Source organism: Bubalus bubalis, chromosome 4, assembly GCF_019923935.1.
Source record: "Bubalus bubalis isolate 160015118507 breed Murrah chromosome 4, NDDB_SH_1, whole genome shotgun sequence".
NCBI classification, from domain to species: Eukaryota; Metazoa; Chordata; class Mammalia; order Artiodactyla; family Bovidae; genus Bubalus; species Bubalus bubalis.
Window position 1 is genome coordinate 14,254,361 of NC_059160.1, and position 243,379 is coordinate 14,497,739.

Sequence of the window (243,379 nt, forward strand, 5' to 3'; positions counted from 1 at the left end):
GAAAGGCAAATTAAACCAACAATAAGATACCACTACACACCTGTACACTACACACTTATTAGATTGGTATTCAGAATTGACAATGCCAAATACTGCCGAGAACATGGAGCAATAGGAATTCTCACTCACTGCTGGTGGGAATGCAAAATGGTGCTGCCCCTTTGGAAAACAGCTTGGCAGTTTCTTGCAAGATTAAACATACTCTTACCCCGTGTGTGTGTGTGCCAGTCACTTCAGTCATGTCTGACTCTGTGCGACCCCATGGACTGCAGCCTGCCAGGCTCCTCTGACCATGGGGATTCTCCAAGCAAGAATACTGGAGTGGGTTGCCCTACCCTCCTCCAAGGGATCTTCCAGTGCTAAAAATAAATATGCTATTAAGCCATGAAAAGACACGGAGGAACCTTCATTGTCTAGTATTAAGTGAAAGAAGCCAATCTGAAAAAGGCCACATACTGTGTGATTCCAGCTATGTGACTTTTTGGAAAAAGCAATGCTATGGAGACAGTGAAAGATCAGTTATTTCTAGGGTTTTGGGTGGGAGGGATGAATAGGCAGAGCAGAGAGGATGTATCCCTGGGTTCAAATTGCATATTTCTTGGGGTTCCTAGGTAGCTCAGATGGTAAAGAATCTGCCTGCCAATGCAGGAGACTTGGGTTCGATTCCTGGGTCAGGAATATCCTCTAGAGGAGGAAATGGCAACCCACTCCAATATTCTTGCCTGGAAAATCCCATGGATAGAGGAGCTTGGCAGGCTACACAGTCTATGGGGTTGCAAAGAGTTGGATATGACTGAGCACACAGGCAAGGCTGTAAAAATACTCTAATGATGAGTATATGTCACTTGATACCTGTGTCCAAATCCATAGAATCTGTAACAACATCAGAAGTGAACTCTGGTGGAAACTATGGACTTTGGATGATCATGTGTCAATATGGGTTCATCAATTGTAACAAATGTATCACTCTGGTGTGGGATATTGATCAAAGAAAAGGCTATGCATGTTGGGCCACTCCAGTGTTCTTCTTGCCTGGAGAATCCCAGGGACCGGGAAGCCTGGTGGGCTGCCGTCTATGGGGTTGCACAGAGTCGGACACGACTGAAGTGACTTAGCAGGAGCAGTAGCATGCATGTTGGGGGCAGGGAGGATGGGAAATCTCTGCTTCTTCATCTCAATTTTGCTGTGAACCCAAAACTGGCATCAAAAAATAAACTCTTAAAAGATTTCCTTCTTCAAACGTCCATGTACCTTATAGCCTGATAAGTTTGGCAAAACCAGAGGATTCGATTTAGAAAATAAAAAGCAATTGCCATGTGCAGTAGTAATATTTGCTGTTTGATACACAGCTTCAGCACATACACTTTTAAAATACATTTTTATTGAGGAGTGTTGCTATTTGATACTTTAGCAGTAAAAAGTGATAGACATGACCTCTGCTCTCAAAGTGGTGACTGTTTAGCAGGGAAGAAAGACAATTTCAGAAGTCACATTCAGTTCAGTTCAGTTCAGTCGCTCAGTCATGTTCAACTCTTTGCGACCCCATGAATCGCATTAAGAGTTGGTAAATATTGCAATAGGGAGAAAGTGTGCCAGTGGGTCACATCCCGCACATCCCGGCAAACAGGACAGCGAATAACCGGGAGGACATGATGAGGGCTAAACCGAGATCTGAAAGGTGAGTAACTTTGTAAACTATAGAAAAGTAGACAGGCAAGAAAATACCCATACTCTGTCTGAGCGATAAAAATTATTTGATCATAACTCAGTGTATTTTCTTTAGACCTTCCTTTATTGAACACCTTTTTTTGTTTTGTGAGAATTTGTTACTCATAAATAACTTAAGAAAATAGAGTGAAAAAAGAACAAAGAATAAAGTAGAAAGAACAAAGCTTAAAAAAAACAACCTGCTATCTATCAATATCCACTCTTGATTATTGTATATATCTCCATATATATAGGCTTCCCTGGTGGCTCAGTGGTAAAGAATCCGCCTGCAGTGCAGGAGACCAGGGTTCGAGCCGAGGCTCGGGAAGATCCCCTGGAGAAGGAAATGGCAACCCGATCCAGGATTCTTGCCTGGGAAATCCCCATGGACAGAGGAGCATGGTGGACCACAGTCCATGGGGTCACAAAACAGTCAGATATGACTGAGCAGCACCACCACCATTTCATGTGTATCTTTATGGATAGAAGAATAGGCAGAAACATTAACAGAAGTGTTTTTACAAAAATGGAATCATACTGCCTATTCATGTTTTTACACAAAAATGTTTTAATTCGATATTACTTGGATTTAATGGAAGGAAACAACGGAAGTTAAAGTGGCAAAGTAATTGGTGAACTTCAGTTAAATGAGTCATTTGCACAAGAGATATGTTTCGATAAAATCCTCCCACATTTAAGAAAATAGATTATGAAAATATTATAAAAGCATTGAGAGGTTAGAATCATTGCCTATCTATCAATATTTTTTTGGTGACTGATTTAAATTTGGCGGTTTCAAATTGGGTAAATGCTATGAAAAATAAGGTAATTAGCATCTTTCACATGTCTGTGTTCTCACAACTCCCTAATTTTGCTAATTATATTCTTAATTTTACATCATCAAAGCTGTTCTATGATTGTTTAGTCGTCAGTCAGTATCTAATTGTTTTAGTGTTTACCACCTGTACTTTTTCAGCTGTTTCTCATTTCCTGAATTTTTGTTTGGATTCTTATTTTAATATATAAAGTTGTATTAAATAGCTTTTCCTCCTCATCCCAAGTAGAGTTTCTGGGTGCTGTCTTCCTAAGTTCTTTCAGGTTTGATAAATTTTGTTTTTTGACTTTAGCTAAATGACTTCTTGGTGGTTATAATTTGGGGTGCCACTTTCTTTTCCTCAAAACTTTGTAAATATTGCCCCATTATTTATCAGTTAAACAATGCTCCTGGAAGTCTGAGGTCAGCCTGACTTTACTTCCTTGCAGGTGTATTGTTTCCTATACCTTGATTTTATACTTGGAAGGACGAGTGTCTTCTCTCTTGAAAGCCAGCAGTGTTCTAAGGAGCCTGAATGCCACCAGACTGCCCTACTGTAAGGAAATCTAAGTCAGCCACCGGGCAAGAGAGAGAGAAGCCAGGCATGTGAGTGAAACCTTCTTGGACCCTCTGGTTCAGCACAGCCAACGCTAAATGCAGCCAAGTCTTGACGCCATCTACTGACGTGGAGCAGAAGAAGCCCCCAGCTAATCCCTACTCGCATTCTTCATTTATAGAACTGTAAGCCATAGCCACTGATTGTTGTTTAACAGTGATATGTTATGTAGAAATAGATAACTAAAACAACTCTATAAACAGTTTTGTGTCTTTTTTTTTTAATCCACTTAATGATGGATCCCGACCACTTCTTCCACACTGAGCTTCCCAGGTGGCTCAGTGGTAAAGAATCTGCCTGCCAAGCAGGTGACGTGGGTCGGATCCCTGGGTTGGGAAGATCTCCTGGAGAAGGAAATGGCAACCCAAGTCAGTATTCTTGCCTGGGGAATCCCATGGACAGAGCAGCCTGAAGGGTTGCAATAGAGTCAGACACAACTTAGAGACTAAACTTAAATAACTTCTTCTACATTAGTATTTATTTTTTGTCTTTTTCTTTCCTTTTCTTTCAACTTCTGTAGTATGAATGCATAATTTCCACACCACTTCTTTTTATTTTTTACTCTGTCTGAGCAACTCTGCTTGTTCTGGGTTCAAGGATGAGGTTAAGAATAGCTCTGAAAAAAATCTATGCAAATCTGTTAGACTAATTCTCATGAAATGAATATTTGCCACTGAAAGTGAATATTTACCACTATAATTGACAGAGAACCCAACTGCCAACAGTTCAAACACAGAGAGGGCTTTTTCCTCAGGTAATAAGAAAATAATAGTAGGTGTTTGCTGGCAATGGTTCAGTGGCTTATCATCAGGGCTATATCATTTTGATTCTTCAGCCTTGACCCTGGAGTTGAAAGATGGCCACTCCAACTCCAGACATCACGTACATTTTCCTGGCAGCGATAAAGGGGAAACACAAGGAAATGCTTCCCAAGCCCTGGGTAGGATTCGTCTCGTGTCTCGTTGGCCACCTCTTATATTTGTATAATGACCTTCCTTTTCCCATGACTACAAGTGGAAAAGATGCTCATTCTAAAGCCTTGGAAAATTTAATAGAGAGCAACAGTTATGTGGCGGCCTGGATAGGAGAGGAGTTTGAGGGAGAATGGATACTGGGTCCCTTCACCCTTCACCCAAAACTATCACGGCATTATTAGTCGGCTATACCCCAGTACAAAATGCCTTTGCTGTTAAAAAGTTAAAAAAAAAAAAAAGAAAGCAAAATCATCAATAATCTCATACCCCAGAGATGGTGTCAAATGTTAACATTTAGGAACATTTCCTTCTGGAAATCCACCCCTGACATATGTAAATGATATTATATTATATATTTGGTATGGCACCAGGCTTATTTAAAAAAAAACAACAACTCAGTATTGTGTTTTCCCACACCATCAGTTTTTCAAGGTCATAATTATTTTTTATTATTTGCCTTTCTTTTTCTGGATCACCAAACTTACACATCCCTGTAAAATATTCACGTTTACGAACATTCCTGATATTCTCACCTCAAGAGAAAACCACTTGAAGCAGCCAGCAGCTTTATCAGAATTTCTAACTATTCTGTGTTGTTGGACATCCAGGTTTTCTTGTCACCACAGATAACACTTTGATGAATATCCTCACACACAGATTCTGTTCACATTCTTAATGACTTCCTTTGTGTGAATTCCTAGAAGTGGACTTACTGGGTGAAAGGGTAAAAACACTTTCAGCACTGCCCCTCATGCTGCCAAATTGCTCTCCGGAAGGGTTGTACCACTTATACTCCGACCAGCATTTTATGAGCACAGCCCATCACTGCAACCTTGCCAGGACTTCTGAACCTCTTTCAGACCTTTTGCAAAAAAGCAGTGGGGCTTAGAAAGCCTAACAGTCAGACTTCTAACTGATTCTAACCAGCAATCAGAAGTCCTGCTTTTAAGTTCTGACTCCAGCAGAGCTTTTGTGTGACCTTGAGCAAGTCAGTGAGTGCACGTCGATAAGTTTGGTTTAAAAATTCTGTGTTCTGTCGTGAACACTGTTGTCTGCCTGCTCAATAATTATTTGCCCTTTACTCCTTTCCAACAGATCCTGATTGGCTCAGACACGCACCCCTCCTCTATGAAAAGCTTTGGGGAGCTGACCACGGGCCGCCCCAGCCTCAATAGGTGGAAGCTGATTAATTTAAGCAGTGGTTCTCAAACTTTTCAGTTTCAGACAGCTTTACCCTCTTTTTTCTTTTTTAAATAAAGTTTTATTGGAGGATAGTTGCTTTACAATGTTGTGTTCGTTTCTGCAGTACAGCAAAGTGAATCAGCCATACCTATGCATATATCCCCTCTTTTTTTGGATTTCTTTCCCATTTAGGTCACCACAGAGCCCTGAGTAGAGTTCCCTGTGCTACACAGTAGGTTCTCATTAGTTAGCTATGGTATACACAGTCGTGTATATGCGTCAGTCCCAATCTGTCAGTTCATCCCACTCCCTTCCCACTCCCCTTGGTATCCATACATCTGTGTCAGACACCGTCAGACTTGTGAAACTTTTTGAAGAACTCAAAGAGCCTTCATTTCTAGGGGCTATATCTGTCAATATTCACTGTATTTGCTACTAGAAGTAGGGAATTTAAGAATTCTTTTGAATTAATTTACAGATAGCAACAAGAAGCCAGTTAGATGGTAACCTGATTAGCATATTTTAAAGAAAACATCTTTTATTTTCCAAAACCAAAAACACTCAGTAAGAAGAGCAGCATTGTTTAACGTGTCTGCAAAACTCCTTTCAGCACCTGGCTTCGTAGCAGCACAGCTGGATGCCCACATTCGCTCCTGTGTTCCATCTGCTGTGTTATCACCCAGCACGCAGTTGCTGTAAAAGTCCATCGTGAGAGACTGAGAGAGAAAGGCAATACTGTTATGAAAATAGTTTTCCCTTCATGAACCTCCTGAAAGGACCTCAGTGCCCCCAGGGGCCTCTAAACACATGTTGAAAGCTGTCATGGTGACCGCACCCGAGGCTGGCCTGGGAGTGTGCACACAGCCCAGTGTGATGGGTGAGGCGTAAAGGAGAGGTTGTTGGTGGGCTTCAGGAAAATTCTTGCTCCCGCAGAAAAGCGTATGAAAGGGGTGATGGTATCTGCGTGTGATAGTTGTGTCTACAGTTATTTTTCTGCCACTGTGGGAGTGAAAGGTGTGCATGCAGAGGGGCACAGCCAAGGGGTGACAGGTGTGAGGAAGAGAGTGGCCCTCAAATGAGGGATGAGCGAGGGGAGGAGGTGGGGAAGCAGGAGCCAGCATCAAGATTCCCGCAGGTCCAGGCTGGACAGCTGGACACTGCTATGAGGCTGTGAGTTACCAGATGCAACTATTTTCAATAGAACTGTGGGATGATAAGTGAGTGCCCATTGAGGGTGTGGTATTAGGGGAAATGATGGGAAATTCAGCATATTGGAGCACTGACTGCTTTTGGTGGCCTTTAGTAAATCTTATAAGAAACAGACAAGATTATGCCAATCGAAAAGCAGAGAAGGAGGTGGGAATCTTGTCTCCAGGAGATACTTAAGCCCATAAAAACCGTACTGGCAAGGACCCTCCCAAACACCTTCCTTTGAGTTTCTTCACCAGACCCTCTGGACAGGGTGTCAGCAAGATCAGCTTGATGGTGGGGGCTCCCTGCCCAGGAATGTTATTTAAAGTGCCTCTGGGCAGAGGTCTTTACACTGGGCCCAGGAGCTCACTTATCAGGGGACTCAGAGACCACATTCAGATAAAGTCTTTAGTTGAGGATTAATAAATCATAGAACTGACTAGAAGCAAATTGATGGAAGCTACATGTGATGATGGAAAAGACTCTTGAGAATCCCTTGGACAGCAAGGAGCTCAGACCAGTCAAACCTAAAGGAAATCAACCCTGAATATTCACTGGAAGGACTGATGCTGACATTGAAGCTCCAGTACTTCGGCCACTTGATTCGCATTGGAAAAGACCCTGATGCTGGGAAAGATTGAAGGCAGGAGGAGAAGCGGATGACAGAGGACTAGATGGTTGGATGGCATCACCGACTCAATAGACATGAGTTTGAGCAAATTCAGGGAGATAGTGAAGGACAGAGAAGTCTGGCGTGCTGCATTCCATGGGGCCACAAACAGTCAGACATGACTTAGTGATTGAACAACAAAAATATTAAGGAACTGTGTTTCCAGAGAAATCCTAACCTTGGCCAAGAAAAGGATCATTTTTTAAATCCCTAAGTAATGCCCATACCTCTGAGCCTGTGGTCACTGAAACTCTGTACCTCTTCCAACAGCTGTCTCATTATGGCTGTGAAAAATTCATTCCTTCATATTCAGGATCTGTCTCCAGTAGGCTTCTATGAAAATGTGAATACTTTCCAACATACAGCAATATATTGAATACCACCCAACAAAAAACATACTAATTGCTTTCTACCCACCAGATATTTTACAGACATTATCACATTTGACCCTCACAATAACTCTACAAAAATGAATTCTGATTCCTGCTTGGCAGATGAGGAAACTAAAGCTTAGTTTGTTTCAAAAACTTCCTGATTTCTTAAATTTTCTGATGATTTCCACCTTTAGAACCTGGTTCTCAAGCTGCTAACTGCTGGCACCTTTGTCTGTATTTGCTCATTCAAGTTGCAAAGGTACAGATGGCCAACCTAGCACTCTTGGGGCAATAAAGTTCTCTGACCCCCACAGAATCTAGAAATGAGCTCTCCCACCAAGAGGTAAATGAAATTCAAAGCATAGTGACATGAAACACTGATTTGGTTTTTCTTAATCAAAAATAGAAATTATAATCTGTCAGGAAGTCCACGGGTATGGCCGTTTTCATGCATGTTGGCGGGAGGGGTGTTTTTGACTGAGGAAGGGAGTCAAGAGGAATTTCTGACCCACCTTGAACCACATCATGTAAGTGGCTGACCTGCAGCTAGTCCTGGGATCTGCTGATACTCAGTGGCTTCAGTCAGTATCCTTAGTGACTGCCGGGCACACAGTTCTGTTCCCTATTCCCATTGCCCGGATCACCCTCCAAAATCCAGGAAAGATTCATCCCTGGACTCCTCTGACTGCTCCCAGACTGCATAGCTTCTCCACGCTTACCTCTGTTGTTGGTCGCTAAGTCGTGTCCGACTTTTTGCAACCCCATGTACTGCAGCACACCAGGCTTCCCTGTCCTTCACCAATCTCCAGAATTTGCTCAGATTCATGTGCATTGAGTTGGTGATGCTATCCAACCATCTCATCCTCTGTCGTCCTGCCTTCAATCTTTCCCAGCATCAGGGTCTTTTCCAATGTGCAGGCTCTGCTTATATGCATACAAGTCATTGTGAACAAGCATACAGAATCTCACAAATAACAAGTGAATTAGTTACAAAAGAAGCCACCGTAGGTTTCTTTTCAGAATTGCAGTTGCATCCCACAAGGGCACGTAGCCCTCTATCCTGTTTTCTCCAGCTGTTCCAAAAGACGGTTTCTCAGAACGGTGGAGAAGGGAGGGACTTGGCAATCATGCAGTCCAGCCCCCTTATTTTCCAGGTGAGACCCAGAGAGGGGAAGTGCCTTGTGAGTTTTCACAGCTGGCTTAGTGTTGCAGCACTTAGTAGAACCTGGGCCAGAATACATTATGTCGGGAACATGTCCCCAAACATGCCCATGATGATAACTCATCTGCTGACTTATATAATTTCTGTCCCAAGCCCAGCTGTATTTTCCATCTAGATTAACTCTTGGAAGTGGTGAGTTCTAGAGCCTTACCACCTGCACAGAAATTGATAGCACTTAGATATTTTAAATTTTTCCAAAACTTTAAGAACTTTTGACAAGGGAGCTGACATTTTCATGTTTTGAGATTTGCTATATAAAGTACACATTTACCTTAATGACACTAGTATTTACCAGACTTTGATCATACTACATCTTTGCCTTTTTTTAGGATTCATTTTTTAAAAGTCTTTTAACACTTAGGGCAAGATCTGGCTTGATCTCAGAGAATCGTGGAATTTGAAAGCAAGGAAGGGACTTTAGGACTTTATACAACTTTTCTCTAGTTAAGTGTCCTTCCTCATAAACTTGACTAGAGAAACTTTAATTAGGGTACTTAGAATACAATTTCTGGGAAAAGAATTGTTTGGGCTGCAGTTTTCATGAAGATAAAAACTATGATAAAGACTATGTAAAAGTGAATTGATCTGAGCGCTGCCTTCAGGAAACGGTCCTCTGCTTCTCCTAGTTTATGTAGTCTTTCTGGGAAGAGGGCATATTTCTAGTAATTCTAATTCTCTAGTAACTGTGTCCACATCCATAGAGCCAACATGGTCTGAGCTCACAAAGGGTGCTTGATGCTTGTTTACTGAATGCATGGACTAAATGAACGGACACAGTCCCACACGTGAGGCTTGTGTTTCTTTATAGTAAGGAGGGTGTGTAACAGGCAGAGATGACATGCTAATTCCAGAAAGAACAACAGGGATAACATTCCAGTAAAGAGAAGAGACTTGTTTCCGGCTAGCATCTGCCAAAGTTGGTCCAGGAAGAGGGGCAGCAGTGATGATCATTTCTCAGAAAACGCTTGTGTCCAGGCACGGATGCTCTTGCCCTGGGAAACGAAACCTTGCGAAGGTACAGAGGCCAAGCATTCCGCTGACCCCCGCCCCCTTCCCTACCCCCAGTGCTCCCTGCTGACCACAGTTGCTCGTCAGCAGTGTACCCGGAGTGTGGTTCAGATTCCAAGAATCTTTGGAACTTGGAAAGGGCCTGAATCATTAGGACAGAAGGAAAGAGAAACACTCTCTAGAGGCCTTGAATGATGTGCTCTGGATGGGGCTTTGTTGTTGCTATTGTTCAGTCACTAAGTCATGTCTGACTCTTTTCGACCCCATGGACTGCAGCACGCCAGGCTCCTCTGTCCTCCACTATCTCCCAGAGTTTGCTCAAACTCATGTCCATTGAGTCAGTGATACCGTCCAACCATCTCATCCTCTGTCCCCCTCTTCTCCTCCTGCCCTCAATCTTTCCCAGCATCAGGGTCTTTTCCAATGAGTTAGTTGGCTCTTCACATCAGGTGGCCAAAGTACTGGAGCTTCAGCTTTGGCATCAGTCCTTCCAATGAATATTCAGGGTTGATTTCCTTTAGGATGGACTGGTTTGATCTCCTTGCAGCTCAAAGTACTCTCAAGAGTCTTCTCCAGCACCACAATTTGAAAGCATCACTGATAGAGTTTGGCTAGTTATACATTCTCCACTCCTTTGTTAATGTCAAGAGGCAGATGTGAGCCATATGGAAAAGTCGGAACTTCAGAAACCATGGGAACAAAACCTCCAGATACTCTGGAGCACACGTCTGCTGTTGTGAAGAAGTTCTCAATAGAAATAAATACAATGGAACCTGCAGCCATCAAAGACAATTAGCTTATTCACTTTAGGAAGATGTGAGTAAGCAAGAGGGTCATTTGTTATGTTTGATTAGCAGGGGCTGGTAGATTTAGTTATGATTGTTCTATAAATTTTCTTCTGTGCATAAGTCATAAATTTGACCATTTTTTTCCTGAGAGATTTGGTCATGCTGATTCTCTTAAGAGGAGTGCATGCATACGTTCCTGCTCAGATGCTCAGTCGTGTCTGACTCTTTGCGACCCCATGGACTGTAGCCCACCAGGCACGTCTGTCCATGGAATTTTCCAGACAAGAATACTGGAGTGGTTGCCATTTCTTTCTCTAGGAGATCTTGGAGACCCAGGGATTGAACCCAGGTCTCCTACACTGGCGAGTCAAGCATAAAAGACATCAAACCATCTGCACTGACTCTTGAGGACATCTCAAAAGCTGAACTAACTTAGTGGAGACCATGCTTGGCCACAAACCTTGGTGCTTGGGATGGAGTCTGTTGGATCAAGCAAGCTGGGAAGTGTTGATCTCTTGCAGTTCACTTGTATTTATGAAATTACTAAGAGTGCTCATTCTTTCCTCCCCTCCACTTGCAGAGGGCATGAGGAAATTAGGGCTAACATTTACCTTGAGGCCATGGAGGGGAAGACTAAAAGGGAAGAAGAGGGCCAGCACTCCTTTGGGTTCAGAGAGGAAGTCTGAGCTCATGACGATATAATTATAGGGAATACAGGGGTGTGGGCAGGCAGCACCAACTTGGCCTCAGAGGCTCACACATGGGGACCCGAGGCAGTTCTTCCGAGGTCTGAGAAGCAGTTCTGTCCCCACTTAGTGAATTAGGTGTGACTTCTCTTGTCTCCTCGGCCCTGGATCCCAGGGAGCCCCTCCTTCCATGTTCCTATCTCACCAAGGAAAAGACAAGAAGGCAGATGCTCCCAGTGGGATTTCTTCATCTTTTTGACCCTGGTTGTGTGTGCTAATGATGTAGGGAACGGACATCCTGTGGGGAAGTTAGAAGACCAAGGTTATCTTCCCAACTTTCACTGTTATTGAGATGCATGGTGTGGGTAAGATTACTTAAATTTCATTTTTCTTCTCTGCATGATGATGGCTTGCTATTATATTGATTTTGAGGTTACTCTCAGCACCATGCATGTAATTCCAGCAGCAACGAATTGTCTTCATTACCTCTCATTCTTTCATCAAATGAGATAAGTATAAAAGCATGCTATAAGGTCTACCTTATGTATATATGAGAAGACATCACTAAGCTGCTCATGTGAGTCCTCATTTGCCTGTGTGTGTCTGAGCCCCGAGAGTGTTAGCTGACATGTGCTGACTCTTCTTCGTGTGCCAGGTGTGCTGAGCTCTTCAGGTGTATTTACTAGTTTAATTCAGGTGTCCCTTGGGGCTCAGTGGTAAAGAACCTACCTGCCAATGAAAGAGACCCGGGTTCCATCCCTGCGTCAGGAAGACCCCCTGGAGAAGGAGATGGCAACCCACTCCAGTATTCTTGCTGGAATCCCATGGACAGAGGAGCCTGGTGGGCTACAATCCATGGGGTTGCAAAAGAGACACACGCTAAGTTGGACACTTAGCGACTAAATAGCAACAACAGCTAGTTTAATTCATAGACCAGCCCTCTGAGGAGGGGCTGGTGTGAGGCCAAGGATCATGTTCGTTTTACAGGTAGGAAGACTGAGTCTGAGGGCAGTTATATGAGACCAGGGAGGTGGGACATGGTGTAGCCAGAGTTTGGTCCTGGCTGGTCTGTCCCCGGAGGCTCTGCCCTTGGCCCCAGCACCTCCTGCCCCTCCTTGGGTTGGGATGGGCATTATGTTCTTAGCATCCTCCCTTGACGCCAGAGCTGATCAGAAGAGCAGAGTCAGACAACGACTGAATGGAAGGGATGCCAGTTGTGGGTAAACTCCCTTGCTTGAGAAGATTCCAGAACAGGCATCCCAGGCAGCTGCAGCTCACATCCTGCCGACAGCTCAGAACTGAGCCAGAGCTTTGGGCACGCTCAGTCAAGGGGAGACGGAGGCTTGCTGGCCCCATCAAGTCTCCCAGCCCAAGGATTCTCTGTTCCTCTGATTCCTAGAACTGTTGGCCGAAAGAGAAAAGCTTACGATAAACCACAGCGTGGGATGCAAGGTGACAGGAACCATGCGTTTGGCCTGATGTTTATCTTGTGGGCCAGCCAGTGCCTGGCAGCCAATCAGCAGGCTCTCAGCCGCGGAGCAGGGCTTTCCCCGTCAGCTTCCTTCCCAGTTACTCACTACCAGTGAGCGGGGAGAGAAGGAAATGAGGGCACAGGGAAAGGAGTGTCTCCCTGGCAAGAGGCCAGGGGGGTTCTAGAGCCGCTGACCTGCTTGCCTGCTTGCTGGACAGGGAGCCCAGCAGCCCATTTAGCCGTGGTCCAGGGTTCGGAGCTTGCGTAGCGTCCCATGCTTCACTCACTCCACTCCTTGACTCTTTCATTCTCTCAGCAAAGAACACAGGGCTCACTGGATGTCCTCACCCACAGCACTCGTTCCTGACTTTTTCTCCAGCCCGTCCACACGCTCCGAGGATAGTCATCGATCCCTTTATTCTTCCAGAACAAACAGTGCAGCGAACACCTATCCTGTGCCAGCAGGTGGGTTTGGGATGCCAAGGGCCTCCATCTCTGCCCTCAGGGAGCAACCAGCAAGTGGCATGCTGGTAGGGACATGGGAACGATACTAGAGTGTGAGACGTGTGTGCATAGGATGGCAGGAACCCAGCTCAGGAAAAGGAGGCTTTCACGCAGACGGCATTAGTGAAGGTGGACATGGACAGGAGATGGTTCTCCAAAATGGTGATCTCCTGTGTTTTAAGATCACCCCCAGCTACAAAAGCGGGAATGGTTGTATGAGGAGAAACGGGGCACAGAAATGAGCTCAGAGGCTCAGAGTCACAGGGACCCAGACAGAATAGAACATAATGCCACTTCCTGCCTACGATCCTCTCACTCCATCCAGGACAGCAGGACATGTGCCAGGATAATTCATTGAGATGATCAGTTATGTCTTCTTCCCTCTGTATCTCCCTCCCTCTCTCTCTCTCATTCCTGAATGACACGGAGATTGTGTTCCCTCGTCCTTCCGAAACAGACCTGGATTCCAGGCTGAGAGTCAACAGGAGGTTCACTTACATGGCATTTGAAAGCTGGATGATCCTCTCTGGCTGCAGGAAGGGAAAAGGAAGGATCAGAGGAGTCAACTGCAAGGAGACTGGGGGCAAAGGCCTCAGAGCTTCTGCAAGAGCCCAGGAATAGCCAGAAAAGAAGAGCGAGCATACTGTTCTCACTGCTCCCGGAATCCTCATTTCCCAGCCCTGCACGTCATCACTTTGTGGGTTTTTAAATTTTTTTATATTGAAGAACAGTTGATTTACAATGTGGTGTTAGTTTCAGACGTACAGCAAAGTGATTCAGTTGTACATGCGTCCCTGAGGGCTCAGTCGCTTCAGTTGTGTCCAACTCTTTGCAACTCTGTGGACTGTAGCCCACTCGGCTCCTCTGTCCATGACATTCTCCAGGTGAAAATGCTGGAGTGGGTTGCCATGCCCTCCTCCGGGGATCTTCCTGACCCAGCGATCGAACCTATGCCTCTTACATCTCCAGCGCTGGCAGGTTCTCCACCACTAGGGCCACCTGGGAAGCCCTCAGTTATACATACGTATTATGTATGTTCTTTTTCATATTCTTTTCCATGATGGTTTATTACAGGATAATGAGTATGGTTTCCTGGGCTATACAGTAGGTCCTTATCATTTATGTCATTTTTGAAAAATACCAGGTTATTTCCACCAAATTAAAAAAGTTGAAGAAATAGCCAGTGAAGTTTGGGGAGGATTTTTCCTTAGAACACAACAATGGTACCTTTTAATATAACGAAAACATGAGATGCTTCACATGTCTCCACTATCTATTTTCTACATGGTAGTTTGTATCTGTTAATCCCAAGCTCCTAACAGATCACATCTTTTGCATCTGGACACCGATTCTGGCCCGTAGGCACAGGAGCTGAAGTGACCCATTTCCCCGGTATTCTCCATTCTGGCTCCACGGGTGTGCCCTGCCACCCTCCCCTTGTCGTGTGATAAGGGTATATTGTCTGGGGACCTCGTGGCCGTCCAGTCTCCACCAGGACAAAGGCTTCCAGCGGCAGGAGCCTGCTCTTGCTTCCAGTTCACTGAGCTTCACCAGCACGAGTGGGGTATTTGTTTACTTGGCTGCACCGGGTCTTAGTTTCAGCATGGAAAGACTTGGTTGCTGCATGTGGGATCTAATTCCCTGACCAGGGATCGAACTCCAGCCTCCTGCAATGGGAGTGCCCAGCCTTGGCCAATGGACCACCGGGGAAGTCCCCAAAGCTGGCGGGTTGTACACATTTGGCTGATACGTGAACGAGTAGCTTCCTTGTCGTTTGTTGTTGGTTGCTCAGTCGCGACCAATTCTTTGCGACCCCATGGACTGCAGCCCGCCAGGCTCCTCTGTCCATGGGACTTCCCAGGCAAGAATACTGGAGTGGGTTGCCGTTTCCTCCTCTCACGGAACTTCCCGATCCAGAGATGGAATCTGTATCTCCTGCACTGGCAGGCAGATTGTTTACCTCTGAGCCACCTGGGAAGCTCTGAGGGGGCTTCCTTTGCTTTTTTATTCTCATCACAGATTTCTCTTAAGATTTCATCAGAATGCTTCCCTTGCCAGCCCTACAGTGGGGCCCCTTTGTCTATGGATAATTTGGGAGTCCTGAGCTTGGTGTTCAAGATGTGGCTCCAGTTTACACTAGCCTCCACACCCATCCATGCCACCCACTGCTCCAGGACACCCTGAACTGCTTGCTTTGGCTGCTGTCATTGTACTTTCTCTGAGTCCTGTGCACAGTATTTTGTATCTATTATTCCATTCATCCTTTGCAAGGGCTCTGTGGATAGGCACTAGCTTTATCCCCATGATTCCTGCTTTTATGGAAGAAGAAACCGAGGCTTAAATAATCCACCTAAGATGGAGCAGCAAAAGGAGAAGGGGGCGGCAAAGGATGAGATGGCTGGATGGCATCACTGACTAAATGGACATGCGTTTTGAGCAAACTCTGGGAGATGGTGAAGGACAGGGAAGCCTGGTGTGCTGCAGTCCCTGGGGTTGCAGAGAGTCAGACACAACTGAGCAACTGGACAACAAAAACGTGATGGAGCAGCTCCCGAATGCCACATCCAAGCCCTGACTACCCCCCCGCCCCGCACCTGTCTGCCACCCGAGTCTTCGTTTCTAACCCCCACTAAGCAGAACCTACCCTGTGTTTTTACATCCTGAGCTTGGCCTGTGATCAGGCTCGTCTCTGAGCCTAGAAGAGTCCTTCCTCCTCTCCACGTGTCTTTCACTCTTGGAGTCTCAGCCCCACCCACTCTGTGCTTAGTCGCTCAGTCGTGTCCGACTCTTTGCAACCCCATGGACTGTAGCCTGCCAGTCTATAATCCTTGGTCCATAGGGATTCTCCAGGCAAGAATATTGGCATAGGCTCCTACTCCAGCCTCCACGAGGCTTTCCACCCCTCTGCTGAGTCACCTTTTCCTGGGCACCCTCGGACGCATTCTGATTGAAGCAGCATCAGTTGGGCAGGTGGCTCCTCCACTCAGGGCCGTGAGCTCTTTCTAGGCAAGGACTGCAGTCTATTCATAAAAGTCGCCACTCCTATCGACATCCAGTGGATCTCAACCACCGTGATGAAGGAAGTGGCCACAAGGGGGCAGTACCAAAGGGTCTGACGATGGATCGCCCTGACTTCATCCCGGAGACCCTGCAGGGCCCAGAGGAACAAACGTATAAAGGAAATGAAAAGTGCTCACAGTACTGTACTGTATATTTGAAACTTGTCTGAGCAAGTATATTTTTTTAAAGTCTTCACCACATAATTGTACCTATGTGAGGTTATTGCTGTATTATCTGACCTTATTTTGGTAATAAGTTTGCATATATATACATATATGTATATATGTAGCTTCCTTGGTAGCTCAGCTGGTAAAGAATTTGCCTGCAATGCAGGAGACCCTGGTTCGATTCCTGGGTCGGGAAGATCCCCTGGAGGAGGGCATGGCCTACTGGAGTAGGAGCCTATGCCAGTATTCTTGCCTGGAGAATCCCCATGGACCGAGGAGCCTGGCGGGCTATAGTCCATGGAGTTGTAAAGAGTCGGACACGACTGAGTGACGAAGCACAGTATATATAAAATCATTATATCATACACCTTGAACTTACATAATGTTATATGTCAATTATATCACAATAAAGCTTGAAAAAGAAAAAGTACTGAGCCAAAAAGGTAAATAACAATGTGAAGTATAGGAGGAAATTTGGATGAAAGTTATCAAACATGTTTTGGGAAGTTTCTGAAAATTTTCAAAGTTTTTCAAAAATTTGGAAAACACAGGGAAATAGCTTTTTTCCCCTGCTAAGTGTTCTTTGCTCTTCTTGATAAGATATTTACACCTTTGGTTTCCCAAGCACAATTTTATTTGCCAATCAAGAAGCACATAACACATTCCATAAGGAAGAAGTCCATCTATGTGTAAAAATAAGGTTAAAAGTATAACTCATGCTATTTCCTATTATTTTCCAAATTTTGTTACTTTTCTCCCTCCACCCTCCTAATTGCTGTGTATGAATTTAAAATGTTTTAAATCAAGAATTACATATTATCTAATTTTTGTTGCTTTGTTATTGTTATTTAGCTGGGTTTTTCCAATTAAAAATGACTGCTGCTGCTGCTAAGTCGCTTCAGTCGTGTCCGACTCTGTGCGACCCCACAGATGGCAGCCCACCAGGCTCCTCCGTCCATGGGAGTTTCCAGGCAAGAGTACTGGAGTGGGGTGCCATTGCCTTCTCCAAAAATGACTAGAAGACCATAAAAATGTCAAGACGTGTTACCTTCCTGGCATTCCTGGAGATCAGAGGGCCCCACAGTAACCCTGGGGAAGGAGTGGGGAGGGTCAGGTCAGATGGAGAAGAACAGAGGTGGCCAGTGAGTGCTGGCGGCCACAGCTCACTAATTCGTGGCATGCGTCAGGATGGATGTGAGGGCGGACCATAAAGAAGCCTGAGCGCCAAAGAACAGATGCCTTCAAAATGTGGTGCTGGAGAAGACTCTTGAGAATCCCTTGGACAGCAAGGCGATCCAACCAGTCCATCCTAAAGGAAATCAACCTTGAATACTCATTGTAAGGACTGATGCTAAAGCCGAAGCTCCAATACTTTGGCCACCTGATGGGAAGAGCCAACTCATTGGAAAAGACCCTGATGCTGAGAAAGAGTGAGTGCAGGAGAGAAGGGGACAGCAGAGGATGAGATGGTTAAACATCACTGACTCAGTGAGTTTGAGCAAACTCCAGGAGATAGTAAAGGACAGGGAAGCCTGGCATGCTGCAGTCCATGGGGTCACAGAGTCGGACACAACTTAGCAACTGAACAGCAAGGAACAATTTAGGGATAAGATTTTGAACAAGAGTCCTACTGGCTGGGATGGGATGGATGGGGGCAGGAGCGGGGCGGGGGTTGGGAAGGGTTCTGACCCAGGTTTGAGAAGGTGACAGAGGTGGTGGTGACAGAGAAGAGGAAGGCCCTGTGGGGTCTTCACTTCATTTCCCTTGGGTCCTACTCACCTGCCCCTCACGTTCCTCCTTCCATCCAGGAACACGCACCTGGCTCCCAGGTGTGAACCCCTCATCTGCCCAGCCTCCTCTCTGGACAATCCTCCATCACCTACTGCCTTATCCCATCTGCACAAGACTTCCTGGGGATGCAGAGGAGGAGCAAGGGGTGCTTCTCTCAGAGCCTTCCTGCCTCACCTGGGTCTCCAGGGAGAGTCAGTGATGAATTTCAGGCTGAGCAAGGGACTTCCCTGATGGTCCAGTGGTGAGGACTCTGCACTTCCACTGCTGAGGGTGTGGGTTCAATCCCTGGTCAGGGAACTAAGATTCCATAAGTGGCATGATGCAACAACAAAAAAAAAAAGAAAGAAATTTTAGGCCAAGTGAGAGGGGCGCCCGTACCTGTCTGCAGGTTCTCTGTGGTCGGGGCTGTGCTGGGTAGTATAGCAGCCCTGGTCTCTATCCACAAGATACAATAAAAGCCCGAACTCCTACTTGTGAAGGTCAAAAATGTCTTCAGAAATCGCCTAAGGTCCTAGTCATCCTCAACGGAGATTATTGCCTATGTTGTGAGCATGCTCAGTCACCCAGTCGTGTCTGACTCTTCCCTCAGCCCCACCTGCCCCTTCAAACACCTGCAACAGCCTCCCTCCCCCAGAGCATCCATCCTCCCCTGACCCCACCCACCCACTCACTCACCTGAATTCTGACTGACGCCCCTCACAGCTCAGCTCTCGCTGGAATGAGTCCCCTTATCCACCCTGGACCCTGATCTGTGCCCCCATGGGACCCCTGGACTTTCTCATTCATGCCTCTTAATCACAAATTGCTGAATTATTCCTTTAATAGCTGTCTTCCTTGCTAGTATATGAGCCCACAGATAACTGATCACAGCAATATTGTTGGGGCCAGTGTGGTATCTGGGCACACAGCAGGAGCTCAGAGATGTTAACTGCATGGATAAACACAAGGGTGAGATAAAGAGGGCACGGGACCAGGTGGCTCTTCCAGCAGAAAGTGAAAGTGAAAGTGTCCTTCGCTCAGTCGTGTCCGACTCTTTTGCAACACATGGATGGTAGCCTGCCAGGCTCCTCTGTCCATGGGATTCTCCAGGCAAGAATACTGCAGTGAGTTGCCATGCCCTTCTCCAGGGGATCTTCCACACCCAGGGATCGAATCCAGGTCTCCTGCACTGCAGGTGGATTCTTTACCATCTGAGCCACCAGGGAAGCCCTCTTCTAAGAGTGTAGGTTTATTCAGAACCCATCATTGTTCAGCTGAAGACACACTGCCATCCATCCCCCCCAGGACCTGTGGAGGAGGCAGAAGAGGGTGGGGTGTGGGTGCAGGGGTGAGGGGTGGGGGGGTAGGTGCAGGGGTGAGGGGTGGGGTGTGGGTGCAGGGGTGAGGGGTGGGGTGTGGGTGCAGGGGTGAGGGGTGGGGTGTGGGTGCAGGGGTGAGGGGTGGGGTGGAGGGGCTGATGATGGCGGGGGCCAGTGCACAGAAAGGAGAGAAGGGGTCTCTCTCTCACCAGGCTGGGTGATCTTGGGTAAGAAACTTACACTTCCTAGCCTTTTTCTTCTTTTAACCCATGAAAAGGTTTTTAAAAATGATTTATAAAGTCTCTCTTGGCCCAAATGTTCTGCAAGTTCAGTCATCCTTCTAGACCAGGGCTCTGCAATGTCGGGGTTGCCTGGGTAGATTCCTGGGCCCACCCAGGCCTAGATGCTGGGAGTGTGGCTCGGAATCTACACTTTAATACATTTACGGGTGATTTTTATATTTTTAATGCAAGTCCGTGAGAGGCTAGGGAACTGTTTCTGCCTTGTTCACTCACATGCCTGCCCCCAAATCTAGCACAGGGCAGCCCAGAGACAGGTGCCCCCAAACTATTAATAATCCTGGATGGGCGAATATGTGGATGAGTAACGAAAGTGATTGATGGCCCCAGAAGTGTGCATAACCAGGCTCCTGGTACACTATGTGTGTGCACATGCTCAGCTGTGTCCAAGTCTTTGTGACCCCAGGACTGTAGCCCGCCAGGCTCCTCTGTCCATGGGATTTCCCAGGCAAGAATACTGGAGTGGGTTGCCATTTCCCCCTCCAGGGGATCTTCCCAGTCCAGGGATCGAACCCAGGTCTCCTGCATTGCAGGTGGATTCTTTATCAGCTGAGCCACCAGGGAAGCCTCTGGTCCACCAGGGCTTCCCTGGTCTACCATGGCCAACGGTATTGTCCTTCTCCCTCCTTGGCTGTATTTCCCATTCTGTAAAATACAGAATGGATGAAGCGACCCATGTGACTACTTCCAGCCTTAAAAAATCCACAACAACATGCACTCCTGCTTTCTCTCTCCAATTTGCCTTCCTCCTCGAGAGGAGAAAAAGAATCCACAGCCCAAAGCTTTGTTGTCGGGTTTAATAGGAGGGGTGGAGTCAAACAGTTTAGAGGAACGTATAAAAAGACCTTTTCCTTTTGGCTGGAACATGATATGGTTTGTGCATAGCACATACATATTAAAAAAAAATAGAAGCATCACATTTTACAAGCACATGACTGAACAAATTCTGCGTTTTCCTACCCGCTAAACCCAGGCTCTGCCCTGGGATGCAGCCTGAGGTACTGATTGATTTATATGAATAGGAAGGAGAACCCACGTGAGGACCCAGCGGTGTGGGTGCTGGACTCTGCCGTTCAGTGGGGCATCCCCACACGGTCCGTGTGAGCTGTCTGCAGGGTGGACCAGATTCGGGAGGCTGTGGGCACAGTCACTCCTGCCTCCTGTCCAGGGAAGAGGACGCACCAGTTCTGGGGCAAGCACAGATGTCAGTGTTTCCATCTACTCTTCTGGTCCTGACCCTAACTTTCCTACTGTTGGCGTTTTCCTGGGAGGTAGCACAATGAATGGTTGGGTTCTTGCTGAAAGGAGAGTGTAGAAATACTTCGCAGGTGCGGGAGGGGTGGGGGGCAGAGAACACCTCCTTGGTGGTGACGGACCCAGAGCCCTTGGGGGAAAGCACTGGGATAGAAAGAGGTAGGGGCGATCTAGCTTGTGTCCACATGAAAAGGGGCAAAAAGGAAAGGGAGGGCAGAGAGCTCATCCCAGAGGCCAGTGACCGCGTTTGGTTTGGACTAGCAGCTGTGGCCCAGAGTGGGCAAAGGCGATGGAAGTCCAACTCTGGGGGGAAGGAGACTGACAGCTTACGACCTTGTGCATTTCCTTCCTCCCCTAGGACTCTCTCAGGATGAGGAAGGGTCCGAGATTCAGGACGAGAGAGGGGCGGAGCCAGCCTGGGCTGGAGAGTCCCACCTGCTTCTGGATAGGATGGGAACTAGGAGAGAATTCCGGGCCTGGGGAGAAAGCGATGTGTCTGAAGGAGAGAAGTTTGTCGCCTGGAGCAGAGGACAGGAGAACCTCTCCTCTTTCTTAAGCCCCAGAACAGCTCTGACCAGGGGCCTGGGGTGTGTGTTGGAGGTGTGGTGGGATGTGGGGGCGGAGGGGAAGCTATGAATGAGAAGAATGATGGAGTGTCCATCACAAAGTTGTACGCTGCTTTTCCACTGGGAAGTGGGGAGGGAGAGGTCAGGAGGCAGTGAGTGACCTATAGGAACAAACAGGGCGTTTTCTGGTTTCCTCTGCGGTCCACCCATGGCTGCCCGAGGAGGGGGTAGATTCTTCAGGGGCCTGGCCCCCCTTCTTTGTCCTGAGCTAAGTCGTCCAGCTGAGAAGGCACCTTCAGGGGGTGCACCTTGTTGCTCTCTTCTGCATCATTTGTTCTTGAAGGGGTAACAAGGCAGTCTCTGGGCTCCTGGAGCCCCGCCTTTGCCTGGAGCTCCTGGAGGTGGTTTGGGATGGAACAGAGGCCATTTAGCTATAAAAACTGCATGAACCAGGGTCATAGCTTAGGATCTGGTGGAGGGAGGACCCAAGACATTCTTGGTCCATGCTTGGCGGGAAGGTGGGGTCCACCTCTGTTCCCCTGCTTCTGCCACCTCCCTGCAGACATTTGGATCCAATGGGGCTGACAGCTGAGCATGGGCCTCAGTTGGGGATGAGCAAGGAGAGAACTCTGCACACCGGTGCAGACCTCCCTCTGTTTCTGCCCCGATCCCATGTCTATGGATGGGGGTTGATTTTCCCCTAAGGTCAGTTGCTCACAGGTCAGAGGGAAAGCTCTGGGAGAATTCCTCTGGATGGGAAGGATGTTAAAGAGTCAGTGATTCAGCCGTACATCAGAGGTGATCTTTGAAGTACTGAAACTCTAGTACACCATGGGCCTGGGTACCAGTGAGAACAGACACCCAGCTGCCCACAGGGACGTCAGACAATGCATTATACTGGAGTGATGGGCATTAAGCCTACCCGGTCCCGGGCATTTGAGAGCTTCTCATCCTCCCTTCCAGCATCAGAGATGGGAGTGGACATTTGGGGAAACTCCTGGTCAAGATTTGGGCACTTTTATAAGCCTCTAGGGTGCTGTAGGAAAGATCTAACCATCTGAGGCCTCATGACTCTCCTTAGAAGAGCCTTCTCCTGTCAAGAGAGTGCAGCACCTGGGGGAGAAGGGAACCAATATTTTGGGACCTGTGACTTCCTTCTCCTCTTCAGATTGTGGTCCATCCGTCCCCACCCAGACCCCCTACATGCCACTGCATCCTATTGGGAGCTGACCCACCACTCAGGTTGTGAGTGCATCGGTTTCCAACGTACCCTGTTAAACAGACCAGTTACTCAGGACAAGACCTCCTGAAGAACAATCCATTTTGTCCCCTGCCTCCAAGCAGACCTACACTTGAAATATTCCAAACAGTCAAGATGGACCGATGGTTTCCCCTTCTGCTTGACCAAGACCCCAGCTCCATCCAGTTTCTATTCAAGACTTGGCTGTGTTCTCTCTCATCCTGAGCTCTCATTGTCTGTTGCATCTTTGCTCACTTTGGTGCAGCCTCTTGTCCCTCCCCCAGCACATGTCTGCCCTGATATGTGCCGGGCAGAGGAGGTGACCAGCAGGGTGTCTCTCCCTTGGATCGTCAGCCCCTGCCTTCAGCTCATCCCGGATCTATCTATAGCTGGACACATCTGCAAATAGAGAGGTGTGTCAAAGGTGAGGATATTTGCAGCAGAGGAAGGGCTGGTCTTGCTGGCCGGGGCCTCTGAGAGTCACAGAGGGTGTCAGCTCATTTTGTAACCCGCCCGTCCACGTCCGCCGAAAATATGTGTGCTCCGACACGGGTCTCTCTGGTTTCAGATTTAGGAACGTCCCAATGGCTCAGGCATCCAAAGGCTCCAGGCGGATAACATTTATAGTCACTTGGGGCACCTCTGCTTTAAATACTCTCAAAGGCCAGGAGGCAAGAAGGCATTGTGGCAGCAAGGAGCCGCTTCAGCTGGGCTGCTCCATTTCACCGGATTATCACTCTTCTCCTACTGGAGGGGGTTAGGGGGGCAAACTCCGGACATCACGATGCCCAATTCCGCTGCATCCAGGCACCGGTGCGTGTGTGGGGGAGGTCGGCTGAGAAGGAAGTGAGAGTATCAGATGAGAACTTGGGTGAGTTTCCTGGACGTTACTGGAGAGGAATTAGCATCTGAAGTCTGAAACCTCTCTACTTCCTTCATGACCTATTTTGTGCCCCTCGATGCTCGCCAAAGAGGTTGCCATTATTAGGATCCTTGTCATCTGAGGTTAAAATAAGACCCAGTTCAATGTGAGGAAAAGTTACGGGCAGGCAGCCTGGCCCCAGCTTGTTCTTGGAGCCGTGCGCAGCTCTTGAGTCCTCCGGGCAGAAAGGTTCTCTCTAGGACGCCCCGTCCACTCTGCTGCTTCTAGCCAGTTTTCTACCAGTTGCCTCACACACTGCTCCTACCTTCTCCTCCAAAAAAAAAGGGGACATCGTCTCCCCCAGCTTCCCCAACAATGTGTCCCAGGGCCCCAGAGCCCTCACACCCAGGATGCCTCGAGTGCCCGCTCAGTCTTTCTGGTCTGCAGCTAAATCTTATGCTCTGTCACCCTGCCCTCTCTGCACTTTAGAGGACAGCTGCTTCCTGCCCCTGTCTCCGAGGCAACCCACGCGGTCAGCAGCCTCTGCGAGGGAAGGTGATTGGAAAGAGGCAGAATGGGAGCATGCATCGATCCTGCTGGGCTGACAGGTGACATTCTTGCAGGCAGATTCCGGTGATGCCTGGAGGAAGAAACCTGTTCGGAGATGCCCAGATGCCTCGGCTCTGATGATATAGACTGAGATGTCTGTACGTATAGACTGAGATGTATGGATATACATCAGCACACACACTTCGTCCCCTCCTTTTCCAGCGCCCAGGGTCCTCTTCCACGAGTTTCTCTGGACTTTCTCCCCTCAGTCGAGGTCAGAGCGTGGGATCAATCCATTGCCATTCTAGGAGCCCGTCTGCAACCCCTCCCTTGGGTGGGTCACATGCCATGGGGTCCGGTGGCTCTGGGTACCGGCTCAGGTCTCCCCCCTCCCAAGCAGAGAAGGAGCTCGACTCAGGAGGCATAGGGGGAAGGGGAACTGTCCACTTGTGCAAAATTCCAACAGAAGATGTTGCTTTCCACCTGTGAGCCTTCCTCCGGGGTCCTCATATCCTAGGGAGGAAGTGTGTGACAGTCATGGTGGGGGACACCTTGCTGCCCCGCTTCACCCTTCCGTATTTGCTCAGCGCGATATAGGCACCTCGGTACAGGTCTGACTCGTAGGCATTGTAGTTGTTGGGCAGGAGGGTCTCTCTGAACTTGCACTCTTCTTGGAAGCTGGGCTGTGGAGGAAACGAACAAACGGCAGAGCATCAGTGATGAACGAAGCCCAGCAGGCCTCGGGCCCCTCGCCTCCCCGAATCGGATGACCGCTGGAAGCTCTGAGCTACCCTGGGTAAGCAGAAGCCTGGAAGCTGAAAACAGGGGGGCCTTCGGAGCTCTCGTGGGCCCTCCTCACCTTCCCCCTCTTCATTATGAGAAAACCCAGGCCCAGGGATGTGGGTGGACGGCCTGTGTCACATGGAGAACGGGGGTGCTCTGGGCTGCCAGTCGCGGGCACTCAGTCTCCTAAACACCTGGATGATAATTTATTACGTTCAGAGACAGCACCAGGAAGGGACAGAAGAAGCTGTCTTCTCGAGTCTGCTGGGAGAGGATCTAGTGGAGCAGGACTGAGGACTGGGGTTTGATCAGTGGCTCCACTTGTGTGGCCTTGGGGCAGCCGTCTCCCCTCCAGACCTGTTTCCCTTGTCTGCATTCTGCATGCTGGGGGACCATCAAGAGGGGCAGGTGAGTGGAGGTTGAGACGGACAACTCTCTAAGGCCTTCCCAGCACTCCTGCGTCTGGTTATTATGGTAATTCTCTCTGCAGTTGCATCCCTCCTCCCATCTTTCCCAGGTTAAGGCCCAAGTGTGCTGCCCCTTAAAAGGCCCATCTTTGGCTTTGATTTTGAGCCCAGAGGTGCCTGGAGTCACTTGTGTGTGTGTGCTCAGTCATGTCCGACTCTTGGTGAATCCATGGACTGTAGCCCACCAGGCTCCTCTGTCCATGGGGTTCTCCAGGCAAGAATACTGGAGTGGGTTGCCATGCCCTCCTCCAGGGGATCTTCCTGACCCAGGGATCGAACCCATGTCTCATTATGTCTCCTGCATTGGCAGGTGGGTTCTTTACCACTGAGCCACCTGGGAAGCCCTGGTGCCCTCTAGGAATCCACCGTTCTCCAGAGAAAGGCAGGAATGAGATGGTGATGGGCAGAGACTTTATGGGGAACAGAGCCTGGTTCCCTCTGTGACCCATGGTGCCATGGAGTCTGGGGCTGGTGATGAAGGGTCCCTGCTGGAGCGAGTTGTGTGAGGACCAACTTGTTCAGAAACTGAGGGCCAGGCTTCCTGCCACACATCGACAAGTTCAGCCCCAATAAATCACCCAAGTCCTCCTTTATTCCTAGAAGAGGGGGCCCTCCATTCAAACCCACCCAGGTCACTGCCCCCGGCTGGGGGGATTTCTGGGCTTCAGGTGGAGGTCGCTCCCTTGGGGGGCCAGAAAGCCTGGGATCTGGTCTTTAGAGAAATGCAGAATGAAACAGAGACAGAGCTGAGCATAATACCTGACTCCTTCCTGCCGGCTGAGGCCATCGGCTATAAAAAACCCACTCAATGGCTGAGCGGCTGTGCCAGGGGTGTCGTCTGACCTTCTCAAGAGGAATCGTACTACGAGCGCCTGGCCTTACCCTGCCGGTGTGGGGTGGACGAGAGCCTCTTTCTCTGATGAACAAGGGTGATGAGCTGGCTCCTCAGGGCTCCGAGTGGACCAGTCTGACAGCACTGAAAACAATGCACCATCCCAGGGGACTCCTAAACACAGTTCCCTGAGACAAGGACTGCGTCCTTTTGAGCAGGTGACACTGGATGAATGATGCTGTAATAGGGGCTCATGGACGCCCACAAAGGGATAGCTCTTGGATGCAGCGAGAGCCAGTGAGGGGCAATGGGCATGGTCTAGGTAATACGTTGGGTACCACTCACCCATCCCTCTGCCACCCCTCGATGAATGAAGGTCTCCTCTCTTTCCCTCACACACCCCCGGGTTACTGTTGACAAGGCACCTCCCTGTGATGTTCATTTCCTTGAGATGACCCTGCAAGTCTGCACCAGCCATGTCAACTGGCTTCTGAATATTGCACCAGGGAGTTATGTTTTTCACAAGTTTTTATCTTTCTTGCCATGGGTGCTCAAAAATATTTGCAGAATGAAGAAAGGAATGTCCCAAAGCAGGAAAAAGAAACTAATCAAAGTAGGCGAAGCATATGTGACGACTCACCTCTTATTTAGCTATGTGAACTTGACAAGTGATTTCACCTCCTAAACCTCAGCTTCCTCATCCGTAAAATGGGAGCAGTGAGGACAATTCTGTCACAGAACTGGAGGGAGCATTCACTGAAATAATGCATGGTATAAAGTGAAAAATAATTGCTATTGCCATAATGATTCTCCTCCAACTGATTCATAGATTAGTTGAAAGTAAAAGTTCTGAAGGCTTTGTCTTACCTGGGATCATCATTCCTGTAAAACTTGCTGTGGGGGCTTACCTGGTGGTCTAGTGGTTAAGAATCTATGCTAATGCAGGGGACACAGGTTTTCCAGACATCCCTGGTCTGGAAAGATTCCATGCACCTTGGAGCAACTGAGCCCGTGAGCCACAACTATTTAGCCTGTGTTCTAGAGTCTGGGAATGGCAACAGCTGAAGCCTGCACACCCTAGAGCCCGTGCTCCGAAACAAGAGAAGTCACCACAGTGAGAAGCCCGAGAACCACAACGGAGAGCAGACCCCGCTCTCCACATCTAGAGAAATGTCCCCACAGCAACCAAGACCCAGAGCGGCCAAAAATAAACAAAGTTTAAAAAAAGCTGCAGTGGGTTGTAGGACAAGTTAGCTTCTAAGCCCTGCATTTATTGCCTGAGTGGTGGTAGGGGGTGAGCCTGGGGGAGGGGGGCACAGAGCTGACCGGGCTCTGGCCCCACACTCCTGGGGCCTCTCGGGACACAGGGGGTCGGGATAACCACAGGACCTAAGGCTGTCCATGGGTAAAGCTCCAGGGAAAAGTGAATTCAGGATCAATGCTCAAAGTTGAGCAGAAATAATGCTGCATAAATTAACAGTCTGGTGCAGCTCAACAAACAGAATACGATCCAGAAGTAAATCCAAACATGAACATAAAATGAATATAAAATAAAAGTGGCAATTCCAATCACTGGAGAAAACATGGTATTGGAAGAACTGGATACTACCTTATATAATAATAATAATGGAATAATAATAAAATTTGATGTATGATTTTATTCCTAACTCTAAAATAAATTCCAAAGGAACAAATACTTAAATGCTAAAAAGAGAAACTTAAGGAGAGTTCCCTGGTCGCCTAGTGGCGCTTTCACTGCCAAGGCCCAGGTTCAATCCCCAGTCTGGAAACTGAGATACCACAAGCCATGCAGGTGGGACCAAAGACAAGAAAAAAAGAGAGAAGAGAATCTTAAAAAAAAAGTCAGAAAGCTCTTTCTAAGCTGGACACAAAAAACTAGAGGCAATTATTGAAACCCAAGAGGAATAAATTAGACTTCTGCCTGGAAAAAAAAAATCAACTTAAAGAAAATAAGAATGTAAATAGCAAACTGAATAAAAAAACATTTACAATGCATTATACTTTATAATATAGTTTGCAATAGATTAAATTTTGCTATTATACTCAGAACCATGAACTGACTGAAAAATGGATGTTTTTAGACAGTTCACAGAAAAGGAAATACAAGTAGCATTTAAACATAAGAAAATATGCCTCAGTCGTGTCTGACTCTTTGTGACCCCGTGGACTGTAGCCCGCCAGACTCCTCTGTCCATGGAAATCTCCAGGCCAGAATACTGGAGTGGGTAGCCATTCCCTTCTCCAGGGGATCTTCCCAGCCTGGGAACCTGGGTCTCCTGCATTGCAGGCGGATTCTTTACCATCTGAGCCACCAGGGAAGCCCTAAAGGAAAGATAAACCACAACTGTGTGATCACATTTTTAATTGCCGGGTTGCAAAGAGAACTGTGTTGGATAAGAGGCATTCGTTGGTGAGGGCATGGGGACTAGGAGTTCTCGTTGGATGTGTTGGTGTGTGTATTGTGATAACTTCTGTCAAGAGAAAATTTACAATATGTATTAGAATAAAATAATAACTACAGTTTTGGTTAGTGCTTCCACTTCTAGGAATTTATCTTACAGGCTCGCTCCCACTCGTGTATAAAAGTCACGCGCTGCAGCAGCATCTATAACAGTGAGAGACGGGAAACAGCCTCAGGGTCTATCAGGCGGGCGGCGCTCCGCTCAGTGATGGGACAGCCACACCCAGAATGCTCTCAGTCATAAAAAACCAGAACCCCTCTGTGCACTGTTTGGAGATGGCCCCTAAGGCATACGGTTCAGTGGGGAAGCAAGATTCAAACACTGAGTAGTTTGCTCCTGTTTGTGTGATTTTAAAATATGATGCCAACGTAAGCACACACATAGGGATGCTGGTTCTTCCTAGGATGGTTGGCACACGAGGGCTAGTGACAGTGCTGCCCTGGGGAGAGTCTGGGTCTTTGAGACAACACTGAAAGGGAGGAACTTCCCTGGTGGTCCAGTGGTTAGGACTCTTGAGCTCCCAATGCAGCAGGCATGGGTTCGAGCCCTGGTCAGGGAACTAAGATCCCATATACTGCATGGCATGGCCAACGTCCCCCGCCACCCCTCCCCCCAAAAAACCCACAAAAAACAGTGAGAGTGAGACTTCATCTCCATGGTGTATTCTTCTGCACCTCCCCACCCCTTAAACCATGTTCATGTATTGATATTACCTTGTCATGTTAGTGGATTAGTGAAAATGGGGAGGGAATTGAGGATGGAAGATGGCCCAGAAAATGGACTGAGAGAAGCTTTGTATCAGAGACTGGTCTGTGCTCTCCCTCTAGTCCTGTCCAGTCCCCTGTCCAACCACCCTGGAGAGCACCCCGCCCGCCAGTTTCCAGAAGAATTCATTTCTGATCTAAATGGTGGTCAAGGGAGAGGTTTCATGTGAGGTTTGCAAACTCTGATTCCCTCGTGGCTCAGATGGTAAAGCCTTTACCTGCAATGAGGGAGACCCGGGTTTGATCCCTGTGTCAGGAAGATCCCCTGGAGAAGGAAATGGCAACCTGCTCCAGTACCCTTGCCTAGAAAATTCGATGGATGGAGGAGCCTGGTGGGCTACAGTCCATGGGGTTGCAAAGAGATGGACATGACTGAGCGACTTCACTTTCTTTGCAAACTCTAGAGAGGAAATCAGATCTTGGGCAGAGGTCTCCGGGGACAGGACAGGAAGAGAGAGGAATTGAGTCAGATTGGAGCCAGAAATTCAGAGCATTTAACCTGATCCAATAGAAGAATCTAGCTTTTGCTAAGGTCTAGATCTTCTAAAACGTATTTGCTTAAATGTGCACCATGGTGGTGGTGTTATACATGGTGCTTTGGTCTCTGCTCATCAGATTTTGATATTCAGCTTCCACCCCCAGCTTTTCAGGAAGTTCCCGACCTCTGTTTCTTCCTCCAGCCCACGTTATGTCCCTAGCCTTCCCCACGCTGTGTTAGTTGCTCAGTTGTGTCATAGTCTTTCCAATCCCACGGACTGTAGCCCTCCAGGCTCCTCTGTCCATGGGATTCTCCAAGCAAGAATACTGGAGTGGGTTGCCATTCCCTTCTCCAGGGGCGCTTCCTGACCCAGGGATCGAATCCGGGTGACCCACATTGCAGGCAGATTCTATACTGTCTGAAGCCTTCCCCAGAATTCTGTGCGAATCCAAAGTGAGAAGAGACATGGATGAAGTTGCTTTGAAAGCCTCTCTGCCTCTCCCTGGCCCCTTCCTCTCTGAGCCCCTCTGCTCCATCCCTGGTGTTCAGGTGGCCACGCAGCTGGGGGCAGGAGGCCAAGACCGTGGCCCTGAACTCTTCCCTCCAGCTGATGCTCCACGGCCCCACAGATGCTCAGGCTGGCATCGGGACCAGCCCCTCGCTTCATCTCACCATTCGTGTCCCTGAGCCGAGTCTCATGGCTCAGGAATGTTGGCTCCTCAGCTCTGGTGAGAAAAGCCAAGCAAAGAAAAGCAGCTACCGTATATTACTACTTGAACAAATGAAAATAATTCCCCCAGATCACATTGCTGGGGCCTGCCAGGCCCCAAGCTCCAGCGTGACAATGTCTTAAATTCCACGTAGGTCTAATCGGACTTCTGAGGACCCGAGCTCTAAAGCGTTTAGCTCTGGCAGTGGAGAGGGGGCATTTTGCATGGGTGGGTGGGACATAAAGGGGTCTTGGCACGAGTTACTGCTGGTGGAAATGCCCCTCAGAGTCTGAGGTGGACCAGATAGCCATCTCAGACTCTGGTCTTTGTTCACTAGGTCACCGGACTGATGGAAGTGTCTCCTTATTTGTAAAGTTCTTTCTTCTAGGGCTGCCTAGGCCATTTGCCCCCTTTACTCTTGGTTGTCTATGGGCATGGGAGTTGGGGAGGGGGTTGCATGGATAAGGAGTGGGGAGGTAAGAAAAAACCCAGAGAACTCTTTGTCCCAAGACCCTCTCCTCCTGGAGCCCAACTGCTGCTTTCTCAGTCCCTAGCTGAAATGGAGAAACAGCACCTCCTGGCTCTGAAGACGCCTGCCCTTTCTAATCCCCGTTCCTAACACACAATTGCAACTTAGAAGTGTTTGAAGATGCCTCCACCGGGCCTGTCGTGCTTCTCACTCCTCGTTCCTGCATCGCCCTGGGTAGCAGGCAGGCTGCAGACAAAGCCATTTGGGAGACCGTCTGCAGGGCTCCCCAGTCCCCTGGCTGCAGTACAAGCCGCCCCCAGCTCTGGGGTCCCATCTCTGACCCTTCCACATATTGTTAGCACCAGTGACCCTTTGCACCATCCGCTCAGACTCCATCTCCCGCTAGGGAAGAGAAGCAGCTAAGAGCAAGAGAAAGACCTGATCCTCCCCTCCCTGCAGGTTAACGCCCCAGGTAATAACCGAAGGCCTCTGTGGATGAAATAAATAAATGCTGTGTTTCGCCTGTTGTCATGATGCCATTGATGAAAAGGATGGAGACACAGTTATTCTGAGTAAAACCAAAATCACTGAGAAGCATAACTGAATCCCTAGTAGATTTTCATCACTATGTACTTTTCTCAGCTAAAGGATTATAACAGTACCACTGTTAGGTGGAGATATTTGATTTTTTTCTTTTTTTAATTTTAAAAAGATCAAGGAGATTGGAACTCACTGATTCCTGCCTCCGTCCCCATCAGAAGGAGCAGAGGTCTGGGCTCAGAGATGGTTAGAGACTTTGCCGGAAGTAAGATAGTGGCTGGAGGCTAGAAGCTGAAACCTGGGTGTCAGTCTGCACAGCTGGTGCGTTTCTGCTGCAGGCCTAGGGCATCACCCGTGGAGGCAGGTCTGCACACAAACCTGATCCACCTGAGACCTCAGAGACCCAGGGTCCCATCTTCAAAACGGAGATGACAATCAGACACACCTCCCAGCTGTGCTGGGGGGTACTGTCCAGAGAGCATCCCCAGGGCACCTGGCAAATAGTAGGTGCTCAATACCGGTGAGCTGTTTATATTGTCTAAACACTGCCACAGGCTCTGCACCCTTCCTTCCAAGGGATGAGACCTGTGGGAGCCCACTCTCTAGGTGGGTTTTCTTGACACTTATTTTCCTACCTTGGATTTCCCTGTAAAGAATCTGCCTGCAATGCAGGAGATGTGGGTTCAGTCCCCGGGTTGGGAAGATCCCCTGGAGAAGGGAATGGCAACCCATCCCAGTATTCTTGCCTGGAGAATCCCATGGACAGAGGAGCCTGGTGGGTTACAGTCCATGGGGTTGTAAAAGACTCTGAGACAACCTAGCGACTAACACTGTTACTCATTTTCCTACCTTGCCCCCTGCCCTTCCGTCTCTCCCCCCAGCAGGGGTTCCCCCCCCCCCCCAGAAGAAACCCCACTCAGGGACCACAGTAGCAGCTGAGCGTGCAGGGAAGGGAGACAGTTCCAGGGGCTTAAAGGGAAATGGTGTGAATGAAATCACCATCCATCAGGAGTCTTCCTGGCTCCGGGATCAGCTGGCAATTGTTCTTTCAGACTGTGATAAAGGCCCCTGGGGGGCACTGCAGGGTGGAGGGAGGGGTTCAGGAGCATCTGGTGGGTCTGGGACTCCAGGGAGGACATCTCCCCTCCAAGAAGGTGCCCTTGGGCAGACGCCCCTGGGAGGTATATGAGGGGAGGAGGTGGAGGTGTACATGGTGGGCAGGGCTCCTCCCAGGGAAGCCCCCCTTTTTCCTGGACTTTATCTCTTCAGTGAGTCCTGTGGGCCCCCTTTGAAGTCATCTGCCTGGAGTGAGGGGTCAGCCTATGCTTCAGAGTCTCCCCCTCCTCGTGGTCCCGGAATGCTCTGTCCACTCCCAGTGCTCCTGCTGGTCCCAGCCTCCCTGGCTTCTCCTACGGGACCCCGGGTTTCAAGTGGGAAGTGGTCACACTGACTCTCTGTTTGTGCCCTTCCCCCACCTCACAGTTAAATTTCTTTCAGGATAAGGAGAAAGAAATGCTAAATAGCTTGTTAATGATGGTGGCAGAGATAAGGGTTGATGTAATCTGTGCTTCCTTCCAAAAGATTCACTTTGCGGAGAAGCTCAGAGCCAGCTGACCCCATTCCTGGCTCTGCAACCAGTGGGATCCAGGCAACACTCACGTGGCTGGGAAGGGGCTGTTGGGGACCATCCACTGTACCAGGCGGGGCACTGGCTCCATCAAAGCCCTGCTGGCCCCAGGGACCTCCCACCCTCTCCATCACACATGCAGAGAGCGGTGAAAAGGACATTTGAGGATCCCCGTTGCAGACCAGTTTCATCTCCCTGCAGCCTTCAGCACTGGTGTGACCCTCGGCCAGTGAGAATTCCCTGCCCTGCAAAGCCCATGTAGCCTGGTGGCCCCTAAGCCTGCTTGCACCTCAGAAATACCAGGGAAACTTGAAGAATAAAAACAAACATATGCAGCCCGATCCAGCCGTAATGACTGAGCATCTCTGAGGAGGGACCCAAGAAATCTGGCCTGTGACAAGTTCCCAAGGTGGCATGGATGCAGAGATTCCTCCCAGGAGACTCATCTCTAGAAGGAGAGAGGTGGAGCCTGTGGCAGTGTTGAGACACCATAAATGATTCCCCTGTACTGAGCACCTACTGTTAGTCAGGAGCCCTGGGGATGCTCTCTAGGCACTATTCCCCAGCAGCCCCGAGAGGTGCATCTGATCTTCATCCTCACTTTGCAGGTGGGACCCTGGGTCTGTGTGCAGACCTGCCTCTGTGCGCTGCAGGTGATGGCCGTAGGCCCTCAGCAGAAGCACCTCCTCTCAAGGTACAGACTAGGATGCGGCTCCAACTCCAGCCTACCTGCCTCCAGCCACTTGTCCTCAGAGGCTCACTGATTCTGACGCACGCCTGGTCTCCACACAAACCAACACAGATAGAGAGGTGTTAGCGCTGCAGATCACAGGCCGAGACCACCTGGGCTCCCACTTCGGGCATTTCACAGCCCTGGTCTGTTGGGACAGCCTCCCTGGATGCCAGCCCCGGGTCCCAGAGCCTCCGCATTCACTTCCTGCTCCCGTCTGTCCCCACGCAGGGGTAGAACGGCCCTCCACGCCCTCCCCAGAAATAGTCACTCTGCTATTCCTCGACCATGGCTCACAGGTCTTCCTTTTTAGCCTTCTTATTTCGGTCGCAAGAACTCCCAGTGTCTCTGCCTTCACAGGAATGCTTTCCCCATCCACATTTTGGAATATGGCAAAATTATGGGCTGGGAGATCCAGGAAGGAAGGGGTCAGAGAGAGCAGAGAAGTGGGGAAACGTGGAAGTTGGGGAGGTTAACCCAAGTGCTAGCATTGCCCCCACCAGCGGTGACGGGTGATGGGAGAAGGCAGAGGTGGGGGCTGGTGCCAGCCAAGGGGGTACAGCGCGGGGCATGGTTCTCTGGTGGCTGGGATCAGAGGTCAGAGGGCTTAAAACCTTAAAGTGAGATGTCCACGCACTGATAAAGGTGAGAAAAAGAGCTTTATCTCTTCTCCCCGAGCTGTGCTCGTGGCTGGAGGGTGGCTCATGGGAGCAGCGTATCTAGGCTGACACACAGGCCTGCTTCTCTGGGCCTCTTCAGCTCACGGCCTGACCGTAAGCTTGGACAACAGCTTTATGCAGAACTCCGGCTTCCCTTGGACCCTATGGCCCTCTGAGCTACGGTTCCTTTCTTGCTACAAGGCTCCGACGGGTGGGATCAAGAAAAACATGATCCAGCACAGAGCTGCAAGCACCTCACTCGCACTGGCTCCTCCCACAGCCCCCCTCCTCATTCTAGATAAATATGCACATCTCTGCTCAAGAGTTTGCATTACTTTCTTCAATTGCACACTCTTTAGGCCACATGCACGGGCTTCCCGGGTGGCTCAGTGGTAAAGAGTCCACCTGCCAATGCAGGAGGTATGGGTTCGATCCCCGAGTAGGGAAGATTCCCTGGAGGAGGAAATGGCAACCCACTTCAGCCTGGAGGATCCCATGGACAGAGGAGCCTGGCAGGAGACTGAGCTACTGAGCACGCAGGCAGGCCTCGTGTGCGGCCTGAAAGCTTCCCTTGGCCTGATGGACTCACCGTGGCGTATAATTTTCCTTTACTGTTCATGGCGACGAAGAGGGCGCTCTTCACCCCAAAGAGGCTCACCACGCCTCGCTCCACCGTGGAAATCTCCAGCAGGCCTGCCAAAGAGACGGGGGCTGTGTTACCCCAGGATTGTGCAAAGCAGTGTGGGATGTCAACCTAAAGGTGACCTCCCCCCCCTCCCCCCACCACTGCCAAGTGCATCTAGGCCCACCCTCCTGCTTCTAGAAAGTCAGGCCTTCTGTCGCCTCCACCCTGATCTCACTTTAGGAGCTGAGTTGCCAGTCTGGTCCATTCTACTGAACTGTTAACAATCGAGTTTTGCAAGGGGGAAGTTCTGACATCGGAGTTAGAGATCCCAGTGGCCACCTGGGCATCAACCTAAGGGTAGCTTCGAATCTGGGCCTAATCACATGAGGTCCTTGACATGGATAAAAAAAATGAATTCTGATTAGCTTTGTTTAAAATGTCTCCTCGCATTTCAACACATCTCAGCCCATCTAATCTTGCAAACACTGCAGCCGCACAGACCCTGACGGCTGCCCTGGGTCCTCCAGCCCCATCCCTTCCTGGGGAGAGCCCATCTAGACAGCAACCCACCAACTTGTAGGGCGGGCGTGGGGGTGGGGGCAAGCTGAACTAGAAAGAAGGATAAGCTGCAGCTGGAAATTCTGCAAACGACTTGCCTTTCCTCTCAAAGAGGGAAGTAAAATAAAAAGCAGCTCATATCTAATCTGGTCTAAGCATCTTTGCCAGTTCTCTCCACCCTCATTTTGTGGCTCCCCCTGGCTGGGGGTTCCCGGTGGTCCTATGAGGCCACAGTGGTGCCTGAAATACTGAAGGAATTAATGCCACAGGGGCTCCATGGGCTGATGGCAGAGGATGCTCAGACCTCGGCCTATGCATCCTGCAGGAGCAAAGCGAGTTGGGGGAGGTGGCTAAGCTAGTGGGCACTCAAGTGTAGAATTCCCCCCACTTTATCACAGGACCCCAGGCACCAGAGACCTGCTGGAGTCCCAGCCCCCCGCTTCCCCAACTGGCTGTGGCTGGCACTCACTGTAGGGGTTCTCCTCGTGGGTCCCGCTGATCCGGCCGTCGGGGGGCACCTGAAGGTGGAAGCCGATGCCCACGTTGCAGTACAGCCTCCGCTGCCGCTTGATCCCCACCAAGTAGCCACTCTCCCAGTTCACGCCGGCGATCTCTCCGGCCAGCCCGGCTCGAGACCTGGAGAGCAGGGTGCCCCAGCCCCTTGAGGCCAGCAGTGTGCCGTTGGCTCGGGTGCCCGCAGGAGAGGGCACCACCATGCCCACTAGGACGCCGAGGAAGACGAGAGCCCGCAGCGTGCCCTGCGGACGTCCTGCTCCCCGGGACATAGTGATGAGCAGCGTCTGTCCCCGGGCCATCCACCTTGCCTCTCAGGCACGTGGTCAGAATTAATGGCCCTAAAAATACCGCCCTTCTTGTTTTTCTCCCCTCGGCATGGCGGCAGGGGCTTATTTTTGGAAGGCAGTTGAAGGCTGCTGACATGAAACCAAAGCCGGCTTTGGGCACTTGGGTCTGGAGCGGAGGGACCCAGCCTGAGCCGCGGCCGGTAGGGACCATGGCTTGGGGACGCTGCCTGGCTGGCCCGCTCGCTCCGACCCGAGTTGATTATATCGGATTGGACCTGTCTTTATAGTTCAGCCGCCCAGCCCTCCCTGCCACCCATCATCACCCTGATGTCAAGTGGGCCACCTCACTTATCCAGGGCTGTAACATTAACCTGCCCCAGGTTCTGGCTGCCTCCCCAGACCCCCGCCACCCCCCCACCCAACACACCCCACAGGTTCTGGCAGCCGCTGTCATTGCAACTATGAGGCAGGAATGAAGCGAGCAGAGTGCATCTCTGAGGGAGGGGGAGTTGGCTGGGGGCCCAGGGGAAGAGGGAGGCGAGAGGCCACCCAGGACCCAAATTGGGCAGAAGTCCTGGGCCTGGCGGCGCTGGCTTCCTTATTTAGAGGGCAAAGGGTAAAGCCAGGGATGGGGGAGGCGTGGTGGCAGGTGATGACCGGGGCCTTTGAGTCACCCTGTTCATGGAAAGAGCTCACTGTTAAGGGCCACTGAGGCTGGGAGGATGCTGGAAGGCTGTACCCCTTCAGCAAGAGAGGACAGGGATTGGACGGGGGGGTCTCCAAGGGTCTTGAGGATTGTGGAGGGAGGTGGGGCTAGGGTTGGGCTTCTGTTCTCCACACAGGTCCTGGCGTGCAACCAGCCAGAGGGTAGGAGCTATGTCCAGCCCTGGACAGGGTCACCAGCCCTTTTCCTACTGGGGTTCACCCTTGGCACCTGACTGCTGTCATTCCCATTTCACAGATGAGGAAGGTGAGGCAGGGGCAAGCTTAAGTGACTTGCCCAAATGATGACAGCTAGTAAGCTGCAAAGCCAGAACATACAAAGTCGGCCGAAGTCCAAAGCCAGTGCTTGCAACCTCTGCATGACGCCTGTTGTAGAAGTGAAATTTCCATGAATCGTGTGAGCTTGCTCTAGGCCAAGGGTACCTCATAGAATCATTTCAATAGCACTCACTCACAGTGGAGGCTGTGAGTGGGGAAGGTTTCTAGGATGAGGCCTGCTGCCCAGGGCCTTCGCTGAGACCCCACGCCTTCCCCTCCAACTGTAAGCTCCAGCCTTGGCCTGGGTCCCCACCTGCAGTCCGTGGTGTCCACCTGCCTTCTGCCCTACTGCTCAGTTCACCTGGATGACGCTTTGGTTGGGATTTTCGCCAAGCCTTGCATGTCCGCTTTGTCCTCTCAGAATCCTTGAAGCCCAGCGGTCTTCTGTGATTACTTTCATCTGGTAAAATGCGGGAAACAGGGGAGGGAATACGTGAACTTCCACTCTGCCATCGGCCTCACCCTTGGGCCCACAGCCTCCTGGGCCCCCACCCGTCACCTGCACCACCGTCTCATCCACAAGGAAAGATTGGAACCCAGTGGGTACAGAGCGGGTCGACTATGTAAGCCTTGTTAGAAAATTAGTTTAAATATATACATGCTGCTGCTGCTGCTAAGTCGCTTCAGTTGTGTCCGACTCTGTGTGACCCCATAGACGGCAGCCCACCAGGCTCCCCCGTCCCTGGGATTCTCCAGGCAAGAACACTGGAGTGGGTTGCCATTTCCTTATATAATTTTTAAAAAGTATCTCTCTGCAAAATAGGAAGGTCTTGAATAATCAAAAACAGAACTGTCAAGGAATGGACTTTCACGTTGGACTTCCAGGTAGATTGCACACATTAACCCTTTCAACATCCAGGAGCGGTGGAGGCATCCTCTCACCCATGGCCACTTTGGAATCTTGTGTTCATGCTGCTGCTGCTTGGACTTCAGGAAGAGGCAGCCCATCAGATGGTGAGAACCTAGTTTGAGATGAACGAACGCTTGCCGCGGTTGATTGGAGAGGCGCACATGAGCAGGGGGCCAGAATCTCTGTGGATTTCTTCCTGGAACCCATCCGCTTTGGGACCCCTTTGGAGGAGAGATTCAACCATCACAAGGTGTTTGCCAGGTATCAACAAAAGTAGTGAATCTCTTTAGGTTCGCCTCATTTCAGATTCTTTGTGCAGAGATGGTGGTTGCCGTCTTACAAAGCAAAGGGGTTTGGAATGCGGGATGCCTGGATTTACATCCTGACGCCACCACTTGTTAGCTGTGTGACCTTGGAAAATTTCTGAACATCTCTGAGCCTCGTCTGCAAAATGAGACCATTACCACGCAGGGTTATTATATATTAGTGACGATATATGCAAAGGGCTGGGTGCAGAACACAATACAGTCTTTTCTCAGAAACACGTTGAAAATTGCTCAACCAATTCAAGGAGGACAGACCCAAAGTGAGAAGGACCATCTCTCAGCTCAAGGATGGGAGAGACACGTGGACTTCTACTTCCTAACTGCCGGCCACCCGAGTATATATTGTGATGGCTGCTAACATATGCAGAAGCAGGCAGCTCGGATTCCTAAAATATTCTGAAAACCAGTAATAGCTTTGGTATCGTCCCCTGTTAAATATAAAACTTAAGTAATTCATTCTATTAAAAAGCCTGGGTCTTATTTTTATCGCGTGATGTGATGAGGCCCTGTTCTAAATGCGCCTCCTGGGCCTGTCTCCATAGCAACCCTGCTGTGCTCATATAGCCATAGATTTTTCCTGAAGGCTAATTAAGTTGACAACTGCTAGGGCTTCTTGGTTTACCAGATTTGCACCTGACCCTTCTCCTGGGGCTTAGGGACCCCTATGGATGTGAAGTGATAGAGAAAAAGAGTAACAGGTGGAGGAGGCCTCTCCGTGGACCCCTCTTTCAAATAGTTGCCCAGCAGCCTCTGGGGCTGTCAATCACTCTCTCTGGATGAGCCAAGAGTTGGTAGAGGTGAGCAGAGGAAAAAATGCTAATGTCCATCTCCTTCCATGACAGTCCTTGTCCCTGGGTGGGGTTGGGGGGCAGGTACCACGCAGTAGACATTGATCAAGTTTGACCTGCCTGGTGGAACCCCTTCTATCACAACCAGGTGGGTTGCCTTCTGTGTGCTGTGTGCTGTGTTCTCAGTCGCTCAGTCGTGTCCAGCTCTTTGCAACCCCATGGACTGTAGCCCTCCAGGCTCCTCTGTGCATGGGATTTCCCAGGCAAGAATACTGGAGTGGGTTGCCATTTCCTTCTCCAGGTGGTCCTCCCAACCCAGGGATCGAGCTAGTGTCTCCAGTGTCTCCTTCATTGCAGGCAGATTTTTTTATCTGCTGAGCCATCAGGGAAGCCCTGTTGCCTTCTATGCCTCCTAGTTATCACGTCATGAATTTCAAACACCCTAGGAGTGACCATAAGGGAAAGCCCAGAAAGCTCACCTAGACTGTCAGAAGTGCTGTTTACCTGAACTTTTGACATTTGATTTTGAAAAAAGTTAACACTTGCCTTTTTTTTATAATTTGGAAAATGGAGCAAGTTATCAGGTAGAAAATGACACAGCTATGTTGAGCATTTTTGGTGGTCTTTCTGAGTTACCTGGGCCGTGGGACTGCCGCCTGCTTTGCCTTCTCCCTCCCTCTTGCTCAGACACCTGTGCGCCCATACCTGCTCTGCAGAGGGAGTGTTAGCTCAGGGGGCTTGGCGGGTCAGAGGTGGGCTCGGGCTGAGGGGAGGGACTAGCAGGAACCCTGCCCAAAGCCAACATTTAGGGCCTGTGACACTTGCTACGAATAGGAAGATTCAAGAGAGAGAAAACATTTCCAGGGACATCCCTGATGGTTCAGTGGTTAAGACTTTGCCTTCCAATGCAGAGGGTGCGAGTTTGATCCCTGGTCGGGGAGCTAAGATTCCACATGCAGAAAGCTCAAGTGGAGCTTCAGCACACTGTAAGTGGCCCCTAGTTATTTCTGGAAGGCCAGAGTGTGCCTTATACGTGTGGGTGAGCACGTGGCTGCTCCTGCCTGGGACCACTGCAGGGCACCTGTCGGGAGTCCCATCCATCAGCCTTCCACCTCCTGCTTACAGCCAGTGGGTATTTCTTTTTCCTCCAACGCTGAAGACCCAAAGCCCTCAAGGAGCCAATGTTCTGTTTCAACACCAAGACGAGTATCTGGGTCCCCTCCTATAGTGATGCTTGTTAGAGAAGTGCCCGACTAGAACTATTGATCCCTGCACCCTGGGGATTCCTCTTTGGGGTTTTATTTCCAGACTCTTCATTTGATATGGGTCAAGCCCAGAGACTGAGTTCTCTTCACCTCCAGGATGGATTCTTTCTCAGGAGGCCCCTCAATGCTCAGGCAGGTGGACTTCTGCTGGGCCAGCCCATCAGTAATCTCCAGGCAGGCGTTCAGACTGGAAACCCTGTTCTTCTCCCTGCCATCCCTCACTGGGGACATCCCACCCTGCTCAGCTTTGTGTCCTGGTGGCCGAAGGATTTGCAGAGTCCTCTGGATGGGGGCATGTCCTCCTCTCCACCCCAGAAATCACCACCTTGGGTCACGGGGCTTCCTGGTCTGTGCCTTCAGCCCGAGCCTCATCCCGCTGCATCTCCCAGCCTACCCCCGCTTCCTTCTCTCCTTTTCACTCCCCTCTCCTCCTGACTATTATTCTCCAGCCACACACACAAGCCTAGAGGGTTCACCAGCTGCCAAGGAGGCGACACCTCAGGGCTGGCTGACCACTGTGGCCGCACATCTCAGCTGAATTTGCAAAGGGGCAAAGGAGTCAGATAACTTTCTGGAGCCTTAGAACGTAAGGGGTTTGGCTCTGCTCAGAGTTTTGAGGTTCTCAGGTTTGCCTTTCATGATCATCGTCTAATAATACCTATTGCGTGCTGAGGCGGGCATGCATCCTGCCAGCCACCGTGCAGTTATGTAAAACACTCGGCCCACGGTGGCAGGCTCCCCAGTGTGGCAGGACAGGCCCTCCGCGTCCTGACCTCTGCTGGCCTCTGCGGCTCCATCCCCTGCTTCTCCTTTGGGAATTTTAACTGAAATGGCCCACGTCTCTCGAGGCCCACTTTGTGCTCCTTCTGCCTGCGTGCTTTCGCTCAAACTGTCCTCTCTTTGCCTGGCGGATGGCTTCCCATCTTTAAAGACTCCGCTGAAATGTCACCACCGGAAGCTATGGTTGACAGCCTTCCACCTGTCCCCAAGCTGGACTTGGTGCCCCTGCCTCGCCTCCTCCTACCCTCTCTTCAATAATGTTGTGTATGTTTCTCTATCGCTGCCTTTACCAGCTTGTAGCATCATAATCTGATTCGGTACTCATTCTGATAGGGAAGTCCTGATGGTAGCAATGGAGCCGTACTCATCTCTCTGTGTTCAGAACCTAGCCCAATGCCAGTGGCATAATAAAGGCCATGAAATGTCTGAATCAATGGTGTTCAATTAAAGGCTTGGAATCTGTGGATTTCACTAGATGAGTGATTCTCAAACACATTCCAAGCCCTCTGTGTGTGTGAGGGGGTTGTGATCAGTTTTGATGGGGCATTTTAATTTGTAAAACCACTTTAAAAGTATTTTTATTTATCTATTTGGCTGTGCAAGTACAGTGAGAGATGATTATCTTCAAACCAAATGCTGCTCAATACCTAACAAATATTAAAAAAAAAAAAAGGATTCATGTGTTTCCAAGTATAAAATTCTCTCCAGGAAAAAAGCTCAAGAGTACCCATAAAAATACAAGACCATTCAAACCCCAACAGGGCAATTTTCAAATGTCTGGCATACAATAAAAACATACCGATGGCTTCCCTGGTGGCTCAGTGGGTGAAGAATCTACCTGCCAATGCAAGAGACACGGGTTCAATCCCTGATCTGGGAAGATCCCACACGCCATGTGTGGAGCACTAAGCCCCGCGTACCACAACTATTGGGCCTGTGCTCTAGAGCCTGGGAAGCGCAACTACTGAGCCCACGTGCCCACAACTACTGAAGCCCGAATACCTAGAGCCTGTGCGCCCAACCAGAGAAGCCACCACAGGGAGAAGCCCGTGCGCTGGAACTAGCGAGCAGCCCCACTCACCACAACTAGAGCAAAGCCCACGCAGCGACAAAGGCTCAGCACTGCCAAAAATGAATAAGTAAAAATAATTTTAAAAAAATGGCTATATTAAAAAAATAAATTACCAGTGATACAAGGAAGCAGGACAGTGTGAGGCATAAGAAGAAAAAAAAATTTTTAAGTAGAAACTAACCCCAAACGGACACACGTGTTAGTATTATCAGGCGACCACATTCAAATAGTTATAATTCTATTTTATATGTTCAAAATGCTAGAGGAAAAAATAAAAAATGTTACATAGAGACATAGATGATATAAGAAAGACCCAAAATGAGCTTACAGAGAGGAAAACACAATGCTTAAGATGAAAAATGCACTGCATGGGATCAATGACAGATGAGACAATGCAGAAGAAAAGATCAGTAAAATCAAAGCAATAGAGACTATTCAAAATAACCACAGAGAGAAAAGACAGCTTTTAAAATGTACAGAACATCATTAAAGCAACTTGATACATGTAGAATTTGAGTCTCGATATATGTAGAATTTGATGAAGGGGAAGGGACAAAAAGTATTTGCTAAAATAATGTTTAAATTTTTCCAAATTCAAAGGAAACTCTAAAGTCATAGATCCAAGAAGCTCAATAAACCCCAAGCATAAGAAATATAAAAGAAAACTATAATGCTATCACAGAGAAGGCATTGGCACCCCACTCCAGTACTCTTGCCTGGAAAATCCCACGGATGGAGGAGCCTGGTAGGTTGCAGTCCATGGGGTCGCTAAGAGTCGGACATGACTGAGCGACTTCACTTTGACTTTTCACTTTCATGCATTGGAGGAGGAAATGGCAACCCACTCCAGTGTTCTTGCCTGGAGAATCCCAGGGATGGCAGGGCCTGGTGGGCTGCCGTCTATGGGGTCGCACAGAGTCGGACACGACTGAAGCGACTTAGCAGCAGCAGCAGCATAATGCTATCATGGAGAAGGAAATGGAAACCTACTCCAGTGTTCTTGCCTGGGAAGTCCCATGGACAGAGGAACCTAGGGCTACATACAGCCCATGGGGTCGCAAAAAATCGGACACACCTTAGCAACTGAAGAGGAAATAATGCCACCATAATCAGATTACTGGGTGGCTCAGACAGTAAAGAATCCATGGGCTATATAGTCCATGGGGTCCCAAAGAGTCAGACTCGACTGAGCGACTAACTTATTTATGGTCATATAGGATAAAAAAATCATGACAATGGATGCTGCCTGGGAAAAACCCACTGTAAACATAATATTAAAATACATCAAAAATAAATCTAAAACTGGAATGTCTATATTAATGTCAGTCATAGTAGATTCCATTTTAAAAATAGCATAAAAATAAAGATGGTTGTTTCAAAATGGAAAAAAGATGTTAATCAACAGGATATAAAAACCATAAATCATTATGCACTTGACATTAGAATTTCAGGAATATGAAGTAAAAGCTGATACAACTACAGAGAGAAATAGGCAAGTCCACAATTACAGCCAAAGATTATAATCTTTGCAATCGTTCATGGAACAAGGAGATAGAAAAGTAAGTAAGGATGGAGAAGACCTGCACAGCCATATCAACCAACGTGACCTAGCGGACATTTGTAAAGCTCTCCATCCCACAATAGCTGAATACTGTTATTGTCAGGTACATCTTCCTAATACACAAAAAGATTATATTATGGGCCAGAAAACAAGTATTGGTAGGATCTGAGTCATATAAAGTATGTTCTCTGACAACAGTAAAATTAGAAATCAATAACAAAAAAATCTGGAAGAACCTCAGATGTTCGAAAACTAAATAACACAGTTCTAAGCAATCCATGGGTAAAAGGATAAATCTGAAGGGAAATTTAAAAGTGTTTTGAATTGAATGAAAAGGATAATATGACTTGCCAAAAGTGTGCAGAATTCTATTAAAATAGTGTTAGAGGAAAATGCATAGCGCTGAACACCTATATTTGAAAAGAAGAAAGATTTCAAATCAATGATTTCAGCTTTGTTTTCCAAAAACTAGAAAAAAGAAGAGTAAATTAAACCCAAACTAAGAAAAAGAAAGGAAATAATAAAGATTAGAGAGATCAGTAACATAGAAAACAGGGGGGAAAAGAGAAAATCAATGAAATTAAAAGTTGATTTTTTAGAAGATAAATAAAATTAATAACCTTGAGTAAAGTCATGAGGAAAATAAGAGACAAAATGCAAATTAACAGTGTCATGAATAAAAGAGGTAACATCCCTAGAGATTTTGCAGATATTAAAAGGAAAATAAGGACTATTATGAACAACTTCATAACAATAAATTTGGCAATTTCATTGAAATGGACATATTCTTTGAAAGACTCAGACTACCAAAGCGCACTCAAGTAGAAATAGATAACCTGAATAGCCCTATATCTAGTAAAAATTTTATAACTGAAAACTTTCCCAATAAGAAGACTTTGGATTCAGAGGGCTTCACTAGCAAATTCTACTAAATATTTAAGGAAGATATAATGTCAAACTCTTGCAGAAAATCGATAGAGAGAAAAACTTAACAACTTATTCTATGTCACCAGCATTACCACTTACAAAACTTGATAAAGACATTACAATGGGAAAAAAATGCTGTAGACCAATATCGCTCATGAATGGATGCAAAAGTCCTTAAGGAAGTTTTAGCAAGTCAATTACAATAATATATAGAAACAATAACCATCATGATGAGTGTGGCATTTACCTCAATAATGCAATCTTGGTTTAACATTCAAAAATCAATCATTATAATTCATTGAACAAGGCAATTCATTTAACAGACTGAAACATTATGGTTATCTCAATAAAAGCAGAAAAAAATGTGTCAAAATCAACAACTATTTCTGATTAAATCTCTTGAACAAGTAAGGATAAACTGGAACTTCCTCAGCTTGATAAACGGCATCTATGAAAAAGCTGTGCTCACCTTATACTTAATGGTGAAAACTGAATGTTTTTACCCTAATATCAGGAGCAAGGCAAACATGCTTTCTCTTCACTTCCACCGAGTGAGAGGTTCTAACCAGTGCAGCTAGGCAAGAAAAAGTAAAAGGTAACCATTGTAAGCGAAGCGAAAGTCACTCAGTGGTCTCTGACTCTTTGTGACCCCATGGACTGTATAGTCCAGAATTCTCTAGGCCAGAATACTGGAGTGGGTAGCCTTTCCCTTTGCCAGGGGACCTTCCCAGCCCAGGGATTGAACCCAGGTCTCCCACATTGGGTGCAGATTCTCTACCAGCTGAGCCACCAGGGAAGCCCTTGAAATCACTGAAAAGGAGTTAGCAAAACTGTTTTTATTTGCAGATGACATTATACTGTAGGTAAAAAAATCTCAAGAAGTAAAACACACACACACACACACATACACACAAACTATTAAAACTAATAAGCAAGTTCCAAAAGGCTATAGGATACAATATCTACTTACTAAAATCGATTGTATTTCTATGTACTAACAATGAATAGCCTGCAAATAAAACTAAGAAAACAATTCCATTCACAATAGCACCAAAAAGAATACAGTACTTAGGAATAAATTTAACTAATGACATTCAAGACTTGTACACTGAGAAAACAAAACACTGCTGAAAGACATTAAAGATGTAAATAAATGGATAGACATTCCATAACTACGGATCCCTAAGAAAATAACAGGAATCACAGACCTGGAAAAGTATTTGCAAATCATCTATCTGATAAAGAACTGATACCCATCTGATAAGGGAGTATATAAAGACCTCTTACTACTCAATGATAAGAGGGCAAATAGCACAATTAAAAACAGGCAAGAGATTTTAGTGAATGAGTTACCACTAAAATGTATGAAGAGCCAAAAAGCAAATGAAAGGATGCTTAAGACGCTCAAGTCATTCAAGAAACACAAATTCAAATTACAAGATAAGTCTTCACACCCACAAGAATGATTCTAAAATTAAAAAAAAAAAAGACAATAACAAGAGTCTGGGGAAAAAAAATGGAACCCTTAACATTGCTGGTGGGAACGTAAAATGACGCAATCTTGAAAACTAGATGACAGATCCCCCAAAAGTTAAATATAAAGAGAAGTTAAAATATATGTCCATAGAAAGATTTGTGTGTGAATACTCACAGCAGTATCATTCACAGTTGTCCCAAAGTGGAAACCATCCAACGTCCATCAACTGGTGAGTGGGTAAACAACATGTGCTCTGTTCTTACAATGGAATACTATTTGGCAATGAACTGTTACAAAGCACTGATACATGCTACAAAATAGAAGAGCCTTGAAAACCGTATGTTAAATGAAAGAAGACAAATAAAAAGTATCACTTGCTATGTGACTCTGTTTACCTGAGATGTCCCTAAAAGGCAAATTTACAGAGACAGAGCAGATTACTGATTGCCTGGGGATGCGGGTTGGAAAGGGGAATTACAGCAAATGTACATGAGGAATCCTTTAGGGATGATGGTAATGTTCTAAAATTGAATTGTGATGATGGCTGTATAAATTACTAAAGTTCTTTGGATTTTACCCTTACAATGCATAAATTCTATGGTATGGAAATTATACCTTGGTAAACCTGTTTTCTCCTTAAAAAGAGGGCTTCTTGTTGAAGGTGATGATTTGCTTCTAAAATTTATAGGAAATGTAGAGGACATCACTGGTGGTCCAGTGGCTAAGACTCTGCACTTCAGTGCAGGGGGCCTGGGTTCAATCCCCAGACAGGGGCCCCAGATTTGTTCCCTGATTAGGGAACTAGATTCCGCATGCCACAGCTAAGAGCCTGTATGCCGCAACTGAAGACCCCACGTGCTGCAACTAAGACTCAGTGCAGCCGAATAAATAAAAAAATTAGGAACTATATGTCTAAAATTCATAGGACATGTAAAGGTTCTTATAATAGCCAAAAAAATTTTTTTTGAAAGAACAAAATTGGAAAACTTAACACCAGCTGATTTCAATACTTTAAAATTACAGAAGTCAAGAGGGGGTGGTATTGGCTTGAGACAGATACACAGAATGGTGGAACTGAATATGGTCCAGAAATAGATTCACACAAGTAAAAACAGTTGATTCCCTCAGAGATACTAAGCTAATTCCAATTTATTGGGGGTTTTACTGTTACTGTCATTTAGGGGGATATGCCTCACCTGAAACGAACTTTCAGGGCAGGAGAGACATCAAGCTCCATGGTGGTCAGGATGCCGTCCCTAAGAAAAGACTCCACTCATGTTTACAGGACTTCTGCCACCAGCAAGTCCTCAGGGATCGTCCCTCAACTACCTCAGCCTCAACTCTATCTTTCTAGCTATTCTGCCCTTTGACCTAGAGGCTCTGTTATATAATTACAGTGCCCAAGCTAATTTACAGAGAAGGCAGTGGCATCCCACTCCAGTACTCTTGCCTGGAAAATCCCATGGATGGAGGAGCCTGGTAGGCTGCAGTCCATGAGGTTGCTAAGAGTCGGACACGACTGAGCGACTTCACTTTAACTCTTCCTTTTCATGCACTGGAGAAGGAAATGGCAACCCACTCCAGTGTTCTTGCCTGGAGAATCCCAGGGACGGGGGAGCCTGGTGGGCTGCCGTCTATGGGGTCACACAGAGTTGGACATGACTGAAGTGACTTAGCAGCAGCAGCAAGCTAATTTAGTAATGGGAGAGGCAACTGTGGTATACAGCAAGGTCCCCTGGATTCAATAGAAGGGATGCAAACATCAGATGGAAACTGGACTTGGTGACTCTGAGATCCTGTGGTTCTAGAAAGTTACAAGTGCACTGTTCATATTAGTCAATTCAGTGTGTCACATGTGGCCATATACCTATCAGTCTACTGTGACAAGCAATGTAACCAGCTACCCAACAGACTTCCTTTCTTTCTGCTTTCACATGCAGGGGTGTATGCATGTAGTGTGAGCAGTGGCAACCCTTTTGTGACCATGAAGCTTCCATGAAGCCAAGAAGACTGCAGGAGGCTGAACAAGAGCCTGCTACTGTTGAGCTGCTGAATTAAGTGGCCCTGAAATCTCCTGCATCTGGACAGTGAAATAAATCTCATTGTTGAAGCAACTTTAAGTTGGGTGGTATATTTTGCTCTCTTTCCCTCGATGTAGGCAAACACACATTTGTAGATCCTCCTAATGTGCAGATCCCAGACTGAGACCAGAGACACATCTTTTAGCTGTCCTTGTATTTAGGTGGTAGGTAGCCAGCCTCTAAGATGGGTGCCTTGGCTGGCCTTTTCCCACATTGAATCAAGACAGGTCCCTGTGACCAGTGGAGTATGGCAGATGTGAAGGTGTATGAGGTCTGATGCCGGGTCATGAAAAGACGGTGGCTCCCATTTGGGTCTCTTGGTTTGCTCTGTCCCAGCCATGCTGTGAGGACACTCAAGCAGCACTGTGGAGAGGCCACGTGGAAAAGAGCTGAGGCCTCCAGCCAACAGCCGCGCCAGCTGGTCAGGCACTTGGGTGCAATAGCTCCTCCAGTTTCGGTCAAGCCTTGGATGATAGTGGCTCTGGCTGACCTCTGGCTCCACCGTGTAAGAAAACATGAGCCAGAGCACTTGGCCAGGCCACACTTGACTTTCCTGACCCCCCAGAAACATGGAAGATGATCCATATTTATTTATTTATTAAGGGTTGATTAATTATTTATTTCACGGTGGCAAAATATACATAAAATGAAATTTACCGTTTTAACTATTCTAAAGTGCACAGTTCAGTGGCATTGAGTACATTTACCTTGTTATGCAACCTCTGCCACCATCCATCTCCACCGAGTTTTTCATCTTCCCGAACTGAAACTCTGTACTCATTAAACAATAACTTCCCACTCCCTCCCAGGTCTTGGCAACCAACCACCACGTCTACCCTCTCTATGAATCTGGGTACTCTGGATATCTTGTAGCAGTAGAATCACACAGTATTTGGATCAACATTTAAGTCACTAAATTTGGAGCGAATTTGTAGGAATGAATACAGGGAGAAAGACTTGTTAGGACAGGATTCTACTCCTCATCACGTGGTCACAAATGCTTTCCTTGCAACTACTCAAAGCTCCACTTGATTTCCTAAATTTCACCCAGAAACAATTCAAACAGAAATTTTTCTTCCTTCTGCACCCAGCCCATCAGTCCAGATGCTCCTCCTGGCCCGTTCTAAAAACAACTATTGCCCACTCTCCAGCTCTTCCTGGTCTTCCTTTCCTTCTCCTGCCTTTCTTTTAGTCTTGACTCTAAAAGTATCAAGATTTTTCAAAACCGGGTCCTCATAGAATTAAATCGCTCTGGGCAGGAGTCAGGGCAAACTCTGTCCTAAGGACCGAACCACAGCATTTGCCTGTTTTCGTGTTGACGTTTGTTTGGATCACAGGCATTTGTCTACCTGCTGTCTGTGTCTCCTTTTGCACTACAGAGCTGATTAGTTGTGACAGAGATCGGGTGGCTCACAAAGCCTAAAATACATGCTACTTGACCTTCAATAGAAACAGCTTGCAACCCCAGACTTAGGGTTTCTAATATTTTATATGTGTAGCAAAACTCCAGCGGAGAACGAATCATGACTGCTTTTGTGTGGCAGCATTCACCTGCCAATCCAGGGAGTCTGTTCCTCTCTGGTCCTCGCCTCCCATTCTACAGATATCAGCTCATCCCAGCCCCCCAACTAATTCAGCTTTTCTGTTCTACTGATACTGGAGTTATCAATCCGCATGCAGGGTTGCAAGGTGGGGGCATGGCTGTTTCTATTTTCTCCCCCCACATCCCATACTCCTTCTTCCCTCCCCTTTCGGCCCCTCCTCTCCCCCTCCCAATTCCTTCCTTCTCACCTCCTTCCCTCCTCTCCTGCCCCTTCTCTCCCCCTTCCTGACTTCCCTCTCCTCTCCTTCCCTCTCTCCATCCTCTCTCTCTCTCCCTCCCCTCTCTGCCCCCTTTATCTCCCTTCCTTCCCTTCTTTCTTTCCTTCCACTAAAGATGGGGGAAGAGGCAACAATATTTTAATTCATTCCTTATGAATTGAGAAACCATGCAAGGAGGTGGGAAATTTTTATTCCAGAAGTGCACACACATGCACACCCACACAAGCATGTGCACACACACACACATACATGCACACACACGTGCGTACACACACACCCTCACACAGCAAACCAGTCCAAGCCTGTCTGGTGTGGAGATGCCATACCCTGAGCCATAATCACAGGGCACTTCTCAGCTCTGGCCCTTCGAGAGGAAGAGGAACAAGGGTAATTCCAGCTATTACAGGCTCCTGGGCACCAAATGACATGCTCTGCTGTAAATTGTATATAATCAGGGAGGAAGACTTTTATTTGTCCGTGGTTATGAATGGAACTTTTCCTTCCTCTCGTCTAGGAGGAAAGGAACGGGTTTAGATCAGTCCGGGGGAGTTTCCTTGAGCTGAGGTGACCAGAACTCTCTCTCTGGGTACGAACGGGGCCCCTGTCCTATATTCAGGATGTGTGCAAACAGAGAATCTCATGTCTCTTTTCTTAACCAAGATTTCCCTTCTCCTCACTACACAATTTCTGTCCTTAGGACAAAGCATGCTTACTGCAAGGTAGTGGAGGTTTTTAGATGCTTAAAAGCGATGGAGACAGAATATAAGCGCCTGTTCATCCTATAACATTTTTGCAACTTTACCTACATAGTCTCTGCCCTGTGGGAGCTCACAGTTTTGAAGGGGATACCAATTATTTATAGGAAAACGCTGAATTACAGAGGGAAGATCCCCTGGAGAAGGGAACAGCTACCCACTCCAGGGTTCTTGCCTAGAGAATCCCATGAACAGAGGAGCCTGGTGGGCTGTAGTCCATGGGATCACAAAGAGTTGGACATGACTGAGTGACTCACACACACACAGACCCTTGAGAAGCACAAGCTGGGGGAGGGGGTGCCATCACATACCGCACACACGTTTTCTGTGCCAGGGCAGGCTGAACAATCTCCCCTAGACCAAGCTTTTAGAGATGATCTTTCCAGAGGTGACTGGTGATGTCTGGCAGGGAGGAGTCAGTGGCAGTTGGAGGTGGGGTTGTCCCCAGGATTCTCACTTCCATTCCAGAACTTTTCCTTTAACAGATTCTCTCCCAACCCCATATGGGGCAGCATACCAAAAAAGTGGAGTGAAGGGTGGACCTATGCTCATTAGGGAAATAGTCTTCTGGAGCAAAGACAGGAATTGCATCCACAAAGCAATTGGAAAACCAGACTGAAGAGCATCCATTTCTGAACTGCACAGTATACAGAATGGGGAGTTCCCAAGTGGAGGAGCATGGTGTAGAATCCAGAGAAGACTGGGCTGAGCTCCAAGGAGTGGAGTGGGTGGAGAGGAGGGGGCAGGGCGAGGCAGGGGGCCTGGGCCCCTCCACCTGCAGACTGAAGCCACCAGTTACCTGCTCCTCACCAACACCCTTCCTTTGGTTTTCCCTGTGTGCTTTTTTCCTTTTAGCATCTGAGGCTATTTTCTTGTTTCATTCTGAGTTTATCACTTGTATTAGTTGATCTCGGTCACATATCATTGTATCAGTTACTTTTTGCCACTACTTTTCTACTTCTATAACATTTTCATTATGTGATCTATTTATTTCTCAGTCCCATTTTATGTCCTTTCTATTTATCGTCTATCTATCTACTATCAGCCATCTATCATCTATCTATCATCTACTTTTCTATCATCTACTAAACCATCTATTTCTCCCTCCTAATTCATCTTCATTCTGTTTTTATTATCTTGTCCTTTCTCCTTCACATCTAAACAGTTATCTATCTCTTAATTCAGTCTTTCATCCTTATTATTCCCCCTATTTCTCCTCTTTATCCCCTCCACTCTTTTCCCCACCCTTATTTCCACACAATCACACATCAGTTATCTTCTGTCAATGTCTACATTCTTCCCTCCCTCCAACTATTTGTTTTCATCTCATTAGTTAGTGATAACAAGCAAGAACCCTGGAGTGAGTTGCTATTCCCTTCTCCAGGGGAATCGTCCTGACCCCAGAATCAAACCCAGGTCTCCTGCATTGCAGGCAGATTCTTAACAGACTGAGGCACCAGGGAAACCTATAACAAGCAAACTTTTGCATAGCCTTTATTATATGCCAGGCAAGGTAGTAACTGTTTTACTTACATTCATTCACTTCACCCCCAGGACAACACTGTGAGGCAGCTGACTCTCATTATCCCCATTTGGAGGAGACCCAGGTCCAGAGAGGTTTTATAAGATGCTAAGCTCTCCAGCTAACAAATAGCAGAGCCAAGGCTCAGTCCTCCAGCTCTGCTGTAACCACTACGCTTGCCAGCTCTCGAGAAGGTTCACAGTCCCTCAGCTTGTCGGAGCCCCATCCTGCCCACTGGGTTGATGCAAACTCCATCATCACGGGGGCTCCTCACTCTGCAGGACAGGACAGAATCCTGGGAGTTTTGTGCATAACAGAATGCTTAGGAGAGAGGCCCTTCTGGCCTTTGGTCCACTTGGCTGAGCTGATATGTTCACTTGCAAACAGGAGTCATTTTGGAGGTTCGGAGCCCTGGAGCTCTAGCGCCTGGGGTCATGCTTCCAGGAGGCAGCACCATCACCCTTTCTGAGCTCTCTACTAGTCTCAGAACCAGAGATCACTGATTCTTCAAAGTCTGGGCGAATCTCCTGCCCTGCTCTGTTCTCTCTGATCGCTCAGTTTTAGCTCCCACCATCCCCAGAGGGTCTCCCCTTCCCAACAGAATCCCAACCTTGAGTTCAGAATTTCTAGACGGAAGTCAGGAAGGAGTGTTGTCTACAGGTAACTTGCTTTGGGCCTCACTCCTCATGCTGCATCGATGTGGGGACACAATGTCTGCACCATCTAGGAATGCAAGAGGGCGATACAGAGGGAAGAAGACATAGTTGATCATCTCAATAAATTACCCTGGCGCCTGTCCTGCTGTCCTGGATAGAGCAAGATGATCGTAGGCAGGAGGTGGCAGCAGGTCCTATTCCGTCCAGGCCTCCACGCCTCGGGCCTCTTAGCTTGTTTCCGTGTCCTATTTCTCCTCACGTTATCCCTGCTTTTGTAGCTGGGGTGATCTTCTTGAAACACAGTTTCACCTCATGCACTTTCTCTTTAGAAATGCACAAAAGGATACTCTCTGTTCTGGAATTAGATCATGGTGATGGTTGCGTACTTTTGTGAAGATGGTAAAAAACTTACACTTTAAAAAGGTGAGTTTTATGGCACGTAAAATACAGCTCAATTTTTAAAAAGAAGGCTTTTATCATTGTTGGCCTTGGAGTTAAATGCACAGTCTTCAAGGTCTCCCCTGATCTCTCCTTTCTTTTCACCACTCTCAGCTCTCCCTACCTCTGGTCCTGTCACTTCCTTGACCTAAAATCCTCTCCCCCTTCAGTTCATAAATCTCTATCTCGTAGTTTCTTCAAGACTAGTTCAAGTTCAGCCTCCTTGATGGAACTTTGATGTCAGTCTTTACTGACATCTTCTACTCTAAGCTCCCTTACACGATCAATCTGTTCCTACTTTGGCACAAACTTTAGAAGATGGACCATTCCTTGAGTGAAGGGCTTCTTTTTTATCTTTGTGACTCTGCACCCCACAGTACCTGTCATAGAGACCACCCTAAAAAGTGATAATAAATGCATTCTTCTAATCTCTAATTTATTCACATGTGCCTTTTTTTGTTGTTGTTTTGTTTTGTTTTCAACTAGATTGTAAGATCCTACAGGAAGGGTCCAGGTCTTCACCTGAGATTTAGCACTGGATAAGAAGAGGATACCTGGTTGACCATTCAGCTCCTTACTTACCTGATGGATCAGCCGAGAAAGTCACCCATTCCCATTTCACTGGTGATGGGCGGGAAAGGGAGGACGCTGAACAGGCAGGGAGAGTCCCCAGGATGCTGGTTGAATGGTGGCTGCTCCACCCTTAACCACAAATGGTTCATTGACCACCGCTTTGGCATCTACAAGGGCCTTTGGAAAGAGATGTAGCAATTTCCCCCCTCGCGGCTTATTTTTAAAATCAGTGGCTGAGAATGCCTTCCAGAAGTGGGGTCAGACAGCCCTGAGCTGCCAGGTGGACGGAATGGGTGCTGTCTGAGAGGAGATGCAGTGGTTGGTCCTTAATTTCGGACCTCTACTTCCCTGGAAGAGGAAGCTGGGCCAAAGGGAAGGAGTGGCTTACCCCAAACAGATCACAGCTTCCATGGTGATACAACCATCTAGCCAGGCAGTTTTCCCAGTCCTAAAGTTCGAAGGCTGGGGCTGGACCAGCCAGAGAGCTACTGGCCTTCCATTCACTTGATGGAAAAAAAAAAAAATTAAAGTTTTATTGAGTTCTTACATGTGCCAAGCACTCTTCCAGGCACTAGGGATTGAAGTGTGGACTTGATATAGTTTCTGCCCTCCAGAGGCTCATAAATTAGCAGGAGAAGACAGAGAAGTACACATGTAAATACATTAGTAGGTAAACACATCAGCACAGTAAGTGCAACCATGGAGGTAGAGGAGAAAGAGAGTCCCTGGAGTTTTGAAGAAGTGGCATCCAGGTTGAGACCTGGTCAAAATGAATAAAGGTCAAAGGACAAAGGAAAGAGGCATTCCAGACAGCAGACTGTGAAGTGCTTGTGAGATGAAAAAAAAGCCTTGTCCACAGGTAGTCCAATTGTTTAAAGCAGGGGTCACCGCATAGTGGCTCAAGAGACAAATTCAGCCAGCTGCTGGTTTTTGTAATTAAAGTTTCATTTTCACATAGTTCCACCCATGTATCTACATATTGCCCATGGCTCATTTGTGTTACAACTGGAGTCGAGTCCTTGTGACAGAGAACATGTGACCCTGAAAGTCTAAAATACTATACTGGTCAAAAGAAAGTGGTCTGGGGAGAAGCTGGAGAGTGGCAACAAGGCTGGGAAAGTGATGGGGAAGCAGACTATGAAAGGCCTTGTAACCAAGCTAAAGGGTTCACTCTTTAAGTGCTAGGGGGGAGCAAAAGGAAAATGGGCAACCACCTGTACTCAACGTTTACCATTTCACTTTCTCTTCCTCCATCCTGATCTCCTAAGTTTCTTCCTGAATCTCTAATGTCTGAAGAACTTCTTTTAGTGATATATTTAAAGCAGGTCTTCTGACAACAAATTTTCTTAGTCTTTCTTCATCAGAGAAGGCCTTTATTTCACTTAATTCCTGAAGATATTTTCACTAGGTACAGAATTCTGGACAGTCTTTTTCCATTTCCTTCTGCTTCCATGGTTTCTAATGAGACACCTGCTGCCACTTATGTTGGGGTTGCCCTGTGGGTAATGCATTCTTTTTTCCTGGCTGCTTTCAAGAATTTTGTTTGTTTGGTTTTAGCTTTCAGCAGTTTGATGTGTCTGGATGTAGATTTCATTGAATTTATCTTGTTTGGGATTTACTGAAATTCTTGAATCTTTAAATTTATATTATTCACTAAATCAAGAAGTTTTCAGCCAATATTTCTTCACATATTGTTTCAGCACCACAGTCTTTTTCCTCCGGGGACTCTTAACAACATGAATGTCAGACATTTTACTATTTACCCACCGTCCCCTGAGGTTTAGCTTATTTTCCCAATTTTTTTTTTCTGTTGTTTAGCATGAAGAATTTCTTCTGATCTGTCTTCAAGCTCACAGACTCCTCTCTTCATATCTCCATTCTGCTTCTGACCCTATCCAATGATTTCTTCCTTTATTTTGGAGATTGAAATTTTCAGTTCTAAAGTTTCCCTGTGGTTCTTCTTTATATCTATTTCTCGGCTAAGAATTTTTAAATTCATCTTAGGACAGTTTGTATTTATTTCATAAAGCATTTTTTTCCTAATAGCTTGGTGGTGTAATCCTAACATCTGAGTGATTTTAGGTTGTCTTTGGGAGTTGAGATTTTTCTTGTTCTTTGTATGGCAAGTGTTTTTAGATTGTGTTCAGGACATTTACAATATTATATTATCAGATTCTAGGTTTTATTTAAATCCTATGGAGAATGTTGATATTTTTCTCCTAGCAGACAACCAACCCATTTTATAATTTCAGGCCACAAGTTCAGACAAACCTTTTCGTGGGTTATGGCTTGAATGTTAGTTCTATTTTCAAAGCCTTTGAGGTGCTATTTGAAATTTTCTTGCATTGGTGCTGCTCAGCAGACAGCCTGGAATCTGGGTGGTGATCTATCTCATCATTCAGTTCTCAAAGTTTTTAGTAAGATGTTTAAGATCAAATCCATGCTGACACATTTCTGGAGTAAGTCCAGGAACTCACAAACTATTTCGTGGTGCAGGTTCCAGCTTTTCCCTCTCTATGATTTCCCTAGTTCTTTCCATGTCTCCCATTTTTGGTCCTTTAACCAGAAATCTGGGAATTTATTTTCCCTACTCAGTGTACTTACCTCAACTACTCTTTTTAAAAATTTTGCTTGTTTCATTTTATTTCCTCAGCCTGGGAAAGCATCTTCCTGTCTGGCTAACTAATATTAATTTTTCAGGTTGTAGCTTATACATCATCTTATCCTAAAAGCCTTCCCTTATTGTCATATCAATTATGTTTACCCCTTTTCCATAAGACCCAGCACAGTTTATAGTTACATATGTATTTGTTTATTGATCTAATATATCTCTCCTACTAGCCAGGGGATGAGATCATGTGTCTTGTTCATCTTTATGCAATATTTCTATATTTTAAACAGTGTATGACACAAAAGACACACTCAATACATATTTATTTATTTAATTTCCTTCCATCTACCCACCACCCATCCATGTCCTGCCTCACCTCCCAAAAGATATTAAGATCCTCGTATTCAAATATGGCCTTGGCTTTTAACAATAAAATTAAATCTTATCTTTTTATAACTTTATAATTTATAAAGCATTCTCGCATTTTCTTTTTTTCTTGCCTGATTTTATGAATTTGAGAGGGAGAAAGCTAAATAAACAACTGAACCGTAAATCTCAAGGAACTAGAAAAAGAAGAGCAATGTAAGCCCAAAGTTAGTAGAAGTAACAAAATAACAAAGATCAGAGTAGAAATAATGAAATAGACACCAAAAAGACAATGAAAAAAGTTAATAAAGCTAAGAGATGTTTTTTTAAAAAGATAAGCAAAATAGATAAACCTTCAGTCAAACTTACCAAGAATAAAAGAGAGAAGACTCAGATAAAATTAGAAATGAAAGAGGAGACATTGTAACTAATGCCATACATATACAAAGAATCATAAATGACTACTACAAACAACTATATGGAGAAAAAAAAACCAGACAACTTATAAGAAATGGTAAAATCCTGGAAACATTAGTCTACCAAGACTAAATCATAAAGAAATAGAAAACCTGAACAGATCAATTACTAGTAAGGAGACTGAAGCCATAATCAAAAATCGCCCAACAGGGAGTTTGGGGTGGACATGTGCACGCTGCTATACTTAAAATGGATAATCAACAAGGACTTGCTACACAGTTTTTTAAATTTCAAACTATATTACAACACAGGCAATGGCAACCCACTCCAGTACTCTTGCCTGGAAAATCCCATGGATGGAGCGGCCTGGTAGGCTGCAGTCCATGGGGTCGCTAGGAGTCGGATACGACTGAGCGACTTCACTTTGACTTTTCACTTTCATGCACTGGAGAAGGAAATGGCAACCCACTCCAGTGTTCTTGCCTGGAGAATCCCAGGGATGGGAGCCTGGTGGACTGCCATCTATGGGATCGCACAGAGTTGGATACGACTGAAGTGACTTAGCAGCAGCAGCAGCATAGTACTCAGAAGAGTATAGTACTGGTATAAAAAAATGATCTAGAATAGAGAGCCCAGAAATAGATAGACCACACATCTATGGTCAATTAATTTATGACAAAGGAACCAAGAATATACAATGGGGGAAAGGACAGGGTCTTCAGTAAATGGTGTTGGGGAAACTGCACAGTTGCAAGCAAAAGAATAAAACTGCACCCTCATCTTAAACCACTCACAAAATTCAACTTGAAATGGATTAAAAACTCGAATGTTAAGATCTGAAACTGTAAAACTCCTAGAAGAAAACAGGGCATAAGCTCCATGACATTGATCCTGGCAATGATATTTTTGGATTTGACACCAAAAGAAAGGCAATGAAAGCAGAGATAAACAAGCGGGACTACTCCAAAGCAAAAAGCTGCTCAGAAAAGGAAACCATCAACCTTGGGCTTCCCTGGTGGCTCAGACAGTAAAGAATCCGCCTGCAGTGTTGGAGACCTGGGTTTGATCCCTGGGTTTGGAAGATCCCCTGGAGGAGGGGATGGCAACCCACTCCAGTATTCTTGCCTGGAGAATCCCATGGACAGAGGAGACTGGCAGGCTATAGTCAATGGGGTTGCAAAGAGTCAGACAGGACTTAGCGACTAAGCCCACAGCACAATTAAAAGGCAACTTATGGAATAGGAGAAAATATTTGCAAATCAGTTCAGTTCAGTTCAGTCGCTCAGTCATGTTCGACTCTTTGCGACCCCACGAATCATAGCACGCCAGGCCTCCCTGTCCATCACCAACTCCCTGACTTCACTCAAACTCATGTCCATCGAATCAGTGATGCCATCCAGCCATCTCATCCTCTCTCGTCTGCTTCTTCTCCTGCCTCCAATCCCTCCCAGCATCAGAGTCTTTTCCAATGAGTCAACTCTTCGCATGAGGGGGCCAAAGTACTGGAGTTTCAGCTTTAGCATCATTCCTTCCAAAGAAATTCCAGGGCTGATCTCCTTCAGAATGGACTGGTTGGATCTCCTTGCAGTCCAAGGGACTCTCAAGAGTCTTCTCCAACCCACAGTTCAAAAGCATCAATTCTTCGGTGCTCAGCTTTCCTCACAGTCCAACTCTCACATCCATACATGACCACTGGAAAAACCATAGCCTTGACTAGATGGACCTTTGTTGGCAAAGTAACGTCTCTGCTTTTTAATATGCTGTCTAGGTTGGTCATAACTTTCCTTCCAAGGAGTAAGCGTCTTTTAATTTCATGGCTGCAGTCACCTGCAGTGATTTTGGAGCCCCCAAAAATAAAGTCTGCCACTGTTTCCACTGTCTCCCCATCTATTTCCCATGAAGTGATGGGACCAGATGTCATGATCTTTGTTTTCTGAATGTTGAGCTTTAAGCCAACGTTTTCACTCTCTTCTTTCACTTTCATCAAGAGGCTTTTTAGTTCTTCTTCACTTTCTGCCATAAGGGTGGTGTCATCTGTATATCAGAGGTTATTGATATTTCTCCCGGCAATCTTGATTCCAGCTTGTGCTTCATCCAGCCCAGCTGTTTCTCATGATGTACTCTGCATATAAGTTAAATAAGCAGGGTGACAACATACAGCCTTGACATCCTCCTTTTCCTATTTGGAACTAGTCTGTTGTTCCATGTCCAGTTCTAACTGTTGCTTCCTGACCTGCATATAGGGTTTCTCAAGAGGCAGGTCAGGTGGTTTGGTATTCCCATCTCTTTCAGGATTTTCCACAATTTATTGTGATCCACATAGTCAAAGGCTTTGGCATAGTCAATACTGGACTATAAGCCTATATAATTCAGAGTATTCAAAAATAATATACAGCAGCTGAAATGAAGGAAGTAGCTCTATTTGTATCAATAGGGCTGAATCTCAAAAGCATCGTACTGAGTTTTAAAAAAGTGAGTTGTTAGGATTTCTCTGGTGGTCCAGTGGTTAAAGACTCCACACTCCCAATGCAGGGGATTCCCTGGTGGCTCAGAGGGTAGAGTCTGCCTGCAATGCAGGAGACCTGAGTTCAATCCCTGGGTCAGGAAGATCCCCTGGAGGAGGAACCTGGAGGGCTACAGTCCATGGGGTCGCAAAGAGTTGGGTATGACTGAGTGACTTCACTTTCACTTTCTCAATGCAGGGAGCCTAGGTTCCATCTCTCCTATGGAAACCAGATCCCACATGCCACAGCTAAGAGTTCACATGCCATAACTAAAGATCTCGCATGTTGCAACTAAGACCCAGAACAGCCAAATAAAAAATAATTTTGTAAAAGCAAGCTGTTGAATGATACTCAGAAGATAATGTTTTCCTTATGAAAGCTTTTGCACATCTTGATATGACACATTTTATGGATACACTATATAGAGATGGATATACACTCTACAGACATGCCTTAAAACTATAAATAAGCCCATGAGAAGGAAGAACATCGAAATCAAGACGGCAATCACTACTTGGGAGAGACGGATATACTGGCAGCACAAATAGACTCCGTGTTTCTTCCCATCCTGCATCCGTGCTTTTTGCTATGTAACTTTAGGAACACTTCTCATCAAGAAGTGAACCTATTCCCTCACTCCCAGAAGATACAATGGGTTTGCAAATTGCTTTAACCCACAGCATGTAGTACAAGTGACACGTGTCATTTCTGAATCGAGGCCTCAGAAGCATTGCACGATTCCACTGTCTATTCTAACCAACCTGCTTCCGCAGGTAAGCAAGTCTGGGCCAGCCTCCTGTAGGAGGAGACCCAGTGAAGAACCATCCAGGTGTCCCAGCTGAGGTCAGTTTATTCCAGCATGCAGCCAGCCGACCTCCAAACACCCGAGAGAGATGATGATCTTCAGAGCTGCCCACCTGACCTCTGAGGCCTGTCTGAAAACTCATGAAAGAGCCCAGATAAGACCAGAGCAACTGAGGTGACCAAGGAGCTATAAGGAGTCAGAAGGCTTATTGTCTCAGCCACTAAGTGTCCGGATGGTTTGTTACTGAGAAGTAGCCGATATAAAGGGAGAGTATGGAATGGGGGAGGAGCAGAAGGGACAAGCGTTCAATTGTATTGCTCATGTTTCATGTCTTAAAAAAAGAGACCTGGGACTTCCCTGATGGTCCAGTGGTGAAGAATCCACCTTGCAATGCAGAGGATGCTGGTTCCATCCCTGATCAAGGAACTAAGATCCCACGTGCCGCAGGACAGCTAAGCCCACACACCATAATGAGAGAGTCTGTGCGCCCCCAGCGAGGAGCCCAGTCCTGCAACTAGGACCTGATGCAGCCAAATGAATTTTTTAAAAAAACACAGAGACCTGAAGCAAACATAGCAAAATGTTACGATTTCCCATACACAGGGAGTAGAAAAATGAGGACTGGCTATCTAATTCTCCTAACGCTCCTAACTGTATGCTTCAAGTATTTCACATTAAAAGAAAACTTACACAGAAGAGTAAATATCCAGTGTGCTACGCCAGACAAGATGGCCAAGATGATTTTTTAGAAAGCATTTTTTTATTATTTTGACTGCACCACCCAGCACGTGGGATCCTAGTTTCCTGATCAGGGATCAAACCTGTGACCCCTGCATTGGAAGCCTGGAGTCTTAACCACTGGACCACCAGGGAGGCCCTGGCCAAGATGATTTAAAAGAGAGGAACAAAAAGAAGCAGCTTCCCTCTCGCCTCCTCCCTACTTCACTGGCACCACACACACAGAGCAGAGCAAGTGGGCCAGGGATGGTAGAGTTCCTATCCTCTTCTCTCATCCCCGGGACGTCTTCCCTAACCTCCTGGCACTGGATCCCTTGCCAGCTTTTAATCCTCCAGCCTTAGTGAGTCATCCGTGAGACAGCACACATCTGATCAACTCTCAGACAGGAGATCCTCAGAGATGAGCCAGGGAGCATCACAGGGGTGAATTCTATACGGCTGCTTTGGGGGCAGCGGACCTCAAACCTCATAACTACTTCATACTATTGTTATGTTCAAAATCCAGGTTCACCCGATAAAAATGTGAGTCCTTCCTGCCGCACTCAAATACGGGGTTAGTCACCTCCCCTGTGACTTCCTCCTGACACTCTAACCTGCCCCGTCCTTTGTGTCTGAAGTTGCTGCCACTCCTGGCAAAGGTGGCAGGGTGTGTCTGCCAGGAGACTCGCGCTGGCCCATCGAGAGAGACGAGGGCTCCCAGGGGATATGCACTTCATGCCAGAGAGAGCCAGGGCCAAGCTGGCTGCTCTCGAGGGGCTCAGCATCCCTCTCGGCCCGATGCATTGCTCTTGTGTCTCTTCTGATGTCCAAGCCCACTGGGGGCACCGTGTCCACAGGCCACTGTGTGCACAGCATTCTGTGCTGACTGTGTAAACACCTTCCTGCATGCATGCTGGTCCTGCAAGTTACTCTGAATGCTTGTCCCGACTCCACTGGACTGCACGCTGCCCGGGGACACAGTGTGCTTACCATCCAGTGAAAGGAAAGAAGGAAAAGAGGAGAAAGGTCAGACAGGAAGGAAGAAAGGGAGAAAGGCGAGGCAGCAGGAAGGAAGGATAATAGCAGCGTGTATTTATAGAATGACGATACACCAGGTCGTGTGCACTTTCTTATTTAGTCCTCCAACTACTCGGTGAGGTAGACACTATTATTAATTTTTCCTAGCTTACAGATGAGGAAACATCCTTCCGAGGGTTGGGTAACACACCCGGTGGAACAAGCCACGGAGACTGAATCGTGGAGGCAGTCTGTGAACAAGATTTGTTTAACTGTGTTCCCATCTCTGACGCCAGACTGTCCAGCTGTGTTCCCATCTCTGCTGCTAGACTGTCGTGTTGGGTAGTTTTGAGCACAGAGGAGCAGATAACGGGGAACCAGGACGTGACTCTAAAGAAAGAAAAAGGGAGAGGAGAGAAGGTAGAAGAGAACATAGATGAAAGGGGAGATCTATACACACAGCTCTCACACTGGACCTGCGACAGCGTGGTTTCTGCTTCATTCCTCGACATCTCCAGAAAGGAAGCATGTGCTTCCCGGTGATGTGTTCCAGGTTTCATTCTCCACGTGCCAAAGGCATCCACAGAGAGCCCATTCTGCCCGCCTGCCTGTGAGAGAAGACGGGTAGACAGCTGACTCTGGGGCTGTACCCCAAGTCAGCAAGTTCTGGACCACTGCTCGGGGCGGGGAGTTGGGGGAATACAAGGCTCTCACGACATTCTCATCAGCCAATCAATACATAACCTTTCTTATGTTCGTTTCTGTTTAAAGACACCTGATTTTAATAAATTGTTGACTCATTATGTACCGTGAACTCAGGACCAGCAGCACCATAACTGATGCCTGGGCGGAGCTTGTGCACAGACCTGTATTTCCCCATAAGGCACATCACAGCCTTCTAGCAGTGAGGAATCTTAGAAGATCCTTGCCTGTAAAACCATCAACAAGACGGTCAAAAACGTGGCAGGAAATAGACTGTGTAAAGGACACTTTGTTATGTTGGTGGAGCTGAAATCAGAAGGCAGAGGGTCACCCTGCTCTTCTCGGCTGGGAGTGTACTTGTCTGCTGACTCAGTTTTCCACCGTTCTGCATGTGTGTGTGCACATACGATGCCCAAAGTGGTTGCAAAGGCCTCCCATTTCATCCTGAGGGTCAGTTACAACATCCAAGCAACTTGGAATTGATGAGACTATTGCTTTTGCTCAGTGGCTAAGTTGTGTCTGACTCTTTGCAACGTCACAAACTGCAGCATGCCAGGCTTCCCTGTCCTTCACTATCTCTTGGAGTTTGCTCAAACTCACGTCCATTGAGTTGGTGATGCCATCCAACCATCTCATCCTCTGTCAGCCCCTTCTTCTCTGGCCCTCAATATTTCCCAGCATCAGGGTCTTTTCCAGGGAGTCGTTTCATGAATCACATGGCCAAAGTATTGGAGTTTCAGCTTCAGCATCAGTCTTTCCAATGAATACTCAGGGTTGATTCCCTTTAGGGTTGACTAGTTTGATTTCCTTGCTGTTCAAGAGACTCTCAAGGGTCTTTCCAGTACCACAATTTGAAAGCGTCAATTCTACGGTGCTCAGCCTTCTTCATGATGGATGCCTGATTACTTCTGGGGTTACAAATAAATGCTAGCAAGCAAGAGAATCTGCAAATATAGAGGCCACGATGAATGAAGATTCACTGCAGGTAGTATTAAGATCGACCAGTTCTCAGACTTGGACATTCCAGGAACTTGGCCCTCCTCTGGGAAAACAGGAAAGGAACAGAGACCTGGGGGGCATGGCAGTAACTGCAGGTATATGTGTAAGAGGGCATCACATACTTGTCCGGCAGGGACCCTCAGAGGCCTGCCATCCATGCTGGGATTTAGCCAGGATTCTGTTCTGGTCATTAGAGGTGGTCAGCAGCGCAGATCCTAGAACAGCCTACCAAGTCTTCTCACTTGAATCAAATAGCTCCTTGAATCCATTGTCTTTGTATAGCCTTCTGGAGGCTGGATCTTGCTCAGCCCTGTGCCTGTGTGGAAGAAACTCTGTGCAAACACAGGCTGTGAATTGAATGAGGCTAGGCCGGATCTGACCCCACACTGTCTTATCCCTCCCCTTCCTTTGTAATGTACCCTCGAGGAAATATTTCTAAGTTTGAGGTTCCTCGAATTGGTAGTCCTTAAAGGTTTCTTAATGATGTCACTGAGCTACTGAAAAAAATCTTCCCCAAGATACATTTCACCGGGACAAGACTTCACAGTGAACAGAAAATGGCAAGGATGTTTCTGATTTTGTGAACTTGCCAGGAATGACAGTGAGCATATGCCATGATGCTGCGTACCGCTTGCTGATACCCATTCAATTTCACCTAAATGGGAAAACTCAATCCTGAAGGAAATCAACCCTGAATATTCATTGGAAGGACTGAAGCTGAAGCTGAAGCTCCAATACTTTGGCCACCTGAGGCGAAGAGCTGACTCACAGGAAAAGACTCTGAAGCTGGGAAAGACTGAGAGTGGGAGAGGGGGACGACAGAGGATGAGATGGTTGGATGGCATCATTGACTCAATGCCTGTGAGTTTGAACAAACCCTGGGAGATAATGAAGGACAGAGAAGCCTGGCTGAGTCCGTGGGGTCGCAAAGAGTTGGACATGACTGAGCAAATGAAGAACAGCAGCAACAGGAGATATTCTTTACCTAAAAACAACAGGCCCGAGGAGCCACCCTCTCCGCTCTGCTCGTTCTTTCAGCACAGCTCAGCTGATTCTTCTGAGGGCCTCTGAAACAGGCCTCTTTCCATGAATTCATCTTTCCTTTGTGGAACGTTTTTTTCCTCCTCGTGAGACTCAGCCAGGATCCAACTGCAGTGGCACAGACGGCATGTGCTTTGCCAGATCAGCTCAGCCAGCGCCCAGGCAACCTAAGCTGCGTTTCCCTTCAAATTCCTCTTCATGCCTTTCCCCCACTCCAGCCACACTGCCATGCTGCTGAACAGCTGGGGCCACCCTTCCCCATTGCAGCGAGCTTACAGCCTTGCTGGGTTTTGAGTACATAAGTGGGGGCAGGGGAGGAGAGGGCAGTAGGGACCAGAGACCTCAGGCTCAGCACCTGCCTCATCTCCAGGGCGTGCTTTTAAAGCCTTGAGGACCTCCTCATCTGTCCTCGGGATCCTTAACTGTACACATTGAGAACCTGAAGCTCACTGAGATGGTCTTCGCCACTGCCCTGCGGTCTGCGCCGAGGCCCGGGGTCTGCACAGCACCCCTGAAGGCCCTTGCAGGCAGTTTGCTTCTCCCAGCTTCCTGGTGGTGCTGCTCCACCTCCCTTCACTCCACCCCTGCTCCCGGTGGGCCTCATACGGTGGGCGCTCTTCCTCTCCTCAGCCTGCCAAGCTGCTGCCTCCTCATCATTCATGGAGTGTCTGAAACCACTTCCATCCGAGAAGCTTCCAAGAACACGCCGGGTACAGTCTTAATCTTATCCGTCTCAGTCCAAACACAACCCCACAGACTCCCTCATCTACTACGCTGCACTAAAATCCCTACCATTTGGTACTTTTAACTACACACGTGTGACCAGCTTAGTGTTTGGTGTGTCTTTGTAAGAATGGAACTCTGCTCAATGTTATGTGGCAGGCTGGATGGGAGGGGAGTTTGGGGGAGAACGGATACATGTGTATGTATGGCTGAGTCACTCTGCGATCCACCTGAAACTACCACAACATTGCTAATCCGCTACACCCCAATACAAACTATAAAGTTAAAAAAATGGTAGGTAGCATCATTGCTCGATCTTTCCAATTTCGGTTGCTGTCTAGTGGCTAAGTCCTGTCTGACTCTTTGCGACCTTGTGGACTGTATGGACTGCAGCCTATCATAGAAGCTTGCATCTGCTAATCCCAGACAATTTATTGAATAGGCATAAATTTTAACTTTTTTTTTTGAGGCAGACCATTTTTACAGTCTTTATTGAATCTGCTAATATTGCTTCTGTTTTATGTTTTGGTTTTTTTGACCACGAGGCACGGGGGATCTTTGCGTCTGACCAGGGAGCGAACCCATACACCTTAGACTGGAAGGCGAAATCTTAACCACTGGACCCCCGAGAAGTCCTGGCATGAATGCTGACGCCTTTTACTGATCACACTACACCCACCTCCAACGCGACCTGCCACAGTACGAACCCCAGCAGTCCCTGACCCCGTACCAGCACACCCCATTTTCTACCTACCTTGCTGTGTTAGAATCAGTCGCAATGGTAGCATTCGTGCTTGGAAGACAATCTCTTGCTCCAAGGGCAGAACACCTACCTTCTTCTTGGGGGGACTGTCAGGCTCTTTGGAAAAGGGTTTGTAAAGTGTTAGTGAGTCATGGACCCAGCCTGGAGTGGTGTTCTCTTCGGGGCTGTTGTTGGACAGTTGCTGCCTTGAGTAGAAGATCAAGACACATTCTGTGTTAAGAGAAAGCACTGTCTCTGCCAAATGCGTTTCTTTAAGTGATTATGTGTAGGCGTACCAATAAGAGTGCTTTTTGTTTCTTGCGGCTTCCCAGATGGCCCCGGTGGTAAAGAACCTGCCTGTCAATGCAGGAGACGTAAGAGACGCACGTTCAGTCCCTGGGTGGGGAAGATTCCCTGGAGGAGGGCATGGTAACCAACTCCAGTATTCTTGCCTGGAGCTTTCTAGCCCATCAGGCTCTGCTGTCCATGGGATCACATGGAGTAAGACACTCATTGACTCAGCCTTATACCTGGATATGATTCAAACTTTTGGAAAGTCAAGTATTTCCATGAAATTGTAGTGAATAATCTCCTACATCAAATGCCCATGTGTGAAACAGACAAAGTTTTAACTCACTAATATTCACAGATAGGACAGTAGGGAAACAGTAGGGAAAAAAAAAAAAAAACAAGACTCTTTTTTTTCCCCCATAAACAGAGCTTAAGAATGAATGTATAAGTAAGGGGCTGATCACCAGTCTGTACAACATACGGGTTTTTGGAATGTTTAGCAGGCGTTTATCATGGTTGGATTTGTGCCTTGGGTGGCAAGTTCTCTTTCTGGGCATCTTTTCTTGACAGGATCCCAGCATCTTCTTCAGTGTGTCGGTGTGTGGGGGCTCAGTGCTTGGAGGTCAAGGTCAATGTCGATGACACCCGGAAGATCTGGGGAAGCATGTTACTAAGTTGGTAAAACATCTCTTCAGAAATGCTCTGTAAGAGGTAACAAAAAAAAAAAAAGAGAAGAGTTTGCATTTGTTAAACTATCAGTGATTTTTAAAAAATGTTTTAAGTGTTTTAAAATATGGAAGTAATGCAAGTAGTTCTGGACATGAGGTGGAACGTGAGAACCTCATCTTTGGGAAATGATTCCACGCGTGGCTCTGGGCAGGGGCGTGTCTCTGAGAACCCACGTGTCTGTCAAGCAGTAAGCCTGATTACCAGAAAAAGCCCTCGATAACACTAGTGTAATCAGAGATAAAGTACCACTCGTTGTGCTGAATTCTACACAGAAGACAGAATCGTTTCCTGCTCACGTCCTCCTTTATGAACTCTTTAGACTCTATATAACATAAATGTGGGGGAAAAACGGAAAGAGGAGTCAAGTTCGGCTTTGGGTTAAATCAAAGAACCCTCGAGTGGTAGATGCTAACATCTTCAACAGTAAACGGAGTGCCCTGACGGCTCCAAACACTTCTCCCCCTAAAACACAGAAAGCTGTGAGCATTTTGTCACGTAGCGATGAGCTGAGGGCGGGGCTTCCCTCCCCACTGTTTCCCTACTGTCCTCTCGGTGAATATTAGTGAGTTAGTACTTTCTCAGTGGGTAGCCACTCCAATATTCTTGCCTGGAGACTCCCAGGGACAGAGGATCCTGGCGGGCTGCAGTTCATGGGGTCGTGAATAGTTGAACACGACTGAGAGACTAAACGACAACGAAGATACTGCAGGCAGGGCAGAGTGCCTGGCCCCGTCTGTAAGGAATACTATAGCAGAGCTGGACTGGGTGAGATCTACTCAGGTCACACACCTGTGGCACCAGAAACTGCACTGTCCTAGAAATCCCTCCGTCCCACGAGGCCATTTCCATCATGAAACCTGGAACAGAGCAACAGATGTGGCTGAATGATGAGCTCTGGTTCAAGCCCACCTGTCCTTTACTGAAAGTAAACTGGACGTTTACAGTCAGGCTACCCGTCTCCACGTTTTAGGTGCCTGCTTCCCTGTGGGAGAGGCAAGCCTGAGGGCCAGACACACTTCTGTAATCCTTAATTCTCCACACCAGCACGGTTTCCCACAGTGCTGTCAAAACACCTGGAATGATCGTTTCTCGAGTTCTATTTTGTCTCCACACAACGAAGCCAAAACAAGTCATTAAAGATTCCTTAAATATGTGGTTCTATTTTCTCTTCGGGAAAATGAAAGGTAGCTGAGAGTAAGTTCTATCAATGTTCAAATATTGTTGCATTTCAAGAGGGCTGGAGACGCCCCTGGTGGCCTAATGGTTAGGACTGGGTGCTTTTCACTGATGCGGCCCAGGTTCAAGCCTTGGTCGGGGAACTGATCTTACAAACTGCATAGCATGACCCGAAACAAACAGAAAAGAGGGCTGGAGATTTTGTTTTGTGATTGGAAAAGGTTAAAAAATCCATTATGAAGGATTTGCTCATTAAATCATATAACTGGGGCACCAGGCGACCACAGGAACATCCACGTTCTTTCACCTGGTTTGCTCAACTGTCAAGATTTTCGAGGAAGAAAACAGGTCCTTGTTGTTAAACATAAGGTTGTATCTTACCTTTGACACACTTAAACACAAGTTCTGCTCTCCTTAAGCACCATGGTATAGTCATTTCCTAAAAACAGAAACAAAATAAATCATGTTTTTGATAGGATTTTGCAGGAAAAAGACACCTAACTAACCTGTGCTTTTCAAAGTGAAAACGGCGGCTACCCTTGTGGAGGGAACAGTGGAGAGGATGCGGGTTAAGCGGCTGGACGAGGCTCCTGGGGTGCTGGCTGGTGATCTTCTGCTTCATCACCTGGGCGCTGCTGACGTCGGTGGTCAGTCGGGGAACGTGCGAGCCGTGTTTCTGTGTGCTTTTCCCGAGGTGTATTATACGCTGCTGCTGCTGCTGCTGCTAAGTCGCTTCAGTCGTGTCCGACTCTTTGCGACCCCATAGACGGCAGCCCACCAGGCCGCCCCGTCCCTGGGATTCTCCAGGCAAGAACACTGGAGTGGGTTGCCATTTCCCTCTCCAATACATGAAAGTGAAAAGTGAGAGTGAAGTCGCTCAGTCGTGTCCGACTTTAAGCGACCCCATGGACTGCAGCCTACCAGGCTCCTCCGTCCATGGGATTTTCCAGGCAAGAGTACTGGAGTGGGGTGCCATTGCCTTCTCTGGTATTATACGCTAAGAAAGATTAAAAGGGCTTCCCGGATGGCTCAGTGGTGAAGAATCCGCCTGCCAATGCAGGAGACGTGGGTTTTCGATCCCTGGGTTAGGAAGATCCCCTGGAGAAAGAAATGGCAACCCATTCCAGTATTCTTGCCTGGAAAACCCCACGGACAGAGGAGCCTGGTGGGCTACAGTATAGGGGGTCGCAAAAGAGTCGGACATGGCTGACTGACTAAACAACAACGGAAAGTTAAAAACAAAGAACAACATCTGCGTCTACCACAACCACGACAACTAAAACCTGGTGAGTCCCAAACGAGTCAACAAGTTCACAGCACGGACAAGAGGAAAAGCCAGGAACTCAGGGTTCGTGGCCTGCAGGTTCACTCCCCGTATGGCAGGTTAGACTGATTCCAGGATGACACTGTCTTCAGGTCGCAAAGGTCTACAGGGATAGAACTGCTAAGAGTAGGATGTCTTCCTTCCGGCTGACGGATTATTTTTTCCTTTTTTTTTTTTAAATTGCAATTCATTTTATCAACCCCAGGCCGGGACCATTTCCGACAGCGGTGGCACCTCACGCGCTGCAGCGTGGGCCTGAGTGTGGCAAGTCTGTCTGTCACAGGAAGAAAACAAGAGACAAAATGCTGTGGGACCCTTTGGTGAAAGCTAAGACAAACACCACCTCTATATCCTGGGCAGTGTTGTCTGAGTTTGCAGGATAGACTCTGTGACCTGAATGGATGTTTAAATACAACCGATGGGAGGAGTGTGGCTTGATATACTCCTGTGAATTAAAACGGGACTCTGGATGCAGGCTTAATGTTCTGCAGCTGGCCGTCCCGATTTAAAACATGAAACTTTTGTGACATTGTGGGAGAGGGCACACTGCTAGTGTCAGATGTCTGGGAGTGAGGCCGAACCTGGTGACTTTTGGAAATGCTGCCTTTGAGGTCATTTCCCACCTACATAGAACCATTTTTATAAACTGGTTAACCAGGAGTCCAGCTGCAGGCATGTCTGGATACTTTCATGGGGCCGGACCTCGTCACAAACTTTCTTTGTTTCTCCCCAAAGACTCTGCTATAGATGGGCTGGTCTGTGATGAGAAGGATGGCTACAAGTTCCTGGTGGGACTGAGACTTTATAAAGCGACAGTGGAAGGAAAGGAAACAACAAAACACGTTGGTCAGTCACTCCTGCTGCCGAATTGGGTATGACTGAGGCTGAGAACACTGACGCACCGCTCATTAAATGAGTCAGAGCTCTCTTAATCAAAACGGTGTGTGTCTGGTGAAAACACACATGGATGGTCAGTGGGAAATCATCTAAACCACCCTGTCTTACATGGACTCGAGCTGTGTGTGTGTTTATACAGAGAACTGTGTTTAAAGTGAGGCCTCCTGAATACGATGAGTCTAAGCGGGGACTCGGTCACTCTGAAAAGTACAACATAAAATCTTCTGCACCACTTCTTTACGGTAAGAGGGTTTACACACATCTGCTACTCCGGTAAATAACTTTTAATAATCAAGGAGTGAACGCCCTTCCTTTCACAATCTGTCCTTGCCGGCTAGCCATTTTGCTTTTTAAAGAATGCCACTCAAAACCAGCAGCACCGTGCTGCTGATACAGGTCCTTCACCCCGTTGGCCACGGGCTCTCCCAGAAGGACCAGCCGGCACCTGTCTGCTTGGAGGCTGTTTCACTCCTCCAGACTCTCTAACTAAAGTTGGATCTAACCTCTGTATAACTAAAGTTGGATCTAACCTCTGTATTATGTCCACAACTTAGCCCCTCTAACTAGCTTTCATGGAGGGGAGGGAAGAAAGCATGAGAGAAAGCAGTTATGGGAAGAGAGTTTTTTTTTTAATTTAAAAGCGTAAAATACAGTCCATAGCAAAAGGAGCGAACGATTGTGCCACCTTTTAGTTGTAGAAGCCGCCAGTATGTGCTTTATAGCAACAGTGTCCTTGAGAACCTGGTGAAAGGAGGCTGGCTTCTTCCTGCCAACAAGCAAGCTTCTCTTTCTATTGCCTGTCAGTGCCTACTCAGAGTGCTAAGTAATTTTAACGGTAGTCTGCTGCTGCTGCTGCTGCTAAGTCGCTTCAGTTGTGTCTGACTTTGCGATCCCATGGACTGCTGCCTACCAGGCTCCCCCGTCCCTGGGATTCTCCAGGCAAGAACACTGGAGCGGGTTGCCATTTCCTTCTCCAATGCATGAAAGTGAAAAGCGAAAGGGAAGTCGCTCAGTCGTGTCCGACTCTTAGCGACCCCGTGGACTGCTGCCTACCAGGTCCATGGGATTTTCCAGGCAGGAGTACTGGAGTGGGGTGCCACTGCCTTCTCCAATGCATGAAAGTGAAAAGTGAAAGGGAAGTCGCTCAGTCGTGTCTGACTCTTAGCGACCGCATGGACCACAGCCCACCTGGCTCCTCCATCCACGGGATTTTCCAGGCAGGAGTCCTGGAGCGGGGTGCCATTGCCTTCTCCACAAATGTAAAGCGGATGATGCTTATTCTACAGTGTTGCCACATTCTCAGAAAACGCCGGCACTTTTCCCACCTGCTTACCTCTGACATATCGTGCACCAGCAGGAGGGGAATGCTGACGGTCGTGATGTCGTGGGTACAGCAAACCTTGAGAATGTTTCGGAGCCCCATAATGGCAGGGTCCCGAGCAGTGATGTTTCCCGATTTCACGTTGTCATCCACACAAAGGTGGAAAGCGACGTGTATTTCTGAGAGGTTAGAGTGCCGCGTGATGTAAAATTCTCCTGTGAACAGCAGATAACAATCGTGACTTTCAGAAACACAAAGCGTGTTCACTAGTGGGCTTCAGAGACAACTGTGACAGGCAGCCAACGTGCTGAACCAGCAGAGGAGTTTATCAGGGGCCTGTGTGGAACTCGGGAAGCAAACAGGATTAGCGCTACTTAACTCTTGGAAAGAAGGTGATGGAAAAGAGAGGTGACGGCCGAATTCATCTTCGGTTCATAAATTGGTATGAAGAGACCACCAAGCAGTACATAAATCAAATGAGTGCCCATCATCGCAGTTTTGATGTAAATGCTCAAAGCGCCCTAATTCACTCAAAATTAACATGTCAAGACAGGCTACTTGCAGATCTGTCTTCCCCACACCCTGCACCTGCTCTTCTCCATCTCAATTTAGGGGCCAAATTTCCTTCCGTTAGCTGCAAAGACAGAAACACACGAGTTGGCCTTCATTACTCTCTTTTTCTCATGACATCCTCCCCAATCCAATTCACCACCAACTATTTTCAGTGTTGTTGTTCAGTCGCTAAGTTGTATCCAACTCTTTGAGACCCCATGGACTGTAGCACAACAGGCTTCCCTGCCTTCCACTATCCCCTGGAATTTGCTCAAACTCACATCCATTGAGTCCGTGATGCTATCTCATCCTCTGCCACCCCCTTATCCTTTTGCCTTCAATCTTTCCCAGCATCAGGGGCTTTTTCCAGTGAGTTGGCTCTTCACATCAGGTGTCCAAAGTACTGGAGCTTCAGCATCAGTCCTTCCAATGAAAATTCAGGGTTCATTTCCATTAAGATTGACTGGTTTGATCTCCTTGCTTTCTAAGGGACTCTCAAGAGTCCAGCACCACAATTTGAAAGCATCAATTCTTTGGTGCTCAGCCTTCTTCATGGTCCAACTCTCACATCTGTACATGACTACTGGAAAAATCATAGCTTTATCTATATGGGCCTTTGTCAGCAGGGTGATGTCTCTGCTTTTTAATTCGCTGTCTAGGTTTGTCATAGCTTTCCTTCCAAGGAGTAAGTGTCTTATTTCATGGCTGTAGTCACTGCCCATAGTGATTGGGAGGCCAAGAAAATAAAATCTGTCACTGCTTCCATTTTTTCTCCTTCTATTTGCCATGAAGTGATCTATAACAAACATCTCAACTATCTCAAGTCTGAGCACTCCATTTTTATTGCTATCACCCTAGTTCACAGTACCATCTTATCACCTAGGTTTCAGCAACAGCCTCTGAATTAACCTCTTTGTTCCCATTCTTGCCAACAGATCATATCCACATGTACAGATAGAATGATTTTAAGTATAGACCAGATTATATCACTCTCCCACTTAACATGGTCCAAAAGGCTCACATGACACTCAGGAAAAAAACCCAAACTCCATCCTCTTGTCTTACCCTTTCTCACCCCAGCCACATGGCCTTCCTTAAGGTCTTCACACACACAGGGCTTGTTCCTGATCCAGGGCTGCTTCCTGAGGGCCCTTCCCCCACGGCTGCTGTCCAGATGACTGCTTTTCACCAATCATGTCTCAGAGCGAAAGTCACCTCCTCCCAGAAGTCTTCCTTGATTGACCCATCTGATTGATGTAGGACTCCCTCACCCCTCACTTATTCTCTTTCACATTGTTCTATTTTCTCCTCAGCACTGAAATTCTTTTGTTATCTGTTTATGAGGTTATTTTAAAGAGAGTACCACTGTTTACATGCTGTGACTGTAAGGACTTTTGCCTCTCTCGTTTACCATGCTGTCTGTAGCTCATGAAACTACAGGACCTGGTACACAGAAGGTACTTGGTAAACTTTGGTTTGCTGAATGGTAATCAAATGTTTTCAACCAAAAGCTTATTTTATCCAGGCTTTCTACAATCACTCCATTTCCTAGGTAGCCATGCCAGCCATTGGCTTTTATATTCTGCAGTTTCTGTCAATGTAAATAAACAGAAAATATATAAAAATATGTTTTTATAAACACACCTGCCTCACTGGAAATTCTGAGATGTTCTTCGAGGAAAATCCTGCTGTTGTAAAACCTAGTCTTCCATCACTAACCCACATCCCCACAAAGTCCGCTCATCCTGGCCTCAAGGTCCTTATCTTAGGATTTTACTTTATATTTACTTATAAACACAGAGTATGTTTAAAGTACTTAACACACGTTGGCACAGTGTTTAACAATTTCCAGTTACAAGTATACATAAGCTGTGTCACTGATAGGCCCTAGTCAAAAGTCTGTTTTTTCTCTGACTTACGATATAAGAACTAGATAAGCAGTAAAAGAAATTAAAGAAAGGCCAGTGACAGGCCAAACTAGACAAAAGAAACGTTAAAAAAAAACTTGTTTGGCAAGAAGTGGTACGGCTGCCATTTCCCTGGCAGGCAACACGAGATGCAGACTGCTTATCAGAATCCAGGCAGGTCCCAGGAGGCCCCACCTTTCGAACTCTGGCTGATGGCTTAGGCGATGGGAGTCACCATGTTGAACCTGGGCCACGGCCAGCACAGGGGCTGCTGACTTACTTACTGCACAAGTCAGGTGTTCCTAATCCCCAAGCTGGCACTGCTTCATCTGACCTCAGACGACTTGTCCTGGGCCTTGTTTTACCCGTGAGGAATGTGGGGGTCTCGGCGCTGGCAGCGGTGATTGAAATAACAGAAGACGGTAGGAAAAGGGACCAGACTGGGTGTTAAGAAGATCTGGCATCTAGCACTGACTGGTTGAGTGATCTTGGGCAAATCAATTCAATTTACAGATCCTCTGTACTTCATGAATTAGATGGGAAAAATAACTCCTGACTGCTTTCCTTACAAAGCTGTTTTAAGAATTAAAGAAGCTGATGTTTAATTCTTAAGATGATACAAGCTACAAGTAATTAGATAATGATGAAGCAAACTCACTGGTTAAAAGAGACATAAATCAAACTCTTTCTCTGTAACTTGAAGTCTAGAAGCATTTTGTGATCTGGACCCTTCTAATCTCCTGTCTCCTTCCTGGGTAGGCTGGCAAGCTTTTTCCAAATGGAAACTCAGAAGCTACCAGCATAGCTCACTGAACCCTTACTCCGCCTTCTCTGATGCTGACTTATAGCACAGTCTCTTGATTTACTACTAATAGCCAGATACTCACCTACAGGCTTTTCCCAAGAAGGACCAAGAGGGAAAATGCACACAGCAGTAAAGAGTTAAGTTTAAAAAAATCAGACATCGGTACCTCCAGAACAGATAAGGGTGACACATTTTAAGAAAGCCACAAAATATAGATGATTTAAATTATGTACCTACGAAGAGAGATAAGATAAATCCTGTCTCAATGAAGGTATTTTTAGATGGAGAGGAGGACAGTTTCCTGCTCCACAAAGTGGAGAACCACCTCGTGGTGACATAATCCCCGCCACTTAGCATTATCCACCGGGGTGGGCTATCTGAGGTGGGCGTGCACTCGGAAGCCGACGACCACAAGCTAGCTGGCTGGGAGAGGAGTGAGCACCAGGATTACGTGGAATGTGGCCTTGGCGTCGAAAATCTGGGGAAGGAAATGGAGCCAGACAACCTTGGCTGTTTCAGCACCTGCGACGTGGTTGAAGAGACTTGACACAGTGTCTCCACACGGGCCTTCCTGTTGTGCCCTGTCACACAGACACTGCTGCAGGCCATCAGAGGGCATGGAACCTGGAAGAACATCAGGGGCCCGAACTTCCAGATGATAAGCAATATTCCCAAGAGTCATACAGGAGATTTAAAGAAAGGGAAGACAGGAACATTTACGGGGAGATGGCAATAAAAAAGATTCTAAATCAGATGACCTGTGTTCTTTCCACGTGTTCAATTATCTACATCTCTATCTACTGTTGTTTGTATGTCAGAAGAAAAATGATTTATTGGCTCATTTAAGAAACTAAGAAACAATGTGTGACGTAGCAAATAATAATAAAAACTTACGCAACGGCTTGAGGAATTTTTCTTGTACGCATCTGGGAAAACTCAGGGCTGGTATAAGAATAAGGATTTAGCTGCTGGACACTATGACAGTGTATCTACAGAGATACAAAGTTCTAAGGTGATACACTTGACAAACTGTATAATGTACACCAAAAGAACTTGTATTGAAATCTGTGATTTCAATGCATGTGATTATAAGAAAACTGCAAGTGAAATAATACTCACCAGGTAAAATATTTAAATAGTTTCTATCTGCAGTTTTAGTCTTATCATCACTTCCTCCATTTCGGCTTCCAGAATCTATTCATAAGATAATGCAACATGAGAGAATATAGTTAACGTATGAGAACACACTTCTGATGTCCCCCAAACAACCACAACCACAGCAAAAATTTACTAAGGATCTCTAGGTATCAGGTGGTCTGTGACATGCTTTATACGGATGGTCTATTAATTCTTACAAAACTCCTCTAACCAGAACACTCTACCCTTTTCATCTTATATGTGAGAACAGAGGCTTAGATGGGTTAACTCACTTAAGGAAGGAGGCACAGGTTAAGTGGCAGAACCAGGTCTGGAACCCACACACTCAGGTTCCAAATTCTGTGATCTTGACCACAAGAGACTTGCCAAGGCTCTGTTTTTCATTTGGGCAGTTCAGGGCACTAAGTTAACTACACATAAAATAACTTCATTAGGCAGTTGTGGGGTGGCCATCTTTATTTTTAGAATCTGAGTCACTGTTGAGGATATAACTTGTTCAGGATGACAGGCTAATGGTTAGTAGCACTGGGAATCATTTGATATTCAGCCCATCCTTGAAATCTGTCACTTCTTATCTGACACTATATACAATTTCTTCCAAATAGATACTTGAGATTCCATTTCAAATGGAGTCTTCTTCCCCCCCACCCCAGATATTCAATAGTTTTTCTTTCCTTTTAGAAGGCATGATATTACTTTGAAGGATACATGTTGGTAAAATAAAATATAGCACATTTGATTATTCATTATTATGGCTGAACACATTATTTTACATGTATACATATATTTTTAATAGAAGACACATCTGAATTTTATAAGAATCCTAAGAGAACTGAAAAATGCAGCATGAATATTATTAGATACCTATCTTTAAGAAACTATGTATCTATACAAATTAAATCTAAGACTATATTGCAATGGCTTTCAATATCAGAAAATCACTTGAAAACAGTCAGAACTTCAAATGAGTAAACTGAAACTACTAAGGGAGTATTATCGTTTTTAAAAAGTTCTGAATAAAAGTAACCTAGTGTTTTACCCACTGACTACTTTGAGTCATTGATTATAACACTGTACCTTGTAAACGCATATATTTTATAAACAGACTGAGGGAGGGAGAGACATAGAAGGCTCTGTGTTGCCAGAATCCACATTGAATGCAATAATGTGATTCTCATACAAACCCCTGAAATTGATAGGCACTGAATAAATGGCTGCTCACAGCACAGAAAACAAAAACACAGTAAATGAGGAGCCTCTAATTTTGTTCACGTGCAATCTGAAACTGACAAAATCCTTCCTAAGAAACAAAAAAAGAACAGTCTATAGCCCGCCCGCTTTCCGTGTTTTAAAGGTAATACCCTGTAACACTAAGAAGATGGCTATTTTTAAAAATGGGTATAAAATATGTACAAAAACGAAACTGCTTTTGGCTTATCATGAACCACAGAAACATAAAGATGCTGATATAAAAAACACAGTGAGAAGAATAACAGAGTATCTGAGAATAGACAGACTTGCGAATCAGGATGTAAATGTGCGTAACAAACGTGGGCACGCCTCAGAAAAGGAAGAGACGCAGAAAGCATTTTGGCAAAACTCTTCTATAACAACATGCGGGCTTCTCTAAGAAAGGAGTCTTTTATAAACCTACTTGTTTCACTGACTCACTTAAACCACAAAATAGCTGCCCGAACAAGAACAAAGTACTACCATGATGTACACACGGTGCCCTAACCGTATGTGGTTTAAAACTTTCCGTCCCCACACACTTTCTAACCTCACATAAATACACTCAGCACCCTCCGCCTTCTCCTAACCGTCGTGATCTCCGTCTTCATGCTTTTAGTCACTACTGAGAACAATAGCTGGATGTCTCCGATCACAACCGTGCCACTTTGAATGAGATGGGGGCAGGGGTTGGCAGAAGAATAAGAGGATGGACTGGAATTTGCCCGAAGGTCCTTGTTGGGGTGCGCTTCCAGGCTGATTTCCTAGACTCAGCCGGGGTCTGTTGTGAGTGACACGCATTGCCAGAGCAAAGCCACAGTTACCTATAGTGGAAATACAAACTGGTGGGGTCGCGGCGCAGAGTAACTGCTAACACTATCAGAAGTACAACTGCCTGTGCCCTTTAGCTCAGGAATGTCTTTTTAGGACTCTATTTCAGAGATACGCTCACTCATGCAAGATGATGTATGTGTAAGGTTATTCACACATTAAAATACTTAGAAGAAAAAACTCTGGAACAGATGAAATGCCCATTAACAGGGACGTGATCATTAAGGGGATATCCTGCAGTGGACCCTATCCAGCAGTAACAGGCTCTAAGGATGCTCTGTCTGTACAGATGTGGAAGGACGCCCAAGATAAACTATTTAGTGGAAAAAAAGCAGAGGACAAAAGAGTGTGCAGAGAAAGCTGCCATTTGCATGAAGCAGGAAAATCTGTAAATACACACAGACATGTGCTCACACACACATTCATAAACGCACGTCTGGAAGGTACACGAGACATGGCACTGGCTGCCCCAGGAGCAGGAAACTGGATGGCTGGTGGACAGAGTCACAGAGTCTCTCCCTGTACGCTCTTTTGCACAGTGTGAATTATGAATCTTGAGGTGATACTAGCGGTAAAGAACCCCTCCCAATGCAGGAGACATAGAAGACACGGTTTCCATCTCTGGATTGGGAAGATCCCCTGAAAGACGGCATGGCAACCCACTCTAGTATGCCTGCCTGGAGAACCCCACAGAGGAGCCTGACAGGCTATAGTCCATGGGGTCACAAAGAGTCAGACACGACTGAAGCGACTTAGCACGTACAAGGCTATCTTTACCTATTTCAGCAATGATTACAATTAAAAAAAATGTTTTTTTATATCTACTGAATAAACATGGACACTATTATGAATGCTAATCAAGTCGATTCTAGAGAACTGCCTTCTATCATCAGGAGAACATGAGGAATTCTTCAACATAGATAGGAGAGAGAATAAAGTCACCAAGCAAAGGTATAGCAGTGTCTCTGTTTACTATAAAAAACAAAACCTGTGAACCCAAAGCACCAGAAAACTCTAAGGGTTTCTCTGAAACACTGCAGCTGCAAAACAAACAAACAAGGCAGACAACCAAAGCACCAGAAGCAGATTTAAAGGTTTGACCAACTATTAAAAACGTGCCATATTTTATTTCTTGGGCAAGACATCAAGTTTCTATAAGAAATAATAAAACACTGGGTATGTACTCGAGTCGTATAAGAGCATGTATTGTAATTTTAAGCTTGTGATATACTATGAAATATCAGAAAAATAAGAAAAACAGACCTCATGTATATTCTTGAATGAATATTACCCTTATATATTTAGCTCCTAACTAAACAAACTTATGGCACCAATTTACTTTTTGGAGAGATTCCTTTCTAAACTTTCATTTTTCAATTACAGATAGCAGAATTACTCTGTAACTTGAGCTAGAGTATCTTCTTTTATGTCTCCCCTGTCTTCCCAAAGGTCTTCTTACACATAATTAAAAATAACTGAAGAAAGACACCATGAACTTTTCCCATAGCTTTTAAACCATCTTCCAGTAAATTTCCTATAAGGATGTTTAGATTGTGGATAAATATAGAAAAAGCAGGATATAGTTCTAAACATAGTAATTTTTAAAAAGAACAACCAAAACCAGTTCTTGTAACTGACTTCATGCTACCTAAGTGGATCAAAGATGGAACATATAAGAAGTGTATATTTTGGGCTGTTTACCCTATGATTTCAATGTTCTTTACAGTTCTAATTATATCCATTGTAGAGATACTTGAAGCAAAGGATCCCAACTTTCCACTGAGTGCCTACTTCAAGTCCAACTATAGAATCAAAATTTTAAAACAGTCTTTCTAAGGATCTTGAACAAAATCAGGAAGAAAAGAAAATTAAGAACAGAATTCAAGCTTCTAAAGACTCTGAAATTTGTTCTTAATTTCTTCCTTCCTACAACTTTCTCTATTTCAGGTGGCCAGGATGCTAAGAGAGTGCTTAGAGACAGAATATCCTCAAAGTGAAATTTTTTAAAATCTGAGTTTCACTGACCATGAGATTCTTTCAACTTGCTCCTGCGCTGGGTTCTCGCATAAAGTACGACCTGCTGGACAACCTCCAGCTGCTCTTCAATCCGGGGGAAATGAAAGTCAGTGCATTCTTGGCAAACCGTGGCGAAATCTAAGGGACCCAACATAGTTAACGAACTTGCAAAGGTGAAGTATCAGATCTTTAGTGTTTACTTACAGAGAGGTCCATCAGGAATGGAACACAGTATTCCCAAGGACGGCAGCTCTTACTTGTCCTCTCTATGATTATGTCTTAGTAAGTTAAGGGACAACAATTTGGTTCTGATCAGAAACTCACTCTCTCGGTGGCTCAAAAGAATACATAATTAATAGCCAAGGAAATTTTAATAAAAGTCCAAACCTTCTTTAAATAGTAGATACTTTGATCATAATCTAGTTCCCAAAAGTGCTAAAAAAAATCAGGTTCTTACACTTATGATAGAAAATAAAATATTCAAGCGTCTTAAAAGTAGTTGTACATTTCAATGTACTTTCTATGTCAAACTCTTAAAAAATCATCATTTAAAATATCATTTAAAAATCATTTAAAAATATAAAGAAAAAACATGACAAATGGATGAACTAAAATTCAGTCAGGATCTGCTTCTAAACTGAAAAATGTATTTATGTCTTGATTATTCTTTTTGTGATACCATGAAAAAGGATCCTTTAAAGTATTATCTATGATAGGATTTTAAGAAAAATGAAATATCCTAAAGCACCCCATGGGTGCTAAAGTATGAAACAAATCCTACACGACTATGTCTGGGTCCGTGTGCTGTTTGGACTACCTGAATACCAGGGTGGCTCAAGCTTTTTTCAGTTCTTTTCCTCTAACTGCTTTCTCTTTCAAATGGCATTAAATGGAGAACTTTGAGGGCGTAACTACGCACAATGTTAACTTACCTCTTTTAATGCCACTGTAGGAATTGATTCGATTATCGACCAGCAACACCAGGCCACAAAGGGATGTGGAGTAAAGCGACAACGCCGTCTGCAGTCGGTGGAGCTTCACGCCGCTTCGGTGGTTCCTCTTGTGCTTGCAGAAGTCCAGCATGTCTGCTCTCAGCAACCTCAGGTTATGCATGGTCTTCAGCTGGGCCCCTGGGGGAAGGCAGCAGGCCCAGAAAGATACTTAGACAGCTGCAGAAAGCCAGCAGAGCAGGAGGCAAATCTCTGTGGCAGGAATCCTAGTAAATCTGTGCTACGAATACTTTAAGATGGGCTTTTCAATTTTCTATTTTGCTGCTGTTCACTCGCTAAGTCGTGCCCAATGCTTTGCAACCCTATGGACTGTAGCCCACCAGGCTCCTCTGCATCCATGGTGATTCTCCAGGCAATAATACTGGAGGGGGTTGCCATTTCCTCCTCCAAGGGATCTTCCTGACCTAAGGATTGAACTTGTATCTCCTGCATTGGCAGGTGGGTCCTTTACCACTGAGCCACCGAGGAAGCCTGTGTTCTATTTTAATAACTATTAATATTTCACCTTTGCATTTGAAAAAAATAATAGATGAGCTAAAATAGAAAACTTATAGCCAATAAACATAGGCCTTCTTGGAGCAGAACCTAATTTTTCATTTTAAATGTGAAGTGGAAGTCACTCAGTTGTGTCTTGACTCTTTTCGACCCCATGGACTATAGCCTACCAGGCTTCTCTGTCCATGGGATTTCCCAGGCAAGAACACTGGAATGGGTTGCCATTTCCTTCTCCAGGGGATCCTCCCAACCCAGAGATCAAACCCAGATCTTCTGCATTGAAAGTGGATTCTTTACTGTCTGAGCCATCAAGGAAGACTTTCATTTTAAAAAGAACTGGGATATATTCTACTTATATGCTAAGGATTTTTCTCTTAAAAACATTAAAAAAGTTTCACCAGTTACAAAGTGGTGACTGTAAAAAATTAACACACTTACCTAAGTGGATGGTAAAACTTTCTTCTAACTTTCTCTGTTCCTCATAAACCCTTCCATTTGCTTCAGCAGATTCTCTGAACTGATTGGGCTGAACTTTAATTTCTTCGCTGCAATTGAGAAAATTATTGATATGCTTTTTTTTGGTATGCTTGTCAAGAAATTTTCCTATAGGAAAGAAAGCTTTATAGTGAAATGAAAGTGAAAGTCACTCAGTCCTGCCTGACTTTTTGCGACCCCATGGACTGTAGCCCATGAGGCTCCTCTGTTCATGGGATTCTCCAGGCAAGAATACTAAAGTGGGTTGTCATTTCCTACTCCAGGAGATCTTCCCAACCCAGGGATCAAACCCGGGTGCTCGCATTGCAGGCGGTGTCTTTACCATCTGAGCCACCAGGTAATGAAACTAATTGCTGAAAGTAGCACTTAATTTATTCCTAAATTTATCCTTTATCCATGGGGCAAGGAACACAAGCACTGACAACTTATACAATTCCCACTTATTCTTCCATTTCTTTGGTTATTTCTTTCAGTCAGTGAGGCATATTTTTTTAGTCATTACAACATCAACTCCTATGCCACTATGTAATATTTCTTAGTAGCCTAGGGCATGATTAAATAGTGACTAACATTACCTTAAAATGTTTAAAATGACATTAAAAAACATTAATATATCCTTATATCAGGTGGCATCAGTGAAACTAGAGAAAAAGTGAAGTGAGAGAAATGAAAATTGAAAACAAAAAAGTCAAATAAAAGAAAGAATTAAAAAAGAAGAAAGTTCATTTTGACATATTCATATCCTTTTTTTTAAAACCATTTCCTATTTTTTCACTGCCAAGAGTCTCACATTAAAAGACTTCTCTTAGCTCTAGCCCTTGCACTTCCTGAAAATGTTTCCGTGGAGGCATCAGAACTGTACAACTGCTCAATTCACTTATTACGGTGAGCTGAAGATGATTCAAATCTGTAATAGTCATCTATTCCCCTGACTAGATTTTTTTCGATAAATCCAAACAGTCTTATTTGTGTCACTGATGGACTTCATTAGTAAATATAGCCAATTTCAACCCCTAAACAAATTCATACAGATTTACACAAATTAAATATCATTTTAGGATTCAGGAAGCCACGAAAGAAAGTTGTTCCTGTTCTAATAACAAGAAAAGCCGGGGTAATCTATACGGCCATAACTGTTCTGAAGCTCATCAGAGATCTGAGGTGACAAGGTGACCAAGAAATTAAATTCTGAAGTGTGACATGCCTGTCCCAGGGGAGACAGGACACGCGGTTTTCGGTTTTGGCAGAGCATCGTAGAAATGAAATGCTGTAATGTATATAAGAAGGTAAGAAGAAATCAGCTAAAATGCTAACACGTTCTTCAAGGTCAAGTATGGGGTGGCATGTGCATTTAGGACAGCAATGGATGTTACATGCTCTTGCAAACTCTTTCCCACTGGCCTCCACCAAGTGCTTCCAGGAAAGGCCTGGAGGTGGGGCAGGAGGAGAGACAGGCCACCGGGTGGCACAGGTAGATGTGCTAAGGCTGCCCCGTGCCCTCGGCCCAGATCTGCAGGGCGTGCCCAAGACCACGGGACCACGGAACCTGCCTCCCACCCTCAATGAGGAGCCTGACACTGAACAACAAACAAGGCCAGTGTATTGCTGGGGGCAGAGCAGCAGCGCACAGGGACCTCCTGCTGAGGAGCAGGCCCTCGAAGGCTACTGACAGCTCGGGGTGGGGCAGGGTGGCAGAGGGCCGGCTAGAGACCAACGCCCCACTCTCAACACCGAGTGGCAGCAGCGTACCGCTGGAGACAGTGGAGCCTGTGGTGGACTGGACTGGAGAACAGAAACCAAACAGCCCGACCACCAGCTGGCTTTCCATGGCCTTCACCTTAACAGCCTGCTCATTTCTGGGCATAGGCACTATTTATGCAGGCGGCGCTTAGTGGTAGAGAATCTACCTACTAATCCAGGAGATGAGAGACCCGGGTTCAATCCTTAGGTCAGGAAGATCCCCTGGAGGAGGAAATGGCAACCCACTTCAGTGTTCTTGCCTGGAGAACTGGACGCATCTGAGCCACACACTACTTCTTTTCTAATACACACAACAGTCTGCATTTTATAGTGGATACGTGTTAGTGTTAGTCACTCAGTCGTGTCCGACTCTTTGCGCCCCTACAGACTGTAGCCCGCCAGGCTTCTCTATCCATGCAATTCTCCAGGCAAGAATACTGGAGTGGATTGCCATTCCCTTCTCCAGAGGAACTTCCCAACCCAGGGATTGAACCCTGGTCTCCTGCCTCACAGGCAGATTCTTTACCATTTGAGCTACAGGAAAGTCTTATACATAATGGATATATTTACTTACATTCTAATATATAGTGGATATATTTACTTATATTCATTATAATATATATGAAGTACTAGATCCTGAGTTATATGTGTAAGTTTGAACTATAAAATTTCTAGAAGAAAATATAGCAGAAAATCTTTGTGATCTTGAATTTTTAGATAAGACACAGATCTTTTAAAAACTGATAAACTGTACTTAATTAAAATAAAAAGTTGCTCTTTCAAAGAAACTGATAAGAAAATGAAAAGACAAGCCACAAGGTGCTAGAACATATTTGTAAAACATATATCTGATTATACATTTGTACCAGAATACATAGAGAACTTTCACAACTCAATAATAAGAAAAAAAAAATAAAGGAGAGCTATGGCTAGAAGATCAGCCATAGCTGATCTGAAAACTGAAAAAATGTTCAGTGTTAGTAGCCACCAGGGGAATGCAAAGACACACAAAATGAGACACCACGACAAAACCTACCAGAATGGCTAAATATCATCACCAAGTGCTGACAAGGGTGTGGAGCATCTGGAACCCTCATACGTGGGTGGTGGGGATGCAAAAATGTCACAACCACTTTGGAGAACAGTTGGGCAGTTTCTTATAAGATTAAACATACCATGGATTTTATTTACTGTGTTACCCAGCAATCCCACTCCTAGGTATTTACATAAGAAATTTTAAACATATGTCTACACATATTATATTATAAACATACGTCCATCCATATGTTCCAGCTTCTCTGTTGGCTCAGATGGTAAAGACTCTGCCTGCAATGTGGGATACCTGGGTTCAATCCCCAGATCGGGAAGATCCCCTGGAGGAGGGCAACCCACTCCATTATTCGTTCTTGCCTGGAGAATCCCATGGACAGAGGAGCCTGGTGGACTACAGTCCATGGGCTTGCAAAGGGCTGGACACAGCTTAGTGACTGACTTTCATTTTCACTTTCATGACTATACAAAGACCTGTATGTAAATGCTTACAGTCACTTCATTTATAATTGCCCAAATATGGAAATACTTCAAATGTCCACCATTGGATAAACAATAAAATAACAGAGCAACAAAAAGGGAAGAACCACTTATAATGGCAACAACATGAATGAGTCTCAAAAGGGTTATGTTAAGTGAAGAAAGTAAGACATAAACTGCTGCATACAGTTTGATTTCATTTATATGAGAAAATAAAAATTACAGGGACAGAAATCAGATCAGGTTACCACGAACTCAGCAAGCAGAAGGGGGGCTAATATAAATGGATAAAGAGGAAATGCTATGTCTTGACTGCAGTGATGACTTAATGACTAAGTCTGTCAAAACTCATCAAAATGCAAACCTAAAACAAGTGACTTTTATGCAATTTATCCTTCAATAGAACTGATTTTAAACAAAAAGGCAAAAATACATGAATTTTAAAAACTGGTCAATTTCATACAATTCCATATGTAGTTATGCTGAAAACAGGTTTCTGCTCCCCTAGGAAACCTACCAAAAAGGAAAGCAAGCTAACAAAGTCACAGTAAAAATACTCTTTCCTAGGAATACTTGATTTTTTAAAGCAGCAGCAGCGAGAGGTCAATATTTATACCATGGAACTGATCACACAGAATGAATTTCTGAAACTACAGTAGCAAGTGAAAGTGAAAGTCGTTCAGTCGTGTTCAACTCTTTGCGACCCCATGGACTATATATAGTCCATGGAATTCTCCAGGCCAGAATACTGAAGTGGGTACCCTTTCCCTTCTCCAAGGGATCTTCCCAACCCAGGGATTGAACCCAGGTCTCCCACACTGCAGGTGGATTCTTTACCAGCGGAGCCACAAGGGAAGCCCAAGAATACTGGAGTGGGCAGCCTATCCCGTTTCCAGCAAACCAGGGTCTCCTGCATCAAGAGATATTTTTTGTAGCAAGGGGTTTTCTGAGCTTCCATTAGGTCAGTGATTTTCTGCCTTTTTGACCACAGTATAGAGTACATACTTAATATTTTACATTTTGTTCAATACACACATGTGTAATGCACTGATGTCTTTTCCCCTAGTCTACTCTACTCAGATCTGTTCCATTCCATTCCATTCTATTATTACTTTTATCTTTTTTTTTTTTCCAGCAAGTAACATGCTTTTATTTTACCATCATGCGTATAAAGAAAGACAAATATATCAATGGTACACTTTCAATTCGACAGAGCAGCTTCACAAGTATTTATGCTATTTAGAAAAAGACACATGAATTACTAAGCTGTTAACCAGGCAAATTATCAAGACAGACAATTAAGCCACATATTTTTAGTAGGCTACTTTTTCATGAAGACAACAATTTCCAAATTAAGAATATGACAAGAACAAGTTACACAGATTATATTTCTAAGCATACAGTTTAATTATTAACAGAAACAAGCTGAAATTCACTACGATATTCATTTAGGTGTTTATATCATACAGAGATACAGCACATTTTTCCAAATGTTCTCAACTGAAAGCAAAATAAAGCCTATATAGCTCAATTTTCCCAGTAACCAGAAACAAGGGAAATAACATGATTTTACTAAATACTAGTGAAATAAAGCACGCAGTACTAACCCTCCTTATAAATTAAGTCAAATGAAAACAAGTGAAAGCACTCAGTTGCCTTTTTTACAAAACTCTTTTCTAGGTAATGTATTTAACATTCTAACCCCCTTCAATTCTCACGTGTTAATCCTGGGAAAAGAACCTCTTCTCCCATCACCACTGACAGACAAAGAACCTCCTTGAAGACTCTCCATCTTAATTTAAGGCCCAATTTTAACCTGGCTCATTTTTGCCTATCTGTGGTCTGTTCAGTTTCTCCTGTTTTGGGCACCCATCACAATATCTTCTTCCATCAATTATGGCCTAGATAGCACTTTTCATTTCATCTAAATCTGTCTCCCTTTAAATCCTCTAGATGTTGCTAAAGTGGGTGGAGGATGCAGAAGAGAGCAGAAGAATATAAGAGCTCTGGCAATCTATTAGACAAGACAGCCTGTTCCTTGAAATAATGGAGAGCCAAATTAAAAGACCTGATTTGCACACGCCTATGAGCTAACATTTAAGACAGGAGAGAGACAACAGAGAAGGTATACTGCCACTCTGGCGCTTAATTATGCTCAGGATGAAAAAAGGAGGCACAAAGAGGTACCCAGCTTTTGGGTGATTCACTAGAGACTGAAAAAGCCTGGTACTTTGAATGGACACCATCTTTAGGCCAACCTGCCATGAGAAGTCTAACTTGTCACCTCAACCACTTGCCTGACAGTTATTAGGGTTCTGGATGATGGGAGCGGAGGAAAGGGAGGTGGGGGCGGGGGATGAGGAATAGAGGATAAGTCTTTTGGGAAAAATGGAAGGGTCTTTTGAGTGCTGGCAGAAAACCTGGAGATTGTTTACCAGAAACCAGAGTGGGGCTGACAAAGTTCTAGAAGATGTCCATCCAGTAGGTAGCAGTCAAGGGAACAGCCGGTAGCAGGCAGCGGTAGCAGGCAGCGATAGTAGGTGACCAGAGGCGCAAGAAGAGCAATGGAGTCACATAAATCATACAGGCCCAGTGGCCCACTGCAGTTCTCCCCTGATATCATTAATGCCCAGTTATCTACAGGGTATATGCCTGTGCTGTGGAGTAGGATGGGTAGAATGGCCTCCTAGACAAATACCTCCAGGTGTAAGAGTCAAACCGGAGGCTCTGGGAACAAACAGGGTCCAAGTAATGCAGATAAAGACTATGCAGTTTACAACATCACAAGCTTACTTAGGAGTGGTATGAATCATGGGCCATGCAGCATGTGATACTAACGCAGAAAAGCACGAAGGCCATGTGGAAGTGAAGGAGCATGGCCATGACTGTCTCAATCTTGAGGCTGAGAGAACTCAATGTCCAGAGGAAAAAGGCTCCAGAAATGTCAGAGAAAAAAGTGGGGGCGGGGGGCGGGGGGCGGGAAGGGGTGGTTAGAAGACATATCCGTATCTGTTGCCCAAACGCAGGTCCATTAAGAGGCGAAAAGGGACCTTGTGCAGAAACCTTCCCAATGGCAAAGTTTAACCAGACTGGAACCCAAAGGGCCTGGGGATTTCCACGGGCTCCCTGATTGGGCGACGTCTGGCCCTACCGACTCCTTCACGCAGCAGGTAGTATTGCAGTGGATTTGGCCACAGGTCCTCTTTGATAATTTCAGCAATCCTGTCAGACTCTGGAAGGCTGTGGTCTGAAAACCAGGTGAAGAAATTGCACACGACCTCTTGGTTCCTGCGAATGAAGGACTGGGGTTCATGGCCCCGGCGCCATATGATTGGAGTGGAAAGAGACACTACTCGGCCAGAGGCTCTGACCTCATATTCTTTGACAATCAGCTTGTTTCGAAAATACGGGTTTCTCCGAAAGAAGAACTTGAACTTGCAGCCTGTTCGCGGGTGTCTGAGCTCCTTCACCTCCAAATTAGTTATGTATCTTAACATCTCTGCATCTTGGCCTCTAATCATGGGAGACAACTGGGGGTGGTTCCGAAAGGCAGTGACCCAGAAGCCCGGGATATTCTGAATGATGTAGTTCCTCCGCTCCAGGTAGTGTCGATGCATCCACCCGAATTTATGCTCTAGTTGTTGAAAGGCCCGGTCAGCCTGAGTGTTCACAGTGTCCAGTTCCAGCTGGATTGCCTCCAGCGGGTTCATGCGGAGATCCATACGCAGGGGCTGGTGCCCCGCCTCCTCCACCACTCTCTTCTCCACAATTTCTATTTCTTCACCGACTGGCCTCTCCTCCACCTCCATTCCCTGCTCCATTGCCTCCTCCTCCTTCGCTCCTTCCTTCCCCACCACCTCCTCATCCACTGCGACCGAGAAGACGGGGCCCTCTTCAGTCTTTTCTTCCTCAGCTTTCGCCTCCGCCATCAAGTCAGACCCCAGTTCTCTGCGCCACAAGTTTCTAGCGGCTTCTCCCGACTAAGCCTTGCGGCTCTCCGGGCTGACGGCCATTTCCCAGGCTGTCGTCCGTTGCCAGGGACCCAGACGCCATTTCCAGGCCCTCCGTAGGAGGCGGAGCCGGCTCTAGCCTCGCTTCGGGCGCTACGTAACCGCCATCCCCACCGGCTCGGATCTGGAACGTACCGGCACAGCCTGGATCTGGGGGAGCAGCTGGGGGTGCGCCTTCCTCCTCCGGAAGCTAGGGTGGTGGGAGCGCGACGGCCTCGAAATACCCCTCACCCGTCTCCGCCATCACCTGTGACGCCTCTGTTTTCAGCACCGGGAAGGGTCCGGAGCTCCGGCGGCGCAGTCGGATGTGGTGAGGCTCTGGGTTTCAAGGAGAGAGGTCCTCTCGCCCCCGTCTGGGCCGCTCATGTCAGCAGCACCCAGATATACCCGAAGGCCAACGTCTGTTTTTCTCTCAGAAGCCGCACTCGACGAAAACTAGTCACTCGTGCCACTCACTCTCTAATCTCTCTATTATTTCTCTATTATTATTTTTAAAGTTCAGTTGGAAAGCAAAGGATCTACCTTGGTTCGTGGCAGACTACAAGTAGCAGTCTGAGAAACACCACTGGACCTTATGGCATATGGATGTTCCCAGCCTGTCCCTGATATCTCTTTTTGTACTGAGTTTAGCACTTTTTTCATTTGAAATGAAGAGTATATACATGTTAGTGTCCAGGGGGTTATCCCATTTCTAATGATAAAAAATTGTTTAAATGTTTCTAAGGTATTGTGTTGGGGAAAACAACAACACAAATGAAAGATGATAATAGGAGGTGATAATAGATAGCATCAGGTAAACAGTTTAATGATAAGACTCGTAAGCCTGTCTATACACCCATCCCATAAGTATTTCTTTACGTGCCTGTATCAACAGGGACTATGCCAAAGCCTTTGACTGTGTGGATCACAATAAACTGTGGAAAATTCTGAAAGAGATGGGAATACCAGACCACCTGATCTGCCTCTTGAGAAATCTGTGTGCAGGTCAGGAAGCAACAGTTAGAACTGGACATGGAACAACAGATGGGTTCCAAATAGGAAAAGGAGGACGTCAAGGCTGTATATTGTCCCCCTGTTGATTTAACTTATATGCAGAGTACATCATGAGACACGCTGGATTGGAAGAAACACAAGCTGGAATCAAGATTGCCGGGAGAAATATCAATAACCTCAGATATGCAGATGACACCACACTTATGGCAGAAAGTGAAGAGGAACTCAAAAGCCTCTTGATGAAAGTGGAGAGTGAAAAAGTTGGCTTAAAGCTCAACATTCAGAAAACGAAGATCATGGCATCGGGTCCCATCACTTCATGGGAAATAGGTGGGGAAACAGTGGAAACAGTGTCAGACTTTATTTTTCTGGGCTCCAAAATCACTGCAGGTGACTGCAGCCATGAAATTAAAAGACGCTTACTCCTTGGAAGGAAAGTTATGACCAACCTAGATAGCATATTCAAAAGCAGAGACATTACTTCGCTAACAAAGGTTCATCTAGTCAAGGCTATGGTTTTTCCTGTGGTCATGTATGGATGTGAGAGCTGGACTGTGAAGGAGGCTGAGCACCGAAGAATTGATGCTTTTGAACTGTGGTGTTGGAGAAGACTCTTGAGAGTCCCTTGGACTGCAAGGAGATCCAACCAGTCCATTCTGAAGGAGATCAGCCCTGGGATTTCTTTGGAAGGAATGATGCTAAAGCTGAAACTCCAGTACTTTGGCCACCTCATGCGAACAGCTGACTCATTGGAAAAGACTCTGATGCTGGGAGGGATTGGGGGCAGGAGGAGAAGGGGACGAGAGAGGATGAGATGGCTGGATGGCATCACTGACTCGATGGACTGAGTCTCAGTGAACTCCGGGAGTTGGTGATGGACAGGGAGACCTGGCGTGCTGTGATTCATGGGGTTGCAAAGAGTCGGACATGACTGAGTGACTGATCTGATCTGATCAACAGGGAGCAAGACCATCCCCAAGAAAAAGAAATACAAGAAGGCAAAATGGCTGTCTGAGGAGGCCTTACAAATAGCTGTGAAAAAGAAGAGAAGCGAAAAGCAAAGGAGAAAAGGAAAGATATACCCATTTGAATGCAGAGTTCCAAAGAATAGCAAGGAGAGATAAAGCCTTCCTCAGTGATCAGTGCAAAGAAACAGAGGAAAATAATAGAATGGGAAAGACTAGAGATCTCTTCAAGAAAAACCAAGGGAACATTTCATGCAAAGATGGGCTCAATAAAGGACAGAAATGGTATGGAACAGAAGCAGAAGATATTAAGAAGACATGTCAAGAATACACAGAAGAACTGTGCAAAAAAGATCTTCACCACCCAGATAATCACGATGGTGTGATCACTCACCTAGAGCCAGTCATCCTGGAATGTGAAGTCAAGTGAGCCTTAGGAAGCATCACTACAAACAAAGCTAGTAGAGGTGATGGAATTCCAGTTGAGCTATTTCAAATCCTTTAAGATGGTGTTGTGAAAGTGCTGCACTCAATATGCCAACAAATTTGGAAAACTCAACTGTGGCCAAGGGACTGGAAAAGGTCAGTTTTCATTCCAATCCCAAAGAAAGGCAATGCCAAAGAATGCTCAAACTACCGCACAATTGTACTCCTCTCACACACTAGTAAAGTAATGCTCAAAATTCTCCAAGCCAGGCTTCAGCAATACGTGAACGGTGAACTTCCAGATGTTCAAGCTGGTTTTATAAAAGGCAGAGGAACCAGAGACCAAATTGCCAACATCCGCTGGGTCACTGAAAAAGCAAGAGAGTTCCAGAAAAACATCTGCTTTATTGACTATGCCAAAGCCTTTGACTGTGTGGATCACAATAAACTGGAAAATTCTTAAAGAGATGGGAATACCAGACCACCTGACCTGCCTATTGAGAAACCTGTATGCAGGTTAGGAAGCAACAGTTGGAACTGGACATGGAACAACAGACTGGTTCCAAATAGGAAAAGGAGTATGTACGTCAAGGCTGTATGTTGTCACCCTGCTTATTTAATTTATATGCAGGGCACATCATGAGAAACGCTGGGCTGGATGAAGCACAAGCTGGAATCAAGATTGTCAGGAGAAATATCAATAACCTCAGATATGCAGATGACACCACCCTTATGGCAGAAAGTGAAGAGGAACTCAAAAGCCTCTTGATGAAAGTGGAGAGTGAAAAAGTTGGCTTAAAGCTCAACATTCAGAAAACGAAGATCATGGCATCCGGTCCCATCACTTCATGGCAAATAGATGGGGAAATAGTGTAAAGAGTGAGAGACTTTATTTTTTGGGGCTCCAAAATCACTGCAGATGGTGATTGCAGCCATGAAATTAAAAGACGCTTTCTCCTTGGAAGGAAAGTTATGACCAACCTAGACAGCATATTAAAAAGCAGAGATACTACTTTGCCAACAAAGGTCTGTCTAGTCAAGGCTATGGTTTTTCCAGTAGTCATGTATGGATGTGAGAGTTGGACTGTAAAGAAAGCTGAGTGCCAAGAATTGACGCTTTTGAACTGTAATGTTGGAGAAGACTCCTGAGAGTCCCTTGGACAGTAAGTAGATCAAATCAGTCCATCCTAAGGAGATCATTCCTGGGTGTTCATTGGAAGGACTGCTGTTGAAGCTGAAATTCCAATACTTTGGCCACCTGATGCGAACTGCTGACTCATCTGAAAAGACCCTGATGCTGGGAAAGATTAAGGGGCTGGGGGAGAAGGGGACGACAGAGGATGAGATGGTTGGATGGCATCACTGACTCAATGGACATAAGTTTGGGTAAACTCTGGGAGTTGGTGATGGACAGGGAGGCCTGGCATGCTGCAGTCCATGGGGGTGCAAAGAGTCGGACATGACTGAGCAACTGAACGGAACTGAACGGAACTGCTCAAGAGCTAGACACTTCACAGAGATCTGGGGATTACAAGAGCAGAAAAAATAGACATGGTTTTTTACCTTCAAGGCAAGATAAGTAAGGGAGAAGGACATTATATAAATAAAAGGCTATATCTAAATGTTTACAGCACACACTAGAAAACCCTGAAAACAGGATTATTATACTGTACTAAGTATATCTCCAATAGAATATACTTTTAAGCTTTGAAAAAAGAAAGAAATTTTCAAAGGTGAGTACACAGCCAGGAAATAACAGGCAATATAAGAAACACAGTGCATTTAGCCCATAAGGGACCACACAAATTATGAATTATAGAAAGTCGTCTTCTTCATTTTGTACCCTGTACATGCTTCTATTACTGCACATATCATTCTGTACAGTACTATTTACAGGTCAGTCTCCATAGAATATAAGCTCCCCACAGGCAGTTATTGTTTTTCTGCTTAAAGAGTGCTTGGCATTTAAGATGCATTCAACCACTGTGTACTGCATTGAAAGGAAACCAATTTAAAAAAACACAGGAGACAGTAGTCAAGGTATTTAGGTATACATACCCGTAAGATTTATAAAGCTAAGTTCTAGGTGGGGAATCACCTTTGTAAAACATCCTGCCCCACATAATCCACATAAAGTCTACAAAAGGAAAGGTGTTAAAAAAAGCATATAGTTATCTTGAATTTTCATTGGTGACTTAAAAATATCTACAACTAAAAAGGTCCAATTTCACAATAAATACAAACTGTTACTGATAACAACTTTTTATCTCATAAAAACGATACCTGATTAATACCTGAGGGAGCTGTTGTTGGGATTTTTTAGGTCTTGATGAAGTTTAATTACCCATTCCTGATACTCTTGTTTTTGAATGGCAGTCGATTGTTTTAATTCATTGGACCACTTATTTTCTAAGTCCTAAAAAGAGACAGTATACCAACTAGTTAATTTTTTTTTTCCTTCACAAAAATAAACAAAAAAATGCACTCTGAAAGTCATTATATATACCTCACTTACCTGCTGGGATTCGAAATGCTGAGCAGCTAGGGTGTTCACATCTTGGTCTGTCAGTGACTTTCCCAACTCCTGCATCACTTTTTCCATTTCAATACCTTGCCTGAAACATAAATAAGTAGATCGAATACAGTCATCACATTTTAAGGTGCAGAACCACTTCAGATTCATGGAATAACTGCTACGAAGTGAAAAGAACATTTTCTTCTTATAGGAGGGTGCCCAGGAATTGCAACAGTACTGTCTGGAAAGCAGTCTGAAGCCTTGGCAACGGACAGGTGGAAACAATGATGCTAACATCGTATAGTATACATAACATCGTGGGTGTAGTTAAATGGGAATCTAAATTTAGTACATAAAGGAGAACATTCAGAATCCAGGAGATAGTTCAATTTCCGTAACTAATATTGAAAAGTCCAGAGCCTTTTTCACTTGCAGATTTTCACAAAGAAGATACTCCGCAATTCAGCTCAAAGTACATTTTTTATTCCTCTGAATGTGAGTTAAAGTGACTTCAACCTTCGAATCACAGGTTATATTATAATCAGAAGCTGCCAGTTAGGTTCTAAGAATCAAACTGGTATTAAGTCACAGCGTTCCCTTTCTAGAGGAATGTGAAATACATTCTGAAGATACATTTTAGTCTTAATTTATCCAAATAAACAATGTGCAGAAATTAAAAATGGTATTTCCCCATGAGAAAAACTAACGGTGCTACAAGTTCAGACAGTGGTTATTTACGGAGGAAACAGGTGGGAACTGCTGGATGGGTGGGAAGGAGCCTTCTGCAGGCTGGAGATCACCTCCTTCTTCATCTGGGAGAGGAGCACACTGGTGTGCTTACTTTGTGGAAGCTTACCAAACTGTATACCTACAGTTTATTGCCTTTTTATATGTAGGTTATATTTTAATAAATAAGTTGATTAAAACATCTCTAATAAAAATGGATTAATCAAGTTTGTTCTAAAACACATTTCAAACAAACTTGGAAGCAGTGAAACAGACATGAACTAAAGGACTTCACTATCATTTTAGTCAGTTTACGTAGATTGCTCTTAAAAGAGAAACTGTACTTATTTCTAAGAACTGATGAACATACTTAAATGTATATCATAAATGAAACTCATTCGTATGTTATATTTTTATACATCTCAATGTATACCTTCTGGTATCAAATATTCAGTACTACTTAATTCCCACTTAATGATAATGCAGGTGACCCCACTAATTTTTTAATAATTACTAGAGGTCAGGTGAAGATAATGCTTGCAAGTAAGATTTTTATTTAAAACAGAAATAACTGCTAAGCATTTATAATTACAAACTTTGATACAATATATTAATATTTTACATTACACATGTTCCCTCTAGTGGATAAAAAGTATCACTGCCACTTTAAAGTTTCAAAGAACTATCTTGAATCTGGTTTGCTAAAAAGAAGGAAATTTTCAATCAGGAAAAAGAAAATTAATAAATAACAATTCAACAAATAAAACTTCAGGAACATTTATTTCACCCTAAATGTGTTAGAAGTGCAAGTACAGTTAATGATACAACATTTATTTCTACGGTTAAGATGAAAGAAAAATTTATTATATGAAATACTATGTAGTGGCTCAGGATGTCTGTCATGATGATTCTGACAACCTGTACGTTATCTTGAAGACATTTATGAAAAAAGATCATTATAACTGTGTTGATGTTGTATTGAGACAAATTCTTTTAAAGATGTAAAATAGGATTAAAATGAAAGGAGAGATGAGATAATGCGTCACTTCTACTCACAATTAGATAAATGAATTAAACACCAAAATTTTGGGTGAACTTCCACTAATGAATTCCAACTTACTATTAGTTATACGATTCAACTTTGCAAAAATATTACCTGCCTTGAAGAGAACATGGTTTATTTTTATTTATTAAGCTGACAGTTTGGACACGTGAAAAACTATGAAACTGTTCTTAAAATAAATGTTTGCAAACATTTTTAAAGTCTTTATTGAACTTGTTACAATAGTTATGTGTTTTATGTTTTGGTTTTTTGGCCATGAGGCATGTGAGATCTTAGTTCCCCAACCACGGATCCACCTGCACCCCCTGCATTTAAAGGTGACGTTTCAACCACTGGATGTCCAGGGAAGCCCCAAATGCATTCCATTATTATCTGTATGTTTGGGGGTGGGCAAACAAAGCCCCGTCAAGAAGTCTGGCCAAAGGACATTTCAAAAAATAACATAAGCCAAAACAAATCCCTATTGAAAAACTATCCTGTAACAGAAAAATATATATATAAAGTACCAGTAAATGCAGATAATTAGTAACTTAATGCAGTTTCCAAAAAAACTGAAGGGTTAAGTGGACTAAGAACCTTCTTCCAACTCAGAAAAAAGAACAATTATAGAACAGTGATGGCCAGAGATGAAATTTTCTGGGAGGTGGAGTGAGCAGGCAGCAAAGAGGACCACAGCTCAGAGCAACTCAGCTGCTGACTGAAGGCAGGAGTGAGTGACAGCCACTGACGTGAACCGCAGATGCCGAGCTGTGCATTTTTTAATATCCCTAAACAGGTTGGAGAAGACTCCTGAGAGTCCCTTGGACTGCATGGAGATCCAACCAGTCCATTCTAAAGGAGATCAGTCCTGGGTGTTCACTGGAAGGACTGATGCTAAAGCTGAAACGCCAATACTTTGGCCACCTCATGCGAAGAGTTGACTCATTGGAAAAGAGTCTGATGCTGGAAGGGATTGGGGGCAGGAGGAGAAGGGGACGACAGAGGATTAGATGGCTGGATGGCATCACCAACTTGATGGACATGAGTTTGAGTAAACTCTGGGAGTTGGTGATGGACAGGGAGGCCTGGCGTGCTGCGATTCATGGGGTCGCAAAGAGTCGGACACGACTGAGCAACTGAACTGAACTGAACTGAAACAGGTAGAACGAGTGTAGGCCCAGAAAACCTGAGACCTGAGAACAGATTCAGAATGAGAGGAAGATTGTATTATCTGAAGCCCCAGTGGGAAAAAAAAAATCAAACAAATGAAGTTCAACAGAAGGTAATTAGTGTTGAATAACTAGCATCATATTTTGAAAAATCTAATCTGTATTTCATGCTTATTTTAAAGTATGTTCACAGTATTCCATGCGTGCATGCTTAGTTGCTTCAGTTGTGTCTGACTCTTTGCGACCCAATGGACTGTAGGCCACCAGGGTCCTCTGTCCATGGGGTTCTCCAGGTAAAAATGAATACTGGAATGGGTTGCCATGTCCTCCACTAGGGGATCTTCCTGACCCAGGGATCAATCCGACATCTCCTGAGTCTCCTGCATTGCAGGCAGATTCTTTATTCACAGAGCCACCTGGGAAGTCTGTGGACAATATTATTGGATATGAAATAAAGAACTAGAGGAAATCCATCCAAACTAGGGCAGTAACAGTAGGGTTGTGGATCAAATGAGACAGGGCATCTGTTAAGGACTGCATGTTCGTGGCCCCCCAGAATACAAATGTTGAAACCCTAACCTTCACTGTGATGTTATGTGGAGGTGGGGCCTTTGGGAGGCAATTAGGGTGAGGTAAGCTCCAGAGGTTGGCATCCTCATGATGCAATTAGTCTGGAAGAAGGGGTGCTACTGTTCTTTGTCTACAAGCAACATACCAGAAGCATGCATGGAGGAAAGGCTAAGGAAGCAACGTCAGGAAGGCACTGGCTACAAGCCAGGCGGTGGGTCATCACCAGACACTGAGTCTGCTGGCACCTTGACCTTGGACAACCCAGCCTCCAGACTGTAGGAGATCAATTTCTGCTGTTTAAGCCATCCAGTCTGTGTGTGTTTTTTTCTTAATGGCCTGAATGAAGACAGCATCCAAAGCACTTTGCACAGGGCCTGGAACAGAGCTGACCTTCAGAAGAGATAAATTCTTCCTCCATCAGAACTAAGAGTAGATAGAGCCATCAGAATTCGTTTAGGTAAATCCCTTGAGGAGTTCTATAAACTAGGAGACCCTTACCTGCCCAGGTGAAATGAGAGATCGAAGCACACAAGAAAATTACTTTCTAATGTTGAAGATGATTTTCTATTCTATTTTTCAGTTTTATTAAAAAAAAAAGAGAGAGAGAGAACACGCTGTTCTGTAGCCCATCATTATTTGACGATGTAACATTTAATTATGGTAATGCAAGAACTAGGAAGTACCTCTCCCGTAACTTTTTCAGCTCCACGTCTCTTTCGCCAATGAGTTCAGAGATACTGACGAAGTAGTTGTGTTCCAAGTTTAGGAGAGTTTCAGAGGCTGGAGAATGGATGAGGTCATGGTACACATCTGCGAAGTCTTCATCCCAGCTGGGCTCCTCAGGCCTCGCGTGCTCTAGCGTGGTCTGCAAGATGGGACCAGACATTCTTAAATCCTGATGCAGTGCTCTTAGTTAACACACTACTAGAGAAGTGAGTATACTATGATTCCATTTCGGTACATCAAAGGACAGAAAGGACCTCTATTTATGTGTTTATAGGTTACATAGGATTATCTGAGCATACACAAAAAATACGGAAAGAAGTGAACTCAGTTGTCAATGTGGGTTACCAAAAAGCAGGGATAAGGGGAAGGTGTTAATGTGGAGTAAGGGATAGGAAGTGTCCATTAATTTCAAAATAAAAAAAAGAAAGGGTAATAAGTAAGCTCTCATTTCCATAAAACACACACACACACACACACACACACACACACATTTGAAGGGGCTGTTTGTAGCAGAGCAGGATTTTTAAGTACCTTCCTTTGTAGTCTAATGTGCTGTGTAAAAGAATAACTTGCGTATAGTAATTATATCATCAGAAAAAAAGCTTTTCATTATTAAAAATATATTGCTAAAAAAGGTTTTGTAGGCTATATATTTAGAGAATGAGCTTACCTATGTAATAACATTGCCCTTGATAACCCAATTCATTCATAGGATTTTACATCAAGATATACAGGCAAAACTTTCTTACTTTGAACTCAGGTATTGTTTTCTTCATAAAATGTAAGTCCCCTCAATTAAATGTATGAAAACAATAGTTATCAAAATGATAAAGGGACTGCATGAACACTGAGAAGCAAACAAACAAAACACCCAGAAACACGCAGAAGCAGAAAAGAGACACCCTGAGTGCGCGCACACAAGCACATCTGGGGAGACAGATGCCTGGCCCCAGACGCGTGCCATGACAACACATCAGACACACAGCGCCTGACAGCGGCGGAAAACTGATACGCTCCGAAGTCCCCCGCCAAAGATACAACACAATGGCAAAGAGGAAATTACACAAAGATTTCAACATTTTTTCTATTTTTGATCTTTGCAACTAGACACCTGTAAAAGAGAACAATCTAAATTCTTCCCTTTTCTTACCAACGAAAATACCCCGAACGGGAATCTATGATAGGACTCAAAATAATAATTCCCCTTACATACAACAAACGGATAAATCATGGAAACAGGTATTCTGAACCGGGACAATCAGGTAAACTCTTCCCCTTGTTCCCTTTCACTTACACTTGGATCCACTCCAGGTCAGGAGGGGAGACTTATTAAGAGAATCAGCCGAATGTAGACGGTGGATTTCATCTGCCCCGCAACTCTGCAAACCCGGACCACGCTCTGATAACTTCAATGTATCCCTAGACCCAGCATCCCTCTAGGAATTATAACCAGTCTATGTGACTTAGGCTCTGTTCCAAATTCACTCCAGGCTTGGGCTGAAGTTGTGTAAGAAGGAGCCAAGGTCAAATCCGAGGGACCTGCTTGGCCATACTTAACACCAGACATTCAGTAACCCCACAAGGTCAGATCAGCTCATTATGTAACTGGCAAGCCTCAGTTTACAACTCAGGCTGGAGTGAGACTTGTGAATAGGGAGAAGCGTCTTACTACACGAGATGCACCCAACAGAATTCTTACTCACCCTCAGTCAACTAGAACTCTGGCAGAGAGTTTACACACTTCCTCCCTGTCCCACATCCTGAGACCAGCCTGGGCCACTTGGATGTCCTGGTGGATGATTCACTAAGGCCCTGCCTTCCAGTGTCCCTCAACGCTGTATTTTTAATAAGTTCTCCCCTTTGCCTGACACTCATTCCATATCCTCCCTGGGAACAGCTCAGCCACTAAAATTCAAACACTCAGTCACTGATTACAAACTCCAACCGAAACTTCTCGTTCAGCAGCTCCCAGGCAACTGGTTCTGCAGCCTCACCAGGACCTCCGCTTCACAATCTCCACTATCTGAGCTGTTGGCTCCCTCTCACTGCCCTTTTCTTCCTGATAAAGCTTACAGTCAATCACTGTCTTGCCCACATCCTCCTTGCCCACCTAACAAAACTACATTGTATTCCTCTAGCTCCACCTGCAGTCAGGCTCTGGGGAGCCGCAGCAGAAAAATCACAGAAGTCCAGACCAAACCCTGTTATTTGCAAGCTTGTTGCTGGATGTATTGTTGTTTACTTGCTAAGTTGTGGCCAACTCTTTTGCGACCCCATGGACTGTGGCCTGCCAGTCTCCTCTGTCCATGGGATTCTCCAGGCAAGAATACTGGAGTGGATTGCCATTTCCTTCTCCAGGGGATCTTCCTGGCCCAGGGATTGAACCCATGTCCCCTGCATTGGCAGGTGGATGCTTTACCACTGAGCCACTGAGGAAGCTCCCTGTGCTGGTTACTAGTTAATAAAAGAGAAGAAGGCAAACGTTTCCAGGTGAATATTCAGATAAGCCAGAGATACAGGTAGGTCAACAGACAATTACAATAAAGGATCTAGTCAAGATTCTGTCCAGGTGTCTTCTCAGTCTACCCTGGGCTACTCCATTGAGCAATGAATAATTTTTTAACATAAGCATGCTCCATGTATATGTGGGATATACTCATATGAAAAAATTCATTGTTTATCTGAAATTCTAGTTTGTTTATTTATTTAGGGCCACACCACATAGCATGTGGGATCTCAGTTCCCTAACCAGGGATCAAACCCACAAGCCCCTGCATTGGAAGCACAGAGTCTTAACCACTGGACCACAAGGGAAGTCCCTGAAATTCTAAGTTAAATGGGTGGCCTGTATTTTTAATGACTAAATCTGGCCACCCTATGCTGGGTAGAAATACAAAAGCAGCGTGTCATTTTACAAGAACATTACAGGAAGCACTGCGTCCTGTGTGCTCACCTTAGTACCCAGAAGGAAGCACACAAGTGCCAACAAAGGGTGCATATTACGGAGTAACTCTCTGTACACAGAGAACAGGAGATTCTACAGACGCTTCAGTGCTACCCTGGCCATTTAAACACCCTCGTCATTCTGCTTCAGGAACAAACACACACACAGAAAAAGCGATCAGATTTGTGTTACTTCAGGCTGGGCGTGGAGGAAGCAGAAATGGGATGAAGGCAGTCAAAAGACACAAGCTTCCAGTTATAATAAGTACTAGGCATGTTGTGTGCGATGTGATAAACATAATGAACACTGCTGTACGGTCCACATGAAAGGTAAGAGAACAAATCCTCAGCACAAGAGAAAACATTTTACTTTCTATTTCTTTAACTCAGTGTCTGTATGAGATGACAGATGTTTAGTAAATTTGTTGTGATAACCATTCCCTGATGTATGTATGTCAAATCATCATGCTGTACACCTTAAACTCATGCAGTGTCATATGCCAACTACATTCCCAACATCTCAATAAAACTGTAAGAAAAAAACCCAAACAAACACATCAGAGTCCAGAACACCCCTGAAATTTAGGGTCTTATCTATTTTCATACCTCTGCATAGGCTTTGGCCCATGTGCTTGCCAGCTGATGGAGGTCAACTTCACCTGACTTCACAGCTTCCAGGGCGGCTTCGGCCTCTCTGTCATAATCTCTGAGAGATTCTTCTTCGATAAACTGGCTCAGAGCTTCTTTTAAGTCTGTAATATCGATAACAAATACCACCATTGGTAGACATAAATTGGGAACATTTTACCTGGCTAAGCATTCCAGTGTGACACTCCTGTCAAGCTTATACCCTTAAGAGCATGTCTAACTAAGATAAATTCAGCTTAGAGGATCATTCTACTAATCTCACACTTATTTTTCTTTACAACCAGAGATTACTGAATGGTCAAAATTCTTAACTCTTATGTAATATAACCCTGATACTAATTAAAAACATTAATTTCTGAAGTCCTCATCTGAAACCGAGTAGAGAAAAGCACATAAAGACCTTCTACAGAGAGAGGGTATGAAGCTTTCTGTATTTAAATGAGTTTCCTATATAACTTTCAAGGATATTATTGTTGTGTGTGTGTGCATTCAGTTGCTTCAGTTGTGTTGAACTCTTTGTGACCCCACTCCATGGACTGTAGCCCGCCAGGCTCCTCTGTCCATGGGATTCTCCAGGCAAGAATGCTGGGGTGGGTTGCCATGCCCTTCTCCAGGGAATCTTCCTGACCTGGGGATTGAACCTGCATCTCTTGTGTTTCCTGCCTTGCAGGCAGATTCTTTACCCACTAAGCTATGTGGGAAGGCCATATATTGTTACATTCTTCGAACCTGAAATAGAACTTGAGTGATCAGCATATTAAAACTGATTTATTTCAGATGATCTACAATTCCAACTTCAGACACACTAAAGACTGCTTTGAGGATGAGAAGACCATGGCTTTCATCTTGGGCACTTCCTTGCTCCCTCCCTCTTTCAGGTTGCTGGCCCTGGGGGAGACCAGCTGCAGGTGCGGAGGTGACCCTATGAAGAGGCCCCATAAGGCCTGAGAACAGCCTCACAAGTGACCTTGGAGATGATCTTGTGCTAGTAGAGCCTTCAGATGAGACTCTGGAGTCCTGACTGACAGTTTGGCTGGAGTCCCATGAGAAAGCCTGAGCCAGAGGCACCCATCTAAGTTGCACTTGGATCCCTGAACCACAGTAATGGTAGCAAGATAGTACATACTTGCTGCTTAAAAAAAAAAAAAGAAAAAGACAGAATAAAGAGCAGTGAGACAGAAACCAGGATACCTGCGGTCTGGTCTTGGTTCTGACACGTCTGTAACTCCAGACCAGAGAGTCTCAGTTGTTAGGACGCATCAGAGCTGCCTGGGGGGCTCACTGGAATAGACGCTGCATCCCAGTCCTAGAGTTTCTGATTCAAAGTGAATGCAGTGGAGCCCAAGAATACACACTTCAAACAGGTTCCCAAGTGATGCTGCTTGCGGAACAATTTTTGAGAACTACTGCCTTGGGCAAATTATTTAACCTTTCTAGGCACCAGTTTCCTTATTTGTATGATGAGATTATGCTAGAAAGTTGCCATGTTCCCTTGTATCTCTGATCTTCTATGATCCAACATATTCTTAAGTAAAACATTTTCCCTTCTCTGTAGACAGAATGTAGACCTTTTAAAATGGCATAATACAGATGACTCTATGGAACTAATTTAGGTGAGCAAAGATTATTGAAAGATAGGTACCCCTTTCTCTTCCATGACATCTCAGAAACTGAGGACCAGATTGTTAAAAGAGCAAAACATTGAGCACATAACCAATGACAGCCAACATGCCTTATGAATCCATCTAGCTACATGAAGAGGTTAGAAAATTCAATAGGAGAAAGATCTGGGGAACCTTTTTATTCTTGAAAGCTTCACATTTTGTGGTTGTTTCCAGTGCTTCTCAGGTTTATGCTAACACGAAACTTCTAATGACGGAGACCAAAAGAAAATAACAAAGTGATATTTTCAAAAAATCAGTCCTCACCTTTTTCTATAAAGCATGGTAAGTTGTGCAGCAGCATTAGACGTCCATGTAAATGACTGGCATTCTCTTGAACAGGAAATTTGAGGGGTACCCTCAGTTCAAAGCACTGACTTCCAACTTTGAATTTATACACAAATTCCCTCTCTTGGTTGCAGAATCTTTCTCTGTTTTTTTTCATCTTTAGCAGGATTCTAGAAAACTAACAACAAAAAATTCAGCCGGTTATAAGTCCAAAAAAACTTACAATGTTTCCTTATTGCTAAGCCACTTCTGGACTTCCCTATAGCTCAGATGGTAGAGAATCTACCTGCAATGCAGGAGACCCAGGTTCAATCCTGGGTCAGGAAGATCCCCTGGAGAAAGAAATGGCAACCCACTCCAATATTCTTGCCTGGAGAATCCCACTGACAGAGAAGCCTGGTGAGCTACAGTCCAAGGACTCACAAAAAGCCACTTTTAAGATGGCTCCCCACTCAGAGATTTTATTTGTGTGACACTCAGCTGATCATTCTTTTTTCCTACTTTTATCCCTTCATAAAAGTAGGGATGTTTTCATGATGAAAACAAAGTGCTTCTTTTTAAATGAAAAGTCTCTCTTCAACTTCATACATGAAAAAAACTGCCCATTTAGCATTCCTAGGCAGGGTGCTCAGTCTCTTAGTCATGTCTGATTCTTTGCAACCCCATGGACTATAGTCCACCACGCTCCTCTCTCTGTCCATGGGGTTTTCCCGGCGAGAATATTGGAGTGGGTTGCCAATCCCTCCTGCAAGGGATCTTCCTGACCCAGGGATCGAACTCCCATCTCCTGCACTGCAGGTGGGTTCTTTACCACTGAACCACCTGGGAAGCCAAGATTCCTAGGCGGAGTTCTCACGAATCGGTAAGGATCATGTAGAGAAGAACAGACAGGATTCTTTGGAAGAGATGCATGGTAGCCAGATATAGTGCATGAAATAGTTGGTGAATATAAAGTCAAAGAAACAGATCAGGGATGGAGGCATCTTGAAGACCTTAGAGACTGTGGGCGTAAGATCTGATTGAGGGGTGGAGGGAAGGGAGATGGTGCTGGAAAGATTTCTATATGGGGAGAAAACATACAGAAAATGTACAGGATAGACCACAAAGCAAAGTAGACAACTACTGGGAAAGAAAAAATCTAGTCAGAAAGAACACATCAATTGAAGATTTCCTTATTAGCCCCCAAACAGGAGTCCTGTTCCTAGGCATTCCCCCATCAAATCAGCTTTCACACTATTCTCTACACTGAAGTCAGAGTAATCTTTTTCAAGTACATATCTGGTCATGCTGATTATCTGCTTCTACGATATTCCATTGCTTTTGGGATACAATACAAATTCCTTAACAGTTTCTCGTCCCTGCTTATACCTCCAGACTCTTCTTTGGGGAGCTGAACCCCCTCCTCTCCAACACACAAACTGACAAACTTTATTTTCAGTCATACTGAACCTCTTTCAATACCAAACCTCTCTTTCCACTTCCAATCTTTCCGAATGTTTTTCCTTTGCCTAGAGCACGCTTACTGCTCTTCTTTCCTTGGCCTTGTCTCAGATTAGATATGCCCCAGGAAGCCTTTTAACTTGTGGACTGTCTTCATGCTTCATCAAATAATAAATACGAAGCATCTGGTAAACATAACATGACCAGTAAATGGAAGCTGGTAAAACTAATAAAGAAAGAAGCTTTTATATAAGAACATATCAGTTTTTTTAAAAAACCAAAGGCTGCTAAGTACACATGAGGCAGACAGAGGCAGTAAAGGAATATTTTTCAGGGAACTGAAAATTAATTAAATGTGGGCGCATGGTCTCCTTTTGTTTAGATTCAATATTCTAGGCAAACAAAAAGCACTACCTCTGGTTTCAGTTGCTTCATTCTTTAGAATTGTGTCTCAAAAAATTGATACTTTGGTTATCTCGCTCCGGTTTGTTATTACTGCCTGCGTGCATGGGTGTGCTCAGTCGTGCTCCACTCTTTGCAACCCCAGGGACGGTAACCGGCCGGCTCCTCTGTCCATTGGATTCTCCAGGCAAGAATACTGGAGTGGGTTGCCGTTTCCTCCTCCAGGGGATCTCCCCCAACAGGGATCAATCCGGGGTCTCCTGCGTTGGCAGGCGGATTCTTTTACCACTGAGGCACCTGGACCCTCCCCAGTGCTGAAATCAAGGAAGATTTCCATACAACAATGGGATTGGAAGAGGAGAGCTGGACCGAACTCATTCAGCCAACAGAATGGAGGTTCGGAGGCTTGAGTGAGTCAGGGAAGGGAGGGCAGACTGTCGGGCCGAGAAGTCTCAGCCGAGTGAGGGAACAGCCCCCCGACTCGAGGGTTCCAGCCCGAGGAAGCTTCCTCGCTCCGGTCGCGAGCTCACCTCCTCTTGTTCCGAGTTCCCAGCTGTCCACAGTACGGGTCCTGACCATCGGCCTTGGCACTGGGCCCATCAGCTGACTGCTGCCTTGTTTTTACAGCTGGAAGATCCGCTACGGCTGATTCTTCCAATTATTTGCCTCTTTCCTGGCACCTCGTGGAAAATTCCTCCGTCGAAATGTTCCCTTGTTCCATCCTACCTATTTTTAATCATTTAAAAAGTGTCGGAAGATGTATTTATACTATTATTGTGCATTTTGGAGACGGCGCAGAGTAAACTCTCGTGACGAAAGTGAAGCGGCGAAACACAATCTCAGTTCGGGCGGACCGGATGCGGAAGGGCGGTGCTTGGGGGAAGGCGTGAACTACCTGCTCATCTCAGAACGCATGCGCGGCAGTTGGACTGGCCGGCCAGGATTGGCGAGCCGCGGGATAGGCGGAACGCTCTGGATTTGGTTTTGGGCGGGAATTGAAATTGCTGCGGCGGCTGCCTGCTAGAGCCTGAGAGCTGCAGGTTTCCAGCCTCGGAGGGGACCATGGTGCGGCCTGCGAGGTGAGTAGCTCATGGCATCCCGCGAGGGAAGGGAGGAAGGTCAGGAAGACGCTGTAGGCTGCGTTACCTGCACGGGATGGAAAGAAGGGCCCGAGGATCAGGTGGCGATAGTGGGACGGACAGGGAAACACTCCAGCCTCCAGCGAGAGCTCCCGCTCCTCGAAAGGGTCCTGTCAACCTAGCCGTTTCCTTCTCTTGGCGTCCTTGACATTTCCTGGCGTTTCTTTTACCCACCCCGTTCAACTAAGACCCGATTATCCTTTGCATTGCTATGGTTTTTCCAGTAGTCATGTATGGATGTGAGAGTTGGGCTGTGAAGAAAGCTGAGCGCCGAAGAATTGATGCTTTTGAACTGTAGTGTTGGAGAAGACTCTTGAGAGTCCCTTGGACTGCAAGGAGATCCAACCAGTCCATTCTGAAGGAGATCAGCCCTGGGATTTCTTTGGAAGGAATGATGCTAAAGCTGAAACTCCAGTACTTTGGCCACCTCATGCGAAGAGTTGACTCATTGGAAAAGACCCTGATGCTGGGAGGGATTGGGGGCAGGAGGAGAAGGGGACGACAGAGGATGAGATGGCTGGATGGCATCACCGACTCGATGGACACGAGTTTGGGTAAACTCCGGGAGTTTGTGATGGACAGGGAGGCCTGGCGTGCTGCGATTCATGGGGTCGCAAAGAGTTGGACATGACTGAGCGACCGAACTGAACTGAACTGAACTGCTACTTAGGTGTTAATTCACTTGTTCGTCACTATATTTGAGATAGAAAGTTTAGGTCTCTTCATTTTATCAGTTTAAACCTCTGGGCCTGAAAGTCAGTTTGCCTGAGTCATATGGCTAGTAAGTTACTAGGTAACAAGCAAATCTAAGCCAGCTGGCGCCATATTCTCTGTGTTTTCCACCAAGTGCTGTTGGAAATTCTTCCTCTACTTTACCTCAGTCAAGCACCATGGAGACCTGGGGCCAGCCATTCATTTAATAGAGTTTCGAATATACTTACTTCTGTGCTGGAAGTATGTATTTACTAGGTATATATACATATATTTAGATGCTGGAGGTTGCATTCTAAGGGAAAATAAACATGGGAGTGTGAGAGAGTGAGAGGAAGGAAAGCCTTACTTTAATTTTAATTAAAAACTTTTTATTGAAGTGTAGTTCTTTATAATCTTGTGTCTCTGGTGTACAGCAAAGTGATTCAGTTTTATATGTATATATATACACATACACGTGTATTCTTTTCCATTATGGTTTATTACAAGATATTGAATATAGTTCCCTGTGTTATATAAACTTTTTGTTTATCTATTTTGTATATAATAGTTTGTATGTGCTAATCCCAAACTCCCCTAATTTATCCCTCCTACCCCTTTTCCCTTTTGGTAACCCTAAGTTTGTTTTCCATGTCTCTGAGGCTGTTTCTCAGACTCACCATGTTTTAAATGCCTATTGCATAGTGAGCCATGGAGAAGGAAATGGCAACCCACTCCAGCATTCTTGCCTGGAGAATCCCAGGGACAGAGGAGCCTGGTGGGCTGCCGTCTATGGGGTCGTCCAGAATTGGACACGACTGAAGTGCCTTAGCAGCAGCAGCACAGTGAGCATGAATTAATATTGGAAGAGATAAAAGAAAATGGCTTTCAGTATCAAGAAGTTTATAATTTAATACATCAGAATTCGCATATAAAACAAATACATACAATAGGAAATTCTAAATGCCTAATGGTAATTAAACAGTGTATAAACTTTGTGTTAATTATATTGATTATTCCTACTTTGTTCTCTGAATTAACTTTTTTCCTTATCAAGTATAACAGTCTTCTATCTTTGCTGTAAAATGCAAATCATGTTTTTAATTTACATGTGCTTAAGGGAATCCAAACATTTTTATTTACTCAAGAGTATTAATGGCCTTAGAGAATAGAGGTGAGAAGTTGACATTTCTATAAATAAAATTTCTGTCTTGGTCACAGGCATAAGAAGCCAGTCAATTACTCCCAGTTTGAGGACTCTGATAGTGATGGTAAGTAGAGCATCTTATTTCTTCATTAAAGGTTTGGTAATTTATATCCTTAGTTTATAGGATATATTATGTATGGGGGCGTGTGTGTGTGTGTGTGTATGGCTAAAATATGGTTGTACCAATTGCATATGAGGAAGGTCTGGAGAAATAATTTTTTTAGCATTTAGGATAATTATGCTGATCACTACACTGACAAGAATTAATATTGGCATAAATCATAAACCACACAGGGCCAGGAGAAATGATTTTTCAGGTCTAAACTACTCTAGATCCAGGTTCCCCCTGTCTTTCAGAGATGCAGATGTGTTACAGAATATATTGTAAAATCCCCATTAATGATAGAGTAAAGCAAGCCCCTGAAGGAATCTCAGGCTTAAGCTTTATCCTACTGTGTTACATATGTACTTGTCTTTGTTATTAAGAGAACTTTGGTCAAAAACTTTGAGAAACATGGTGTTAGGTTACATTGTACTTCAAAGTAAGTTTTTTGTTTCTTTCTTAGACCTCTGGAGTTTTCTGGGAGTCAAATGTTTAGTAATCCCTTGGTTTGAAGAAATCTGTTTTTGCTTGGAGCCCAGTCTTAATGTGCCTCTAAGACTTGGGACAGAAGAGTATAGAACATGACTTTGTAGCTTTTTACTCTTGTCATCAGTCTGTCGCAAAATAGGTATAAACTGCTGGCTGTGTTCTGGAAACTGTGGTGTGGAGGTGGGGGACAAGTCACAGATTATTGTATTTCTATGTGGAGAAGCATAAAACACTTGTTAATAATGGGAAAGTTCATGATTCAGACTGTGCGTACCTCGAAGGTATGCATATGTGTCATGTATGCGTTTGAAAGTTAGAGCAGCAGTTTTATGTTGAGTGTCAACAGAAGAATCACCTCAGTTCTGAGGATGGTAAGACAGAAAAACCCATGAAAACAGAATGGCCTGGAAAACAGCATCCCTTTGCCAAAAATCAAGTTACAGTGGTGGGATCGTAGGAGGGCTCTTAAGGTGATGATACCACTGTAAAGACTGCTACTATAAAGTCCTAAGTAGGAGCTACTTTCTCTTCCTTCAGGTTCCGATGCTTCTTACTTTTCTTAGCTTGGTTGTTGTTTTAGGAAAGGTAATGAGGATGGGATGGTTGGATGGCATGGCCAACTCGATGGACATGAGTTTGAGCAGGCTCCAGAAGTTGGTGATGCACAGGGAAGCCTGGTGTGCTGCAGTCCATGGGGTTGCAGAGTCAGACACGACTGAGTGACTGAACTGTACTGAATGGGCCTTTGAAAGAAAGTATTTGGCTGTGTTATGAAATTTCCATAAAAATAATTTTCTTCCACTTGTCAATATGATAAAATTATACAGGGAATTTTATTGATTTTTCTAATGGTTTTAGAGGTTTTAAATTAATCGTTTTTTTCTTTGCCACTTATATATGCTAGCTTAGTGGCCCTTATAGTTTTTCAGGGAGTTAGTTTTTGACAGATGGATGGTTTTTTTTTTAAGTCACTAAAACAAAGTTGAAAAGCTCGAGTGAGAATAAAGACAGTATACCAACTGTCTTTTTTAGATTATGGAAAGCAAACAGTTTGCTTATCTTTAAAACTTGAACACACATAGTAATGACTCTCAACTACCAAGAAAGTAAGTTTACCTTATTTCTTCCTTGCTGCTGCTGCTGCTAAGTTGCTTCAGTCGTGTCCGACTCTGTACGACCCCATGGACTGCAGCCTACCAGGCTCCTCCGTGCAATTTTATATATTCTTTTATTTTTAATTCACGCATAAATAGATGATTTTGTTCCTGCAACCGCACCGTTAAATAAGAAATCCAGAACAACACAAAAGGAGTTGAAACTAGAAAAACCAGAACCTAAGCTGAAGAATCTCCAGGAAAAAGACATCCCACTACAAGAGAAAACCCCTAAAAAAAGGTGAGAGGTAAGACATGCAGTGAATATATGACGTTAGATGTGTTAATCTAAAAGAGATAAATTCAAACTCTTGGTCTAAATTAGAACTTGAGCAGAATCATAGGTCTTATTTAATTCATGTAGGAGGACAGGAATGTACCACTAATCCCCTCTGGCTTTCTGAACTGCTTTAAGTTCATGAATGCATAAGGAAATAACCATTTAAGTCATAATCTCCAAACTTACAAGGTTTAACTTGCCCTTACAAGGAGACCTAGCACCTGGCTCTGAAGTCCTCAGGTCTTACAAGACTACCTTGTTTAGAGTTACGTCTTGTAAGGATTATAAAATTTAAAGGCAGATTTCTCAATGAGATGATGGATGTTCCCTAAACTTGTCATCATTTCATGATGTATATGAGCCACATCATTGTGTCACACACCTGAAACTTACACAGTGCTGGATGTCCATTGTAGATAGCTCAGGAAAACCAGAAGGAAAAAAAAAGTGAAACCATGTATTTCTCTACAGATAAAAAATATTTTCACTTTATCTTACTGAGTTTTGTCCAGCAGTGAGAAGGACCTGTAGTTTCAAACTAACCCTGGAGTTCCATTAGTTAGTACTTGGAGGCAGTGGGGGAGATGGAGGGGAGGAGTCTGAGAGGCCCCAGACTTGCAGTGTGGGGAGGAGGTGGCCGAGGAGGGATTCTGACAAGTGGAACATGGCATGTGTGACGCTTCAGTGCTCCAGTAGTGTGAGGAAACTTCCTTAACATAGAGAAACTTACCCCCACGTCATTCTCTTCACTTTTGACTCTTTGTTTTTGAGCTTCTTGTACTATCTTTAAAATATAGTTTAAAAAACAACCAATGGATGGGAAAAAAGATTTGCAAATCATGTGATCCATTAGGGACTTGCATCTAGAGTATTTAGAGAACTCTTACAACCCAACACTAAAAAGGATCATGACCCAATTTAGAAATGGGCCAAGGACTTGAATAGATATTTCTTTAAGGAATATATACAAATGGCCAATAAACACATGAAAAGATGCTCACCATCCATAGCCATCAGGGAAATACAAATCAAAACCCCAGTGAGATTATATGCACGCCCACAGGAATGGCTGGAAGCAGAAAGACAGATAGTAGCAGGTGTTGAGGAAGATGTAGAGAAATGGAAACCCTCATGCATTGCTGCGGGGAATATAAAATGGTGCACCCTCATTGGAAGACAGAGTAGCAGTGCCCCAAAATGTAGGGTTTATTTTATGACCCAACTAGGTATATGCCCGAGAGAAATAAAACTCTGCCCACACAAAAACCTGTACACGGGTATTCATAGGAGCATTAATCATAATAGCCAGAAATAAAATGTAAGTAATCCAAATGCCTGTCGATTAGTGACTGGATAAATAAAATGCAGTATACCCACACAGTGGAACCTTATTCAGCAATGAAAATAAATGGAGTCCTGATACATGCCACAGCATGGATGAACCTTGAGGACATCATGGTGAGCCAAAGAAGCCAAGCACAAAAGGCCACATCTTACATGATTCCATTAATATTAACATGGAAGGCCCAAAACAGACAAGTCCATGGAAACAGCACGTAGATTAGTGCTTGCCAGATGTTGGGGAGGGAGAATGGGGGCTGACTGCTAGTGGGTAAGGAGTTTCTTTCTGGGATGATGAAAATGATCTGAAATTAATAGTGGTGGTAGCTTTACCACTCTCTGAATATACTAAAAACTGCTGAATTGTAGGCTTCAAAGGCTGCATTTGACACTGCGTGACTTATATCTCAATAAAACTTGTTATTTTAAAAAGTACTAAATCCTTCAAGGTACATCTCAACATGTCCTTTACATAAACTTTTCTGTCTTTTTGCATTCCCTTCTTAAACACTGGAGCACTCTTGACCACCTTGAACAGGAGCCATGATAATCTGTTTACATGGGATAATTATTCCAGAACTTTCTTTCCTACCTCCTCATTAACCACAGACTCTGAGGGCACGTCTAGTATCCTGTCTAGTGCAGTGCCTCACGCAGAGTAAGTACTTACTGAAATACTTGTCAGAATCCAGATTACATGGCGGAGCAGATGTAAAAAAAAAATATATATATATATATATATATAGAGAGAGAGAGAGAGAGAGTAATTTCAATTTAACGTAGGAGCTGTAATAGCTCCCTAAGGAGGTGTGGGTGAGGTCACAGAAGTGATGTTTGAGCCACGTCTGCTCTCACTTGGGCGGGTGCTTCCCACCTGGACAGAGCTGGTGGTGAGGAAGAGATGTCACAGTGACGTGGACACCCTCACCCACTGCCCGTGTCTGTTCTGTTCTGCTGGGTCCAACATGACACTTACATGTCAGGAGGTGGAACTAAAGTCCATTATGATAATGACCATTGTTTAAGAACATGTTCCTGAGGTTGGAAACTCTCAGCTAACCTCTCTCAAGGTTTGCTATTTGGTTGAGACTGATAGTTTAAAAGCTCATTATTATTTGTGTGTGTTAGGATGGCTTTGGACGATAAACTCTACAAGAGAGACCTGGAGGTCGCACTGGCTTTGTCAGTGAAGGAGGTTCCAGCTGTCACCATTGATGTGGAGCAGTCTCAAGGCAAGCCTAACTTTATCTTCTGTAATTATCTTTGAAACCTTGAAAGTGAAAGTGAAGTCGCTCAGTAGTGTCCGACCAGGCTCCTCCGTCCATGGGATTCTCCAGGCAAGAGTACTGGAGTGGGTTGCCATTTCCTTCTCCAGGGGATCTTCCCAACCCAGGGATCAAACCCGGGTCTCCCACATTGGAGGCAGACGCTTTAACCTCTGAGCCACCAGGGAAGCCCCGAAACCTTCTTACCCCTTTTGTAATCATTTCTTTGGATGAGCTTGTACAGGGGGAAGGCTGTACTTTTAATACTTTGGACTGTAAAAGGAGCAGTCTGCAGAGGGTACTGTTGGATTAGTTGTTTATTCCATTATAAAACTCTCGTCCACACACAAATATCTCTGCCTAACACTCAGGATACACTTGAGGACATGGACCCTGATCCATGTGACCCTGGATCCAAAGTTTGTCTTCGTACACAGTGAAAATGTAATTTCTTGGTCAAATAAATTGACCTTTACATCCTAATGGCCCACTTCCTTTCCTCCAAATTGCAATTAGTTAAGCATCATCTAATGGTGGTAATCTTTATTATTCAGAAAGGTAAAGGTACTAATTTAGTGAGCAAACTCAGTAGACTTGATAGGTTTATGACTGCTGACTTTTTCTGTGGATTTTTCTTTGATTTTTCTGGCAACTAGGAAGCAGATGGCAATACTGATACCCTGGAGAGGCAGAAATCATTATTCTTGGAAAAGACATTCATATTGCTAAAATGCTTTCTGGATTAAACTACTTTGGCCTAACTTCTTTTTTGTTGGAGGTTATTTTAAGCACATTCCCTTAATTAAAGGGTAAAGATGTTTAAGTCAGAAGCACCTGCTGTTTGACAATCAGTGAGAGAGTGTTGATTAGCGGGGCCTTTATCAAAGAAACTTAAGAGAATTGTCTTACACCTAAAATTGGGAAAATGAAAATCTCTTTCCTATAAAAGATTGTGACGTGTGTAACAGGATTTCCTTCTCCGAGAGTCATGTATTCCATAGCATTGGGAGCAATACTCTAGATCATTTTAAAGTTATAATAATGATTGAAGAGTTTTTACGTTAGTAAAAGCACAGCTCTGCCTACACAGGGATGATAGTTAACATTTATGAACTGTTTCCTACATGCTGGGCACCACAATAAGCTGTTTCCACATTCAGCCAACATCTCATTCCCCACAGGAGCCTCGTTTAATCCCCACCCTCTTTCTGTGTCCACATTATGGATGAGGAAATTAAATCTTGTAAAGGATAAGCAGCCTCCCCTTGGTATGTAGCTGATTTAAGAGCCTGAATTTGAACTTAGGTCCTGTTAAAGTTTGTGTGATTTCCGAGCCCAAAGTCCTAATCTTAGGCTAGCTTCGCCAAGTCAAATCAGTGTGCTACTTTGAGTTTGGTTCATGTGTCCGTATCTAAATGCTATCAGATTTTAGCACTTCTCTTGTTTCTAGTCATTGGTTGATTAGGGTGCATCTGCATGTTCCTTCTTCCTGATATCCAGGCTTTGACAAACATGGCAAGAAGGAAACAGGAGCAACGAGTAAGTCTCCTCATGTCTCCAACTGCAGTGTAGCTGGTGATTATTTAGGTAAGTTTTTTATACTGATATTTACTTTTCCATCATCATTTTTCTAACTCTTACTTAAATTCTTGAACTAAAACTAGAACCAAGGTCTTCACATTTGTGAAGGTTCTCTTCACCTCTTCTCCTTCGTCTCTTTCTGTGTTCAGTCTTTCACTGCAGACCTGGTTCCTTCCCTGGGTAGGGTCACGACTTCCCTTGACTTCTAGTTGACAGGAGTTGAACCCTGAAGACAGGGGCTGCATCTTCCCAGCTCAGCTTGAACACCCTTGGGGAAAGACTGTCAATTTGGGTCTTAGGCTTATGCTTAACCCAGACTGCTGCAAGGAGACTGATGTATTGTATTGACCAGACTGGGCTCTGTGGCCTGTTACTAGAAGCACAGGAAAGATGAAGCTGGGCAGATTTTTTTAATAAAAGCAGGTGTAATGGAAGTCTACTTTGCAGTTCGTCAGATGTTTAGTCACTCAGATGTGTCTGACTGTTTGCAACCCCGTGGACTGCAGCCCAGCAGACTCCTCTGTTCCTTGGATTCTCCAGGCTAGAATACCAGAGTGGATAGCCATTCCCTTCTCCAGGGGATCTTCCTGATCCAGGGATAAAACCCAGGTTTCCTGCATTGGCACATGGGTTCTTTACCACTGAGCCACTGGAAAGCCCCTCTTTAGATGTTACTGGGCACAAAAACTGTCTTTTCTTTTTTTTTTTTAATGTCCTGAAGATCTGGATAAGATCACTGAGGAGGATGATTCTCAGGACACTCCACGGAGAAGGAAGGCTGCGTCCCAAGCCGTGGTCCAGCAGAGGAAGATTCTCTTGGAAAACAGTGATGGCGAGGAAGCCAACGACTCTGAGCCAGACTTTGCAACTGGTAGGTTATGTCCTCACTCAAGCTCCACCCTATGGAGAGTCAGTCAGAAGTTTCCGGAGACTCCTGCTATACGCAGAACACTGCTGAGCGTTGGCTGTGCAAATTTGAGGAACACGGGACAGTTAAATTCAGCTGTGCCTTTGGTGGAAAAGCTTTATCTGGAGGTGAACTTTAAGCTGTGCCTTGAAAAATGAGTAGCATTTAAGGGTGAAATAGCACTTCTGACTGATGGAAAGGCATAGATCACAGAACAGGGAAGTACATACACAAGAGCTCAGTGACACTAGAGATTTCTCAAAGAAGTAAAAATGGAACTGCCTTATGATCCAGCAGTTCCATTCCTAGGGATTTATCTGAAGAAAATGGGAAGTGACGAGAAAAGATACATGCCCGCTGTGTTCACTGCAGCATTGTTTACAATAGCCGTGACACGGAAGCAACCTAAGGGCCTGTCTAACCCTGTAGATGAAGGGATAAGATGTGGTGCATATATATGTTTGATGGATATATATTGGGGTTGTTCACCCACATTTATCCAGCAGATATTTGGGTTTCTATTTTGGGTGCTGTATTCTTGACACGAGAGCTTACCTTTTAGGGCGGGGACATGGACAGAAAACCAAGATCTGAGGTGTCAAGTGTTGATGGTTTATGTACTTAAGAATTCATAGATTCCGAGAAGCATCTCTTGTCTTCTTGCTTCACTTGCAGTCCAAAAAGACTGTCTCTTTTCCAGTTCTCTGAGAGCTGGTTTGGTTTTTCTCTGCTGCATTGTTACAATTCCCCCAAACTCCCTGGGTGGCTGTGCTTCCCATCAAACGCTGTGTGGTCCAGCCCCAAGAACTCCCAGCCTCTCGGGGCGGCTCGTTGCGGGGAGGTGGTTACCACCGTCCAGCCTGTGCTGTAGCTGCACAGCCTGAGCTTCAGGCACAGTCTGCCTCCTCCCAGCCTTCTGACTCCTCCTGAGTCCCCCACCCCAATAGCGCGCAAGTCCATGCTGTCCTGTGGGTCTGGAACCCCCTTCGGATCCCCATCCAAGCCTGCTTTACCTACCATGGAGGGACACCCGTGTTCCCTGTCTCGCTTGGTGTACTTCAAGGAGTGGTATAGCCAGTTTATTTTCTTCTGCCCTAAGCTGAGAATGGCTCCGTCTCCTATCCCCTCAGAGCTGATGGTTTATTATACTTGAATGTGCTGCTCGAATCATCTCAGACAGCCTGCATTATCTGGAGCAGGGTCCCTTTGTTAAGTGACATTTCAGAATTTCCCACTGCCTCGGCTCACCCTAGATGAGAGAAAGGGCCTTTTATGACCTTTAGTAGGGAAAGAAAAGTGAAAAGGAGAGAATCAAGGCTTCTCCTAAGGACATATAAAGCTCTCCGAAATCCATAACCCGGTGTCTGGGTTTTCAGATTCCCCAGGAGGAGATGCTAATGCTTGGGATTCCGGGTGTTCCGTCTCTGCCCCTCCAGTTTATGTACATAGAGTCCTAGCCTGTCCTACAGTCTGTCCCCTCAAGCCAAAAGAGAATACGTGAAATACCACAGCTGTTGAGTTTACAGGAAGCTGTGCCTCCTGGACTCTGTGTTCTGAAATTCTAGAGAGGCTTCTCCACCACCTGCCGTTCCCAAATCCAGATCCTCTTGGGACTCCAGAAATAATTACTTGATTTTGCCAGGTGCTATTTATATTAATAGCAGCCTTCATGCAATCTGCTGGCCTTATATAGTAAATTCTGTATAACCCGGTAACTGTTATGTGAATACGTGGGTTGATCATCTGTTTTTAAAATTGTGTTAGTGTGGGAAGAATGACAGATAAGGACATCACAGTTTGAGATCATAATGACATAGTTGATTTAGGCAATGGCCATCAGCGAGAGGCTGATGAGCATCTTTACGACAGGGATTCAAGCCAGACATCCGCTGACCCCACCGGGAGCCGGGCGGCCACATGTTCTGTGCTCTCAGACTCAAGTGACACCATAGGCAGAGCAGAGCATCACCTAGGAAGCGTGTTCATTACCTGCATTAACTCAGTCTGCACAAGAGCCCCGTGGTGGAGGCAGTAGGGTCCTCCCCATCTTATACATGGGAAACTGAGGCACAGTGACGTCAGGGGCCTGTCTGAGGTCAAGGACACGTAAGTGAGGGGCCTGGATGCACACCCAGGCACTGTGCCTTGTTTGGCCCCTGGAGACGGCACGACACAGCAGGGACAGGGATGTGTGTGCGGAAGGTGACGCTGGAGCTCCGGAAGCCCTGCGTCTTCCAGCAGAGGTGAGCAGAGGTGTGATCTGTTTCAGGTGAAGACTCTGAGGATGACTCTGATTTTAGTGGGAGTGAAGACGATGAAAGCTTCACTGTGAGAAAAAGTAAAGTTAAAGAAACCAAACGGAAAGAAGTGAAGGCGAAACCTCCAGCTGAAAAGAAAGAGAAGCCTAAACCCAAGCCTGGTGCTGGGGGTAAGCCAGTCCCTCACACGGCACTTCATGCAGGAGACGGGCCTGCTTTCCTTAAAGCGCTTCCCCACCTCTGCCCTTAGTCCCCCTAACCTGTGGGGTGTTCCTTTCTTGTCACAGCCCAGGGAGGAAGGCAGGCCGGGCTGGGGTAACAGAAGGCCGAGGGGGCCCTGAGCAGCTCCTGTCCCCTGCATTTCATAGCCACAAAACTGAGGCTCTCAGAGGTCAAACCACATGTTGGATTCTCACAGCTAAGCTATGGCTGGAGCTAGCCCCCAGCTTTGTCCACGCAGAGCCTGGATCTGTCCATTAGACACATTTTCTCCAAGCAATTGAACGGGGAGGTGGCGTATCTCATTTGCTGCTGTCGCACATGACCAGTCTTGGAGGAGAGAACCCTTCTGTCTGTGTTTAGGGCCCTTTGGTTTCTTCAGAACAGATTCAGTTAGAAGAAACCAGTTTTACAAGACAACTTCTGAAACTAGTGACGACCTGAATGTGGAATAGTTTCTTGTGTGCAAGAAGTTGGGATGTTTGTGAGTTCATAATACATTAATAGATTATTGTAAAATATAACTTCCTTAAACCTGATTTGTTTTTCTTACTGATAGAGTTTTTATATCTTAGTTGTTTAATATATGTATAGTATTTGAAACTATTATTCAGACCCCACTGCTAAGGATGGCCTTAGTCTCACCTCCCCTTGAACAGATCACTGCTGAGTACTGGAGCCGAGTACTACTGAGAAATGAGAACTAAGTACTGATAGAGTCCCGTAATTTTTCCCTTGGTAGAGAAAATTTTAAGAGCTGTGGTATCCAATACAGTAGCCACTAGCCAAAGTAGTTCCGTCACATTTAAGACCATTGAAATTAGGTACAGTTTGAAAGTCAGTGTCTTGGCTTTGCTGCCACATTTCAAGCGCCCGCCTGACTGTGGCTTGTGGCTCCTGATGTGTTGGACAGCACGAAATACAGGACAATCCCCGTCACAGCAGAGAAGCCTGAGGGGCAGTGCTGACCTCGGGAGCGTGGACGGTACCGGGAAGAGGAGTGCGTGGTGAAGGTGTTCACATCAGGCACTCATGCTGCTGAAGCGTCTTGAAGCAAGCGTTATCTGAAAAAGACTTTGCCTCCTACTTCTCCCTCCATTTCTCCCTCCATCAAAAACAAACCCAAACCCACTCCCATTCTGTGTTCCTTCTCAGACAGTGTGTCCATGACAGGAGTTTGCGAGCCCTGATTATTCCCGTGTCTCCAGCACCCTCCTTTCTAATCACTGAAAGCCCTCCACACTGCTGTTTTCCTCACTTTGTCCCGCTTCGTTCATTCCCAATTCGTTCCCGATCCCCTCTCACCCGGGCCACCACGGAGCTGCCTAGGTTCTCTGCTTTTACACCGCCCTCGGTGAGATGCTTCTAAACGTGCAGATCCACGCGGCTTGTAGGTTCCCCCAGGCCCACCTCTAGGTTCTGTCATCTCTCTTACCACACTGCAGTGTACATATCTCTTTACTTTTCTGCCGTTTCTGCTAGAGTCTAGTGAGGGGACCATAAATTCCCTGGGAATAGGATACTTTGAGACCCTGGAGCCTGATACATTCAATATCTCATAACACACGGTGACGGGACACTGTTGTGTGAGTTACAAATGTGGACTCTGGACTCAGACGTGGTTTCCACTTCTGGCTCAGACACTTACTAGCTCTCAGACTACAGGCCGACTGTCTAATCTGTTTCCTTAACTGACAGTGGGGAGAGTCATTTCTGTATCGGAGGTGCCCTCAGGGTTAAAGGTAGTGTTAAAGGATATACTTACCATACTTCCTAGCATAGATGTGCTCAGAAAGAATGACTGTTCCTAGGCCCTCTATAAATGTTGATTAATGAAAGTTTTCTGGATTTATGATTCTGCTTTAATTTTTATAAGCTGATGGAATTCTATAATTTTCACACATGCATGCTAGACTTCAGTCTTGCTCTGTGACCCCTGTTTTATGTATATTTTCAAACAAGTGACTTCAGTAGACTGCACTCCAGCTGCCGTCAAGTCACAATCTCGGTCCTCACCAAGAAAGGAGGCCAGTAGGACGCCTTCACGGATACGCAGTCCTGCAGCAGAAAGCAAGAGACCTAAGTGGGTCCCACCAGGTATGTATAGGGTGTTTATTTACTGCTCAAGGGCAGGGACTTGGAAAATTGCCACAGGTAGGTATTTTTTTCTTGTAAATGTTACGAATGAGCACTTCCTCATATTATTACAGTCTTCAAAACTAAAGGTTTTTAATTGCTGCATTTATTCATCACTTGTTATTCCCTTATATATGAGCATCCAAGTTGTTTATTATTTCTTCATGGTGATAAATAAGGTTGCAATTAGCACAGACACCCTTACTTTAGAAATCTGGGCACATCCCTGGCTATTTCCTAGGATAAATTCCTAGTGGTAGAATTACAGTGAAAGAGTACCAGCATTTAAGATTCCTGATACATATAAATGAATGTTTGTCAACAGATCTCTTTGCTCAAGACCTGCTGACCCCTGCAGTGGGACAGAAACCTTGGGAATTCCAGCATTTAGCAAACTCGACCTTCAGTGATTTTGCTCCACAGCCCAGTCTCGTGATCCTTCATGCTTCTTGACATTCCTAAAATCCTAGTCCGGGTTCTGCTCATGTCACACCCAGACCGGTGGTGACTTCCTGCCAGCCCTTCTCCACTTCCCCTCGTCCCGCCCAGGAGCCCTCTGCAGTGGAACAGATGCATTCTTTGTTCCATCAGCACCCTGGGTGTGCACTTCTGTCCAGCCTCATTCCCCTGGGATGGCTTTCTTCACGTGTCTGCTCTCCTTTGCCGAGTCATTACAAGTCTCCTGGGGTGTCCTATCCTCCTTCTCCATGATGTCCTTTGGCTGGTCCACAGTGGTCACTCCCCTAAGGATGACTGACTATTCACGGATGCAGGCCTGAGACTCCTGTGGTTGCTTCATTTCTCTGTGGCCTCATTTCATCATCTGAAATGGCAGGCACTGTCTAATCTTTAAAGTCTTCTGATTTCAAAATTATAAGATTTTAGGGAGGACTTAAAAAGTTTTTGGAGAAGGAAAGGAGAAAGGTTATTTACTGAAATAAAGATGCTATTTCAGTTCAAGGGTACCTCTTAGTTTATTTCCTCTGAGAATAATTAGTGATTCCTCAACAAAAGAAATTTTAAAGAATTGATATAGTGAGTTATAGAAGTTTGAAGGCAGCATAAGCCAAAAGATAAGAAATAACGGAGTGATGGCTAAAGAGTCATTGTCTTTTACACAGAGTGCTTGCAGGCTTATTGTGTGGGAGGCGGGGCAGGTCAGGTGCTGGCGGCAAGGGACGGGGGCGGGGGAGCGGGCTTGAGTGAGTGGGCGTCGTGCCCTCTGTAAGGAGGCCACGCTGCTCTGCTCCCCTTGCCGTTCACACCCAGGGCAATGGGCCATGTATTTCTATGTCTTGAGCTTTTCAAGAGAAGCCAGAAATCCACATTTTAGTGGGAAATCTCCTAGTTCATAAAAGTGAACTTAAAAGTCGACCAATCAATATATCTGAGAGCAGGATTTGACTCTCAGGTGGCCAGCTGGTCTCCTGTCTTACACAAACTTGAGAAGACCAGCGAGGCTTCAGTGGGAAAATGAGCCAAGGACATAAATGTACCACTGCCCCCAAGAAGTACCACCAGAAACAAATATGAAAAGAGTGGCAGTCTCAGTGGCAATTAAGGAAGCCTAAAACAATAAAATACAATTTTATACCTCTCAAGCTAGAAAATAATAAAACTCAACCAGTGCATCTGGGTTGTGGGGTAGCAGGTGTAATTATAAATTTGTAATCGTTTTATAGGACAGCTTGACAGGAACCATAAAAATAAACCTGTCTTTTCTTTTCAGACCTACTTTTGGGAATTTTCTCTTACAAAGAATTCAAAAGAAGAAAAAGTAATAAGTGGTCAATTTTTTTTATAACCATTTATAGAAAAGTGGTGAAAAACTAGAAACAACCCAAAAATTTGTTGTAGGAATTTTGTCAATATATGACGCATACATGTAATTAAGAACGATACATCAGATAGCTAGAATCATGGAAATGTTTATAAAATCTTTGTATGAAAAAATTATACACAGTTGTACTTGTTATGGTTATACTCCGTATCAACTACAAACGTATATGTGGATAAATTCTGAAATTTAGTACTCGATGGAAATAATTGCTCCATTAGTGTGGTAGCCTAAATGAAATGTGTAAATAAAGAAAAATGGTGCTTGTCAAAGTTATTTACTGTTTGAAAAATAGACTCTTTAAGGAGTATTTGTAAAAGTTACAGAATTTTAAAAATGTGTTAGACTTGCTACTACTTTAGAAACTGTAATTACATTTTTTAATGCCTTCACAGTCAGTGTTGTTTGCTCCTAACTGGCCTATTTAGCTTTCACGTTTAAAGCTGCAGTGTCATCGCACTGGCCTCTGGGGATGTTTGCTATCCGACATGCTTTCTGCTCGGTAGTACTTCCCACTCTTTTGCTCTAACTTGGTAGAATCTACACAGCAGGAGAGGGAAATGGCGACCCGCTCCAGTACTCTCGCCTGGAAAATCCCGTGGGAGGAGCCTGGTAGGCTACAGTCCATGGGGTCCTAAAGAGTCGAACACGGCTGAGCGACTTTGCTTGCTTACTTCTGCTGGCCTCTCCTGTTTCATAGACTGATCTTTGTGAAGAGATGTCTGACATGCTCAGCATCAGGTGATGTGCTTTCTTGCAGCCATGTCCGGAAGCAGCAGCCGCAGCCCCCTGGCAGGAGTGGCCATGAAGTCTCCAAGTCAGAGCCTCCGCCTCGGCCTGTCCCGCTTAGCACGGGTTAAACCTCTGCATCCAAACGCCACCAGTAGCTGCGTGTAGCCACAGGAAGATGTTTGATTAAGAAGCTCTCACTCGTATAAGTGGGTTTATATTTGAGGAGGGAATTGTAATATAAAGGAATCTTTTAACGTCATATAAATTACCTCTATCTGTTTGGTGACTGTTCTCTGCAAAGCTGCCTGAGACTTGAGCAAGAGTTTTATGTGAATTCTCTTGGAAGGTCCTTTCCTTCTGAAGAGCATATTCTCCTCCCTCAGTGTGTAAGCACTCACTGTCATCACCTTGCTGTCAGCATGACACGGAAGAGGTCCACGTTACACGCTGCTCGTTGCCAGTGGCAGGATGCTGCTTCCTGCCTTTGTCAAGTTGATGGCCCCTGAACTTCGTGTGCAGAGTTTATCTCGCAAGAGGAAGATTCCCACTTCTCCTGGGACGTGTCTGCACTGACAACCACACTGTCAGTTTTATTGCCATGATGTTTCATATTTTAGCCAAATGTTTTTATAATGAGAATTCAGAATTATTTTCCACATTGAAACAGTTGATGTACTATAGTGTATGTCTCCTACCTAGAAGTATTAATAGATGGTTATAGCAAATAAAATTTCATGACATTTCATGAAGCCTTCATTGTCAAAACCTTTGATATGCACTTTCCCTTGATACCATTGCATCCATCTGTCTCTGTCTACATTTCATGATAAAATAAGTGCTCTGCAGAAAAAAAAAAGTTATCCTTTTTGTTGTAAATAGAAAGAGGAAGAGCTGTTTCTTAAAGTCATCACTGTACATGAAGCCCATGTTTAACAGGCGGCTGTCAAGGTTGTCATCCCTGTTGTATTAGCATAGCTCTTCAGGAAGCTTAGATACGAGTTCGCTGTGAATAAAACTAGTAATAGATGTTTTCTATTTACAGTGAAAATTTCAACCAGCTCCTGATCACTTTTTAATAAAAATTCTCTGAATTTTAACCATTAAAAATGTATATAATACTTAATTCTTGGTTTATGAAATATGTTAATGTGAAAATAAGTAATTCAGACTTATGATTAAAGTGAGCATTTGCCTACTGCTGCTTTGTATGTTTTTTCTTGTCTGGTATATAGTTTATACTGTGGTGCATCCGCAACCCACTCCCCCCTCCCTGGCCAGAAGCATGCTTCCAGGAACACGGGGTGGAGGGACTCTGCAGTTTAACAATGAACACTAAGAGCTATACTGTGCTAGTACTGATGTCATTGATTAATCACCTGGGCCAGCGTGATGAACCTGTTATCTCTGTGGTATTAGCCCACCTATTGAAAATTACCTTAAAGTGTGCCCAAACTGGCTTTGCAGGAAACACTCATGGCCGTTCCGGTGTCAAACCCAGGGTATATTTTCTCACTGTCTCACAGCCCCTGCTCATCGGACCCTGTTTGACACGCTTTATTTCCTGGGCCATAGGACACCACTCTGGTACTTTTCTCCCCGCCTACTCCTCACTGCTTTGCAGCTTGCTAACGTTTGGTGTTGGAGAAGGCGATGGCACCCCACTCCAGTACTCTTGCCTGGAAAATCCCATGGACGGAGGAGCCTGGTAGGCTGCAGTCCATGAGGTCGCTAGGAGTCGGACACGACTGAGCGATTTCACTTTGACTTTTCACTTTCATGCATTGGAGGAGGAACTGGCAACCCACTCCAGTGTTCTTGCCTGGAGAATCCCAGGGACGGGGGAGCCTGGTGGGCTGCCGTCTATGGGGTCGCACAGAGTCGGACACGACTGAAGACTTAGCAGCAGCAGCGGCAGCAGCATTCGGTGTCACCCACACCCACTGCTCTCACCACCCTATCATACCCCATGTGAGTCCATCCGTTCTCCCTGCTCCTGTTTTCTTTCAAAACATGAGTCAACTTCAAGTTCCCGTGGTCACCTAGGTGACTGCTGCCTGCCAGTCAGGCTCTTCAGCCCAGAACTTGCTCTTGACGCAGCTATGTTGCCTGACCCCTTGATCATACGTCATCACTAAATCGGTGACATCCCCCCAACCCAGGCGTCTTCCCTCTGTAGTTCCTATTAGGGAACAGCATCATCATCAGTCAGCTGAGGGACCTGGGGCACTTGTGCCCTGCACATCCCATACAGTCAGCAAGCTCTAGTCCATTTCCTGCTCTCTGTCCAGGTGCCGCCCTTCCTCTGACACTCCCATCACTTATTACTTCTAAGGGGCATCCCTGCCTTGATGAGCAAGCTACTCTGTCCTCCCTTCAACCCATTAGAGCCAGAGGGGGTTTCCTAAAACAAAGTCTGAGCAGAACACCCCTCTGCTTAAAATCCGCACACTCCTCAGCCTGTTTAGTTCACAAGCTACTTAGAGTCAGGCTGGCCCCTTGTCCCCTCCTTCAGCCTTGTCCCCTGCCATGTGCACCTTTGACCCTTGCCACACCACACTGGGTGCTGGCACCTGTGGCTGTGGGTTTTCAGATTATTCTGTTTGCCTTTTTTCCGTTGCTAATGCCTTCTTGTGCTAGAAGACCCACACCCAACTCAGCTGTTTCAAGAAGCTTTATTTGAATGTCCATTTCCTCCACGGACCACCTTGTATTTCTCCAGGTAACTGCCGTCATTCAACTATTTAGTTTTCCTGCTTTTAAAAGCTGGTGCAGAGTAAGCTCACAGAACAATGTTCCTCTGATGAATAAATCCTATCTGGAACCTTTACTATGTGCTTCTGATAACCCCAGGGCTTCCCTGGTGGCTCAGAGGTAAAGCCTCTGCCTGCAATGCGGGAGACCCAGGTTTGATCGCTGGGTCAGGAAGATACCCTGGAGAAGGAAACGGCAACCCACTCCAGTACTCTAGCCTGGAAAATTCTGTGGGCTACACAATCCATGGGTCGCAAAGAGCTGGACACGACTGAGCGACTTCACTTTCACTTTCTGATAACCCCACACTTTTGTGAAGGGGGAGACAGTGAGGGGTCGCTTCATGAGCCTGTTGCATCAACTCGAATCTCTCTAACCTCAGAATGTCCTTCAATTCTTGTCCCAAAGTTTAAAGAACGGAGGCAAGAGAACAGGAGCAGGAGGAAAAGAGCTGTCTCTCCCGGCTGAGGTGAAAGGTGGTTTGGGACCGGCCCAGAGCCCCAGCCTTGCAGCTCAGGAGTCACAAAAAGGGCGGAAACAGTTTCTATAGCGACGGGAGCAGGGTGTGGCCCTCCACCAGCGCCCGCGGTTACGGGTCCCAGGCGGCAGCGCCTGCAGTCTGCGCAGGCCCGATGCAGCTCCTCCCGCCTCCCACCCACACCGGCGCCAAGTAAGGGGCGGGGGTACACGTCGGGGCCATGGGGGTGGAAGCTGGGGCGCGCGAGAGTGACAGGATGCGGGAAAAGAGAAGGGCTGCGGGTCGGAGGAGAAAAAGGCAGATGTGAATGCGGGGAGAAGGCAAGTACTATTTCAGATTTCGCTCCGAGCCCAGCTGCATCCTCAGAACCCAACATCAGTGTATTTAGGACTCGTTTTATTTTCAGATCATAATATCAAAGTATGGCCCCATTATCACCTTGATGACAAAGTACTCAAATGATAGGCATGTCTCTAAGAAGCATGGATTATCATTGCTGAATACAGTACCTATACATAACCCTTCTCTGACATGTATTTCCCCCCCCTTTTTTTCTTACTTTTTGTTTTATATTGGGGGCTTCCCTGGTAGTTCAGCTGGTAAAGAATCCGCCTGCAATGCAAGAGACCCCAGTTCGATTCCTGGGGTTGGGAAGATCCCCTGGAGAAGGGGTAGTCTACCCACTCCAGTATTCCTGGGCTTCCCTGGTGGCTCAGTTGGTGAAGAATCCATCTGCAGTGTGGGAGACCTGGGTATGGCCAGTTAACAAACAATGCTATGGTAGTTCCAGGTGAACAGGGAAGGGACCCAGCCATACATACACATGTACCCATTCTCCCCCAACTCCCCTCCCATCCAGGCTGCCACATAACATTGAGCAGAGTTCCATGTGCTATACAGTAGTAGATCCTTGTTGGTTATCCATTTTAAATTTAGCCATGTGTACCTCTGACATGTATTTCTTAAGCTAAAAACCTTAAATATGCACTATTTTAATTGCTTCCTTATAGAGTTACTAACTTTTGTATAATGCTCTTTGAAAGTCTCTCTTACTGCTCTTAAAAGTTTTGGGTGTGAGGAGAGTAGAATTTTTATTCCCATTTTCTTATTGAGAAAAGCTAAGTGACTTGCCCAAGGCCTCCTGATTATCCACTGCTTTCTTCTGACTGGAGCTTCTCCCCTTGGCCAGGTGTGTAGATTTATCAATCTGTACCCCCACAGCCTTAAGCAATATGTTATACTTTTCCATTAAGGTAATGTTGCATCACTGGCTTGGACTGAGTGCAGGATGGGGAGAGGTGGGTTTTAGAGAACTCATAAGACCTACTGGACATGCTTCCAGCCCTGACCCCAACACCTTGGGGCCCAGAGCGTTCTTCTCCCTTTCTTTTCTTTTTTTAAAAAAATTTCATTGACGTATAGTTGCTTTACAATGTTGTATTACTTTCTGCTGTGCAGCAAAGTGAGTCAGCCACATGTATACATATGTTCCCTCTTCCTTGGATTTCCTTCCAATTTAGGTCACTACAGAGCACTGAGTAGAGTTCCCTGTGCTATACAGTAGGTTCTCATTAGTTATCTATTAGTATCAATAGTGTATACGTGTCAATCCCAACCTTCCAATTCATCCCGCCCTTCTATTCTCCCTTGGTATCCATATGTTTGTTCTCTACATCTGTATCTCTATTTCTGCTTTGCAGTTAGGTTCATCTGTACCATTTTTCTCAATTCCACATATATGTTAATATACAATACTTGTTTTTCTCTTTCTGACTTACTTCACTGTGTGACAGTCTCTAGGTCCACTTATGTTTCTGCAGATGGCACAGTTCCATTCCTTTTCATGGCTGAGTAATATTCCACTCTCTATATGTGCCACATCTTTATCTGTTCATCTGTTGGTGGACATTTAGGTTGGTTCTATGTCTTGGCTATTGTTAATAGCACTGCAGTGAACGAACACTGGGGCATCTATCTTGGAATTATGGTTTTCAATAGGCAAATGCCCAGGAGTGGGATTGCTGGATCATATGGTAGTTCTGTTCTTAGTTTTTTAAGGAACCTCCACACTATTCTCCATAGTGGCTACATCAACGTACATTCCCCCCAAGAGTGTAGGAGGGTTCCCTTTTCTTCACACCCTTTCCAGCCTTTATTGTTTGTAGATTTTTGATGATGGCCATTCTGACCAGGGTGAGGTGATATCTCATTTTAGTTTTGATTTGCATTTCTCTAATAATTAGCAGCGTTGAGCATTTTTTCATGTGTCTCTTGGCCGTCTATGTGTCTTATTTTGGAAAAAATGTCTATTTAGGTCTTCCACTCATTTTTGATTGGGTGCTTTGTTTATTTGATATTGAGCTGTGTGAGCTGCTCCCTTTCTTGTCTTCACCGCACTTTTCATCTGACTTGGTCATAAAAAGTGGGTCCACGACCCCACGGCTCATGTCCAGGGATCTCTGGCTGATACCCACTTCTTCTGAGCAGCCCATGTGCCTGCCGTCCATTCCAAGCCACACTGTCCTTTTAGGGGACACCTGCCACTCGGGGGTGATTCCCAGGCTTAGCAAAGTTTTTTCTTAGAAGGAGATGAACAGTGCAAAATTTGGGATTTTTTTTTTAAGTCTGTAGTTAACTTGTGATATTGGAAATGTTCCATCAGCCAACTCAGGGCTTAAATAACCTGCGGCCCCTCTGACCTGTTTTAGATGACTGATGATCAACCATGTTATTAACTCAGGTTTCACTGTTCAGGCTTAAATGGAGACTTGGCAAAAGTGTGAGGCTGTTCAAACAGGAAGTTCAGACTACAAAAGAACAGTGGAAGTGTCCTCAGTCACTGGTCTTGCTTGAGGGATTTAATTGTCTACAAGTAGGTACATAAAATCTAGGCGTTCTAAGGAATTCTCCAAACATGGACTCTGCCAAGTTGGTTCTGAGACTTAAGTCTGTTAGTTGCCTTCTCTGTTTGGACGTTATCAAAGAGAATGATGATAAACGTGAAGGGCTTCTGGCACGCCAGCCACTTTCCAGGCGCTATTGTCAGCGCCTGGACTGTAATGCGCACTTCTCAGCGTGTGGAGAACCAGTGCTGACCACAGACCCAACATGAATGTGTTGTAACAGCTGGAAAAAACCAGTACTGGTTTTGTCTGCTTTAATTGAAGATCAGTGACCATGTTGATACATGGCAGAAACCAGCACAATATTGTAAAATGATTAATTATCCCCCAATTAAAAAGAAAAATGAAAAAATCAGTGACCAGGTGAGGGATGAAAAATTCTGGCTGCCTAACAGAGTGTTGATTAGAAGAGAATATTAATTCCAGCAAACTGTAGGCTTTTTAAGGGAGGTCATTTTTCGTCCAGGCTTTCTCCATCCTGCCTGGATACTCTATCAAATGAGGAGGGATTTGATATAAAAGCACAGAGGCCTGAAGATGAGCAGGTGCTGGGGAAGCAAAAAGCCACTGTTTTGAATATTTAAGAGCTCTTGAGTAGAAGAGGGGGTGAATGTGCTCTTTGTAGCTCTGCAGAGGAGAACAGATGTCAGCAGAGAAGAATAGGTGTCAGCAGAGGAGAACAGGTGTCAGCAGAGAACAGGTGTCAGTGTAGGAGAACAGGTGTCAGTGTAGGAGAACAGGTGTTGGCAGAGGAAAACAGGTGTCAGCAGGGAACAGGTGTCAGCGGAGGAGAACAGGTGTCAGCAGAGAACAGGTGTCGGTGGAAGAGAACAGATATCAGCGGAGGAGAACAGGTATCAGCAGAGAAGAACAGATGTCAGTGGAGGAGAACAGGCATCAGCAGAGAACAGGTGTCAACAGAGGAGAACAGGTGTCAGTGGAAGAGAACAGGTGTCAGCAGAGGAGAACAGATATCAGTGGAGGAGAACAGGTGTCAGCAGAGAACAGGTGTCAGTGGAAGAGAACAAGTGTCAGCAGAGAACAGGTGTCAGCGGAGGAGAACAGGTGTCGGCAGAGGAAAATAGGTGTCAGCAGGGAACAGGTGTCAGCGGAGGAGAACAGGTGTCAATGTAGGAGAACAGGTGTCAGCAGAGAACAGGCTGTTGTCAGCAGAGGAGAACAGGTGTCAGTGGAGGAGAACAGGGTCAGCAGAGAACAGGTGTCAGTGGAGAAGAACAGATATCAGTGGAGGAGAACAGGTTTCAGCAGAGAAGAAGAGATGTCAGCAGGGGAGAACAGGTGTCAACAGAAGAGAACAGGTATCAGCAGAGAACAGGTATCAGAGGAGGAGAACAGGTATCAGCAGAGGAGAACAGGTATCAGCAGAAACAGATGTCAGCAGGGGAGAACAGGTGTCAGTGGAGAACAGGTATCAACAGAGAACAGGTGTCAGCAGAGAACAGGTGCTAGTGGAGAACAGGTATCAGTGGAGGAGAACAGGTGTCAGCAGAGAACAGGTGTCAGTGGAGGAGAACAGGTGTCAGTGGAGGAGAACAGGTGTCATCCAGAGAACAGGTGTCAGAGAAGAACAGGTATCAGCGGAGGGGAACAGGTGTCAGCAGAGGGAAACAGGTGTCAGCAGAGGGGAACAGGTGTCAGTGGAGGATGCTGTTCAAGATCATTTTCTCCAATCGACACTGATGGAGGTCCAACCATGTGAAGGTTAACAGCTGGATGTGAAATGGATTGCCTGAGAAAACAGTGAGTTCTGTTCCAGAAATATTGAAGCAGAGATGAGTGGTTACTTGGAATCCTCTTGAGAAGGTTATTCACATCCAAGGTGGGATGAGGAGGGGAGATAGCTTCTAAAAATTCTTCCAGCTCTTACTCATCTGTGAATCTGTGGACCATGGAAAGTGTCAGGGAGAATTGCATAGAAGCTAAGGAGTTCTCTTTGGCAGAAGTGTGTTAAATACATCATCTCCTGTTCATAGAACTGTAAAGGGAGTCCCTGCAAGTTGTATCTTGCCACAACCTCTGCCCTGAATGTGGTCCCTGGGCATAAAGATCTACTGCAGTAGAAATCCTGAAGTTACAACAGATGAATCTCAAAAGATGTATTTCCCTTCTGGGCTTTGAAGTTTGGTCTAGATAGATAATGGCTTCCCTGGTGGCTCAGTAGTAAACCCCCTGCCTGCTAATGCAGGAGACATGGGTTTGATCCCTGGGTAAGGAAGATCCCCTGGAGAAGGGAATGGCAACCCACTCTAATATTCTTGCCTGGGAAATTCCATGGACAGAGTAGCCTGGTGGGGTCGGAAAGAGATGGACAGGACTGAGTGACTAACACTTCCTCTTTAATACATAGAGGAAGCATTATGTATAAGATTGTTATGCTTGCAATAATGTGGTGCCACTGTTTACAGTCTGTCTTGCCCACCAGATTTTGAACTCTTAAAAGCAAGGGTTCTGGTTTATTATATGTGATTCTTTTATGCTCAGCACAGTATCTGGCACACGGCGATCTGAACATTTCAGATAAATTAACCTAAGCTGTTTTAGATGTCTTTCCTTTCAGCAAATTTGTACCAAGAGATTTCAAATGCAAGCTGCTGTCCTTGTCCCCATGATAAATCTAAAACATAAAATAAAATACCAGTTTATCATTCCTGTCCCCAGGAGATTGACAAGATACAAACAGACACAGATAAATGGCAACCCACTCCAGTGTTCTTGCCTGGAAAATCCAATGGACAGAGGAGCCTGGCGGGCTATGGTTCATAAGAACGGAAAGTCAGACACAACTGAATCGACTTAGCACTAGCACTAACACATAATTAACACTAACGCTGTTGACCAAGTGACAAAATGATCTCTATAGACAAAAGTGTTGAAATCCAGAGAAAGGAGATAGTAATGGGCTGTAGAAGCAGGAAAACTCTGACCCATGAAAAATAATAGGAAGTTAAAATCTCAGTTCTCAAAGCAGCATTCCTCTGAGTAACTTCACAATCGTGACGCTGTCACCACTTATGAGCGTGTCCCCAACAGCTTATTCCCTGGTGGCTCAGATGGTCAAGAAACTGCCTGCAACGTGGGAGACCCAGGTTCAATCTCTGGGTTGAGAAGATCCCCTGGACAAGGAAATGGCAACCCACTCCTGGATTCTTGCCTGGAGAACTCCATGGGTAGGGGAGCCGGGTGGGCTGCAGTCCATGGGGTTGCAAAAAGTTGGACATGACTGAGTGACTAACACTTCACTTCAAGAACTTATGGCTGGGGTGACTTGCAGAAGCTGTGATAACATTTGCTTTGGTGCCTGATCTGCTCCTATTTTGTGGATTCTTAACTCCCTTGGCTCTTGCTAGAGTGAGGGGCTGAAAAGGGGGCTTCCAAGAGATGGAGTGGAGTCTCAGTGGAGGTCTGCTGACATGACAGGAGATTGATGGTGGCATGAGAACCCTCTAAGACTCCATCATCCTTTTCCTCAAGTCACCACTTTAGCTAGAGTCCATAAACTTAAGGGAGTTAGTTTTTCATCTTGCCGTGAGTTAATTATTCAGGGAATTGTGCTCGGAAGGAAGAAGGTGCAAATGTGACCCAGTGAAATGCAGAAGAAGCGTGGATCACTTAAGCTACTAAGTGACCATGAATAGGTCCATATTTTAGGGGGGCAAGATGCTGGCGGCAGGAGAATGGTTTACTCTGCAGTCAGCAGACAGAGGTGGGGCTTTTTGCTTGGTGTCCTGAGCTGCTAACCTCCTTCCTAGCTCCTCGTCCTGCCTTGGCTCTGGTCTTCTTCTGCCATGAGCACGTAAAGACCGATACCCACTGTCCACGTAGGCCACCAGAAGGGAGACAAGAGGAACAGTGGTGCCTCAGCCATAACTAGACCTGCCACCTTCTCTTCTCCTAGGCTGCCCGGCATTCTTCCCATCCTGGGGGTGGGGACCATTACTTATACAGCCAGTCCCCTACATACAAACGAGTTGCCTTCCGAGAGCGCGTTTGCTAAGTCCAACCTATTTGTAAGTCCAGCAAAGTGAGCCTAGGCACCAACTAACACAATCGACTATATAGTGCTACACTGCAATAGCTTTATGATATTTTCATACAGATAACACATAAAAGACAAAAAATAAACGAAACATTTCTAAGCTTATAGTACAGTGCCTTGAAACGTACAATAGGACAGCTGGCACACAGGGGAACAGCTGGCACACGGGCTGGCATCGAGTGACCAGGCGAGAAGAGTTACTGACTGGAGGAAGGAGAGGAGAGGGGAGGTGGTGGAGCTGAAGGATGGTCAACAACAGGAGATGGAGGGCAAGCTGCCGGTTCACTCACGCCTGATGTTGACAGTATGGCTTCTGGTTCCTTGCCGGATTCAATTCTATCGCCCCTCTTGGAAAAACGATCCAGTGACATCTGGGAAGTAGTTCTTTTTTTCTCATCATAGATGATACGGTAGCACTGGACTTTGTTCTGAATGGCTGCTGCAGCTTTTCTGCACTGTTTGACATTCAGGTCCTAAGCCCCCCAAAACTAACAGTGCCTCCCGAAATAAAGAAATTCCCCTTGTCATCTTCTGCGTCGTGTATTTCTTCTGTTCTTCAGTTTGTTCATCTTCCTCTTGTCTACATTTGTCCTTTCTCTGGGCCTCCAATTCCATCAGGTCTTCATTAGTAAGGCTCTCATGTTGTACAGCAATAGTCTGGTAAGGTAAAGTACACAAAAGCACACCCAACTCTAGAGGACGCATGCACGTGACGATGGACACCAGACACGTGAACTCACTTCCGTGATTGGACATGTGAACACACGCTTGCATCTTTGGAAATTCGCAACTTGAAGGTTCCTGTGTAGGGGACTTGCTGTGTTTTACTTCTAATACCAGTTTACCTTTTTGTCTCCTTCTGCAGGACTGAAATGGATGCTAAAAAGCCAAGGAAAGGCAGTTTGACATCCTTCCCAATGTTGAAAGCAACAAAGAAACAAAATCTCACCTCTGTGAAGGTAAGGACCCTTGCATTTCATTTGGGAGAAGAAAGGTTTTGTTGTGAAGTTTTGGGGACTCAGGACCCAGTGGGACTGTTGTGCCCTTAGCATATCTGGTGACAGGGGGAGGGGAAGGGGCAGAGCCAGGTCTGGGCGGGCCAGAGGGAAAGCAAGCTGGATGGCCAGGGTATGGTTTCTTGAACTTGAGGACTTCAAGATAATAATCTAACAGGTGACCTGCATGCGAGGAATCCTGGGTTAGTGTCGCCTCCGCAGCACCTTTTATTCTGCTCTGAATGTTGTTGTTGTTTTGTCACTAATTCGTGTCCAATTCTTTGCAACCCCATGGACTGCAGCCCTGCCCTGTTTATCTGGAAGTGATAAATACTAGAAGTGTCCTGGTTTTGATCAAATAGCCAAGAACATTTTCAGAAAAGGTCTGTTTCTGTTTTTCCTAGCATGGTCATGCTGTTTTTTTGTTTTACTTTGCCTTGAAAACTAGCAAAATGCCATGGCACCAGTACTGTGATGCAGTGACACTGTGACTGCCCTCTGTAAGGTCAGCTTCTAAATCAGGTGTAGTTTCTAATCTAATGCCTTTAGTATGGATCTTATCCCTTACTCACAAGGTCATATTGTCTGGGATCTTTGTTCTGAAAAATTTGCCGCAGACTTTATCCCAGAGCATTCTGGTTTGACTTCCTGAACCCTGCCTGCATCACTGAGTGGGAGGAGTGAGTCCAGCAGCTACCCAAGGCCTAGTGAAAATTCTCCTCTATAGGCCATCACTACCTCCTTCTTACTTTTAGGCCACCTCCTCCAAGCAGTTTTCCAGATTTAACCCTGGCCTTCCCACCTTGGGATTATACTTCATAAAATTATGCCCTAATGGAAAATCCATTGTTCCCCATCCCTACCCCTGCTATTATCATGTACAACAAAAAACATCTTTCAGTGTATACATTTGCAAAAGATTTATGAATACTGAAAACATCTCCTTTGATCAAACAAAAATTAATATATAACATATTTGAAATAGTAAATCTACAGCAAATATGACAATATAAGAAAGGTAACATTCTGTTCACGTTTTAAAATATGCAAACAGAATGACCTTGGTTGTGATTTTACTTTGGCAAAATCGTCGTGAGTTTTGCAGTTTACATTTTGTGTTTTAGCTGCTTGAGTACTTAGCTTGTTGAGTGTTTAGGTAGCTCCCACAGAAATCTTAGTGGCCAGTACCGTCATTGTCTCCATTTACAGATGGGGAAACTAAGATTCAGGTGAAGTTAACTGGTTCACGGCCATAAACAAGTGAGTGGAGGAAAAAATTCAAACCCATATTCTTAACAAGTCTATCCCATGCCTCTTTGATGAGCAATGGCAACTCTGTTATATGTTTCTTCACATATTTATTGAAATTAATTTTAAGGAAAGAAAATTCTGCTGCAGTTACAGTCAAAAAATAAAATAAAAAATCACATTCAAGATAAATTCACGTATGTTGTCATTTGTTAACTCACAAATTGACAGCATCATTTAAAAATACTATTTAAATTTATAACTTATAAGGGTAGCCTAACAACTGATGCAAGCAAGTCTTGAAAAGATTTACATATTTAAATAAACTAATAATAATTTATATTTATTTCATGCTATTTAATATTATGTTCTAAAGGTAGCATTATAATAATTTAATATGTAAGTATTTTTAAATGTGGGTCTTGATAATATTTCAGTCAAGAAAGTTTTTTAAAATGTGGCTTTTAAAATTGATTTCAGACAATGTGGAGGGGGGAGGGATAAATCAGGAGCTTGGGATTACTTACAGACACTACTGTATATAAGATAGATAACCAAAAAGGACCTACTGTATAGCACAGGGAACTCTACTCAATATTCTGTGATAGCCTATATGAGAAAAAAATGTATGTAAAAAGAAACTGAAAAAGAATGAATATATGTATATGTATAAATATAAGTTTACATATAATATGTAATATATGTATAACTGAATCACTTTGCTGTATACCTGAAACTAACACACTGTAAATCAACTATAATCCAATAATTTTTTTTAGAAAATTGATTTTGGCTGTCCTTGAGAAATGGGTGATGTTCTAGATAATAATGTTCAGTTCAGTTGCTCAGTTGTGTCTGACTCTTTGCGACCCCATGGACTGCAGCACACCAGGCCTCCCTGTCCATTACCAACTCTTGGAGTTTACTTAAACTCATGTCCATTCCTTTCAAATAAACAAGCTCACAGTCACTGCTGGGACCGGAGCAGGTTCGGAACTCTGGGCTCTCAGGTGGGGCCATCCCAGGGGACTTACCTGGGCGAGGCATGGGCAAGGGAGCTCTGCTAACTTCAATTTCCCAGACAATTGATTGGGTGCCACAGAGTATCTCAGCGCACGTGCTGAGGCTTGGAGAGTAGGCACCCGTTCTGCTACTTCTCTTCTGCCCTTGGGCTGCCCCTGTGGCTCAGGGGTAGAGTATCCACCTGCAATGCAGGGGCCGCAGGAGACGCGAGTTCCATCTCTGGGTCAGGAAGATCCCCTGGAGGAGGGCATGGCATCCCACTCCAGTATTCTTGCCTAGAAAACCCCATGGACATAGGACCCTGATGGGCTACAGCCCATGGGGTCACAGAGTCAGACATGACTAAGTGACTAAGACTTTCACTTTCACCATTATTTCTGGAGTGAACTGATTTTTTTATGGGGTGAACTTTGAATATAACCATAAGGAGCCAATCTAGAATTGATGGTTCCGTGAAATATCAGCACATCACACAATAAAGTATCTGTGTTTGGGTGGACTTGGGGTTCTGAAGTACAGTGCTTACTTGCTGTTTCCCATTTTCTCCTAGAACCCTACTCTTGCTCCTGAGATCTACTTAGTAAGTACCAGTTGTTTTGTTCCGCATTCCCAGGGTGCTCTCAATTTGGGGAGAGAGGAGAACAAAGATTGGTGTTTACTTTCCACTGCTGTGATAAGGACATGGGGCAAGCAGGCATGGGGGCATGTCTCTGATTACCAGAATTAATCAGAGCAAGTAGATAACTCCTGTTGAATACTTCTTCAGGCCATGAAAATTAGCGTTCATCTGCTTGACATTGGAGGTGGGATGAGTTGATATTAGAAATACAGCCCCAACCCCATATGTGTTTCTATATTTGCTCTTCTCAACAACGAGTGAGTCAGCACCCCCATTTTACAGAGGAGGAAACTGAAAACTAAACAGATTAAACAAGTTACCTAATAAAGTAATTCTGCTAATAAAGGCTGAATCAGAATTCAGATTTTATTCTGTAATTCATTCACGCTTTTCAAAAAATGGTTTTTTATTACTAAATGTTGAGTATATATAAAAGAATATTTAGGGGTTTCCCTGGTGGTCCAGTGGTTGAAACTTCACCTTCCAATACAGGGAGTGCACATATGATCCCTTGTCAGAGCCAAGATCCTACCATGCCTTGTGGCTCAAAAAACAAAACAAAACAAAACATAAAACAGATACAACACGGTAACAGATTCAATAAAGACCTTAAAAATGGCCCACATCAAAAAATCTTTAAAAATAAAAAAAAAAAAAGAATTTCTAAGTATATGTGTCAGGTCTAAAGGATAGTATACAGTAGGCACTCTTGCATGTTTCCAACACACAGTTTAAGAAAGATGGCCCCTGCATGTCCCTCCCCATCTTATTTCACCCTGTCCATTGACCCCCCTGAGATAACCACTCTTTCGACTTTTACATTTATCATTCCATTGCTTTTCTAAAAGTCTGAAACATGTATTGTTTAATTTTGCATACTTTTATATGTCTTGAATCATACTGCTCAGTTTTCTCTTAAAGCACACTTTGTAGCTCCATACTAACAAACACTGGACAGCATTTGACTCGTTTCACTTGGATTGATCAGGTCTTCACACTGATCGGTCAGTGCCTGTGCCTGCCCTTTAGATATGTGAATATTGTTCTGGGGAACCTGTTTGTGAATCAGTTTCACTGCCATATTCAGTGGTATGGGTGTACTGCACTTCCTATCAGTTTTGATGGGTGAGTGTTTTTTCCCTTATGTTTTTGCCATTAAAAACACTGCATGTATCCTGGTGCATACGTGCAGGGGTTTCTAGAGCGTGAATTTAGGAGGGGTTTGCTGGGTACCAGGGTATGTGAATGCCTCACGTTACCAGATGACACCAGTGTTTTCTAAAGCATCAGCATGAATGTCCCTGGCCTCTTGTAGGATGTACACGTTTCTGCTGGTGCACACCCTTTTTATTCCTTGATACAGTGTGGCTTCTTAGTTTGCCAGTTTAGAAGAAATGACAATATTTTCTTCTATTTTAATTTGCATTTTGATGATTGTCATGAGATTGAACCTCTCTCTCTTCATGTGTTTATTGGCCATTGGCGTTTCTTCTTCTGTGGAGTGCCTGGCTGTGCCTGATTTTGCTTAAATTTTTCTTTTGTGTTGTCTTTTTCTTACTGATTTGTAGAATATTTATATATAATACATAAAACATGTGAATAAAATAGAAATAAAATATACATATATTTACTTAATACATAAAAACTATTTAAAGTATTTACTACTCCTTTGCCAGTTATCATCAGTTCAGTTGCTCAGTCATTTCCAACTCTGCAGCCCCATGGGCTGTAGCACGCCAGGCTTCCCTGTCCGTCACCAACTCCTGGAGCTTGCTCACATTCATGTCCATTGAGTCGGTGATGCCATTCAACCATCTCATCCTCTGCCGTCCCCTTCTCCTCCTGCCCCCAATCCCTCCCAGCATCAGGGTCTTTTCCAATGAGTCAGTTCTTCCATCAGGTGGCCAAAGTATTGGAGTTTCAGCTTCAGCATCAGTCCTTCCAATGAATATTTGGGACTGATCTCCTTTAGGATGGACTCGTTTGATCTCCTTGAAGTCCAAGGGACTCTCAAGAGTCTTCTCCAATACCACAGTTCAAAAGCATCCGTTTTTCAGCACTCAGATTTCTTTATAGTCCAACCCTTACATCCATACATGACTACTGGAAAAACCATAGCTTTGACTAGATAGACCTTTGTTGGCAAAGTAGTATCTCTGCTTTTTAATATGCTATCTAGGTTGGACATAACTTTCCTTCCAAGGAGTAAGCATCTCTTAATTTCATGGCTGCAGTCACCATCTGCAGTGATTTTGGAGCCCCCCAAAATAAAGTCTGACACTGTTTCCACTGTTTCCCCATCTATTTCCCATGAAGTGATGGGACCAGATGCCATGATCTTCGTTTTCTGAATGTTGAGCTTTAAGCCAACTTTTTCACTCTCCTCTTTCACTTTCATCAAGAAGCTCTCAGTTCTTCTTCACTTTCTGCCATAAGGGTTGTGTCATCTGCCTATCTGAGGTTATTGATATTTCTCCCGGCAATCTTGATTCCAGCTTGTGCTTCTTCCAGCCTGGCATTTCACATGATGTACTCTGCATATAGGTTAAATAAGCAGGGTGACAATATACAGTCTTGACATACTCCTTTTCCTATTTGGAACCAGTCTGTTGTTCCATGTCCAGTTCTAACTGTTGCTTCCTGACCTGCATACAGATTTCTCAAGAGGCAGGTCAGGTGGTCTGGTATTCCCATCTCTTTCAGAATTTTCCACAGTTTATTGTGATCCACACAGTCAAAGGCTTTGGCATAGTCAATAAATCAGAAGTAGATGTTTTTCTGGAACTCTCTTGCTTTTTCGATGATCCAACAGATGTTGGCAATTTGATCTCTGGTACCTCTGCCTCTTCTAAATCCAGCTTGAACGTATGGAAGTTCATGGTTCATGCACTGTTGAAGTCTGGCTTGGAGAATTTTGAGCATTACTTTTCTAGCGTGTGAGATGAGTACAATTGTGCAGTAGTTTGAACAGTTATATGTGCAGCCGATACCTGAAATAGGAAATGGCAACCGACTCCAGTATTCTTTCCTGGAAAGCTCCATGGCCAGAGGAGCCTGGTGGGCTTCAGTCCCTGGGGTTGTAAGGAGTCAGACAGGACTGAACGATTCAGCACAGCACATGGGTACTCAGAAAACACTGTTTGCCTTCACCTAGCATAACGACCTCCAAATCCATTCATGTTGCTGCAAGTGGCAAAATTTTATTCTTTTTAAGTGGCTGGGTAGTATTCCATGCATATATTTGCCACTTCTTAATCCATTTATCTCTTGATAGGCACTTTGGTTGTTTCCATGTCTTGGCTATTGTGAGTAATGTTGCTATGAATACTGGGGTGCATGTATCTTTTTGAATTAGTGTGTTTGTTTTTTGGGATATATACCCAGGAGTGGAATTGCTGGGTCATATGTTAACTCTGTTTTTAGCTTTTTGAGAAGCCTCCCAACTGTTTTCCACATTGGCTGCACCGTTTTACCAATAGTGTATTTTTAAATTATAAAATTAGCCTGTGTTCATATAAACACACTCCTTTATTTTATTTGGAAAATAAAGGAGTCTCAAAGTTGAGTTTTGGCTGTTGAGTAGGTCTCCTAGAGCTTTGATGAAAGAAAAGGAGGTGCTGAAAACTGCCTGATGGCATTCTCCAAGGCCCCATCTTTTTATCTTCCACCCCCTATCCCTCCAGAGGCTTTCTCCAGCCACCTTCCAGGGCCCAGGTCTCAAACAACACAGGAATCCTCTCCAATGCCATGTACCCTTTGAATAAAATCTGTTTTACACTGCGGATTCCTAATCTGGACTCAGAGCTCAGGACTGCTAAAGACACTCCTGTTATATTGGCTCAGAGATCAGTGAGGGGCCACAGAATAATGCATTAAGCTCATAGTCTTAAAGGAAAGTTTCTATTTGCCCTGGTGGATGCAGGCGATCACACGCTCTTCTTCCTACCTCCTGGGGATGCTGCGGTACAATGAGGGTTGTCATGGGCGACGGGTGCCTCTTGAGAAAACTGCCAGAGACAAACAAGCAGGAAGTTCATATACTTGTGCAACCTGCCAGTCCTGTGAGTGGGAGCAGCTGTATAGAGATGCCAGCAGTCCTCAGGGTGGTCTGGCCTAGAGCAGCTGGAACCCGGAGTGGGTGGCATCTGTGACCTGCCCCGTCTCTTTACCTGGCTTGTCTTGCAAATATAATTTTTTATGTGTGGTGTACTGTGACAAAGATTGAGAAACCCTGTTCTGAGCAGAGGTTCTGAGTCTTGGTTCCACAAAAAGATGAAGGTTTGCTTTAAGACACACTCCCAGCGGTCACTTGAATGAATCTTATAGACAGATTGGAACTTTGGAGGTTACACCTACCCACTCACCCCCAAGTCTGTGCAAATTTCTCACAAATGCTCACCAGGTGGACTCTGTCCTTCCAGTGATGGGGTGCTCACTAGCTCATGAGCTCTAGACTTTAGAAAATCCTTCCTTTTATTATCCCAGAAACTACTTCCCTCTATATTCCACACATTGACCTGACTCTGTCCTGTGGATCACATGTAATAAGCTTTTATTGTGTCCTAAGTAACAGTCTCAGGGAAAAAGCTAGACAGTTCCAGAAAAACATCTATTTCTGCTTTATTGACTATGCCAAAGCCTTTGACTGTGTGGATCACAATAAACTGTGGAAAATTCTGAAAGAGATGGGAATACCAGACCACCTGACCTGCCTCTTGAGAAATCTGTATGCAGGTCAGGAAGCAACAGTTAGAACTGGACATGGAACAACAGACTGGTTCCAAATAGGAAAAGGAGTAGGTCAAGGCTGTATATTATCGCCCTGCTTATTTAACTTATATGCAGAGTACATTATGAGAAACGCTGGACTGGAAGAAGCACAAGCTGGAATCAAGATTGCCGGGAGAAATATCAATAACCTCAGATACGCAGATGACACCACCCTTATGGCAGAAAGTGAAGAGGAACTCAAAAGCCTCTTGATGAAAGTGAAAGAGGGGAGTGAAAAAGTTGGCTTAAAGCTCAACATTCAGAAAACGAAGATCATGGCATCTGGTCCCATCACTTCATGGGAAATAGATGGGGAAACAGTGGAAACAGTGTCAGACTTTATTTTGGGGGGGCTCCAAAATCACTGCAGATGGTGACTGCAGCCATGAAATTAAGAGACGCTTACTCCTTGGAAGGAAAGTTATGTCCAACCTAGATAGCATATTAAAAAGCAGAGATACTACTTTGCCAACAAAGGTCCGTCTAGTTAAGGCTATGGTTTTTCCTGTGGTCATGTATGGATGTGAGAGTTGGACTGTGAAGAAGGCTGAGCGCCGAAGAATTGATGCTTTTAAACTGTGGTGTTGGAGAAGACTCTTGAGAGTCCCTTGGACTGCAAGGAGATCCAACCAGTCCATTCTGAAGGAGATCAGCCCTGGGATTTCTTTGGAGGGAATGATGCTGAAGCTGAAACTCCAGTACTTTGGCCATCTCATGCGAAGAGTTGACTCATTGGAAAAGACTCTGATGCTTGGAGGGATTGGGGGCAGGAGGAGAAGGGGATGACAGAGGATGAGATGGCTGGATGGCATCACTGACTCAATAGACGTGAGTCTGAGTGAACTCCGGGAGTTTGTGATGGACAGGAGGCCTGGCGTGCTGCAACTCATGGGGTCTCGAAGAGTCAGACACGACTGAGCGACTGAACTGAACTGAACTGAACTGAAGTAACAGTCTTTCTGATATTGTCGCTCCCCTCAGACATTTTGGGTGTTTTATTTGTCTTTTAATCTGACTTTTTAAAGAGCAGTTTTACATTTTCTGAAAAATTAAGTGGACAGTACAGAGTTCCCCTATGCCACTCCATACCCCATGTCTGTTTCCCCTATTATTACCTTATATTCTTATAGTACGTAGTCACAACAGGGAGCCAATACTGATACATTATTAACAAAACTCCATCCACACTTGGGGCAGATTTCCTTGTTTTTTTACCTAACATCCTTGGTCCGTTGCAGGATCCCACCCAGGATATCACATTACATTTAGTTCTGTCTCCTTAAGATAATGATCAAGTGTCTTAACTTGGCTTTTCAGTGCCTTCCACAGGGCACCCTCTGCTCCAGCTTAACCAGCGTGAGCCGTGAAGACCTTCAGAGCATGCCCAGATACTGTTTTTTTTCACCCAATGAGCATGTTCCACACCCTCCCTTTCAATAAAGCCTCAAGTCAAGCCACACCCCTTCCAAGGGCCACCCCCTAGAGGACATCTTCCTGGATGGACTGCATTCACGGTGGTCACTTTCTGCTTTGTTGTCACTCACTGCCCATGCTTTTTGTTTGGTATTTAGTTTTGGTTGTGTTTTGTAATGTACTTTAAAAAATAATTTCATTTATTTGTTTTTGTCTGCACTGGGTCTTCACTGCTGCACAGGCTTTTCTCTAGTTTCGGTGGGTTGGCTTCTCCTCGAAGTGGCTTCTCTTGTCACAGAGCATGGGCTCTAGGGCACTCAGGCTTCAGTAGCTGCAGTTCCCAGGCTCTAGAGGATCAATAGTTGTGGTGCTTGGGCTTAGTTGCTCCGAGGCATGTGGGATCTTCTTGGATCAGGGATCGAACTGTGTCTCCTGGGATGGCAAGCAGATTCTTTACCACTGAGCCACCAGGAAAGCCCTTGTAATGTTCTTTTAATTTGTCCAGTCTTCTCCCCAGCTAATCCTCAAAGCCAACTTGTCACCATTGTTGATGGCTAATCCCCACGAAATTATTTGTTGACAAGTTGGGACTCAGATTTGCAACTGCAGTTTTTGCTCAGATGGCATCATCGTCCATCCAGTTGGCAACCAAATCCTGCATCTGGTACACGTTAGCCCATTAAATTAGCTTTGTCTGAGGCCATGGTCCATGCTTTATGTAGCCCCCTCTTCTTTAGACCACGTCCCTTTTCTAGGAAATCAAGATGAACTGTTCTAAATAGTCCCATCAGGGACTTCCCTGGTGGTCCAACGGTTGAACTCCGAACTCCCAAAGCAGGATGCATTGGGTTCCATCCTTGGTCAGGGAACCAAGATCCTGAATGCTGCACAGTGTGGCAAAAAGATAATAATAATAATAAATTGGGGACTTCTCTGGTGGTCCAGTGGTTAAGACTCTGCACTTCCAATGCAGCAGGCAGAGGTTCAGTCTCCAGATGAGGAACTAAGATCCCACATGTCATGCCAAATTTTATTTTTTTAAAGTAGTCCCCATCACGACAAGTCTGTGGAGGGCTTAGCTGTGCTGGGTTATATTAAGTTGAAGTGTCATACCCAGTTTCTATTTCACTGTGGCCCAGATACCAAGTTTTATGGATGTGGGTCTGGCACAGGCTGTGTCTCAGTTTTTGGACATCATGAGAAACGTTGGGCTGAAAGAAGCACAAGCTGGAATCAAGATTGCCGGGAGAAATATCAATAACCTCAGATATGCAGGTGACACCACCCTTATGGCAGAAAGTGAAGAGGAACTCAAAAGCCTCTTGATGAAAGTGAAAGAGGGGAGTGAAAAAGTTGGCTTAAAGCTCAACATTCAGAAAACGAAGATCATGGCATCTGGTCCCATCACTTCATGGGAAATAGATGGGGAAACAGTGGAAACAGTGTCAGACTTTATTTTGGGGGGGCTCCAAAATCACTGCAGATGGTGATTGCAGCCATGAAATTAAAAGACGCTTACTCCTTGGAAGGAAAGTTATGACCAACCTAGATAGCATATTCAAAAGCAGAGACATCACTTTGCCAACAAAGGTCCATCTAGTCAAGGCTATGGTTTTTCCAGTGGTCATGTATGGATGTGAGAATTGGACCGTGAAGAAACCTGAGTGATGAAGAATTGATGCTTTTGAACTGTGGTGTTGGAGAAGACTCTTGAGAGTCCCTTGGACTGCAAGGAGATCCAACCAGTCCATTCTGAAGGAGATCAGCCCTGGGATTTCTTTGGAAGGAATGATGCTGAAGCTGAAACTCCAGTACTTTGGCCACCTCATGCGAAGAGTTGACTCATTGGAAAAGACCCTGATGCTGGGAGGGATTAGGGGCAGGAGGGGAAGGGGACAGCAGAGGATGAGATGGCTGGATGGCATCACCAAGTCGATGGACATGAGTTTGGGTGAACTCTGGGAGTTGGTGATGGACAGGGAAGCCTGGCATGCTGCGATTCATGGGGTTGCAGAGTTGGACATGATTGAGCAACTGAACTGAACTGAACTGAAGAAAGAACTGGAAACAGAACCCGTGGGCTCAAAGAGCAGAACCTAGATTCAAGCTATAATGTATCTTTGCTAAACTTGAGTCATTTTGGTGCCACCCGCATGCTTTTTGCCATATCTACATAGTCCTCACACTCTCTTTTTCACTTAAATTTTAGTTCCATCCTATATAATAACAACCACCAAATTACAGGTTTTATGTGCTAGTTACAGTTTTTTAAATGAATATTAAAGTAAATGCATAACCTTTAGGTAACTGTGACCTGTTATGTTGGCCTTCCCTGGTGGCTCAGTGGTAAAAGAATCTGCTTGCCAATGAAGAAGACATGGGTTGAATCCCTGAGTCAGGAAGATCCCCTGGAGAAGGAAATGGCAATCCACTCCAGTATTCTTGCCTGGGAAATCCCATAGACAGTGGAGCCTTGTGGGCTACAGTTCATGGGGTCACAGGGTCAGACATGACTTAGTAACTAAAAAACCAAAAATTTGTTGTGTCACACACCTGCACTGTGAGCTTACTGCCCTTTAGTGGGTCACGGCTCTGCTATTTGGTCTTTCCCACCCCACATCTTTCTAGAGGTGAGGTACACTCTGATCAGGTCATTGGTGTCCAGACTGGGCTCCTATATTCTGGTAGGTTCTGCTCAGGTACCTTCAGAGCCACTCTGAGGGGAAAAGAGGTTCTGGGCAAGATTATAGACATTTTCTTCTCTTTAGAAAGAGCAGCTCTGCTTTTATGTCCTCCCATGTCCAAGGCACCTGGGTAAGATTTTATTTGAAGGAAGGATTCTGTGAAATTTTTTTAAGCGTAAAAACTCTTGGGCAAGCCAATTCAGGATAAGCACTGGTAGAAAGATCATTTGTTTGGGTATTTGTTCATTCATTCATTCATTCTGGTCTTTGAGCCTCTCTCAGCTCTTCCTAGCTTAGGGGTCAGGAGAGCTCGCTTTGTGTGTATCCCATTTATTGTAATGAAGCAAAATAAGCACTGGGCACTGACGATGACACCGAGTCGCATGTTATTCCAATTCTCTCTCACTGGGTCCAGGTTGAGAGTAAGCCTTTGCTTCAAATCCAGAAACCACCTTCCAAGGTCACGAACTTCAGGATGACCCAATTCTTGAATAAGGTAGGAAGTGATGCTTCAGGTCTTTTCTCTAGCAGAGGATGAGGGGAGGTGGGTGGCGGGGGATGGCCTTTAACAGGCATTTTTGGATCAACTCAGCGTAGCTTGATGAACATGCTCTACCCGCATCACCACACCCCATCTCTGCCCAATTTTAAATGTTGCTTCACTGATAGACTGTGTGTGTGCATGCTCAGTCACCTCAGTTGTATCCGACTCTTTGCACCCTCATGGACTGTAGCCCACCAGGTCTTCTGTCCATGGGATTCTCCAGGCAGGAAGACTGGAGTGGGTTACCATGGCCTCCTCCAGGGGATCCTCCCAATCTAGGGATTGAACCTGCGTCTCTTATGTCTCCTCCGTTGGCAGGCAGTTTCTTTACCACTAGCGCCACCTGGGAAGCTCCAACATCAGACTACTTCTCTCCTAATCAACCAGTCAATGCAGGGGAGAGCAGGGGTCTAGGTGGAGAGGTCAAGTCAGTAGTGTAGAGGAGCTAGAGGACTTCCTTGGTGGTCCAGTGGCTAAGACTCTGAGCTTTCAATACAGGAGACCCAGGTTTGATCCCTGGTCAGGGAACTAAGATCCCACATGCTGCCTGGCATGGCCATAAGAAGTATATATATTTGTTAGAGGAGTTGGGCACCTGTACTGCCCCGAGGAAGGTTTGCATTGTACAGCAGGAAGAACTTCCCCTGGTCAGGGTGGTGAGATATTGACATGATAATAATAATGGCTAACGTGTCTGGAATATTCTACATAGATTATTTGGTTTATCTCACAGAAGCCTTGTGAGCTAAATCCCAGTTTTATCCCAATGGCAGTGCTGAGACAGTTGAAGCTTACAGAAGGAGTCAGTGTGACTGTCCAGGGTCTGCAGCTAGAAGGTGTAGGAGCAGGGATTTGAACCCAGAGCCCATCTGCAGGACCACTCCACTTTTTTCTCCAAGAAGTTCAAAGGCAGATTTTGCCTTAGATTTGGCTCATCCTTGCTCTGGGGAGGGTGCTTGGAACACTGGGTCCCCCAAGGTTTCTGTAACTTACCAGCTTCTCCTGTAGAACACTAACACCACCTTCACATTGCTGCCTTTCGTGGACACCAAGGGGAAGAAGACCATGGTGAACTTCCCATACATCAGCAGTAAACTCCCATTAAAGCAGCCCTTGCTGTATCAGGTGAGTTGGGAGCAGTGGGTGTGGCCTGGGGTAGGCAGGTGAAAAGACCTTTCTGCTTTCAGTTCAAGTTCAGAGAGGTCTAGGATGGAGGGAAAAGACCATCTTGAGCTGAAGAGTCAGGTTCCGGTCCTGTTCACCTTCTTTACAATGAATGTGCTCAGTCGTGTCCGACCCTTTGTGACCCCATGGACTGTACTCCGCCAGGTTCCTCTGTTCATGGGATTCTTCAGGCAGGAATACTTGAGTGGGTTGCCACGCCCTCCTCTAGGGGATGTTCCTGACCCTGGGATCTAACCCCCATCTCCTGAGTCTCCTGCATTGCAGTCAGATTCTTTACCACTGTGCCACCTGGGAAACTACACTTGATCTTAGCCAAAAGGCTGAGAAGTGATGAATGTAATGTTTATAATGAATGTAAACTTGAACAGTAAGTCGTTGACTTTCTGTATTAAACAGACTCATGATAGGACTGTCATGGGGATTCACTGAAAAGTGAAATGTACAGTGTATTTATGGTAGAAACATGTATAAACAGTACAAAACATTGCTTTTCCTTCCGTGTCCCCTAATTGTTTTGTGTAAGGACCAAATGAGATCTTGTGAGAAAGTGCCGAGTTAAAGAGCTGTTATATGCACCGATTTCAAGTGTTTGTGCCCTTGGGCAGGTCACTGTATCTAGTCAGGAACTGGCCTTCTCCAGGTCAGTAGGAAAGAACCATTCCCATCCTTCCTGCGGAAGATGTCCTGGGGTTGTCCACTGCAAACTGTAATGTACAGGAGCTTCACGGAGAATATGGAGAGTCAGATGGGTCCTTCCTTTGAGATAAAGATTGTGAAAACCTACTGTCACTTCTTCATTAATTTATTTTTTAGTTGTACTGGGTTTTTGATGCTGTGCAAGGGTTTTTTTCAGCTGTGCAAGCAGGGGCTACTCTTCCTTGCAGTGCTCTGTCTTCTCGTTGTGGTGGCTTCTTCTGTTGAGAGGCACAGGCTCTGAGTGCGCTGGCTTCAGTAGTCGTGGCTCCAGGGGTATAGAGCACAGGCTCTGCAGCATATGGGATCTTCCCAGACTAGGGATCGAACCCTCATCCCCTGCGTTGGCAGGCAGATTCTTAACCACTGGACCACCAGGCAAGTCCCCCTACTGTCTTGCAATCACCGTTTTTCTCCCTGGAGAGAAAAAGCAGAGTCTGGCTGGCTAGGGCTATTCTTGGTCAGACCCGTGGTTTAGGACACCCAGAAGTGGCCCAGAGTCCTTGATCGCGAGTGTCTTTCCCTGAACAGGAGAGTCCAGCTCACCGTCAGAAGTCTTCTGAGCTCAAGCCTTCTGAGACGGTCTTCCCTTTGAACGTGAAAACCCAAGACGCCAAAGCAGAGGAGAAGCCACCGAAGAAGCACAAACACAAGGTCCCTCTGACAGCTGCAGGTGTGGGCTTTGGGGCAGCGGCGGGCTGGGGCGGGGTGGTCGTGACGTCATCCGGGCCGCGTCACTTACTGGGCTGGTCCTGGGTTGGCCGGAGAGTTTGGTCGGGTTTTCCTCTAGAGGTTATGGAAAAACACCAACTCTTTTGCCAACTGAATACGCCAGGGCAGTCCGAGCGAGGGTTGGAAAAGAATTTCCAGACACAGAGCATTTCGGAAGGGGGTGAGTTTATTAAGAACAAAGAGCAGAGGTAATGTGGGCGCTTCACACGTAGGCCCGGTCTCCCATACATCTGCGTTTCCTCGTGAAGTTCCTTCTCCGACTCTTGAGCAGTTTGTCAAAGAATGTGATGTCCCCCTACCTCATCCCTCATCCTGGTTCACCTGCTCTTAACACTGTTTCTCTCTCTCTCTCTCTTTTAATATGACACAATTTAATGCCACCAAATTGCTTTGTTTTAATATGAAATATTCATATATTTTTTTCTTCCAAACATTCTGTAATTACACATTTGATTTCGCGTTGATCCAAGATTTAGGGGAGAGAGTTTGTTTCCAAGTGGCTGTATTTTTGTATTGCTTTGCATCATTGTAGTTGATGCTTTGGCTGTTGTTGGTTTTACCTAATATCTGCTTTGGGATCAGTTGGCATATGGAATCTGAATTCTGTGACCAGGGATTGAACCCCATCCCCCCTGCAGGGAAGCATGCCAGGGAAGCCCCTCACCATCTCTCTTAAAGCTTGAATCCCACCCTGCCTGCCCCAGACCAGACACTGGCCCCCGATGCAGTGTGGCCAGTATAGCAGATAAGATACAACACACATCCCTTCCCAGACTGAGACCTCTTGGCTTTCTGCAGATTTGAGCGGGAAGACCTCCTGGACTTGAAAGTCGAATTTATGCCACCTGCCTGCTCCCTAGAGGGCATTGTAGTTTGCGAACTCTCTCAGGATAGACCTGGTGTAGCCAATGCCAGATGAACTTGGGTGATTTCTGCCTTAACTATACACTTCTGTTGACAGTGCTGACTCCTGGAATCTTCTACCCAAGCTGCTGCACCCATAGCTCTTTGGGGACTAAATCTACCCTTGGCTTCCTTATTTGTTTAAGTCTTTATTGAATATGTTACAATATTGCTTCTGCTTTATGTTCTGGGGTTTTTTGGCTGTGAGGCATGTGGGATCTTAGCTGCCCGACCAGGGATAGAACCTGCACCCCAGCACTGGAAGGTGAGGTCTTAACTGCAGGACCACCAGGGAAATCCCCCTCCCTACCCTTCTGGTGTGTTTTCCTCCTGGTTGGTTGAAATCAGTACCACACTTTGACACATCCATCCTTGTTGCACTTGGATCCTGTGAGATCCAGGATGTACGGTCCTTAGTGAGGCTCTTAGCCACCTTGTTGAGGAAAGAGCCACCTGGCTCATGAACAGGAAAGGATGCTCTGGTCTATACCTGGGCACATCCTCACATCACTGCATCTTAACTAACATCTGCAATATTTTTCACACAGAGGCCCTAAAGTTTTTTAAGAAGCAGCTGTCTTCTTACGAGCAAAGCGAGATCCTGGGCTACACAGAGCTGTGGTTCCTGGGTCTGGAAGCCGAGAAGCTCCACATGGCTCCGGAAAAATTCAGCAAGACAAGTTTCGATGATGAACACGGCTCCTACATGAAGGTGATGGGGCAGGGGGTTGTGGAAACTGGCTTTGGGGGTTGGGGCTTAGGGACAAGAGATAGTTTGGAAAGGAAGAGCGTGGGGTATATTATAGCATTTGATGCCGATGTATCTGGAGCTCTGAGTGTCCTGAAGGATTCTATTTGGTGCTAAATCACAGAAATACCAGGTATAAAAACGGGAAAAACATGCTATTAGTACACAAAGCACTCTGTTCACAGAATATTGATTTTCAAGAGTATTAGAGGTGACAGGCTTGCATCCTGGATGAATCTTCCCTCTCCCAGGTTCCTCTCCAGTGCCACCTGGACCTACTGGGAAGGCCAGACTATGGACTAAAATGCAGTCTTTCTAAGATTCCCTTTTTTTGTTTGTTTCCTCCATACAAGTCCATGCAGCACCTTTTTCTATTTTATAATAGAGCTCATTTCCTGCAAACAGACAAAAACGTCTTCCCACTGTCCCCTCGTGCACAGTGCTCTCTTCAGTTTCCTAAAGGTGAGTCCCAGAGATTCCTCCCTGTCTTCTGTGTCCAGGGTTGCTGCCTCTTCCCCCATCTGCAGGGGGCGTCTGGAGGCTACGAGGTGTTCCTCTCTACCTTGAGGATGTCCAGATGGGTAATGCTTAGTCCGCTAGCCCTGCAGGCTGCTGGGAAATTCCTCCTCCAGACATTTCCTCTTAGATTAGGAGACACAATTGATCGCTGATGACTTTATAAAAGAAGTGGATTCTCTTAATCGAATTCAGGGCTGTGTTTCCCAAGCTTTCTGGTGTGCACAGATCACCTGGGAGTCTCATTACCAATGAAAATTCCTAGCCAGCAGGTCTGGGGTGGGGCCTGAGGCGTTACATTTCTAAAAACCTTCCAGGGGATGCCCACGTGGCTGGTCCTTGGACCAGACCTTGAGAAGCAAGGATTTAGAGTTTCTGGCACACATCTTCTGTCTAGAACAGGGGTCCCCAACCTCCAGGATCTAATTAATGCCTGATGATCTGAGGTGGAGCTGATGTAATAATAATAGAAGTAAAGCGCACAATAAATGTAACGCATTTGAATCATCCCCAAACCATCTCCCCCCTACCCCGCCTTGGTCTGTGGAAAACTGTCTTCCATGAAACCGATCCCTGGTGCCAGAAAGGTTGGGGACTACTGGTCTAGAGCCCTGGCTCTCAACATTTTTAGGTCAAGGATCCCTTTGGAAATCTGATAAAAGTTATAAAATCATTATCCCAGAAGACACCGCACATATACAAAATTTCAAGGGTGGGGGATCATTCATGGGCCATTGGTTAAGAACCTCTGCTCTAAACCTTACCTCCAGTTCAGCCAGAAGCTGTCAACTTCTCCTTCCTCTCATCTCCCTCCCATTAGGGTCCAGAGTCTCTGAGAAGTTCCCCAGGGATGTTAATTCACTGCAACCTAGTTCCTCCATCTCAACTCTTAGAGCACCATGGGGCAGAGGAAGGATGTTTGCTTTCTGTATGCTCAGAATCTCCATCCTCTGTGTTTCAGCAAATGCACAGTATGCAGGGCACATAGCTACATCCCAACACAGCTGTACTTCCACATTTATTTTGTCAGCAAGTTTCATGGAACACCTATTTACTGAGAGCCACACCACACAGCAGGTGTGGGCACCTGCTGGACTCCTGAAATACAGAAGGAGCTATCAGAAATGAATAGGACCTGGCCCTTGGCCTCCAGTCAACACAATCAATGTGAATGATGACGTGCAAGTGAATAGTTATGACACCGCCACTCTGATGATATGTACAAAAAATGCACAAACGCCAAGTGACCTGGAAACCATGGTTTCCTCCTTCACCTCTACTTGATTTTTGCAGGTCCTGCACGACCACATCGCCTACCGCTATGAGGTTCTGGAGATAATTGGGAAAGGGTCCTTTGGACAGGTGGCCAAGTGCTTGGATCATAAAAACAATGAATTGGTGGCCTTGAAAATCATCAGAAACAAAAAGAGGTGTGGCTTGGTGGAAGGCATCAGCTGTGGAGGAAGGGCTACATGACTTTGGCCCCTTCTTTTTTTAAAATTTACTTTAAATTAATTGTTGTGTAGGTTTCTGCGATACAGCAACGTGAATCAGCCATAAGTATACATATGTCCCCTCCCTCTTGAACCTCCCTCACACTCCCCAACCCATCCCACCCCTCTAGGTTGTCACAGAGCGCCAAGTTGAGCTCCTTCTGTAATACAGCAACTTCCCACTAGATATCTGTTTTACATATGGTAATGTATGTTTCAATGCTACTGTCTCAATTCGCCCCACCGTCTCCTTCCCCCGCTGTATCCACAAGTCTGTACTCTACGTCTGTGTCTCTATCGCTGTCCTGCAAATAGGTTCATCAGTATAATTTTTCTAGGTTGCATATATATGTGTTAATATATGATACTTGTTTTTCTCTTTCTGGCTTACTTCACTCTGTGTGACATCAGCCGCTCCTTGGTGCCAACCCTTCCTGTCTCTGCTTCTTTCTCTGCTTTTCCTTTTCTTTCCCTCTTTCCCTCTCTACCTGTTGGATTCCATGATGGTGTAGAGAGGAGGCAAGAGTCCAGAGTGTTTAGCACCTCCCGGCCTGTGGGCGTGATGGGGAGGACTGAGAAGGGGGCCACCTGCTGTAGCTGATACGACACCATGTCTCCTCTCCCCACCCCTACCCTCCCCACTGCCCCCCAACCTCTCCAGGTTTCACCACCAGGCCCTGGTGGAGCTGAAGATCCTGGAAGCTCTCAGACGGAAGGACAAAGACAATACCTACAATGTGGTGCACATGAAGGATTTTTTCTATTTCCGGAATCACCTCTGCATCACCTTTGAACTCCTGGGGTCAGCTGCTTCCTCTCTTTAGTTCACTTTGTGTTGATAAGTTGCGTAAGTGACGAAAGGGAGCCTTGGAGGTCAGAGCACTAGATTTGCCTGTATGTGACTATTTAATGGGGGGGCTTCCCTGGTGGCTTAGGGGTAAAGAATCATTCTGCAGTGCAGAAGACGCAGGAGATGCAAGTTTGATCCCTGGGTGGGGAAAATCTCCTGCAGAAGGGCATGGCAGCCCACTCCAGTATTCTTGCCTGGAGAATCCCATGGACAGAGGAGCCTGGCGGGCTACTTACAGTCCATGGGGTTGCAAAGAGTCAAACATGACTTAGCGACTAAGCACCCATGAACTGGCAACCCACACATAAGCTTTTCTGGTTAAAATGCTTTATATTAGCTTTCAATATTTATAAGTCAGTGTATTTCACTTAATATAGCAGGATTCTATAGGATTCAATATATATTCTATATATATATATAGGATTCAATATATATTCTATATATATATATATAGGATTCAATATATATTCTATATATATAGGATTCTATATATATTCTATATATAGAGAGAGAGTTATAAGATTCCCATATGTATATGTATACATACACACACTCAGGATTACTTATATATATAAGGATTCTATATTTATTTTATCTGGCAAGAGGCAGCCCTCAGTCCTTTTTGAAAGGCGAGAGGTGGGACCAGGCGGGCAGGCTCACTTAGATGGGGTAGGGCTCCTCCCTCAGGCCCTGTCTGCCCACTCCCTTGTCCCCTCATCTATCAGGAAGCTGCGTCTTTAGATAGATTTATTCTGTGTGAGCAGGGTTGGTCACTTGGTTGAGTAACTGGAGGGCTCCCTGGATCCCTCTCAAGGGGCTGAAGAACCATAAATATATCAGAAGTTTGATATACTAACCTCTTAACACAAACACATGTGCAGCAAGGTGATTAAAGGGTCCTGCATGTAAGAAACAAACATCCGAGAGGCCAGCACATTTGAATGTCGCCCTGAATCAACCGCTAGTCAATGGAAAAGTCAAGTTTATAGGACACGGCCTATAAGTCTGAGTCTTGCCACTGCCAGAGGGCAGCCAGGTGATAAGGGATTGATGTTGCAGGGTCAGACTCACCATCATGTACCTTCTACGCTGCTTCACGTCGCTTTCTCTCTCTCTGTCCCAGCATCAACTTGTACGAGTTGATGAAGAACAACAGTTTCCAAGGCTTCAGTCTCTCCATCGTTCGGCGCTTCACCCTCTCTGTCCTGAAGTGTCTGCAGATGCTCTACATGGAGAAGATCATTCACTGTGACCTCAAGCCCGTGAGTACAGCCTCTGTCCTGTCGGGGAGCTGGTTTCCACCCTCAGAAAGGGTTTGCCCGGTACCCATCCCCAGTGGTAACTGGGCAGGGCTCCAGGGTGGAGGCCAAGTGTTTGCAGGTTGTGGAAACCACGTGAGATGTAGCAAGGACAAGACAGGTGTACTGGGACATAGAAAAGAGATGTGGTGTAATCAAGGCAGATGGGACCTGGACAACTGAGCCCAGGCGGTACTCGGAGACGTGTGTCAAGCAGGGAGGTGGATGTCCTAAACCTACCCTGTCCTCTGAGTTGGTCCTGTGTGCACTCAGTCAGGCCCAACTCTTTGTGATCCCATGGACTGTAGCCTGCAAGGCTCATCATGGGATTCTCCAGGCAAAAATACTAGAGTGAGTTGCCATTTCCTTCTCCAGGGGATCTTCCTGACCCAGGGATTGAACCCGAGTCTCTGGCTTGGCAGGCAGATTCTTTATCACTGAGCCAGATCTGGGATACTTCTATTAATTAAAGATTGTCAAGATAGAGATGTTCTCTTGGGGCTGACGTGGAGCCCCGACAAGGACAGTGGTACACTGATTTATTCTCCACATCCAAGTTCCTAATCCTCCGCTTTGCACCTCCAAAGGGACCACGGTCTTTGGGCTTAGGGGACTGACTCTCAGCAAGGAACCCACAAGACAGGTGGGTAGCTGAAATATGAGCAAATAGACTTGCTTGAGAAGTAGATCAAGTGGACAGGAGTATACATGCTCAATAGAAAAGTAGACATACAAGCAGGAGAGTTTGGTGAGTGTGGATTCAAGAATCAGGCAGTTATTCCTGTGGACTTAGTGGCTAGTATCAGTGAGCTGTGACGGCCTCATGCATCCTATGGCTCGATTCATCTGACATTGAGATCCCTGGAAATACGATTAGGACTCTAACCTTCCAGCCCCAGGTGGGCCACGCTCATGCTCTGAGAGGAGAGCCCAGTGCTCTGCTTTCTCATCCAAGATTCTGCTGGAACACCTGGCTTCACAGTTTCTGCAAAGTCAGCACAACGGTCCCAACTCCGATCAAATCGCTGTGGGGGATTTTTTGTTTCTGTTTCAGTCCCCGATTGTCATACCAGTATGTTGCTGGGGCACTTAATGGAAGCATCTGATTCAGGCAATGATATTTCTTTTTCTTTCTTTTTTAAAGAATTTATTATTTTTGGCTGCACTGGGTCTTCATTGCAGCACAGGCTTTCTCTAGTTGTGGTGAGCGCGGGCTTCTCATTGCAGTGACCGCTCTTGTTGTGAAGCATGGAGCGCGGGCTTGGTAGTTGTGGCGCATGGGTTTAGTTGCCCTGCGGCATGTAGAATCTTCCTGTACCAGGGATCGAACCTGTGTCCCTTGCACTGGCAGGCGGATTCTTAACCACTGGACCACCAGGGAAGTCCCGGTCAGTGATATTTCTAAGGCCTTATGCAAGCAAGGCATAGAACAAGGTACCAAGGAGATAAAAAGAAACTCACCATCTTCAGGAGTCACACCATTTATATCAGTAAAGAGTCAGCACTGATGCAAAAGAAATACTGCAGAGCAGCAAATACTGGGGCCAGACAAGAGATGCAACCCTGGAAGCAGAAGTCAGAGGAGGGAGACCGGGTTGGGGTTGGAGATGGGGGAGGAGCCCACTTGAAGAAGGTTCCAGAAGATTGGTGGACAGTTAGGTAAATGGCATGCCTCGGCTAACATTGTTAAAACTTGGCCTGTGTCTGTCTTCCCTCTAGGAGAATATAGTGTTGTACCAGAAAGGCCAAGTCTCTGTTAAAGTCATTGATTTTGGATCAAGCTGTTATGAACACCAGAAAGGTAAGGCCGTGCCAATCCCTTTGTCCGAATTTCTCCACTGCGATTCTTTCCTTTCCTCAAACAAACAGTTCCCACACGAGGTCTCCTGGGTTCTCCTCTGGGCTCAGCCATCACAGCTACTGGTTTGATTTTGAACCAAGCTGGTTTCCTAAGTTTCCTCATCTGTAAAATGCAAAGGTTGGTTCAAATACGGTAAGGCTGCTTTGCTGCTTTTATACTCTGTGACTCTGGACTTATCCAAAGATATTTATCCAAATTATCTTTGGGGTCTGGAGAGCGCTGGGCCTCTGCAAAATGACAGCTTCTGAAGGCTGACCCCAGCTGTCCCAAATCGAAATTTCTGGGACAGTACCTGGGAGGCTGTACTTTAGAAAACACAGCCATTCTAAAGTTTGGGGTTCATGGCCCTAGATTCTCCAGGTTATCTATATATCTATATATATATAATATTTATATGTTATATATATTATATATATGTGTATAGTCACAAAAACAAATATATATACATATATATATGTATATATATATTTCAAGCTAGAATCCAGAAAGCTGCGCTAGAATATTGAATTGGCCAAAAAGTTCTTTCTTGTTTTTCCATAACATCTTACTGAGAAACCTGAACGAACTTTTTGGCCAGTTCATTTCTACAGCTGTCACGGAACTTGACTCCAGTCTTCTGTCTTGGCTTTTGTCAGGCTTGTTGATGTCAAGAACATGCACACTCCACAGACGTCTGCTGAGTGTCTGTTGTGTGTCCGTCGCTGTCTAAGGCGTGTGCTATGTGCTACGTCTCCTCAGTCGTGTCCAACTTTGTGACCCATGGACTGTAGCCCGCCAGGCTTCTCTGTCCACAGGGATTTCTCATCTAAGAATACTGGAGCGGGTTGCCATGCCCTCCTCCTGTATAGGGCATCAGGAACCAAAAATGAGCATTTCCTGTCCTCTGCAGGATTACTGCCCAATGGAGGAGACAGGAAGATGTGTATAAGATTGTGTACAAGGATGAGAAGTCTATATATGGACTGAGCTAAGGCATATGAAAGGGGCTTTGGAACGAGCCTTCACGGGGGCAGGGCGAGTCAGAGGAAGTCCCCTGAAGCTGAAGGAAAGACTATTAAATGGATGTTTCTGAATATTCTCCAAAACCATTTTTGGAGACGCAAGCCCTTTATTGTTTACGTATGGAAGCCATAATAAATTCCAGCTAGAAAACATTATTCCTCCCAGAAAGAAAGAGTATGCTCACCCTCCTTGGAGATGAACTCTCTGTAACCCATTACTTAAGATTTATCTTGGAAAAAAAAAAAAAAGATTTATCTTGGCTGCCAAGATGCTCAGAACTGAACTTGTAATGATCTTATCCTTGGTTTCCAGGTGTTTTTCCCCACTTTTTATGTTTTCTGACTTTCCTTGATCTTTATTTTAACCACAAAACAGTAGAGAGAATGGATGCTCAATCAGAACTGTTTGAGTTCAAATCCCAGCTCTGCCACCTGCAGTTGAGTGACCTTGGGAGTTTATTGAATCTCTGTATGCCTCAGTTTCCTCATTTTAAAATGGGTATGATAATAATACCTGCTTCAACCTAATAGTCCATCTACAGAGGAATGGATAAGGAAGATGTGGTACCTGTATACAATGGAATATTACTCAGCCATATAAAGGGAACAAAATTGAGTCATTTGTAGTGATGTGGATGGGCCCAGAGCCTGTCATACAGAGTGAAGTAAGTCAGAAAGAGAAAAACAAATATCATGTAATAACCCATAAACATGGAATCTAGAAAAACGGTACTGATGAACCTGTTTGCAGGGCAGGAGTATAGATGTAGACGCAGAGAACAAACTTGTGGACACAGCGGGGGAAGGAGAGGGTGGGACGCATTGGGAGAGTAGCACTGACATACATACCCTCTTATGTGTAAAACGGAGAGCCAGTGGGAAGCTGCGGCACAGGGAGCCCAGCCTGGTGCTCTGTGATGACCTAGAGGGTGCGGTGGGGCAGGTGAGTGAGAGAGAGGTTCAAGCGGGAGAGGGTATATGCATACATGTGCTGATTCACATTGTACAGCAGAAACTAGCACAGTTGTAAAAGAATTATGCTCCAATTGAAAACAACTAAAATAAAATGATCACTGTTGTAGGGTAGTTGTAAGGATTCAAAGAGTTAATCCATAAAAATCACTTGGAACAGTGCCTGACACATGTAAGCATCATGTGAGTATCCATTAGATTTACTTTTAATTTTTTTCTCTTATTGACTTATTTTTCATTGAGATATTGACCTCAGTATAAGTTAGATTCAGTGTACAACATACTGATTTGACTTTTGCCTATGTATATGAAATGATCACCATGACAAGTCTAGTAACCATCTGTCCCCATAAAAATTATTGCAATATTATTGATTGTGTTCCATATGCTGTATATTATATTCTGTGGCTTATTTATTTTAGAACTTTTCAGACTTAAGTTTGTACTTCTTGATCCCCTTCGGCTAGTTCGTTCCTCCCCACTCTCACCCTTTCCCTCTAGTTTCCCGTCTATTTGTACTTCGATTACAAAGTGCCTCGAGTCCATTTTGGAAGCAGACAGACTATAAAAGTCATTTTTGTTAGATCTTCACTTTGTTTTAAATTACAAAAAATTATTACATCCTTACTGTAACCAATTCAAACAATAGAGAAGTGACTGGACTTCCTCCGTGGTCCAGAGGTTAAGAACCTGCCTGTCGGGGGCTGGGTTTGTTCCCTGGTCATGGAACTAAGATCCCACATGCCAGAACACACACACACACACACACACACACACACACAGAGTGAAGTGACTACAAAAGCCCTGCCCTTCCCCCATCTAGGTAGCCAATTAACAGCATTTGCAAAAAACTGTAATGTCCCAGTCCTTCATCTCAGTCTTCTCAACTATAAAATCTAGGCTGCCCACAGTACTACCTTGCATACATCCTCCTCTGCTGAGATTTTAAGCTTTTCTTTCTGTACTTTACATTATACAACACAGTGCACATAATATATTGAATATGCATGTTAAAATTATGCATTTTGCATGCTACTTTTTCGGTTCTTATACACCTCTTCCCTTGCCAAATTGCAGTATTTTCAGAGCATGTCTACCCCAGATTAATCAAACAGTGTGAAAATTTAGCTTTACATTTGCCTTACGTTTTCTTTTTTAAAAGCTCGTCTTGGTATCCATATGTTTGTCCTCTACATCTGTGTCTCTGTTTCTACTTTGCAAATAAGGTCACCCATCCCATTTTTCTAGACTCCACATATACACGTTAATACATGATACTTCTTTGTCTCTTTCTGAGTTACTTCACTCTGTGAGGGGTAAGGCGATGGGATGAATAGGGAGTTTGGGACTGACACGTATAAACTGTTGATACTGGGTGTAAAAGAGATAACTGATGAGAACCTACTGTATGGCACAAGGAACTCTTCTCGGCGCTCTGTGGTGACCTACGTGGGAAGGAAATCCAAACAAGAGGGGATATATGTATATGTATAGCTGATTCATACGGACATAAACTTGGGCAAGCTTCAGGAGATGGTGAGGGACAGAGAGGCCTGGCATGCTGCAGTCCATGGGGTCTCAAAGAATCGGACATGACTGGGCGACTGAACAACAACAACATCGTAGCTGCTCAATTTTGCTGTGCACAGGAACTATCACACATTGTAAAGCAACTATGCTCCAATAAGAGATCGTTTAAAAAGCTTGCCTGACAAATTTACTTGCTTAGAACAATGCCTTCCTTAGAGCTCTTTATCAACAACTTGAGGATAACGACCCCTCATGATAATCAGGCTGCTGTGATGATGTGATGAGACAGATGTGGGGTAGACTCGTAAGTCATGCTTTCACGCTGTGATGGTAGAGAAGACTGTTGAGAGTCCCTTGGATCACAACGAGATCAAACCAGTCAATCCTAAAGTAAATCAACCCTGAATATTCATTGGAAAGACTGATGCTGAAGCTCCAATACTTTGACCACCTGATTCAAAGAGCCGACTCACTGAAAAAGACTCTGATGCTGGGAAAGGTTGAAGGCACAAGGAGAAGGGGATGACAGAGGGTGAGATGGTTGGATGGCATCACGGACTCAATGGCCATGAGTTTGGGCAAACTCCAGGAGATGGTGAAGGACAGGGAGCCTGGTGTGCTGCAGTCCATGAGGCTGCAGAGAGTCAGACAGGACTGAGTGACTGAACAACAATAGGTGAGTCATAAGTGCTGCAGATATGTGCTCTGGGAGGTTTCCATGTGAGGTTTCTCTTCTCTCCCCCGCAGTCTACACCTACATCCAGAGCCGGTTCTACCGATCCCCAGAGGTGATCCTGGGCCATCCATACAACATGGCCATTGACATGTGGAGCCTGGGTTGCATCATGGCTGAGCTGTACACGGGCTACCCGCTGTTCCCCGGGGAGAATGAGGTGGAGCAGCTGGCCTGCATCATGGAGGTGAGGGGGCCGGGCTGCCTTCCAGCCGACACCCTTGGGGCCCATAACTTCTGTTCTCAGACGCCAGGTGGTGTCTGGCTCGCTGTAGAGCGGTGGCCGGCACCTGTTAACAGGGGAGGGTTGGATGTTTTGAAATTATGTACATGTTTGAGTTGACATCTAACATTTTTATCAGAAATTTAACTAGTTGCAAAGGATGTAATTTCCAGCATATAATGACTCATGATGTTTAAAATAAGACTGTTATACCAGTCTTTCCAGGCCTTCCAGGTGGCTCAGTAGTAAAAAAAAAAAGTTCCTCCTGCCAATGCAGGAGACATGGCAAATGCGAGTCTGATCCTTGGATCAGGAATATCCCCTGGAGGAAGAAATAGCAACCCACTCCAGTATTATTGCCTGGAGCATCCCATAGACAGAGGAGCTTGGTGGACTACAGTCCATGGGGTCGCAAAAGAGTTGGACACAACTTAGCAACTAAACAACTTTCCTATATATGTTCAAAAGAATCTAAAAACCAGACTGACACAACACCCAACAAAATCTATATACCGTTCAGTCATTAGTTATCATCTTAACTTTCTGGGAAGAATATCTCCCAGTGAAAAGGTTTTACCAAGACTCTCATATAATCACATATTATGCCTGCTATTCTCTTACTTAAAGGCATCTTGTTAGGAAGTCAAATTAGACGACAGAGGAAGCTGCTGGGCTACAGCCTATGGGGTTGCAAAGATTCAGACACAACTGAGCGACTAACACTTTTTCTTTTCACTATGAAGACAAGTTAGACAGCACAGGAAAAAGTAATCCCCAAAAGTGGAAATTTCACATTTTAGGATTTTCCCAGTGATATTTTGACTGTGAACAAAGGTATAACTAATTTCTCACTGTCTACCAGTTTATCTTGGAGAAGGCAATGGCACCCCACTCCAGTACTTTTGCCTAGAAAACCCCATGGACGAAGGAGCCTGGTAGGCTGCATTCCATGGGGTCGCTAGAATCGGACACGACTGAGCGACTTCACTTTCACTTTTCACTTTTATGCATTGGAGAAGGAAATGGCAATCCACTCCAGAATTCTTGCCTGGGGAATCCCAGGGATGGGAGAGCCTGGTGGGCTGCTGTCTATGGGGTCACACAGAGTCGGACATGACTGAAGTGACTTAGCAGCAGCAACCAGTTTATCTATCCATCCATCCCAAATTTGTATTTTCTAGATTTTCTTAAAGATGGTTGGAGAGACACATATAGCCTTGAGAATTAGTATAGAGATTCATCTCATGGTTGAAACTAATAATAGAGTATTTAACTGCTTTAGATATTAGTGCTATGATGATAGCCACGGTGGGATGAACACTACCCTGGAAATTAGTAAACCTGGAAGCTACTCCTCTTTCTTTTTGACAATTCACTTCCATGCTCTGGGTCTCTGTAAAGTGAGGGGACCAGAGTCCATGGCTTCTGAGGCTGATGGGATGATGATGGATGATTTAATGAAACATCCCTGAGCCAATCATCTTCCAAATTTCCAGGAGAACTAGGGATGGGGCAACAGATCCAAGTGGAGGTTCCCACTGCCCCAGAACTGATTCAGCTTCCTCTTGATCTCAAGCTGAGGAGCACGAGGGGAAGGGACATGGCTGGGAACCAGGCTGCAAAACCAGGAACCCAGGGCTGATGGGGACACCCTTTGTTTCTCTCTGTGCAGCCCTGTGGGTTGCTGTGCAGATAAGGTGACCAGGCAGGCACTGCTCTTTTCTTTTCAGAAGGTCATCCTGTGGTCTGATGTCCATCTGGTGGTTTCCATCTGCTTTTCCTCCCCTTCCCTTTGATGCTTTGAGCTGGGAGGTGTCACTCCTTCATTCACAGGTGGTGCACAGCTGCACTGGTTTGCTCACTCTGGCAGTGAGAGCTGGCAGCCACATTGAGCGCCCACCTGGCTGGTGCTGATGCCCGTTTAGGGTAACGTGGGCAATGCCGATAGATTCTCAGGATACTGGAACGGCCCTGGAGTAGGAGTCGAGCCTCAGGCTGCGGTCCTGCTCCACCACTGGCTTGAGGTTATCCCTTCGTGCTGCTGTTTGTTGTTTACTCACTCGGTCCTGTCCGACCCTTTGCGTCCCCATGAACTCTAGCCCACCAGGCTTCTCTGTCCATGGGATTTCCCAGGCAAACATATTGGAGTGGGTTGTCATTTCCTCCTCCAGGAAATCTACCTGACCCAGAGATCGAACCTGCGTCTCTTGCATTGGCAGGCCGATTCTTTACTGCTGAGCCACCAGGGAAGCCTTATTAACTTCATATCTCGGGTCCTTGTCTGGAGAAGCCAGTTTGGCCAAAGTCCCACCTGCTTCCAACAGTCTTGGCAAGTGTGACCCCAGGAGGGTGAGTCCACCACTTTGCCCTTGTTGCAGGTGCTGGGCCTGCCACCATCCCGCTTCATCCAGACGGCCTCCAGGAGACAGATGTTCTTTGGTGAGTCCCGGGTCTGACTCTCTTTTTACCACAGTGGCTGATAAGATTCCCTAGCCCTTGAAGACACCTTCCATGCCCTACACCTTATGTGATGCTCTTCCTCTGGCCCCTCCCCAAAGGGCAGGCTGTGCTTAGAGGTTTCGTTCAGAAAAGTGAAAAGATGCTGAGAATGGTACCAGGTGCGTGATGGAGGTGGGTGGGGAAGTCATATCAGGAATGAGGTCTTGGCAGGTGCCTGAGAGTGACCAGGTTCGTGCTTAGAAGACCCATCAGTGGGTCTCAAACCCTCAAAGATTAGAACTCTACCCTCTTTTATAAACTCTCCCCACCTCCCCTAGCAGCTTGCCTGCCTGCTCACATGATGCACTATGAAGGGAAATCAAAGAGCAGAAGAGTCCTCGCAAGAACAGCGGAAAATTCCATCATTCCATTTCATCATTAATGGAGCCCTATTCTTTCCTGCTGAAATTTTCTTAATTGCCCAGCTGCTTACTGTTCCAGGTTCACTGCGACTGCGCTATAAAACAAATAAGCAAGGGCTGTCAGAACAGTTTTGCTGTGGATATGCAATGGCTTGTCAGTTATGTACAGGACATCTGCCTAATTGCTGGAATTCAGCCTCATCCACGGTCCCTAGGCTGCCCACCCCACCCCGCCATCACAGTTCCCAGGCTCTGGATTTTAGGCTTCTCTGCCCTTCCAGCCAAGTTGTGCTGTGCAGGACAGACAGATGAATGAACAAGGTGCAACTGAAGCAGGGCTTCTGGGCCACTCTGAACCAGAAGGTGAAGCCAGTCCCAGGTCTGCAGTCCTTTTCCTAAGGGAGTCGCATGGAGCAAAAGCCACAGTGGCCCTAGTGACAGCCAAGAGGAGCAAAGCCAGGTGTGAGGGAAGGGAGCTCCTTTAAGGGACTCCCCGCCATCCGAATGACACGTCTTGTTCCATCAATAGCACAGTCAAAAAACCATTGCCCTGGGGGAATCCTCCTGGACAAAAAGATTGCAGTCATGTCAATGATCAGTCCATGTATATTGGTTCAGCCACGTGGGGGTTAAAATGTAGTCTATTTCCATATCATTTGGTGAAAAAGCCATGGCCCCGAGCCCCTGCCACAGCCACAGGTTCTCTGGCATCTCTGCCAGCACTCCTTGGAGCCCATGAGCCAGAAACTAAAAGTTTAAGGTCTGGCAAGAAAGAGTGCTGCAGGATCCCCCTCCAATGCCAAAGCTGTCATCCACTCTGATTGGTTGGTCCTGCGCCATCCCAATGGTTACATCTTGTAAACGTCAGCATGTCGTCATGGCCAGAGGCGTAAAGACGGCCTCTCTGAGTAGGGTCAGTGTTGGTGTCCCGGCTGCCTTAGGGAAGTGCCCACAGGCTAGATCATCTTTGAAAGTAGTCTGATGAAAGCAGACCTTCTTTGAAAGACTCACTGGTGTAACTTTTGCACAGGGTGACAGAACTGGTTGTTTGACGGCAAATATACTTTTCCCTTTCACCACTTTTAACTCAGCCTTTTGGATGTCAAAGGATTTTAGGGAAAGATGAGTAGGCACGTGCTGTTCCCTCCTGCTTGACAAAGACATTGTGGGGAGACTCACCTCTCAAGCCTATAACCCTGAACTCAGGAGATTGTATTTGGGGGAATCAAAAGGAAGGGAATAGAGGGCATTTTGGTAAGAGGATAGCAAAGACTCACACATGTCCGTTTCATTGAGAACCTGACTTTTACAATCAGCACCAGGCTTCAGAATGAGTGATGTGGTTTTGGTAGCAGGATCATGCATCTTCCCTTCCCACACAAGAAAGGACTATATTGGGAGCCACGTCTTCTTCTGTGCTTCCCAAACTTTATCTGATTATGAGAATCATCTGGATTCTTGGAAATAGTGCTAATTCCCATTATCCTCCTATGATATGGTAGCTTTGAGATAGGAGTCAGGAGTCTGTATGTTTTTACAGCAGCTTAGGATGAGGCGAATTTGGGAAACACCATGCCGACTTCAGTTCTTGCCTCTCGGGCTGTCAACAGGTCCTCAACCACCCCAGCCACTCCAAGTTAATATCTCTAATTAGCAGCAAAGTGATGTTGCTTCAAGGATAGCAGGAGATGTAGGTGGTCCAGGCAGCAAGGAGGAGGTGGGGAGGAAAATGAGGTAATGGAGAAGAGAGAGGTGGGAAAAACTTGTACAAGAAAAGCAGTTACATAAGGATGACTATAGGGTTTGTGTTGTTGTAAGCCCATGAGTCTGATTCTTCTTTGTCATCTGTGAAAAGACAGCATAGGATAAGGTGGGAACCTGGTACCACAATCAAAAGGAAAGTGGGGATTTGATGGCATCACCAACTCAATGGATGTGAGTTTGAGCAAACTCCAAAAGATGAGAAGGGCAGGGAAGCCTGGTATGCTGCAGTCCGTAGGGTCACAAAGTCAGACACCACTGAGCAACTGAACAACAAAAACAGGACCCCTGCCCTACGCAGTACCCCCAGCCCATTTGTATCTGTATAAGCACACAGAGATGCCCACGTGTGTATACACACACACACACATTTGTGGGCTCTTCCAGGAATTCAGTAAAAAGAGCAGGTGTTCTGTTGGACACACTGCAGATTGCATGGAGTGCATAACTGGAAGCACTTCATTGTGTGCCTTTCATTGTATGAGCCCCACTGAGTTTTTGTGAGAATTCCATGGAGTGTGTCAAGTGTGTGTGTGTGTGTGTGTGTATTTATATATCCACCCTTTTACATGCATGTTTGTAGGGTGTGAGCATACACAGTCATCTTTCTGAATGCGCTCACTGGTGGGTGTCCAAACGAGCGGTCTCACCTGCAAAGCACAGTACTAGGTGTTCTCCGGCCACCTTTGGAGCTGTGTCCAGGGCTGCTTTTCAGCAGTGACAGATCATACATTTGGTGAGGGCTTTAAAAATGGTGGAAATAGCTGAAGAAAGGCATTCTAAGCTGTGTCTTAAGTCACCAGCCAAGTTTGATCACTGCAATTATGGACAAAATGTTCACATGACTGTAAAAAAAAAAAAAGAAATTAATTTGCTTGTGTGGTTTGCACATGAGTTCTAAGAGCAAATTCCTTCTCCTAAAATGACTTTCTTGTTATTCTCCATGGATGTCCCAAATTCGCACATTTTGGGGTAAGTGAAGGAAGGAACAGGGGCAGAGATAAGCCAAGAATGGACAGTATCCTTTTTGTTCAGAGCTGAATGTTTCTGTCATTTCATATTTACTTTTAAATGTTTTATTATTTTATTATTATCATCATCATCATTATCATCATAATCATTATTTTACGTTGGTTGAGGTTAAATCATTGAAATCATTTAATTGATGCTGGGAGGAGGTGGTGGGAAGGAGGCTCAGAACATATGGAGTAGTAGGAAACGTTGTTTGTAAATTGTGTTCACTGGATTGGTTTACACGTGGTTATGTCACACCGGCTGGGGCTTTGGGATGTGTTTGTGTGGGGGTTGGTGCGGGAGGGGGCAGTGTGGGACCGAGCAGGGGAAGGCTGCAGAGACCTCGCCAAGAAGCAGCCCGGTTGAGCGAACAGCTGTCATGTGATCAGTGCGTATTTACACCTGGAACTAAACACAGAATGTTATATCTCTAAAGATTCCAAAGGTTTTCCTAAAAATATAACCAACAACAGGGGGAAAAAGAGATACCCGGATTCCAAGGATCTCACCGTGTTACTGAAAACCTGCGACACCAGCTTCCTGGACTTCCTCAGGCGGTGCTTGGTGTGAGTTTGTCAGGGTGTCTTTGATTCTGGGGTTTCCTCTTCAGCTCTGTCCTTTCCCACACGTTTGCGGGTGAAAGTCTGGGAGGCAGTGATGACAGCACAATGAACACAGACCATAGAGCTTCAGGGTCTACAAAGTGCTTCCCCATCCACTGCCTCATCAGGCTGCATCCACCCACCCATCGTCCTGTGTGATCAGTGGGGCAGATGACTTGTTCTGTTTTGAGACGCACAGGCTGACGCTCAGAGAGGTTAAGTGACTGCCGTGGAGTACACAGAGTGTGGGTTGAGCTTTCTTGCTTCCTTGGCCTGACTGTCTGGCAGCGAGGTTGTAGGCACGTCCTCAGTGTCTCCTACTTCACGAACTGAAGCCAAGGTCTTCACGGAGCCTGTTGTAACTGTTTGAATCCACACCCAATATAAGCTGGTTTTAGTGCCCTCCCTGGAGAAGGCGATGGCACCCCACTCCAGTACTCTTGCCTGGAAAATCCCATGGATGGAGGGGCCTGGTGGGCTGCAGAGTCGGACATGACTGAGTGACTTCACTTTAAGTTTTCACTTTCATGCACTGGAGAAGGAAATGGCAACCCACTCCAGTGTTCTTGCCTGGAGAATCCCAGGGACGAGGGAGCCTGGTGGGCTGCTGTCTATGGGGTCGCACAGAGTTGGACACGACTGAAGTAACTTAGCAGCAGCAGCGCCCTACCCACCCATTCCCCTAGGATTTAGCATCTAAATCCTCTCATATGAGGGAATTAGGGAAAGGGTGATCTAGAAAACATTTAATATGTACAGTTTTTTAGTATCTGTAGGCCTATTTTGAACCTTAGAAAGTAGGTACTTCTGTACTTCAGTCAAGTCATAGGAAAAAAAAAAAACAGCACACAAATCATTTTAGAATAGGACCTAGTTTAGAAGGTATTTAGAAAGTACTAGCTATTGTCACTATTTTAAAAAGTCTTTTTTACTTGGCTGTTCTGGGTCTTAGCTGTGGCACGTGGGATCTTTGATCTTCATAGACCATGCAGGATCTTTCAGCTGTGGCATGTGGGCTCTAGGGATGGACCAGGGATGGAACCCAGGACCCTGCATTGGGAGTGTGGAACCCTAATTACAGGACCCCCAGGAAAGATCCCTTTGGTCACTATTTTTACAGAGGTTGAGACTTCCCTGGCGGTCCAGTGGTCAGGACGCTTTGCTTCCCATGCATAGCATGCAGGTTCAATCCCTGTTTAGGGAACTAAGATCTCACAGGCTGTGTGGTGCGGCCAAAAAATCAAAATTAAAAAAGAACTTTAAAGAATATAAGAAAAGGTTCCTGAGAAGTGAATCTCGGCTCAGTCAAAATGAAGAACTTTTAAAGAACTGGAGTATTTAAAAGTTAGAATAGCTAGTTCTGTTAGTGCCTGCTCACTAAAATTACTCGAGAAAGGCAAGATGACTCCGTGGTGGGTGTTCTGTCAAATATATTTTGTTACTACATTAGAAGTTTGGATTATCACCAAGTCCCCCTTACAATCTTAATATTCTAGCATTCTTTAATTTTCTTTGTGATGTATTTGGAGGTCCAAATTCCATAGTTTGGGAATAGCAATTAAGTATCTTTTCATTTTGGTGTTCTTAGTCTATTAGAGGGAGAAGGCAATGGCACCCCACTCCAGTACTGTTGCCCGGAAAATCCCATGGATGGAGGAGCCTGGTAGGCTGCGGTCCATGGGGTCGCTAAGAGTCAGACACGACTGAGTGACTTCACTTTCACTTTACACTTTCATGCATTGGAGAAGGAAATGGCAACCCACTCCAGTGTTCTTGCCTGGAGAATCCCAGGGACAGCGGAGCCTGGTGGGCTGCCATCTATGGGGTCACACAGAGTCGGACATGACTGAAGCGACTTGGCAGCAGGCAGCAGTCTATTAGATCCTAAGGTCCATTGGTTTAGATGTTCTATACTATTTCTTGGAATTACTCTGAACTCTGGAAGCCTTGGGCTCTGAGATTTTCCTTGGCTTGTCATACACATTTTCTAAAAATATCACTTCTACTTGTTGCTTCAAGGTACTTCAAAATGAGGGCTTCCCTGGTGGCTCAGCAGTAAAGAATCCGCCTGCAATGCAGGAGACCTGGGTTCAGTCCTTGGGTCAGGACCATCCCTTGGAGGAGGGCATGGCAACCCACTCCAGTATTCTTGCCTGGAGGACTCCATGGACAGAGGAGCCTGGTGGGCTATAGTCCACGGGGTCACAAAGAGTCAGACACACACACACACACACACACACACTTTAACATTGTATGTCATAATCTCTGTTCTGTGATATCTCTGAGTTACAACATAGCTTAAATGGGTTCTGTAAAAATGAACCATCTTTATATTTTATTTAGGTTCTTTTTGGGGTCTTTGAGAGTATTTCATTATTAAAAACGGAAATAGAACCCTAACCGGTCCTGGGCTTTGTTGGTGTGTAGCTGGGAGCCCTCTCTTCGCATGACCCCTGACCAGGCGCTCAAGCATGCTTGGATTCATGAGCCTCGGAACCTCAAAGCTCAGCCCAGACTTCAGACCTTGAGGAAAACAAGTCTCTGTTTCCCCTCTGAATCCAGGAAGGATAAGGTTCAAGCACAGCATCACTCTGGCAAAAAAGGTACAGCCCCTTGAATAGCCCATGCTGTCTTCATAATCCCAGGGAGTCAGGTGGCTCTGGAGGACCATGTGTCAATTTCTCTGAGCTCAGCCTTGGTTAATTACTCTGGTTTCATCACGACCAGCCAGCCATTTCTTTCTTTTTTTAAAAGATTTTTGATGTGGACCATTTAATGTCATTATTGAATTTGTTACAACATTCCTTGCTTCTGCTTTTCTTTTTTTTTTTATGTTTTGAATTTTGGCTGCGTGGCATGGGGGATCCTAGCTCCCCAACCAGGAATCTACCCCACAGCCCCTACACTGGAAGGCAAAGTCCTAACCACGGGACCTCCAGTGGCAGTCCTGGCCTCTTTCAGGAAACTTGGTTGTGGCTAGGTTCTCCTTTTTATCCCTTCTCATCATTAGGAATTTCCATTTTTCTCCTATCTTCATTCTCTTTCCTGTCCTTTTCTTTCAATCTGTCCTCCTGTGCATACCCTATAATTACCTTTTGAATTTTTACCAGACAGATTACAAAACTATGCAAATATCTTTTATCTGCAATATAATCTCGGGGTTATGTACTTGATCACTGGAGTCAGAATATCTGGGATAAATTCTGGCCCCACCACTCGCCAGGAGTGAGCCCTTGGGCAATTTACTTAACCTTTCTGTTCTTTGGTTTCTCCATTTATGAGAATGAGAGTACGGCTGATCCTGTCTAGCTGTAGGAAAGAGTGAAGGAATCAGTAACTGTCAAGAGCTTAGAATGATGGGTTTCCCCTGTGGCTCAGTGGTAAAGAATCCACCTGCAGGAGATGCAGGAGACCCGGGTTTGATCCCTGGGTCGGGAAGATCCCCTGGAGAAGGGCATGGCATCCTGCTCCAGTATTCTTACCTGAAGAATACCATGGACAGAGGAGCCTGGTGGGCTATAGTCCATGAGGTTGCAAGAGTCAGACAGGACTCAGTGACAGAGCACGCATGCTTAGAAGGATGTCTGGCACGTAGAATGTGCTTTACCAATGAACCGCTTTTATATCGTTACCACCAGGGTTTCCCAGAAGTGATTTAGAACCTGCTGGACAGTTAGAACATAACTCAAGTTTGAACACTTACTTGTTCCTGCTGTCTTCTCCTTGGCAGATGTGGTCCTCCAAGTACAGGCCAAAGACAAAATCAAAGATGGCGCCACCAAACAGGATGAGAATCGAGGCAATCAGCGAGGCTCTGGCCAGCACATGGCCAAGGTGATCCAGCTGCCTCATCTGGCAGAAGCTTCCGGAAAGCCAGAGGTGGCTGTTGGGCCAGCGGAGTCCAAGACCTCCGCAGGACAACAGAACAAAAAGTCCTCCCCCAAGAACACAAATGCTTTACCGCCTATTGTGTGACCCGAGCGGAGGGTGTGTCTGCTCTTTCCCCGCCGTGATTTGTATTAGAGACAGTGCTTATATTGTACAATACTTAAGATGGTTGTTTTTTTTTTTTTTTTAAACCCATAAAGGTTTGTTTAAAAAAAAAAAAAAAAAAGGACCTCTATTCACCTGACCGATTGGCATGATTTCTGTGATGAGGGATTGGAAAGAATGTCCTTGCACCCAGGCTTCTTCCTTATGCCCTTAACCAAATAAACAATGGGTGCATGGGGTAGGGTGGGGATTGGGGGGTGGTGGGGATGTTACTGACCAGAGTTCTTGGCCCTCCCCAATAACTAGAAATTGACTGGAGGCCAGAGAGGAAATTCAGGCAAAGTTTTATTGGGGTCCCTGATGCTGGAGTGGGGGGTGAGCACAAACAGCAGATTCCCTTTCTCACTCCCTGGGTGAAGGGAGCTGGGTCCTTAAGTGTGGGGTAAGGGTACAGGGTATGGGTGTGTCCAGGGTTTGGGCACATCTCTTAGGTGGTGGTGTGGGCAGGGGATATGCTCAGTACCCTGCTTTTGCTCCTGACCCCCTGTTTTGGCTCCAGGCTCTTCAAAAGTGACAGTGGGTTTTTTGGTCTCTTTGTATCTTTTGGGTCCAGAATTTGCCCCCAACTGTGCATACACATGGTTATTTTTAGTCCCATCCAGTTTCTTTGTATTTTGTTGTTGGAGGAGAGGTGTGTCCAGGTGCAAGCACTGCAGCTAAGAGTCCCAGGTCCCGGTCTGTCTCAGGAAGACAGCTAAGTACTCAATGTTACAGCATCACTAGTAAAAGTGAAAGGGTTATTTGCTCAGTCATGTCTGACTCTCTGTGACCCCATGGACGATAGCCCACCAGGCTCCTCTGTCCATGGGATTCTTTAGGCTCCTCAGTCCAATACTGGAGTGAGTTGCCATTTTCTTCTCCAGGGGATCTTCCCGACCCAGGGATTGAACCTGGGTCTCCTGCATTGCGGGGAGATTCTTTACCATCTGAGTCACCAGGGGAGCATCACTAAGAGTACTAAAAGAACAGCATCACTAAGAGAACTCTAAATAATAATCAACTTTTCCCCTCTTGCCCGAGTTAACCTATGCCAGTTAGAATTCTGGTCTGGGAATGACCAGAAGCCAAGTTCCAACTCATTTAAACAACAAGGCAGTTATTGGTTTTCATGACTGTGGGGAATCAGGATGTGTAAACGGAGACACAGCAGGATCTAGGAATTCAGACAAGATCATGGAGCTCAGATGCTCTCGCCCCCCCCCCCCCCACCCTTAGTCTTGCTTCATTTATGGTTGACTTCATTCTGAAGAGAAGCTCTGCCCAGGAGTTAAGATGACCACTATCTTCCCATCAAAAGTAGCAGTCTTCCTGCTAGGAGGAAAGTCTCAGAAGTAATTGGATTTGAACCCATCACTGTGTCTGAGATATTGGGGTCCTCCAGTTGGCCAGCCGGGATTACAAGCCCACGGTGTGGTGGTGGCAATGCCATGACTGATGCTCCTGTAAGACCACGTGGAGCCGGGGATGGCAGGTTTCCCGAAGCTCGGAAGATGAGCAAGCTACTGGACGTGTCCACTCATCCACCACCTGCCCTTCTAGTCTGCCTACGTGAACTCACAGTCTGTATATGGTTGTAATTACAGTACAGATAAATGTGTGCAAAAGAAGATCATAACATCAGAAACAACCTGGGATATATACCTGGCTTCATAGTTTTCTCACTGTGTAATAGTCCATGAAGGGAGGCATTGGGTGATTGAAGCCATTGGGTTTGGGTGAGATCATCTGGGGAAAATGACTGAGAACAGTGGAGGGTCAAGAGGGTCAAATCCTGGGAGAGAGAAACATGTAAGGGGTTGAGTAGAGCCCCAGAGAGATGCAGAAAAATAGGAAACCTAGAAACCAGAGGAGGAGGAAGTTTCTAGAAGGAAGGATGGAGAATGTAAAATTGCTGGAGAACATATAATTCAGAAAGTGCTTCTAAAGCGGGGTGATATGGATATTAAGTCAGAGCAGTGTCCTAACAGGTGACTTGTCCCACGTCTTCTATCTGGAGAGGTACAGGACTGGCCACTGAACTCAGGTCCTCTGGACCATTTTGGACCCCGAGAGTCTGCAACCAAGGATAAAGGTGAGATGGACAGTTCTGGGGAGAATAGGACAAGGAGCCAGGTCCTGGTAGCCTAATTTAAAGGATTCAGATTGGATATTGAAAAGTACGTACATGGTTATAAAGGGCTGAAATAACTCTTGACAAACAGTGGCTTATTAAGGGACCCCTTTAAAGCAGGCAAGTCACAAGTCACTGATGGGTCGATGGGAAGTGAGTGTGTATGCATAGACAACAGGCCCACCAGCATTTGGCTGGGCTCTCAGGCAGGCAGTACTTTTACTCTGCTAACCATTGGACTCTTTCATTCCTGAGACTGCTTCTCCTTGTTGTCCCATTGGGGCTTCCCAGGTCTAGAACCGACTAATTGGAAAAGACCCTGATGCTGGGAAAGATTGAAGGCGGGAGGAGAAGGGGACAAACAGAGGATGCGATGATTGGATGGCATCACTGACTCAACGGACATGAGTTTAGGTAAACTCCGGGAGTTGGTGATGGACTGGGAAGCTTGATGTGCTACAGTCCATGGGGTTGCAAAGAGTCAGACATGACTGAGCAGCTGAACTGACTAGGTCTCGCTAGGAGTAAAGAACTGGCCTGCAAACACAGGCGACATGACGAGACATGGGTTTGATCTCTGGGTCGGGAAGGTCCCCTGGAATAGGAAATAGCAACCCACTCCGGGATTCTTGCCTGGGAAATCCCATGGACAGAGAAGCCTGGTGGGCTATATGTGCTTGCAAGAGTCAGACATGACTGTAGTGACTTGGCATGCATGCAAGAGGTTAAATAATAAAAGACATTCTCCTTGAAGAGACTTAATTGACCATATCTGTGGCTCAGACGGTAAAGCATCTGCCTGCAATGCGGGAGATCCAGGTTTGATCCCTGGGTCAGGAAGATCCCCTGCAGAAGGAAATGGCAACCCACTCCAGTACTCTTGCCTGGAGAATTCCATGGACTGAGGAGCCTGGTGGGCTACAGTCCATGGAGTCACAAAGAGTTGGACACGACTGAGCGATTTAGCGTGCAGGCGTTGGTCCCATTGGATCCCAAGAAAACCAAATACTCGGGGCCATTTATTTGTAATTTTTATTTTACGTCCTTGCTCGCATGGACAAGAATATCTGCAAAATCCAGGGACTAGCGCACGATGACGTGTCTTAGATGTGAGTGGTATGAAGATAATGTTGGGGCTCTGTGAGGAGGCGGGAGAGGGGGGCCGCGGCAGTGAGGACGAAGGGAGGGGCGAGGGCGGGGCCCACCGCGGGAAAGAGGGGCGGCGGCGGGCCCCCATCACAGGTTCACCATCAGCCAGTCCAGCAGCTGCAGCCGTGTGACGTTGCCCACCGCTTCGTCCAGCTGTCGCTCCTTCTCGTACCGCAGCACCGACTGTAGAACCTCACCTACGCTGCGCCCCTTTTCCACGGCGGCTGCCGAGAGCTGCAGTAGCTGAGGGAGGGAAAGAAGGCGGAAGTCGAGGAGGCAGAGCATCCCACCGAGGGTCCGGCGGGGCTTTCAAGGCCAGAGAGCAGGGGGCGGTACCTGGCCGCGGGAGAGCCTCCAGGGTGATGCTGAGACTACTTCCAAAACCTAGACACTCGTTGGCTTGTCTGACGAAAGAAAGTGGGCTCCATCGCCCTTCATTTAAACGGCAACCCCCTGTCCGTGATATGGAAGATGTCCCACAAAGACTAAAACGTCCTGCTTCCAGTGGCTGTTTGGTCAATGGTGTTCATGCCTTCTAAGAATTCTGAAGTTCTTAAGCTCACTGTAACATCATAAAATGGGCTTCCATCACCGCCCAGAGACCAACACAGACAGGAGAGAAAGAGCCATAGGACAATGTAGATGCTGCTTTCTCAGCCCTGTAGGCCAGAGAGCCCTGGGATGATAGAGCAGGAAGGTGACTCAAAGATGCATTCAACCCCCATGAAAATGTTGCCCGGAGAGGTGACGGTTGTCAGTAATACAGTGCCAGAAATCAGCGGAGGCACTGCTCATACCCAAGTCTCTGAACCCTATGTTTACTTCTCTTCCCAGGCATAAAATGAGAAAAGCCCAAGCAAGTATTCTCATATGAGCCCAGTATACTGCCATTCATCTGGAATCCGTGTGGCAACAAATGAACCAGCTTTCCATTTTGTGTGTTCTGCAACTGACTCTATGAGAAGTTCAAAGGGCAGATTAACAGGCCAAATATCAGGTGCTTTTTCAGGGGAAATTCCAGGCAGACACTGAAGTGCATAAGGATACTCTTGAAACAGATGGAAAGACAAGTCTCTGCAAAGAGGAGATAGAACGAAGACTCATTGTACAGCTGGTCACCGTACAGTTAAACATGGTCATTGTACAGCTAAACAATAATACCAAATCCAAAATGAAGACTAAATAGATGGAGATGAGTAAGGAAACACAGGAAAACCAAAGACAGAGCAATAAAAATTAACCGTATTGAACAGTATAAGAGATAGAATAAGCCTCCTTCAAACAGATTGACAAAATATGCAGAGTTCAGGGGCCTGTGCGACAGTTCCAGAGGGTTTTACATTTATGTCCTTAGAGAAGAAAAAGGGTAGTGCAGAAATATATTTAAAGAAATAATGCATGAAAGCGTCCCCAATTTTCTAACAGACATACAGACAAATTCAAGAAGCATAGTGAACTTGAAATATGATGAACCCCCGTAATTCACAAGACCTATCACCATCAAATTGCTGAAAACTAACACTTTGGCCGCCTGCTGCGAAGAGCTGACTCATTTGAAAAGACCCTGATGCTGGCAAAGATTGAGGGCAGGAGGAGAAGGGGACAACAGAGGATGAGATGGTTGGATGGCATCACCAACTCAATGGACATGGGTTTGGGTAAACTCCAGGAGTTGGTGATGGACAGGGAGGCCTGGTGTGCTGTGGTCCATGGAGTCGGACACGACTGAGCGACTGAACTGAACCGAAAGAAAAAGAGGAAAAGATCTAAAGGCAGCCAGTGACAAATGGCACATTATACATGAGGAAACAACAGTGCCAATGACAGCGAATTTCTCATCAAAAACCACAGGGGACAGAGGAGTGAAACAGCACTTTTTAAGCACTAAAAGAAAAGAACTGTCAAACCAGAATTCTATGTCCAGCAAACATATGCCTCAGGAATGAAGGTCAAATAAAACTTCAGATTAAATTAAGATAATTCATCGCCAGAAAAATGCGTTCTGTTTCCTTGCACAGAAGGAAAATGGTATCAGAAGGAAACTGGGAACATGAGGAGCAAACCAACAACAGAAGAAATGGTAAAAATCTCAGGATAAATGATGAACGACTTGCCTCCATTCTTTAAAATATGTTTTATGGTTGAAAGCAAAAATAATATTGCCTAAGGATTTTAGGCAATAAAATTAAATAGATTTTAGGCAGCTAATTTTAAATTAGGTTATGGTTTTTCCTGTGGTCATGTATGGATGTGAGAGTTGGACTGTGAAGAAGGCTGAGTGCCAAAGGATTGATGCTTTTGAACTGTGGTGTCGGGGAAGACTCTTGAGAGTCCCTTGGACTGCAAGGAGATCTAACCAGTCCATTCTGAAGGAGATCAGCCCTGGGATTTCTTTGGAAGGAATGATGCTGAAGCTGAAACTCCAGTACTTTGGCCACCTCATGCGAAGAGTTGACTCATTGGAAAAGACTCTGATGCTGGAGGGATTGGGGGCAGGAGAAGGGGATGACAGAGGATGAGATGGCTGGGTGGCATCACTGACTCGATGGACGTAAGTCTGAGTGAACTCTGGGAGTTGGTGATGAACAGGGAGGCCTGGTATGCTGCAATTCATGGGGTCACAAAGAGTTGGACACGACTGAGCGACTGAACTGAACTGAACTGAGGCAGCTAATTACATAAAATAACGGCAGTCTCAGGCAGAAGGATGAAGGGCCCCATAGGGCAGGAAGATTTCTACATTCTAGCCTAAGTGGTCACTGTTGACTCTAAGTAGACTCTGACAAGTTAAGTATGTGAATTGTGGTACCCAGAGAAACCACTAAAAAACTACACAAAGAGATACAGCAAAACACAACAGATGGATTAAAATGGAAGACTGAAAAATGTTTAAAAATAATTCAAAAGAAGACAATAAAAGGAAAAACAAAAAGGAAAAGCAGACTAAACATAACTAACTGTTCAATCCCTGGGTTGGGAAGATCCCCTGGAGAAGGAAATGGCAACCCACTCCAGTATTCTTGCCTATGGGTTCGAAAACAGCTGGACAAGGACTGAGTGACTAACACTTTCACTTTCACTTGGCCTCTCCCTGCTAAACTCCCCTCCCTTCCCAGTTGTGACAACAGAATTGGCAATCCAGGCATTGCCAAATGTCCCTTAGGGGCAAAACTGCCTTCAGTAGAGGACAGTGGAGTTAGGCAGAGATTTATTTGATATGACATCTCAAGTACAAGCAATGAAGGTAAAAACTAAACTAGATGTCATTGTTAAGAACTTCTGCTCTTTGAAACACTCCATTAAGTTAAAAAAAATAAGCTCCAGACTGACAGAAAGTATTTGCAAAATATATATATCCGGTGAAGGACTTGTATCCAGAATACATCAAGAATTCTTGTAACTTTCTAACAACCCAGTCAAAGTATGGGCAAAAGATTTACAATTTACATAGACAACTCACCAAAGATTATATATGAATGGCTAATCAGCATATAAAAAGATGCTCAACATCTTTAGTCATTTTAATGTATGTATGTCAAGTTAAATCCACAAAAACCACTATAACAGTTATAATTAAAAACAGAACAGAATAATGTTGATGAGGATATGGAGAAATTGAAATCAATGAAATTGCTGGTAGGAAAATAAAATGGTACAGCTTCTTTGGAAAACAGTTGAACAGTTTCTTAAGAAATTGTACTTACCATAAAATGCAGCAGTTACACTCCTTGTCAACCAAGAGAAGTGAAAATATATATCCATACAAAGACTTGTATGTGACTGTTCATAGAGGCATTAATCATAATAGCAAAATAATGGAAATAACCCCAATGTCTATTAATTGGTGAATCGATAGAGAAAACATATACAATGAAATTCTATTCAGCAATAAAAGGAATGAACTGCTGATACATACTGCAACATGGATAAACCTCAAAAACCTTATGCTAATAGTCGGGAGCCAGATGTAAAAGGCTACATACTTTACGACTCCATTATTTTCTAAAATGAAAGGCAAATCTGTTAATGATAGAAAGCAGGTTGATGATTACCAGTGGCTGGGGGTGAAACTGAGAAACATAGCCTAGAAAATTCTGAGACAGAGAAAAAGGAGTCTCTAGTCCTATCAATATTAAGACATATGACAGAATTACAATAATTAAAGCAATATGCTATTAAAATAGTATTAAACTAGTAAGAACAGATGAATGACTCAATGGAATAGAACAGAAAGCGTAGGGAAAAAACAAAGACATATAGGTATCTGGAAAAAATAAGACTGAATTCCTATGTCACACCTTGTATAAAAATGAATGTGAAGTGGATCAAAGCCTAAAACACTTTTAAAAAAATCATAATTGTGCTAGGAGAAAGAACACATGGGGAAGTTTTGCTACTATCTTGTAGTGGAGAATGTTTTCCAAAATATGACACAGAATCTAGGAAAAATAAAAGATGAACTATCATATTTGACCGCATAAACATTTAATAATTCTTCATGGCAAAAGCAACAAAACGAAACATCAATCAAAAGTCAAATGATTAAAAAAATCATATGTAATATCACAAAGGCTATTTTCCTTGTATTATAGAAAACTCTCACTGATCCATAAGAAAAAGACCAACAACCTAGCAGAAAAAAATGGGCAGAGTTTACAAACAAATGATTCATCCATGAAAAAGGAAATTCAAAAACGGCTCTTAGGAACTTCCCTGGTGGCCCAGTGGCTAAGACACTGAGCTCCCTAGGCAGCGAACCTGGGTTCAATTCCTTGTCTGGGAACTAGATTCCAGATGCCACAACTAAAAGTTCACAAAAAGGGCTCAGTGCAGCCAAACACATATTTTTAAAAAACAAAAATGGCTCTTAAACACATGAAAAGATATTCACCCTCATTCCTAAAAAGATAAGTGCAAAGTAAGGCAACACTTGGCAAAGACCAAAAGTTTGGCATGGACTGTAGGTTAGTTGCTATGTGGGAAACAGGTGCTCTCATTTTCTTTTAATAGGTGTGCGAATTGGTGCACCCTGGAGAGAGAAATGGCAACCCGTTCCAGTATTCCTGCCTGGGAAATCACAGGGACAGAGGAGCCTGGTGGGCTACAGTCCATGGGGTCGCAAAGATTCAGACACGACTTAGCAACTGAACAACAAATATGTATTAACTTGTATGCTGCATAAGCATTTTTGGAAAGATAAGCAAGAAATCGATCAGAATGGTTTTCTCCAGGGAGGGCAATGGAATGGGGAGATAAAAAGGAGAAAAAGTCCTTAATTTTAATTGTGCATCTTTTTTTGTGTGTGCCTTTGGATTTTGAAGTATGCACACATTACCTATTCAAAAACGGATACAGGGACTTCCATGGAGGTCCAATGGTTAAGACTCCTCACTGTCAGTACAGGGGGCCTGGGTTCCAGCCCTGGCCAGGGAACCATGATCCTACATGCTGCAGAGGGTCACCAACAGTTTTTTTTAAATGGATACAAATTTGTTTAAAGGAATTGGGCTCATGGATATGCTGGTATTGCCAGATTTAATCACCAGCATTAGCATGAAAATAGTTGCCTATATTAAGTCTCTTTCCAAAAAAAAATTTGCAACTCATATTTATATAGTTTCTTTGATGTATACGCCATCCAACTTTTCTTAAAAATATGCTGCTGCTCAGGACAAATCTACTCACTAGGTGACATTTGCATGTGCTGTTGCTCATGTTTCCCACTCTTTTCCTTTAAGAAAATGTGTGTGTGTGTGCGTGTAGAAGGAAGCCTGCAAGTCTATTGTCTCATTCTAGAGAATTGTATCATAGACATTCTAATTCAGAATAATCTAGAATGTATTATGATTGTTACATAGGATGAGGTAGACTTAAAAGACGGTGTCAGAACAAAGCCTGTTTCACACACTGTACATGTGAAAGCTATGCTTCTTTTTAGATTTTTTCATTAGTCTAAAGCTTTCCTCAATATTGGCTCCTCTGCTAATTGCAACTTATGAAAATAATTTGGTGGCTCAGAGAGTAAAGAATCTGCCTGCCATGCAGGAGACCTGGGTTGGAGCCCAGGTTTAGGGAGATCCCCTGGAGAAGGGAATGGCAACTCACTCCAATATTCTTGCCTGGAGAATCCCATGGATAGAGGAGCCTGGCAGGCTAGAGTCCATGGGGTCACAAAGAGTCAGAAACGACTGAGTGACTAAGCACACATACACAAAATAATTTGTTTTACAGACTGGAAAAACTGAACAGACAGAACTTGCCAAGCAAGTACTCTTCGGGATAAATCTAAGATTGGATCTCCATGTTCTGTCCTCTGGCCCAACGTGGAACAGGCACACAGATCAACTGAGGGTTTTGCTAAAGGTTCTGATTCAGTAGGTCAGGAGTGGAGCCTGAGCTTCTGCACTGGCCAATGCTGTCAGTGCACAGACACGCAAGGAACAAGCCTGCAGAGTACTGTTGCTGCAAAAGGAGCAAGTCGACAGGAGAGACAGTTTCTCGTTTAGGCTGAGTGTAGCCTATTCTGTGTGCAGTACAGTCCTGTGTCTTCCTGGTCATCACATACACCAAGTAACCCAGTTATAAGCGCTACTAACCCCATGCATCAAACAGAGAAAGCCTCTTCCTCCATATCCTCTGGTTTCTAAGACGACGGATGCTTTTTATAATAACCCCAGCCTCTGGTGCCACCTCCTATTACTTAATTAGTAAATGCCATTGTTCCACTCTTAATTGAGAGGAAGTAATGTTGAAAAAAAAAAAAAAAAAAACCACCCTGAGAGAGAGAAAGAGAGAGAGACTGTGTATATTGTGGGGGTGGTCTCTTAATTCCCCTTCATTAGCATGGAGCACCAACTACGTAAACAAAAGCTTCCCAGACTCAAAATTTCCCTTCCATGAGCAGTTTTGAGGTCTAAATTGGGAGAAGAAAGGAGGTAGAAAGCACACTTACCTTTATCAGTAAGAACAATAATAAGCTGATTTTCTGTCTGCCTTATTCTTTAGTCTTACTTATCAATTGATTCAGAACTTAGGGTGAGGGGAAGAGGGATGCTATTTATTGAATCCCTTCAAATCCCTAATGGCTCCTAGATCACCAGCAAAGAGAGGTATGATAGGCTTGAAAACACTATGAATCTAAACCCTTTGCCCCCAGCCAACACATCCCCAGGACGCTTCCCAGCGTCTCCTCATTCTTTGGGCAAAGCTGTCCTACCCAGAGTTCAGTCTGAGCCCAGGCCTTACTCTGATCCTTTCACCAACTCACTTGGAGGCTCCTTATTTGTGCATTCCCATCTAGATACACAGAAAGAAAGAGAAAAAAAAAGTGTATATCTTCTTTTCCCTTTGATACACCTCTTATTGGGAAAAATCTAGTTTTAATTTACCCATTGGCTAGGCTATGAGTTTTGAGCTTCGAATGTTTACTGTTCCCATCCTACCCTTCTTAGAGCTATCTTCCCATTTAGAAAGAAAAAGCACTTAAAACCCTCATTAACCCTAATCAATCTTCCTCAAAGCCCTGGCTCTACTGCCTTACCTTCTCCTGGATTCCTTCGTCGTCACCGGCAAAGTACAGAATGGGGACGTTGAGCTCAGAGGCGGCCACCCACTGAAGAACGGCTTGGAGCTGCTTGTTCTGCACGGTGTCAGTCAGGTTGTGGTTGCTGACGATCACTTTGGGTGCTGCACACCCTTCGGGGGGCTGTGCTGATAGACTCCTCAGTTCGTTGTGGATAGCCTGATAGGCATTCTGTAGGAGCGTCTCTGCAGTCCCTGTGCCCTTGGTGGACAAACACTCATATAAACTCTCTGGGAAGGCTGATGTTGGCCTGCTGGCATCCCCGGACTTGTCGTCTCCCAGTTCTGCCAACGGAGAGTCGCAGGACTTGGCAATGATGAGACACAACTTCATCACTGAGTCCATCAGATGGTCTACCATCTGCCCGTTCATGTGGCCGTCAAGTTTGTTAGCCACCATCTTGGTGAGGCCCGCAAAAGCACCCCCAGTCTCATCACATTCATTTAATTTGGCGGGAGAGGGGGTGACGGGTCTTTCACACTGGGGGCTGTTGTCTTCCTTGGTTGCCTTGGGATCACAGCTATGGTCGCTCTTGAAAATGGTCTCACTGAGCAAGTTCCGGATAAAGTTGAAGAAAACGCTCATTAGGTCCTTCTTCTCCACTTCTTCTGGGTCAGCTTCCACTTGGGGAGACCGGAGGCTGGACTCATGGGAAACGGCTGGAGACTTAGTGGGATACAGGTTGGAGGTGCCAGCAGCTTTGAGAAAGCTCTGTGCATCCATGTTTCCTCCCTGGGCCAGGTGGTACTGGATCAGAAGTAAGGCAGAAACAAGCAGGTCCTTGGCCCAGGAGTCTGAGTCGCACATAAAATTCTCAGGTTTTTCTGGGCACTGCATAGGGAGGCTGAAGTTGCAGGGGTCAAAAGGGAACCCCAGGGGAAAGTCCGGCACAGGTTTATACTGTCTCTTGGGAGTTACGAAGGGTGAGCCCTGGAGGCATGCAGATATGCCTTCCTTCTGCTGGCTGTTGTGCCACAGGGTCAGCCCCTCTTTGATAATGTGTTCCCCCAGAGTTTCCACACAGGACTTCTCGGGTTTGGGCGTGGGGGTGCATACTCTCTCCCTCACTTTACCTTCTGATTTCATGGAGGCGAAGTTGACGTTTCGGTGTTTAGGGTCACCCATCCCTTTCATAGAGATGAGGGAGTAACTTTCAGACTTATCCTTGGTTTTCCTGACTGTCTCAGGGGGTTTCTTGGCAAATATCACTGAATAGAGTTTCCCCAGCATGGCATCCATGATGTCCGTGGCCTTCTGGCTTCCATGAGAGAAGAAGCTTCTTTTCACGGCCGAGACAAAGTCCGTGTCCGTCATGAGGGTCCCCGTGACATTGTGGAGGTTCTTCATGAAGGAGTCGATGAGGTCGGAGACTACATCTTTGGCGTGCTTGATCAGGACCTTCTTCAGCACGATGGTGGCAATGGTTGTGTCCTTCACCTGGATCTTCAGGGTCTTCATGATGGAGACCATCATGTCGGACACCACACTGTTGGCATAGGTCATGATCCCTTGACTGATGGAAGCTGTGAAGTCATCGGGCCTTTCATACCCTCTGAACATCTTTCTCTCCGCCGGTAAGGTCCTTCCTCCCTCTTTGGCATCACCCGCGTTACGAGATTCGAATACTTCCTTGTAGAAGAAAGACTTCTTAGAGCTAGGCCTGTCGTCTGGACCCCTGCCTCCCTTGTTGCTCTCCTTGATCTTCAAAGTGCTTTTGTATTTTAAATTTGGGGGGCTCTGTAATGTCCCCGAGGCTCTGTCACCAGAGCCCGGAGCCTTATCTGATGGGGTGTTTTTGGAGCAGGCAGTGACGGTCTCATTCACCAGCTCCGACGCCACCTTGCTCAGGCTCTTGTTGGGTGGAGGCTCATCCCCCATGTATACTGATTGGTGGACACACCTGTTTTCAGAGCCGTCAATCTTCTCGTTGATCTCCTTGCGGGCCATGGCGATGACAAGATTTGTGAGGCGGTTGGCGTAGAAGGAGACTTCATCTACGGAGCTCCCATTGCAGGTGTGCGTGCTGGGGCCCTGGTGCGGATTCTCTCTGTGACTCATCTCAAAATGCAGCCTCCCTGGACTACCCCTGGAGGTGGTGTTGTAATAGTCCACGCAGAAACCTTTGCGTGGGTCTCCTGAGCTGACCATTTCCCTGCCGAGCGATGATTCTCCGGGCTTGAACCTAATGTCTTGGAATCCTGCTGTGCTTTTTTCCAGGTCTTTGCGGAGCCAGCTTAGCACTCTGATGGGATCGTGTGAAGCTTCCTTAAAAATAGACAAGGATTCATCCGACTATAATAAAGTAAAGACACAGGATATTCAGGACAACCTCAAAGAGCAGTCACAAAAATGGTCGGCCCTCTCATGTCTCAACTCCTCCATCAACCCAACAGATGGAAGCAACATTTACTGAGTGCTTACTATATATCAGCCTTCCCTAGTGGCTATCAGTAAACAATCCGCCTGCAATGCAGGAGACCAGAGTTCAACCCCTGGGTTGGGAAGATCCCCTAGAGAAGAAAATAGCAACCCATTTCAGTAATCTTGCCTGGGAAATCCAGTGGACAGAGGAGCCTAGAGGGCTACAGTCTATGAGGTTGCAAGAGTTGGACACGACTGACTGACTAAACCACCACCACCACCTACTATATATCAGGCATTGTTCTGAGTACTTTAAAACTAGGACTTCATTTAATATTATTCTATGTGTGCACATGTGTGCTCAGTTCATGTCTGACTCTACAAGCCCATGGACAGTAGCTCACCAGGCTCCTCTGCCTGGATTTCCCAGGCAAGATTATTAGAGTGTGTTGCCATTTCTTCCTCCACCGGATCTTCCTAACCCAGGGATTGAACTCGCATCTCCTGCATCTCCTGCATTGGCAGGCGGACTACCATGGAGCCACCTAGAAAGCCACTATTATTCTGGCAATAAACTTAAATGCTGCTGCTGCTGCTAAGTCGCTTCAGTCGTGTCCAACTCTGTGCGACCCCATAGATGGCAGCCCAACAGGCTCCCCCGTCCCTGGGATTCTCCAGGCAAGAATACCGGAGTGGGTTGCCATTTCCTTCTCCAGTGCATGAAAGTGAAAAGTGAAAGTGAAGTCGCTCAGTCGTGTCCAACTCTAGCGACCCCATGGACTGCAGCCTACCAGGCTCCTCCATCCATGGGATTTTCCAGGCAAGAGTACTGGAGTGGGGCTAGCTTTCTTATTATCCACATTTTAACAGAAGAGGAAATTGAAGAACTGAGGGATTAAGTTAGTTCAGAGGTTACACAGCTAATCACTGATGGAGGAGGAGTTCCAATCGGACCAGTGACTCCTGGGCCCTTGCTCTCAACCACTGTACTGTGTCACCTCTAACAACATAGATCCTTAAGATCTGACCCTCATCAGCTACAGAGTTCCAATTTGCACTAAATCAGATTTTTCATATATTGCTATTCATTACTATTTTTATGGTTGATCTGTTTTATTTAGGTCTCTTATGACAAGTATAGGGCTTCCCTGGTGGCTTAGACAGTAAAGAATTTGCCTGCAATGATGGAGACCTGGGTTCGATTGCTGAGTCAGGGAGATTCCTCTGGAGAATGGAATGGCAACCCACTCCAGTATTCTTGCTTGGAGAATCTCATGGACAGAAGAGCCTGGCAGGGTACAGTCCATGGGGTTACAAAGAGTTGGACACGACTGAGTGACTAACACTTTCACTTTCATTACAAGTATAGTTTTCAAAACATCAGAAAATTCAAGGACAGTGGTGCATAATTAATCACTTTGCCGGGCTACACAAAGCACAATCTTGATATGCTCAGTGGCTTCCAGTGGACTACTGGGGATGCTTTAGGTTAAGAATCTGATTTGTAAATGAGGAATTAATATCTGTGGGACAATTGATTAGTTTTGAGTGAATGCAGAGTCTTTGGTGGATGCTAGCTGTGCTAAGCATATGCATATGTTTATATGTTGACCTAATTCATAATCTTCACTTGAACATAGGCTAAAATAAGAATGTATGTGAAAGTGTCCTGCTGCTGCTGCTGCTGCTGCTAAGTCGCTTCAGTCGTGTCCAACTCTGTGCGACCCCATAGACGGCAGCCCACCAGGCTCCCCAATCCCTGGGATTCTCCAGGCAAGAACACTGGAGTGGGTTGCCATTTCCTCCTCCAATGCATGAAAGTGAAAAGTGAAAGTGAAGTCACTCAGTCGTGTCCGAACCCATGGACTGCAGCCTACCAGGCTCCTCCGCCCATGGGATTTTCCAGGCAAGAGTACTGGAGTGGGGTGCCATTGCCTTCTCCGGTGAAAGTGTCCTATTTACCATCAAATGTAAGGGATCACTGTAACTACTGGAGTTACATCTCTCTGAGGATAACCACAAGTACTGCTCATCTTTAAAGAATAATTTGGTATTTTAAAAGGGGAAAAAGGGAGGTGGTGGGGATTGGGAGATTGAGATTGACGCATATCACTACTGATAGTATGCGTAAAACAGACAACTGATGGGCACATACTATACAGCACAGGGAACTCTACTTAATGCTCTGTGGTGACCTGAATGGGAAGAAAATCCAAAAGGGAGAGGATGTGTGTGTGTGTGTGTGTGTGTGTCTGTGTGTATATATATGCACTAAGTGCTAAGTCACTTCAGTCTTGTCCGACTCTTTGCAACCCTAAGGACTGTAGCCCTCTAGGCTCCTCTGTCCATGCGAGTCTCGAGGCAAGAATACTGGAGTGGGTGGCCATTTCCTCCTCCAGGGGGATCTTCCCCACCCAGGGATTGAACTCACGTCTCTTGTGTCTCCTGCACTGAGAGGCAGGTTCTTTACCACTAGCGCCACCTGGGAAGCCCTGTATACATACACACACACACACACACACACACATATATATATATATATATACACACACACATATATGCAGCATCTCACAGCTAGCGCATGGTGGGGGCCAGGATTCAAATCCAGTTCAGACCCTGAAATTGGTTCTCTCTGCCCCTACAGTCAGCAGTCTACTGTAATGTCTGGATGACTTGGGAAGAAGACAAAAGCAGCTGGACCTCTACAGCCTGGTTTAAGCTGCTTGTAGGCCACAGAACTTGGTTCAAAGTCCTCTAAATTATTCTCCTAATTTGAATAATAGCTACTATAGGGAAATTTGTAGAAAACTCTGCACAATCTATAGCATACTCCTCCACGTTTTCTGATTCTGATTCTCTTGGAAATACCTGATAATTCTGAAAACTATAGATAACTGTTAGCAATGCAGTATAATTTTTGTCTACACACATGTTAATTCTGACCAGGAAAGAATTACTGACTTTCTCTCTCACTTTGGAAGATGTCAGTTTGGCTTCCATTTGCACAGTTCATTCCAATACTCCTGATCTATATACAGGTCTTTTTTTTTTTTGGACTTTCCTTAGAACTGCACCATTAATTAATTAAATAAAATCTCATTAATGAGTTCAATAAAATCTTTCACATGAGTCTATTTTATTTTCATAGGAGAGTCATTATTTCACCTTTCTCTGAAAATAATCTTTTAACAGTTTTGCAAATCTTTGTCAAGATGTCCAACAGATTTTGCTTAACAGAGGTGAAGGTCAATATGGGAGTGCTGTACCCAGTGTGTTCTTTCTTGGCCCCCCTGAGATGGTGTTTTAGGCACCATTTAAATTTTCCTCTCTACTAATTTAGTTTTTGGTTTTCATTTTAGTCCTTCCACAGCCACCAATCATTGGTGTTAGCAATGCTTGAGAATTTTGGTTTTACTATCTCACCACTTGGTGATTTCTTTAATGGATTAGTGGTTTATAGAGATCTATTCTCTGTTGGTGAGAGACAACAGAAAACCTACTTGGCTAGTATTTTTTGCTTATCTTAAGGCTCAAATCAGTGTGGAACTTTGTGGCCAATTGGAAGGAGAAGGGTTCTTTAATCTCTGGACAGGTGAGTTTAGTTTTGTATCTCTGACCCTAAGACTCAGCACAGTGTCTGTGCCATTCATTCATTACTGTCTCTCAAGTCCAAGTCTACCCTTTTTGGTTTTGCTTTGTGAGTCTGGAGCTGGACCCTTTAAACATTTCTCCTTGGGTGGCTGGCTTTGTTGGCAGAGGGCACTGGAGGGGCGCTATCTGGTCATCACAGGAGGGAAGGGCTTCCCTTCTGGTTCCCTGTGCCCTCTGGCAAGTGTCTTGAGCACCACTGGGATGCAGGCTGCTGTCCTGCTGCAGGACACGCTCTCCAAGGAGATCTGAAGCAGCCTTTCTTGAGGGCAAGGGGACTTCATGAGCCTTAACTTTCTTCCTCATTCAGTCTTTCAGCCTAGGGGTAGTAGCTGCTTTCTGCATTTGCTGCTTCTGGATTTATTAGAGTCCTCTTTCACAGCTTTTAGTAGTGAACTTAGTTAAATACCTCTTACTGAGTAGTTTTTTAGTATTTAATTACTGACGTGGTTTCTCTTTTCTGACGGGACTCTGACTTAACAGTGCCTGATACTAAGTAAGTGTGGAATAAATGTTTGTTGAAGGATGAGGGCAGAACAATATCACTTAGATGAGAGTTTATAATTCTGAGAATTTTGAGGCATCCTACACATCTATAAACTTTGAGAACATTTCTGTTTGAGTCTCTTTCTGTTAGAAGACTAAAGTTTTACAACTGTTATACATTTTTTTTATCATTAACTGTGGCATATTTCTCGTACTAAGTATCATAGGATTTTTTACCCCACAAAATTATACATGGAATTTTTTTGTTCTAAAGGAGTTCATTTTCCCCCCAAGAATTTCATCTTCAAAAATAAGAGGTGGTGCGACTTCCCTGGGGGTCTGGTGGTTAAGATGCTGCATTTCCACTGCAGGGGGCATGGGTTTGATACCTAGTCAGGAAACTAATTTTTTGGTAATTACCCATAATGTTTCACATAACAAAAATAATAAACCTGCTTGTTGTTGTTGCTTAGTCGCTCAGTCATGCCCAACTTTTTGCTACCCCATGCTGCAGGCAGCGTGGCCAAAAATATGAAGGAAAAAAAAGAGGTGGCAGTGGAGAGAATAAGGCTACTCTTAATGGCATGCCACATATTCCTAACTCTGTATTTATAAGGAGGCTGACCCTTACCATTTTCCAGTCTTGGGGTTGGCTGTCTCCGGGGGAATAGACATCAACTTTGCATACTCCATTTTGGCTTTGTAACCAGTCAACCCTATCCGACATCTGGAAGTAGAAAAAAGGAGAAGGATCATCAAAAGGGCTAGTTTCATGGAAGTGAGGAGTAATAAGACAAATGACTGATATGAGGAAAACAGGAGTGATGCTCTCCACAGACATCTGTCCTGAGAGTTACTTCAGACCCACTTAACTCTGGACCTTGGCATTCTCAGCTCCAAACCACAGAAAGATTTCCTTAGAACATGTGTCTCTAGTGCAAGACCAGAGGCTGGTGTCTTCTCAGTTCAGTTCAGTTCAGTTCAGTCGCTCAGTCGTGTCTGACTCTTTGCGACCCCATGAATCGCAGCATGCCAGGCCTCCCTGTCCATTACCAACTCCCAGAGTTCACTCAGACTCACGCCCATCGAGTCAGTGATGCCATCCAGCCATCTCATCCTCTGTCATTCCCTTCTCCTCCTGCCCTCAATCCCTCCAAGCATCAGAGTCTTTTCCAATGAGTCAACTTTTCGCATGAGGTGGCCAAAGTACTGGAGTTTCAGCTTTAGCATCATTCCTTCCAAAGAAATCCCAGGGCTGATCTCTTTCAAAATGGACTGGTTGGATCTCCTTGCAGTCCAAGGGACTCTCAAGAGTCTTCTCCAACACCACAGTTCAAAAGCATCAATTCTTCGGTGCTCAGCTTTCTTCACAGTCCAACTCTCACATCCATACATGACCACAGGAAAAACCATAGCCTTGACTAGACGGACCTTTGTTGGCAAAGTAATGTCTCTGCTTTTGAATATGCTATCTAGGTTGGTCATAACTTTTCTTACAAGGAGTAAGCATCTTTTAATTTCATGGCTGCAGTCACCATCTGCAGTGATTTTGGAGCCCCCCAAAAATAAAGTCTGACACTGTTTCCCCTGTTTCCCCATCTATTTCCCATGAAGCAATGTTTTCTATAGGTGCTTAGTACAGATTTGCTCATGAACGAACCTGAGCATGTTCTGTGTCCTAGCCTGACCGCCCTTTAACATCTTCGATTTTCAGTATATGCTCAAAGCTCAACTTGATCAAAATAGAATTAACTGACTTTTCCCTCTCTGTTCTTGCCCCACCAACTTTTCTAAGTAATGTAGGCTTGGTTGTAATTGATTTCTAGAGGACTAACTTACTTATATTAGCAGTAAGTCTAGGATGGCTTCCTTAAGAATAATCCCTCTTCCAGTTAATCAAAAGTCCTGGGGGAATTCTCAGCCTCCATGGTTCCGCCAAACTTCTGAATGGCAAGAGAAGGGAGATGTCTTATGCACCATCCAAAGGGCCTTGGAGGTAGTGATGTCCTGGCTGATGTTGGTTTTTTCATAACCCTCCCAACTCTTTGCTCTATTTCCTAATTTCTGTCATGGCACCACCATCTACCTGGTCTTCCAGAAAGCTGATCTTTATTTTACATGTATTCTTCCATCCCAAGCCTTCCTCTAGCTACTGTTTCTCTTTTTTCTTATTTGTAGTCATTTTTCTTGAAATAATTGCTTATGCTTACTGCTTTTACTACTTCATCTCACCAGTGAGCACCAACTCCTAATCCATGGGGAGTTAGACTGTGGGCTTAGTCTCATTGACTTTCTGCAACACTGCATCTCATCTGATAGTTCTTAGAAATGTGACTAATTATCACACTTGCCCACCAATAACCTACGAGTATGAGAAGCTTCTCTTTGCCCTCTTTTGTCAAGTCAGAATTCCATCATCAGGCTTCCTCATCGAAGTTTCCTTTCTCTTGTTGTAAGTGTTGCTTAGGCCTATATTTCTCAATAAACAAGGTGGAATGAGATGGCCAATTTTTTTTCCTCAGTGCCCCCAAAACATCTTTGTGAATAGACACACATATTTATATCTTGTTTTTAACAAATACACTGGCTTAAAATTCTGTCAAAATAAAGTACAAATGCTTATCCTAAACTTTTTAGACAGTGAAATTATGTCATATAAATAATTGCTTGAAATAAATGGAACATTATTCATGATTGAATGTCTGGTTAATTGGAAATATTTTCTTTAAAGGACTTCAGGTTTTATTTGTGGAGGGTAGACATCTCCCCCACAAACAAAACCAACACAATGCAAACACAGATTATACACAATTTAAATTTATTTATATGTGGGTTTCCAGGTGGCTCAGTGGTAAAAAAAAAAAAAAAAAAAATCCGGTTTAATTCCTGGATTGGGAAGATCCTCTGGGGAAGGAAATGGCAACCCACTCTGGTATTTTTGCCCGAGAAATCCCATGGATGGAGGAGCCTGGTGGGCTACTGTCCATGGGGTGGCAAAGAGTTGCACACGACTGAGTGACTGAACAACGACAATAAGTGGGTTTATTATTTTTGTTGCACAAAACATTACGGGTAATTATTAAAAAGAAAATATAAGATCTTTCCAGAGAAGGCAATGGCACCCCACTCCAGTACTCTTGCCTGGAAAATCCCATGGGCGGAGGAGCCTGGTAGGCTGCAGTCCATGGGGTCGCTAGGACTGGACACGACTGAGCAACTTCACTTTCACTTTTCACTTTCATGCATTGGAGAAGGAAATGGCAACCCACTCCAGTGTTCTTGCCTGGAGAATCCCAGGGACAGGGGAGCCTGGTGAGCTGCCGTCTATGGAGTCGCACAGAGTAGGACACGACTGAAGCGACTTAGCAGCAGCAGCATAAGATCTTTCAAGAGCTACCTATTCATGCTCCCAAAAGGATGTGGAGTTGTTTTTATACCCCAATCACTAACTTAGGTCACTGATCTGGGGAAAGAGCTTTCACTCTTCCTAATACTGTGATACAATAGATTCCTTGAACAAGCCATGGGTTTTACATTGTGATTAGACCTTAGAAGGATCTTGCTTAAAAACCCTGAATCAACTATTTTAAAATACCGAATCTGAGAGACTAATCCTCAGAGACCTTATTTCACTGGTTTTACGGTTTGGAAACAAGTGGATAAAACTTTCTTTTTTCTCTTTAATATTTATTTGACTGCACCAGGTCTTGGGCTTCCCAGGTAACTCTGTGGTAAAGAATCTCCTTGCCAATGCAGGAGCAAAAGGAGATGTGGGTTTGATTCCTGGGTTTGGAAGATCTCCTGGAGGAGAGAATGGCAACCCACTACAGTATTCTTGCCTGGAGAATCCCATGGACAGAGGATCCTGGAGGGATGCAGTCCATGGGGTCGCAGAGTCGGACACGACTGAGGCCACTGAGTATGCACACGCACACCAGGTCTTAGCTGCAGCATGGGATCTAGTTCCCTGGCCAGGGATCAAACCCAGGCCCCCTGCATTGGGAGCCCAGAATCTTGCCACTGAACCACCAGGAAGTCACAGCATTGAATTTCTTAAAAGCTCCTTGGGTGATTCTAACGGACACCTAGAATTGAAAATCCCTGGGCTTATATATGAGAGATCCTCTCTGCAACAGATTTGCCAGCTCCAGAAAGACAATCGTTTATTCTTTGAAACATTTTTTTCTGAGATTTTGTAAGCTTCTTGGTACCTTATTTTAATGTTTTTTTAAACCCCTAACAATGATGTTTTTACTGTCTATGAAGTTGAACCTTGTTTTGTCTCTCAGCAGCTCATTGTTTTATGTAAATATTCATATGCTTGAATCATCACCATGAATAAAAAAATGGAAGGCACTGTTCCTTGGCCAAAAAAAAAAAAAAAAAAGACTTAGAAACAGGTTGCCTAGACTGTTGACAGTGCAAGTCTCTTAATCTCTGATTTACATTTCATCTTAATGCATGACTTCTAATGGAACATGACGATGTCAATAGGATCTACTGATTTATTTAGGCTACATGCTCAGTTGCTCAGTCGTGTCTGACTCTTTGCAACCCCATGGACTTCAGCCCACCAGGCTTCTCTGTCCACGGGATTTCCCAGGCAAGAACATTGGAGTGGATTGCCATGCCCTCCTCCAGGGGATCTTCCTGACCCAAGGATCGAACCTGCATCTCTTGTGTCTCCTGCATTGGCAGGTGGATTCTTTACCACTAGTGCCACCTGGAAAGCCCTATTTAGGCTATACTGGAGAAGGCAATGGCACCCCACTCCAGTACTCCTGCCTGGAAAATCCATGGACAGAGGAGCCTGGTAGGCTGCAGTCCATGGGGTTGCTAAGAGTCAGACACGACTGAACGACTTCACTTTCACTTTTCACTTTCATGCATTGGAGAAGGAAATGGCAACCCACTCCAGTGTTCTTGCCTGGAGAATCCCAGGGACAGGGGAGCCTGGTGGGCTGCCGTCTATGGGGTCGCACAGAGTGGGACACAACTGAAGCGACTTAGCAGCAGCAGCAGCAGCACAATTAAAAAGCAGGGATGAAAACGAAGAACAGAAAGTAGGGAAGTTGTGTGCTCACTCACTCTTACTGAGAACAGGTTCTGAGATACGAGGAAAGCTCTGGATTAATTTCTTGTTGTCTTCACTATTCCTAAGTTTACCCACTCTGTCCATGAAATATAAGGAATCTGCAAAGGAAAGACACAAATAAACATGACTACTATCACCTCTGAACTTTATTGCTCTCATTACCAAATGATTTTGACCTATTATTTTTCACATATGATACACAAATGATGAGCACAAAATGATATTCACATTCAAAGTGCAGATATCATTTTTGCTGTCTCGTGGTTCCTACATGACAATGAGAGTCATTTCCTAGGCAGGTTGATAAGAAGTCCAGGGGTCCCCAAGGAGAGAGAGGTCTGGAATTCTCAATGAGGAAGAAAGGACAAACTTTCCCCCCCCCCCTACATGCCTTAGGATTATATAACGATAATGTATCCTGCTTGAGGACAGTCTCTGGGAAAAACCTTCTGGCTAATCCTGTTATCTTAAAATGTAAATTATGGGAGTATGTCTAGTGAGGTCTTTACAACCTCCAGACATTCTTTTGACTCACTATAATAACTAATTGGAGAGTATATAACTCCATTGCTAACACTAACAAGGAGGTACTCTTTCTGCCTCTTCTGATGTCTATGTCAGAAGCTCTCTCTATCCCTTTTATACTTTAATAAAACTCTATTGGACAAAAGCTCTGAGTGATCAAGCCTCGTCTCTGGCCCTGGATTGAATTCTTCTCCTCTGGAGGCCAAGAATCCAGGTGTCTTTTCATGGTTCAGCAATAACCTTTCAACAACAAGGGTTTTATCATCTGACCAATTGTTTCTGAAATGACTATCATTATTCTCCACTTTCCAATCATTGGCAGACAGACTTATTTAACAACAAGGACACTGAAAGCTTTTAGCCTAATCTCAAACTTGGCTTGAACAGGAAGTCAGAAGTTCAGTAGCTAGAATGGAGAGTAAGTGCCCTGAGTTTGTGGATCTCAAAACACTTCGTAAGTTCTCCTCTGAGGATTCAGGAGAAATGAGTCCTTTTGTGACAAAGCTAATTCACAATTAATGTCAAAACCAGCTTCCAGATCAATTATCTTCCTTACAATTGTCTGCTGAATGAATATATATGAATACCGCCTATTGCTAATTCTGGATAGCTCAATTTTTCTTTTTTTTTTAAACTTGAGAATCTGAGAAAAAAGAAATGACTTGCTCAAGTTTGATAGGGTGGTAAGGCTTTCACAAAGCTTGACTCCTTTTGAGAATATGCTCACCCCAGAGACTTGCCAAAGGTATAAATATTTATCCAATAATTTATTAGAGGATCTCCTATCCGCTAGATCATGGAAAAAGCAAGAGAGTTCCAGAAAAACATCTATTTCTGCTTTATTGACTATGCCAAAGCCTTTGACTGTGTGGATCACAATCAACTGTGGAAAATTCTGAAAGAGATGGGAATACCAGACCTGATTTGCCTCTTGAGAAATTTGTATGCAGGTCAGGAAGCAACAGTTAGAACTGGACATGGAACAACAGACTGGTTCCAAATAGGAAAAGGAGTACGTCAAGGCTGTATATTGTCACCCTGCTTATTTAACTTATATGCAGAGTACATCATGGGAAATGCTGGGCTGGAAGAAACTCAAGTTGGAATCAAGATTGCCGGGAGAAATATCAATAACCTCAGATATGCAGATGACACCACCCTTAGGGCAGAAAGTGAAGAGGAACTCAAAAGCCTCTTGGTGAAAGTGAAAGTGGAGAGTAAAAAAGTTGGCTTAAAGCTCAACATTCAGAAAACGAAGATCATGGCATCCGGTCCCACCACTTCATGGGAAATAGATGGGGAAACAGTGGAAACAGTGTCAGACTTTATTTTGGGGGGCTCCAAAATCACTGCAGATGGTGACTGCAGCCATGAAATTAAAAGACACTTACTCCTTGGAAGGAAAGTTATGACCAACCTAGATAGCATATTCAAAAGCAGAGACATTACTTTGCCAACAAAGGTCCGTCTAGTCAAGGCTATGGTTTTTCCAGTGGTCGTGTATGGATGTGAGAGTTGGACTGTGAAGAAGGCTGAGTGCCAAAGAATTGATGCTTTTGAACTGTGGTGTTGGAGAAGACTCTTGAGAGTCCCTTGGACTGCAAGGAGATCCAACCAGTCCATTCTGAAGGAGATCAGCCTTGGGATTTCTTTGGAAGGAATGATGCTAAAGCTGAAACTCCAGTACTTTGGCCACCTCATGCGAAGAGTTGACTCATTGGAAAAGACTCTGATGGTGGGAGAGATTGGGGGCAGGAGGAGAAGGGGATGACAGAAGATGAGATGGCTGGATGGCATCACTGAGTCGATGGGCGTGAGTCTGGGTGAACTCCGGGAGTTGGTGATGGACAGGGAGGCCTGGCGTGCTGGGATTCATGGGGTTGCAAAGAGTCGGACACGACTGAGTGACTGATCTGATCTGATCTATCCCAATAATAAAAATGAATCAATTATCTCAAAAGTGCTTTTATACTTATTTCACACTTACTCGTTACATAGATTCAGCAAACACTTCCACCTACATATGTCCAGAGGTTTTTATTTTATTTTCTATATTCTCTGCATGTTTGTTTGTGTCCATGAAGTTGTTTCAGACTTTAAATTCCCTAAATTTTCCTGGATAATAGTGTATATACCAAGGTACTTAAATGCCTTTTGATGGTAGTGCTGTTCAGACTTCTAAATTTGTATACATGTCGCATAATGAAATGGAAAAGAGAGAAGGAAAATCTAGAGATTTGAGTTAATGAACGATTCATCCATTTCCTAACTTCAAAGTGGGTGAGTAATATCCTGGAATTAAATGGAAAATAAATGAGACAAACGACGCTGTTATCTATTAAGTTTGATGAGGAAAGAAGGCTAACTATACACAATGTGAAGATAAATGGACCTTGAGAATCATTTATTGTAACATTCTCATTTTAAAGATAAGGAAACTGACACCCATAAAGGGACTATTAAAACCAATCGATAGATTCATTGAGATATTTACAGCTCTGCAGGTTAACCTTCTGGAAGCTAAGAATTTTTCCTATGGCCGATAGGGGGACCCAATGGAACAATAGAAGGACTGACCTAAAATGTTCCTTTAAAATGTCAATATGATTATCACCTCAGTGATAGGTGAGGAGTGCAAACCATGAACGCCAGCCAGGGAGGCATAAATAATAGAGGGGCTTGTTTATGGAGCTGTATCCCATACCCCAGTTCCATCTCAGGACATGTTTCCTGTGTTCATCATAAGCAAGAGCTCCTGTTTACTTAAGGTTCCTAAGCTCGCAGAAATACTCAAATTACAGGCAGCATATGTGAAGCTTTTGCAGAGTTGATATGTATCTGATCAAGTTTTGAAGTTTACTAGGCCACTTTTTATTACTAATTTTAAAAAGGAAGAATATATTCTAATATGTTTTATTTTTCTCTCTCATTCCCTTTCTCTAAATGCAAAGCATACAGTAGACACTCCGTAAATGTGGCCGTTGATGAAATCAGTCTCATGCGATTGTTTAAGGATTAGAAGACTGTGAGTCTCTGTGTGTGTGTGTATCTTTTTCTCAGTGGTACCATTCAGTGTAAAGCTTTCCTGTGGATTTCCTATATTTTCACTTCCCTTTGTTAATAACTTCTCTCTCCATTGCCCTGTTAGTACAGATGTTGTCTCCACATAGCTATATATGTTCTGCTTCGCCCCAGTTCTCTGGCGTCTAGCCAAGGAGTCAGAAATAAGAGAGGATGAAAGTGAATGAAAATTGGGACTCAGAGCAATACTAATCTGATTTTGCTATTAGAGCGCTGGAAAAAAATCAAACAAAAAAACAGACAAAAAAAATCTACCCCACCCCCAACTTTTGGAATAGCCCACATGAATAGGAAGTCAGCAGGTAGTCAAGCTTCCAGTCACATCATGAAATTGAAAAGCAGACGCCCTCATGTCTGCAAAAGTATGGCCAAGGAGATCTAGTCCATCTGAAACAAAATTAAAACTTTAACAGCAAAGATGGTAGGTAGCTACCATCTACTATCATTGTGCTGAAGGAGAGGCTCATTTATTTCCAGAAGATTCTGACTTGACATTAACTGGGACAAGAGGGAGGTGAGGTTGAATGTGGAGTTACCCATTCCTTGTCACTGAATTCTCCCTTTTAACCACAGAATATCAGAAAATGGGCTGTCTCGTCAGTCCAGTGGGATCTCCTACCTCTGCAGCACTGGAAGAGTGAACCACAGAAGGCTCTAGAAGATACTTTTAAAGTCAACGAAGATGCTGGGATGTTCGTGCTCAGCTCAAGATCTTGTTTCCTCCCCCAGCCTTCCATGTACCTCCCCCTAGCTGGGACTGGAGAGTGACATCAGAATCACAGCTGGTGATATCACTGCTTCTATAGCAACAGTGGTCACATTACCAGAAACTGAGTGATCATCAGACAAGGGGAGGGGTGAAGACACACTGCAAGGCCCTGATGCTTAGTTTGGAAGAACTGAGCTTGCTTTCTCCAGATTGATTTTCTTGTTTAACTGTCTAATTTTTGGTAGGGAATACGGGAGGGGGAAGGGGCTTCCCAGGTTGGCTCAGTGGTAAAGAATCCACCTGGCGATGCAGAAGACCCAGGCTCCATCCCTGTGTCGGGAAGATACCCTGGAGAAGAGAATGGCAACCCACTCCAGTATTCTTGCCTGGGAAGGAGTCTGGCGGGTTACAATCCATGGAGTCACAAAGAGTTGGACGTGACTGAGCACACACGCATAGGAGAGGGGTGTGCATAGTTTTGGAGAAGGCAATGGCACCCCACTCCGGTACTGGAAGGCTGCAGTCCATGGGGTCCCAAAGAGTCGGACACGACCGAGCGACTGGCCTTCCCCTTTTCCCTTTCACGCCTCGGAGAAGGAAATGGGAACCCACCGCAGTGTTCCTGCCTGGAGAACCCCAGGGACGGGGGTGCCCGGCGGGCTACCGTCTACGGGGTCGCACAGATTCGGACATGACTGAAGTGACTTAGCAGCAGCATGCATAGTTTATGCCAAGGGATAGGCCTAGTTATGCCAAGGGATTCCACTAAAAAGAACAAAAAGTATTAGGTATTATAACATCCAGATGGGTGCAGAGAAAAAAGAATTGAAGGTCTACTAAAATTTTTATGCAAAGCCCATGGAATCACTTCATTCTGTGGGATCCAGCTTGGACTCTTAATTATGAGCCTCTTTCATTAAAAAAACATTCTGAGATAGTTTGCCTAAACTGACCGTCTCTGGGTTATAATAAATCTGAGGTCAGAGATATAGTAGCACTACAACTCTCGACTTGATAAACAGTACTGAGATTAATTGGTCCAAGGGCATTTAGTTGGCAAATTTCTAGGCTTGATGAGACTTTGTTAGTTGTATATTCTCTATGGAATGTTATAATACCTTAAGTACGCTTAATGACTCTCTGAGCAAGGCGATAGGATACAGATTAAAATTGTTAATGAATTTAAAAATGACTTACTGGTTTATTACAAGCTTCCTTCAACAATGTTATGTATCAATGACCTTTTATATTATGGTTCAGTTTCTTTACCTTTAAAAGAAATTGGGTTTGTTGGTCTCTTAAGAACCCTTCCAGCTCTGACATTCTGTGATCCCGTGTGTTCGTTCAGACACTCAGTCATGTCCAACTCTTTGGGACCCCTTGGACTGTGGCCCCCCAGGCTCCTCTGTCCATGGGATTTTCCAGGCAAGGATACTGGAGTGGGTTGCCCTTTTCTCTAGGGGATCTTCCCAACCCAGGGATCAAACCTGAGTCTCTTGTATCTCCAGCACTGGCAGGTAGATTCTTTACCACGGCACTAAGATCCCTTCCAGCTCTGACAGTCTATGATCCTGACACTTGAGTGGTATGTAAATGGAAAGCATGCACACAGGCATGACACTTTGTAGCTGACAAGGCACCTTCACATCCATGTCATCTGATCCTCAGAGTAACGTTTTGAAGAAACAGGACAGGTGTTCTTTTGCCTGTTTGCCAGGTGTAGAATCTTTTTTTAATTTTTATTTTCTTAACACCAAGAACATTTTGTATTGGGGTACAGCCGATTAACAACTGTGATAGTTCAGGTGAACAGTGAAGGGACTCAGCCATACATATACATGGGTCCATTTTGCCCCAAACACTCCTCCCGTCCAGGGAGGCAAGTGTAGAACCTCACCCAGTCACCACACATACCTGGTAGGCTAGAACTGGGCTCTAATATTCTGATTTTTAAGTTGATGATCTTTCAACAGTATCATGCCACCTTGAAACTAGTATTGAGCATACATGGCACTGTTTGACTTGGAGATGAAACATAGTTGACACTACTACACAGGTGTTAGGATTGTGACTGATGACAGTGGGATCTGTCAATTTACCAGAGCCAGGAAACTGTTTCTATTCATATGGACTCCAAAATCAAATATTAGCAAAATGTAAGTGCTGAGTGAACACAGGATGAGGCCATGAAATATAAGCGTGCAGCATTAGGAAACATCTTGGAGATAATCAAGTTGCTTTCCTCTTCCAATTCACTTGGCAGATGACAGGTCAGTAAGTGGTGGGGGTGAGGCAGAGTGGGGCCAACCAACCTTGCAAACCTAGGAACAAGCCACTTTCACTCACTACACATCTTTTGTTCATCCTAGCAAGGCACCCTCCTTTCTTCCTGAAAACACAAAGCACTGAAGAAATGACCAAGTCTGGAAAGATTCCCCCAAACCCAAAGGAGCTTGTTTTCTGATATGCTTTAGGTAGATGTCTCAGGACATGTTGCTGATGGCTGTTCTTATTCCGGGATCTTGAGAGGCTGCCAAAGAAAGGATTTAAAAACTGAAGTCTTCATCTTCTCTTTCTGGAATTTCGGCAAGCTCTAGATACTTTCTGGAACAATGCAAACTGCCAAGGATCCACAATTAAAATATTACACACCCGTTGCTCTAGAGAGAGCCATCTTGAGTTTCTTCCTAGAAAAATGTGCAGATGGCATGTTCGAACCATCTGTCATGTCCGACTTTGCGACCCCATTGACTGTAGCCCCACAGGATACTGTATCCATGGGGATTCTCCAGACAAGAATACTGGAATGGGTTGCCATTTCCTCCTCAAGGGGAGCTTCTCAAACCGAGGGATCAAACCTGTGTCTCCTACAGGTCTCTTGCATTGCAGGCGGATTCTCTACCGCTGAGCCACCGGGGAAGCCCTACTAACTTTTACAGGACATTTCGGGAGGTTCACAGATTTCCGGAAGCTCGCTCCTGTACCAGAGTCCAAGTTAAGAATCCCTGGATTCATGTTGGGTGGTGAGATAAGGGCTTTGGTAAATCATAGTACTTAAAACACAGGTGGAATGATACAAAACGTCAGAGAAGTCGTCTTCGAGGTCATCCACGAGCAGAGACTTGAGCTCGTGACACGCTGCAGGAAAAGGGAACAGCAAGCGCCAAGGCCCCAGGGGACGTAACCTGCTCTTCGGACTCCACGAACGCATCCTTCCTCACGTGTATTTCTCTCCCTCACGTTTTCTCTCCGCGTCCCCGCCCCCTCCAGTCCCCGGGGCCCCGGCCCTCTCCTGGAAAAGCTTCCAGGGCTCAAGGACCGCCCCAGCGGACACTTTCAGGGAGCGATGAACTAAGAGTTGGGGAAGCTGAGCTGCTGCCCTGGATTCGGTCTGTGGTTTACCCCGAACTTCAGGTTCCTCGATACTCCGACGTCATCTTTACGGTCAGCTCCTAACATGGAACTCCGATCTCAAGACTCCTCTCTTTTTCCCCCTTTCCTCACGGCCTCCCTCACATCCCTCAACCCCTTCCCACGGTTTCTTACGCGCTCTTCTGAGCCACCGTCCACCCCACCCTCCGACTCGCCCCTTTCATTCCAGGTTGGCGCCTGCGCAGATGGCCTGGAGGATGCCTTTTGACCCAGCCTGGTAGCCGTAGTCGGCTGGAGCGCCGGCCGCGGGGGATTTTGGGAGAAGATGGCGGCCGCCGCTCACCCCCAAGTTGTCCGGGTCCTGCCAATGTCACGTAAGTGTCACCGGGAACGGCGGCCCCGGATGGGGAATCCGAGATGCAGATCTAAAGTTTGGGGAGTGGCGCCGTGCTGCAGCGGTGCCCTGAGTCCCTGGGCCCCCTGGTTTTTCTAAGTCCGCAACTGCCTCTGTCCGGTTTCTCCTTTCTCTCTCCTTCTCCAGCTCATATATTAAGTTGTGCCCTTGGGAAAGGGCCTTCGCGGAGAGAAGGTGAGCAACGCGAAGGGAAGAGGAGAAAAGAGTAGAAAGTGGGGAGGGGGGCATGTAAAGGACCCAGAGACTCAGAGTACTGATACGGCTGTAAGGTTGCTGTTTAAGTTGCTTAGTCGTCTCCGACTCTTTTGAGACTCCAAGAACTGTAGTCCACCAGGCTTCTCTGTCCATGGGATTCTCCAGGTAAGAATACTGGAGTGGATCGCCATTCCCCTCTCCAGCTGATCTTTCCGACCCAGGGATCGAACTCGCGTTTCCGGTGTCTCCTGCATTGGCAGGTGGATTCGTTACCACTGAGCCACCGGGGAAGCCTTGACTTTGGTGTTATAAGAAATATTGGGCAGAGAAAGAGACATGCCCTATGATATAGTTTATATGTAGAATCTAAAAAATAATAATGTAAGTGATGAACTTATTTACGAAACAGAAACAGACTCACAGACATAGACAAGGAACTTATGGTTACCAGGGTAAAGGATGGGTGCGGGGGATAGTTAGCGAGTTTGGGACTGACACGTACACACTGCTTGCTATGTTTAACACAGATTGGCTCAGATGACACAGAATCTGCCTGCGATGTGGGAGACCTGGGTTCGATCCTGGGTTGGGAAGATCCCCTGGAGAAGGGCATGGCAACCCACTCCAGTATTCTTGCCTGGAGAATCCCCATGGACAGAGGAGCATGGCGGACTACAGTCCATGGGGTCGCAAAGAGTCTGACAGAACTGAGCGACTAAGCACAGCACAACCAACAAGGACTATTGTGCAGTGCAGAGAACTCTGCTCCACATTATGTAACAGCCTAAATAGGAAAAGAGTGTGAAAAGAATAGATGTAAGTATATGTATAACTGAATCACTTTGCTCTACACCTGAAACTAACAGCGTTGTTAGTCAACTATACTCCAATATACAGTAAATTTTTTTTTAAAGAAATATTGAGGGGCAGGATAGGAATCTAAAATGGATGGGAAAAAAGGGATAGTGGAGGAAAGATTGACTTTATGACTTTGTGAAAACTCTGAATCAGTCTTAACTTCAGATTCTGTGTATGACAGTGGAAATGATCATACCACAACATCAGGGAGTTTCTAAGAAGATTCAATAGATTCAAGTAGTATTTATAGTAGTACTTTTCCAAATCAAAATAAAGGAAGAAGAATAAAGGAATACCTTAAGATTTGTCTAAGTAGACATATTTATTGTCCCTTCTGTTCTGATTGGATCTTCTGTGGTCCTCAAGTTGAAAGCACACATTTGCTCTTCCACTCACTAAGAGAGACTAGAAAAGCAAGGAAATTGGGAGTACAGCTTCATCATTACTTCACTCTCCTATCCTCCACAAACATGCCCTGTGTCAGTCTCCAAAAATTGCATTTTCCCATTGTGTATTTCAGTTGTTACAGAATATCATTTGCTCTCAAAATTAGGTGCATGTCAGAATCATTCTTAGAGCTTTATAATATTAAACAGAAATAGGGACTCACTGAAGAGCTACTCAGAATTTTTGAGACTGGCTGCTTCCACCTTACATTTTAAAAAGCTCCACAGGTAGTTCTAATGCTCAGCTGAGTTGAGAGCAGCAGTATTTGGGGGATTCCTTTTTATTTTCCATCTTGGGTAGAACAACTCCACACCACTGGGCAGGTGCTTGGTGCACACCATTTACAATGGATGGTTTTTTAGCCTGACTTCTTTGCAGAGACATTTGCTGGCTCTTGTTAAACTATTATATTGGTGTCACGTAATGTAGGTTGTGAATCAAATAACTGCAATTTATTGAGTACCTGCTATCGGGTAACCACAGTCATAGACATTCACATACATTTCTTTTCCCCTTTAACTAAATTTTTTTTTCCTAACTGATGCCATATCTTATGCTCTTTACCACTCTGCTTTGTTGTCTCTGGTAAAGTAAGTTTTTGAGTAAACTCTGGAGAGTTCAGTCTAGTGTGTAATGTAATCAAAACACTACAGAATTGTGTAAAACACAGTAAAATGCAGAGAGACTATTAAGTACCAGAGGAAGTCAGAAAAGGGAAAGATTAAATGGCAACCCACTCCAGTATTCTGGCCTGGAGAATCTCATGGACAAGGAGCCTCGTGGGCTATACAGTTCATGGGGTCGCAAAGAGTCGGACATGACTGAGCGACTTGGCTTTCACTTAGATCATTTGAAATTGGGAGGGAAAATTGGAAGGCTTGTGGAGAATTTCAATACTTCCACTGATTTTTGTTTGTTTAGAGCTATTATGATCTGGAGAGTCAAAGGGGTTGGGCTTTTTCCTGGCACTGGCAAGGACAAGGGGGTGAGAAGGGAAGCAGGAAGTAGAATTCTTTGGAGGCAGTGAAATGACTTCCTAAAGATCTGAAACAGTAGGAAAGGAGGTTGAATACCTCCTTGGCATGTACGCCAAGTCACCTCTGTTGTGTCTGACTCTTTGTGACCCCGTGGACTGTAGCCCGCCAGGCTCCTCTGTCCATGGGATTTCCCAGGCAAGATTCGGGAGTGGGTTGCCATGCCCTCCTCCAGGGGAACTTCCCAACCCAGGGATCGAATCCTTGTCTCTTACGTCTCCTGTATTGGTAAGCAGGTTCTTTACCACTAGTGCTACCTGGGAATCCCTATTAGATGGAATCAAATAATGGAGACCTTTGAAAGCCAAGCAGAACGTAGACCAGTGGTCATCCGAATGGGTTTTGTAAGAGGAACCAATGATATATAAAAATACAGTATTAGGACTTAAAAAAAATGTTTTCTGTAATAGTAATACCTAACACATAGTTCAAACTATATACCAGACACTTTTCTAAGTGCTTTCATATATATTGCATAACGTGTGTAACATATTGGAACTACATAGAAGGTGCATGTAATTTACAAATGATACTTAAAAAAAAAACAAACCACTAATGCAGTGTGCCAGCAAATGTGTTTGGAGACTATTGGTTTAGATATTAAGTAGGAAGCCAAAGTAGGTTTAATGAATAAAGAATATTATTTCCCTGATGGTGTTCCCAGTAAATGGAAGAAGATGGAGAGCCTGGAGTCAGGGGGTAATAACTTGTATTTGTGGAGGACCCCAGGTGGCGCTAGTGGTAAAGAACCTGCCTGCCAATGCAGGAGACAGAGGAGACCCCGATTCGATCCCTGAGTCAGGAAGATTCCCTGGAGGAGAAAATGGCAATCCACTCCAGTATTCTTGCCTGGAGAATCCCATGGATAGAGGACCCTGGCGGGCTATAGTGGGAAGAGTCAGGGGTCGTGAAAAGTCAGGCAGACCGAGCTACTGAGCACCCACGAGCGTGCATACAGTGTGCAGGGTACATACATGTGCGAGGTACTCAGCCATTTATTATTAATGTTCATATCAGCCTCTAAAATGTAAGCTCCATGCAGCCAGGACTTTGTCTTTTTTACTGTGCTACTCACAGTTTCTTGAATAGTGCTTAGTCTGTAATTGTTGAAAAAAACAAACTGTGTGAGATGAGTGTAACATTACCTCCTGGGGATTTTCACAGTATCAATAAATGAAAGTAACTGTTCCTCACGGAATGCTTCATGAATCTTCTAGGACCCTTGGAGATGTTCATACCTTGACTCTGTTAATTCTCCTGATTTTGTTTGCTCTGGTCTTATCCTGTGCCCTAACTTCGTTACTCATTATTCTGATCATTCCCTTTCATATATTCTCAACTCCCCAGTCTGTATCCCTTTGTCATAAAAGGAAAAAAAAAAAAAAAAAAAAAAAAAAATCAACGCTGATTAAATCAAGGTTTCTACTATTTCCTGCCTGACCCCGAGCAGTGGAGAGCTGAGGTAAGGAACACTCCACATGAGTTGACTGTTTTTCCTTTAAATTCATGAATAAAAATCTCAAGTTAATTTTGAGCATATTTTTCTAGGAAATTTGCTTTCCCTTTCTCCATATGACTAGTTGATGTTGCCAGTCTCCTAAGACTTCTAGCACGTGCTCCTGTCCTATTCTCAGCTTTACAGAGAATGCAAAGGAATCAGATGGGAACCATCCTTTCCCCACTAAAAATCTAAGGGCTGAGTTGGGGTGATTCTCTGCTCTCCCTCCCCTTACAGTGGATGAGCTTCGCCTGGTCTGATGGAAGGCCAGTCAGTTCCCTCCCTTGGCCTTTGGTCTCTTCCTCCCTTACCTCTTCTTCCCTCTCCTGGGTTGTTGACATTTTCCCTCTGCTGGGGGTTTTCCGTTAGCATATAAATATGCTATAATAGCCCATGTTAAACAAACCCTTCCTTGTCTTCTTGTTCCTCTAGTCTTGTTTTTCTTAGTCCCATTACACCGCATCCCCCAAGAAAAATTTTCAATACTCCTCTTAGGACCTCCCCACTGTACTCCTACTCCAGAAAAATTGTTCTTGTTCAGGCCACTTACAGCCAACATCTTCTAGATCCTGGCTATCTGCCCTCTGCTTATTTCCCTTTTCAGCAGCATTTGATAGAGTTAACTATTCTCTCCATCCATTACTTTCTTCATTTGACTTCTGGATTACCATTTTCTTTTGTTTTCTCTCTTTTTCAATCTCCTTTGCTGGCTCTTTGGTTTAGGCACAGAACCTCTCTGAGCTATGGTTTTCTGGTCTACAAAGTGGCAGTAAAGATAATGTGAAATAAAATAATACCTAAGAGTGATGCCGGATGCCTCTGTAAGTTTAGGTGTTACTTAGATGTTGTTATTTTGTTACTATTATGTGTCTGATCTGCAGTGTTTGTTTTTAATGTCTGTGGTTTCAGTAACTGTTTGGTAAGCTAGGCTCTTTCTCTAATTCCACACTCTTGGATAGGGAAAAACAGTGGTTTCTGGGCAGTCATCTCTAGTAAGGAGACACAGACTTACTTTCTTAGTAGCTTACTCATCAACTTTGGATGATTTTCAGTAGTGTTGTACTAAAGAGTACAGTCTGAATTGCACTCTTAAAAAAATCATCTTTTATCTCTGCGTCCAGCCCATATCATCACCTCTACTTTCATTCATCATCAGTTTCACAGTCTGTTCCAGGCACGTCTTTTGCCGTTCCCTGCAGTACTCTTGCCTGGAAAATCCCATGGACGGAGGACCCTGGTGGGCTGCCGTCCACGGGGTCGCTAGAGTTGGACACGACTGAGCAACTTCACTTTCACTTTTCAGTTTCATGCATTGGAGAAGGAAATGGCAACCCACTCCAGTGTTCTTGCCTGGAGAATCCCAGGGACAGCGGAGCCTGGTGGGCTGCCGTCTATGGGGTCGCACAGAGTCAGACATGGCTGAAGTGACTTAGCAGCAGCAGCATGTCTTTTGTTGTTCCCTGCACCGGGCTTATTCATTTCTACTCCTGCCTCGTTAGATGTGTTAGGTGTTTCATGTGGAAATCTATCTTTTCTGTCATTACTCCCTCAAACCTTTCTCAGAATGCTTTATTCAGGAATCCTTCCTCAAGGTTATGTAACTTATGGTGCCTTTAGTTTGCATTCTTTCTACTCCTTTCATGGGGAAGTTTATACCCTCTTAATTTGTAATTGCTGATTATTTTTCATAAGGTGATTTGTCTTTCTAGGTAAATTATAGCCTATAGGACAGGGAGTTTGTTCTAATCTTTATACAGTTTCCTTATGTCCTGTGGCTTCTTTGTTGTAGTCATTTGTATTTATTGTTGCGGTTGGCACTTCAGTTATAACTTGTAATTCAAAAGTTAACTTTGCACTGTTACCTAAGTAAGTGAAAATACTGAGAGCAAAATAATGTTGCATTTCCAGGAAGAGAAGCTCTCTGTATTCATGGTCACTTTTGTGTGTGTTCTGGGTTTTCTTCAAGGTTCTTCTGTTCCTGCCCTAGCCGCCTCTGTGTTTCATAGCCCACCCCAGCGCCAGCTTCATCATGCAGTCATACCACATGGGAAAGGTGGGCGTTCCTCCGTCAGTGGGATTGTGGCCACAGTGTTTGGAGCAACGGGATTCCTGGGCCGCTATGTCGTCAACCACCTTGGTAAGTCAAGTTCCTCAAGTTCAACAGACTCCAAAGCTCTTTATTATGTTTACCTACTGAGAAGCTGTGAGCTCTGTTTCTTTTCATTGTCACAGTGTTTTGAATTCCTCCTATCTTGGATTTATGTAGTTTTGGACTCCTGTACATTCAAAGCAGGCGCAGACTTCTTGTACAGGACGTTAATGCAGAAATAGGGAACCCTGAAAAGTTACAATATCTCTGTTGCTGTTATGTGCTCTGTTGTGTCTGACCCTTTGCAATCCCATGGATTGTAGCCCTCAGGCCCCTCTGTCCATGAGATTTCCAAGGCATGAATACTGGAGTGGGTTGCCATGTCCTTCTCCAGGGGATCTTCCCCATCCAGGGATCAAACCCTTGTCTCTTGTGTCTCCTGCTTTGTCAGGTGGGTTCTTTACTGCTACGCCACTTGGGAAGCCCTATGACATCTCGAGCATAATGGCAAAATATATTTTTTAAATTAAGCATAGAAGTGATTCACGTATCATACTAGAATATTCATTGGAAGGACGGATGATGAAGCTGAAGTTCCAGTACTTCGGCCGACTGATGCAAAGAGCTGACTCATTAGAAAAGACCCTGATGCTGGGAAAGGTTGAAGGCAGGAGAAGGGGATGACAGGACGAGATGGTGGATGCCATCACTGACTCAAAGGGCATGAGTTTGAGCAAGCTCCAGGAGATGGTGAAAGACAGGGAAGCCTGGCGTGCTGCAGTCCATGGGGTGGCAAAGAGTAGGACACAGCTGAGCAACTGAAGAACAAAAACAGTCATACTAGAACTGAAATGTTTACAAAATCACTGCTGTATAATGTAATTGTATTATGTTAATGTTGACCCTTGCTTCAACCCGTTCTTTTCTAGGTCGCATGGGGTCACAGGTGATTGTCCCCTACCGGTGCGAGCCATATGACACCATGCACCTTCGTCCCATGGGTGACCTGGGCCAGATCATCTTTATGGTGAGAGCCCGGCTTACTGATCGTTGGAGCCAACTAATGTAAACTGCTAAGGTCATTTCTGGGAGAGAGAGGCAGTATAACCAAGCAGCAGTTTCCTGCCAAAGTGGACCAAGGGCGATCTCCATTCACAGGCCATTCTTGTAAACCCTAGTCCAGCGCTTAGCAGACTTTTTTTCCTAACGAACCAGACAGGAAATATTTTAAGCTTGGCAGGTCATGATTACCCAGCTCTGCCCTTGTAGTTTGAAAGCAGCCATATGCGTGCTTAGTTGCTCAGTTCTGTTTTACCCTTTGTAACACCATGGACTGTGTCCTGCCAGGCTCCTCTGTCCGTGGAATTGCCCAGGCAAGAATACTGGAGTGCATTGTCATTTCCTTCTCCAGGGGGAGTCTTCCCGACCCAGGGATTGACGTGCATCTCCTGCATTGGCAGGAGGGTTCTTTACCACTGAGCCACCTAGGAAGCCCCCAAAACAGCCATAGACAGTATGTGAACAAAAGAGAGTGGCAGTGTTCTGATAAAACTTTATTTACAAAGTTAGGTTGCAGGCTGGATTTGCCTGGGGTCATAGTTTGCCAGCCCCTGCTCTTAACCCATGCCAGACAGTAACCTTTGGCCACATTGGCTCTTGAGCCCTTGAAATGTCACTTGGTCTGGATTGAGGTATGCCATAAATGAAAGACTTGGTTCAAAGGCAATACTATTCAATATATCGTTAGTAATTTTTCACATTTACCACATATTGAAATAGTATTTTGAGTATGTTGGGTTCAATAAGGTAAATTATTAAAATGAATTTCACCTGTTTCTTTTCATTCTTTTAAATGAGGCTAATAGAAAAATCAGAATTACATGTGTTCCTCATGTTATATTTCTCCTGGACAGTGTTTCTCTAGACAGAGAAGATTACGAACAGGGTGATTAATAACCTGGCTAGCTTTGCGTAGACTTCACTTGAAACACTTCTTCCTGAGCGTTCAGTGCTGTTACTCTTCAACCTTCAGCTTCTTCCTTTAGGCCAATAGTTGCCAGTAGGGCAGGGCAGTGGGATGGGGTGGGGAGAGCCTTCAAGGGAGTGGTGAAAAATGTGTGGCTCTTTTTGGTTGTCATGTGACTGGAGTCCATATGGTTTATTAGGTGGGGACCAGGGATGCTGAGCATCCTCAAGTGCACAGGATGGTCCTTTCCACGAAGAACTATGCTGTCCCAGTGCCCCCAGTTTCTGTGGAGAAACACTCGGGGCCTGGGTGCCTGGCTCAGCTGTTCACATAGCTGACTTCTCTTTCATCATCCTCTTTGGGCCTGCACTCTTCCACTGACACACTTTGCTCTTTTAAAAAATGTTTGTGTTACAGGACTGGAACGGGAGAGACAAGGACTCAATCCGAAGAGCCGTGGAGCACAGCAGCGTGGTCATCAACCTGGTCGGGCGAGAGTGGGAGACCCAGTGAGTCTCGGCCTCCTGCTGCTTCTTTGCAGGCGGGCTGAAGGCGCAGTGGGCGTTTCTTGGGCTCGTAACGTGCCAGGGATTGTAGCTGTGACGTTTTTAGTTAGTTCATCGGTGTTGACTGAACACCCTTTTCACACCCAGGGGCCGCCCTCCCCACTCGACCCCTCCCTTCTTCCCAAATACCCTGACCCCCCAGCTGGGGATTTAGTTGGTGGTAAGTCCAGTGTGCAGACATTGTGACATGCTGCTCGTGAAAAACCAGTATAAGTCACACGAGCGCAGCGGGTGTCATCCCCTTGCCGGCATCGCCCCTGTGGATCCTGTGTTTGGATCTTTCCATCCGGGATGGGCTAGGAAGGAGGGTTCTCCTGTTCCCCAGACTGAGAAGCTGCACACTGGTTTTTCTCGTGTGAGCAGTGTTCTCAGTCTGTTCTTCTTGTTGTTAATCAAGGATAGCATGAGTGCCTGTTTGAAAGTGATTTTTAGCCCCTGTGTGTGTTGTTTATCAACAGGTGAGGTTGTGGGTTTTTTAACTTTTCATTTTGTATTGAGGTGTAGCCGATTAACAGTGTTGTGACGGTTTCAAGCGCACAGCTAAAGGGGTTTGAATCCTGTGGTCGCGCAGCTCTTGGTTTATGCCCCTTTCTCCGCACTTGAGAGAGTTTACCTTAGATGTGTTTAAGGTGTGTCTGCCTTGTCACGTGTTGTTAAGTTCTCTGATGACTTGCGGGTCCTGTTCAGCCTTACTAGCCCTGAGATGACTATCGCAGCCCTTTGTACAGAGCAGGCGCTTAGTTTATGTTATTGCATCAAATTGGTGAGTGGTGTGGATTTTTTTTTAGTTTCCTTTTTTTCCTCTGAGGGAAACAAAGGCCCAGGAATAAGAAATGATCTCCCCTCCAGCACCCAGCGCTTCCCCACTCCCCACCCAAACAGTGCAGCCAGACGTTGTTAAAGGGCCTCAGCCTTGGGGAGCCTTGAGGGCAGAGGACAATACCTATGCTGTTTGATCACTTATAGTCAGCCTGACATTATGTCTGGTAATGACAGTGAGCAGGCCTGTAAAATTAAAAAAAAAAAACCCATTACCTTTGACTTTGGGTTAAATCGTTGCTATTTAAAAACTTAACTGTTATGAATCCCAGCAATCATATGGAAACCAGCTTATCATAGAAAGCTTTGCAATCCCAAGTCAAGTGTCCTTAACCACCCGCTGTTTTTTCCTTCCAGAAACTTTGACTTTGAGGATGTTTTTGTCAAGATTCCCCAAGCCATCGCTCAAGTGTCCAAAGAAGCTGGAGTTGAAAAATTTATTCACATTTCACATCTGAATGCTGATATTAAGAGCTCTTCTAAGTATCTAAGAAGCAAGGTAAAGAACAAGTCAGTTTGGAAAGTGGTTCACAGAGCTTGGGTTTCTTGGCCCCTTAGGGGCGTGAGTTAAGTGAGAAAGGTTTCTCACCGACATGTCCAGAGTTAGGGGATTCCTAGTTCTCATGGTGTGATTGTCGTGTGGGTGAGGTGTGGTTGAGTGTCTTCTGTTTGCAGGGAACTGTGCTAAACGGCTGCAGAGATGGGTGGCTTATCCTGTTACCTGCCCTCAGGAGTGTAAAGTTTCTTAGCATGTAACAGAATTACAGGCTAAACACAAAAGGCAGAGTCTGATTCCTGTACCAGAGTCATACCCGTGTCACCCAGAAAAGCTCAAGGCCCGTCTTTCTTTCCCTGACCCCTGCATAGTCGTGCCTTATGCCTTTGGAGGAGTGATGTGAAGGCTGGGGTGACAGGATAGATATTTGTGAGGGGAGATGGCTCTTCACGTTGTAGTTAGCCTTCCTGGACTCCGAGAAGCCCCACTGTGGTCCCAGTTGTGCCTGGAGATGGACCAGCCTGGTTTGGAGTAGGCCTGTAACCAGAGACGTTTTACCATCAGGGACACAGGAGGGGCTGTGGTGCCTGGAGCTGCCTTCGGCATTTGGTTCCTGCCATGAGGAGTCTGCTTGGAGTCAGGCTGATAAGGACCTCAGAGTTCCTTGACACTGGCTCCAGCTGTTGGATCCACTGTAATCTTTAACTGAACAAATCATTTATTAGGCACCTTCCATGTGCTCCATGGTATAGTGGGTGCTGGGGAGACATGGTCTTAGCTCACATCTAGTTTCTAATCCATTGACGAAAATAATTCCACATGCACCAGGTGTTGCTGAGTAGCTTGGGGAATCTTATAAAAACTTCCTCAATATCAACATTCCTGGAAAGAAAAAATAGGAACTGGTTAAGAATACCTGACTCAGGATTTCAAAGCTATCTGTGAGAAGCTGGTTTTCATACTGTTGCTTGAATTCATAATGTAATAATTAAACTTTTAAATAGCAATAGGTAAGGTAAGGTAAGTCACTTCAGTCGTGTCCGACTCTGTGTGACCCCATAGATGGCAGCCCACCAGGCTCCCCCGTCCCTGGGATTCTCCAGGCAAGAACACTGGAGTGGGTTGCCATTTCCTTCTCCAATGCATGAAAGTGAAAAGTGAAAGTGAAGTCGCTCGGTCGTGTCCGACTCTTAGCGACCCCATGGACTGCAGCCCACCAGGCTCCTCCGTCCATGGGATTTTCCAGGCAAGAGTACTGGAGTGGGGTGCCATTGCCTTCTCCTTAAATAGCAATGGTTTATCCCAAAGTCAGGAGAGTGAAGGCAGAGGTGGCCATGGACTCTAGTCTGGAGCAGATGTCAGCGAGGGTTGGTATGGAGGAAGGCAGAAACAGTGGACAGGGGTCCTGGGCAGGTGAAGGGTTGCATCTCAGGAGCAGAAGAGCAGGGAACAGGCAGGCTGGCAGCCCAGGAGCTTGTGAGCAGAGAGTAGCTCAGAGGAGGGGTGCTTGGGGATGCTCTGATCTGCAGCATCCAAGTTGAGAGTGGGGGGAGTGGGGTGGAGACGAAGTTTTTGGAGTTGAGAAGCTCAGGAAACTGAGGTCCGAGTCCCCGGGGCTCTGATGCCACCCCTGGCGGGCACAGGTGGGAGGGAGGGCCAAGCCAGGTGCTGACAGCTACACCGACCCAGGGGCCTTGTCTCAGAGGGACAGAGACCCTGAGAGGTGGCGTCGCAGCAGAGGAAGGGGGCCCCGTGCCCACGCCTCTGGGCCGGCGTGCCCTGCTGCCACTTCCGTTGCTGCGGCCTCCTGCACTCCACCCTCCTTTCTCTGGCAGGTTGCTCATAATTGACACAAAGCAGAGAATCTGTGATTGGAAGGAAAAATGGAGGCCAGAAAAAAATCTGTTCTGATTTTTCTCCTTCGTTCTTCTGCATAAGTTTCCCTGGAATCAATATGGAAAGAAGCCCAGCAAGAGCTAAACGCTGCAGGGCTCTTTTGTGTGTCATTTTCTTTTTAAATTCTGTGTACATGAATCCCCCCACTTACTGCTGGGATTACATTCCCAGACCCCCAGTGGATGCCTGACACCGGGGATGGTACAGAGCTCTCTAGTATACGCTTTGCTTATCCTGTACATACATGCCCGTGATCAAGTTTCATGTATAAATCAGGCACAGAAAGAGACTGACAACAGTAACTACTAATAAAAAAGCAGTTATAATCAGCTCAGTCGCTCAGTCGTATCCGACTCTTTGCGACCCCATGAATTGCAGCCTGCCAGGCCTCCCTGTCCATCACCAACTCCCGGAGTTCACTCAAACCCATGTCCATTGAGTTGGTGATGCCATCCAGCCATCTCATCTTCTGTCGTCCCCTTCTCCTCCTGCCCCCAATCCCTCCCAGCATCAGAGTCTTTTCCAATGAGTCAACTCTTCCCATGAGGTGGCCAAAGGATTGGAGTTTCAGCGTTAGCATCAGTCCTTCCAATGAATACCCAGGACTGATCTCCTTTAGGATGGACTGGTTGGACCTCCTTGCAGTCCAAGGGACTCTTAAGAGTCTTCTTCAACACCACAGTTCAAAAGCATGAATTCCTCAGCGCTCAGCTTTCTTTATAGTCCAACTCTCACATCTATACATGACCACTGGAGAAACCATAGCCTTGACTAGACGGACCTTTGTTGGCAAAGTATTGTCTCTGCTTTTGAACATGCTGTCTGGGTTGGTCATAGCTTTCCATATAATAGGTTGTAATAAAAGTGGTGTGAATGCAGCACCCCCACCCTATCTGTCGCTCCGTCTACTAACTGTGCTCACCCTTCTTCTCATGATAATGTGAGATTCATGTGCCAGGAGGCCCGAGGAGGAGGACCTGAGATTTCCCCACACCACTCAGAGCAGCGTGCACTTTAAAAACTTAGCAAGTATTTCTGGAATTTTCCATTTAATATTTTTAGGCTACAGTTGACTGTGGGTAACTGAAAGTGGGAAGCAAAACTGCACATGAGGTGGGGCTGGGGGTGGCTGGTGGTGCCTGTAACTGAGTGTTATCATAGGATGCCCTTAGCCTGGAGGCACACATGACCTGGAAGGACCCGTGGTGTTCTGATAGCGGAAGGACGTTCTGATAGTGGAAAGATGGAAGTTTTGCTCACTTACTGCAGAGCTCTTTTGTGTTTGGCTGTCTAGGCTGTTGGAGAGAAGGAAGTGAGAGAGACATTTCCAGAAGCCACCATCATAAAGCCGGCTGACATCTTTGGCAGAGAAGACAGATTCCTCAATTATTTCGCAAGTAGGTTTTCTTCCTTCAAATAGGAGAATGACCGTCTTGGCGTCATCTATTAAATACTTCCATTTTCTGCATATCTGTGGTGCTACATTGATCACACACTACACGTCTGTTTCCACCTGTCTTTTTCTGGGCTTCTTGTGTTGCCAGCCTATTGATTGGAGTGGGGTCAGGTAGAGCTGCGCCTCGGGAGTGGCCGTGCGCCCAGCAGTGCAGAGCAGAAGACCAGTGGCCAAGTGTGGTCCTCTGTCCTTGTTCCTCCTGTCCCTAAGTATTTGACCACCCTTTCACTTCCTATGTTTGTCGTGTGAAGAACAAATAAAGGTGGCTGCCTCTTAATAAGATTGTTCACTCCCCCAGAGTCAGCTACATTTATTTATTTTTACTACACAAAATAGTTATACCAGCTCGGGACACCCAGAGACAGGAGGGTCTTCAGGCAGGTGAGGCCTTCTAAGATGTTGCCTTTCTTCTGCCAGATATCCGCTGGTTTGGTGGCGTCCCTCTTATTTCCCTGGGCAAGAAGACTGTGAAACAACCAGTATATGTAAGTACCCTGGATAAAGGAGCTTTTGCCGAATTCAAGATTGAAGTGATCAGTTTTCAGGTTTTCTCCTAATTCTGTAAGTTCTGACATTTTGTCTCTGTCAGATTGCTTTGACTGACTGACTGTTTCTCAGTGTACTGGAGAGGTACAGGTATCCTGTGCGTTTTCACTTGTTCATTCACTCAAGAAGTGTCTTGAGGGATATCACTGGGATATTCACAGTGTCACTGGGCATATCTGTGAGGACACAGATGCGTGCTGCCTCACGCTGGCCCCAGTCAGGGGCAGGTCAGCATGGCCGTCGTCGGGCAGTGTGACAGGTGCTGACGGGGAGGGGGTTTCACGTAGGTATGGCAGAGGACAAATGTGGAGGTCAGGGAAGGCCTCCAAGGAAGTGACATCTTAGGGGAGACCCTGAAGATGACTCGCAACTGGTCAAAGGCAGTGGGTGGGGTGGAGTGGCCCAGGCAGAGGGGACCAGATGTCAGGGAGCAGAGGTGAGAACCGTGTGGATTCCGTGTGGTGATGAACCAGGGTTTCTCAGCTGGAACACTGCACTTTCTGGGTGGGATTACGCTTTGTTGTGGGGCTGCTGTGGGACGGCCTCCAGCCACCAGATGGCAGTAGCTCCCCTGCAAACTGTGCAGTTTAAAACTCTGTAGGCATTTGCCCGAGACTCCTGGGGGCCAGAATCACCCCCAGTGAAAACCATGGGGTCTGCTATCATATGGATTATTATTATGTTAAATGTATATTATATGTTATTATATATCATAAGATTATTCTGAAAGTCAAAATGGTAGAATATTGGGTGTTCCATGTGGTTCAGCCTCATGGTTTGTGACAGCGTGGTGACAGACGAGGAAGAGGAGAAGGATGATGATGACGGGGTGAGATTGGAGCTGGTGGGACAGGCCTGGGCACGGCCTGGAGATAAACATGCTCCCACTGGAGAAAGTATTGATTTCGGTGACCTTCCACATGGAGCTCATTTGAGTCCTTGAGAAGTGGCTTTTAGAAGTTTTCTGAAAGCAGACAGTGATGTCATTTTAATTGCATTATTTTGTGGTGATCGATGTGGCTTGCTCTCCTCCTCCCTCCCTTTTTAAAATTCTCTCCCACATCTCTTGCTCTCTCTTTGAGCAATTACTGAAACGTGTTATAATTTCTCGTAGATTGTGGATGTCACCAAAGGAATTATGAATGCAATTAAAGACCCAGATGCCAGAGGGAAAACTTTTGCCTTTGTTGGGTGAGTGACTGGAGTTTGACTTTAAAATCGTACAGCCTATTAAAATAAAAGGATTGTGACTTACAACAACAGTAATTTCTAGACATGTTATTCACAGGCTTATTGTTGCCTTTTTCAGAAATGAACAACTTGAAAATACATAAAATAAGTTTATTTACAATGCCATCAAAAAGAATAAAATACCTATGTATAAATTCAACAAAAGAAACACAAGACTTGTATACTGAAAATTACATAGCATCGAGGAGGAAAATGAAGGAAAACCAAAATAAATGGCAAGACATTGTGTATTCTTGGGTTGGAAGAGTCGATATTGTTAAAGTGGCAATTTTCCCCAAATTGATCTGTCTAGTCAACTTGATGTTACCAAATTTCAAGCAGGTTCTTTTTCTTTTTTTGCAGATATTGACAAATTTACTCTAAATATATACGGAAATACAAAAGACCCACCATAGCAAAAACCATTTTGACCAAGAAAAATAAACTTGGAGCACTTAAGCTTTCCAATTTCAAAACTTACTCGAACGTTCTAATTATCAAAACAGCGTGACACTGGCATAGAGTAGACGTGTAGGCCAGTTAAGCAGAACTGATGGTCTAGAAACCAGACTTCATGTTTATGGACAATGGATTTTTGAAGAGGCGCCATGACACCGCAACGGGAAAGCCATCATCTTTTCAGCAGATGGCGCTGTCCACATGCAGAGAGAGGCCACAGAGTCCGATTCCACACCATGTGTGAAAAGTTAACTCAGAATAGGCCAGAGACCTAACTGTAAGGGTTAAGCTAGAAAACTTTTGGAAGGAACATCTGGACCTGGGGTTAGGCAGAGATGTTGTAGATGTGACATCAGAAGCATACTCCACCAAAGAAACAAGTGGATAAATTAGACTTCATTGAAATTAAAAGCGTTTGTGCTTCATAAGGTATCAAGTAAAGGATGAAATAACAAGATCATCAGCTAAAAGGCAGAATGGGGTGGCGGAGAGAGGTATATGGAAAATTTGAGGATGCAGAGGAAGATAGGAGGCACCCCCTGAGAAAAGAGGGAAAGAGCACCCCCCCCTCCCCCAGGAGCACCCAGTAGGACCGAAGAGCAGAGCTGAGCTTCTCCTTGAAGCTCATGATCAGAAATGTAAGGGGAGGCCCAGGAGTATGTTCTTTGCAACTCTGTCTTGCTGGGGGCTCAGGTGCAGATACTTGGATTAAACCAGAGAAGGGTTTTGCTCTGCAAGGATGGGAGAGGAGCCAGGGGGATGAGGTTTTGTCAGGACGTGTACAGAGGAGTTACTACGGTGCTGAGCCATGTGATCTAAGCTGGGAAGGACACAGCCTTCAGTGTGCCTTTCTCTGTGAGCAGAGACACTTAGACCATTCTGAGTCACAGTTAACGGAACTCAGAATGATGGGCGTTTGATGTTGAATGAAAAAGACATTACGGAATAGGATGATCTGTGTAATCTTATATTTATAAAAGCAAAAAATGAATAAGGGAATAAGAAGGATATATTAAGTTTATTAGCGTCATCTTTGGCGGAAGGTTTTTCCTTGTGCTAATCTGTATTTCCTATAGGACATACATGTTTTCCATTTTCACAAGAATGATGTTATCTTGTTAAACTAAAACCAGAAGTGTGTGAGGAGCAGGTAATCTGGAGAACTGTGAACCTTCTGCTCGTAGGCCCAGTCGGTACCTGCTCTTCGATCTCGTGCAGTACGTCTTTGCTGTGGCTCACAGGCCCTTCCTGCCGTACCCTTTGCCACACTTTGCCTATCGGTAAGTAAAGCGCTGCTTTTTGTGCTTCTGCGGATACTTCCCTTTGTGATGCTCCCCCCAGGGGTTACAGGGAGTGTGTCCCTTGCGGTGAAATCTCAGAATCTCTAACCAGAAGGGGCTCCTGACGCCTTCTTGATGTCCATCTGGGAAAGAACCAGAGGAGCTTAAGAAAGGGAGTGTGGCTTCATGGGTGAATAAACACCGTGATGGAAGATGGATCTGTAGGTCTTCACATTCTCCCACTAGAAGTCCTGGGTGTAATTGGCAGTGTCTTGCTTGGCAGATTGTATAAAGGAGCAGTTAGGCTTCCCTGTTTTATCCACTTGCCCAGGAGTGAGAGCGGACCCTCCATCAAGGCAGTCTGATCACATGGCTGGGGAAAGGAACTTGGCTGATGTAGCCGCTTCCTGCAGTTGCCTTGTCTGTTTTTCCTGCTTCTTGCCTCACTCTTTCCCGTGTAGGTGTGTTGTTGTCGTTTAGTCGTTAAGTCCTGTATGACTCTGTGACCTCATGCACTGTGGCCCACCAGGCTCCTCTGTCCATGGGATTTCCCAGGCAGGAATACAGGAGTGGGTAGCCATTCCCTTCTCCAGGGCATCTTCCTGACCCAGGGATCAAACCCACATCTCCTGCATTGGCAGGCGGGTCCTTTACCCCTGAGCTGTCAGGGAAGCGCTGTAGGTTTCGCACCTTGGAATGATCACGTCACACACTAAGGTCATGGTTAGGGACACTTTCACGTCCAGTTTGCCAGAGATTGATGAACCAGCATGGCAGCTGAATTCTTCATTTGCTTGATCACTCAGTCACTCTAGAAACATTTCTTGAATGCCAACTGTGTCTTAGGCAATGTTCTAGGCGCTCAGGATGTTACAGGAAATCCTCAAAAAGCCTGTACACTAATAGGTGTCAGAAAAGTAGAAAATTAGAAGGCAGTGTGGTGGGAAGATTCACTGATGTGTTAGCATAGAACCAGGGCACAGAGCTGGAGGATTGTAAGTGGTATTTTTTGCTTGTTTTTTTTTGTTTTAAGCCAAAACTGTCCTTTTTGCCAGTGAAGCAGGTTGGACAGAATCTGAGGCTTGCTGAGTTCTTAGAGAACTTTTCATCTGTCTTCAGCTTCCTTTTCATTTTTTTCTTACCTCCCATTAGAATGATGTTTTTCAGGCTTTTAAAAAGCAGCAGAAGCCTGGGTTCAATGACTTTTTGCATAAAGGCCCCTTAGGACAAGCAGATTGGAGTAGAGCTGGCCCCATGGTTGCCCCTGGGGCACATGCTCCTTCCTCCGCCTCCAGTCCTCTGTAGGATGTGGGGGCCCCCAGGAATTCCTCACGTGCCTTCTGTCCCAAGGACACAGGAGATAGGAGCTCAGGTGACAGATGAGGAATCCCCCAGGTTTCAGTAGGATGAAGAGATGGCACCCAGGAGGCAGGTGGCCCTCTCGTCTGGGTTTTCTCTTGGCTTCCTGATTCAAACCCTGGATCTTAGGCATCTCCTCACTTTTGGATCTCCTGGATCCTCAGGGCCCCTGCCTTAAGGCTCACGCTTTCTATCTTGCACAACGCCTGCCTCGCCCCTTAATGGAAGCATATCTGAATATCTGGGGCTTAACTCTAATTGAGTTTGACAGGCATCACTCAACTGGATCTGTTTTATTTGTCTTGTGGGCGGGGCGGCTGCACTCTCTCTCGGTTTTCCTGATTCACTGTCCCGTTGGTGGGGCCAAGGAGAGCCGGCCTCGGGGCAGGCAGGCGGGCAGGCAGCTTGAAAGGAGAGGTGACCTCCCAGGCTGGGAGCCAGGAAGTTCGGGTGCTAGTTAGTTTCTTTAAACACACTCAGTGATTTCCCGGCTCCTTGGCAGCATGCCGTGCCTGGCGTGAACAGGGAGCAGAGATGCTTATCACGTGTGCCCTGTTTGTTCCTCTTCCAGATGGATCAGTCGGCTCTTTGAAATTAGTCCATTTGAACCCTGGACCACGAGGGATAAAGTGGAGCGGGTGAGTATGAGGGTGACCAGCCCTTGCTGGGTGGGTGATGGATGAGCGAATGTTGAGTTCGCTCCGGGGACCTCCTGGGTCAACTCCACGGGCTTGTCTGCAGTCCCTGTGTATCAGGTCAGCCCCACCCATGTACATGAACCTCACCTATGCCCAGCCTCTCCGGGCCCTGTCTTGGAGGTTTTCAGTTTTTCTTTCTCCCCTGGATCATCTCCACCCGCATACAGACATGCCTTCCTAGCTCTGTGTGTTAAAGTCCAGAGTCCCGCCCTCGGCCCATCCCATCTGCTGCTGCCCTGATCTGCTGTGTCCTTGTACGTCAGACTTCCTGGAAGAGCGGGCTGTACCTGGGGCTGCCAGCTTCTCACCTCCTCCCTGCTTTAATCCATTCCTTTCAGCTTTTATCTCCACTGTCCCCCTAAATGCTGCTCGTCCCAGGTCACCTGCGGTCTCTGCTGCCAGGCCCGGCGGTCAGCGCCCTGACCTCCTCTCACCCACTGGGAGCTGCGCTGATCAGAGGCGGCCCTCCTTCCTCTTGAAGCCCTGACTCCCCTCTGTTCTCCCCGGTTCTCTTGCTTCTCCTGCCCCTCGATCTCCCTGGCTCAGCCTCTGTCCTTGGTCTCTGGTGTTGGGGACCAAGGGCTCTGTCTTCCGCCCTTGTCTGTCCTGGCTCTTTCTCTGGAAGCCTCTCACCTCGTTCCGTCTGTGCACTCATGGTGGCAGATCCAGTTCCCCACCTGGACTGCCCCCGCCCACCCAGTGGCAAGCCTCCCATCTGTTTAGCCGTGTAGTCATCATCTGAAACCTGGCTCGTCCAAAAGGAGGGCCGCAAACCTGCTTTTCTCCCAGGCCCTCGCAGCTCAGTTGATGGTATCACTGTTCTCTGATACTCAAACCCAAAATCGAGCCTTCCCCCTTGATTCCTTCCTTTCCTAACCCCTCTCCATGTAAACAGGACTGCCCCGTCCTTCCTGCTGGGCTGGGAGTGTTCTGTCCTCGAGTGTGCTTGAAAAGCAGCCCCCACAACAGTGACTGCAGAGCACTTGAGACATGGCTTGTGTGACGGCAGAAATAAGATTTGAATTTTATAAAATTTTAATTAAATTAAAGTCACTGCTTTGGCTGGCGGCTGTTGTTCTGGACAGCACAGACCGGCCTGTCGGTACTGCTGGGCGACACTCAAGTGTGCCAGCTAGCACCTCCCTCTTCCTACCCTTTTGTTCAACGTTTTATTATGGAACTGTTTATCACAGCATTGATAATTTTCCACTTCTAGAAAAGTGGAGGATTGTCTCCCCTCTACCCACTCCAGTTCAGGTGGTAGATCATTCCATCCTCTGGCCCGACTCCAGGTGCCTCTCGTCCCCTGCGGTGCGCTGGTCGCTCCCTGTCTCACTGTCTCCATGCTGGTCTCCCTCACTGGTCATTTGCCCACTGTGCATAGAAGTGTTTCTAGAGAGGAAACAAAATAGATACACTCTGCTGCCTCTACCTTTGAAAACCTGTTCCCTCTTACTGACAAGCAGCAGCCATATTGTCCTCTGAGTGTTGTTTAGTCGCTCAGTTGTGTCTGACTTTGCGACCCCAAGGACTGCAGCCCGCCAGGCTCCTCCGTCCATGGGATTCTCCAGGCAAGAATACTGGAGTGGGTTGCCACGCCCTCCTCCGGGGGATCTTCCCGACCCAGGGATTGAACCCTCTTCTTCTGTATCTCCTGCACTGGCAGGTGGATTCTTTATCACTGAACCACCTGGGAAGCTCCCTCTGAATGTTACCTAAAAGAGAAGATGAAACAGTCCTTGGAGAACGATGTGAATAGGCAGCCGTTGTCCCTGCTCTGACGTGCTGGGTCTAGAATCCAAGACCAGTTTCCAGGTGTCCTTTCTGTGTTCAAGAAGGATCGGGCGGGAGACCTGGTGGGCAGGACGCTCCAGCATGTCTGACGGCTGCTCCTCGTACATTTGTCACTGAGGAGTGTTGGGGCAGCAGGCCGGTGGGTTTTGGATTTGGTCTGGGGGTAACTGGGCAGCTCTTGGGGAAGGATGGTGGACGTGTCCGGGCTGGAGAGGTTGATGCTGCTGCGGGTATACACCCAGCCTCCTCGTTTGCTCACAGATGAGCTGGAGTTTTTGGAATCTCCAGGCTTAACCTCTTTCCCTCCAAACAGTGTGGGTTTAGGTTTTGAGATCCATAGTCAGCATTAGTCAGCCAGGTTAAGAAGAGCTGGAGCATCAAGGTTCACGGATTATTGCTGAGTGATCTTGATTCAGCAAAACCAAGGCAGAAAGCCATGCCTAGAGAACCAGCCAGTCCCATTTCTCTGCTGAGCTTATGGATCTGGCAGTCCCTCTGCTCCATCCCAGACTGACTGCTTCTTACCCCTCACCTGAGCCCTGCTCTGTGCTTGGGGATAGACCTGGAGTTGACCCGTGGGGCCTTGCCTTTCCCTCCGCATGCAGGCCCTTCTCTGTGCTCTGCTTCTGGTGGTCTCTGCCCCCATCCACTGAAGCCAGTGAAGTCTCAGCAGCGGGACTCAGGCCGGCTCGTGGGTTGGAGCGTCTGCGAGGCCGGCCCTCAGTGCTCTCTGTACCTCTCGTCTATCCGCAGATTCACACCACAGACAAAACCCTGCCTCACCTGCCAGGCTTGGAAGACCTGGGCGTTCAGGCCACGCCCCTGGAGCTCAAGGCCATTGAGGTGCTGCGGCGTCACCGTACCTACCGCTGGCTGTCTTCCGAGATGGAGGACGTGCAGCCGGCCAAGACGGTTCCCGCTAGTGGCCCCTGAGCCACCCACGGCTTTTGGTGTCGTTTGGGTCGCTACCCACCAGGCCACCTTTGGCGGAGAGTCCTGTATATAGTGAATGAGAGCCTCTATTAAAACCTGAGATGAAATTCTGTGGGCGTGTTTTCTTTCTTGATTTACAAAGGGAGAAACTCAGCCACCTAGAATTTGAGCACAATTTTCTTTAATTATATGTATTTAATACACGTACATCTTTTATTCTCTGAAATGCTGGAGGATTTTAATTTCCTTATTATTTATAATAGTGACACATATATCTTCTGCTCTCTGAAATGCTGGAGGATTTAAATTTCCTTCCGTCAGGCCACTTCTTGTGAATGTTCTAGAAGACGAAAACCCCTTTTTAAGGTCAGAATATTGTGAAGGCCCCATGTGATGTGTGACTGCCTGTTGACACACGTTAGTTGAGAAAATACACAATGTCCCATAAGTAATCCAAATTTATCCACACTTTGGGTATTTAAAAAAAATTATCTTAATGATCTCTACACACACTTAGAATATCCTACATACACAGAAAAACATTGTCCGTAGTCATGGGTCCTCAGACTGCCCGCAGTAATCCCCTGCTCAGATCTGAACTTGTCAGGGCCTCCACCCCGCCACGGTCAGGACAGCACCCAGGCGATTTCAGACACGTGGGTGGACAGGACCCACCCCACCCACCTGTAGTGTAAAGGAGCCAGTGCTTCAGAGTTAGGATCACTGCATAAGCTTTACCATCGCGGCCAAGACCCAGACCCAGAGTTGGTTTCTTGTCTGCCGATCCCTCAGGACAGTGTGAGCAGAAGACCCTAGGATTTGTGGTGAAGCTAACGCACTGCCCTTCTCAGCGGCCCAGGCTCAGCCTTTTGGTCACCACCGTTCTACACGGCCCAGCCCCTGGCAGTGCAGCCCTCCATCTGCGGAGCGGGAGGGTCGGGCAAAGCCCTGTTCAGTTACAGCAACACCTGTCTCATCCTCATGGAGTGAAGAACACGAGGGCTGAAGTGAGCTCTTTTCCCTGCCCCCTCTGCAGGCTCCACAATCTTTCGTCCCCAAGTGGACAGAAATGTGCTATTCAGAACGTGGTTTCTGGACCAGCATCCCCTGGAAGCTTGTTGGAAATGCAGAATCTGAGGCCCTCTCCTGGCCTGTTGAATCAGGATCTGCCTTTTAAAAATCTTAAAAAAAAAATTTTGACCACACCACACGGCATATTGGATCTTAGTTCCTCGACCAGGGATCGAACCCGTACCCGTTGCATTGGGAGCATGGAGTCTTATGAATGGGACCAGCAGGGAAGTCCCAGGATCTGCATTTAAAAACTATCCCTGGGAGATGTGTGTGCACACTGGTGTGAAAAGCACTGATATGCAGAAACCCTGGGTCTTGAGTGTGATTCCTGTTACTCATTCAAATGACCAAGCCCCTGCCCAGATCTGCTGAGTCAAGAATCTCTGGAGACAGCACTGCATGCCAGCTAAATCTCAATAAAACCGGAGGATAAACAGAAAACAATAATATATGATGAATCCGGGAAATTCAATGGACCGAGGAGCCTGGTGGGCTACAGTCCGTGGAGTCACAAAGAGTTGGACATGACTGAGACTAAACATACATATGATGAATCTGAAAAATAATCTGGAGAAAGAGCCCAGGTATTAAACACGTGGATTTATCCTCATGCACACGCATACATGAGAGTCGGTGTTCTAGGAAAAGGAGCCCAACCTTGCATTTTTCTTTAGTTGAGAGAGCTCTTGGTTTGGATGGTATTTCTGCTGGCCACAAGCCAGCCAGCAGGCACAAAGGTGGTTTTGATTTTAAAACAATAAGTATGGTATCTGCATGTTCCAGTGACGCGATGGCTCATCGGTTTGTATTGTAACTCATGACGCTGCACACATGCTTTCCCTAGAAGTGTAGTTTACCCAGGAGGGTGCTTTCCTGTCACACCCAGTGCCCCCCTTTTATATTTTATAATACATCTTTTATTAGCCTTATGTGAAAGTTATATTATTATAACCTATCTAATAACATGCAATCAAAATACAATGCCTTATCTCATATAACATATATGATAAAATAATATTGCCAGTAATAAAAAGGCTTCCCTGGTAGCTCAAAGGGTAAAGAGTCTTCCTGCAATGCAGGAGATCCAAGTTCGATCCCTCGGTAGGGAAGATCCCCTGGAGAGGGGAATAGCAGCCCCATCCAGTATTCTTGCCTGGAGAATCTCGTGGACAGATGAGCCTGGCGGGCTACAGTCCATGGGGTAGCATAGAGTTGGAAACAGCTGAGTGACTAAAACACACACTCACCAGTAATAACATGTGAGCACAGCTGCACTGAAGGACAAACTGAAGTGGTCAACAGCTTTCGTCCGGTGGGAGCCGGCACAGGCATGCTGGTACGCTGGCCAGATGTAGGGCTGGCTCAGCCCCTCGAGTAACTGGAGCCTCATTGTTCTTTCTGATGTCAGCTTCTGAATCAGTGAGCAGCTTCTTGTAAAGTGAAAGTGAAAGTTGCTCAGTCCTGTCCAACTCTTTGGGACCCCATGGTCCATGGAATTGTCCAGTCCATGGAACTGTCCAGGCCAGAATACTGGAGTGGGCAGCCTTTGCCTTCTTCAGGGGATCTTCCCAATCCAGGGATCTAACCCAGGTCTCCCACGTTTCAGGTGGATTCTTTACCAGCTGAGCCAAAAGGGAAGCCCAAGAATACTGGAGTGGGTAGCCTATCCCTTCTCTAGCGGATCTTCCCAACCTAGGAATTGAACTGGGGTCTTCTACATTGCAGGTGGGTTCTTTACCAACTGAGCTATCAGGGAAGCCCTTCTTGTAAAGTGCAGAACAAAACAGAATAGAATTTGTTTTAGATTTACAGAGTAGTTGCATTCTTAGAAATCTCAGCATATACTAACTATATATGCCAGAAATCCTTTTTAACTGTTAAACAGTTAAATTTCCACTTCAGTTGACTCGAAGTTGGCACTTAAATCACGAAAGATGTGTTTCATGTCTTCATTTGTGTGTTCTGACTTATTGTGCCATGTTGACCACTCCCGATCCCCTGCCACCTGCTCCAAATGCCCATCAGTTCAGTTGAGTTAAGTCGCTCAGTCATGTCCAACTCTTTACGACCCCATGAACTACAGCACGCCAGGCCTCCCTGTCCATCACCAACTCCTGGAGTCCACTCAGACTCACGTCTATTGAGTCAGTGATGCCATCCAGCCATCTCATCCTCTGTCATCCCCTTCTCCTCCTGCCCCCAATCCCTCCAAGCATCAGAGTCTTTTCCAATGAGTCAGCTCTTCGCATGAGGTGGCCAAAGTACTGGAGTTTCAGCTTTAGCATCATTCCTTCCAAAGAAATCCCAGGGCTGATCTCCTTCAGAATGGACTGGTTGGATCTCCTTGCAGTCCAAGGGACTCTCAAGAGTCTTCTCCAGCACCACAGTTTAAAAGCATCAATTCTTCGGCGCTCAGCCTTCTTCACAGTCCAACTCTCACATCCATACATGACCACAGGAAAAACCATAGCCTTGACTAGATGGACCTTTGTTGGCAAAGTAATGTCTCTGCTTTTGAATATGCTGTCTATGTTGGTCATAACTTTCCTTCCAAGGAGTAAGCCTCTTTAATTTCATGGCTGCAATCACCATCTGCAGTGATTTTGGAGCCCCAAAAAATAAAGTCTGACTCTGTTTCCACTGTTTCCCCATCTATTTCCCATGAAGTGATGGGACCAGATGCCATGATCTTCGTTTTCTGAATGTTGAGCTTTAAGCCAACTTTTTCACTCTCCACTTTCACTTTCATCAAGAGGCTTTTAGTTCCTCTTCACTTTCTGCCATAAGGGTGGTGCCATCTGCATATCTGAGGTTATTGATATTTCTCCCAGCAATCTTGATTCCAGCTTGTGCTTCTTCCAGTCCAGCGTTTCTCATGATGCACTCTGCATATAAGTTAAATAAGCAGGGTGATAATATACAGCCTTGACGTACTCCTTTTCCTATTTGGAACCAGTCTGTTGTTCCATGTCCAGTTCTAACTGTTGCTTTCTGACCTGCATACAGATTTCTCAAGAGGCAGGTCAGGTGGTCTGGTATTCCCATCTCTTTCAGAATTTTCCACAGTTTATTGTGATCCACACAGTCAAAGGCTTTGGCGTAGTCAATAAAGCAGAAATAGATGTTTTTCTGGAACTCTCTTGCTTTTTCGATGATCCAGCAGATGTTGGCAATTTGATCTCTGGTTCCTCTATCTTTTCTAAAACCAGCTTGAACGTCTGGAAGTTCACAGTTCACATATTGCTGAAGCCTGGCTTGGAGAATTTTGAGCGTTACTTTACTAGCATGTGAGATGAGTGCAATTGTGTGGTAGTTTGAGCATTCTTTGGCATTGCCTTTCTTTGGGATTGGAATGAAAACTGACCTTTTCCAGTCCTGTGGCCACTGCTGAGTTTTCCAAATTTGCTGGCATATTGAGTGCAGCACTTTCACAGCATCGTCCCCTTCAATCACTGCAATAACCAGACATGCACCCACAGACTTCCTGGGTGCCCTCCAGAGGCTGTGCCACACCTGAGAATGACCGCTCTGACCCCTGCCAGGGACACCTTTGAAGGTGTGCTGCCATCCTGACTTGGGGGCTGAGTTTAGGTGAGGTGACCGTGGCTTAGTGCAAATATATGAAACAGGCTTTGAGCAGAAGTGTGGGATTCCACTGACGTCCCCACCAATCATGCAACACAACATAGTTTCCTTGGCTTTTCCATCAGGTGGGCCTGAGCTCTGCGAGGCAGCAGTGTGCGGTGGCGTGAAGCGAGATCTTCTTTTCCTGCCCAGGAGGTGAACCTGGGTAGCCTGGATGAAAACCAGGAGTCCTAGCCACCAGACCAGCAAGAGTTAGAGGCTAGAAGCTATTTGTCCCTGGATCTTTGCCTCCAGTGAAAAATGCATTTATTCCAGAGGCAGAAAATGTAAGTTCAGTTCAGTTCAGTCGCTCAGTCGTGTCTGAAGCTTTGCGACCCCATGAACTACAGCACGCCAAGCCTCCCTGTCCATCACCAACTCCCGGAGTCCATCCAAACCCATGTCCATTGAGTCGGTGATGCCATCCAACCATCTCATCCTTTGTCGTCTCCTTCTTCTCCTGCCCTCAATCTTTCCCAGCATCAGGGTCTTTTTCAAATGAGTCAGCTCTGCGCATCAGGTGGCCAAAGTATTGGAGTTTCAGTGTTAGCATCAGTCTTTCCAATGAAAACCCAGGACTGATCTCCTTCAGAATGGACTGGTTGGATCTCCTTGCTGCCCAAGGGACTCTCAAGAGTCTTCTCCATCACCACAGTTCAAAAGCTTCCATTCTTCGGCACTCAGCTTTCTTTATAGTCCAATTCTCACATCCACATATGACCACTGGAAAAACCATAGCCTTGACTAGATGGACCTTTGTTGGCAAAGTAACGTCTCTGCTTTTTAATATGCTATCTAAGTTGGTCATAACTTTCCTTCCAAGGAGTAAGCATCTTTTAATTTCATGGCTGCAGTCACCATCTGCAGTGATTTTGGAGCCCCCCAAAATAAAGTCTGACACTGTTTCCCCATCCATTTGCCATGAAGTGATGGGACCAGATGCCATGATCTTCGTTTTCTGAATGTTGAGCTTTAAGCCAACTTTTTCACTCTCCTCTTTCACTTTCATCAAGAGGCTTTTGAGTTCCTCTTCACTTTCTGCCATAAGGGTGGTGTCATCTGCGTATCTGAGGTTATTGATATTTCTCCTAGCAATCTTGATTCCAGCTTGTGCTTCATCCAGCCCAGCATTCCTCATGATGTACTCTGCATATAAGTTAAATAAGCAGGGTGACAATATACAGCCTTGACGTACATACTCCTTTTCCTATTTGGAACCAGTCTGTTGTTCCATGTCCAGTTCTAACTGTTGCTTCCTGACCTGCATATAGGTTTCTCAAGAGGCAGGACAGGTGGTCTAGTATGCCCATCTCTTTCAGAATTTTCCACAGTTTATTGTGAGAACACACATTAAGACATAAAGAAAATTGTCTTTCTTCACCATAATTTATGTTGCCAGATAAACAGATGCTTTGTAAATGACAAAGTACATTCCATAAAAACCCAAAGAAAGTGTTTAATTAAAAACTATAGCCCCAATCCTAAACTTTTAAATTAGAATTAATAGTAAAACAGTAAATATTCCAGATAAAATTAAACTTGAGCAATCTAGATGTCAAAATCTCCTGAAAAGACCAAAATTGACGTTACTTAGAAAACAAGAAATGAAATTGGAATCTTAAGATGGATTCGTTAGACTCCAGAATGCTAAATTTTTAAAAGTTACGGATAGTTTCAATCCCAAATGTGCACAGTTTATCCCCAAATTTAACATAAATATGAATCGAGCTTTGAATTCATTCCATGTATTTAATTTTAAGTTGTCTGGAGGTTGAAGACTTTTACCAACTTGGGAAACAATTGTTCCATCCCAAGCTTTTTTTAGAAGTTTCTTTCTTTTTAAAAAAGATTTTTTTTCTTTTTGGCTGTGCTGGGTCTTCATTGCTGCGCTCAGGCTTTCTCCAGTTGTGGCAAGTGGGGGCTGTTCGCTAGCTGCTTTGTGAGGGCTTCTCATTGCAGTGGTTTCTCTCGTTTCAGAGCACAGCCTCAGTGGTTGTGGCTCCCAGACTCTAGAGCACAGGCTCAATAGTTGTGGCACATGGGCTTAGCTACAGAGGACTTAGTTGCTCCGCGACATGTGAGATCTTCCCAGATCAGGGATCGAACCCGTGTCTCCAGTATTGGCAGGCAGATTCTTTACCACTGAGCCACCAGGGAAACCCAGGAATTCCCTTCTTAGTGCATGGGGATTGCGTGCAACCAGGGATGTGCCCTGGGCGCAAGATCTTGACCCTCAAGTCCAGGGTGATTCTTTTCATGGCAAAGAAGAATGAGCTAAGTGTCCATCCGTAGGGGCTCTTCCTAAGGGGACTTGGAATCCTGCTCTCTGAGGGGTGCTCTTGTAGCCCACATTCTCTGGCTTCAAGCTGCATATGACTTAATCATCAAAGCTGATTTCAGCCACCCCATTTACCTGCATGAGTCATCACCCGTGTCATTTACACTTCACCTGCATGAATCATTATACTTTTAATGCAACAAATCTACTTACCCTGTGACCTTATTCTAAGTTCTACACCAGACTCTAAAGTCCTGTCTTCCTGGGGCCTCCTGTATATCTATCTCTCTTGGCTTTGCTTGGCTCTTTGAACTTATTCTAAGGACAGTTACCAAGTCCTGGAGTGGAAGGGACTGTGGCAAAAGTGTGAAGAGTGTGGAGAAGAGACTTGCTGACAGGGTTAGGGAACACTAACAGATCCAGAAATGGATCTGTAAAACTCTCTCCAGGATAACCAGGGGGCAGGTACGAGCTTGTGTGAGGAGGGAGCAGCCACTGGGAGTGAAGAGAACCGTGTGAGCAATGCCCTGGGTCTGGAGAGATGCCCTGGGGTGTGGGAGCATAGGTGGTTACAATGGTGGGCAGGGTTAGGGGGTGGGGGAGGGGAGGAGGGAAGAATTTAACCCTTACCTTGGGAGTGATGCCCAATGATTTAGCAAGTAAGCTCTGTGCAAAACTCCACCCCCTAGCTGTGAGATTTGGATAAATTCCCAACCTCTGTTTCTCAACCTCAATATCCTTGTCTGTAAAGTGAAAAATAATGATAATAATAGCTACAGACACTACATCAGAGGATTGTGGTGAGGAATTAAATGAGATAATGGGTCTAAAATGCTGAGCCTGGCCCACAGTAAACTCTAAGTAAATGCGAGCTCTGATCCTTTAAGTAGCAATGCCATGACTGAGTTCTCACATTCATTTCCTGAACAAACAGCCGCCTTTCTTGTGGGAGGGAGTGTCCCTATTTTTGAAATGATGGAAAGAGTAGCTTAATGACAGTACCTTATACAATTAGCAAGTAGTTGAGCTGGTTCTGACCTTCTAGGAAAGTCTTATGGATTCTCAGGAGAAACACAGGCCCAGATTTACATTCTAGAAGGTTGTGTGGTGTGTGGGAGGTGGAGGGGACAGAAGGGAGAGTTGAAGACAGGTCTAGGCACCTACTTGAGCAGCTCATGTGTGCTCAGTAGCTCAGTCGTGTCTGACTCTTTGTGACCCCGTGGACTATAGCACACCAGGCTCCTCTGTCCATGGGATTCTCCAGGCAAGAATACTAGAGTCCGTTGCCATTTCCTTCTCTAGGGGATCTTCCAGGCCCACGGATCAAACCCAAGTCTCCTGCATGGTAGGCAGATTCTTCACCATCTGAGCCACCAGGGAAGCCAGAAGTTAAGTATTTTTCCAGTGGTCATGTATGGATGTGAGAGTTGGACTGTGAAGAAAGCTGAGCGCTGAAGAATTGATGCTTTTGAACTGTGGTGTTGGAGAAGACTCTTGAGAGTCCCTTGGACTGCAAGGAGATCCAACCAGTCCATTCTGAAGGAAATCAGCCCTGGGATTTCTTTGGAAGGAATGATGCTAAAGCTGAAACTCCAGTACTTTGGCCACCTCATGCGAAGAGTTGACTCATTGGAGAAGAGGCTGATGCTGGGAGGGATTGGGGGCAGGAGGAGAAGGGGACTACAGAGGATAAGATGGCTGGATGGCATCACTGAGTCGATGGACGTGAGTTTGAGTGAACTCTGGGAGCTGGTGATGGACAGGGAGGCCTGGCGTGCTGCGATTCATGGGGTCTCGAAGAGTCGGACACGACTGAGCGACTGAACTGAACTGAACTGAACTGAATGAAACATCACCCATTAATGCCTTAGTACTAACGAAGGCAGCTCCTGCTCACCGATAAGAAAGTGAATAAGGACGAATAATTTATGCAGGTAATGTGTGTTGGAGGGTGTTGGGTGGAAGCTGCACTGAGAAATTTGAATTAAAGAGTTGTGAAATAGTTTAGAGATTATCTAGTCTGATCTTTACATTCTATCACTGAAGAAATTGAGTAGAAACAAGAGAAATGCCAGCTCTAGAGGATCTGGGTGGACAAACGCTTCTGGGACCAGGCAGACCAAACAGGACAAGCGGAAGCAGAAGTGTGTGGGGAATTCTGTGCTTCTATGGAAAGCTGCGTTTTCTGGACTTTAGACTGGATGAGCACACACAGGTCCAGTTTAGCTGATTCTAACTCCAGGGAGCTGCTTTGCAACTCTGTAAGCTGTAGATAACCAACAGCAGTGCTGTTAGTGAAAAACAGACACGAGTGTGCTCAGTCACGTCCGACCCTTTGCGACTCTATGGGCTGTAGCCTGCCAGGCTCCTCGGTCCATGGAATTTTCCAGGCAAGGACACTGGAGTGGGTTGCCATTTCATACTCCATAAAAACATATATTCACAACCTAAAAGTTGAGAGTTATGTTTTATTTGGCCAGAATTTTTAGGACTTCAAGCCTGGGAAACAGCATCTCAAGTGACACTGAGAGAACCGCTCTAAGGAGGTGAAAGGGAAGCTAGGATATATGGGAGTTTTGCAATAAAGCGCAGGCAGTTGGAACAAAGGATTACTTGTTAATAAGAGAAAACTACATATCTCAAGGAATTCAGTGCTTTTCTCTGTATGGGAAAATGCAAGAGTCTGGGGTCTTTGAAATCATTCCTTTCATATGCACCTCAACTATCCTGGGCCAGTCTCCCGCGTTTTCACATCCTGCTTTCCTCAGGGTTCACTGTGGAGAGTAGAAGCAATCTGATGGCTGCTGTTGTTCAGTCACTCAGTCTTGTCCGACTCTTAGCGACCCCGTGGACTGCAGCATGCCAGGCCTCCCTGTCCTTCACTATGTCCTGGAGTTTGCTCAGACTCATGTCCATTGAATCGATGATGCCATCCAACCTGTCGCTATCCTGCAGCTATTCTTTTCTTCCTTAGTTTCTTCAGAGCTCACCAGTTTACCATCTGCTATGACTGCAATCTTGAAAAGTGACATTCCTTTTTTTTTTCACTGACATGGCAGGCAATATTCCATTTATCAATGCAAAATAATGTAACCGAGCATGACCCTGTGGGTACCTCTGTCAAGTTTATAATTAACCTCCTTATCTGAATCTTTTTTCCTTTCCTTGTTCAAAACTTGTTCTTCTCAAGATTGAGGTCTTTGTGACCCCATGGACTGTAGCCTGCCAGGATCCTCTGTCCATGGAATTCTTCAGGCCAGAATACTGGAGTGGGTAGCCTTTTCCTTCTCCAGGGGATCTTCCCAACCCAGGGGTTGAACCCAGGTCTCCCGCATTGTAGGCATATTTACCATTTGAGCGACCAGGGAAGCCCTAAGATTGAGGAGTATCAAAGAAAAGGAGGGAACTGTAACTGAGCAGGACCCATGGGGCCTTTGAGGGAGCAAAGGCCTCCCTACATCCTCTTCTCTAGCTCCTCTCTGAAGTATCTCAGTTCAGTCACTCAGTCATATCCAACTCTTTGTGACCCCATGGACTGCAGCATGTCAGGCTTCCCTGTCCATCACCAACTCCTGAAGTGTGTTCAAACTCATGACCACTGAATCAGTGATGCCATCCAACCAGCTCATCCTCTGTTTTCCCTTCTCTCCTGCCTTCAATCCTTCCCAGCATCAGGGTCTTTTCTAATGAGTCAGCTCTTCTCATCAGCTGGCCAAAGTATTGGAGCTTCAGCTTCAGCATCAGTCCTTCCAATGAATATTCAGGACTGATTTCCTTTAGGATGGACTGGTTAGATCTCCTTGCTGTGCAAGGACCTCTCAAGAGTCTTCTCTAACACCACAGTTGAAAAGCATCTATTCTTCAGTGCTCAGCTTTCTTTATGGTCCAACTCTCACATCCATACATGACTACTAGAAAAACCATAGCTTTGACTAGACGCACCTTTATTGGCAAAGTAACGGGCCAATGGTGAGGCGGTAGGTGGTGTCACAGGGGTAAACATTATCAGTCCTTAGGCTCCAGGAGGCCTGGGGCTGTGTGCTGATGGCCATCAGGTAGTTAATACCAAGCCTCCCCAGCTTCAACACATGGAAGGTGTTAGCACACACATGTGCACACACACATTCATTTGACTTGTTAGTCTATGAAAAAGGGCAATATAATTAGTAAACAAAGAAACACAAGTGTAAGTGGCAACAGTATATTTCCTGTGTATCATATCAGTGAATAATAATAAGCATTATTATGGTTATACAAAACTGGCACAGAGCCGTGCTGTGGGTGCTTCTCTATGCTGCTGGGAGAGCGGGCTGGCGGCACGCAAAATGAAATGAAGAGCAGTCTGGGTATATGTATAAAAACAACACTGCAAAGCATTTACCTTGGGGAAATAATCTTGGATGCAGGCAAAAAATTGAATTGTGCTTCAAAGACATTTATTGTTGCATTGTTCATAGTTGTAGTAAATTGGAAATAATTGCCAACTCTCAAGGCTTGAATGAACGGCTGTGGTAAAATCGCATTCTGCTATTCAAAATAAGGTTTCTGAAGAGTGCTAAATCGAAAGATATGCAAATAGACCATTAAATTGAAAAAGAAAAGCAAATTAAAACTTCACATGATCCCATTTTTATCATTAAATGACTGCAAGGATGCAATCAAAATGTCCTCACTGGTTCTCACCAGGTGTTGGGATTACAGATGTCTTAAATTTATTTATTTATTTTTTGATTTAGCTTCTCTCTATTTTATAAGATTTCTGCAATGAGCATATCTGATTTTTATAAAAATAAAACTAGTAAATAATAGCAAATAAATTAATTGCAAAAAGCCGTCTTAGTTATTTTTAAAGAGCATTGCCAGGGCATAATGCTATTTAAAACTATTGCCAGTGTGGGCCAGGAAAACAGAAAAGGGAAGGACCAGCCTGAAGCACGAGGACAAGGTCTGTCATTCGACTGAGATTGGTTTGCTCTGGTTTCGGCCGCTCTGTGGGACTTCCAGGATTTTAGTTCCCCCACCAGGGATTGAGCCAAAGCCCCAGCAGGGAAAACTGGGGTTAGGAGTCCTAACCACCTGATGACCAGGGAAATCCCTTGATTGAAATGATAAACAATTTTTTGCTTTTATGTATATATACATTTGTGTATTTTCTACAAGAAAGGTTTAATCAAAAGTTCTTCCTCAGATAAGAGAAAGCTTTAATCAAAAGTTCTTCCTCAGATAAGGATCAAATATTTATGCCCAAGAGCAAGTGCGTGCTAAGTCAGTTCAGTCATGTCCAACTCTGCAACTCTTGGACTGTAGCTCACCAGGCTCCTCTGTCCATGGGATTTCCCAGGTAAGAATACTGGAGTGGGTTGCCATTTTCTCCTCCAGGGGATCTTCCTAAGTAAGAATAAATAAGTAAATATTCTTTAAACCAGTAGAGAAACAATATGGTTGGAGAAATAAGCAGAAGTTTCTGGAAATATGGTTTTCATCACAATTATTCTAGGAAGACCATCTTCCAACATTAGAATGTTATTGATTTCAATATCTCCTTTTGGAGAACTGTAACACTTTCTTCAATAGAAATCTTCCTTCTCTGGCTGCTAATATATGAAACAGGTAAAATCAAGATGCTTCCCTGGTGGCTCAGCAGTAAAGAAACTGCCTGCCAATGCAGGAGATTCGGGTTCAATCCCTGGGTCAGGAAGATCCCTTGGAGAAGGAAATGGCAACCTGCTCCAGTATTCTTGTTGGGAAAATCCCATGGACAGAGGAGCCTGGCGGGCTACAGCACATGGGGTCACAAAAGAGTGGGACACGACTTGGTGACTAAACAACAGCAAAAAGCAAAACATACTTTGTGAAGGCAGGAAGCGGTGAAGGCGTTAGAAGGTCAGGGCCTCTGCGAGCCTGCTGTCCTGCTTCTGGTCTTACAATCAGCCCTGAAGGCATCTATATGGGGTCCCTGGGCTTCTCAGATGATAGTGGGAAAAACCTTTTAGAGCTATAGGGTTAAAAAAATCCATGCTCCGGAAAGGTAGAACTAGCCTGAGTAGCTGGGAGGAGAGTGAGCTGAGAGCAAACTGCCCAGGCCAGGCAGAGCAGGCCAGAAGGACTTCATCACAGCAGAGGGGAGAGAGAAGAGACACACAGGGAAGGGGAACCAAGTGGTTTCCCAGGACCCACCTCCGCCCTGAAGCTCGGAGCCTCTCAACGAGCCACTCTACCAGTTTGAAAGTCATGCCATTACTTGCAGAAGAAATCCCCCAGATTTAGAATCTGCACTAAATCAGCCGAGATAACAATCATTGGCACACAGACAACAAAGATATGCGCACCCTGTCTCCTGCTTCGAGCCATGCTGCCTTCCTCAAAAGGCATGAGGGGGAAAAAATGCTTTTTAAAGGAGAGGAGTTCCTTTTAAAACATTATTTATTTATTTTTGGCTGTGCTGGATCTTCGTTGCCTCGGACTTTCTCTAGTTGTGGCGAGTAGGGGGGCTAGTCTAGTTGCCGCGGTGCTCCGGCTTCTCATTGCTGTGGCTTCTCTTGCTGCAGAGCACGGACTCTAGGGCTCGTGGGCTTCTGTAGTCATGGCTCGTGGGCTCAAAAGCGCAGGCTCAATAGTTGTGGTGCATGGGCTTAGTTGCCCTGAAGCATGTGGAATCTCCCCAGACCAGGGATAGAACCTGTGTCCCCTGCATTGGCAGACTGATTCTTAACCACTGGACCACCAGCGAAATCCAGGTATGAAAAAATTTCTATTTTGTAGCTCCTGAGAGATGGAGGGAGAGTCTATTCCTAAAGAACTAGAAATAGGACAAAATCCCTAATAAAGTTTTTTCAAACATTTCCTTTCCTCCCCCCGCCCGCCCCCTCCCACCAAGAATAATCCCATCATGGCAACATTAAAGATGGCTTAGAGAAATCACAGCAAGTTAATAATCATTAGCAATAGCTGTCCCAGAAGCACTCTGTAGCCAGGCTGCCTCCCACCAGTCATGGAAACAGTGTTACCAAACCTGGAGTCTCCTCCCCCGCAATGCAGTAAAGTCAATCTACTGACACCCGGTTGGGGTGAAGGAAAAATCAGTGTTTACTGTAGGGCACCAAGCAAGCAGAATGGGCAACTCATGCTCAAAAGACCCAAAGTCCCTGATGGCTTTCAGAGGTGGGTTTCTTTTAATCAATGAGTTTGTTGGTCACACCAAGAGGCATGCGGGATCTTAGTTCTCCGACCAGGGATCAAACTCATGCCCCTGCCTTTGGAGTGCAGAGTCTTAACCACTGGACCACCAGGGAAGTCCTCAGTGAAGGGTTTTAAAAGGCATTATTTTGGGTGAGCCTTGCAGCTTGCGGTCTTTCTTCTGGTTGGTTGCTGGAGAGTTGACAAGGTGACATTTTGAGAATCTTAATCATCAGACATCTGGTCCCAATCAATCTGGGGTCACCGTGCTGGTGGTCCGCATGTAGTCAGCATCTTCCACCTGGGTGGGGGGCAGCAGTCTCAGGGCAACTCAAAGATAGGTGTCACGTGGCTATGTACATCCCTTGGGAAGGCACTAGGGCTCTATTTTATCCTGTAGGCTCTCATTACTTCTGTTGCTTCACTGCTTTTCCTTTGTTTCTGTGTCCCCTCACTTCCCTAATCAGTAACTGCTCGAGACCGCTCTCTGGAACTCAGAAGGCTTAGGAGACTGAAGCCTTTTTCCACAAACAAGAAACAGGACCCAGAGGGGCTTTGGTCCTGCAGAAGGCACCGGAGGGTCCTGCCTGGTTTCAATAACAATGTCCACTCATTCCATCACACAGGAGGTCACGCACACCACCACCACCACCACCACCACCACAAACCTGTGAAGTCCTTCTGAAGGAGGAAACAGACAGACAGGTTCCATCTTGAAAGCAGGACTCCATCTTCGGCCGGACTGTGGACTTTGAGTTATATGCCCTGTATCCATGGAAACGACATACAAACTGGAAAATCAAACCAGCCCCGCCATGGAAGAGCCCCAGTGCTCGTACCTAGACTGTCTGTCGCCTAAAAAAATATCCTAATTATCTGTATAACCAAATAGAATAATAAATTCTGTTATGCTTATTGGGGTATGACCACAGGCCTATTGATAATTGTCCACTGTTAACTACCTAGGCTTAAGGCATACGAATCACAGGTTAACTTTGTTTCTTTCTTTTCCTTTGTTCAGACTAGTTTCAGAGAATTTGGGTAGATAGGTTTGAGCATGTAAACTTAGGGTATATAAGGTTTTCACAAAAACTGGTCGGGGTCCTTGGCTAAGAGGAGACTCTGCCTTGGGCCCACGGTGTAATAAACTGCACTCCACTATCTGCATTGTCCTTCTGAGTGAGTTTGTTTCCCAGAACATGTGGCTACAACATTTGGTGCATGGGCTGGGAAACTCCTCACTTTGAGGAGACAAGTCCCATTTGGGACTCTGAGGCCTTGCGGCTTGAATCTTGTAGAGGTGGGGAGGCTGCTCGCCCTTCTGGAAGGATTCTGCTTCTCAACGCCAGACTTTTCATGTTTGCAGGTAGTGGATGGCAGCAGGGGAACTGAGCGCTCAGGTGAGGAGGAACCCACCCGGCAGGGTGGAAGAGGGCCCCTGATCACCCCCCCGGGAGGGACTAGAAGGGGCATGGACTCTCAAGAGCCTGGAATAGGCAGGTGGCAGTGATTGCTTGGTACACAGGTTGATGAGCTTGTTAGGGCTTAGGAAGGAAATTTGTGAATGTCATTCAGGAGGTGGTGTCCATGCCATCTTGGGGAAAATTATTACCATGCAATCGCCAGGGGATTTTTAGAAGAAACTTGGTCTTTGTGTGCTCGTATTCTGTCCTCTCCAAGGAAGTGTCCCGTCTGCTGTGAAATTCTTGACCCCCTCGGAATTGTCAGGCTGGAAAGAGGGGGGATATGTAAGTGAGTACAAATTGGCTTTTCCGGAGATGGCCTGGGATGTGGGATAGTTAACCCATCTGTGTTTTCATCTGTGCCTGATCAAGCCTACCAAGGCAGAACGGACTTTATAAGTTAAGGGAGAAAGAGTCTTGGACCACGTGGTGTTCTGGTTTGGCTGTGCTGACCAGCAGGTGAAGACATGCCGATCCCCCTTCTCCCTCTGGGATCTGGCAGGTAAGGCTCTTCTCACCCCAATTAGGAAGGAGGCAGAATGGCAATTTAAGTGTTTCATTGAGTAGAAATATCAGAAGTACATAGAGTACTGAGAACTTTGTAGACAGAACGAAAAGGAAAAGTAGACGAAGGTCCGAGAAGGTAAGCAAGATGGGAGGAAGTTAATCTAAGGCAGCTGTATTGGAGTGCATGACTAAAAATGTAAAGAAGGGATTAGGAGGAGACTATGGGGTGAAGATGAAGCCCAACCACCTCCACATACTCTGTGAGGTCGAATGGCCCCCTATGGGAGTAGGATGGCCACCAGAGAACACCATGAACTTAAAAATAGTGGAACCAGTCTATACAGTAGTCACAGGCGAGCCAGGACACCCGGATCAATACCCATATGTTGACTCATGGCTAGGGTTAGCTCAAGACCCTCTTACTTGGATAAGGTTCTATATCCAGAAGGGAAGGGGAAAAATATTAATGGCACAAAAATTGACTGATGATAAAAAAGGAAATTCTGCAGGATTTGGACGGGGATGACCTGACCCCTCCCCCATACTGGATAATGACGTGCCTGCCTCCCAGTGCTCCACCAGGACAGGGGGGCTGCCTTAATGCCCGATCCAGGGCCAGGTGAAGTTCCTGCAGCAGCCACTGCTCTTCCACTAGCCCTCCTGGAGATCGTTTCGGCAGGCTCCGATCCCAGCGATGGAGACCTCTGGTCAATGCCCCCAGAATTCCACCTCAGCTGGACCTCCTAGATTGTATCCACCGCTCCTGGTGAGTACTGATGGGAAGAGGGGAGAAAACACAGGAATTAGAAGCTGTGCTCTGCCAAGGAACAGGGGGAAAGAACCCCACTACAGATTCCCCTCAGAGAGCTACAACAGCCGCCAGTTCAGGACGCATGGGGCACTGCCATCCGCCCCCTGTAGCCTATTATTACCAGCCATTTTCCTCTACGGATATATTAAACTGGCAGAGACACCCTCCACAGTACTCGGGGGAGCCACAAGCCATGATTAGGCTAATGGAGACTATTTTTTGAACCTACTGCCCTACATGGGATGACATAATCCAACTACTAGTCTCCCTTTTCAGCACTGAGGAAAGACACAGGATCCTAACTGAGGCCGGAAAATGGTTAAGAGAAATGGCACCTTGGGGTACCGCAAACCCACAGTGCTGGGCAGAATTAGCCACCCCCGATGAGAGGCCCAGCTGGGACTATAACACAGAAGAGAGGGGCCACCTGGAGAGATATCAGGTGGCTATTTTACAAGGTCTCAAGAGGGGGCCCGAAAAGCTATGAGTATCTCAAAACCCTCCCAAGTGATTCAAAGGGAAAGCGAATCACTCTCTGCTGTTGCTGCTGCTAAGTCACTTCAGTCATGTCCAACTCTGTGTGACCCCATAGATGGCAGCCAGGCTTCCCTGTCCCTGGGATTCTCCAGGCAAGAACACTGGAGTGGGTTGCCATTTCCTTCTCCAGTGCATGAAAGGAATCACTCTCTGAGTTCCATGAAAGACTGTTTGAGGCCTGTAGACTTTATATGCCAATAGATCTAGAGGCTGCTGGGTCTCAGATGGTGATAAATGCAGCTTTTGTGTCTTAAGCCTACCCCAAAAATGTCAGATGGGGGGACACCAAGTGACTCATGAATTTTTATACATGCCTGAATGCCCAGTGCCTTTGTTGGGAAGAGACTTGCTGTCTAAATTGGGGGCACAAGTGACCTTTCCCCCCAACGAAAGACCTACTCTTCGAGTGGTCTCAACAACCTATTTACTCTTCCTCTCGGTAACCCCTCAAGATGAATGGAGGTTGCACTATCTCC

At 45.5% G+C, this 243,379-nt stretch overlaps 6 protein-coding genes, 1 long non-coding RNA gene, 1 other non-coding gene and 1 pseudogene across 12 annotated transcripts; 5 read left to right on the top strand and 4 right to left on the bottom strand.

The window, feature by feature from the left end:
• Window positions 1-813: 813 nt before the first annotated feature.
• Window positions 814-5,335, top strand: LOC123333061. Of its 2 annotated transcripts, XR_006550234.2 has the most exons (3): window positions 1,250-1,678; window positions 2,971-3,262; window positions 5,207-5,335. It is a non-coding gene; the product is annotated as an uncharacterized LOC123333061 (long non-coding RNA). The 2 variants fall into 2 exon arrangements; XR_006550233.2 differs by lacking the exon at window positions 5,207-5,335 and having other exon boundaries at window positions 814-1,678; window positions 2,971-3,339.
• A 13,114-nt stretch (window positions 5,336-18,449) lies between these two features.
• TRNAG-UCC lies at window positions 18,450-18,522 on the top strand. Its single transcript has one exon. It is a non-coding gene; the product is annotated as a tRNA-Gly (tRNA).
• Window positions 18,523-20,605: 2,083 nt separating this feature from the next.
• On the bottom strand, window positions 20,606-37,060 carry FGF6 (fibroblast growth factor 6). Its single transcript, XM_006069004.4, has 3 exons — window positions 36,488-37,060; window positions 35,425-35,528; window positions 20,606-24,976 (listed from the first exon to the last, which is right to left on the bottom strand). Exons 1-3 carry the CDS (start codon window positions 36,831-36,833, stop codon window positions 24,800-24,802), a joined length of 627 nt encoding a protein of 208 aa, XP_006069066.1. The 5' UTR covers window positions 36,834-37,060; the 3' UTR covers window positions 20,606-24,799.
• A 30,948-nt stretch (window positions 37,061-68,008) lies between these two features.
• Window positions 68,009-108,213, bottom strand: C4H12orf4 (chromosome 4 C12orf4 homolog). 2 transcript variants are annotated; one of them, XM_044940978.2, is made up of 14 exons: window positions 107,960-108,213; window positions 105,567-105,765; window positions 103,597-103,742; window positions 100,005-100,186; window positions 95,815-95,914; window positions 95,594-95,715; window positions 83,579-83,685; window positions 82,568-82,765; window positions 81,645-81,773; window positions 77,520-77,594; window positions 73,149-73,351; window positions 69,976-70,033; window positions 69,208-69,275; window positions 68,009-68,391 (listed from the first exon to the last, which is right to left on the bottom strand). In XM_044940978.2, the coding sequence occupies exons 2-14, from the start codon at window positions 105,742-105,744 to the stop codon at window positions 68,299-68,301; spliced, it is 1,659 nt and encodes a 552-aa protein (XP_044796913.1). In that variant the 5' UTR covers window positions 105,745-105,765; window positions 107,960-108,213; the 3' UTR covers window positions 68,009-68,298. The 2 variants fall into 2 exon arrangements, with proteins under 2 accessions (XP_044796913.1, XP_025138837.1); XM_025283052.3 differs by lacking the exon at window positions 107,960-108,213 and adding an exon at window positions 107,442-107,933.
• On the bottom strand, window positions 89,876-91,895 carry LOC102408365 (annotated as a pseudogene).
• Window positions 108,214-108,352: 139 nt separating the features above from the next.
• On the top strand, window positions 108,353-125,964 carry RAD51AP1 (RAD51 associated protein 1). The gene is made up of 9 exons (XM_006069002.4): window positions 108,353-108,508; window positions 110,480-110,529; window positions 112,311-112,452; window positions 114,961-115,064; window positions 116,598-116,684; window positions 117,400-117,549; window positions 119,855-120,013; window positions 122,025-122,159; window positions 124,796-125,964. Exons 1-9 carry the CDS (start codon window positions 108,492-108,494, stop codon window positions 124,930-124,932), a joined length of 981 nt encoding a protein of 326 aa, XP_006069064.4. The 5' UTR covers window positions 108,353-108,491; the 3' UTR covers window positions 124,933-125,964.
• Window positions 125,965-135,825: 9,861 nt separating this feature from the next.
• On the top strand, window positions 135,826-173,533 carry DYRK4 (dual specificity tyrosine phosphorylation regulated kinase 4). Of its 2 annotated transcripts, XM_006069000.4 has the most exons (15): window positions 135,826-135,915; window positions 138,773-138,802; window positions 148,124-148,204; window positions 149,261-149,377; window positions 150,662-150,803; window positions 152,314-152,477; window positions 154,323-154,459; window positions 155,184-155,324; window positions 156,496-156,634; window positions 158,390-158,471; window positions 162,782-162,954; window positions 165,369-165,429; window positions 169,063-169,192; window positions 171,656-171,831; window positions 172,959-173,533. In XM_006069000.4, exons 1-15 carry the CDS (start codon window positions 135,829-135,831, stop codon window positions 173,201-173,203), a joined length of 1,905 nt encoding a protein of 634 aa, XP_006069062.3. In that variant the 5' UTR covers window positions 135,826-135,828; the 3' UTR covers window positions 173,204-173,533. The 2 variants fall into 2 exon arrangements, with proteins under 2 accessions (XP_006069062.3, XP_044796915.2); XM_044940980.2 differs by lacking the exons at window positions 135,826-135,915; window positions 138,773-138,802; window positions 148,124-148,204; window positions 149,261-149,377; window positions 150,662-150,803 and adding an exon at window positions 150,923-151,022.
• Window positions 173,534-176,415: 2,882 nt separating this feature from the next.
• On the bottom strand, window positions 176,416-200,306 carry AKAP3 (A-kinase anchoring protein 3). Of its 2 annotated transcripts, none has more exons than XM_025283055.3 (5): window positions 199,938-200,306; window positions 195,706-195,810; window positions 191,249-191,344; window positions 184,081-186,387; window positions 176,416-176,783 (listed from the first exon to the last, which is right to left on the bottom strand). In XM_025283055.3, exons 3-5 carry the CDS (start codon window positions 191,342-191,344, stop codon window positions 176,628-176,630), a joined length of 2,559 nt encoding a protein of 852 aa, XP_025138840.2. In that variant the 5' UTR covers window positions 195,706-195,810; window positions 199,938-200,306; the 3' UTR covers window positions 176,416-176,627. The 2 variants fall into 2 exon arrangements, with proteins under 2 accessions (XP_025138840.2, XP_044796916.1); XM_044940981.2 differs by having other exon boundaries at window positions 184,081-186,414.
• A 3,322-nt stretch (window positions 200,307-203,628) lies between these two features.
• On the top strand, window positions 203,629-225,543 carry NDUFA9 (NADH:ubiquinone oxidoreductase subunit A9). Its single transcript, XM_006053549.3, has 11 exons — window positions 203,629-203,773; window positions 209,813-209,983; window positions 210,865-210,962; window positions 212,319-212,410; window positions 213,644-213,785; window positions 216,973-217,075; window positions 217,552-217,619; window positions 218,795-218,871; window positions 220,554-220,649; window positions 222,580-222,646; window positions 225,254-225,543. Exons 1-11 carry the CDS (start codon window positions 203,725-203,727, stop codon window positions 225,431-225,433), a joined length of 1,143 nt encoding a protein of 380 aa, XP_006053611.1. The 5' UTR covers window positions 203,629-203,724; the 3' UTR covers window positions 225,434-225,543.
• The last annotated feature ends 17,836 nt before the right edge of the window (window positions 225,544-243,379 follow it).

Excerpts from the sequence above, each read along its gene's own strand:
- C4H12orf4 (XM_025283052.3), bottom strand. The coding sequence starts at position 107,462 with ATGAAGCAACTGAAACCAGAG. Across the intron at positions 100,187-103,596 it reads GGGCCAAAGCCTATGCAGAG|ACCACGCTAGAGCACGCGAG; the intron begins GTATGAAAATAG and ends CCCATCTTGCAG. Across the intron at positions 69,276-69,975 it reads TGTGTTTAAGTGTGTCAAAG|GTTTCATGATGGAAATGGCC; the intron begins GTAAGATACAAC and ends GCTCTGTTCCAG.
- FGF6 (XM_006069004.4), bottom strand. The coding sequence starts at position 36,833 with ATGGCCCGGGGACAGACGCTGCTCATCACTATGTCCCGGGGAGCAGGA. Across the intron at positions 35,529-36,487 it reads CCACGAGGAGAACCCCTACA|GCCTGCTGGAGATTTCCACG; the intron begins GTGAGTGCCAGC and ends TCTCTTTGGCAG. Across the intron at positions 24,977-35,424 it reads AAGGAAAATTATACGCCACG|CCCAGCTTCCAAGAAGAGTG; the intron begins GTGAGTCCATCA and ends TTTCCTCCACAG.
- DYRK4 (XM_006069000.4), top strand. The coding sequence starts at position 135,829 with ATGGATGCTAAAAAGCCAAGGAAAGGCAGTTTGACATCCTTCCCAATG. Across the intron at positions 155,325-156,495 it reads ATCACCTTTGAACTCCTGGG|CATCAACTTGTACGAGTTGA; the intron begins GTCAGCTGCTTC and ends TCTCTGTCCCAG. Across the intron at positions 158,472-162,781 it reads CTGTTATGAACACCAGAAAG|TCTACACCTACATCCAGAGC; the intron begins GTAAGGCCGTGC and ends TCTCCCCCGCAG.
- RAD51AP1 (XM_006069002.4), top strand. Across the intron at positions 117,550-119,854 it reads TGAGCCAGACTTTGCAACTG|GTGAAGACTCTGAGGATGAC; the intron begins GTAGGTTATGTC and ends GATCTGTTTCAG. Across the intron at positions 120,014-122,024 it reads ACCCAAGCCTGGTGCTGGGG|TGACTTCAGTAGACTGCACT; the intron begins GTAAGCCAGTCC and ends TTTTCAAACAAG.
- NDUFA9 (XM_006053549.3), top strand. The coding sequence starts at position 203,725 with ATGGCGGCCGCCGCTCACCCCCAAGTTGTCCGGGTCCTGCCAATGTCA. Across the intron at positions 209,984-210,864 it reads CTATGTCGTCAACCACCTTG|GTCGCATGGGGTCACAGGTG; the intron begins GTAAGTCAAGTT and ends GTTCTTTTCTAG. Across the intron at positions 220,650-222,579 it reads TTGCCACACTTTGCCTATCG|ATGGATCAGTCGGCTCTTTG; the intron begins GTAAGTAAAGCG and ends TTCCTCTTCCAG.
- AKAP3 (XM_044940981.2), bottom strand. The coding sequence starts at position 191,344 with ATGTCGGATAGGGTTGACTGGTTACAAAGCCAAAATGGAGTATGCAAA. Across the intron at positions 186,415-191,248 it reads AACCCCAAGACTGGAAAATG|TCGGATGAATCCTTGTCTAT; the intron begins GTAAGGGTCAGC and ends ACTTTATTATAG. Across the intron at positions 176,784-184,080 it reads ACGAAGGAATCCAGGAGAAG|CTACTGCAGCTCTCGGCAGC; the intron begins GTAAGGCAGTAG and ends TCCCTCCCTCAG.